The sequence below is a fragment of the Lepidothrix coronata genome, unplaced genomic scaffold (genome assembly GCF_001604755.1).
Source record: "Lepidothrix coronata isolate B3197 unplaced genomic scaffold, Lepidothrix_coronata-1.0 Scaffold140, whole genome shotgun sequence".
Classification (NCBI taxonomy): Eukaryota; Metazoa; Chordata; class Aves; order Passeriformes; family Pipridae; genus Lepidothrix; species Lepidothrix coronata.
Window position 1 is genome coordinate 1236660 of NW_016690320.1, and position 256423 is coordinate 1493082.

Consider the following 256423-nt stretch of genomic DNA (forward strand, 5'->3'; position numbering starts at 1 on the left):
CCAGGCCAAGGCGTGCACGGGGTGCACGGGGCCCAGGGGGAAAAGCAAATTCTGCAGGCCCACACACCCACACTGCAAGTGGGTCACTCAAACCTCCCTTTGAAAGCAGGAATTCCAGCCTCCACACCAGAAGCCGTGTAGGTCTGTGCCTTCCATAAATGCAACGTGAGTTTTTTTCCTTCGACCAAGTTGTGATTAACCATGGTAGTCATACACCTTTGGGTGCATAATGGAAAATGAGGTCCAGCCACGAATACTGACCCACAGAAGGAAGCATTCCATCACAGTAATGCATTTTTGTAGGAAGTATTTCAAAGCTTCTGAATCAATTACTTTCATTTCTATTCTGTGAAAAATACCATTCTCTGTTCTGATTTCACGTGGCGGACTAGGGATGAGAAGTAAGAACTTCCTGCAGGATGAAAATTCAAAATAATGCTTTTCTTCTTTAGGTATTAGTGGAAACAAACAGCCATGCTTCAGTTAGCATGGATTACAGATATTATTTTACCAATTTCTCCTGACACACAGTACAGCAAAGTGCACAGTCTTTGGGTTTGCTGCCTTACAAATGAGCATTTCAGCTTCAGTTCTGCCCAAATACTAAACATTATTCAGACACACAGCCAGTAAAATAGAACATTAGTAGCCACCTTTCCAAGGACAGGAAGAGGATTGTATTTAATAAAGACTGTCCGTGGAGAGAGCTATTAAAAGCACTTAGAGCAAAAGATACTGTTCACTTGCTCACAACATGGTTCATACTCCCTCTGGCTGAAAATTGTTGTGTGTAAGGAAGTCTCAGTGTCTGAAATGTAAAACATCTTGTTAGTCCTATGAAAGTATGTGACAGATCAGCCAAGTACTGGAGCTGTGTGACATGCAGCAGGTTTTGTTGGCTTATTTATTGCTTGGGTTTTGGTTTTTTTTCAAAATTAAAATCTGCTTCAATGGCTGTAAGTCAACAGCAAGATATTTTGGCAGATCCTCAGGTCTCATAAATTGTCAAAGTTTTATTGAAAACAAGGACATAATATATAAATCCAATTTTCTTTATCTGCTATGTATGAATGCTTGTAGCAATTTTACAGGATTTATCCCCAAAGGAAATAACACATGACCTACTAACCTTGCTTACTGAGTGGAAATTAAAGCCTTAATTTTTGCTAATGATGAAAATACTAAGAAACCCCCAAATTTCTCATGGAATATTCTAAACTATATTATATATACTGCATCATATATACTTTGTATCGTTATTAAAAAGCTCTCTTTTTCTTTATTGAAATAGTTCGTTTCCAGATTCTCCCAAATCATAAGCACAAGGGAATCAGAGACAAAAAAAAGGCAACATTAAAAGTATACTAAAATAGAAGTCAAGTGACCAGTCCCAGGTCCTGTATATTGTGACTCAAGTTAAGTCACTGGAGGGAGATGGAGAGTTACATTTGTTTATTAATAGTTACTTTGGTACAAGCTCTATGTGGACACAAATACCTGCGTTATGTCCTTGTGCCATGATACTGTTTCATCTCCCAGACAGGCTCAGATACACCTCTATAAGTTCTTTTTTGTCACTAAAAGGAAGTCCAATTACTGGGGTTATCTACTTGCCCTTTAAGTATCTCGACAGTAGTGCACTACAGCTAACATTCATAAACTTCAAATACAAAATGTAAGTGAACACCAAAACCTTATAAACACTTATCACAGAGTTAATTATATACACGTGAGACAACCACGCTCAGTTTTCCTTCATTTTTATGAACTTGCAAAGGAGAAGGTTAAAACCAAGAAAAAAAGAGTAATAAAGTCACCAAGAGAAAATTTTATTTTATATACTTTCTCTTAGTTCATCAAATTCTAAATGTTCCAATCTGTTGAAGTATTGACAGAAACAACAGCTGAGTGACACAAGAACTCTTACTCATTCTAAAAGCAGTTTGTGATTTCAAAGACAATAGCTGGTTTGTATCCAAACATCTGACAGGATTACACTCACTCCACAAGAGATTCTATGTTGATTCACTACATTTTCCTCCCATTGTCAGTGTTAGAAACTGTATTTTGTTCCAAAGGAAATTATCTTCATACATCCCAATAACATCATTATTGTTTCAACCGAAGAGAGTATCCTGTTCATATTTTTAGAGGCTTGAGCAAAAAAATCTCAAGTTTGTTAAGAGTCTCTTAAAAAGCCCTTCTCAAAGAAATGAAGACAGAGTTAGGGCAACCTTTGTTAAAAAGTTTTGCAAGTGCTTCAAAACCACAAATTTACTTGTAATACTATCTAACATAAACAGATCAATAAATAATAAAAGGTTCCTCACCCCCAAAATTATTCCTCCACCTTAAATGTGGCATTTCATTGGACTTTCTTCTCACTATTCTCACCCCAGAATATAATCTTGTCTACAGGAATTACAGTTACAGCAACACGACAGATGCAATCATCATAACCTTGATCATATATGCATAAGTTATTCCTAAATAAAATTAATGAGGAACTGTATGAGCTCAACTGCTTGCAAAGACCAAGGTCTCACCTATATGAAGAGACACAGAACCCGGTTAATCCCTATGGAGATGCCAGTATTCGAGTACAAAAACGACATGTAAAAGAGGCTGCAGGAGTCATATTTACACAGCCAACACAAGGCCACAGCTTCATGTGTATTCAAGCTAGTTATGCCTCCCACTTTTCCATTGTTAAACTTTGTCTTAATTACATTGTATTCTTTAAACACTTGGCTTCACACCCATCTGGTTTCTTTCAACTAACTCAACCATGCGTTTTCCAACTTAAATATGCAGCCAGGACTGCAGGCCCTGAGCCCAGGCACCAGCAGACAAGATGATATCATCACACTCTGTCTGAGACACGAGCTGAGGAGAGGAGAGGCTGCAAAACTCCAGAGGAAAGGAGATTCCCAGTGTGCTGCACTGCAGCGCCACGAGCTGCAGCACTCGGAAGGGCTTACAAAGCCTCTGAGGTCGGTGTTGCCTGGTGTGGGCCCTGCCCGCACACTGAGCACAGGTTTAACCAGCTCCCACTTCTCACCTTCACACTGGAATAGCCTTAATTACTGGGGGGAAATGAGAGGGGTAGGGCTGCTTCTTTATGAAGCTTGAAGTGTTTGTGGAATTATAATGTAACATTACATGCCATTGTTCTTCTAAAGAAAGGCTGCTACTGCCAAACATTTGCTCCCTGAGTATAACAGCTAATGGTGGGCAAATGAGCCTATGAGGGATACCCCAACCCACTACCAATTTCAACAAGGCCTCAAAATATTTTAAGCTTAACTCACATCACTGAAAACATTCCCCATCTCTCTGTAAAAGCTTAAATTTTCCCCACCACTTCCACATTATGCTTTATGATTAAACAGAACACAAATAACTACCCACTTCTACCTGTGTTTATGTACCTGAAATACATCTGCCATTCTAATAAACTTCAGCAGCTCTCAGAGATCTTTCAATAGAATTTAAAATGGGGTTAAAACATTCCTAATGGCTGGTAAATACTTATCAGGCTTCTGCAAGTGTCTCTGAGAGTTTATGTACACAAGCACAGAAATACATAAGCACATATGTAAATATGTAAGCATGGGCAGCTCAGACAATGCATCTCCTTTTCATACTGTATTTAGTTTCCACAACCACATTTTGGCTCCTTTTAAACAGTGTGTGTAATGTACATGCAACTAAAGTATTATGAAGTGCTGCAAATGCCTGGAGTAAAAATCTTGTCATGCTCAGACTCAGAGAGTCACGTAGCTATTTGAATGGTAATGACTCTTGCACGCCTGGGGACCCTCACAAAAAAGGGCCATTGTGGTAATAATTGAGGCATCTCCCAGTCTTACCAATCTCCCTGATGTTTCTCGGAAGTCTAAGTGCTTCCTGAGATGTTTCTCCAATCGTATTTATTCCTCATCGCTCTCTGTCTTTACCAAAATCAAGTAGAACTTGAAAAGGTTCTTATAGAACACTGATTTTAAATCTCATACTGTCAACCTGGTTAACGAATCTCATAAACACAAAAGACGAACCAATTTAATTTAAAACAGTTAATGTGCCTAAAAATTTAGAGGCATTCACATGTTTGGCTATGGATTTTGTCATCCACTCCATTTCACAAAAAATGGAAGGTTATAAGCCTACATTTGGATAAACTCCTTCAAGGAGGCTGCCAGCTCTGTTGGCAAAGATGCTACAAGACCACAACAAATACACTGCACTCTAATCCCAAACAGTGGTGACTCCATGACTACCACTCCACCAAACCTTCAGTACATACATTCCTAACATTTTCATTTCTCAGGTTTAAACATTAAATTTTCACACTTGGCCATACTGAAATGTATTACCATTTTAATCTAACACCACTCAGAGAGTCAAGGTCAAAGCAGTTTCTGAAATGTGTTAATGTTTCCAGATAAACATGCCTGGAATAAACATTCCATGGACACGTAAAGCACTTTCCCTCACACAATAACCTGGTAATGGAGTGTTCTCAGTGGGCAGATTCTCCATTCTGCCAATTAAGAATAGAAATAGCAAAAAAAAAAAACAACCCTTTTTGGCGTTTTTGCACATCCTACCAACACAACATTTTTAAAAAAGTTGTAAAACTGCCAAACCTAAGTTCAGGACGCATGAAGTCTGTACCATCTTCCTCAGAATGCAGTTTGTTGAGACCCGGCAACAAAACAGGAGGAATTCTAACATTTTCACTTCATCCTGGTCATTCGAGTCAGTCGTGAATCTCGATACTGTAAATAGGTAATTCTTAGCAAAGCCTGGCTCTGAATGGTCTCTCTGAACTGATGGGGTAGATGATAACCTCTTCCTACCACTAAAAAAGGAAGGAGAAGGGAGACAGACAGAAGAAAGAATAAACACAAATCTCTTTAGCCTGCTTTATCTGAACACATGAGCAGTAGGCAGCAGGTAGATGCAACATTTCTGCTGACATTCAGAGTTGCACTCAGAGGGCGCAGAAGTGTAAAAAATGCCCCATTATTTTATTCTTCATTGCCATTTCTCAGAAATCTCTTTGTATCACTGATCCTGACCAGACTCTTGCCGGTTCCCTTCTAACAGCACAGGTGGATGCTGCCACAGGCTGAACATTGCTTTGCATAATCAGAGTCATGTGCTTGATATTAATATGCACATTTTCAGGTTACCTCCATAATAGAAAGGCCATATAATAGTGACATTATCACCACTATTACTTCAAAAAGCACAAATGGTAAAACAGCAGACTGCAGAATGAAACTGGGATGGTCTACTTTTTATTTCTGACATTGGCAGAATTATTTGGCCTCAAAGTACCTAAGTAGCTATTTTTAAATAATAACCTGCCCGCTATGGTCCAGGCTGAATAACTCCTTGCACACATGTTCATCCTGAATTGCTCCATGACAAAAGATTTAAAAATTCACATTTGAGGTCATGCCATTTCAGCTACACATTTCAGATGACACTGCAGAACCCAGACAAACCAGTTTCACCAATACTCCCAGAAAGATCAACTTCCTATTACACAATGTAGACCAGAAGAAGGAACTGTCACCAATTCTTTCCTGCACCTTTGTCATCCTTCTTACACAGGATATACCTGTGTATTTTTGCAGCGAATTAAATTCCACATCCCCTACCTGTACCTTCCCAGGGCAACCTAAGTGCATTTTGAGACATTTTACTACTGACAGGGAGATCCAATGATGCAATTAACAGAAATTAAAATCAGCTGGTTTACTTGGAGGCAGTTCAGGCAGCCTAAGCAATCATCCCATTCATTAGATTTAAAAGCAAAATGCAACTAAGTCAGATACTGAGAATGAAAAAACCCCAAGCCAGTTGTGTGATACACTGCTGGAGCAGATAGGCTCTTTAGAATGTTCCTGCAAATTCTGTAACCAAAGAGGTTAGCAATGATAAGGCCTGGCTTTTCATTACTGTCCTAACACTAGTTATGTTTGCTAAAATAATCCCTTCTAGTGTGTATTTGCATTGTAGTGGGATTTAGAAACAGTTAATGTCAGCTGCAACTCAAGGTGTATGTAAACCAACTAGGAATACTTTTCCTATGATTAACATATTTCAGAAACACCTCTAAATTGTAAATACATACACATAAAAATATCAGTTCCTTCATAGCATACTTCATTTGAAGCAATGCATTTTTTATCTCAGATTAATTATAAAAAAACCCATGACTATTAAACTGGAAAACTATCTGCTACTAACAATTACCTCCTCTTACATGAAAGATTATCTTAATAACCTAAGAAAATTTTAATAAAAATTTGAAGCATTGCTTTCTTATTTTACAGAGTTTTCTGTTTAAAAAGTGTAGCTGTGTCTCAAAAAGAATAGCACACATTAAAAAGCAGTGTAATTGCCTTTCATTACATGACAAACTTCATCTCCTTCGTAAAACATGCTGCTTATTACATGCTGCTGTTAATGGTATGCTTCAGCACTGTATGAAAAACTTTCATTCCTATTTATAATATTTTTCCAAAAGAAAGGACCCAAATTCAAACTAACACTATAATTATTTTAAAAAAAAAAAGCTTACAGCAACTTGGTACGCTTTTACATTAATCAGCAGTAACCACATCTGGCTTAGTACACACTGTGAGCATAAGCAGTTTTATTCTGGGTCTAACATGAGAAAAAAAACGAGACAATTCAACAACTGACACTTCTAGAAAATATAATTGCAAGTCAAACAAGTTCTTACAAAGCACCTTTAAAAAGTAAAGAGTGGTTTGGTTTTGCCATTTTAATTATATTTTTATACAGGTTTTAAAGTTCTGTTAAAGCCAGCTATGAAAGAGATTTATAACTATGAGACATGTGACAGTTGTCAGCATAAGCCTCAGACACCAAATCCATCAAATTCCCACGGATGTGCCACAAATCAGGATATTCCAGGGGCTTTCTGATTCACCTACAGGATTCACTTTTATGAGTCCAAGCAAGTTAAACATAGTGTAGATGTTCAGAAAAATAGAACAACTTTCAAGAATAGGTTTCTACTATTTCTATTTTGACAATTATTCAGTGTACACTGCAGTAATTTTAAAAAAATATTTACATGCTAAAAACAGGAGAAAGATAAAAGCTGCAACAACTATTCTTCTGTCAACTGCAAACGTTCATGCAAACTCACCACAAAAGTTATATCGCAGCACTGATCTCCCCATAAAGTTGTCATCAAATGGGAAGGATATAAATTATATCAGATGCAAAGTTAATTGGGAAGAAGAACAAATGGCAGAACTGCCGTTCTAAGCTTTTCCCATGAAGAAGGGAACACACACAACGCGGACACACCCTTTCGCAAAAAAAAAAAAAAAAAAAAAATAAAAAAAGAAAAACAAACGCTAATTTGCGAAATAAAAGGCAGATGAAGAAGTCAAGAGTGCCCTGGGCCCAGGAATGCCAGGAATCCCCGGAGGAATGCGTGCGGGCAGGCGGTCCTGGCGCCCCGCGGGGGCTCCGGCCGCGCCCGCCCACCTGGAACCCGGGGCCGGCAGCAGCACCTCCAGCTGCGGCTCCGGGGCAGCCGCTCGGGGGGAGAACCCCGCTCCTGACAGCCCCCAGGAGAAACGAAGGCAGACTCGGGTCTTACCGGAGACCCCTCTCCCCGCAGCGCCCTCTCCCCTCCGCCGCTCAGCCCGCCCGCCCCGGGGCGGCCCCGCCGCCGCTTCGCCAGCACAGCCCCGAGGAGCGCCCGGGGGAAGCGCTGCCCCGGCGCTGCTCCAGCGGCTCCCCGGGCGTGCGGGGACAGCCGCGCTGCTGCCTCCTCGCCCCCGGGAGGGCCCGGCGCCCTCGGCCTTTGGGAATGCGCGTGTTTAACGGAGCAGAGGGAAGCAGCGACCCGGGGCGCCTCGGGAGCCGCCCCCACAGCCGAGGGCGGCAGCCCCGCGCGGCCACCGACCCCGTGCCCGCCGCGCTCCCGTCACAGCCCCGTGCCCGGCCCCGGCCGCCGCGGGGAGAGCCGGGCGACGCCGTGCCCCCCTCAGCCCCCAGACCGCCCGCCGCCGCTCTCCTCACCCGTCCCGGGCCGCGTCTCTCGCTCTCCCTCAGGGAGATCCTCACCAACTCCGTGCCACTCTCTCCGCCGCCCCGCCAGCCGCGCTCGCCGCCGGAGCCGAGAGCGGACTGCCCGCCCCTCCAGCGGGGGAGGGGGCGCCGGGGCCGGGCCGGGGAGGAGCCGGGGGGGGGCACTCCCGCAGGTGAGTCCGGGGCTTCCTCCTGCTTACTTGCCCGGTCGCGGCCTTTTCTCTGCGTGAGGGGGAGCGCGGGGCGCCGGGACCTCCCCTACAGACACCTACAGCCCGCAAAGGGAGGGGAGGGCGCCCCGCGCCTCCTCAGCTCGGGCTGCGGCGAACCGCGCCGGGACGGAGCGGGGTGACCACAACAACCCGCCGAGGAAGAAACCCCCGCGCTGTCGGTGGAGGCCGCCTGACAGCCGGGTTTGTTTTCCCTCGCCGTGCGGAGGCGGCTGGCGGGGTTCCCGCCGCGGCGGGAAGGGCTGAGGCAGCACAGGGACGGGGCAGGGCGGGCGCGGCGCTGGCCGTGAGGAGGAGGAGGAGGAGGTGAAGGTGAGGGAAGCGCTGAGGGAGCCCGGCTGGAGCGAACAGGGCAGTGCTCCCAGAGCGGCGTCACGGGCACCCCTGGGCACACCTAGGCTGCCTTCAGCACTCTGGGTGATTTCCACAGCGTCTTCAGCTAGACTGGAAATATCACAAGGTGATTCCAAAATATTCTACACGTGTAGTGAGAACTGAAGTGCTGCCGTACTGCAGCATCTCTCTCCCCTGATCCATGAGAGAAGGAAAGGAAGGTGCTGAGGACTTGTGGTTTACAAGTGTTATCCAAAAAAAAAATAGTGTCTACAACCACGTCACAAGAATTGGGCCTCAGATAATTTTTTTCCATGCTTAGAAATCTGTTCTCAAGCTCTGAACCACATAAACCAAAGGGCATTGTCAGAAAAAAGGTTACAGTGTATGTACGGGGAAACAAACACAACAAAATATGATAGATCCCTATCTACAACAGAAAAATGCAGTGAACATGAGAAGGAAGAATTTAGTATATGACCCGTGAAAGCCATGTCAGAGATGTTCTATACGAGGAGTAGGGATAGGCAAACATCCTCTTTTCAAAACCAGTAGCGCTGGAGGTCATTGCTCAAATTTCTGAGCTGCTCTGCTACCTGCTACATGTCTGTCAAAACAAGCCCAATTAGCAAACACGTGTGTGTATACATACATATGGAATTGTATATAATTTTATAGATATTCTGTAAAGAATGCCTCTGTCTTAGAATGTATAAACGGAAGAGGTCCAACTAGATAAGGAGCTGTTCCAAATAAAACATCAATATTAACACCGCTGGGGCACTGTATCCAGTTTTGGGTTCTGTGCTGGGAAAAAATACATCAGAAAACTAAGTGCATTCTAAGAATTTTAAGGACATGTATTTCAGTAGTATTCCAAGTCAGTATTTCATAAGGATCTGTTGACTGCTGCAAGAAACAGTCAAAAGCAAAACAAAGAGACAGAGAAGAGTCCCTGACAGCAATTGCTTGTGATAAAATACTATACTGATGGTTAATCAGTAGAAAGAACTCTAAACTGTGGGAATTGGACAAATTATAAACAGTTCTAGAGAGGAAACCAGTGAGTTGTTTGCAGACATATGGCATATGTTTGCTAACAGGAGGGAAGTATTAGGTGTGACAGGGTCTATAAAGACTTCTGTTGTGGAAATATGCACCTCTATGTAATGTATTAAGTTGATTCTCCCTCAAAATGGTTGTTGGGAGGAAAGTCATAGATGTGCGGATTTTTCTGGCCCTTGGTAATGACTTGTCTTGTCAAAAAAACATTCATGAGACAGAACAGCCCAAACTTGTGCTACCATCTTGATTTTTTACATACTTTGACATTTAACATTTGCTTTTCATATGCATTTTTTCACATAAGCAGTCCATAATTAGTCTTGGAGCTGTTTAAGTAAAAGATGTAAGTTAAGCAAAAATGTGTAATGTTTAAGTAAAAGTTTGCTTAGCTCCTTTCACTGTAGTTTTCAGAAAGCACATGAAGGTCATAACCCCCCCAACTGATAAAACTGGGAAACAATGAATGGAAAATAAAGTAATTAAACTTTTTTTTTCCTCAGTTACTACGTGAGTTATGTGGCAAAGTTTCAGTTGAACTCACAGACATTTGTATATATGACTGTATTTTATTCCAATTAAAGTGTTGAGAAACATGCTGACACTTTGTTCAGCCTCATATTGTAGTTTTGTAACGTGTGAAGGAATTGCACTAAATAGAAAACAAAATGCTTCATTAAAGAGGTGTATACACCTGTAATTTTCAGGTTGTTGTTAGAGGTTAATTAAAACAGTGTTAATAAGTGATGCTGTATAGTAATACATTTCCATTGCATTTAGAAACAAACCAGAAAAAAAATAAGATTCAATTCTTGCTAAAACAACCAGGCTATGATGACTACTGGTAATTATTATATAGCCTATAATTATTTTTTTTTCATGATGTACCTCTCAGATAACAGCTCAAGAGACAATTCAGTTGCTATCTGGTATGCTCAGCATTAAATTGCTCAGAAAACTGTTCTTTTGTTTGGTATTGAGTTTCAGAAAAAATGTTTCATATGGTAATTAGGCCAAGGCATTTTTCTTTCTTTTTTTTTTAACTTTCATTTACTTTTTTTTTTTTTATTAAAGGGGGTGGGAGGAAAAAAAGTGGGACCAGCACAATTGCTAAAACTCTTGTATTGGCTGTGAGCATCTGAGACTGGAAAGAAGAATTTTGACTGGATTTTGACTCAAAGCTCTATCCTACACTTGGATAGAGGAAAGTTTACTTTGAGCCTTTGAACATTTAATTTTTCATTAAAACTGTAGTTTAAATCAAACATTTTGTCAAACTGTTTCTTACAGATCTTTGGCATGTTCTGAACCTGAATTTTACAAGTACTTGATGTACTAATGCTACAAACATGAAGTCTGTTCCCTAAGAGCCACAGTCCAGCTGGAATACTGCAAAAGTACAAGGTTATCCAGTGAGGTAAGAATTTTTGCAGGAATGTATACAAACCCAACAATAAGCTAAAATTGCACTGAGGACAGAGTTAGGTCATACACAGAATATCATCTCAGTGCAGGCTGCATTTCCTTTCCCACCCCTCATCCACTTATTTTTCTTTTCCTTGCCTGTAAATTAAGGTTTCGGTCCTTGTTTCCAAGACTGGCTCGACACTGTGATTAATGTTTCTCTGTCCAGGCAGTGTATTATCAGGCAGTTGGGAAAGACAATACAAAATGGAGTTTGCAGCTAAAGCAAAACCAAACAGTAATGCCCAGCAGTTTGTGCTGTAGATTAATTCCAGCTGCTCCAGCACACCTCGGGAACTGAACAGCACTCCTAAATTCAGCTCTCCCCTTGCACTGAGTTAGGCTGTGGGGAAAGCTTGGCCTCTTAGTGCAGTGCTTGGCTCCTAGCAAGATGCATCTCTCTCTCTCTCTGCTATTCCACTACACGTTAAATTGAATTTTGACACTTTATTATAGTCCCTGATTTCCTTTCAGGAAAGGATCTAATCCAATAATCACAGTGGAAAGTAGGAAAAAAAAAAGTCTTTCTCAAGGTATATAATTTCATTGAAACACTGCTTCTGACTCATGTTTTACAATACATGTTGCAAATTTTCTTTATTATAAAAGATTATAGATGTCTCTTGCTTAAGAAATAATGGTTATCCCTGGTATTACTGTATTCAGTAAGCTGTTGAACAGACATTTTTATCTATTTCTTCTTTCAAGAAGCAACCTTCAAAATTCAGGTTGTCTTTCTAGTCTCTACTGTTATTTTTACTGACTTGTTTCTCAAAACATTTTATCTTAAGCAGAATATTTACAGAGTTGATTCTAAAATTATATCTGTAAAATTGGATCTGTATCGCAACCATTTTAATAAATGTAAAGCACTTTAGAGTTATATGAGCATGGGAAAGTACCCTTTTATAAAAACCAGACCACTTTGGCTATCACAGAACACCAAGGAACAGTTCTATTTTAAATATTAAATTTACTGTGGTAAAAATTTACTTTCAGAGAAGGGTATGGGGTATTTGAAGAAATGTAATTGTACACTCTTATCAGATGCTTTTTAATGTGTGATCTCTGGTTGTTCCTCAAAAGACAACTGACCAAAAAAGGAGGCCCTTCATTTTCCACCTTGCTTGTATTTTTCCCCATCTTTTCACAGTGGTTTTTCTCTCTCTTCTCTCTCCTCTGTCTCTTCCTCCCTCCCTCTTTCTTTCTTTTTGGGGGTAGCCCATCTTTTACCCTTCTCCCATTTCTCTCTTGTCCCATGTCCAGCTGTCAAACACTGGGTGCTGCTGACAGAACCCAGGGCACGGGGTTCCCTCTGTCTCTAACCCAAGCACACAATGTGCTCTAAACCAGCCTGAATAATCCCCCCCATCAGGCCTAGCCATATATTCCAGAACATATTGACATGACAGGAGAGTAAGGCATGGCAAATAAAATGTATAAAGGGACAGGTTGAATTGTAAACCAAGAGATTCATATTTTCTTCAACGGTGGAAAATACCTGGAGTTTACTTTATACTGGCTAATGCATGATAAGGAAGGAGTTAGGAGATGAAGATTTAAATTGAAACTTGTATAGAATTTAAATTCATTTTAGTGAACTCAAGTTTACAGATACTCCTCCTGCTGAATGTAATGGTACAATTATTAACCTTACTTTTGTAGAAATCAAGAGTAAGATACAATATTCAAAGGTGCAAAGTGAGATGAAGAGAAGGTACCACTGACTTTACCAGCTGTTGAGGGGAAAATGTACACAGCACAAAGTTTGATCACAAATAATATGATACTTTCAATATTCATTTAACAAATAATACGTTGTCTAGTAATTAATTGAATAATTAATCTTGATATGAACTTTAGTTAAAGATTTTGGACACTGTTCTATAACTAACCATGGCAAGGCTTTCTGAGCTCCCATTCTTCTCCTTGGACAATTTTTAGCTGTATCCACGTTTCTTCCCTCACCTTAATGACACAGTCTTGCTCCCACTAGTCTTATTCAAGTAATCTTAGCAATGACAAAAGGAGGTGTTTTCCAAGAAGAGCCTGCAGGAATCCTAGGTGCTACCAAATGCATCTACATTAAACTTCCAGGTCCCATTGTAGCTGTTACCTGCTCTGCTGTGGTCCCTGTGGCTCTCCTTGGGAAGTCCATTCTCCTGGGATTTGGCTGTGCCCTGTCTGCAGGAACAAACTGATGTTTTAAGGGTAGCATAGTCCGAGCCTCTGTTTCCACAAAAACATAAAGTTAGTGATTTGTTGGCATTGTCAATGTATTTATTTGAAGAAAGATTAAAGGGTGCATTGTTGCAGTCATTGCAGATTTAAACTCAGTCATCACAGAAATAGTAATGTAGTAAATAAAATGGCTTCTATGTTCTTTATGCACATAGCTCTTAAGAACTACTACTTTTTTCTAATTTTTAATAATGCCCTCAGTATTAGAACATTGTAGAGCTCCATGCACATAGAGATCTATACCAGACAATGCTTTCTAATCTTTTTAATCACAAAAATAGTACAGAAAATGCTGTGTTGAAACCAAAACCATGTATCAGGGCAAGATAATACAGAGACTTTCTGAGTAATTTAATAATCCTGTCTCTTATCCTGAAATAACATCCATGTGTAACAGTAAGCAAATGTACATGTTATTGATAAATTTAAAGTTTAACCTAACACATAAGTATTTGGAAAATTAAGGTCTACATTCTTAAGATTGGCATCCAAGGGTTGAGTCCTGAAGGCAGAATATATTCTGTATCTCTCAGAAATATTAATTTAAAATCTTGGTTTACCTTTATTTAATTAGCTTTCTTTTGTTTATAATGTATATGAAACATAATCTTGGTTTAGGGTATGCAGGCAATTTAACACATACCTAGTGTATCAAGGAAGACAGCACATAAGACCAAAATTGTTATTTTTCATGTTTTAAAATCTACTGTTGATTAAAAGTATAGCAGGACAAATTTTTATTTAGTTACTGTACCAGTTAATCCTTTCTGTCACATGAGGATTTGCAGGTATTGCATCTTATATTCAGTTTCCTTAAAAACATGTGTGTCTTTGCTGAGAACTAAGGCCGATTGCCAGGAAGGAATTTAGGCTCCTGATTCCCACTGAAATAAAATTATTTCGTTGGAGAGGTGAAATGTTGAATTACCTGGGTCTAAACCCAAGCATAAACTTCTGGAACAGAGAAAAAATCATCACAATCCCATGTAAAAATTAACTTTTTTTTTTCTTACAGGCATACATGGATCTCTTATTTATTAATGTTTTGGGTTTTTTTCTACTTTGGACAAAAAAAAGAAATTTTTGTGGAAGTCTAAAGCAGTACCCGATTCAAACCCTTTCTCTGGAATGAATTTGGGCGTGTGGCCACTTTTATGCTGTGGTGCAATAGCACCACTTGGTGGCTACAGTAATTTTAACAGTTTGGTCCTCTGACAAACATCTGGGTAATAGCTTGAAAGTAAAGACCGGGAAAAAAGGATTATCTTTAATATTTTTACATTTGTTTTTATTTCTAGACACTTTTTTCAGTCAGGCGAAGTAGTCCCATTTAAATCGTTTTGTGAAGCAATATTTTCGAAGAGATATGAACATTTCAGTAATGTTAAGAATATTATATAAGAATATAGGAAACTTTAGGATTCAGCTTAAAGGTGTTGAACTTTCACCTTTAAAGATAAAGCATCACTCCTGATTCACCTGCAGTATCTTAACTACTGATGAACTGAAGACTTAACAAAATAACTATATCTTTGCAAGTCTAGACAAGACCCAGAAAGACAAGTTAAGAAGGACAGGTTTTATGGGATTGGAATTTCCAGCCTTTATAGGTTTGTTTGGTCAGGACTGATGCAGAAAGCTGCTTAAGCATGTGCTTAACTTAAAATGCCTTCTTCAAGCCTATTCATTTCAGTATGACAAACAGTTATTCATTAATTAAACATGGAAAATTATTCAGGGCTGAACATACCAGGAAGAGGGATGGAAAACGAATGAGTTACCTGGAAATCCTTTGCTTTTTCTTTTTCAGGGGGAAAAGAAATGGTAGCAAACAGATATGGAACTTTTTTACTCATTTGCAGGGTGTAAACCATAGCAGAATAGTCAACTCTCTTCTATCTGAAAAAAAATATATCCATTGTATATTTAAAAAAATAAATAAGCAATAGAAGAAAGACTTTTAGCCTATTAAAAAAGAAGTTACGCTGCAATAACGACGAATTATTCTCCCACAGTGTCAGATGCATCATGTCAGGGGTCAATAGAAAGGGTCTGCATGAAGTTGAGAGGTTGCTGAAAAGAAGTAGTGTGTGAAGGTCTCTCCTCACTTTGAAGCTCCAGGAAGGAATTCTTGTGTGCTTTATGGGACATTTTAACCAAACCCCAAAAATCAAGCAAGGCATTTTGCTGTTTGCAGACTGGAATGTACACGTGTGTAAGAAGCATTTCACTGGAAATTAAGGTTTTTTAAATTTTTGAGTTCCACTTGTGAACTAAGTACTTCACAACTCTTAAGTTTTTCACAACTCTTACAAAAGATACTTGGGAATCTAAAACCATCAACAAACAAATTAGATGAACTCAGGGAAACTGGTTCATCCTGGCCTTTACCATGGTTTGTTCCTTGCTTTTCTTTGAAAATAAACAGTAACTTGTATGGGTTTCCACTTCGGATCCCACAACCATCCATAGTTTTAAGAGAAAAAGCTTCCAGCCTAATTATGAGTCAGCCCAGAATATTTAAGGTATTTCAGTTAATGCTTCTTTCTTTAGGAAGAAAAGCTTGTCTTGGTTAGTGTTTTGTGACTGTAGAGGGTGCTCTTAAAATACTGGTGATGGTAATAATGTATGGCAATCAAAGGTTTCTTTTTCTGTAAAGCTTATCAATGTTAGCATGTTTATATTTAGCAAAGAACATTGTACAGCTCGTGTGTTTTATTTTTGATGTGGGCAAGAGTCACTATCCCCATTTGCATCCAAAACCATCCCTGGAAACTTTTCTGGATTTAGTTTATTTTTGCAAGTATGTTTCTGCTAAACAATGATAGTATCTTCTGAGAAAACTATTGATGTGCTCTAAAACAAGTTGAAAGAAATACTAAATAGGGTATATTTTTAGTTGCAAGGCCATTGAGAGTTGGATAAGAGCTTATTGTTCCAAAGAAGCCATTTAAGTATTCAAAAAAATTCTTTAGTTACATGAAGTTGATGCTCCCACATTGTGCTGGTATTCTATTGGGAAGGATTTAACTGTATTTTACTTTGGTTTGTCTGTAGTTTTATTGATTGCTTCACCATATTCCCAAGCTATCTGGTTTTTTATACTTCTTTAACTGAATTAGAAGGGTGAAAAAAACCCTGGATACAATAGACTAAATCAAAATTTATCCTGCTATGCTTTTCCCTCAACAATACAATATTTTTTTTAAATATAAAATTTTATATTCCCCTCAGCGCAGCCAAGAAACAATTGAGTTAATTCTGTATGCTTCAGAAATGTTGCTTCTTTCCAGAGAGAGCAGAGTCTATTAACCTCAGAAAGAGAAGAATTTTGTTTTAATAATCAGAATTGCAGTGAGCCCATTTTAAAGCAGTGTAAGGAGAGCTAACATTTCTGAGGTCAGGACCTTTACTATGACACCCCTGTTCTGTCAGTGCTGGATGGGATGAGCTGTGATCTCTGACTGTCAAGAAAAGTCTTTACCATGACTACACTACAACCTACTCAAGAAAAAGTGTAGTTTTGCTTTTGTAGTCATTTTTTTACAGTCATGTCAGTCAGAGATCACAGCCCAGCCCATCCAGGACTGACAGAGCAGGGGTCTCATAGTAAAGGTCCCAATCCAAACTTTTCTTGACAACAATTCCTCTGCTTCTCATACTGGATTTATGTACTTACCCTGGGAAGGTGCTTGTAGATGTGAACTCAGAAAATCAGACTTTCCCCAGTGATCACTCACTGGAGATTCAGGGTGTCACAAAGGCTGTGATTCTTTGCTTCACTTGTACAGCAGCTCTGCTGTGGGCCCAAATGAGTGCATAGAACTCAGTGCAGCTTGTTTGCCTGGGGAAGCCCTGGGAGCTTTTCTGGCCAACTTCAGCAGCATCTATTTTAGGGAGACTTTGCCAAGATTACTACATTAGGAAACCTTTTAAGAACAGACCAAGCTTAACAACTGTTTGCTGGCTTCTAATGAGATGAACTTGTCCTGTTCCAATCTCCAGCTTCCACATCAAATTCATCAGTAGAACTTGCAGGTTAGGGCATGTCCCTTGACATGTTTGTGTATTAGGTCATACAAAGGGGACTTTAGGTTACCTATGACTGACTGCAGGCTTGCCATGTGAACAGTCACATGAAACTCTGTCTTTGTGAGAGCTAGCAAAGTGAACTATCCCCACATATCAGGCAAGGCTTATTCAACAGAAGAAATGTTACTACCTGAGGCCTGATGGTAGAAAATATTTCTGTTGTGATTCTTGTAATAGGGGAATGCAATGATATGCAAAAGACAAGGATTTGTCTCACAGGGCTTTCCTTCCTCAGGATTTAGTACTAAGTAGTGACTTGACCAAACAAAACCTAGGCTTCCACTGACCTTGTGAAGTACATAAGCTATTAAAATAAATAGTCATGCTCCATTCTTTCTATCATGGTATTTCTGGTGAGCAGTGTTTTCACTTCCCTAGGAGAAACCAGAAGTGTTTTCCCTGAACATCCCTTACACTGAGGTTCTTAAAATGGGAAGTTAAAAATGCAAATCTTATACACAGTCAAGACTTGAACACAGACTTCCTCTGATCATTGATCCTCTATTCACTGAGCTATTAGATAAAACAGAAGTACTTTTCCTCCCATTTTCTAAGAAAAAGTTGGCATAAATTTCTAACTCCGGAAGAAAGTTCAGAAATTTATTTTGTAGATTTTCACACCTCTGCAGCTCACATTAAAGGACCAGAATGTCAGAAACAGATGGAGCTCAAGACCATCATCTTTTCTTTAGAATGGCCAGTCTGGATGTAATTTATCAACTTGGGTCATTTCTGTGGTGGATCCTCTTTCCCTGAAGCGTGGAAAGAGGCAGTGAATGCTCTTCATTCTGGGCTGGAGACTCAGCTACACAGCAAAGCATCACAGTACCAAACCCTCTAACCTGCAGCCACTTAACAAAAGTTACCCAACACATTCTAAGTCAAGTCTGCCTTTACTGGTTCACTTTTGACAACACTTTCTACAATTCTAGAAAATCTTAAAAGCTCAGGGAAAAAAAAGTGTTGTACAATACTTGGATGTTTCAAACAGTGAAAGCTGTGAAGGATGCACATGTTGGAATGACAATAAGACAAATGGAAGCTTTCATTGGGAAGATGCAAACCAGAAGACAGATAGCTTGTTTTGCTTTAGGCAAAGCATGAATGCAAACATTTAAACTGGAGAAACTCCCCTTTCCTTCAGTGGCCCCTCTGAACCATTACATTAATTACTTGGAACTATTTACCTACTTCCCTTCGTTTAGGCCCCAGGTGCAGACACTCTGGGTACTGAAAATTATTTTCATTCTTTTCTCTGGAGTGAAAAAACAATATATGGAAACACTCATCTTTTCCTTCCTGAAACCCATGAAGGTGAGGAGATGGCATCCTAATATATATATATATATAGTGCTGGCCTATTTTTTAATACCCCATAACGAAACAGGAGAGTGGTAGTGGGTGTCAGTGATGTTTCTTTTCTGAGGTACAGTGAAAATATTTGTTTAGTTTTGTTGCACTAGCAGGGGCAGCTGGCAGTGTTTGCACTTATGTGTCTTCTGACACTTCACCGAAGAGATACCCCTAATCTTTGAAGAAAGACAAATATCTCGTTTTGTGAATGTGCTGACCTGTTCTTGTGCAGTGGCTCTGACAGCCTTCTTTCATGATCAGTGCTAGCCTGTCTTTGAAATGAGTCTAAATTCTGACCAGCCAGATCCAGCCATACACTTTTCCATATGTGAAGCTAGAGAGTTAATGGAAGCATTAAATGTTTAGAAAATAAACAATCAATCTATCACATTAGAAAATTTGAAAAAAAAAAAATCACAGCAGAGGCTCAAAACCTAAACTTCTAAATTGGCAGCAAAGAGGATCAGTCTCAATATCTATCTATGATTCTTTTTGGCAAGATAACCATGTCTCAAAGCTCTTGCTTAGAGTTTCATTTCCAACTTCCCTCTGAGGGAAAAATGAATTAAGCTTTTTCTAGTGCTTGTACTGAGAGGTTCTTCTGCTCTTGATTACTTTGTAATACAAACAACAGACTGTGGAACACGGGCTGTATAGATATCTTTAAATAAAGATTAACAAAATCTATGGCCATTTTCACGACGTGTATTCAACTTCTCCCTCCCTAGTGAAGAATATCAATCAATCCCAGGGTAGCCCAGGTCATCACGGGGTGGCTACCGAGTCTGGCTCCCCCTGTCGCAGCTGCCTGGCAGCAGGCCCACCCCGAGGAACAGCCAGCTGGCTCTGCTCTGTTTCAGCTTCCTCAAAGTTCTCGTGTGGACCTGTGAAGCAGCTGAGTGTATTTTGCCCGATCGGCTTATTTGTTGTCAGTCCAGAGTTTCCCCGTTGCCCTGACTGCTGATGGTGCAGTCAGTTTGCACTTCAGAGTTTTCGGTGTGACCCCTCTGCTCTGTCGTTTCTGCTGCTCTGCACTGGCTCTTCAAAAGATCAGATCTGTTTCACAGATTTTTGTGCTTGTTTTCGAGTCAGTTCAGCACTTCTCTGTTCTGATATGGCTTGTCCAGATGCACGAGTTTCTTTTCCCAATCTGCCAGCTTTTGGCCCCAAGCAGACTCACTGTGAGAAAGACAAATCCTTCCTCTACTCTCTCTTCTATTCCAGCTGCACATCTGTGAAACTGTACAAGTCACAAGGGTGAATCTTCATTTAGAAGATTTCCTTCATGGGCACCTCCAGGTGCCCATGTTCATCATTCATGATACACCCCCCAAACTTCAGTGGGAAATACAATTCCCTCCTAGAACTGTGAGCAATAACAGTGCAAACAAAAGCATCCTCTTCCATGTTCCTCCTCTGATGTCAAAAGGAGAGTATAAGTAGCATCTGCCATAGAAACAGAACTTTGAATTCTAAGGTGTAAATCCATGCATTCAAGGATTTTCAGAGGTGATTTTAAGACTAATTCACTGTTAAAAGAAACAGAGAACCTTCAGAATAAAAAATTATTTTCTAGAACATCTGTCTATTTTTAAATTAAAAAAATTATGTATACCCAAACTATGTAGCAACTTGCTTTCTATTACCAACTAACAACCAAGTATTTTTCTGGAAAATAAAGTTACTTGGCCTAGTGAACATAAGAACATGATATTGTAATTCATTCAACTATGTAGTCATGTTTTTAATCCCATTAGATTAATATCTTGTGGCATTTAGTTACCTAGCTGAGGGAAAGAGATGTTTGTCAGACAGTATTTTAATATCTGATCTTTTTTATTGTATACTGTCTCCTTATTCAGTAGGACAGCACTGGAAACATTTGTAGTGATATTCATTGCTCCATGTAACCTCATGATCTTAGTTATTTGAAGCCTCAGGTTGTTAGCACAAGTTTTCCCAAATCTAGCACATTAAAGTCTCTTCAAATTGTTTTTAATCACTCTCAGTGTCTGGACTTTTTCTGTGATTGCAGTGTCCTTTCTGAGAAGTGAATTTGAAGGAGGAAAAATGGTCCATTCCCAGACTTCAGTATCCAACAGAGATGAATTTAAGACCTCACCACATGTTAGTGGTGGCCTCTCTGAGCTGGGCTACTGCTAAGTGCAAGTCAGATCGTTACTCCAGCTTCAGCACTCCTCTCAGATTTAAACAATGGCATTTACAGGCATAGAAAGAGACATTCAGCTATTGGAACAGCTATTTCTGTTCACTTCTGAAGAGAGAGTATCAAACTGGGTGCAGCCCTGCCTACTGGCCACACGCTTAAACAACCTCAGTGACAGGAGCCATGGCCACCCTCACCTTCACATCCACACTGCCTCACAAAGGCACCAACAAAGTCCATCCCAATGCCCTTCCAAACCAAGTAGTTAATAGAGCCATCTCATTCACTATGAATTAGTTTGTTTGCAGTTGTACCCAAATCCATCTGCTTTAATAGGGTCTTCACAACCTTCCCAAATCTCGCTACAGCTTGTCAGGAACTTCTTCCGTGGGCATGGTCCATGTCAGCAGTTAGCACACTAACATTTGCTGGCAGGTAAATTTATTGACTGTAATCTAGTCAGGTATCTGAGCTTGTGTCCAATTTAGTTGGACAGAATTACTCAGACACTTGAAGATGCTAATACTATTCCTGCAAAAGTACCTTCTTGAAATGGGCCCTCTGTCACCTGCAAGGATGAGCAGCTGCAGAGTTTGGGAAAAAAATTAAAATTACAGAAATCCTCTGATATGGAAATCTGTTTTACATTGCCCACTCAATGTCTAATACTTAACTAATTCTACTTATACTGCATTCACACATTCTGATACAAATACCTGTTAAATATGGTGTCTAAAACTTACTCAGGATTAGTATGGAAGTCTAAAAACTAAATATTCCCGGGAAAGAGAATTAATTTTAAATTGTAATGTTGAGATTGAGAGTCAGTGATTACACTGTGCATGAAATCTATTTAATTCATGATTATTCCTGCTATTTCTGATTTTTGCTTCAAATGAAATGGGGCTGATTGTGAGGAATGCTACTGAATTCTTCTGTTTATTTAAAAAGGAAGTTGGAATTTTTGAAGGATGTTGAGTGCAATCACTGTCATAGTGTTGGAGAGCTAAAGAGTCTGAGAGATCTTTCCCATAAATACAGTGTTCTTCAGGCACAAAGACTTGGGAAGGAAACAATTCCATCTAATTAGGAAAGTAATTTTAAGCAGAAAAAAGATGTAAAAGCTTAGGGTCTGTTCTTGTCAGAGAGAGATGTTTCTGAGAAGAATTAGGGCAATAGAGGATTATTGTTTTGTTAAGCCTTTGATTGAGATCTCAGACTTTCATCAGTTCTGTAGCAATGCAAGCAAAGAGATCTAAGGCTCAAATGCATCTCCAGAAAAGAGATCTTGGAGAAAGAAATTAAAATAAAATAAAATTAAAAAAAAAAAACAAAACACAACAAAAAAAAAAAAAAAACCAACAAAAAACCAATCCAGAGTAGGATTTAGCTTTTGGGTATTTTTAACACCCAGTTTATAGCCAAGGGGAAATTTTTCTGTCATCACCCTAGTACTTTTAAAAATGAAGGGGAAAAAAATATTGCTTTTGATTTCTCAAAACATAGTGTTAGTTATTTGAAAAATTCCAGACCAGAGCATGAAAGATTCTTTAGAGGAAAACTCTAAAGTTGTTGTTTAGAGGCTGCCCTGAGTATAGTCAAGATTAAAGCCCTTAATGAAGGCAAAGCTTACTTATCTGACCAGATTCTAGCATAATGGTCCAGCATGTGATATTATTTTGTAAAAGTTACATAACTTTTTGTTTAAGAGCATGCTTTACTTTCAGCAGCACAAACAACATTTTTAACCTGTTCAGATCCTTCAGAAATGCAAACAGATTCAAAGGAAAAAAAATGGAATATTTGTTCACAAAAGAAAATCAAACCTTTCTGTGACTTGGTTAAGATGAAAGCAAGACAGGAAACTAATAAAAAGGATCAGAGAACTTGGAAATAAATGTTGACAGGCTTGTGCTCTGGCAGTCTAAAAATCACATACTACTAAGCATTAGCTTTCTGCTTAAGTGTTTGCCCACAAGATTGCCTTTCCCTAGGAGAGGCTGGAGATTACCCACAACTCCTTTGTGTTTGCAGCTTTGCTGTGAGTGTGTGTGGGTACATCCTACCATTTATCAGCCACAATCACTGAGGTCACAAGTCCCCAGCCTCATTAACAGACAGTGAGCCAATTGAAAAACAACCCTGCTCTCCCTTGGAGCATCTGGACATCTGGTGCAGGACTAGGATGCTTAATTTTGAAACAGTCAGATCTGGGAAGAAACTGGGCAGTTAGGCAAAAAATAGGTAATAAAACTTCAGATACACAGAGTCACAGAGTTTTCCTGTTTTGACAATAGAATTTGTGGATTACAGCTTACAGCTTTTTAGGGTTTCTCACACACTGAGAAATAAAGTTTCAAAGTTACAATATTAAAAACTTAAGTGGAACAATGAAAAAAAAGGAGCATAACCCTACTGCAGCGTGGAAGAGCTTCATGAAATCATTACCTGAATGTTGCTGGCAGTCTCAGCACACCATGGTGTAGGAGCATTGTGTCATCACGGTGTTTGTTACTGTCAGAAAACAAAGACAGGAGAGCAAGTGGTTGCTTGGCTCCTTACATGCCTGATATAATGCAACCTAATATGTCACATTAAAGAATTGTTTCAAAATCCACAATACAGGCTTGTAGCAATTGCCATTGTCCAACTTACAGACATAGTCTGAGTGTGACTGGTGCTGTCTGGTGTCATGTCATCGATCTCACCTTCTGCGTTGCCATGAAAAAACAGTGCTAATTCCTGCAGCTCAGACTGCTTTCTGCTAAAACATTTACTTGGTTAAACTTCTCACTATCTGTTCATCCATTGGCACAGGGAAACTGCTATTGTAGCCTGAGAAAATTGCCATTATATACAGCCTTTCCCAGACTAAGGAACCACTTGCTGTACTTTCATTCATCTTTAAACAGAAAATAGTCACTAAAAATTTTATAATTGAATGCAGACTTCGAGAGTTTTGTTCAAAATGGTCCTCCAGAGAACACAGTGAAAACAGTATCTCCTAGGGCAGCAGTGGAGAAGCTTTCATCAGCATTGAGAATGCAAATATTCATTGCTTCTGTAGCCAAGGAAATGATTGGTATTTCGTGGCACCATATATTTAATCAAATTAAAATTAGCATTACTTTTCTTTATTGTTTCTTTTCCCTCTCGAGATGTCACATTCCCTGCTGAATATTAGATTTATTCTGGTTAACCAGAAAACAGTAAGGTTATCCAGCTTGGAATACAGCTTCATTGCCAAATAAAAGGACACTGCTCTACTGCACCGTGACATGGTCTCTTACTGATGTAAATAATATAACAGAATGGATGGCAGCACTTTTCTGTCATCTTAATGCTACAAGTTCAAACTTCTGCATGAGGAAAAGGCCAAAAGAATGTTTAAATACTACTACTTTAACTTTCCTTTCTGTGTCAGAGAAACGAGCTAATTGACTTTTTGTTATGTTCTTAACAAGGTAGAACAAGGCTTTGTAAAGCTCTTCCTACCATATTTATACAATGAAAGAATAATCCCCAACAAGGAAGTGTTTCTGCTGCTGAAAGAAGAGAGGGGAGAAGAACCCCAAACCAACACTGAAGTAGAATAAATGCAACTTATCTTTTCACCCTCTTCCCCAGCTGTACAGAGCACAGGGATGGAAAGAGGGTGCCACATTCAGTTACTTCCTTCCACAGCACACTAAGAAGCAGAGGAGCTGATTTTGTTGTCCAGCTCCAGAAACAGATGTGGTTTGAATTTCTGTGCACTTGGGGCTGAGTGCACACACAGACTGAGGCCTGTGTATATGTACCCTGCTGAGTTCCACATGCTCAGACCCGATGGAGAAGGCCTACCTGTAGCTTTTGCAATCACCCACAGCCTGTAAGCTGCTCAAGCACAGCTCCAGAGCCAGGGTTATGCTTTGTCACCGGGAGAAGGGCTGTGATAATGCACAAATAGTCCAAATCCCCAAGAAGCAGCAAGACAGCTGGGACTACTAAACCTGGCATCAGTGGTTTGTAGTGATCAAGTTGTGCACTGGAGGAGGGAGACACCTGGAAGCCATTTCCTGCTTGTGAACTGTTCTCCCTCCCCCTTCCTCTCAAAGATAAGTGTATGCCATGTGGCTTTTGGCCACAGGGAGTTTTTTTGGATGTGTAACGTCAGGAAGGTTTGCTTTAAAGGCACAAATCCAGGTCTTTCTTTACATATAAAACTTCAAAAGACAATTTCCCCCCCCCCGATGCTTTCCCCCCCATCCTCTTCTGACTTCAAATTTTTCCAACTCTGAAAAAGTCTTTGCAATTTCATCTTGAAACTGTCAAATGCACTTTACCAGACTAGAGACTGCTGAGGCACTGACCTGAGTTTTTCCAGTGCCAAAGCCACTGATTGTTGCTTTCTAACCATCCCTCACTGACATACAGCAGGTTAAGATCTCCACACATGCACACACGCCCTTGAGTACTCGAAGCTTCCTTGGCTTTGCAAAGTAAGCACATATTTTGTCCATGAGAATGCCTTTGAGCAGTATCTCTTCTGTCAGTTAGGTTTCTCTGGTGCGCTGTAATTCTTGACAGGAGACATCTCCAAACTTCTTTTTTTTTTTCCTGCCTCTGGAAACATTTCATTTGACAGAATGGTCTCTCTGTTTTAGCTATTGAGTGAGGTGTTGGTCCCCTCAAAATCAATAGGAGCCACCAAATTCTAAGGCACCAGAATTTTTCACCTCCTGCCTTTAAAACCACTTTAGACTAGAAGCACACAATGCTTTGCCAGTTTGAAACTACTCCAGCCTTTTCTTGATGTTTTCTGTGGAACTGTTGGTCTTAGAATAGCAGAGGTAGAACACTCCTGTACTTCTGACAAAACTTTATAAACTACTTCCAAAAAATCAATTTTCTTTCTGCTAAAAGAAATCCTAGTTTTACTAACTGAAATCTGGAAGTTTTTGAAAACAAATTCAAAAAAAGAGATTTTCAAATGTTAGGAGGCCAATAAAAATGGGTTTGTGAAGTCTCACACAAAATGTCACCCATAAATATTCTTCAAGGTTTTGAGAAAACGACTTCTTACCTAAAGACAGTTGTTTTAATGTACAATTCAGTAGTATTTCATTACTATACTCTTGCAGTAGTTGTAAGATTAAGCAAAAGTCCAAATACCAGGCAATTTCCCAGTGGCCAGGCAGGTCCAACATGAAGGCAGGCAGGCAATCTGCAGGTCAGGGGCAGCCCAGGAATCAGCAGGCAGAGCTGAGATGGAGCTGGGAGGTCAGCCCAGCTCATGGTCTGACCAGCAGCATGCTGGCCAAGCACAGACACACCGAAGACCTGGCTCAGGCAGGGACTGAAACCCCAGAGCTGAGCTTAAATGAAGCCTCGTGTCCCATGGGCAGGGGTGTGGGGAGAGGCCCCAGGTGAGGCTGGTCAGGGCCATTAAACCTTATTGGTGCACTCAGGCCCCTGACATAAGTCACTGGAACATCCAGAGTCCTATTTTCATGCATAAGCAAGAAAAGAGAATTATGATTGTGGTTTGACCTGTGCTGCATTTTCTGACCCCCGAGTGCCTGATTGCTCAACTATGGTATTACAGTAATGCTGTGTCTACTCATAGTTTATATAAACACAGAGCATGTTAAACAACTGACTTATGATGTGATACTTTTGTTTCCACTGAATTCTAGACCATCTGTGTACTAAAAAATCTCAAGACTTGGAAAGAAGATCTGATCTATTCAGTTTTTTCACTAAGTAGTTACAGATACTACTGGAGTATTCTGTATGTACTTTGACGTTTATATTCAGTCCTTTTCTCATTGCAATTAAGCATCTGTCGGATCCCAAGGCTTGGCTGATTTTTAAATGTCTTTGCTTATCTTAAACCTTTAAAATTCTCTATTTATGTGCTGTTCAAATTATGAAAATTAATGCAAGCTTTTTTTTCTGAAGACTTAGAGTTGCTATAGCAGAGTTTCAGGTTGCCTGATTTCTGAGAAACAGTTTGGTCCGTGTCTATTGACAAACAATGCTTCCATCTTTCCTAGCTGAGGTAATACATATTGCTCTCTCACACTCTGGGACACAGAGCACTGCAAGATACAATTTTAACAAGCAGTCTGTGCTTCTTGGAATAACTCCTGAGTGCAGTTTTAAGTGTCCAGTTGGCAAACTATGTACCCCACTCTAGAATTAAAAAATACATGATTCTCCTGTCGGCAGAGAGAAGACTCAAAGCATATCAGCTTCTACCAAGTTCTCACTGGGTAAATTCTGGCAGAAAGGATCCATTCCAGTGCCTCACACAAAGGGGTTGGATCCCAGCAGGCTGTTGGAGTAGTTCCTGCAGTACAGTCATTTGCTTCCTTAGCTCTGGCTGACCAGGACTAGAAGCAAAAGAGTAACAACAGGCAGTGACCCAGGTGACAAGAGGGAATAGGGAAGAAGTTGAGGGCACCTGTGCTGGGTCAACCCAAAAGCCCATCTAGCTCAGTATCCTGCTGTGAGCAGCAGTCAAGGGTGGGTCCCTTGCAAGAGGGAAATAAATGCTTTTTGGCTTTTCCTTGCAGGAACCGTGTCCTCCACACCTCTTGTTTAGAGAACCACAGTGGGCAAGACAACTGCATAAAAGCTAATAATTGGTGTTTAAAGCAAGATAAAAGGGATCTAGATCTTGCTGATATAAACAAACAGTGTTGTTGGCTTCAGTGCCAGTTGTGTCTGCTGAGATTATTGCCCAAAAATTTGACACAGAAAGAATAGCCTGAATGAAGACATTACTCAGTAGCTGTATCAGACTTCATAATCTGTCTATATTTTATGTCTCCTAGCAGATCATAGCACTGCTCTGTTTCTAGTCTGACACTTTGTTTTGATTTTAATAACCTAATATGAATTAAAATAGCAGGTGCATAGCAACACCTCTTTAGAATGAGTGTTTGATGCTAATAAGCATGTTTAGCCAAGATGTTGCTGAGCCATGGCTTTCATCTCAGCCTGTACAATACATATATGATTTTTAAAAAATTAACCTCTTAGCTGCTGGCTTAAGGATTGTGAAAAACATGTATAAAATATCAACACAAAAATTATCAGTCAGTGAAGTGATGGGAGATCATTAGGAAAACAGGAAAGATTCTATGTGGTCAGATGACTAACATCACTATACTCTGTATTTTTGCTAATAATGCTGCCAACATTGGAAAAGCTGGATGTGGTCTGATAAGAGACTGATGCATGTAAAAGGAACCAAACACTACAGAGAAGGATTCTTGCCCAACATAAAAATGAAACAAAAATCTGTGCACGGACACAAGCAAACTGTAGTTGCATCTAGTGGAAAATTGAGGGCTCATTGAATGAAAGGGTTAAGGAAGGGATTATAAGAATGAACTCCAGGCAGCCAGTGGATTCAATTCCCCTAGATTGTTGGGAGAAGGAAAAAGCTGCATATCTTTGTCTCTTGTAATTGCTTTGTTCATTACCCTCCTAAATCCCCAAAACAAACAACAAACAAGCCAAGCCCTCCCTTCATACAGACATGGTCCTGCTATTACAAAGGTTCCACTTGTTAAAACCACTCTTGTCTATTTTGGGGCTTTTTAACCTTTTATCCTCTTACCAGGTTGAAGGTCAACAGAACTCACAAAGAAAATATTGTAATTTGTTTTGCTAGTAAACTAGGACTTTACTGGAGGCACAAACTGTATCAGACTGGGATAGTGCAGACTTCATATTTGACCTGGGTCCAATCTAGAATTCTGAAAACACAGCTCGGTTGGACTCGATAATCTCAAAGCTCTTTTCCAACTTAAATGATTCTATGATTCTATTATGAGTTCTGCTACAACAGGATCAATGTATCATTTAATTTCTCTTCCAGCTTCTGAGGCAAACCCTATACTCTCCATCATTATCTTAATACGTGCTGTTGCACGTAGGATAAATTCCCTGCATCACTGAAGTTTCCAATCTCTCCATGATTTCAGTACTTGAACAACATTTCATGTCTCTCATTCTGAATCATCAAACTCTGCACCTTCTGATAGGAAACACCAGCAAAATGGCAAAAATTAAAGAGAAATCCAACACACACGGCAGCATAAGAGGGATTTCTGAAAGCTGCTTATTAAATTCTGGTAAAAATATTATTGGTCTTGGATATGATTTTGTGTTAAAGGTATAATTGCATTAATTCTTAGCAAGGAAACAGAATTTCTTAGGTGAACACTTCCCCCAGCATCTTGATTTATTCTCAGTTTGGACAAAGCTGTTAATAGGCTGAGTTCTGCAAAGTCTATGACTGGTAAGTCTGGATGCACTGCATGCATATTTTCCATGGGTAAACCTATGCATTTGGAGTCAGTGAGCCTAAACTGTGCAGCATAATTAGAGGAATGAGCCTCAGGTTGCTTTGTCAAAACATTCTTTAATTGCTGGATTTTAGGATTATTGGATTAGAAGATTAGATAGGATGCCTGGAAATCTTAAATTGGAGCATCCACTAAAGTAAAGCTTCTCCTGAATCTGATTTACAATGCATCTATAAACCTCTCCGTTTCTATAAGTTGCTGTAGCAATTGTCCAAATACATTTTCACGATAGGAAAATATGGACATATTAACTATGTTTTTTCTGACCTCCCTTCTTTTCTAACACACGTTAAGGAACCTGGTAACTTTTCTCCATGAGAATCAATTGCCAACTCTGATGTAGCCAGGGGGGGATAGAGTGCTCTGAGCTTGGTCTCTGGATCACTGAGCTTCCTTGCCCATAGGATGCTGAAGGAATCCTGATACCAGCCAGACATGGCATTCACCCTGTAGTGGGTGATTATTACTGAATTACATCATGAGCAGTAAGCACAGCTGCATTTTTTGTGGCATTCTTACAAGACTGACTCTGTTGTCAAAGCATTTTGCTCAGTGTCTCTGAGTCACAAGAACAAGGTGCACTACAGGTCCTCCTCCTTTTTCCTCAGTGCAGTACCAAGTGCAGAGACTTCACAAGTGGCACACAGGAAGTTATTCCATCATTCCTCACGTGAGCTTATCTCACTTCTAGGGCACACTTAGTACTTCACTCCTAAAGTGTCTGTGAAAAGGATTTCTCCAGCTGCTGGTGCTCTCCCTGCTTGGCCCAATGTCACATACCTCACAAGAAAGACTGTCTGTATGTTGTATATCTGTGTGTGTGGCACAAGGATAAACAGGTCACCAAACAGGGAGGGAAATTCAGGCCAAGGCTCAAATCCCTCTTAAGAAAAATGCTATGAAGTTGCTCATGTCAATATTGAGCAGAATTGTCTGGTAAATTCTGCTGGAGGTTCTGAACCCACACGTTTGGAGTCTGGATGTTTCAAGTGGGACAATTGATATAACAGTGCCATGTTGCTTTTTCCTGAGATGGTTTTGTAATTATTAGGAAGATGACTTGTAATTCGTTTACCAAAGAGTTTTGAAAGTTATTATTAATAGTCTGTCATCAAGTTTTGTGAAGCAAACAGGACTTCTGTTCACAAGCAATATGGGGACAGCTGTGCTGGCCATATTCTCAAGATAGGAACAGAGTCGTCATCCCCACTTGAAAGCACCATATTCCTATATCACTTAGTACTTGCACTGCTGAAATGACAGTATCCAAAATAAAAGCCAAAGCACTGAAGTGTCCCAGTATGATGAAGATCATGACTGCCTGAACAGAAGGATCGATATGGGAAGGTGTAAATCACATTCTTATTTTCTGGGGTAAAAGAACAAAATACTTTGGTACAATTTTGGCATCTTCTAAAGTCAACTGGTATTTTTGTCACTGATTTCAGCTGTGCTTTTTGGGTCTGGCAGTCTTGTCAGGATTTAAAATACTTGAATAAGTATAATTATATCTAGTCAGAGCTTTCATATTTTCAAATTGAAACTGTAGGAATAAAAAAGGTAACAGTTTATCACTTTGTTCTTTGGTAACAGAGCTCTGTGAAAAATAAGTGCTTTCACTAAATTCCCACTATTTCAAAAATTTCTGTCTGAGGTAGCACAAAGCTCTCCAACTTCCCTTAAAACAGTGATCTGTGTTTCTGTTTAACCTAGGGACTGATAAAAATGGTTATACAATTGGGTAGCATAAAATAGGAAATAAATAGCTCAACAGATGTTCAGTGGGATACATTTTTTCTCTACTGTGGGTGGCTGCTCACTACTGTCGAACTAAAAAGAAAGTACCTGCAGGGGCCCTTTGCCTGCCTAAACTGAGAAGGCAGCCTGGCTGAGTCTTGCCAAGAGTCAGAAGCAAGGGAGTGTCTGTCACTGACAGGAAGGGGAGCTCAGTGTAGGGCAGGCCTTCACCAGCGTGGCCTCTCAGCTCACCAGCAGGGAGTGCAGGTCCTGTTTTCCCACATTTTACCCCAGTGGAACTATGATGTCTTCAAAGAATATTCTGCACATGCACCAGTTGGAGTCTGAGCCTGTGTTTAACCACATATCCTCCTGAAGCACTTATTTCTGTGGGACACTGCAGCAAAACTCCTCTACAAACAGCCAGAGCACGTGGCCTGAAAATAGGGACAGAACTGGACATGAACCACTTCCCACCCCTGTGCTCACCCTGTGCTCTTAAATGTAACTATAAACTGGAGCCCTGGAAATCTCTGGCCTCTTCTGAATTGCTGTCATGGGTAAAATTATCCCCAAAGAACGTGACACCAACCACACACAGTTTGGGGGTCACTAGAATTGCTGCTAACTTCGTGTCAATCAACCCCTTTTTGTGTGTCACCCCTTTTTGTGTGGCTCTAAAAACCCAGCTGGCTTTTTTGGCTTCTTTACCTCTTAAAAGACAGGCAAGATTTATTTCTAAAGGGTTTTATACTTATCAGAGATTCACAGAAAGAGAGAAAAGAGTAGAAGGTTATAGTAAGTGTGTGAATCCTGCCATTTGTATTACCGAAATATTTTTGTAATCCAAAATGTCCTTGCGAGAAACAGTTTCAGGTTTCTTTGGTATTTAGAAATCCTTTGCTAAACAAAGTAAAAATGAATGATAAACAAAATTGAGTTTCCTTTGAGCCTGATGTTCTTGCAGCTGCACTCCACTTTTAAGAGTAACCTATTAGCAATTAATTTAGAATGACACTGGCAAGCAGTTCCCAGACTTTAATTAATATCTTTTTGACAAGCTCATAATCTTTCTAGTTAATAAAGTCTCCCTTAAATTAGTTTAACTCTGATTTCACTTACCATTGTAAGCAATCAGCATCAAATCTAGGGTACTTAACAGTACTTTCTCATTTCAAATGCCTTTAGACAGAGAATTTATAGTTACATTTTAAAGAGTAGAAAGAGTATTTGATGAAGGTCACCCTCAATCCACTGGCAGAGCTGGAAAGAAAATCTAGGTGCCTGATGCCCTTCTGTCGTGTGATTGATTAAGCAGTGGGGCTGTCTCCTCTCTTAGCATCTTGCAAGGAAGGGATTAAATTCTGATTCCAAGTTACATAATTGATCCTTTTCCTTTATGTCAATATCAAGATCTTTGAAAGTTCTAGTACAATGCTGTAGCTGTAATATAGTGAATCACCGCCTGTAAAAGTTACTGAGATAATAAGTATCAGTACAGGACAACTTAGGGGGCAATTTCTCATTTATATTTAATGCTCTTAATATATTTGTCTATTCCTGAAGACTTTGCCCTTAGAATTCTGTGTCAGTTTTGCCCACATGTCTCAAATGCAGAACCAATCTACATGAGGGTGTTTTGCTGCCACGTTACCCTGTGCTGTGCAGTAGGAGACAACACCATGAATTAGAAAAGATGCTGAGATTGAACCTCCTTTTTCCTCTTGGTAAGTCAACAACTTTTATATAAATGCTCTGAAATGTGCTATGTATATGCCTGTTGCATATGTGTATTATGAGGAAAAAAATTTTAGCTGTAATGAGGTAATTTTTGATATGTAAGATCACATCAACCTTTCTTTCTGCTTTGCCTACAAAAAAAACTAAGAGGTGCACAAGTTACTGTCAGGCTTTGAGTCTGAGAGGGTTTTTTCAAAATTTAGAAAACTCCAACTTCCAAACTGTAAAGTTTTAATCTGACTACATCTACAAAGAGAGGAGATCTTTTAATCTGACTACATCTACAAAGAGAGGAGATCTTTTAATCTGACTACATCTACAAAGAGAGGAGATCTTTTCATTTTAAAGGTAAGCAATGTTTTGTGTCTAACAGACAACTGTAAGAAATACTTGTGTAAGCACTGGATGACTCTACTGAAACATACTGCCAAGGGAGACTGAAGGTAATCATTTTTGAAGGTAGTTTTTGCCAAGTGAGGATATAACACTTTTTTTAATTTGCTGTTTCACAGGGATGGCTGGTTTTAATTTTTATTTTTCATGTAAGATGAAGCTTGATGTGAAAATGAGGTATGAAAAAAACCAATATTTGCATATTAGTCTCCTTCATCTTAAATAAATGTAAAAGCCTAATTTAAAAATCTGTCTCATTAACAAGGACTAAGATAATCAAGGTGACTGAGAAAGATCATTATGTTCTGCAACTTGATTGGGATCCCAAGACCAGGAGACATCTCACCACCTCTAGAAGTTGTGAGTGCTCCAAAAGTATTTGCCTAAAACATATAAAACTGAAAATAACATGTCCCAAACACCCTTTAGAACAGTTTTAGCAGCAATAGGCACCACCTTGGAATACTGACTTTGTACAAAGGAGTTATTTTAGGTTGCTTCTTTGTTCTTTGTTTTTTTCCTCTTAAGTCAACGCTGGGGGAAAAAAAAAAAGAGATGAAAGAGATAGCTAGCAAGGAAAAGTGCAAAAAAATGTTTTCAATCAGTAGTTTGTTCCTCAGCTGAAGTTCCACAGTTTTTCCCTAAGAGCCTGCTGCCTGTGACAGCATCAGCAGCCTGGAGGCCTTATTGCTGTGACAGTTCCTACAGTTCTGTGGCAGAGATAATTCCATTCCAGAAGTCACAAATTAGAAAATGGTTTCCTACAATAAAACACCAAATGAAACCCAACATGATCTTCCTCCTTTCTCATGCGTGTCAACTGTAAAACGTTTCTTTGGCCGGAATGTGGCTCTGATTACATTTCTCTATCCCAAAATAAACATGGTGCAAAAGAAAAGGGTACAGGGAGGAGGGGAAAGCCTGTCAATGGGCCACCCTCAGGAAACCTCACAAGATCTACTGTCTGTCTCTGCAAGCCAGGGAAGAGCTAAGGAAGTGATCCCAACTTGGTGGTCTTATTCTTAATTAAAACAAATGAGGCTCTTTCAGCTGCTGCAGATAAATATTTGATGAAAAGGAACAGGGACAGATGTCGAAAAACTGTAGTAAATAAAGAATAAGACCAGAAGAGAAAATGTTACAACAGTATTTTATATTTAAAAAAAAAATCATTTTACAGATTTCTGTTAAATATCTAATTTTACAAAGATCATTCCAAAAGTGGGAAGACTAATTCTTCATATTTGCTTTGTTGAAGTAGAATGAAAATACAAATGCATATAGATAAAGAAAAATTTTTAAGTCAACTTGTTGCACATTATGTGGTTAAACAAAAGGGTGAGTTTTTGGGCCATTGATGAGACAGAAGACTTGAAAGTCATCTGTACACTTCCATGAGTTTATGTTAATTTTAGAGTGACTAATAGAGTTTTGCTCCAAAATATATGTTAAGGATTCACAGTGAGAAGCTGCCCAGCAAAATCCAGTAGAACATCCCTGTTGCAATAACCTATCTTAATATTTGTAAGCCACAGCCTTTCTGAATGGTTAATGTTATCAGGTGAATGTGATGCCACTCCACCTTTTCCTGTGTCACAGTTGTATTTACAAGTACACTTGGGTGTAACTTCAGACTTCACAGTGCTCACAGTGGGGATTTACACGAGATGAGCTCCATTTTAGTTACTCTGTGCCTTGAGAGTGCTGGGTCCAGATTAGTTTATCTTTTAGCAAATTCGTTGATAGCATTCTATGAAAAAACTGATCTAATGGAATTGACTCCAAAGTAGGCCATGAAAGAAAGCTGAGTCATGAAATCAAGGAAAAATCTCAGTATTTGGCTCTTTCAAGATTAACATCTTCATTGTTGGTGTTATATTTGCATTGCCCGCTGATTTAAGGTCTGATTTTGCCATTCCTGGGTAAAATGGATGTTTCCATTGAGTCCAATGAAATTGCACATCTGAGTGTGAAAGAACTGATTTTATAAGTAGGCTTTACAAAACTGCTGAGTGAGTGTGAACCACAGGAGTGTCAATGGAAATACTTCATGTGATAACATTTAAAAATAGCGTGGTGATTTGGGTCATCAGAAGCTGGTTAAACTGATATAATCCAAATTCTGAAAAAAAAAATAAATATTAGAGTTATGAGTGAATGGAGTCCTGGAATATAGACCTGACTCTGAAGATGGATGAGAAGAAAAAGTTGATTGACTGCAGTGCATAAAAGGGTCTACATGGGGATAGTGTAGAGCCAGAGAGTCCAGCAATGGGCACAGGTGACAGCAGAGCAAAATGCAGTGACAGCAAATAAAAGTGAACAGGTTCAGATGAGAGATGAGGAACAAATTCTAAACACTGAGGAAAAGTAACCTTGGACTGCAACAAACTTTCTGTAATTGGAAGTAATGAAATCAGCCTAGAATTCTAATGACTAGGTGTGGGTTAAATTGAGAGGTATGGTCCTCTATGAAAACTGCAGGAGGCACTTTCTAGCTTGCAGAAGGTCAAAATATATTATCATAATTGTATCTTCTGGACACAGCACCTGCAAATTTGTGGTGTTCAGCATAACATTGTATCCTAAGCCTCTAGAGGTTTTTTGAAGCTGACACAAGACTCCTGATCCATGGGTCACACAGAACACCTGCCCTTTCCACTGCAAATTTCAGGCAAAACTAGGTAGTCTCAAGTGCACTTGATAGTCTCAAGTGCAAAACAATGAGACAGGTAGCTTTTAATTTGAGGATCAAACATAAAGAACTCAATAGCAACCTTGCTTGGCACCAATTTACTTGTGATCTGACAGAACCAGTCTGAACCCAACAAGCTCCCAGAGATAACAGTTTGTCAATTCTCCATTTCAAAGGCAGCATGATAACTGAGAGCTTCCAGATATATCACAGGGAAATCAAACTTTGAGCACACAGCAAACTTTCTGATAAAGGCCTAAGCCTAATTCCATTGAAGTCAATGACAAACCCCAGCAGATTTCAATAGAAGCTGAGCGAGGCTCAAGGTGAGAAACAACTCACCTAAGAACAGTTATAATCAACTCAATCCCCAGTTAGGACAGAAAAAATGTGAGAGGATTTTTTTTTTTTAATGAGCAGTGCCCCCAGTTGAGAATTCCCAAAGAGTGAGTTACAGGGATGTGTGACACTGAGCACTTCAAGGGACCTTTGCAGAAGCTGATAGGATTTGGCAAGGTCAGCATGTCCCCAGTTAGTGTGGCATTGCCATGCCCAGCTGAGAACTTCCATAGAACCTGACAGCAGTTACCCGCTTTATTTAGCCTCCAGCAATCTCCAGGCTGTCAACACAAGCTGCAGCCAAATGTTGTACTGGAGCACAAACAGTGAGAGTGTGGCTGATGAAGCAATAAATAAAAGAAGTAGGCAGAGGGGGGGCAACAACTTTGCTGCTGTTTTCTGAGCAAGTGTAAGGACTACAAAATGTACAGGGCCACATCCATGGCATGCCCAGTGCAAGACATGAGAGAGACAGGGAACTGATACATGTGCTGCCTCTGAAGCCTGGCTGCAGCTGGAATGTGATTCAGTCTTGGATCAACAAAGAGTGACTGCTCTGGATTCACGTGCTCCAGTCGCAAATAAACACCCAAAATACCTGTACACCAGTTTTCTGCTACTGCAGCTGTGTCCAAGCAGCACTGGCCTTTACACAGGCAGAGACTGAGCAGCTTCTCTAAGGAACTTCCCTTCTATTTTTCAGAGTGTAAAGAAAATGGGTAGGATACATGTTTGGTGTTCCTAATCATGAGTGATGTATTTTATGGAGCTCTACTTCTGTAAAGACTTCTGTGATGGGTGAAATAGAAGCAAAGAAGAAAAAAACAAGTTTTCTCCAATTTCTTGTTAAAAAAATGTAAGAAAGCCCCAGAATAATGTTCATTTTTTCATCTCCTTTACAAAATGAGGTAGACAAAAAGGAAAGGACCAAGGTTATGCTACACAGTCAGGATTTAGACTCAGAACTTCTGAATACAACCCCAGTGCCTGAGCTACATGTTCATTTTCTTCTCTGTATTCCCCCACAATCTTAGACCATGTGGCCACTGTTGGTGAAATGAAAAACAGGTGCAGATCCATGAACAGATGGGAGACCAGCCCTGGCTGATCTCTGGAGGATAATACAACATTGTTTTCCAGCAAAGAGGATTCCAAAGAACCACAGAGGCAGCACCCCTGCCCTAAAACTGAAGCTGCTCTGCCTCACACTGAATGTTATCTCCACCAGCCCAGCAAGAGGGAGTTTTGAGGAGTGGTCTGTTGTCTGTCAGCAAAGGACACTGCCTTACTGACCTCTCAGACTTGCAATATTGGCATCTCTGATTTTCAGGCCTGCCTATAAAGATTGTAGAAGACTAATTGCAATTCCATTCTTTGCAGTAACTGCAGCCAACGTTTCTAAGTTGCTGAAACAAGAAAATTCTTCCCTTGAGTAGACAACTTTGGAATGTCTAACCCTCAAAAAATGCTATTAGTCATATGCAGCATCTTTCTCTGGGAAAATCACTAGTGACAGGGGACAAATCATCCAGGTAAGATGAATGATATATTTGTTCTGGATCCATAAGGACAGATCTACTTTTGATTTCCACTTCTTGGGGAGCTGATGGCTTAGTCCACAATAAGTGCTTAAACAAAGAACTTGGGCTGCTTTCTTACTGGGGGAGTGGTGGTAGATAACTACCAGGGCAATTGCCTGGTCCTGAGCACAGGAGGGAGTGCTGGGATGCAAAGTACTTCCCTGCCTTGTGTGACCCACAGTTACCATCCCTGCAGGGCACAAGGCACATTTTGCCTCCACCTGTCACCTGTCACAGCAGCCAGGAGTATTAAAGCATGGCACCCCTCAGTTCCACAGAGCACAACCCAAGGGGGAGCACACGTGGGTGTGGTTCATGGGATCACAGAATAGTTTGGATTGGATGGGACCTTTAAAGGCTGCCTAGTCCAACCCCCCTGCAGTGAGCAGAGACATCTTAATCTAGATAAGGTTGCTCAGTACCCCATCCAACCTGACCTTGAATATTTCTAGAGATGGAGCATCTCTCACCTCTCTGGGCAACCTGTTCCAGTGTTTCACCACCCTCAGCATAAAAAAATTCTTCCTTATGTCTAGTCTGAATATACCCTATTTTAGTTTAAAACCATTACCCTTGTCCTGTCACAACAGGTCCTATTAACATTTCAGCTTAGATACTACTGGTTCCAGCTTTGTCATACATCTCTTCTGCTTCATGCAAAAACACTCATTTAGTGCTGTGTCCAAGAGAGATCACTTGTCCTTGCTAAAGCTGCTTCTACAGCAGAAATGCACGTCCACTTGGGCCAAGAAACTTGAAAAAGACCTGTTTCCTTAGACTTTATTTAAATTGGGGGCACAAAACCTGGTTTGCACATTGACAACATATGTGTAGTTCTGCTCAAATTCATTGGGGAAATCTATCTTGTCCAAGTTTTAGACAGGGTTTGAAGGAGAACATTCTCCACAGATGACATTTAGATAGATAGCATTTAACAGCAAAGACCACCCAGGACACTGGGAATCTAAAACTCCTTGGCCTCAGTTTCTCTGATTTGTTCTTCTCAGCTTCACGTGTGCTCTTTGAGACAGAAAAGAGCATTTCCTTCATTTTGAACCTGTATTTCTCTTCCAGTGAAACATTTGTGAAAGCAGCTGGTCCCAGAGGTGGAACGTTCCCAAACCCCACATGGAGCCAAGTACGTACGTTATGGAGTCAGTGGTGATACCACGTTACAGAGAACAGCCAATGAGTTTTGGATCTTGTACCTTTTCTCTCTGCAATAAGTTCCCTTCCCCCATTCTTTTGGAACCATCTCAGTCTGTACTGGAAACAGAGGATGTAATTTATTTTTATCGCCTTCCCTGTCAAACTGGCCAACTGCCACAGGGCTCTGCTTTCAGATGGAGCAAGAGGCAGGAGAATCACAATGCAGAACCAGTCATTTCAGTGGCTCCTCCTCTGTTTCCTTATCTTGTTTTGAGGCTACCTACTGTGCTGTCTTATCACTCTTTCTAATCCTGCAAAACTTCTCTGCAACCTGACCCCTTTGCAGAAAGAGCTGACCCGCTCAGACCTCCCTGCTTCTCTAGTCCTGCTCCCAACCTCACAGAGCATCTTGCTCCTTCCTTTGTTACTTGAGGACTCCTCTTTCAGTGCCTGTTTCACCCCCTCACTCCTCCTTTTCCTAGCTCATTACACTGCATTTCATTTCCTAGCTGAATGTACATACAGCTGTGTGGCCTCCTTAGGGAATGCTTAATTTCTCACTGTCCAGGCTGCCCTTTGATGTCTGCTGAAGAAGGATACATCTTCTTTTCCATCTCTTCACATGTGCCTATTAATTACTCTCTTCAGAGAGACTGTTTACTGACTATCACTCTGTTTACAGTTGAATAGGGCTAAACATTTGGTCTTCACAGTTCCCCTCTTCTACACCACCCACCCAGTTTCTTCCCAATTGTTACAAAATAAATGTCTCCAAATCACTGTATAAAGTCACAGATGCAACAGACTCATGTTCCCACACCCAGCCCCTGCTCTAAAACACTGGGTTTGCTTCACTTACAGAGAAGTAGAGACAGACTATAGTGGTGAGTTTGTCTTCAGTTCTCTAATGAAAAAGCAGCAGTGAATCTTCTCTTGCACAGATTCCTACCTTGGGTACTGTAGAAAACTCAGATCTGCAAATGCCAGGCTCCTGACCTGTGAAGAAGTAATACAAACTCAGTATGAAGTGCCCACTGAAGTGAGAAGGGCTGTCCTGTGCATAAACTGTGCATATGGCTTTGTGGGATCAAGGACCCTTGGGCAGAGGGAATTTTAACAGGCTGGGGGGGGGGAAATTACTCCAGCAATGTGCAGAAGAGAAGAATTATATGGTTATAATGTAGCAGTTCAGATCTAAGATGAAAATTCCTTCAGATGTCCTTCTCATTCCATATGGAGCTTAAAATATTACTAAATAATATGAAATAAATTAAAAGCAAATGTGGGACAAAATAGAGGGTTTTTTTCCGATGAACAGATTATTGTCAATCAGAGAATCATGGAATGGTTTGGGTTGCAAGGGCCTTCCAAGGCCTTCCAAGGCCTTCCAAGCCCCTGCCATGGGCAGGGACACCTTCCATTAGACCAGGTTGCTCCAAGCCCCATCCAACTTATCCTTTAACACTTCCAGGGATGGGGCAGCCACAGCTTCTCTGGGCAACCTGTGCCAGGGCCTCCCCACCCTCACAATACAGAATGTTTTCCTAATGTCTAATCTAAACCTGCCCTCTGTCAGTTTAAACCCATTACCCTTTGTCTTGTCACCACATGCCCTTGAAAAAGTCCCTCTCCAGCTCTCCTGGAGCCCCTTTAGGTACTGGAAGGTGCTGGAAGGTCTCCCTGGAGCCCTCTCTTGTCCTGGCTGGACACCCCTGTCTGTCTCAGCCTGTGAGAGAGGCAGAGGTGTCTCTGACTCACCTGCCATGCTGGAAGGGACCTGGCATTGTTGAATCTCACCACTGCTCTCCATGCTGGAGCAGCAAACCTGCACCATGCTAAGGATTCCATCAGTTAATTAGCAGAGGCATGTACCTGGGAATTAGAAGTTTTAAGCTTGCTTACAACTGATCCAGTTTGGAGACTGTGTCTCGTGCAACAGAAACTAGGGGTGGGGTGGGGCAGGGAAGGGCCAAGGGAGGAAGGAAGTCTAGGAAGACCTGTGGAAGCAGGCACAGACAGCTCAGTTTACATGGCCTTCCAGCTGAAAAGTCACCAGGGAAACATGGGAATTAACCAGTGTGTGGCTGTGGTAATCTTTCATCAGTTACCCCGGACAGGCCAAACAGCCACGCCGGGAAAACAGCAAAGCTTGACATGTGTCACTTCTGGTTTCACTCACACTCTTTTCCCTGATGCTCCTCTAAATGCAGAATTTGCATTTATATCCCAAACACTTTATAATGAGAGCTTTATTGACACATTTGTTCTACTTCTGTATAACAGGATAATGACGAACAGCTGGCTACAGATAATGACAGGCACTAATTTATGGTGGGTTACTACCTTCATATTCTGGAGGCTGGTACCTTTTTTCTTTTTCATTTCATTTTTAGTATTCTTGCCCTCCTGTTGTACTTGCATTTTATGATGCTCACATTTACTGTTCTTGTGTGCTGGGAAAGGAATAAGCATTTAAAAAGCTTTATGTTTAATTACACTTTCAGCTATTAATTAGACACACAAACAAATTAAATGTACATTTAATTAAATGTTACCCATTTAAAAGGGTAAACTGGAAGCAGAGTCCATCGACTTAAAACCAATATTGCATGCATTTATCTTAATTAGTCAGGTAGTGTTAGGGATTAATGAACTTTAGCTGTTATATTTATAATCAGATGCATTAGCATTTGTGTCTGTAGCACACAGAAAATGAGTTCAGATGTGAGCTCTCTGCTGCTCTGTGCTGTACAAACAGAACGTGAAGAGTATCTGCCAGACTTACTTTCCCTGTCACCTTTAAAACAAATGTTGTGATACTCTCTTTGGCTTTTGCAGGTGCGAACTGAACATTCAAAACGTGATCCAAAAACTTCCCCTACCTTATCATTTCATATTTACACACAGGAGATTCAGTGGCGATTCAGTATTTGAGATGTAGATTCTTTACTGAGGTTCAGTTCTGGTCTGAGCAACTGAGGCTGATGCAGGAAATATTAAGCCAATACAAATACAGCACATCTTTCTTGAAAATGAAAGAATCTTGGCATTCCTCTGTCTCTAGTTTACCTGAAATAGCCAGAAATCCAAGTATTTAGCCCGGCCTCTGACTTTCTAACAGGTCTGCCCTCCAGGATGACTTTTGATCAACGTTTTGAGAAAGATTTTTATCTTGGTATAATTTTTATAAGACTTTGTTTTTTTTAAATCAGGTCCTTTTTAACAGATGTTTTCAGTTGCAGCAAAACATTTGAGAAGTCAGGATTAGGAGGGAATTGAAAGGGACTCTGTTTACAGCCCAGACTTGCAGTTCCAGAGCCTGGTGTGGGCAGTTTATGACTCACACAAACAATCCGAGGTGACTCCAATCAGCAGCTGAAGTCCCTCTGAACGTGTACCCGCAGTGCTTGAGGTATCAGTGGAACAGTGGATTTGTATCTTCCCCAGGAAATAAACTCTCCCTGTTTTGCCAAGGCGTCCAGGTTGACAGAGGGATTAACTTCAGTAAAACAAATGCAGGTTTAACAGTACAGAACAACCCCTAAATGGCACCTGACTTACCTGCTCTTTGGCAGCAGGGACCTGAAGGGAAGAGAAAAAGGATTGGAGCAGTCTCCTATTCCCACCACAGCCTGGGAAGCCTTTCTCTGTGGGCAGGTGAGCAGCTGGAAGGCAGGAGCTGGGGGCTGCCCTTCCCCAGGGCTGTAGCCCTCCATCCCCTCCCAGGCTGTGCTGTGCTGGGACTGGGAGAGCACGGTTTGGCTCTCAGCTCTCTGCCTGCACAGAGGCAGGAAAGGGCCAGTTTGCTCATTCATTCCTGGTGGGCCTTCCCCAGCCCCACTCTGGACATGCTGCCAGGCTTTCAAGTTGGGACAAACTATTTCTTCCTTTTACAGGACATTTTATTGTGCCCAGGGGAGGTGTATTAGGAAGCATAAGGTGGTGGTGTTACAAACTCCCACCAAAGTTCACCACTCACTATCTCAGTTGTCTTTTGCAGACAGTTCTAATTTTATTTTTGGTCTCCCATGACTTCCAAATGCTGTGGGGAAAATGTTAATTAATTCTTGGGAAATGTTAACTAATAAAGAACCTGAAACCTTCTTTTTAACATCAACTACTCAGTAGCCGGAGGAAAAAAGATAAAGTCTATTTTAAGACTTTGCCAATGCTTTAGATTTACAGGAGAGCTTTCCTACAGTATTCCAAATGCTAATTCTAGAAGAATTGCATTTAACAAAGGTATCCTGACGTGTATCTCTTCCACACACACAAAAAAGAGCAAATGGAAAAAAAAGGAAACATTAAAAAAAAAGGTGAAAGACTTGTGATCAGAAAGTAAATGATAACAGGACAGCAGAATATGGTAAAAGAAAGATGAAGAAGGGGAAATTGCCATTTTTACTCTCTCTGAAAAAGAGTGACAAACTACTAGGTCTTATTCAGAAAAGGGAAGAGGAGTATTGATGGGTGCTCAGAGGCTGGATTTAGAATTGTTACAGGAATAAGTTCAAACTGGGAATGTGTGCTGGGGAAGGCACTGGGCACCTCTCCCACAGCTGCTGCTAAAGGCATCTGAAAGACAGACTGACATGGCTGAGTCTGACCTGCAGGCTGGCAAATCTTGTACAGTGTCCCCTGGATCTCAGTGTAATCCACAGAGTTTCTAAGGTCACAAAGGACAGGATCGGGAGCTGGAAGCGCTGCCGTGCACAGCAGCTGTACTGACACCACATTCAAACATCAGCACTTTACAGATATATATACATACATACATATATATATATGTATATAGTGTCTGTATCTGCTTTTGTCTTTGATGTGCTTTTCCCTGGATATTTATTTAGAGAAGAGTTAAAAAAGCTCAAACTGCCCCGGTCTGCTCGTTACCTGAGGTTTTTGGCTTACACAGCTGAGGACCAGGAACTGCACGAAGGTGTCACCTCTGTCTGTGTGTGCCTTTGGACATTGTGCACTCCCAGTTCCTTTTGTTTGCACTCAGAAAAAAACACTGTAATTTCAGGCTTGAACTACAGACTTTCCCCCGATTTTCCCATAAAACTTATACAGAGGTAACTTTGCACTGAACTTCACTGCACAGAGGGGCTCAGATATGAGCACCCTTTCTTCAGGACAGGCAAAGGGAAGGAACAAAATGAAGGAAGAGGATGTGCCTTATGGAATCGGCTTCTGCTCCCAGTTTGTGTCTGCCTGTGCAATCCCCTTCCTGCCCTGCACAGCAGCAAACCCAGCTCAGGCACTGCTGCTCCTCAGCTCACTGGGAATTTCTGTACTGGCTTCCAGGGAGGAGCAACAAGCTTCTTGTGCCTGCAACACGCTCAGTTCCTTGGGAATGTATGTCAGGCTGTGTTCAGATACAGGCAGAAGAGAGCTTTCTAGTGTTTTTCAAGCAACACATTGCCCATGAGGAGAGAAATTTAAAAAACTCACTGATTTACCATGTTAAAAAAAGATGGCACATTTATTGCTACATAAATGTTATATACATAGTGTTTTCTGTTACATTGACAGAAATTTTTTGAACTTCTTGCTGCTGGTTGGAAAGGTTTATCAGCAATACCTTGAAATTTGACACAGGGTACAAATCTGCAATAAACCAACAATGGAAACTGGAGAACAAGATGAGAAGCAATTCATCTCGGACAATTAGCTCTTACAATACTCCATAGGTACTACACGGTATGCTAGAACCCTACTATGGTCTTACAATGCTATTGTAAATTTCTGATATTAATGAACAGGTTATGGTAAATAACCCTACATTTTTACTACCTAATATAGTAAAATAAAGTAAGAAACTTTTTACTGAAAACTTTTTTGATTTCAAAAATCTAGAAAGAGTAATATTTAGAATTCAAGAAATTTTCTTACAAGATTATTGTATAAAAGACTAGCTACAGTGAAAAATAAGCCAAATGTTTTTTTCTTTCTATTTTATGAAGGAAAGCTTCTGGGCATACTGCAAAGTCTAATATAGCCAAAAAGACAACAAGCTTAGAAGGAAAAAGGCCAGGCAGTGGCACGTGATCACTTTCACACGTCATAAGCAACAAATTCCGTTTAGCTGATAAACACTGAAATGAAGAACAAGGCCACAGATATAATCAGGTGTTATTGGATGATATATGCAAATTAAAGTAATAGAAATGAGTCCACTAATTCCACAAACTGTTTTGTTAGGAACCATCCAAAACATGAGCTTAAATTCATTAGTTTATTTTATCGATCCATCTTTTTGTTCTTTCAAATTAAATGACTTCATAAAAATTATAGTTTTGTTCCTGTTTTGTGTGTGAACCAATTGCCAGTGATGAAAGATGCACTATATAAACAATAGCTCAGACAACCTTGGCTTAGGAAATTTCCTCCCATGGTCATTGCAGTGGAAGACAGTTTCCATGGAAGTTCAAAGGGATTTGAACCATTTCAGCACATCTGTGACAAAGGAATACTTACGGACACTGTTCTGGGGGAGAAACATTTAAAGGTTTAATGCTAATATGGCTTGGGACGTTTGGGGGCATTTGTTTGCATTTGATTCACACTGGTTTTTCTCCACTGACAAGCCATACAAGGTGACATGATCATTAATGTGCACAGGAAGGAAAAACTGGTGACCATTGCTCTCAGATTCCATTACGTAATTAGCCCACCCTGCTGGTGGTTATATCATCACACTACCTGCCATGGTGAACTCAGGATTTTATATTCACCAAAGTTACAGCCTGAAAAAAATCTCCTTTGTATTTTAATGCATTTTGTGCTTACATACAGCTAACACTTTACATGTACTATATGTAGTACTTACTGCTCGGAAAACAAAGCAACTCTAACAAAGTAGATTCTCCCCACCCAATTTACACTTCACGTTACAAGCTTTACTATGAAGCCTAGAAGCCTAAAAAGGTTTTGTTTATAATTAGAAAAAAAAAACGTTTGAGGAAAGTCTGAGGGAAAATAAAAATCACTTTTTAAATCCAAGAAATGTTATGGTCACAGTATTGCTCCTGCCTGCAGCCTTCATGAAGCCTCTGAGGGGCTTGAGGCACAGAGCTCAGTATGGAAGGGGAACTATGACCATAACTGTTCAGATTACCAGAGATCAAAAATAACATAAAAAAAGCTATACCAAGGAATAGTTTCCTATTGCATGGAAAACACTAGTCATATGGCAAAAGGAGAGGAAAGGACAACAAAAGACTTTTCCCTTCCTTTTTTAAGACACTAATAGGTATGCTGGGAATGCTACGGGTCGACGGTTGTCACTGCTTTGTTCTCTGAATGTGAACAGCTTTAGTAAATGCTGGCATTCAGCTGAAGTTTTATCAGCCTTTAACATGTTAACTTTTCCCTTTATATGTAGACCTTTACAGTTCCATAACAATAAATAAAATTTGTAGTTACAATGCATTTGTCAATTCAGTTTAGGCACAAGGCAACTTCCACAATGAGTGGAGAGATCACAACAGTCTCTGATTGTGCAGAAGCGACACACTGCTTGCAACAGAATGATATGTTCAGAGTATCTCATGGGCTGAAATTCTGTCTGAAGATCTTGTATCTTCAATCCTGATGCAGGTGTTGACCAGTAGCTTTGATCATAAGATTGCATTTGGGTTTCTTGCTTCAAGTGTTTTCTCCTGTCATGTTTGTGTCTTCATATAATGTTAGTTGTCTGTGTCCTTGTGAAGAAAGGTCACCTTCTGTGTATCCTACCAATAATTCTGGAATTCTAGAAGGAAATTTGGGAGAAGAAAGGGGTATTAGGAAAAGAACCACTAAAAACCTTCCTATTGACATTAGAGAAATGATTTCAACTGGATCTGGTGTCATTTTCAGTCTGTTAAGTGCAAAAGAAAATCACACTGAGAGGCCTTGAAATCCTTCTTCCCAGAGATATCCATTCTGAATATAATATATTGAACAATTACTCTACAGAACCTTCTGTTTGGCCTCTCTGGATATGGGAGGAAGAGTAATCTGCACATTTGCTGCTTTCTAAGAACACCAGGGAATACTAAACTTCCATGGGATATATCCTGGCAAGACACCTTTACCTTAAGGTAAAGTAGAAGCAAACCAGTCTATAGACACAACGACAAAAACCCTCTTGAAACATAAAATTTAGTTAAACTACAGATTAAAATAAGGGCACTGAGCCCAATTTTTTTTTTCAAAGTGGCAACAGCTCTACTGAAATATTCAGAATTTTTTCTTTTTAACATCAAGTTTTTATCAACTATTTAGAAACCCAACCAACAAGCCACAGTAATGCCCAAAAGACTAATATTCCTGTAGGGCCTCCCACCAGCAGGTTTAAATGAGCTGTTACGTTCTGGGCCACACGGGGCTCTTGGAAACACTGATCTACCTCGCAAAGCTGAAAACATCACTTTAAATCTTCACTATCTTTACTAACACAGATTGTGACTTAAGACAGTTCACAATCTCTGCTGGGCAAATGAGAGGAGTTACAACGACTGGCCTTGAGCCAGACAGCAAATCTCTCTGGGATGAGGAGTCTCTCAAACTGTCTGTATCAGCACTGGGAAACAATAGGTGGATTTTTAAATGAACTAATGTGATATTTAGACCATTTAAAGATGTATAATTCATCTCTATTATGCTTGGCTTATCTAGCAAGCTGTTCACAGCTCCTCTGATGTCATGCCAGGAAGGCCACCTGAGCCAAGAGATGTAGCCATTGGCAACAACACATGGAAAGACAGAGACTTTGACAACAATTTCTTGGGGTTTTATTATAGAACTAAACAAATCTGGATGCTTTTGCTTATGCTCAGCTATGAAAGGACTTTAGCAGCACAAAGAAGTTTGGTGCCTCTGGCAGCCCAGTGACTAAAACCCAACATACCCAGGTACCTCCCAGACTGCAGCCAATACAAGAAGAGCTGTTCCCCGAGAGGGACGTACCTGGCTGGTGTTCACATATGACCCATAGGGTTGGTAGTTTCACTCAGGCCAGGGTGGCTTCCTGGGTGTGGTGTTGGCGGCTCTGCCGATACGGCAGAAACTTTTTCTTCTTCCCTTCTCTTAAGGCAGGCTGCTTTAGGGTTTAGGTTTCGTTCTGCAACAGAAAACATCATTTGTAACATCCCATCCACCGCCGGCAAGGGGAATATCCAGACATGATCTGCTGGAGTAAAACCAGCTCTGCAGCTTCCCCTCCTGAGCTGACATCCCTGTGCACACATGCAGGCGTCTAAAGCTGCAGACCAGCACTGCTGAGAGTTCTACCAGACATCTCCTCAACTGGTGTTTAAAAAACCCAAACAAACAAAAAACCAAACCAAACCTTTACTGGCTGACTACATACACCTTGAGAAACTTTGAAAAGGTGCCTCCTTTATCACCATAAGTCACTGAAGCGCAAAATGGGAACTGTCTGTAATTTACGACATAATAAAATGGAGATTTCGGCATTTTGTTGGTGTGCTGAGGTCACACCAAGCTCACTGACATCACACAGCTTTAGTAATGTTGCTGCTCCTTTCCTCCCCATAAGTATTACCCAGCTGTTAGAACAGGGGAGGCAGAATGCCCTGAACTGATGGTTCTCACCATCCCCTCAAGCCTGTGAGATCACCTCGTGCCCATCTCAGCTCAATCAAAACAATGTGATGACAGTCACATAGGGCAGGAGGATTAATTTTTTTCCAAACCGTATTTCCTCTCACATTAAAGTCAGTACTTTATAATAACCAGCTGTGGACCAGCTATCAAGGTATTCCATCAGTATGTTTTCACTTCCCCACTTAAGCTTCAATAGATGTAGATTTGGATCTCGTTTTCAAATAATGACGGTTTATAAAAGCCGACTGTTTCTGTTCTTCAAAATGGTTTTTTATGAATAAAAATACAGAAGATGTAAATCTCACTGGCCCAGCAGACACACAAAAAGGGGGTAATATATTCCACTGTTGAATTTAATCAACATTTTGAGGTATTTTTCTCGCTGTCAGTGAATCCTGTTTTGCAGTTGGAGATGGCAGATACAATTATAACTGTAAGAACACTGCCAAAACTGAACAGACAGCAAGAGCCCTTCTCCTGCCCTGAACAAGCACCCCTCTAGAACTGCAGTTTACTGACCCCTGTGCATTTTAAAAGGGGTAAAATCCATCTCATCTGACAGAGACTATTTTGGACGGACTTGATAATTCTGCTGTCACCAAAGTCATTATCAACAGCCTCCTACTGCATTTCTTTAAGGATGAGCACTCCTAAAGAGTCTACTGGAAAAAAAAAACCTGCTAACTTTTCTCAGTCACAGTTTTCTTTGTCTAACTGTGGCTTGCCTGGAAGTTTTAAAGAAGATTTAATTATGTGGAAACTTTGAAAGGAAGTTAATTTGCAGTGATTTAGGAAATGGAGATAAAAACGCTGGCCCGCAGTGAGAGCTTCAGTTCGAAATGGTTGATTCTGAATAGCATCAATCACAAAATGAGGAGCTTCATTACCAGCAGGGAGAGGAAATCGTTGATGCAATTATATAATGTGCTGGGAAAGCTGCTCTGGGCGCCACACAAAGCTCTGGTCAGTCACTTCAGGAACAGGTGCAAGGGAAGACGGGCGGGATAAATGGGGAACACGGGCCCTGTCCTGACAGGCACCGGGAGCTGCCGGGGCAGCTTGGAGGCACCCAGGGTGACATGAGGAAGGAAGAGTTCTCAATTTACAATGCCTGTACAGTGGGTCCTATTTAGCTGTTAGCACATTTGGAAAAAAGATTTCTACCAAAGACACGAGGTTTGGAAGCAATCTCTGACCAAGGAAAAAGTGATTAATTATCACATGAAGCTTTTTGTGGATTACAGAACCCGTAAGAGCAGGGAGATGGACTTGATGATTTTTAAACATCAAAAAACATGATTAATGTTATTCTGACTTCCTCATCATACTCAGCATTATCTTCTAGACCATGGCAAGCATTTTCAGACCAAAACAATTCCCAAGATCTAAGTCTCAGAGATGCTAAAACTGGGTTTTACACCCAGCTGGTGTCTCATCTGCAGAGCAGAGTTGCTCTCTGTGCCTTGCAGGAGCTCAGGCTGGAGACTGTGTGTTTCTTTATTAAAAACTGGATCAGTAAAGCTCTGCCTGAAAACACAGCATCTCATCTTTGCTGCACAGTAGGTAAGCTTGTCTAAAGTTTGTCACTTTGTCACTTTCAATAAACTCTTAACTAATGCTTGAATCTTCTGTGCAAAATGCAAGCAACAGCTGAGGAAATGGAAGTAAAACAAGGTACACAAAAATAAAATGTTGGTATCTCTCAGTGACATCACTGATTCAAAGATACAGAGACTGAGCAAACACAGTCACTGACATCATCCACATCTGCCAGACTTTTCCAGTCACTGGCTGCACTTACACCAGTGGGACACTAAGGAAGATGGTTGTTCACAAGTCCCAAACAGCAGAACATGAGGACACTCCTCAGTAAGTGCCAGAGACACAGAACAGACGAGATTATTCCCATTGGAAGAGACCTACAACCATCATCCAGTTCAACTGCAGGACCAGCTCAGGGCTGACCACAAGTTAGACCAAGGTGCCCCAGAACTTCAACATGTCTGTGACAAAAGTTGAAAGGGAGATTAGAAGTCAACTGTGGCTTCACTTAGACACGAGAATGGAACAGTTGAAGAACTGAGTGTGACTCCCAGAACCATCTCTCCTTAAAAGGGTGAATGGCACAAAGCAGTCTTCTTTCTGGACCTACCAGTAGGCCTATTGTTTTTTTCCTGGAAAAATTTAAAGGAATCGGGAAGAAAATTCATGCAAACCCAGCTCTGATTCAATTACAGTAGAAGTAAGTTTCCTCCATCCTCAGTATACATTTAATTGAAAAATCTAAGGAAACACACATAAAGTCATTCCATTTTAACATTTCAATTATGTGGAGTTCATCTTATTCTTGCTAAAGCCTTTATATCACTAAACAAGTGGTGGTTACAATTTAAAGCCAGATGTGTCAATATTTTAATTAATCAATTTACCTTGAAAAGTGTAATCACCTTTACCATCTTCAGGTAAAGAGATGGCTAATTGTACAGGAGAAAGAAAAGTCAAAGTATAAACTTCATATTCACTCTTTTCCCCCCTTTTTTTTTTCTTTTTGTGAAAGTAATTCTTTGCTCTTCTTAAAGAACTTCAGCGTCGTTACAGAACAGAAAACATACTTTTAATGGCTCTGCACTTGGTTGTGCAGGTTTCGAGGGACCGGCACTGCTCCATAACCAAAGGCACCACACAACCAGGGCACTGACCTCTCACTTGCTGCTCCAGACTGAGGATCACGGCCACAGCCTGGTGGAGAATGAGCAGCTTCGTCTGCGGTTTCTCGCTCTTCAGGTGGAGCTGACACATCCTGCCGAGCTCCTTGAACGCCTCGTTGATATCTCGGACACGCAAACGCTCCCTGGCGTTGTTTGCCATCCTTCTCTCCTTTTCTCTTTCTATTTTCTGCTCTGGGTTTAAATCCTCATCTTCGTTAGTACTGCTGCAAGAAAGCAGAAATAACAGTATATTGAAATACCACTGGGATTCCAAACAAGTGACCCTGCTGCTGGCTCAGGATTTTCAGTTGATGAAATTAAACTTCCCACCCAATCCATTCCATTGAAGAATATTTAACTAAGGAAGTGTTAGGTATCAATCCTTAATTTTCCAAGGCAATTCTTGGTGTTCCTACCTGTTCCTGAAAATAAATGTTAAGTGGCTTCTGCCTGAAGAATATCCACAGAATATTGCCTACAGCAGGTAAACATCTCTAGGAAAACCTGTGGCAATGCACTGCTCCTTGAAGCAAAAGATGTACCCAGACTACCACTTCACTCAGGTACTGATGACTGGTCAAACAGTTAAAGAGGTAACTCAGCCACCTTGTCAGGTGAAGAATAAATAATTTTTAACTAAGTTTTTGCTACTTTCCAATACATTGGCTTATAAAAAAAGGCATTCAAGGGATTTTCAATTTCATGTGCTTATTAAAAAGTTTCAGTTCTTATTAAAGACCTCACTGGCCAATTTTAGAACTATTTTTTCTTCTACTACTCAGTGTAGAACTAAACAGTTATATTTAGAATTCCTGAACTGCCTCAAATGATATCAAGTTGCAAAGTCTTTTTTAATATAGGACTGTCTAATTTAGTCTAAGAACTGTGCAAAACCTCTGCTCCACTAAAACTAACACACTAAAATGCCATTAGACATGTGTGATGATACAGACTCTGCTGCCTGTGCTTGCAAAATTCTGATTGTCCACTGTTATCTCAAATTGCAACACTTGTGTCAGGCCTATCAGGCAGATTCAGAAACATTTTACCCAGTGTCAGCTCCAGGTTTTTTGTCCCTGGGAGGGGCAAAGTGTTTCAAAGGGATATTCAGCCATGGTGTTCACCCCAGGCTCCAGGTTATCAGCCTGGAGCTCTCCATCGCTACAAACTTACATTGAGAGGCAAAGCCCAGGCCCAGGTACAAAGTATCACAAATTTCTAACATTCCTCATCCTCTGTGCTGGGCAGGGCCCTCTGAACCTGTTACTACTTAAATGTACAGGCAGACATCAGGCATGGCACTAATCTAAAGGAATGTATACTTTTCAGGTGATTTTCCCAGAAAATCCTCTACCTTTTCTCTCTTTCACTGCCTGTTGGTACATGCACTGGTCACACAAAAGCCTTGTAATAAATTTATCAAACTTAAGGACAACAGGCTACAGAGCATTAACAAAGCACAAATTCTCTGGGTCACGTCAGCAATGCACCTTGTTCTGCCTCTGGAGGAGACCTTGATATCCTTCTGGGAGGACTCGTCATCTGATTTCATGTCATCCGATGAGGGCGGTTCATGGATATTCTCATCCTTCTCCTTATGTTCAGACTTGATTTCTGTTGGACCTATAGCCACAGACTGGCTCTGTAGGCCACCCGACAGTGCTGCAAGAACCAGAGAGCAGAGTGAGTGTCACAGCACTGAACATTTCACAGAACCTCAAGCAGATAATGTGGATGAGAGGCCAGAGCCGAGCAGAAGCCTGGGAACACAACAGGAAATACTGTGCTCTGGCAACAGACACGACAAATCCTGGTAACACTGCTGCACTTGGACACGTGTCATGGGTTATAAAGTGACTGCAATTCACAGAGAGGCTTGACTGGTAACAGCTTAATCTGAGAAAAAACACTGTTTAAGACAAAAGAACCTTTAGTGAAGTAAGGAAATTTGCACCTCATGTCTGGGCTGCACAGTCAAGGGCAGAGCTGCACTGCCATGGAGGCTTGGGCTGAATGTGCAACACACCCCTCCCTCAGTGGTGCTGGCCCACTGATAAATAAGCTGATGTCTGTTTTCTGCAGTTTACTTGTTTAGGCTAAAACTGGAAGGAACCGTAAACACTGGTGTGGAATGGCTTCCTTCTTTTGGCTGGACTGAGCTCTGGTCTCAGTTCACTCCACAACCCTCCCGGATGATCCGGACATGGCCACAGCTCTGCACGTGGATCGTGGCTCCTTAAGCTGGAAGACATGTGGTTGTCGTGCAGTTCTCTCTTGAAACTGTACTGGGACAAGTCTTAGACAGGGATGCACACAGAATTGTTGCAGGAATCCCTAACAGTGCTGGTATATAGGATTTTTGATTAATTTCTATTTGTCAACATTATCTATGTCCCCATCCCCTGCACTGCTGCCATTTTACCACGATCTACAGCCTCCCTGGCTCTGGACTGCTGCAGACCCCGTTCAGCATTTAGGACTGGAAAGTTACCTCTGTAGCTGTCTTGTGTTTTATGATTTAGTTCTGTGCTCTGAGCAGAAACTGTACTGGGAAGAACTGTGTGGTTGCTGTTGAGGCTGACACCTTCTTCCCGGTGAGTCCCAACCTAAAGTAAGGCAAAGCAAAGGTTTCTATTAAAGACGTGATTCAAAAGAAACAATTCAAAAATAGAAGTTTAAAAGACTTCAAGTGTTTGCTGGATCAGAGACCTGAGTTAAAGTCCTCCCTCAGGAAAGGAAACACTTGGTTGAAAGATGCTGTTACACTAAACCACCTCTTACCCCTCGCTGGACTGAGCTGTGTCCCAAGCAGTGACCAGCACCTGTTTGAAATAAAGTAGCAACTTGTCCAAAATTTTTTTCAGTATTTCCCCATAGAACACTATGGAATTTCCTCCCTGCTTTACACCTCAGGGGTTGAAGATCTGATTAACTTCTGCTTGCAAGTACTTATATTTTGATCCTTAAAAGTATGGGGAATAACAGTCTTCACCCCATGTGAAAGGTGCGTATGCTGCCCTACACTCATGGATACAGATAAAGACACACGTACACTCATTAAACATATAAACAGCATCACTTCTTGTTTGCTGAAACAGGATTAAGAAAGTACTGGATCTAATATAAAAACATTATTTTATTCACTTCCATAATTCTCTCTCACTTTCCTACTTTCTCAGCTAAACACATTTAGTTTAGTCCCATTACAGAATCATATCATACAAAAATAATCCAGGCATCTAACTGCTCTTACCACCTATTTCCTAATCTGCTCCTTCATAATAAATTTGAGCAGCAAGCATTGAGATGAAGAGTCTTGAAAAATTCTAATTTTGCATAACTTGAATTAATGGTACTTATGTAAGACAGCCATGAGTGTGCATACCTAACTTGAAGAGGCAATTTGTTAAAAAACTGCTGCTCAATACAGAATACTGTTATCAACTTCTATTAAAAAAATATTTTTTGTTTGAGAAAGAGGTAAAGACACACTGCATGTAGTTAAATGATTTGGAACACAGACTATTTAAAGCTTTTGATTCCTAAAGACACAAAAGTCCTTAAATATTTATACTATAACCAATATAATACAATTAAACAGTTAAAAAACTGAACAAAGATGAGGGATTCTACTATTATTTGTATAGTTACAAAAATTGGCTACAGATGAAGCTTTTTATTGGAACAGTAGCAAACATGTCAACTAGAAGATTAAGCCTTTAATTAAATAGGTTTATTGCCTGGAGTTACACATGAGAACCACTGTTTTTCAATAAATCCTTCAATCCTAGTAAACTGCTGAGCTTTGAATCCCTCTTGAGTAATTAATGCAGCTTTTACCTTTCATGTCTTAGTATGGGTTTTACCCAGAGAGAGATAAATACCCTTATGCAAGTTTATCCTTTGTTTAATATACACTTGTTCCTGTAAGCTAATGCACAGGAACAAAAAAGGAAAGGGGGGAACCCCCCCCCGACAACCCACAACTAATATCAGGTCATTCCGGGCTGCTATTTGTATCTATTGTTCTGCAGAAAATCTCCTCTTGTATTCTGTGGAATATCTGTTGCTATTTCAAGTATATTTTATCTTCCTTTGCGTGTAATAGGCTTTGTTTGTGAGAAGTTCTACTCTGGATACAGTTATCCCGGCTCCTGAGAGCCATGAACTCGCTGGGAGGAAGGAGCAGAGCTCAGGTCTTTCAGCCTGAAAGACAAAACTCTTTAACACGGGAACGTCAAGCTCATTCTCCACACTGAACTTTCAAAAACGAGTCTTCCCCTAATTCTGCCCTGCAGGTTGTATGTTTTATTTTATTCTTCTGGTCATGCTTAGTCCTAACACTTGAGGGTGCTTTTATTCAAGCTACAGACTATTAATCGCTTCAGGGCCAGGTTTGTTCAGAAGTCTACTTAAAAAAGGCAAAAATTTCTTAAAGTTATGTACAAACATAACAGCTGCCAGAACCCTGGCAACTTTTAAATCTAGAGCTAATCTAAAGGCGATAGATTAGCAAATCACTTCTGACAAAGACAGAAAATAGATTAGAAATAACAACTGAATGCAAGTCCATGTTCCAGTCCTTTGAAACCAAGACAGACATACAATTCAGATTAACAAGATTAATACAGAAATCTTAAGAGATAAAATGTTACAAAACTGACCATAACAATGATTTTTATCTCTGATCCATGATACACTAGAAAATCCAAACTGGCAAACAAAAAAACCCAAATCAAAAAGACTCGCTGAAAGTCGCAGAGGCCAACAGCTGTTTTCTATAGGCACAACTGATCGGTGACTGCTTCGAGGTAGCAAATTGGGTCTTTAGTATCTTGTAAGTATCGAGTTCGGAAAATTTAGTTTGCTTTCCTTCCCCTGGACTCGCAGTCACAGAACAAGGGCTGTCCCCATCTGCATTTCAATGGAGCAACCTCGGGCTTCCTTTAAGTCTTCTGAAAGGCGTCTGAGCCCCTCAGCTCCGCGGCCTCGCAACAAACGAGCTCCCGACATGTTTTATCGCCGTTATTTATAATCAATTCTGAGTCAAACCCTTCCCCAGCGCCAAGGCCCGGCCCCAGGGGCACCGCTCCAGGGCAGGACCCGCTCCCCGGGCCCCTCCGGTCCCCTCGGTCCCCTCACGGCCGCCCCGCCCGCCCATCGCCGCGGCCCCGGGCCCCGCGCGGCCCCTGCAACGCCGGGAGTTCATTTCATAAGCAAACAAACTGCGAGTTAATTCATTCTCCCATGCGCTAATCCAGCCTTGTTTCCATGATCCCTCGCAAGCAAACCCCGCAGGCTCCTCAGCCACACAAAATGGGAGACAAGCGGAAGGCTGGGCTGCACCACAGAGCTCGCGGTTGTGCGGGAAAAATACTCTGTTCAAGTCTGAGGAGCGACCAGCACAGACACCGCCTTTGTTACAAACCTATTTAAATCACTCCCCTCTGCATGTTCCCTCTACACAATGCCAACCCAGCATTCGGGGTTCACAGCAAATCAAAGCAGCCACAACTCGGTAAACCCAGTACAACAGTAGCCCCGCATGCAAGTCTCTAAGTTGTAATTTACCGGGGGAACTGTTATTAATTTTTATGCATTTCAATAAAAACTTGTACATAGGACAATCTGCAGCCCCGCTCACAACTGCAAGTTTAAAAAAAAAAAAGAGTGTAGAATGTATTTCGGTTGATTTAAGTGGTAACATTTGGGATCCAAAACCAGAAAACCAGTGAAGTATTAACTAAATAAAAACTAGACAAATCATGGGCACTGATGACACACGAGTGCGTGTAGGAGAACCGAGAGTGACACGTGGGGAGAGGACAACCTTTGTCCTGTTAACATCGGTTCTGCAGCTCACACTTCAGTTTGATTACTCATTTTGAGCACCTGGCAATGAAAGCTTTTGAGAACTGGAAAATAAAAATACCAGTCTTGCTCTGGGTCTTTAAAACATGCACCTTTCAAGCCATACTAGCTGGTCGATTTGGCTGTGGTCATTAACACCATTTTAACTAAGGGGTGCATAATTAAGACAATGAAAACGGCTTTGGAATCAAGATTTTTACACTTCAGACAACTCAAAGTTGTTCAGTGGGAGCATAATCTCTGTAGAGAAATACCCAGTCTGGAAGGGTTTGAGCAAGAGCAGAGGTTGGTGTAGGCAAAGCTGCTTAAACTGCCCTTTCGTGCTTCTCCGACAGCAGGCACAGGGCACAAAGAGGGAGATCACCAGTCTTCTGAGATTCCTGTTATACCTGAAAAAACCCTGTGACTTAAGGATTGAGTTTCATCCTTAACTAAATTTCCAGGCCTTTTATTTATTTATTTTTAATCAGTTCAGGCTGTTCTTTTTCCATTGTATTACAATGACAAATAAAAAGCAGCTTGAATAAGAACAAAAAGTATTACTTCTTAACTTTTCAATAATACATGAAATAAAATACAAATCAACTTCAAAGGCCAGTTAGCAAATATTTGATGAGTTTGAGATATTAAAAATCTATTTGAATAAGTCTAATGGCCAGCCCAGCTAAAAAGAAAACAAGACCATTCAGAGCAAGCAGGAAATGAAGTCAACTAGAGTTGTAAAATAAATCTGGCTCAAAAATTAAGCAAATGTTAAAATAAAACCATGCCTGGTTACACTAATTACATAAAAAGGAGTTAAATTACTCATTTCCTAGCTCCTTCTGCCAAGATCATCATCTTCAAGGGAAATTAAATTTATTTTTTTCCTTTTTTTTAAAAAACAAAAATGTTTTGTGTAAAGATCCCACACTCCCTCAACAAGGAAGTTTCATTTAGTGCTGAATTCCAACGAACATTTCTTGACCCTATGTCAAACAAAACATCAAAAATAGGTAATCATAGGTAATCACCCTTATCAATGTTGACATTTCTCACTATGTTAGCCCAATACTAATTATTTTCCTAAAATTTACTGGAGGTCATCTAAAGTAAAGTAGTATTTAAATCCTGGATGGAGTCTAGATCTTACAGTTCAGTTATTTGTGTGTCAAGTTCTCTGCTCTTCCACATTTACTATTTAAAAATACCCCAATCTAAGAGTGAATAATAGTTTGAAATTAATTGGTTATTGCAGAAGAATTACCCCTCATACTTGGGGGGCACTGCTGCAATGCAGTCAGCACTAATAACCACTCGGTCTGCTCTGCAGCCAGATGTGCCAACCTCTGCTCTGGACCTATCTCAGGACTCCATCCTAAGTCATGCTGAGTTCCTGCAATTGCAAATGATGTCAAAGGGCACTCTTTGGGGACTGGGCAAGGCCACAACAGGATGCCTTCTGTTGCAGCCAATTATTCTGATGTAACAAAATTAAGGTTAATCCAAGAAATTCTTCAGCTGACTCACTTTTCAAGCCAAAAGTGATCTGGAAGCTTGTTTCACCCAGTGAGGATGAAATGTACAATCAAGTATTTTTTTGATTTGGACTAATCTAAGTTTATTTCTAACAGACAACAAACATCTGCCAGTCAAATCATTAGATGATAAATCAAGTCTATATTACATCTGAGTCATACAATCACATTAAACTTGAGAAAATCAAGGAACCTTGGTCCATTCTGGAGAGTCATTTTCCACTTTCAACTATTTTAATATAAACTGAGTTGATAAAATATTTATCACAGTTTAGTTAAAAGACAAACTGATATTTTTATATACATTTTGGTCCTATCTGCATTTGACTGTGTCTGGCTGAGCAGTATAGGAAGGTTCCTCAAGTCAGAGAACAAGTTTGTCACTGCAGTTTCAGTCACTCACTTTACCCCACAGCATCAAAACCAGGGGAAAAAAAGCTTTCTTTTGTATGACTAAATTTCAGTCTACCCCAGAAGATGGTAGAATTTTAACAACATTCTTTAAATATTAAATCTCAGTCGGTATTAAGAAAAAATTCTACAGTACTTATGCATCACTTCCTTCATTACTAAAAGCAACTGTGAACTTGTATAGAAACCTAAAGTTGGATGTGCATTTGGAAAGTCCCCCCTCCCCACAGCCCCCAAACACACACAGCTTATAGAAAGTCCCCGGTTCTTTTTGATGTTTACTGCAGTGGTCCTGAAATTAATATAAATGGATGTGTGACGTGCGAATGGGAGAGCCTGGAACTAATTCTGGTTTATAGAATACAAACCCTTCAGCAATTGGGGTACCTAATTATTTTGATGATAGGTGAAATTTTGCCTTGATCACACAGTACCCAGCTGTGAATCTGTTTTATAACAGAAAATTTCACAGCATGTAACTGGTCTATAAAATTACGCTGTAAACATGCAAACACATGGCACCACTAAAACAAGCATGTTTTTAAAAGCTCTTTTTCCTTTAAGCATTTTTGAGAGGGGAGGAATGAAAAGGAAGAAAAAGGGAAGTGAGCAATGCTACAAATAGATTCGTTTACTGTGTAATGCTTTTAGCATATTTCTGATCTATAAAAAGCTCAACTGCATTTTTTCACAACAGTTCACATTTTTAAAGAAACTAAAAGAGATGGATTGAATTATTTCACTCTTCTTGGGGATTAATCTAAAAGTTGTTTCCTTTCCATTGTTACTTACACTACAGCTGTGCTCAAACTCCTTTTCATTTATAAAAAAAAGTTTAAATTTTGAGCCTGCGCACACTATGGTTCCACATTCCAACAGCTTCCTCCCAGTCCTCCGCCAGCATCTGCTATTGAAGACTAGTTCCAATTTACAATAAACAGCTTTTCCAGACCAGAACACTTGAAATTCAGTCCTTCTTGACTGCTTTTCCCATTCAATCTCCCTATTCACCATTTCAAGGAGAAAACGGTTCTGCCAATTATTACACANGGAAAAAATGCATGTATAAGCTGAAACGCTCTCAGCAGAAAGTTTCAGCTTTCTGCATATGGTCACAGCAGGATTTTATGGGCCACTGACCAGGCCAAAGTCTAAGTTTTCCCATCTTTTTCTGTCCACCCCCACCCCAACAGTCTAATTGGAAACCCATAGCAGGTGCAAGCTGTCTGCCATCTTTTCCTCCACAAGAATCTCAAGTGGTTTCTTCCTGGTAAATATTAGTCTTACAGCCCAGTTTTAACTCACTAGGCTCTGTGATAACTTAAAATGCATCAGCTGTAACTGCTTTGCATAAATATGTTTAAAAGCATCATTACCATGGATGCTTGTCTGCTGGCTGTTACAAGGCTGGATGCTCCATAGTTGGAGTTCAGGCTCCCAATTGGCCCATTGTGGGATGGTCCCAATAAACTGTGAATATCTCCATGGCCACCTGACAGGCTTGTTGAAGGCCCCACAGCGTGATTTCGTAGAACATGGATGGCATCATCCAGCCTGTCCAAGCGATCCTCCATCCTGGACTGCTGTTGGGATGCAAGAGGGACAGGAACAGCCATTACTGGATAAATCTGCAGGCTCCTTACGGTGTAACAGATTCTACCTCAGAGATATTAAAGACAGAAGATGAAATGAGGTATCAAAATAGTATCAGAGAGCACCTACCAGCACTACAAACAAACAGGAAAAAGAAAATATTATCTGGAGATTTTTGCTCAAGATAGCATTCAGTCCACAAATAGGTGGCAGCTTTAAGAGTGAAGCTTATTATAAGGTTAATGCTACTCAGCTGCTATTACATGGCATGAACGAGAAAAAAAGACTTGCTACAAAATAAGCTATCTAATGCAGGCCAGAACGATCACAAAATCAGCCTCACCACTTCGGAAACAATTAAGAGAGGCAGTGGCTTTTTGAGAACCTGTATTACAAGAAAAACTGGACAAAACTCTAAGTTATCATTTTTTAAAATGGATCTTCAAACAGATTTGATATTTCAGAAATAAAAGCGAGTTCTTTGTGTTACTGTAGAAAAGTTTGTCTTAAAATTACTTTCCTTTCAAAGGAAGACCAAAAAAAAAAACAACTCCAAAGCAAAACCAATTCTGACACTGCAGCTCTCTAGAAACTGAAAGAGCAGGATGTTGAAGTAAAAAGATGGGTCATACACTACTCTAATTTAGGTTTTTAATGGGGAATCCGAAGGAAGCGTTAATTGAAACACAAAAAGGCACCATCTAAAGTGAAATAGTACCTCACAGACATCCTTTAAGAAGGACATTGCATCTTGCAAATGCTCGTGAAGTTGCTGTTCAACTCGATTTTTCTGGCAAAGTCAAGACAGAACAGGAAGCAAAGCACAGGTTAAGATTAATTCAAAAAAGAGGTGAGGAAACAGCTGATGTGCATGTCAGCAATAAATTGTTAGTCAAGTTAATGCAACAGAGATCTGATTATATTAAGATAAGAAAAGGCTAATATTTAACACTGCAGTTATGTTAGGATTGTAAGATGTATATAACAATTATATTTAATTGCAAAAATACTGAAGAAAAGAAATCTGATTTAACTTATGTTTTATTCTTGTTAGACAGAAAAAAAGAAATTACATCTGTGGAAACTAGAAATATTAAACAGGTAATCAAAACCTTCCCTCAAATTTTCCCCCTTTCCTTCCCGATGCTGTATCATAAATGTAAGTAGGAAGTCAGTAACTTAAATCCTCTGCTGAATCCTCAAAAGAAGAAAATTTACAATGCTGTAGATTACTGCCTGTGTGTTTTTCTGTAAGATGTTTTATTAATGAATGAACATTCCCCAATAACAAACAATAATTGCAAATAAAATGTATTAATATTTTAATAACGATGTAATGCAAACAAGCCCGAGAGACAACCATTTGAGGGAGAGAGGGGGAAGGACAAGCAAATGCGGAGGCATGAAGTCTTTATCTTTCTCCAGACTGAACTTTAGATAAGAATTAGCTATGGATTTGTGAAAAGGTACCAGAATCTCATAACAGCGCTTTAGCACCAGCTGTCCTCAGCACAGAAGCCTGATGCCCAAGGAACAGATGGTGAAAGACACACCCTGCACGTCTTATATTGTTCAACTGAACAGGCCATTTGTTAGCAAAGAATTCATTTGTAATGCTATCCTACTGTTTCCTTTAATGATATGCAGGATTTATACAAAACCAAGCCTTCAACTCTTAAGCAAAAAGTACTATGTTGCTTTCAACAATTCTTACCAAGGAGTGTAGAGAGTTTTCATAGTTGGGAGATGAGGGGGCTTGTCCTCCACTCCTGGACCACTGACTGGCACCTGCCAAAATTGTCTAGGTTAGTGCACAGGTTCACACAGCAGAAGTGGGAAGCAGAGGCACAGTGTATCTCAACATAATTAAACCCAACATATTCTGCATAAAGGTAAGCTGGCATATGGGTATACAAAGGAGGACAAATTCCTTCATTCTGCCTTACTGAGAGAGAATTTTCATATCCTGGCATCTGTAGGGTTGGACAGACACACTGTCAAGGACAAAGCAGTGACATCTTCCAAGTACTTCAACATTAAAAACATGGACTAAGCACCCACACCCTGTACCTGAAATACCTGCCTTCTCCCTGTGTCACCTGCTGAATTCTGTTCACTGTATGTATGTGTATCTTTAACAGTGTTAAGATATACAGCAAACATATTTAGAGAGATCAAATACACACAAAATTAAGGATAACTGGAAAACCATTTTTATGACACCTCTCTACTTAACAAGAAAATTTAAAACTAGATCTAAAAGCTTCCTTTATCTTGTCTAGTTCTACACTACACCATTTTAGATGATAATGCATTCCAAGTTTAGAAGAGTAAAAATACACCTAAGTTATTCTCATTTGTTATTTCAGATATATTTAAAGTAGAACAGCAGCTTAAAGTCATTGATTGTGCAACAAATCGACAATTAAATCCATATTACCTATACACTGCAAATTCAAATACATATCCATTCTAGTCTGACATAAATATACCTAATTACCATGTAAATTTTAAAAATAATTAGATGTGAAATGCAATAACTAATAAAGCAGTACTTTTAACACAAAGCCTGAAGTAGTACAACATGCATTTTTCTCACCAACTAATAATGCATCTTTTATAAAGATACTACATGAAATTCTATGGCCATTAGAGACAGCTTCCTTTCAGCCATACAAATGTAATAATAAAGCAATTACATTAATAAATTATGGACATACAATCCAAAGCAGCTCATTAAAGGAAGAGCCTGTGGGCTTGTTCTTTCAATAACAGCCAGGGCTGTATGTCTGGAAAACTGGGAAAAGCTTTAATAACATTACAGTTCCTTTGTTCAGAGAGCTGCAAGTAGTTACCTTTTAAAGACAAGGTTTTATTTAACAAAAAGAGAACAGCTTGCATAGCTATTAAAATACCTAAATATTTCATTTCTAATTAAAAAATAATAATAAAAATCTCCTATTCCATAAAAGTCCAGAGCTGCCATAATTGTGCTGGAATTCTCTTTTAAAACATAAGGAATTCAGTGAGTAAGTTTATAATTACCAATTTTCACTTCACACAGCTATTCTGGGTCTGGATCTGTAGTCTCCTTCTGCATTATTTTCCTTCCTGAACTTGGGAATTACGTTTGGAGTCCCACTTATTTTGCAAAGCATTAATGAAACAACCTGAGAGGATTTTGGCTCAGCAAAACGTTCAAGTTTTTATCTAGTCAAAACTCCACTTTTAGAGACAAGAGGGTGGGCAGGAGCTCTCACTGGGACACTGTGCTGCTTCCTGCAGGCCGGCACCGCTGGGCATCAGAGAGCAGACACACAGAGAGCCTGTGCCCCTCGCCAGACACGTTCCTTTGGGTTTTCCACATGGAAGCAGGGACTGTTTCTGCAGCAGAACAAAACTCCGAGTGGGACTGTGAGCCAAAAAGCAAAGAGGGGAGGGAATAACCAACTCCTCCTCTCAAAGGCCCAGCCCAAGTGCAACCTGCGGTTTGCAGTCACACCTCCGGCCCCGGCGGGGCTCTTTCCAAGCGGTGGCACTGTGGCACTGTGGCACTGAGCCTCCGTGTCTGCACAGGTTGCCAGATGGCACCGATTTCCTGCTTGCCTCATTCCACTCCCCCTCCTAGAAGTTTGTGCATGAAATCCACCAATTATGTTAAAAAGCATCCTGGCACCACAAGCCCTGCAATTAACAACTGCAGCTTTTAGTGCAGCACCAACATAGCAGCATGAAAAACACAAATAAGCCAGGCAAGTGTTAGGATTTACAGGGGTCACCGACAGCAATCACTGTAGTATTGTTCCTACTCTGAGTCTCCCCAACACTAATCCTCTGGCTCCCCTTTCAAACACATACTGAGAGCCACAGAGGGCTGGCTTTGCATCCTCAGAACCCACCAAACCCTTCTGAATACCTCTGATCCTGGGAGAAGGATTCTTAAAATACCAAGGCTCCCACCATTCAGATCCCTATATAAACTTCACATATGTATACACATACAATCATTAAAACTATGCAAGAAGCTCAGCTCTGGGCATGTTTATATAAAATTAGAAATTAAATAAGGGCAGGGAAGATGAGAGACACACTATTGTCTCATAATACTTGGGGGTTTTCATCAAGTTGTTCTTCAAGCTTTTACTTAACTGAGTATGTCACTAATCCTCATTCAGCAACCCAACAGCCCAACAGTTCAGTCACAAGATCATGAACCCCAACATCTCCTGATGTTCCTGTCTCTCAGTGCTTTCCCTGGTAAACAGAGCACTCCCACTGTAATTTACAATTAAAGGATGGCTAAATTATGACTTAGTCAAATCTGCAATACTAAGAATGCCAACTAAACAAATACCTGACTGCAAAAGGGGAAAGTGACAATGAAGGCTAAAATGCTCCAAAATATATCATTTTAGTACACATAAAGCATTTGTTTTATCTGCAATAACTTTTTGGGTCAAGACGGAAAATGGCTACCAGGAGTATAAATAGCAATAAATGCAGTAGTAATTACTTCACATTGTGCTTCACTGTGTTCTTAGTGACTCATCTGGGAATAAAGATAAAAGTCCAGATTCATAAATGAAGGTAATTAACTACTGGAGCAATTTACCACAGGCTTGATAAATTCTATATCACTGAAATTAAAGGGGGTGGGAGGGTATAAATGTGAAGCAGATGCTAAGTTTGAGCCTGAGAAGGATTTCAGCATTATTTGCTTATATCTACTATTGTCTTAGCCATCAGAATCCAGAATAAGGAACACAAATCAAAGTGTGAATTTTGGAGAGTTTTACATTTGACACAGGTTCCAATAGGCAACTGATTTTAGGGACCTCAAATTTGTATTCTAAACCCAGAAATTAGCTAGTGCTTTCATGCTTACAAAATGAGGTGTGGTATCTAATCAGGGAACTCTTGGAAAAAAAACCCTTTGGGATCTTTAAAATTTTAAATACTTTTAAATGTCAGAACTTATTTCTTCCAGCCATAAAATATTTTCAGTATTTGCTTTGATGTTAAAAAGAAAATAATAATAATTTTCTGCTCTGATCTGCCTTTTCAGTACAACAGAATAGGCAAAACGTTTTTTGTCAACTGTAATCAGTAAATCAAAAATCCCATTAATCCCATCATTACTCAATTCAACATGGATTATTCAGTAATAGAAAAGAAATGCCCAAAGCAGCTGCTCAGGTAAGCCATGTCAGATATTCATTAATCCATTATGTCCACAGAAAACCAGAACAGTGTCCATTAAACAGGAGTGAAGTATGAATTATGAAACTTTTGAGTGACATTGCATATCCATATTCCCATCCATATGATTGTGACTGCATTTTGCATGTGATACCTCTACTAATTTATTCACCTAAATTACAAAAGTGTTCAGCTAAGCTCATTCTGTACCCTCTTCTCTTTAAGTTAATGTTATTGTTTTATAAAAAGCAAAACACCCTTGCAAAGAGGTGACCAATGGCCAGAAGCCTGCAGGGATATATTAAACAGCAGAGAACGGGGAAACAGACTGTTGTATACACGTTAAATAATTTAACAAATTGCACCATAGGAAAGAACAGGGTTAAAGTTACATCATCTTGCTTGTAATTCTAGTTCTTTGTTAAACAACAAATTTAAGTCAATGGAGCTTTCACAGCCCTCTCTATATGGAGAACAGCTGTTCAACTTTTACTAGACAGCTGAGGCCACAGTGTCTGTGAAAGCTGCACTACCCACTAATAGCTGTAGGCAGCTGCCCACAGTTCATCTCCACACTGGAATGCTTCTTCCCACATTCGCTCTGCAAACACACAAAGCACAGGTGACAGAGGTGGCTGCAACACAGGGCATTTATTTTGAAAAATGCCAGAAATTCTTCTCCCATAGAATGAAAGCATTCATGAAAGATATGAATGAAAAGCTATCTTGTGGAAAAATTGGAGAGTCTCATAGCCTACTATATTTTCATTAGAGGGAACACACATCTGCTGTGTTTGTCACCGAGAGCTGCCGCAGAGTTTTAACATATAGCTTTAAAAAAGAAAAACAACCCAATCAAATCACTCTTATTCCTCCCAAACAGTGCAGATCTGCACAGATATCTTTACAGCTGCGATAGTATATGGTCAGTCAATGCTTTCAAACATTATTTTAAGATGCTAATTTTCAAAGCCAGTTGCCAGGATTTAAGTGAATGCCCATAACAAAATACATTTCAGAATCTGGATTTATAAATCTCAGTTTAGTACAATGGAAAAATAAACAAAATATACAAGTAATTATGCAAGGCAGCTAGTGCTGATTTCACTGTGATTCCAAACAGGACGTCTGCAAAACAACAAACAAGTTATTGACAAACGACTGGTCTGTACCTGTAAGAGGCGATGGTGATCCAACTGGTGTTGATGGATTTGATGGAAAACTACTGCTGGTATGATCAGGAGAATAAATCTGACAACAGACAAAAGAGACTGTGTATCAGTATATGTTATAATATATGGGGGGGGAAAGCACTTTTAGGATTCCTTTTCATGCTTTAATCGTCACTCTTGGTTCTGGATCAACAAAAAACCCAGTTTGATCCTTCAGTCACAGCTCTGCTTTATTACACTCAAGGCTCTAAAACTGTCCAGAGAACTTTCATTTTCAAGCAGCTGTCCAAATAAGCACAGCCTGTATTTGATAGGGACACAAGTATAAGTGACCTTCCTTCTAATTCAACAGCAGCAGAAATTACAGCCTTTCTGTCACTGAAGGGGAATGATATAAGTAAGAGTTCACAGTACACAGATAATTAATTATATCAAACAAACCTTCAGGAAAATGCCAATGAATAATGACTTCCTAAACTTTAGAGAGAGAAAAGATTTTAGCAGTCAACACATGTTATCTTCTAAAAATTAATCTTTCACAAGAGAAAATATCAAGAAACCATTCAAGTTCTTTTTATTGGTACCCACCAAGCAAAAAACCACCTGAAATTCTGTTCCTCTTGCAATGTATTGCAGCATGCTACATGTATTGTAACGTTTCTCTCTTATTTCTGGATCAGTTGGCCCCTTGAGATACTAACCTTCAACTTACAACAATTCTTTCCCTGCTATTAATGAAATTAAAAACTATTGATAAACGCAAAAGACATAATGCTTAAAAGCTTTAATCAAAAATTAAAATCCCAAGACCCTGGGAAAATTCATTTTATGAAGGGAATTGAATAGATTTAGAGGCTGACTGTGGGCTTCAGAACATATTTTTATAGGTCATCGGTTCAAACCTGTTTTACTTGAGCAGAGACCAGGATTTGTTAGTCATCAGATGGCAGTCAAAAAAATCTTCACTGGCAGTGTGGTTGATGTCTCTTCACACAGACAATATGACATTTCAGCATTTAGCTGACAATAAACTGGGACTTCATTAAGTTCCATATTGTATTTTTTGAACTGACAAAACCAGGACTTGATAGACCACATGCTCCTTCCTGGTCTATCGGACTTTTCCATTAGAAAAGACCATCGGTTCCCTAATGGAAATGACCCCTCCTTTTCATACATGCTAGAAAGAAAATATATTTAGAACAACAAACTACCTCAGACTACTGGAGGAAATTCATGCATTGTACATCACTATAAAAATAAGTCTTGGGTGTCAGTATAAGAACTGTAGAGAGTTCCAGACAGATAAGATACAGAAAATTAAAATAACATCAAAGAAAGGCCATGAAGTTTCAAAGCAAACTGCTTGTTTTCCACCACTCTACCTGCCAGTTTTATTTTGCTGTACTTTTTAAGAGGGAAAATCTCTAGTCTAGCAAAGCCACGACTAAAACATGGGTCAGAATTCATTCTCATGCAGTCCCTGGCCGCTGTGCTGTTAAATGACCAATGATGAACAACCCTGACACCTTCTGCCAGGCTTAAACGGTAACATGACTCATTTTACTGCAACAAATGAGACTCCTCCTCCTATCAGTCATGGTCCATTCCAATCAGCGGGGTGCCAATATGCCAGGGTCTAATGAAAAGGCTCTTAGACAAAAGCTGCACAATTGAGAGCCTGCAGAGCCAAACCTCAGAGCTGTTAGTCCAATTTTTTAAACACTACAGTGTACATTTCAGTTAGGCTTTGTTATGTTAATGTTATTGAGTCTAAAGCAACAAAGAAACTTAATTCATGAATTACTTTTAGAAGTCAACTTCCCTACATTTTCTTTTCTTTTGTGAAGGGACCAGTGGCTATTTAACTACCGAGACGGTACAAAGGCCTTTACCCCAGTGCTGAGGTAGGAATCAAAACATAAGTTATCACAAAGAGGTCTGATATAATCAACAAAGTTAAACAGTCCTCCTGTTTGATCTCCTCTAAATTAAAGACCAAGTGTTTTGATTTGGCATTAGGCAATGAAATAAACCAGATGTTTCTCCTGCCATATAACCCTCCATGGGCACAATCTTAAAGGGTTATTGTTTGGCAAATGTTCAGGGAAACACATTAGAAATGGCACGAATACCCAGATTTTCTTTTCTTTCTATCTATACTAGTTCATTATCCAAACTAATGCATAATCCACAGGGCTTTGGGAACTTTGTGTAAATACTTTCATGTACAATTCTCTTTCTTGCCTACCCTGAGATTAAGACCACAATTATCCAGGCTTAAACCTAAAATAAAAGAACCTTTGCAAATGTATTATCTGGCCTTACATGTTTAATCACATACTATTCTGTATGGTCTTTAATACCTAAACTGAAGAACAAATGTCGTATCCTCTGATGTTTCGCACATGAAAGGCCTATTGTCAGATGTACATCAACAGAATTTTAGAACTAGAAATTCCTCTCAACAGTTGCAGCGGCAGCATTTAAAATCCCAACAGAAAGGAACAGAGCGTCATCTTAAGAGGGGGGGGAAAAAAAGGCAAGACAACTGCAGTATTTAAACAAAACTTTGTTCAAATAGAAGAATATTCTTGATTTACTAGCCATCAGAATTCATGTGTGCCAGCTTCACCTGCAGGAGAGCCCACCTCCCTCCTCTGCACAGCCCCGAGCTGTGCTCCCTGCTGAACGAGCCCAGGGAGTGTGCGGGGTGCGCGTGGTGCGGGGGAAGCAGATGGATGAGGCGAGGGATTTGAAGTGTGCAGACTATGGCATGCACTGATAGAGCAGATGGAATGCATCACCATCAGCTATGACAGAAATGATTTATGGAATGACCTGGCTGCTCCTGCCAAGCAACAACACGGGATGACAGAAACAAGTTTCTATGACAACCAGGGCCCACCCACCAGTTAGATTAAACATTTCTGCCCTGACTTCCACTCGCAATATATTTAGAGTTTTTCCTCAAAACATCAGCCTGGCTTTCTCAGCTAGTGACTTGGACAAAAATACCTGAAGGGACGAGAAAACCATTTAGAAAAGGAAAGCAGTGGAAAATGTCACAAAGTCCTGCAGGTCTAACTGGCCAGTGCGTCAGACTTACAACAAAATTTTGTTCCGGCTGCAGAACAGCAGACACCCAAATACATCTGCAGAGAAACAGCCTGGAGTATGTAAGCACTGCTATTTCTAGGAGTCAAAATGATCCCTGGTCTTTTCTGTCAGGTCTCAAACAGACAACAAGAGAGTGTTAACTGCCCTCTGGACTCCAGAATTGTTATCTACTTGCTGAATCCCCAAAAGCAACAGGGACATTTTTCTCCTCAAAGCCGGCAGGTCAGAGTTCTCCTCCCCAATATGGACATTACAGACATTATCAGATCTGGTAATCTTCTAACATATGACCCTCTGAGGGATGCAAGGGTAACAGGAGCTGCATGGATATGCACATTTGCATTCACTGGTATGAGGTGAGGGATGCAGAACCCAACACAGGAATGGTCATTCAGGGCTGCAAAGTAGTCATTTCTACCCTTTATATCAGACTTAGTCTCCCTCTTTCCTCCATACAGGAAATAAAAAAGTGCTTCCCCAGCCACCATTCCCAACCCTGAAATTTCTGCTACTCTTTTCTAGAAAGTACATCTGATTGTATTAATGAAAAAATAATTGCTGTGTGCATGCATATGGAAACAGAGCTTACAGCAGACTGAAGATATTTGCCATGTTTCAAATTATTCCAGCAAGAGTTAAGAGTTTAAATTTACGCATATACAACATTTTAAAGGCTGTTCCATAAAATACAGCTATACAACAGACCATTCAAAACCTCTCAGTTTTATAAGGCCACTAAGAAAACATTTTAAACCTTGAGGCAGGAACTGCTCTAAGAGTAACATTAAAAATATTTGGCTTTAAATAGAACACTACAGAAAAAAATTAAAAATAAATCCCTTAACTTTTTATGATTATCTTTTACTTTGTCTAACCAACTTTTTAAACTGTATCTGCCCTAAATTTTTTGATCACCTGAAGAAAAAGGAAGTCTGAGTGACTCTCCTACAAATAAATGCATTTTTCACTTGCTTTTAAAAAGGCATTTTTCTAGTATATGAAATTGTATCGTAGTACATTGTTTTAAGCTCATACATGAAAACTCCTGATTTGATATTATCAAATCAATGATGCATAAATAACGGATGCAGTGATCTAAATATGTGTTTCAGATCTGAATATTCTAACTGCTACTTACAGATGCCAATGCCTTTCCAAGTGCATCACCTGTCTGTGAGCTTCCAGCACCATTTCCTCTGTTTCCTGTAATGTGGAAAGCAAACCCAACACTTATTTTTAAAGCTGAAATTTTATTTACTTTTATTATTTTATTCATCACATAGAGTTAAGCAACCACTTTTTAAATGGATTTTCTGAGGAAGTCAGTGTCAATAGAATCAGTTCTCATTAGACTTAAAAATTTAATTAAAACAATTAGATTTACATTTAGATGCTCTCCTCTTTAAAGTCAAACACAGTATCACCGTGATAACTTAAGAACCAACAAGTGAAAGCAGTTAAAAAAAAAGACAAATTATTTTCTAGGATCACAGTCTAATTTTAATGAAATGTGAAAAGAAAAATCAAAATCAGAAAATTACATTATTGCAGCTTATTTCTAAACTGTTATCACTAAAGTGCTGCATGTTTAATTAACTCTTAAAGCCAAATTCACAGAATACTTCCTTGTGTGCCTCCCTGCTCCCCCTGCTCTAATTCCCAGTGTTGTACTCTCATCTTTATTTTAAAATGTCCCTGAAAAGCTCTTATCCACCACGCTTTCTGTCATCCCTGCTCTTAGTTGCATGTCAGCAGCTTTGCGTGCCCTTTTGCTCCACACACCATTAAGCCAAGAGGAAGTCTGAAGCCCTGCCAATTGGAAACACAGAGAGGAACTGAATCCTCCGAAATATCTGCTTTGCTGGAGAAGACAGATCCTTTAAAAGCAAATCCTCTTTCTCCAATTATCAACTTCTAAAGCCAAAAAAAAAATGTATTTAACATGAATGTAAGCAATTCACGTCAGAAATCCAAACAACGCAACGCTTGTTGTTGCAACTTTGTGGCAAACTTGCATTTTCCAGCCTGAATTTCCCATGCAGATTCATTAACGGGGTTCTGTTTAAAGATCTGAGTGTAAAACATGTTCCCAACTCAAAGCCAATATAGTCCCCCTAACTAAGTGCAAATCATATTGAACCGATAAGGGGCATCCGCGACATTTGATTTTTACAGTAGTATCTTAAAAGGTGCAACTATGTGCAAGGCACAGCTGATCAGCCTGTATTTCATGCTCCCTAGGTGAGCACAGAGGAGACTAAACCAGCCACCATCCTGGCTACTCAGTAATCTCTAAAACAGTTAAGAGAGGAATTTACGATGCACTTTATCGAGCTCCCCAAAGGAACAGCCTTCCTGCCTTTCTCTGGCAGTGCTTTGGTGACACAGCAGCTCTGAAACCTTTAACACCAGCACTACCTAAATGGACACGTGCACACACTGAACTACAGAAGGAGAACTGCTGTTAGGTCAGATGGATGCAATCCCTGAGCATAGGACTGCCTGGGAAAGCAAATAAACCAGTACGTCTTAAGCTGACTGAGAAATGGTTTGCCTGATCTCGGCCATCCTGAGGACACAAATATCACAGTGGTGAATCTCCCCTGATCTACAAGCAGGCCATAACTTAAACCCCACTAATTTTGTGCGTCATGGAGCCCTAAATTTCATTGTCTTGTAAAATGAAAAGAAAAAAAAAAAAAGTCAGGAAGAACATTTTACCCAGAATATTATCTGATCCATTGACAGGTGGAGTGTGTGAGGCAGCTACATAAGGTGAACTGCTGGTACTGCCACGGTGGAAGCTGGACATTGGAGGAAGACTGGCATTTATATCTGTAGGTGAGACTGAATGCGGGGGATAGCTCTGGAAAGAAGAGAAACAGGGATAAGACATTAAGTAGTCCTTAAATAAATGTTGATATTTTAACATACCAAATATACAACACCCACTTCTTTATTACAGAAGGAAGGGACTCATCCATCCTCTGAACAGACCACTACACAGCCACAGGTTTTTATTTATACAGCAGACATAACTAAAAGGACATAAATCTAATACACGAAGTTTGAGATTTCCAACGACTGGGCTTTTAAGTGACACACAAGAGCAGCAAACAAGAAGTTAATTCTTGTAAGTTAGACCTCCATACACAAGTCTAAACAGATTAATCCGTGCTGTGTGTCTTACCAGACGGTCATGTGTGTGCAGGCTGCCGTAACTGCCGGACTGGGACATGTGGGAAGAGGAGCCTCCCAGCATCCCACCATAGCCAGGCTGGCTCATGCCATTGGATGAACTCCAGAGGTCAGAAGAATTGTGGGTCCCATCTTTTTTTAAAATATTTTTTAATTAAAAAAAGAAAAACAAGAAAAATACATTTAATGAAGAAGAGTACTGATTTTTCTTTTCCTTTACAAAATTATTTTAAACAAATACAGTATTCAGCTACTAACATCAGCAGGGAAATCGTGACCAGTTTACACTGTAACTTCCATTTTCATGCCATCACCACTGTTGCTATATTTATTAAAAAAAAAAAAAAACAACCAACAAAAAACCAACAGAGGCTTTATAGCTGAAATATAATCCAACCACAGCTGAGAAAATACCAAGCACTTCTGCTAATTACACAGACCTTCAGTAAGGCCAGATTTAAATCAAGAGGGTTGATAAAAATTCCAGACTGAAAGAAATAATAAAAAATGAGGTGGAGGGATAAGAAGTTTGGCTCAACAGAACTCATCATAAACATCCAGAGCAAAACATCTATTTACCCAAAACAAGCAATCTATAGTCTAAGATAAATTAGCACCACAAAAATATAAAAACATTCCATGCTAGCAGATTTAAGTAACTGAAAGGACTACATTACATAAGCCTGTGTGTCAGTGCAGTTTCCCTTCTGCAGCACCGACTGAAGTGCTCTGTGAATTCCCGCCCTGAGAACTGAGCTTTCAGTGTGCTCCAAACCCTCCTCAGGCTGCAGCACGAGCTAATTGTGTGACGTGAGGCTGAGGAAATGGATTCTGCTCTTGTTTTGTTCAGTGCAACCCCCTTTTTTCTGTCATGCTGGATATACAAGCTTTTGAGAACTCAAGACTGTTAGCTGATATTGTACAGTCAAATTCCAGAACAGTCAAGAAGCCCCCACCTCATTTTTCTCTATCACTCCAGAGCGCTGCTCTGAAGGCCCTACAAATCAAAGGATGGGAATTCTGTCCATCTGGCCTGCTCTGTAATCCCCTTAAATTTCAGTCAGCAATTAATGTCATGAGAAAAACTTTACATCAACAGACAGTTCCCTTCATCTAACTGTTTTAAAAGTATATAAAACTCATTCACAGGCTCTAGCACAATATGCTCCCTTTACACATCTTCATTCACTCAGCAGAACAGTGACTGCAAAGTTCTGCCTAAAGGACAAGAGACATCTACCCATATATCTGAAGTCATTTTACCCACCTTGCATAAAGAAAGTGCTAGCAAACATACTGCTTGGTGGCTTAGGAGATGGGTAACTTGGAGATTCTCTGTTGAAATCATCAGAACTCGGGGATGGTGCATACACCTAAATATTGGAGAGCAATAAAAGCACGTTAGTAATAACTGGGTGTCGTGCATTAAAAAAACCCCGTAACAGCACACAGACACAGATAGAAAGCACAAATAAAAAAAGAACAGTGTAGCAAGCCACAGCATTTGTTGCCCTTGTTTTATTTGCTTTTTAGCAAGTTGCCACAGTACAGAGGAACTACAGTAGAATGATCCTAACAACACACTTTCTGGTGTGCCAACTCAGCCAGGTGGCCTGATAAAAGCTGAATGCTGATTTTGCTTTCTAAGTGCACGACTCGCACAGACTTGTTGCTCAAGATAAAAAAAGCAAGATAAAACAACTGGGCCCAAAACAAATTTTATTTTAAAACAACTGTATGCCTCTTTGAATATTTAATTAGCTGGCATCCCAACAATCAGAAAGAAAAAAAAAACATCCAGTGACAAATGGAGAGGTTTTAATGCAACCATTGTGTCATCCACTCAGAAGCTTGCACACCCTTGGATGGCCATCAGAAATATATGCATGCAAGTGCTGAGGAATAATCTCAGAACTGCAACATGGAGCACATAATTTTCACACTGGCCTGGCATTAAAGAAAAGCAGCATCATTGTATTTTCCATGTAACACCACAGTGGAATGGCCATTCTCAACTTGAAAACAATGAATTTTCTTTTCAAGTTAAAAACTGTAAGATGCCAAGTAAGCACAATGATTAGAAGTGTTTCACTGCAGCAACTTTAAGAAATATAAAGTATATTCAGGAATAAGTTAAGTAAAACTAGCAAAGCCAACATTCACAGAGTCAAGGATTCTACCCATAGTCAGTTGTTCTAATCTATGCTCCTTCTTAATACCAGTATTTTGGTCAATATACTGAATAGTGCAATGATTAGTGTGTATTAAAAGATAAATTGTTTTTTTTAAATTCAGTTTAACATAAATAGCAGCAAAGAATATAAATATATAACACTGAAACTGGAGCATCTCTTTGCTATGAAGTAAAAAATGTGGTATTTTTATTTTTAACCGTTTGCTTTACTTGTTAAACACATTACTTCATAAATGCATATATGAAGAACAATTTTAAAACTTTAAAGCTTATATAATGCAACTTGCAAAGTGCACTAGGCCCCAAAATTCAGGAGGGAATATTCTGATCCCTTCCTATGCACATCCAGGCACACGCATGTTTGCCCGGCATTCACATCCCTCCCTTGTCTTTCGGGGATGTTGTTTACCAAGCAAGAGAAGGGCCATGAAAACCAAGCCGGCCAACAAAAAAGCCTAAGTTCCCTAAAAAAGACCCATTGTCCTCCCGGAGGGTGACTATTCTGATAGGGATATTCAGAAAGTGAAGTGGGCAAGGCCTGCTCCATTTGCATACCAATACCCCTCCTCCCCGCTCCCAAGCGCTTTTCCAGCCTGCTGCTGTCGGAACAAATGGCCGGGCATGTGCCCGCAGCCAGCGCGCTCTGACATCCCAGGGATCGCTCTTACATCCCAGGGATCGGGCACCGCGCTCTCGGCTCGCTTTACACACCCCCAGTTCCGGCAAAGTCTCCCCCGGCCGGCACGATGGAACCGGGACACGGGCACGGGGCACTAAGCCAGGGCACGGCTGCCGGGGCGAGCCCGCAATGAAAGCGGCGGCAGGTAAAGGCACACCTGGGCAGGAGTCAAGTGCAAAGCTCACAACTTCCAGTTGTGTGCTCGTCAAACGTTATTTCTTCATCAAAACGAGTGAAAAATTTTCAGGGAAGAAAGCTTTTCGGAAAGCTTTTGTTCAGTATTTTACTCGAACTTTTTCAGTTTACGGAGTAATTGTGAAATAGAGATGCTTACCGGGCCTGAGTGACAGAATGACAATACGTTCTGAGCAATGTTCGCAGTACATATGTATTTACTCTATATGATGAATGCACGTATATTCCATGCCCGAGACATATTTTAACAGAAATGTCACTCTGTCAAATTGTAAATACTTGCACTCCTAAGACTGCAAACATATTAGGCAAAACTGGGCCTAATTTACAAGTTCTCTGTTGTGCAGAATAACACAGCATATGCTATAGCTGATGGATAATCTATCACTGTCACAGGACAGCAGTGGAAACAAAGCTTTATGACATTTAGCACCGCCATGGAGATGTTCTGATTAATGCCAAGTCACCTACAATGACGAATTATACTTCTCTTAAACTGCAACGTTATCAATGAGATTTGTATATAAAAGCTTCAGACTGAAATTTTAACATTTTACATAATTGGGCGATTTATAAAAACCGATTAAACGCTATCTCAAAAAGGGGATTAAACTCAAAAACTCCTGCAAATATATCATTTACAGATACAAATGTACAAGCCATTAACATAATAAAAATGTTACGAATTATATAAACGTAAAAGAGGCCCTTCCAAACAGCTACATGAAAGTCCTAGCACAGACACATAACTTCATATAGTTTCTGCTTGTTTTGGTATCTTAACTATAGCTTGCAAAAACATAGCTGCAATGTTATGAAGCTGCACTTGTGCCAGTCTAGATTTTTCAGATCAAAGGGTTCTTGCGGCAAAACACAACTGATGTGGTCTCAAAGACTTCATTAACTCCAGATGTGGGGAAATAGCCAGCCAATTCCACAAAAGGAGTGAGTCTCTTTTAGTTACAATCAGAACTACCCACAAATTAAAACCAGGCCTCTGATGTCATCTGATCACCTGCAGATGAGCGCCAGGTTTTTTCTGGTTAATGACCTAATCATAATTTTTATGTTGTGTTACTACAAACAAGATTTAAAAGCAAAGGAGAAATTTTACTAAAATTAACCCCAACACCACGAATGCAAAGTCCAAAATAAGAAAGTTGACCAAAAAAAAAGATGAAATGTTATTTTCAAGTTGGGAAGCGATGTATCAGGCAACTGGTTTGTTCACTCTGAATGCCCCACATGCACTGGGACCCCTATCCAGGCAAACACAGCCCCTGTGGCTGCTGGCCCACAGGAGGCTGGCATGGTCTGCATCCTACTTAAAGGGCTTTCTCTTCTGCAACAGCTGAGTTAAGGCAGTTATAAATATGACGTGGCTGCTGAAGACGGCCTCTTTTAGCTATTAAACTGATAACACTGACATCCAGGAGGCATCAAACCAGTTTTTCCTGGCTGACATTCCCACTTAGACAGGGAATACTGTTAAAAGGTCAGCCTGTTTGCAGAGTCTCCTTGGAGAGGGCTGTCTCTAGCAGGTAGAAGAGGAGCCCATCTTATAACCCCCTCTAACATACTGCGCCCAAAGGCATCGAATGTGTCTCCAGGCTGACAAGCAAAGCACTCCCCGGTTATGAATGGGAAATTCCCTTCCGATAAACTCAAGCCAAAACCAGTTTTTCACATGACTTATCAAGTCATGGACTCGACTTTTTTGGAGCTGTGCTAATATCTCCATCAATCCTAACACTGCAGTGCTCCCGAAGGGTGGATGGCCTCCGCTGAGGGAAGCAGGACAAACGAGTTGCTGAGGAATCAAGTCAGAGACCCACATCAGTCTCTCCTGCACCCTGAACTGGTTTATGTTTCTCCAGCGGGAAAGGCAGGAGGATGACAAGCAGAATTTCTTTTTGAGGGGTAGTGATGTGGGCTGACTTCAGACCAGAGCTGAGAAGACATCAGCTGTACGACATCAGGTTTAAGCAAAACAAAAGCCTCATCCTGAAATCTGCCCTGGTGATTACCACAGGTAATGAACACTACTGGAAAAGTTACATGGACCTAATGTATCTAGAAAATTTCGAAGTATTACACAGCGTGCTTCTGTTTACTAATAGCAGTGCCAATAACATCAACATTAATTTGAAGATCTGGGTTTACCAAATTTTATGCTAAGTAAAACTTCCAAGTTGCATTCTATAAATGCATTTAATAAACGTAACACTTGGAGTCCTCCTGTTGGCATCCATCCTCTCAGGCAATTTTCCTGTAATACGTTTCAAATTCTTAAATATTTATCAATGTTTAATATTAATGTTAAAAGCAGATTAAAAAAATAGCAATGAAGCAACTAAACTTACTTCCGATGCGCTCATGCAATCTCAAGACCAAGGCTCCCATCACACATGATGTTTATGAAATTATGAATGTTACTCATTTAAGCACAGTTATTAGCAATTCTTGGAAGTTCAGGAAAATATTTATCAAGCTGTTTGAGACAGAGAATTTTTTGAAACCAGTAAAGATGAATAACCTATTCTGTAGCCTGTAAACTCTGCTAAGTAGCCTATCTACATTCCATCAGCATCAGTCATGCACTAAGCAAGTGTGCACTGATGAATGATTTGTACATGTGGCAAAATTTTACAGGGTATTATCTACAGGTTTGGTAGCAAAAGCTAATTTTGCTGAAAGGCGGCTCTAGGAAAAGGAAACTTGTTTTCATGTTTACTGTATTTCTGACAAAACCATACATACTAAAACTTCAGGAATGAAGAACGGTAACGGAGTTTTCCATACTCCTCTTTACAGCAAGACAGAAGCTGCCATAAAAAACCAAACCAAACCCAAGACCCAGCCTAAATCCTTGTTCAGCTGATATTTAAGCAAGATGATCAAATGAAGAGCCCTGGTATACAAGTTCAGTATAACCATATCCTCAACCACACTTTTGTGTCCAATGCCAGGTCTAAAGGTTCATACATTTAAAAAGCTCTTCTCACCATCTAGAAGGATAATAAAATGCTCCCTTAAGAGAACAGAGTCTTCTCTGCAAATCCAACCACAGTTTTTAAGGATGGTATAAAATTCAAACTTCTTAAAGTAGTTAAATTGAATTCCATCTTAAATAAATGTTTATGCAGTTTAGGCATGCTATACATGCCTATTTGGGTATTTTTGAAATGCAGAATCCCACTGCAATGCTGCACAGCACTACCAGCAGTACTTCCTAGCTTCTTCCCCAGGAAATGACAACTTTAAAGTCACGTTAGAAAGTGATAGGCAAACCTAGCAAAAATCTCAAAATCAGTATATAGAAACCTTCTGGTCTGTTCTTTTGATTTTTTTTTTTTTTTCAATTTGTAGTGTAAACTAGAGAGGGGAGGAAAAAGAAGGTAAGGCAGCAGGAACAACATTAGAAATATATACTTATATAGTGCTGAAAGATTCTTTTTGTGTTTTATTTGCTAAGCAAAATCTCCCCCACACTCTTCAAATCACACTGTCAAAAGAGGACACATACAACTACGTCTTCAAAAATTCCTGATTAAATTCAGATTTTCAGGAAACAAAAAATAGAGAAGTTGAAAGCACTCTTGCCTGTTTCTTAACCTGCTCCCTGTATTTCAGAGGGCTGTTTTAGCTGTGGGAGGAATCCCCACCACCAGCACTGTTCACAGGCAGATGCAGTGGTAGATACAGGCCATCTTTTGCATTTGTTTCTCTCTCCTCTGAACTCAGAGCACTCTGTTTCTGTACCTCCACCACAGACTGTTCTATTCCTACAGACAGACTTCGACAGGCACCTGATTATGAAAGCAAAGGCACTGAGCAAACGGGGGCTGTTCCTCTTTGGGGCTCACATTTGGAGAAATATAGATCTGTCCCCCACAGCACCTGATCCCAGCTCGAGCTGCTGTCATTTGCCCAAGGAAATGGACATAACCTTCACTTGAGAGCATTAATAAAGCTTGTTGCAGACAAGACACCCTTCTGGCAGGGGACCACTGCTCAGCAGATTGGCAGTTCAACCCAATGGAGTGGAGCAGGGAAAACTCTCTGGGGCTGGTGCATTGTAACTCATCATTTTATAGTGGGATGGGGAGGGGACAGAGAAGGGCGAGGAACAGACAAAAAATAAAAATCCAGCTGACCAGTGTTTACTACCTCTCTTTATTCAATGTCCACAGCCCTGTACCCCTAGAGATTTTCCAGATGATCTTATATTTGTCCTGACTCACAAATGTTAGCTTTGACCTTGCCTAAGTTGCTGTGGGCAGCATATGGCACAGAACAGCTTTAATTGTACTTTCCTCCCCGTGTACTAACTGGCCCAACAGTAATAAAAGCAAAATTGAATCGTTCTTTGGAGCACCTGGTTGCTCCAAAATTTACAAACTGAAACCATTTTACATGGATGTTAGAGGACTAAGTACATTATTTATTGCATAACAGCCCCAGCAAGGCGTGCTGGCGTGTCACCCGAGCATCACGCAGCATTATTAACGTGTTTTGCTCTCTGTAACTCTGACAGTGACGGCTGCAAGACGGGCATTTTCTGCTCTAAGAAATACCCAAATATACAGATATACTCACACCTGTGTGTATTTGTTCATCTATACACACGTGCCCATCAGCAACATGTTTACGAAAAGCCTTTCACACTCTCGAAATTCTCCAGAAGGAAAGTGTTTTCTCAAAAACAATCCCAATATAAGCTAGTTCACGAAAAAGCAAATCACAAAGCACTACACATATGCAAAATACATGTATGGCCTGACTTTTTCCTCCCTTTTTAAAATAAGCATTGTGGAAATCCACTGTAAAAGATGCAGTGACTCCACCCTCGATAAAATCTCAGCCAATAATGAGAAAAACAAATATTTACTCAATAATAAAAAATACTCATATACGGACCGGTTTTTAAATCAACCCACACAACGCACAGAACACAACAATTAAGTGAATATATTCGCAAATTTACTGTCATATGAAATAGTAGCCATAGGTGATATAAACCAAAATAGAATCAATATTTTTCTTTAAATTATTTATACTGGTGATAACTGACACAGCACTTTATTAAGACCTATATTAAAATAATGCTACAGTAGATTTAGAAAATAACCAATCTATTTCTAAACTTGTAGGTGAACTGAAAAAAGTAGAACTCATTCAAGTCCATTTCACTCTTTCAGAACAAAGACGATATCAAACTTCTACTACTGAAATATTATTTTGGTACCACTGCATTTTCTACAGTCTAAACGAAAAGGCCCTGGTGAATGAAGAAGGTTGCTTAATTATTTATTGATTTTAAAAGAGAGTAAAATAAAAACACTGAAAAGCATAATTTCCTTTTGTGCTATTATTTCTACCTAAACATTTTTGCAGCTTTACTTTTAATGGAGATTAGGTATTTTGATTTTTTTTTTGGGGGGGGGAATCTGTAGCACGGCTCTTGAATGGAAGAGAAGATAAAACTTAATTGATAGAAACAGTTTTTAAGCATAATTTTATTTTTTAAAAAAAACCTCTATATGACTGAGAATATTTTCTATATATCAACAGGTGAAGGACAAAAAAAAAAAGAAAAAAACAGGCTACATCTTCTAGTTCAGTGTAAGTGCTTTGTTTTCTTTATGAAACAGATTAAGATCTTTTTCCTTTTTGATTTGGTGGGGATTCTTGGAATACGGGTTTTTTATATAACACCTATTACACATAACAATAAAATTCTACTCTTCAGCAAGGGATTTGTATTAAAACATTACTTTTCACTTTCATGTGTCCCTCCTAAAACACACAGAAATTACAAAAATAGAACCTCTTCTAATAGTAAAACCCCCTGATTAATATTTCAGAGTTTTAATATATGTGCCAGACCACACTGAACCATCTACTGGGGTGCTCAGATACTTGTTTTTTTAGCTTCATATTAAGCTTTGTTTTCACTTACAAATTTAGGAAGATGAAAAGAACAAAACATCTTCAATAAAAAGTTTAAACCACACATTTTCTACATGTGATTTTTCACTCATTTTGTGAGTAAATAAATCAGATTTTATATACATCAGCAGTTATCAAGGAATGTCAACATCTAAAATCTAATGTGATCTAAATAAAAATCTCCAACTTGAACAATGAGGTTTATACTATCGACTACTAACTTATCAAACAATACAAGTAAAAGCAGTAAGACATCAAAATTAGGGTATGTACTGTTCTCTCACTGAAGAAAGGTTCATACAAAGATTTGGCAGACACACCAAGAGGTGTGCTTCAAAAACTATAACACAAAAACCAAGCCCCAACTTCACAGAACCTCCTTATGTATATTTAAATTAGTAATCTAGGCCAACTTACAGAATTCCTAAGAGAGAAAGTGCTAAAAGTTACTAAGATGTTTTTAAAAAAAAATTAAATAAAACCTTGGGCAACATGATATAGGATGATCATATGATTTGTCATCTATTTACTAACTCTTCAAGCTCATAAAGGTCACCTCTGACCCATAACAGGCACATGCTATCAATTTTCAAGCCATGCCCTCCTACGGTACCAGCACTTCCATCTACTCTATGCCTGGAAATACTTAATAAGATCAAAGCCTTTTTTCCTGCTACAAGAACAAAGAGAAATGTTGTAATAGAGTGATCTGTGCTCTAGAAAGAAATAAAATCAAAACTCCATGCAAGTTATATTCCCTTTGCTTCAGGGGTATTGTATAGTTAATTTTACTTAAGTCTTATATATATCTTCACATAAAACTTCAAACAGATTGCTTTAGCCTAGGAGCAGACATGAAAGAAAAATCATTTCATATTTGAAAGACAGCTGGCATTTATACCAAAGGAAATGAAATAGAGACCAAGAGATTTTACTGATTCCCCAACCTCTCCTCCAGTGTCTTTTCTGTAATTCAAGAAGCTCATACACAGTGCCATTAATGAATATAAAGATTCATAATTTAATTACTGTTGAACAAAAATCTTGGCAAAAAAAAGTTTACTAATGAAAGCAAAACTCACACAGGCCCATGGGAGGAGGACCTGCAGTAAAGAAACAAAACAAAACCCAACAAAAAAGATCAGTATCAGCATCTCTCCTTTTCCTACTAAAAGCTATTTTTATAACTGAAGAAAGCCAAAACCACATACAGCATAAACAGACTGGAAGAAAAACACCGTGTTAAATGTACCATCACATGCTAATTTTTAACACACACACACACACAAAAAAAAATCAGAACCGGTGCGTCCTGCAAGTTTAAAAATTGTAACTATCAAAAACCACGAAAAAGAAATATACCCCGTTCCGTTCCCAGAAAGTCAAAACGCAGAGTGGAGATTAAAAAAAAAAAAAAAAAAAAAAATTTTGTATTTTTTGCCCCTCTGGTGTTTGCAGGAACATTTGATTATTTATTCCGAATTCCCCCCCGCGATCGCCGGGCAGGGCAGCGCCGGCGGCCGGGGCGATGCCCGGGCTCGGAGCGCTGGGAAAGGGCTGCTCGGCAGCCCCCGGGGAGGGAACACGTCTAAAACAAACCAAAAAAAATAAATAAACCAACCCAACACAACCCACCCCAAGGAAGAGCCGCGGGCACGCAGGAACACAAACTTCGCCGGGCTCGGCGGTTCTCGCAGCGCCGCCCGTCCCCCGGCACACAAAGCAGCCCCGAGCCCCGTTCCCCGCACAGCCCCTTCCCCTCACGGCCCCTCACGGCCCCGGCCCCGCCGAGCGCCCCCGGGGAGCTCCCGCCCCAGCGCGGCCACCCCGCGCGTGTGTGCCCGGACAAAGGCGGCCGCCCCTCACCGTCTTGCCGTTGTAGTAGTACATGAGGGAGCTGCTGCCCACGCCGGGCACGGGGTACGCGCAGTACATGGCGCGGGCCGGGCCGAGCGCGCCGCCTCCCGCTCCCCACGGCCTCCACCCGCCGCCCGCGCACATGGAGCGCTCAAAGGCGGCTTATGCAAAGCAGGACTGAACCATCTCCGGGCGGCGCGGGGGTTGGGCGGGCGGGGGGCGCGGCAGCCCCCGCTCCGCGCCCCGGCCCCGGCCCGGGGAGGGGCCGCGCCCCGGCCCGCGGGCTCCGAGCGCTCGGCACACGCACCCAGCGCACCGCGGAACCCGCACATGGGCACGTCCCGGGCGGGGTAATCGAATGCTTTTTGTTTTAATTAAATTAGAGCGCTTGTGGCCGTGCAGGCGCTGCTCGATGCGGCTCCAGCCACACGGCCATCTGGCTCTGCCTGAAGTTGCTTCCAACTTTGGCAAACGCTTCCCAGAGCCACGGGGAGCTGCTGGGAGCGAGTCCCAGGGGAGAGCCCGAGCACCCAGCGCTCCCGGGGCCCTCCGGGCAGGGCAGCCTGGGACACGGAGTGACCCTGACACAGACAGCACCTACATGAGGTGCTTGACTTTAAAAAAATATATGTCGTGTAAATGTTTTCACTTCATAGAATCATCCAAAATCCTTCCTTAAGATGGGGTATATACAAAGTATGAGCGTTCTCGTGGAAACACAAGTCCAGGCTCCCTTTATGCTGTATAATACGTTTTTGTCTGAATAAGGCATGCATAGGTGCCCATACAAGACACGGAGGGGATCCCCCCAACAACTTTGGCACATGACAAAACCAGACTGCAACTTCCATCATAAAGATCCCTCAATATTTGCACACTATCGATGCCTGGTAGGTCTTTTTGCTCTCTTCAGTGAGCAGTGGCATTAACTAACATTAACTCTTAATGAGGCATACATTTTTTTTATTTTCTACAAGTGAACACAGCTGGTTGTTAACTGAGCTTCTGGTAAGTCAGCTACTCATTTCAATCCAGGAAAAAAAAGGTTAAAGCATAGCCACGTTTCTCCACCTCTCACTGTGTCGACTGCCAATGCTGTGAATTCTCCCTGCCTTCCTCCTTACAAAAGCAGGAAAATACTTCAGGATAAGGACAAAAATGGGTAAAGTTCAATTCAGTCATTTCCAGGGAAAGAAAGCGAGTTGCAGAAGTTTGGTTCATTCTGTCAAGCACCTTGTGTGTCAGTGAAGCATGTTTGTTCTGAACATAAAAGATCCAAAAGGGTGACAAACTGACTGCAGTCTAATACTATCATCAGATAAAAATCTCTGTATAACATCCATTATCTCAGGACATAACTACTGTAGTGTCTATAAATATACAGGATATACACACACTGACAAAAAAATATTCACATCTCCAGCTTCAAATGCTTTTTCAGTGAACTCTTCCAGTCAATTAGGAGACTACTGTGCTCAGAGTATGTTGGCAAATACATCCTGAAGTTTCCATCTGCTGAAGAACACTTGCATTTTTACTGCGAGTCAAACTACGCATCCAGAACTATTTAACTATGCAGCAAAGCTAATGATATCTGAACTGAACTCTTCTCCAATACAAAAGGCGTAGCAGCAGCAGCTGCAAAAAAGAACATCACTATACTTCAGACTATTAAATTGCCAGGCCTGCAGAGTGACTGGCGGCTTCCTTCTTCCCTAGGGACCACAAAGACCCATTTCAGTCCCCAGAGAGTCCGTAAGAAGCTTTGATTTGCAGCTAACAATGCTATTCCTTAAAGCTTCTCACTAATGTTCAGGACTCTACAGACGAGATATGCTAAAAGATCTTCAGATCTTTGCATGTGCTACTTCTCGTAGTGCAGTAGATTAAAATCACTACTTCAGACTAATGTACAACTTAGGAAAAACCCCAGACACTGGAAAAGGCTCTTTCAGCTTACACTTGAAGAAGTAGGAGAACCCTTTAAAAAAATTATATAATTTTAGCATGCAAACTTTTAAACCATTAAAAATACTTCCAGGATAAATGAAGTCAGTTCTTTGAAGTAACGACTATCATCAACATAGCTGTAATTGCTACTGCACCTCCACGCACACAGGCCCAATTTTCAAATTAGTTGTATTAGAGACGAAGAGCATGTTCAACCCCCCTCTCAAATAATAACCATTATCCACCTGCATACAAGCCATTGGAAAAATGTTAAAAAAGAGAGCAGAAAACCCTGACTTGACTGTGCAGCACTGGGAGGGGCCATCTCTGCATACAGCGGCCCTATGCTTGTACAGAGCAATTGTAACAAAAAATATATAGGCAATATTAACTACTAATGTTTACTAAACACTATTAACATTTATCAGTAGAAGTAAATCATTGACCTTGTTCATCATCACATGGGTAAGACAAAAGCAACAATATGATCAATAAAACTAAGTAACACCACTGCAAACGTCTGTTTGCAGACAAACTGGTCCCTCTGTAATGAGTCACTAAATGAATTTGCTCCTGAGTTACTTCCCCACAAATCAAAAGGATAACAATTGCATTTTACCCAAAAGGAAATTATTTGTCCTACCCTCAGTTACCTCACTGGGAATAAAATCTTAGTGTACAGTACTTGAAATCTATCACTGTATCTGGTCTACATGTTCTGTACGAAAACAGTGTTTCTCACAGGACATTTGCTACATCAATTCACCTTACAGGATCAGCCCATAATTCCATCCAGCATATTAAACTTTAACCCACAGAAGTTTACTTTCACCAGAATAGATAAAAAATGAACCTAAATTGGAAGAATTTGAAAGACTGCTCAAAAAAACGTGATGTTGTTACCAGTAACTGTATTTGCAGGAACTACTACCAGATAACTATTCCAAAAGCTCCCGAAGTCCAAAGCAAGTTTTTGTTTTGTGGTCACAATTTTTCTAATCCTCATCTAAGCCAAGGAACAGCTGCTCCGAAATTTGTTTTCTTAAGAGAATCATGTTACAGTGAAATGAATCATGGCTGGATCAGCGATACTGTACGGGCTACAGTTGTTTACTCCATTTTTCCTTGGTGACAAGTCAAGGGTTAATCTTATGACTCAGCCTGACAAAACAAGTCAGCTGGAGACAGGGCCAATTTTTTAAACTTGATTTCAGACAGACATGCCGTCAGCAGAGGAGCACTGAACTGACATGCACTTTGTAGCCCGAATTGTTTCCACTCATGACCCTGTACCGTGTGTCAAAAACAATAAACTGCCTGTTCCTAAAGTATGTAAAGAGATTATGAAAGCTGATGCAGAGTGAAATACTGACCTAAAAATAAACCAAGCTACCTGTAAGAGAATATTTTCAAAGATGATTTTAACACTAAGAGATTTTGTGAATGAACCACATGTTCTCCCTGAAAACAGACTTACGTGAAATACATTTTTGTTCAACTTGTCAGAACCACAAAGCAAATACACAATAGAGCATATGCAATTCATCATCTGAATTTATAAATAAATAAACATAATTTCTCAGATCACTGAATGTTATACCATATGAAAGACAGTTATGTAACTGTCTCAACAGATGAGAGCCATCCTCTTGTCAAACATATTCCACAAAACTGATATAGAAAAATGCTTTAGAAAGGTTAATGCTTTTTATCACGCTTTTATTATCTTAAATGGGTCTATTCTAACACAACAAGCACCAAATTTTTTTAAATTATGTGCAACTAGAAATTAAAGCTCCTTTTTGACCAACAAAAGCAACTGTGATGTGTAAACCCAAGCATCAAGTATCTCCTTGAGGAGAATTGGCTTCAATCTCACTGAAAAAAAACCAGTAATGTGGTGAGAGCCCAAGCCTTCTTTTGATGGAGAAACTAGTTCTTTTGTCCTTACCAATTTCTTAGGGGGTAGACTAACCTTCTATCTCTGGAAATAAGGCAACTGCCCGAGAAGTCTCTCCTTTCCTCCCCACACTGTCCAAGGTTGGAACTGATTATCAATTCCAGCCACATTTGACAGAGGAACAGAAGTTTCACAAGTGATTAAGTTCTTATCTGTTCTAAGAAAACTGAAACCTGAATAGAAGAGACAGGCCCCAACTGATACAGAACAACCTGTTGCTAACTCAAATATACACAGTCATTTTGAGCTGCTTGTCTAGCAACAATATAGAGAAAAAAAACCCCAACAATTCTACACATCTTAGGTCTCTCAATATATTTTATATATTTATATAACTTATTTTAAAGCCAAATATTTATGATGATTAATAAAAGCAAAGCCAGAGTTGGGACCATTGCTGAAGGATGCACTGAACATGATGCATAACGTAGTTGTTAGAATAGAAACGATTTCAAGCCTTAAGAAACAAACCTGGCTGTTTTCAGGGGAAAACACAATGCTTATTATACTGTCCTCTATGTAATTCATCAGTTAAGTAAAAGTTCATTTATTTTAAAATCCTGGAAGGATATCCTCCTGTGTTAACCAACCACTGAGCATGCTGTTCAGCAGAGATGGAGCAGACAAACTGCATGGAAGGCAATTTAAAATAACCCAGTGGACTCAATTTGATAGGCAACCCCTCCCAATATCCAAAGGAAGATGTATTAAGCAAATTAATTTACTCATCTATGCAAGAGCTAAAATAGTTTGGTGGTTTTCCTTTTAAAAGGGCTTGTCTTTAACTGCATATTAACATTCACGTTACTATTATCAGAGAAAAAGGAACAGTTTGAAGGGAGAGAATATGGACAGCAAATACTAATGAAATTTCTATTAATTGCTATCCTCTGCTTTTACCTAGCAATATTACAGGGTTGGGGGATGTTTGTTGGGATTTTTATTGTTGGTTGGGGCTCTTTTTTTGCTGCAAAAACACCAGTTACCTATGGCAGGTATGGGTAAAAAACAATGATTGTTATTTTTAATTGGAAACTACAGCTAGGACCTTTCTGTTTCAGTAGTTTTCCAAATAATATTGAATTTATTCAATATTATTCAAAATTTAACTTATCCAATGTTATAGGAGATACTTAACTTATTACATAAATGTTTTCCAAGAATGGAAAGAATGAGGAAAAGAGTGCTGTGTATCACATTCTTCAGAATCAAACACAATATAATTTATTTGAGGAAGTTTTACAACTTGTTTCAAAATCTTTCAGATACAACTTTGATAGGATATTGCTCAAATTCAGAAAGTTCTATTTGCTGAAAATATGAAGTGCTTATGGCTTAAAAGACTCTATATGAAGACTCTATATGAAGGCCTTAACTACCCATATCTGCATTTAAAAGTAAACAAACATGTTTACTATCCTGAGGCAATAAATTATTCTATCAGAAGTCAGATAATCATCACCCCGGAACGTGTTAAAAACCTACCCAGCCTAAAAACGTGTACACGCCTTATAAGGATTTTTAAAATTAATTAGCAAGGCTGCTACCGAAACTCACAGGAAACCATCTGAATCACAGATCCCTTCACATCAACTCAACATGGCCAAGCAAATTCACGGGAACAGCTGAGGAGTGAGTGCGGGGTCCCTCTGCCGGCCCAGCCCCAGCCCCGGCAGTTGGGATTTCCCGGCCCCGTTCCGCGCTTTCCCGGCTGGCGCTCCCTGCAGTTGTGCCAGCGGCCTGCAGGGGGCCCCCGAGGCACAACGTGCGCCCGGCCCGGCCCCGCGCTCCGCCGGCCCGGGCGTGTTCGGTCACCCGGCTCCGAGCTCGGCGGGATCGCGGCTCCGGACGCGGCCAGGGAGCTGGGTCTCGGCTCTGTCTCCTTGCACCGCTCCCCCTCCGCTGTGCTCCAGCTCGCTGCTTGGCACAACTGCTCTGCAAATGAAGCCCAGAGCTACCCAAAGCCTAACGGGCAACTCTTGTCATCCACAGTTAGGAACTGTTACCTTACAGAAAGAAAAAAACACTAGGAACCTACTGTTACCTTGCAGAAAGAAAAAAACACTAGCAACTAATCCTAGCTAGCCCTGCAAATGGAATAAAATCCCATAACTACCTCCCTCCCCAACACAGAACAACTTGCTTGCTTTATAAGTCCTGACGTCACATGAAACTCTGTGGCGCTAAAATAGGAGGCAATTTAATTCAATTTTTTTTTTGCTTCGTGGTGATGAGACGCATCTACATCTGAAATTTCATTTAAAGACCACGCAATGCTTTAATTTCAGTGCCATTCTGTTGGAAAAGCATTTGTTTTGGTTTTGTATTGCCCATTTCTGACTGATGGCCAGCTCCCAGGCAAAGACACCTGCCCCAATTCGGGCTGAGCAAGCAACCGAAGGGAAACCACTCACTTCAACAGCACATAAAAGTCCAGCAACACAGCGTTCCTCACTACTTTCCTGGCTGACTTCAGGGATTAGAAAGTCTTCCCACCAAAGCCACAAGTATTATCAAGCAAAAGATATTAAGAAATAGTTTTCAAAAAAGCTTGCATCCTTATCTATTGTTATAAACCACCACGCTAATTTGTGGCAATGCACACATTCATCTTTGAGGTAAAGCAGAAGTTGCAGAAATTCCATATAACTTCTGCCTAAACTATATGAGTTGCAATTCAGTCATGGGGTTTTTTTTAGGTAACTTTTTCTAACTATGCACAAATTTAAGGTTCTTCTATGCAAATCTACACTCTAAGAGCACTAAATGCACTCATTTTGATATGTTGTGAAAACTTAAAAAAAAATAAAGTATCTCCAGTAAATCCAAACAGAGAAATAATGTGACATCACTATATATCCCTCATATATGTATGTATATGCAGGATTTTCACTGAGATCTCTCAATTAAGCAACCTCAAAATAGTTCACCAGAGTCAGATGACAGGACAGTTTGGAAAAATGATCTGATTGCAACTTTTAAGAAAGCTGTAAAGAGAGGGTTACTCAAGCACCTTCACCCTAATTCAGCGAGAACTCGATCTGAACTCTCACAGCAGGACTTTGCAATGGACTGCTTAGTTGTTTAATGACAGCTAAATGTTCTCATGTAGCAGAAAGCAGGTGGGATGCTATAATCTGAGGCTACTGTGGTTTTCAGATAGATTTCAAATAAAGGCCATGTTGAAAAAAACCCCTATAATAACCTAACCAGAAAACCAGATCTTTTTCTTAATAAACATAAAATCTCAAACACTTTAACTTAGTTTGTAACATAATTTAGGGGTTAGATGTTTTACATATTTGCATTTTTTTCAGGCTCATAGATGAACATGGTGCTTAAAAAGCAATATAGAGCAAGCCTCTAAAAACCTTAACCCTTCAATCAAGTGACCAAAGAACAAGCATAGAGGAGAGATGGAAGACTGAGTCATGAGGAAAAAATTGCAAGTTCTCTGTTGCATTATCCATAAGGATTTATTTACTCACTTTTGTTATTTAAAATTGCCTTCTAACACACAGCACAGCATCAGAGGGAAGGGTCAGGCAAGTTACTGCTGTCTTTGAGAGCTTTAGATACTAAAGACAAGTGACAGTTGAATGTATCACTTGACTGCACAAGGCAATTCAGAACAGAGCTGAGCAGACTAAATGCTGCTTTTTACACTTGGGCACCATTTGTGGACAGTGGGAAAAGATCTCACCAAAAAAGTCTCACTAGAAAGCTGGTTAAGCACAACATCAGAGTCAGTTCAACATCACACTAAGTATCTACCCAGGATGCTCCAAAGTTTTTAGTCAGAGCCCCAGATTTCATAAAAGTATTCCAAGGATGTTGCTTTACACCAGGTCACTTCAATACACACTGGAATTGCTAATATTAAGAATGACACTCTAAAGTCCACTCTGTTAGTGAATGTTATATTATTTTGAATACAATCTAAGCACTGATCTCTCAAAAACTGTGTTCCACGTGATAATAAAGAAGATACTTCCCACTCCACCATTTGAAAATAATCTCCTTTTACCCTTTGGGAGGAGTAGAGGAAGGAGAGAGCACAGAAGGGAGTAACATTTATTATTTTTCTTCTGGTACCATTGGTATCTTCATGTGACATGTCCTGAAATATCTCTAGAAGCTCAGTCTTAAAAGACTAGCAGGAAACTAAAAAGAAAAGTGCCTTAAGTGGGAGGTAGTTCCATGCATGCAAACCAAGTTTTTTCCATCTTTGCATCATAAATAATTATTGCAATAAATTAGCACCCATGGACTATACACATACTGTAGAGGGTGTTATATGAGGAACTCCTATAATAGAACTACAAATTGTCTTAAATGCATTGAAAAACACAAAATATAATGAGCTTGACTTTAGAAAGAGATCACTGGTATCAGAAAATATTACTTGGACAATCTCTTATTAAATAAGTGCAATCTAAAGGTTAATATTAACCGATCATCTCAGGTACTATGGAAAGTCTAAAATACTTGAAATATTTATTAGAAATGGCACAACATGGAAAACAAGCAGACAGTTGTGCCTGTGTGTCACAGCTCATCTTCTCTAACAAAAATCAGCAGATATGATGTATTTCAGGTTATTTCTCTGATATGAGACTAATTAAATGGCAAAAGAATGATGATAGATATTCACACTATTTTTTTTTAATGATGACCTCATGAGAGCCACTGATTATGGTACTAATAATAAATATTAGTTTGAAATATTTTCTGACTCTACACGTAAACAGTACATTTCTGCTCACAGCCCATCCATTTTTGGATGGCAACCCCTGGGCATTGAGTGAGCCTTGTCTGTCTTCTCCCTCTGCAGACAGAGCAGCTCTTCAGAACCCCTGACACTCTGCTCTGCCTGACTCAGCCCCAGTTACAACTGGTCTGAAGTCACACGATGTTTTTGGTGTCTGGCTTAATTCAGGTAACTCCCACAATCAGAAAAATTCTCAGAAATATAACAGTTTTGAATCTCTGAAGACCATGTAACTCACTGAACAGTATCTCCCCCCTGCTATAATATAAAGAGCATATCATAATCTTGCTTTTCTTTCAGACCTGGCTTGAAAAAAAAAATAAACCACTGATTTTTTAGTTTCTATCCTCCCCTCAAGGCTTTAAATTTAGTAGTTGTAGTTCAACAAAAATGCTTGCATGTCAACATTGAAAATGTTTTGGGCAGTGAGTCACCACTTAGCAACTTACAACACAAAACCTTAAAAATGCATTTGCCTGGTACACTTAATTTTTACAGTAAAAGGACAAGTTTAGAATGAGTTGCATTCCAGAAAGTATCTAAACAATTCACCAGCACTTTTCTCTGTTTTTACTTTGGGCCCTGATAAGAACACATGAAAGAAGATAAACTTCAAAACAAGTAATTTCAGAAAGCACTATACAAAATCAAGAGAAAAAAGAAACAAACTAGAGGAAGGGTTGTTTGGTTTTTTTAAAAATCATTATTTCTTAAAAGATTGTATTAAATTACCGTTATCTAGGAAATTAAATTACTGCTGAGTATCCGTTGACATGGCAGCCCTATACTAACAAACACACTGCAGAAACCAGTATTTCAGAAACTGAAAAATTAAAAAATACAGATTTGTATAATAAAATTAACATCTTTCCTTTGACTTTTCATATTATAATTAAACTACTGTGCACTGTCTATTAGCTAAAGCAACTTCTGTCTTTCCCACAATACATTCCGATTTCCTACCAACATATATTTAAAATAAAGACTACACTTACATAATTATCTACTCAATTTAAATTTCTTATGTGCTCAGTGAAATTTAGTTTTGTGTCATCTTCCAAATATGTAGTATCTCATTTTTTTTTTGGGGGGTGGGGTAACATGTCATTTCACTGCAAGGCTCTATTCAGCAGTGAAACACAGAGAAACGGTGCTTAAAACCTGCAGCATCGCAATCATTGATTATTCACAGTAACTGCACTTAATTGCACAGATTGGTACAATGTTAATACAAATAAAATCTCTCTGCATTTTATTGTCTCCACTCTTACAGAAAAATTAAATGAAAAGCACTTGAAAAATACTGTTTGTTAAAATTAAAACCTTGCAAGAGGAATGAGAGAAATCTTTCATTCCCCAAAATGATCTCTTTACCTGGGTGATGCTACTAAATATTAAACATGTAGTGTAAGCTTTATTACTGCCTAGAATTACAGTAATAAATTACATGAAAATTGCACTGCTATGTGTTTTAGCTTCTCTGACATTTTAAATACATTTTTGTTAATCTAGCAGAAATCATCTGCTAGACTGTAAAGCCACCCTACATAACACGCAACTGTTAAAATGTAAATTGCCAAACTATTTTTAGCTGCTGCTGAAGGGGGAAAAAAAAAAAAAAAAAAAAAAAAGAAGGGGGGGAAAAGAAGAATATTCCTGGCCTCGGGAATAATGATTTGAGGCATTGTGTTCATTTTGTTTATCAAGCAGCTATTCAGCCTCTAGTGGGGCCCAAGTGCTTATGCAAGCAAAAGCTTTTAAGAGTGCCTGCAGCTGCAATCCTGGCTTCCAGGTAGGCTGCAGGTTCAGAGCACAGCTGCCCCAGGCTATCTACACTATCTCAGCTCCATCTGGAAGTACGGTTAATATAGGATTTCAGATCCCACTTTCTGTCTGTATCATCGTGAGCAGGGGGAGGGAGAAGGGAAAGAGAGGGAGGAGAGAACAGGGGAGATGCACGGACTAGGAGACACCATCCGTACTTCAGGCTCCACACAAAATAAAAAGATCAGCCCCATTTTGCTCCCACTATATTACGGTTGCCTGTGCAGTGTGTTCTATTCAGCCTATCCGGCTTTGAGTTATGACTCATCCAAGTGCACCTGCGCCCATGTGTTAAGTACTGCCAAATAAAAGCCCAACATCCATTTACACAACAAAGAGATGTATCCCGCAAGGCAGCGGAGCTTCCCCCTCCCCTCCTGTTTGTTCTGAGCAGGGGAAAAAATAATTCTGTCCTTCACTTCACTGGGGATTTTTCACTTCACGTGGATTTTTAAATGCAGATTCATTTATAAACAATTTTCTTCCTTTTAAGAATAAAGCATATTTAATACCACAAAACACCCCTATAGCATTAGATTATCACAGCCATTAATGATTTTTTCCACCAAAACCCTTCCAACCTTTTTTATCAAAGCCCTTTATTCTCGAAGGATAAATTTTCAAGCAAAGAGGGATCAACAAACTAGTTGCTTGAAAGCTTTCCTGATGCTAGGCTGAAGTTAGGAAAGGCTTAATGAAGGCTTTAAAATCCACCAGGGCTTCACAATGAACATCTGACTCGGTGATTTATGCATATTAATAACCTCAGTCCTACTGAGGCAAGCTGAGCTGTACATGTCCTCCGAATCTTAATGTCTTCAGCTCCACTGGGATTATTACAAATGTAAATTTCTAAGATTCTCAGCTATTAATCTCTGTCTGTCCTCCTGTTCAGCAACATAATGACTAATTAAACATCAAAAGACCTGTACAGGAGATCTTCTTTGACAGCTCCTGGCCCAGCTCTCTTCCCAAGAGAGGAATTCAAATGACAGGGACAAGTGGGTAGGAGCATATGAGCGAGCTACAAATCACTGCTATGAAATCTAAAAATTCCACATCAAATGTGTATTTAGTCCTGCAGAACCACTCCCAATTACCCAGCCTAGCTGTTCGTGTCCAGCACACAGCCCTCCTAGAGCTGAAGTTAAGGCATTTGTTTGTATGGCAGGTAAAGAGAGCACAATCTCAGCCCAGTTTTTTTACTATAAGTAAAAAAGTAGTACTTACAGAAGAAGGCAAACCAGGGGGCACCTTTCTTACTTTCTTTGTCTGTAGAGGATCTGTACACAGAAAAATAAGGTTTCAGCAGGTATCTACATTATAGGTGAAAAAGAATAAATAGCCACACTGTACAGTTTTTTCTTTCCATGATGAATTTATTTTCCAATTTCATACTTTTTTTCTTCTCTGTCAATGAGATTTGTCTTTCACATCAATACAAATATAATACAACATACCCATGTTCTTCTCTAAAATAAAGCTTTGCTGGATAGTTACTTTCAATTCTTTCCATAAGGAAAGCAGTTATTCCTAAGTACAGTAACACTGATCACCTCATACACTTGCTATGAAACAAAATACGGTTTTCAGATATACAGAGAGGAAAATGAGACTGACCAGCAAGAGAAATGCTTTCTTTTCTGCACTTCATAGTAAAGACAGAACTATCAAAAAGGAATTTCACACATTAAAGTATGACAAACTCTAAAAATACTAACATGATGTAAATTTTATAGCTTTTAGACTATACCAAGGTTGTAAATAATCAGCCAATCTAATGACCTAATTATTTTCTTTAAGTAGTAAAGGCCATACAACTCAAATTTGCACGTAATAGTAAAGTTGGAGGCATGATAGCTGCTTCCTTCTCCCAACAGCTATTGTAACCCCACAAAAGTACCCAGTGTGATGACCCTTCCCCTCAAGGGTGGGTCCTCACACCCAGCAATTTCACTGCCTAAATCAAGAATCTGAACCAGTTTAATCAGCAGCTAATAAAATCAATCTGAAAAGTAGGCCAGCAAATTAACTGATGTTTTGAAGACGAGTATCTGGCAAGATTTCCAGTTCTACAGTTGACCATCGAGTCTTCAATTAAAATACAAAATTCCTATTTTTCTAGTTTCATCCAGAACATATGACAAGGTAAAGGTGAGGTAAGGTGAAATATCTGCTGGATATCTTTACTTTGATCATTTCCCATAGAGCACACTCGAAAAGAAAAAGACTTCTGGAAGAGATATTTCCATTGCATTGAAAGTGTCACCTGGAGAGAACACTGGTTGGTTTTAATGCAATTTAGTATGGAATTTAATGAGAGCTTGTTATAATCCTGTCAGACAACTCCTTCTTGGGGATAAAATGGCCATAATTTGATTTTGTTTTAAATTCTCAGGCAGCAGGTTTGTAAAACTTAACCAGTCCATTAAAAATAAAAAAAAAAAATCACACATATTTTCTGAAGCTATTGGGAAAAAAGACCTGAGATTAAAGTGTGCTTCCTCCTCCTGACATTCCTGGAAAAACATTTCCAAAAATTTGTAACCACCACCAGCCATATCCCAGGTTACAATCCCCAGATTCAATCATGACAGAAGGAGGAATATCACACTGTTACCAGTTTGAACAGGTTTATACCCCTTGAGCTTCTCTTTTGAAGAAAAAACTGAATAATACTACTCTGAAAACACCACACTTCATTTTCTTTAATATCTGGAAAGTACCAAACTCCATATAGTTTGCACAAAAAACTGAGTCACATATTCAAGTATATGTTAGAAATCAGATTATATTTTTCAGGACTGCCTTCACACCATGATCTTTCTGCACATGTCATGAGCACTCTCTGCCCAACACCAAAGTCATGTTTAACAGACCCCTGTTACTCAAAACCACAGCAGATCACTACAATAAGTAGTTTTTCACTAGAACTGATTAAACACGGGCTAAAACATCATCATCATGTTAAAATGCAGCTCTTTTCTATTCAAGTTCAAACACCCTTTCAAGCAGTAAACAATTTCACTGAACTTCTTCACAGATGTGAAGAACTGCTGTGTTTGTTCTCATATTCTGAGCAACATGAATCCTCACAACCTTATTGATAAAGACAGACAACCCCGAGTTAAATGGTGGTTGACTTGACAGCAAGCTAAAAAGTTACACAGAGATGGTATTTTAAAATACATATATACACACATATAATAGAAGAGGAAATGGCCTCAAGTTGCCTTTCCCAAGGAAGGTTTAGATTCGGTGTTAGGAAAAATTTCTTCATTGAAAGGGTTGTCAGGCCCTGGAACAGCCTGTCCAGGAAGGGGTGGAGTCACCATCCCTGGAGGGATTTAAAAGACATGTAGATGTGGCACCTGGGGACATGGTTTAATAGTGGGCTGGGCAGTGCTGGGTCAATGAGTGAACTCAGTGGTCTTAGAGGTCTTTTCCAACATAAATGATTTGATGATTCTATGATATAGCTTTATAATTTATGATTTACCAAACCATTTCAAGCATGTTCAGGACTATTTTAGTGCCCAAGGAGTTTGCAATTCTAGTTAATATTAAAGTTACTTTGGAGAAGCAATTTGCATTTGATTAAAATCTTATTTGGGGTAAAGTATGGTTTGAGTTACATGGTTCCAACAAGCAAGATTTTTATTATGGAATAGAAGTGCTAAACAGAATGAGGGGCATTAAAAACTCAAACATATAACTAGAGAAATCCTAATGACCTATCATACTAAGACTGAAATATATGGCAACTAGAGTATAAGGTTATATAACTATATAACCAGATATATAACTATATAACCACAATATATGGTAAACTAGAATGTAAGGTTTCAGTCTCTCTTTTTTTACCAAAAATATTTTTTCTAATTTACACACCAATTATTCACAATAGTCTGACACAAGAAACTACAGAACATCTGGCTTGTTCTTGATTCTCTGGTTCAACAGAATTAGAGGGCTATAGAATATTACCACTGTCTATGACCAAGGATGAAAATTCCATTCACCTCTAAGTATCCCCAGAATAAAATACTAATAACTGTCATAGGATTATAACAATTTTTAAGCAAGTTCCTGCCTGCATATTTTGCAAGATAGTTTGATTTTAGGATAAGCTACTAGTCTCCAATTGCTAAGATCTTTAAAGGCATGTTGAACCAATTACAATGAACTATATATTGCCCTGAATAAAGTTACTTTTAGCATATAAAAGGATAATTGTTTCCCCTTTGTGTCCTTCCCCTACTAACTAATGGTAATGACCTCAGGGTCAGGCATTTCCAGGAGTTAATGATGGCACAGGTTAAGGGCACTCAGCTGGTCATCAGCTCCTATCCATCTGTCATTATTGCTTTTGCAATTAAGGGTTTTATTAGAGTTTCTTGTTTGTTTTGTAAGCCATACTGACCAGTGTTGAATCCAAGCTAGTGTCTCAGAGAAAATGTTGAGAATTCCAGTTTTTCTCTTATAGAGCAGTTTGGTGTAATTTCAATTGCTCCACCCAGAGCAATCTGCAGTATATAAAATCAACTGTCAAAGAAAATAATCAAGTCTGCAGAAAAGCATCATGAACAAAAGTTTAAAACCTGTCTATATTGCCTACCAAGAGCTGAGGAGTCATGAAGTGGTCTTCTGCGCTGATTTGTGCCAGAAAACGGGTAGTAGGGTGTTCCAGGTTTTCCAGAGGATGACAGCTGACCTGGACTTCCAAGCCCCATGTCGGACCGAAGCAGACTAGACTACAAAAATATAGAGAGAAAAGTAAAATTAAGCTTTATAACAACTCAGCTGTTGACATACCAGGCTAACAAACTATTAACCACACATACTGCTCTTGGCATTTATAGGAATTTACTGGGCTTTCAGTAAAGGTTTTAAACTTCAAAAAAAAGTTGACTTTTTAAAATGAGTGTTCAGAGTGTAATTCAGAAAGAAAGAGCAAGTTTGGCTGTGAGCCTCCAAAAAGCCATAACCATTTCAGTTGAAAACATCTGAAAGAATCAATTCATATTTAAATTTTAAACAAAAATCGTAATACTTTGTTTAGTTTGCAATGTAACACCTCTTCTATTACACAATATAAACATAATTGATAAAAACTGCGAAGAGTTTATAGTGTGACATTAGGTTTTAGCACATACTTAGAAATCCAGACTTATATTACATTCATAAAAACATGGAATAGAACAGTCCAAAAAATACCAAATGCAGACAAAAGAGATAAAAGAGTAGATTAACGAACAGAACATGAAAAATTATGATATTTTAAAAACTTGAAACTAACAATGTAATTGAACCCTACCTCTTTTGTTCCCTTTTCGTCCCATGAATACAAAAACATTCTAAACACTTAAAAAAGCACTATATATTGCTTAACCTCACATTATTTGGATTTCCTCTGTGAAACTGAAATGAATGCTGGTGATTTAGGAGAACACAGTTTTTCCACAGTTGATGCTATGCTGAGCATTGTTTTAGTCCGAAAATCCTGACTTGGAGTGAAACCCACAGAACTGTTTGTATAAAAAACATTTGTACCAGGTGGCAAAAATGTGTTCACTGCACTTCACCCCAGCAGTTGAATCCAGCTTTCTCATGGAGCTGCAGCCACTCTGCACTGCACACACCTTTAATGTTTGCCAAATTGGACAGTGTTGGATCACCATGGATCCAGCAGCCTTCAGAGGGCAAGAGATTTGATTTCTTCATACGTGATCATTCCATAGTGCAGTGTTCCCATCACAGAGGGGCCAAGCAGGGCTGTGGGATGGCAGGACAACAGGGATGTTCTTCTCACATTCATCTGCACTGACATTTCATTGTCAGGGGATGCTAAGACACAAACTCTTGACTAGAGTAACTTTTATTTTATTAATCAAAAGCCACCCTAGTTAAAGTTTCTCCTTCAGCCCCACTGCTCCCAAGCCAACATTCCTCCTCCCCACTCCCAACAACAAGCCCTCAGGTTCCCAAGGCTGTCACACAAGTCCACTTTGGGCTGGATTATGGCAGGAACTGCTCCAGTGCTGTTTGCCTTCCAGGGCTAGAGCAGCCCACTGGAACAGGAGCACAGGCCGTTGCTCCTGGCTCTCCTCTCCTTTCCTTCTGAGGCCTAATTCCCTAATTTATAAACAAATGTACTTTTTGGATTACATTCTATCCTTCAAGCTGGCTCTTTTGGTGTGACGACTTGTGAAAGGTGAGACTAACTCAGCTCTCAGGAAGGTACTAAAACCCTTCTACCTTGCAACGCAGTGGGATTAACAGAAAAATCCAGAGTTCATACAGAGTTACAAAATACATACATAAAATAAGCATTTTTCCAGATAAATGGTTTTGCATCATATCACTACTGAAATGTCTTTTACTTGTTTGATGACTAATTTGAGCATGAGAAATCTTATATTCTAATTGAATAGAGTGGGATGTGAAAGAGTCACCCCACTACAAAGTAAAGGAGGGCCCAAAAGTGTTAACTATTCCATACAGAAGTTTGAAGACCAAAGTTAATTATTAAAAATGTTACAGCAAATAAATAGCTTCCTCTCAGCTCAATTTTTTCACTGTTATTCTTACAATAAAACAGCCTTTGAGTCAGAATTGTTAATGTAGAACTCATTCTGAAATGAGATACTCTGGTAGGGAGTGACAAAAGTATACAGCAAATGCATGGAAAGGGAAATCTGCCTGCAGTCTGTTTCAAGGTTTGCTAATTTTGCCTTTTTCAAATAGTTGAGATTTTATTGTTTTGCAGAAAACATCAAGAACATCAGAATATTTGGCTTACCCAGTATAAATCTGAATTTAGCAAAGATATTATTCTAAACATTTATTTCAGTCCTAGTGGTGAACACTGTGCAGGAAACCCAGGCAATGTTTTGTGAAGAGCAGCTCCTCCAAACCAACACTGTCCAAAAGAAGTGACACCAGTTCTGCACTCAGCTCAAGACCTGACATTCTTGACCAAGAACACCAGGACTGAAGGAAAGTTTCTTTACGTAGCCTGTGGGTCAGGGAGGCAATATTGTGATAGTTGTCACTTCAGGTAGCTGATGCCAGGTCCCAGTCACAGGCCCCACGGACCTCTGGAGTGGGATGGTCCTGCCCCACTCGCTCAGAGCTGCTGTCAAACACCATCAGGAGCTATGTCCCATTCACATTAAAGATAACCCCCCCTGCTACCCCCCAGCACCTCCTCCTGATCCTTGGCAGGGATTCTGGAAGCACTATGGGATCCATACAGATGCCTCCGATAAAAGGGATGTGAAGGTCCTTAGTTCCTCTGTTCCCCCATTCATTAGGAGAGGGGGGGAGAGATTACAAAAAAAAAAAGAACCAATCAACCAAAAATCCAACAAACTCATCAGTAGAAACTTTTAAATTCATTTCCACGAAGTCATTCCAAAAGGCAAGGATCTATATCTTTTCTAGACTTGAACTCCAACCTTTACTCCATGACATTTGCCACTCTTGCCCTTGTCCTAAGCATTCCAGTTCATGACATTTTCACTGGGCCCTGAATTTCAAAGCAGGCTGGCTACTACAACAGCATAAACTTGGTGTATAAGTAATATAATACATACCCAGTAAATCTCAAGATGTGCAACAGACTCTAAAGAAGTTTTCTGATCTATACTATGTTTGGGTAAGAATGTTTTATTAAAAAAAAAAAGAAAATTAAAAAAACCCAAACAAAACAAAACTACAATGCTCTTCTACCATTTATACAATCAAATGAAGCATCTGTTTAAAATTTTATAATTGTTCCTCAATCTTCCAAAACAATATAAAAGTAGATGTCATTAGTTCAGCTCATTGATTTTTCTGCCCGTTTGAACCAATTCAGAAGCAATATTGATTAGGACTGATCCTTTCCTAAGGGCACCTGATAAAGAAAGGAATACAAAAATACCACTGAGGATAGCAAAAAAGCTTTGCATTATCAGCATCAGGCTTCTCCTGACTAAGTGCCCGAGGTCCCTGCACAAGGCAGATCACTTACATATGTAGTTAGCAGCGTTCTCCACAGAGAACCTTCACGCTCACTCTGAACCTCATCTGCCAAGCACGGATCCAATTACTAAAGAATAATCAATGACTGGTTATTCTCCTGAACGCTGTCGAGTCCTTGTCTGTATTACTGCTGTAAATAAACAGGCATCAGCCTTCAAAATTTGCCTCTTTGGATCTTATCATGCATATTGCTGGTTTCAAGAAGTTATTTAAAGCAATTTTTTTCCATAAGGAATGAGTGTTCGATAACCAACTTTAAAAAAAAATAATAAAAGAAAAAAAAAGGCTTTTATTACAGTCAACTAAGAATGCAGCAAGCCTGATTCCAAAGAGAACAGAGTAAAAGAGGTAAACATGACTGCTTTACTTTTCAGATTTATTCCTTTCAGGGAAACCAAGGAATAGTTTTGACACCCTCAGGGAAAATGGCATGGCCTGACCCAAATAGGAAAGGCTTTCACAGGGGCCACTATCACAGCAAATGCTTTAAAGGGATCACTTTCCTAAAGAGTATTCTCATAAAAATTAAACACAGAGGAGTCATCTATTCAAGCACTGCCAGGGTGAGGTGGGTGAAAAAGAGTCGTATCTCCTGCGAGGGGTGTATTTATGCACCTTTGTCGCAGAAAACAAGTAACTTTGCATGGCAGCTGCACTTTGGTGCAGGCAGAGTCAGCTTCCATTCAAACTAACAAGCCAATCAACCTCATGCTTATACCAAAATTACATGCCTGAGATAAAAAAAGCTCCTCAGTCAACTTATTTTAAAATGGTTTTTAAAGTGATTCTTTCGAAGAATTTAAGAATAAAAGAGAGTTTGACTAATTTGGAAGTTTTCTTTTCCCCGGGCCAACTCTATGAATCTTTAGATACAATTTGATGCCAAAACACTGCTCTGCCTTCAATGATCTTCTAGGACACCAGCCAGCAGAACTCTAATATGTTGGTAAACATTTCTTTCATTTTCTTACTTTGATATAAAAAAAAAATGTGGACAAGTAAAGGCCTACAGATGTCCTTAGGTAATATTCCTTGCAGCTCTCTAGCCTTTAGGGTATATGTAGAGAGGAAAGCCAAGCTATCCTGCAAAATACACAAAGTTTTAACAAACACACTCCATGCACTACACAAATAAAGCTTTACCTTTTCAAAAATGTATTTGCTACATCAGTCAGCCTTGTGCTTCTTGGTCTAAATCTTGTTCACGTGCTTTTTTTAAATACAAACATTGGCAAATGCTTTAAGAACTCAGATTTTCCTAGTGCAGCCATAGCCAAACTATGCAATAGTTTCATCCAAATACAACTGTGTGCCTTTACATTATTCATTATTTTCTATCAAAAGAATAATACGGTTGAGAATAAAAGCATTAGCCCATTATATGCAACTGATTATGACAGGCCCATTATGCTGGCATAATAAGGCAGGCTGCTTTGGCAGTGAAATGAGAGCTGCAACCTACCAACTGCAAACTTAGATCTTGAAATCCTCCCCAGCAGTCAAACAGATTCAGCTAGATTTGATTTTTCCTGGTTTTTTTCATTACCTTCCTTTTCATAAAGTTTATGCTTTGAGTCTTAGTAGTCAAGCTGTCCCTGTTTAAAGCAGAAAAAGTGCCTAGAGGTTAAAAAAAACCCAACTGAGCATTTAGTTAAAAACTGGGAGCTTGGATACTTTACAAAATAATGCAATGCAACACCACCCATCTCAATCAGATGCCTCCATTACCCCACCACGGCCACGGACAAACTCACTGGGCATTTCTGTGTTCCTCAGAACCACACAGAGCAGATGGCAAGTGCATTCCTTGCCTTACTGTACACTTGAAATGGTGCCCTGGGTAGAGCACAAGTTTCATGTGCATGTCCTTTCACTCAGGGAGCTGTTTGGATGACTTAGAGCACGTCTATAATGTGTCTCTAATTGCCTTATAGGGAAATTTGCATAAGACAATTTAAAAGAATGTAAGGAAATGGAAAAGTCAAACTCTGCTAAACTTGCAAAATCGCACAGCTAAGTTGTATATTTTGCTACTGTGTTTCCAAAGGAAAATCTAGCACAAAATTAAAACATTCACAAGTAATTGCTCTGTGAGATCCTCGTACAGCACAGAGGTTTGGGCTGCAAAAATACCATTCACTCGAGTTCCACGTCATGCAGCTTAAGCCAAAAATATAATAAGATATAAAGTGTTGCATTTCACTTTACTCAAGTCTCCAATCTTTGGAAACTGTAATGAATATGCACTACAAAATAGGAGCTGGATTTGGAAAAACACTGACATATGATGTAAATTCATTTTAAATTTAAATTTTAGAGATATGTTTGCAATTATCAGCATGTTGTTAAAGAATCTCATCCTGAGAATATCATCAAATAGTAATGTGAAATACAGTGTTACCATTTTGAGAACAAAGGGACTCTGAATGAGTAATCAATAGCAACTGGCAGAAAATGAGGCATTAATTATGATCCTCTCTAGTGTTTTGTCTCAAAAAAGGTTTCATTAAATATATTGTGCTAACCTGTACATCTTCAAGCCATTACCAATAGATTTGATCAAATACATTTTTGGACTGTTTCTGGAGGAGGAAAATATCAGAATCAGAAAAACCAAAACAACATCTAAAGTATTATATGATAACTTGAGCTTTTTTTCTTGATCAATTTAAAGGAAATGAGGGGCTGCTAATAAAACATCTCAGGAGAGGATCATCTAACAACATGTTGATAATTGCAAACATATTCCTCATTTAAAAAAAAAATACTTAGATCTTATAATCTCAATGTAGTCTCTCGAAAATTTAATTATCATCTCCTATACCTAAAGTATCATGCAGGTTTGAGAAGATAATGACAGTCATCCATCAACTGCATCCTGCCAGTGTAATCAGGCTAATCTAGCTCACTGGATTAAAAACCAGCTACCTAGGGTACTAAATACTGAAGTGATGCCACATCACAAACAAAATAACATTTAGTTTTACTGTCTTTCTGATTATTGTTAACGCTGATGAATATCAAGTTATCAATATATTCTCTTCTTACACCAAAGCTTTTCCAGATCACCATGAGCTGCTTATTCATGTGTGTACTAAGCAGAATCTGCTACTATGGCAAATTCTGTTTATATGTAAATATACTGGGACTGAGCACAGGGGCAGAGGAGAGAGAAGAAAGAAGTTTATTCAGAATTACATATACGGGGTTTTCAAGCAGTCAGAAGAGTAAAGATTAAATGCGAAGGGAAGGAAACATTTTCTATTCTTTCTACATCTAAAGGGCTTTAAAGCACCTGATTAACACACATATTTTGAAGAGTCCCTTCCTTCTCTTCTGCAATACTGGCTTCCCTGCACTGATAGTGCCTATTGGCAGGACTACAAATTCTGTTTTACGCTTCTAAAGCAGCCCCCTGCTGCTGTTGGTGTCCAATCCCGGAGGTTATGCTGGCTCAGCTTGTCTCCGTTCATCCCCCCGGGCAAGGTATTTTCGCCTTGCTGACTGAATTGGAGGAAGGCATTACTAAGCATTGTGATTACAGGTCAGCCACCCCTCCCTTTGCCTTTGAATCTTCTCGCTACATTATGAAAACAGTAATTTGAACAGCTTCCTTACTGTGATGATACAAAAGCAGGTTTTCAGAGAACTCCAAAATGTAGAAGAGAAGCTGCTGAGGGCTTATTCATCTACTTTTTAATTTTTTTGGTACCAGCCTCGCAGTTTTTCTCCATGATTTCAAGATATAAGCGCGAGGAGTCAACATTATAATAAAAGACTTCCCACTACATCTTATTTACAGAAGTCAGACTACAAAGGATACTATAAAACTCAAATTATCCTTGCATCTGTTTCTCCCTCTGCATCTTCGGCAAAACGATTTAAAAATATTTCAGACCATTGGTAGAATGTTTCATGTATCCAGTACTGGGAGCTGTACATCTCTCCCACACAACCAAGAGAAAAATCTCTCTCGCTCTTAAGCAGCAAGTCAGAAAATGTGTAACATGATGAGGGTTCATTAATATAGCAACCAGATAATTGTTAGGGCTTAACATGGAGGGCCCATATGTTTTCACATATGATCAAGTGAGAGCTCAGTTCAATACCGGGGGCTAAGAAATGGATAGACACACCCAGGAAGTATCTTAGGCTAGAATCAAATCCCCCTAATAAATGTTGTCCTTCTCTCCCTGCTCTTCAGAAACCTGTGCCATCAGGAACACTAGCATCTTGAAAAACACTCCACAACACAACTGAAATGAAAGCAAGTTGGATGGTTTAGCTCCACAAAAGAGGAATCAAAATTGGTCTTGTGCTTCTTTCCATCCCTGACTGTCTGCCTAAACTCGAGTCTCCCCCAGCCCATCCCAGGAAGCAAAGTAGCAGGTTGCCTACACCACTCATCTCCTCCTTCCCAATTCTACTCTTGGCCTGTATTCTTTCTGAGAGCAGTTATCTGTGCAGATGTGAAGTTTAGGAAGGGACTTCATCACCTATGAAGTAAGAGAGGAAGGTAAATGGGGGCTTAGCATACTAGAGTAGTTACAGACAAAAGGAAGAAACACTTAAAGAAAATCCAAAGGGCAATCCAGCTCATTCAGACAGACAGGCATGGCTGGGAGGACAGAACTGAGCTAATATTTTCCCCATCCTCCACTAATACCATAAATTTGTAATTGAGAAGCACCCAGCTCTGAGGCAGCCAGATTAGCTGGACACAAACAGTAATTCACCACAGAAATTATATCTGCACTCCATGGTGTAACATGCTTTTTACTTCCTCAGGCAGCAGTGTGCAAGATACCATATACTGATTTACAGGATATTCATAACCTTAAACAAAACTAAACACAATCAAAAAAATAAAGGTGGCAAGAAAATTTGCCAAACCTAAACAGCGTGAGAAAGAAGGGCAAAGACAAGAAACAGTTTGTCTGGTAAGACATTCAAAATGATTCCTTGCAGAACTGCTCCCCCTTTATAAATAGCATCCCTCCTCCAACTAGAACGAATTCCTAACACCTGCTACCCGCTCCAGTCCGGGGGGAATGTCTTCCCTGATTAACTTCAGGTGGTCACCTCCAGCTTGATACCGAAAAAAAGAAATCTAGCCTGTGCCCAGCACATTTTTACTTTCTAAAAAGGTTCTGCAGGCTCCTTATCTGCTGAGAGACAGGAGATATTTTCCCAATAGCACAATAAGTAATTCATTTCTAATAAATCATGATCAAGAGGAACTTAATATTGCTTGATTCTACACGAGAAGTAAAATGAAGCAAAACAAAGTGAAGTTCTGGCGTTCCATCTGCCCTTAAACTATATATCCCTCTCCCCATCCCAATCTTTTAAGATGGTATCAGCTGGCAGAATCCAGAGTCACTGCTTCAGTTAACATTCTGTCAGCCTTTCCTTCGGCAGCTGCATTTCTTAGAGATTGAGAGCTCAGCTGTAAAAATCTGCTTTGGGGAGACACCTGATATCAAAAGTGTCAGAGAAGAGGAGATTAAAAAGAGAAAATTTAACAAATAAAGTCAGTTTGTCAGTTTTAAAGTTATATTGCTATTAAAACCCACACACATGTAAAAGCCTTAAAATTTTTTATACTTCCATAACTCAGTATTGCTCAGATTTAAATAGACATTATGTTCTCTAAACTGTTGCTAAAACTATGTGAGGAAGAAAAGCAACTGGTGCCACTGCTTGTCATCTTTCTGAGGCCCCACAGAGAGGAAAGGTCCAGAATCTCATACAATTTTCTGCCTCATTGGAAAGATCCATCTGAAGCATCTTCAAACACACACCTGCAGTGAGGAGGAAGAGCTTCCTTGTTGCTGTTTAATAGACTCTGTTAAATAGAAACTTTAGCAAACATCCTTGGAGCAACTGCAGAGAATGCAGCTATTGGGGGCTGCACCTGCAGGAAGGCTTATTTGGATGCTTTCAAACCCATTTAAAGAACAGCCACATTTTAAAATACAATGTGCTACAAATACCTTTTTCTGCTCTGACTCTCACATTCCAAGTAACATCTCGGCTGTCAGATACCACTAAAACACTACTGTGCCCCACTAGTCACAATCATTCATTTCTTCCACTCTTGTCACTTCCAAGTGTTTCGTTCTTACAAAACTTGTATTTCCAATTACATTTTTCATACTGTTCTTGACTTGGTCGTTTTTGTCAGCAAATCTCATTTCTGCTTCCCACATACATTTTTATACGCTCTCACCTCCTAACACTCACGTTTTTGTCTCCATGCTTATTCTTCCAGCTGTTACCTGATGCTTTACTAAAAAATTTAAATCAGGTAATCTTCTCCATTACACTCTGTAAGTGTCTTACAATTACAGTTTATGAGCATATTAAAAATACTTTTAGGTTGGTGCTGTTCAGTTCTATTAATTCTTCTCTATGTATTAAGCTGGTATCTAGATCCTACTATAGATATTTTCACTTTTGCTTGAGTAATCCTCAACATCCTACCAGTAACATAAAAAAAAGTTGCCATTTTTGCCCATGCACAATATGAGCAAGGTTTTCTCTTCTCCCTAGACAGCTCAAACTTCTGGAATTGTACTCTTATTACACTTCCTTAGCCTGTGAGATGGCTGTTAGAGAGTGTACTCTGAGATAACACTTGCCCCAACGTTGCAGATTTGAATTCTGCTCAAACTGCTCTAAAGTCTCTTTAAATTTTAAAGAGGCAAATTACTGACTATGCAAAGGCAAAGTAACATACACTTGCAAACATTTCTTTTGCTAAAGTGATCATTTGTTAAATTGCCCAAGAAATTGGTGCTAAAGGCATTTTTTGGGTTTATTTCAAAAGTTTTTAAAGTGTTTGTTAAGAAACTTTTTTTTTTCACAAAAACATCCCCAAACTTTTTAGTCTGTGAAGGATGTAACAACCAATAAATACAGTTGTTCATGCTATAATTTTATTCTTTAATACCAAATTTGCAGACAAGATACAAACTTTTAAAATTCCACATTAAATTGTGAAGAAAGGAGAAATTGGTAAAGTCTGAAAAGCTGTCTGAAATCATGTCTTAGTATGTTTACTTGAAGCATATTCCCATAAGGAGCACTAAGTGTGGTGCTAATGTGCATAAAATCTTACTGTCATACTGCAAAATTCAGGCTAATTTAATAATGCCTGATGTGCATTACATCATATTGCAGTGATGTAATAATATGTTGCTAAATGAGTCACCTCCCATTAACTTCAGGGCAACAGCAGAGTTGATGGCTAGTGAAGGAAAAATGGTGCAGCAATATTACTGGAAATATGGATGGGCCATCTTTCTACTGGATTTCTTTTTCATCTAAAAAAAAATCAAGATTCTGAAGGAACCTTAGTTATTACCAATATACACAAAACTTATATAACAATAGCAGCATAAATGAGTTAAAAATCTATCTGCCACTAAATAAAATATATGTGGTGTACAGATTATCATATAGATTCTTCATATGCTCTCTGTGTAGTACCATATATTCCATGGAATATGTCTATATATCATGTACTATAGAGTAGTAAATATTTTATACAGTATTATATATATATAATTGTGCATAGTCTAAGTGAAATGTATTTAGTATAATCAATCCATAGCTCCCTACAGCATTCAAGTCTACTATAGATTTACCATCAAAGTTTTTCTACGTGGATTTTGTAACTTTTCCTGTGTCCCACCATCATGCAGAACACAGAGATTAGTGAGTTAGAAAAATAAATAAAGATATGTCTCTTCGTAGAAAGACTACACTTTAAATCAAAAGTGCTGAATGCCTCTGAAGTTCTTGCCCAGCATCCATTACATTTAGTAGTTGATTCTATCTCCTTTCCCACACATGGGATAGCGTGCAGACTTGAAATTATTATGAAGGAAGGGTAAATGTGCTATCTCCACATGGCAGAAAATCCATAATGTCTATTTTTCATGCATGATTGTTTAGAATGAAAATAGAATGTTAAGGGGATAGTCACCAACAATTTACTGTCTTGAGCCCAGAGATGCCAGTGGGGAGAGACTGTGCCAGGCACACAAGAACAGGCACACAAGAACAGGCACTGGGAGGCTGAAGGAGCAGCCCCCCCTCTCTCCACCAATTATCCAGGGCCCTCACGGGCTCCTGGGGATAAAGTTCGCCTCTGTGAAGACCCACAGAAACAATTAGAAGAATTAGTGTAACAGCTACACATGTACTGCACATTTATCTCCATTTCAGTTTGGAAATAGTGCAGATTCCTGGCTTTCTTCGAGCTCAGACCTGTCAGAGCCACGAGCAGGGACAGCTGGGTACCTTTTGATGACACTGGAAATGGGAGTCGTGCATTCAGTATCTGAAGTCTAATCTTGTTTCCTTTACATAAGCAACAGCTTTCAGTACTAGATGGCACAAATGTGAAGAAAATCTCCTATTACAAGAAGTTTTCTGAAAGTTTAATCTTTACCTGATTTGAGATTTGTGGAAAGATGCCCTTCCCAAATCTGCAATTACAAGGCCAACAGCAATTGTGGAATCCCCCACAAAAATCACAAACCACCAGGCTCCCTCCAACTCAAAGACACAAATAGAGACTTTGTGTCAAGCCATGTAGCATTGCATTTCATTCTGACAGCAAAACAGAGTTTTTATATTTCATCTAAGAGCTGTCATTTCACTATCCAGGCAAAAGTTTTCGATAGTCATCTCAATAAGCCTCGATTTGTCATCTTATCCATCCACTTCGTCTATATACTCTTAGATACTCCTTTTTGGCTTGCTTTAAACACCTGACAGGAAGAAAACCTGAAAATCTGCACTTCTGTTAGACAAATATTCATAAATTAGCCACATTTACATTCTTGTGACTAAATGTTATATCTGAATCACAGTTCATTACCTAAGTTGCTCAGATTCTTAAGTTACACTGAAAATCAATCACACTTCAACTCCTACAGCCTAAATATAAAGCCTGTAGGTAGCCAACAGTCCCTACCAATCACTGCTTAGATTATTTTCAGTAAAAGGTGAGAAGTGATACTAAGACTCTTAAACATTGCAGTTTACAGTGGTCTTGAAAATTTTCATTCCAGCCCTCTGTAAACTTAAAAGGAAGTAAAAATTAAAACTCATCACACACTCGCACCAGGTTATTAAAATCATTTACACCAGTGACATATATAAGAACTATGGTAGGAGAAGTACAAGTTTAAGAGTATTTGGAGAAGGTAGGTATTTTCAATTAATCTGTACCCAGAAGATATACTCAGAAGACCAACTGGCTCTTGCCATTCTTGCCATTTCAGAAACCTTAGCCACTATCTTTGAAAAACTCATGGTTTGGAGAGAGTGCAGAGGCTAAAAAAGGGTAGGATTGGTTGGTTTGAGAGAGGAAGAAAAGCAGTGGCTTGTAATTCCTCAACAATTTAAATTTCCTTTTTTTGAAGAATACTGGAAAAAAAATAGACTGCAAATGTCAGAAGATAATGAAGAAATGATTCAGATTCAGCTGGAATAAACTATGTAAAACCAATCTCATTTCCTTCTCAGATTGCATAAGAGATGTTTTAATATGGCTTTTACTACTTTTGCATTTCACAGGTGAACTAAGGAATCAAGGACAACTAAAACTAGTGCTGAATACAGAGCATAGCTGATTAAAAAACAGCTAAGAGTTCATGATCAGCAGTGGGTGAATGTATTAACTGAGACTTTGCAGGCGTCTGTTTTGGGCATCATTCCACCTCTTAATTAGTGAGTTGGATGAAAAATGAAGACTACATTTACTAAATTCACAAAACAAATAACCCATAAGGATCTCCAAATGCAGTGCAAGCCCGGAATTCAAAATTGGACTCACAAATTTCGAGATGGTAGAAGCAATGTGTTAAAAAAGTGAATACATTTTCGTACGTGGAACCTGTAAACTGAAAAATACAGGGTGAGGAATGACAAGCCAGCCAGCATTACCATAAAAAGGTATTGGGAAATTCTAGATCACCATGATTCAAACAGGTATCAGAGACTGGGTATTTGTTAGGGGAAAAAAGTAAATACCATACAGCAAAAAAATCACAATATTGTCAGAAAGATCCAGGAAATTTCTTTTTGCCATGGTGGTCAGGCCTTAGATGAGGTACCTGATCTAGTTAAAACACTGGAATTTCCTGGGGTTCTGAACGTACTGAAGAATGTTCAGAGTAGTGCATAAGCTTTTCTACTAATATTTCAATCTGAGATAGACCCTGTTACATATCCACTATCAAAATATACCTATACAAGGGCACTATAGACACCCATGTGAAAATTAACTCCAGTTATGTCTTATCTTTTCTAGGGACTCCTTATCATCTTAATCATGTAGTGGATTTCCAGCCCCTACAGACTTAAAAGAGAACAGATTCTTCTCTGTGTGCACTGTCTGTAAGACAAGAGTTAGCTACTTTAATTCCAATGATATTTAGATAAAGCATCAGGGAAACTTTTTAAGAGTAAGTATGTTTAAGTAATGGAAAACAAAAGCCAGTGTGGTCATAGAGTCTCCTCCACCTCCAGACATCTTTAAGAACTACATAAGCATGTCATGGACAATGCAGCTGATTCTTCATTTGGCTTGTAATGACCTCTCATGACCACTTTTAACCTTCTCTGTGACAGCTTTCAAATATTGTAGCTACAGTGAGAACTGTATGTCAAGCACTACCATGCATTTATGGAAAACATAAAAAAAACACCAAAAAGGTTGAGAAATCCCATCACATTTCAAGTTAACAAATTAGTTCAAACACTGGAAGATTTACCTGATGAGATCAAAATAAAGTACAAACTGTAACTTACCACATTAATTTAAATTGAATTAAAATTGAATTGAAAGTTAACTTTATGATAATTTTCTATTATTCTGAATATAAAAACAAAACAGATTTACCTATAAAAACATTTCCCCTGTATACTAAAAATGTATACTAAAAAACTTTAAGGAAAAAAATTGTGACAGAGGAAATAGTAGGAAGCTTATCAAAGGGATAAACAGAACTAAAAGTGCAAAGGTATAAAGAGAACTAAAAGTCATGTTAATAGAAAAAAATACGTATAAGTTTTTGGTTTTAAAACAGCTATATGTAAAAAATTGATATTAATGGTATTACATAGAAACAATTATAAATACACAGATATAAAAGGATTTTCCTCAATGAGAGAGAAACCAAACAATAGAAATTACACTCATTACCACAAAGCAAAACAGAATTTTATACAAAATTAACCCATTTTCCAATACAAAACATTAACTTAATGAAAGAGCAATGTGGAAATTAATTTGCTTCAAAACTAATGTCAAGTTTAAGTTATTATACTTAGGTACAGCACATCCAGAGTTATTTGAACAATTGTAATAACACTAATACAATGTTTTACTGCCTAGAGTGGCACTAATGTGAAGCCCATGATTAAGGTAAAGAGGTATGACTGCATTCTGGGAGAACATTCCTGAAAGCTCACCCATGAGGTACAAACAGGTCTTTGTTTGCCACATCTGTGTTGCAGAGAACTAGTAAAGGCTGTGAGAACAATCCTTTCTCAATAGAGGAAGCACTGCCACATGGTGCTGCCCATTCCCACTTCCCAAACTACGAATTGAAAGACTAAAAACCAAGATGTCTCACTCCTATGCTAAGTTTTATCCTCTAGAAGAGAGATATTCCGGAAAATACCAGTTCAAAGCCAATAGTCTGCTTTGTAAAATTAAAAGAGGATTCCTCTTTGAAAAAATAAGCACAAATTAATTTCTGAGAACTATAAACATAATATATTAGTTATTTAAATCTTTATCAACAGACACTGAATGTAATCAAATGTTAATTATACTTTTAAACAGTCCAACTTCCTGTACATTCAAAACAGACTTTTAAACAATGAGCAGAATATTCTTAGTGTGGCTCATTAGAAATAACATGGAAGAAATTGTCACTTTAAAATGAAGATTTAGAGACACAAAAAGAAAGTTTTTCTAATTAAAAATCACATCATCAAAATGACAAAACAATACAACGTTACACACTAATTGTTACACCTAATTGTTAAATCAAACTCAGTATGTTCAGACCTGTAACAACTTCCCTTTTACTCCAAACCTGAGCTACTTGCAGAAGTATCTCCTCTAAGTGGGTGTATGTAAGTACAAGGCAATCTGCAATCTGACCACATGGAACACAGAAAATTTATTCTGCAAACTGTGGAATACATTCCTCTTTATTACGTTTGGTAGCTTAAACTAAATTTTAGTTCAGCTTATTGCATTTGCTTTCAATCATCCCTGTACTTACCTGACAGCCTGGTAAGCCTGTATCTCTCCCATACAATGGAAATGGACCTCTGTCTGAGGTTTTTCCTATAAAAGAAAGACATTTGAAATGAGGTTATTTTTACAATCTGCTAGATATCTGCATCAGTTGTCCCTGTGTATGCAATTGAGAAAATCCATTAGCATCATAGTAAATTTACAAACATTAAGTCTCATGAATAAAAGCAAGTTTTTATATATCTGTATTTAACACACTCCAAGAGCACTACAGGAAGAGATGACATACTTACCTAATTAAATTCCTAAATAACCAGTCAGATACTATAAAATATGCCTATTCAGCATGTTTAAATAAAAAGGGTCCATTTTCATTTCCATGATCAATGAGCAACAGCACAGACACTTTTAGACATCTCTCCTTTCTACATGAAACCAACACTTAGCTGGTACCCACCTTAGGCCACAAATATACTGAGCAGTAAAATAAAACCACATGAAAAGTAAACAAAACCAATTCAGAACAAGGAAACTCACACCAAGAGCTGAATCATTCAGCTCTTGACACTCACCCCTAAATCCTTAGAAATCTTTTTGTCCCGTGTACAGATCAGTACAAAAAATCAAACAATACAAGTGGTCAAGACAGTAAAACAGACCTTTCTCTTCTGCCATATATGCAATCTTTGCCTGTAGGTAGCACATATAGAACACTCCTGCAGAGTGGCTGACTTCTGATATTGCTGTCTGAGGTCACAAGACATTAGCAATGGATTTGTCAATCCCAAGAAAACTACTTAGTGCTTATTTGTTAGATATGCCACCAAAGTGGGATGTTTGGATATTAAAACTCACTGTGAAAGTTCTCCAGTAGAGCTTGGAAGTTTATCAACCAACACTTTTTAAAAAATCCTGAATACAAGCTTGCTGAACAAAGCCAAGCAGAGAGTGATCAAATATATGCATAATAGAAAACACCAAATGCATGTGCCTGCCCTAATTATGACACAGGTAGAACTAAGAAACACCCTGTAACACCACTGAGAGCCTTATCCAAAGGTAAGCATTAATAAATCATGATATCTACCTATTTGTAAATGAATGCTATCCTACCCAACTAGGCATTCCCTTTTCTAAACAATGTGTGTGTTATCCAGTCCTCATAAGAAGAAAAAGTAGCCCTTCTTACACATTCCCATTTCAGTGATAAATAGCTCCATGCTATTGCAATTGCACTTCTAGAACAGGACTTGCTTTGCTTTTTCCAATTTTCTCTCTTACTACCAAAACCCCCTAAATGCCATTTTGTAAGAGGAAAAACTAAAGTATGTTCAGTGTTCATTTAAAAAGTGCATCTTATGTAAGCAGGGAGGAAGAGGAAGTTTGAATCTCTTGGAACGACATCTCTGCAAGATTATCATCTTGATAACTACAGGTATTCTGGTCAAGAATAGTTTGCTTGAAAAATGGCAGCTCTGCTGTAACAAAGGGAGGAAAAAAGTTGACATTTTTCTGCTGAAGCAATTTGCCTCTCACAACTATCGAGCACCAAGCAAATAAAATACCTAGTGTGCAAAATTATAAGTAGTAGGATGAATCATGCTGTTCATATTAAACCAGACTCAGCATTTTCTTTCCAGAAAATGAGAATCTCATACCATATGATAAACAACTTTGACTGAACTGTGCAGTATTCCAGGCAGGCTTTAAAACAAATATTTGTACAAGAGTCAATTACAGAGGCTAGAAAAATTATGATTTAAATTATGGTTTGTGCAGCTAGCAAGAAATTGTTAGATATGAATGCATAAAATCACGTTATTTAAATGTTATAATTTTTAAGTTTGGCAGGTTCATACCAAAGGAAAAAAGCTTACCAGAATGTCTCATCTATAGTAAATTTGGTTCTAAGAAATGATCGAGAAAAGGCAAGGCTTCCTGATGCTGCACTGCCCAAGTATTTATCAAAAATTAGAGCTGGAGCAAATTAACATTTAGCCTGTGTTCAAACAGCTCAGCTTTTCAATGAAGGGATTGGAAAGCGGCCTAGGATCAAGTACAAGAGGGTGCCTTTCACGGAGTCTCCCAAACACATCCTCAAGCACTTAGATACGACTCTCAAACGTGCAACAGTGTCACAATGTTAAAGGCACCTGTTTCAAACAACAAGAATCCACAGGCACACACTACAGCAACACACACTGAGCCCACACTCAACTCCTGCCCCTGGTTCTCTCTGTGCTGTGGTCCCTGGTGCAGGACTGGAGCAGTGCTGGCGACAGCAAAAGGATGGGACAGGAAGGTGAGTGATCCCAGGCACCACTACAGCACATCTGCTGGACACCACAGAAGCCTCTATGGCTTCACTGACAATCCATCCAAAAGATTTCCCAGCACTGTGCTGTCTGGCCACGTCCCAGCACAATGGAAAAGTGAAAGAGGACAGACTGCCTGTTGTCATTTCAACACACTCCAGTCCAGGCACAACGCTCTTCTCATCCTTTAAAGCCTTGTACGCAAATGTCACAGGTAATGTTCACTTATCAATAGAAAGAGAAAATACTCAGCAATACTTCATGCAGTGAGTGAGTCAAGTACTTGGAAGGTGGGTAATGGCAAGTTTGAGAAGATGACACTCTGGTTTAACAAACAGGTAGGTCCCACACGTAGTCTCTGATCAGTGCATGGGCAGTCTCTGGCATCCAAAAAAGTTGGCCAAATATACCAAAGCAGAATCCCTTTGGTGTTTTTTAGCTTATGAAATACCTTTCTTAATTATTCAGACCCTATAGATTGACAGAAGAGCATAAAAACATAGAGGTTACTGTAAAAACTGGAATCCCAGTGCTTATGAGCACATAAACTTCAAAAATACATGAGACTGAGAGTCAAAACAGACTCTGAAACATCTTGCAGGTTTACCCCACAAGGTTTGCTGTTGTGTATTTTATACCCTCTCTCAATTCTTGCCTCAGTGCTCACTACACAGATGGCAATAGTCTCTTTTTCATTAAAGCTGAAAATTCAGAAACATTAATGGGGATGTAAGGAAACTCATTATGGCACCTGACATTAACTGGAAGAAGAAAGAGGAGTTTGCAAAAACACTGTTAAATGACAAAATCCTCACTGAATGCTTCCATTTGTGCAGGTTTGTGTAGACGTGGCTATAAGGTAGTGTGTAGATATACCAGCTGGGAAGGTAAAGTAGATGCCCAGCTGAAATTTATTTCCTCACCAGATCTAATTTCATTTTCACACAATATTCATGAGAAGTAAAGGAACTCTGGCCAGTTTTCCCAGCCTGAATACTTGCCATCAGACCTGTGCAGGAAGGCTTCCTACGCAAGGCTGGTGGGAATCATCAGCTCCCTGCTCCCCTTTATCTCCCACCTCCTAACTCACATTTCAAAAGTTACATGCTGTCATTTTAGGAGCAAAATCTATGCCTTGCTTACAAAGTAGCACCATGGTAAACTTTACTTCAGGTTACATACTAGTGGCTTCATATACCAGACCTTTGTATTCAAACCAGATCCGGAACAAAGGAATGGGCGTTTAAAAATAATTGAGTGGGCTATATAGAAAAATCTTACATCTGCCACAGGTCAAGTCACAAGGCATTTGAATCTTTTAATAACTCGGAATTAGTGTGTTTTGTTGGTTTGGGTTTTCTTTTTTTTGAAGTTTCATGAGTTTTCATCAAAAAAACCTTCAACAACCTAATTGCTACCTAACAGGCCTAATGTCCAAGGACTATGGAGTTAAAAGAAACCTAACCAAGAAAATCCCACCAGGCATTCTGAACCACAGATATTTCCCAACTGTATAAATTTAAAACCTTGACAGATTCTTTACCAATTCAAACATTAATAGGCATTTAGTAAACCCTTATTTTTCTCTTGCAATCACTTATCTAAATGTGATACGCTCACAACTTCACATAGATTTTGAATACCACACAAGGAATTGTCTTCCATAATATCTCTATGTGTATAACAGCTGTGCAGCCTAAATACTCCTAACACAGAACAAACTGAAACAGCAAGATGCAAAGTGAGAGTGAGCTGAAAACAGCCCTACATTAGCTCAGCTGAGGACTACTTCAGTGAATGTGCTATAAATGCCTGCCAGTAGTAAAACAGCCCTTTCCCACTGCTTCTAGATAATGCTTGGCTTCGGAGAAGATGACAGAACTCTCCAAAAAATTACTTCAATTCCCACAGAGTTAACCCTTTGCAGACTGAAGATCTGTCTGTGCATTGCTAAGACTTTGTTTGGGTGGCAATATGGAAAGCGAGAGCGTTTCTGACCGAGGCCGTGTTTGTCCCCCACACGAACGCGCAGTGACCACAGCTGGCAGCTGCTCTGTTTGTCACACACGAAGTATGGCTGCCCTGCTTGCACGGAGAATCTGCTTTCAGTCAATCCTGAAGCATGTTTTTACAGTTCCTAATCATCATTTCATCGCTGACAACACTGTTAACCATACAGACAACCTACCCAAAAGTCAGTTTATAACAAAACATTGTTGACATCTTTGAGATTTTTTTTCTTTTAAAGTTATTAAATTGGCATTGGTAATTTGACTAGAAATCAATTTTTATACTGCTTTCTCCTCCTCCACATCCAGCCAAGTGTGTGTCTTTGTTACCCACAGAATTAATACATCCAAATAATTTTTCATATGCAGATCCAATATAACAAGGAAGAAGCTGCACGAGCTACACTGACAGGCACAAACAAATGATGCAAGAAAAACATGCAAAGTAAACATTTTTCTACTAATCAATATCACTTTCCAACTTATCATGAAGTAGAAAGTACACAAAGTTTATAGAATAAGATCCTTACCAGTCCATTCTTTATTTTTTAAAATTCTGTCGGTGTTAAAAAATTCTAATTCAGCAAATATTCAGTACAGTGTAATAAAATTATGTTTTAAAAAAACAGAAAACTAGCCCTGCTCTTAGGATTTTGTGTGTTGCTTTCTTCTTTGAGGCAAGACTGACTGACACATGCAGCCATAAAAATTTTTACAATATATCCAGATATTTCCCACAGCACCAGAGGAATAATTTCTTCCTTTTCTATTGCTATAATAAGCCTACTCATTAATAGAGGTTGTCACAGTTTTAGTCTCTGTCTCATACCTACAATGTCTCCTCTAACATTTTAAAGATGCATAATGCACACATGTATATATTGTGAATACATATAAAAATACTACACGTATTTTTCCGTACAATACTTGCGACCAAAACTCCTGGAAACGAAACAGAGATCTGAAGCAGCACAATTTGAAGAAATGGCTTAAAACCCATGACCTCCCATTCTCTCCAGGACAATGTTTAAGTAGCCCTGGCTGACGTGTGCCAGGCACGCTGCTGGCTGCACTGGGCACGTTTGACAAGGCAGTGCCAACAAGTGCAGCTGCTGGACTTGCAGCACCCTCCTCCTGTTCATCCCAAGCCAAATTACTCACTCAGCTACTAACAATGAAGCAGCAACACAGGAAAACGCCAAGTGCAAGTGAGATTAGTGATAAACTCCAGGATCCCTACAGAGGTCGGTGATTAGCAGGTCCCCAGTTGTAATCACTTCCCTCACCCAGCCTTTATCTCATCACACGCTCCATCTTAGCTCGGGCTCCTCCTGACTGCCAGCAGCTTCCCAATCAATAGCCCTCGGAGCCTTGCAAGCTCATCCACACTCTCCTACCGTTTAATAAAGCAGTCAAATCTACAAAACACGGTCTGCCTGCAAACTTGTAACACACGCTTTTAACCTGAAGTTTAGTAAGTAGTTCAAACATCATAAAATCACCGTTATTGGAAAATTTTGTAATAAAGTAACAGAAGAACTACAAAAGCACTTAAGCAGGAATGCCATGCCCAAGTGGTGCTCAGCAGTGCAGTCCATACAGCTGAGCATAAGAACGTTGATCTATGTGTTCTTGAAGAATAAGTAAGGAAATGGTATGTACAGACTGTGACTAGTGAAAAAAATACGTTATGTTAGATTATTTTTCCCCCCATACTGTGACATCTTCTAACACCAGTTTTCCCAGACAGCAGAAGTAAGTGTTTTAGCAAAGCATGGTTTTAACAGTACAGATTTGCCCCCTCCTCCTTTTTTTGGCCACAATTTTGAAAGACTGTGATCCTACAGAAATAATAATGGGCAAGAAGTAAAAGTTTGATTTTGAATGAGATTTATGAGATTTAACAGTCCAGTCTCAGGTCTGCCAGAAATCTCCTAGGACTCTCCATACCATAAATTCTCATTTGTAAGACAGCATTATACTTCTGCTATCTAGTCCTATTATTTATTTGGAGCAAGAACTGTTTTTCCCATCAAAATGATTCAAAAGGTGAAAATTCTGAAGCTGGAATTACATGGAATCTACCTCCCATTATAAATTTTGCAATTTAGAAACAATATTTCAGAGAGCAAATACTGAATTATTGCTTTTGTTAACATTTGGACAAGATCACCTGAAAAAAATTTCTTTATTGTGTTTTCCAAAGATTAGAAAAGTTCAGAAGTTTTTATACTTACAGTTGTGTAGGCATTTGCAGATGTCTTTCTCTGTTAGAATTCTACTGATTGAACCAACCAGGCAATAAATCTCAGAGTACATTTATAAAGATGTTAAACACAGAAGTCAAGGGATTTCTCACAACTTCTTTAACACAATATTTTAAAAAGAAATAATGTCAACGTGTGAAGTGGTATTAAAGAACCTGCTTCCCAAAGAGATGTCTTTGACACTTCCATTCCATTGATTTGTAAGTACTTCTAAGAAAAGATGGAGTATTTTGTCAGATTGCAGAGCACTGCACAGATCTTGTGCTATAAAAACAATTTATTAATGCTCTCATGTACTTCAAATATACAGGAGATAAGGGTGGACTAAATTCCACATTATATTTGGATTGACCCTATGAACTTGTAATTTATATGCTCATGTCAAACTAAGAACATTTCTATTCCAACAGAGGCTGAGCCATGAAGGCTCCTTGCTCAGTACTATTCCTGTCCCTCCACTTAACAGGCTCACACTGTGCTAAATAACAAACCAAATGTTTGCAAGGCTAAAAGGGACTGAAGGCTCTGGCAGGAAGAATGCACATCAGTAACTGAGGGCAAGGGGAAGAGGGAGTACAAACCTGAAGAAAGAACTTTCTTCTCCTCCCTCGAGCATATGTGGGCAAGTATCTGCGAACCAAATAATCCCTGAATAGCTGTTCCATGGATTTAGTTTCAAATTCTCCACTACTGTGTCTACCCCAGGCTAACCTTACCATAAATAATGTTAATGCTCTATTAACCCATTAATGTGTGTTATGCACAGAGAGAACACCCAGTGTGAGAACAGACTAAAAATATACTAAAAATGGGGGAAATCAGGGATGTCAAATATCCAGAAGACAATAACCAAATTGAGTTTGCATTTGAATACACACACGTTCCCCACTGGTGACAAGAAGGCATTTGTCATATACATTTACTCACCCATCTCTCCCATGTCTTTCTAGAATATTCAAGTGTCTTCACTTTGTCTGTGAAAGTATTTCTCCCTTTGCCACCTTCCTCATCTCATTCCCAAGGGTTTTAGTTAACATTCTCAAGCAACTAACAAAGTTGCTACTTACAGCTAACATGAAAAGCAACCCTTGCTCTCCTGGTGTGGAAGTCGTCCCAGATCTAAGGACAAAAATTACTCAGCTTCTGTCAGTGACTTTGAACATCAAGTACATTCTTAAGTCTAAAGTCAAGAGGATTTTATAATTGGAAATGAATAGAGAATCCACACTTTACAACAAAATGCTACACCTGCTTCCAATTAAAAGATTATTTTGGTGACACTACTTACTACAAATTGCTACATTACTCCATATATATATATATAGAAAAAATATAAATATATATATATAAATTCTGTAGGTATCTACAGCTTCTCTCACCATCCAAGATCTATTAATTTTCATTAGACTTGAAAAGTCAGCTTGTCAACAAAGAAAGATTCCTCCCTTGCCCATTCTCTGTATGAACACAGGCACAAACAGAGCAAACATTTATAACCATCTTCCATAAGGCAACTGGCAAACATATACAATAGTCCTCTGTCATACAACACTTTTGACAGCTCTTATTTGGATGACTTGCACAATTCCCTGAAACTTCACCCTTCACAGGCAATATGGCCATCCCAATCACACAGGTGGAAGTTTGTGAATCAGGAATTCCCAAACTGTGGCTCCATTAAAAAAAAAAAGGAAAAAAAAAAAAGAAAACCAAACCTCAACCACTCATTAGATGCTAAAAGAGATTTTGAAAGAAAACAAAACAATATGTTACGTGTTTTCCCAGTATTACTTCTTCAAGACGCAATTTCTGCAGGCACCACAGAATAATCCAGTTACCTGTTAAAACAGGAGGGGAAATCCTCACCAGGCAGTGCCTGAAAGGAGCCACCTCCTGTTCAGGGGCTGCAAACTCCTAACTATTCACAGGCACTGTATGTAGGCACACAGAGCCAAAAGAAGGTGAAACAGATAGCCTAGATAAATACAAAGCACCTAAAATGCTAAGACCTTAAAACAGGAGTTCTTATTTCAGTACTTACAGTACTTACTTCAAAATGTCCAGCAATTGAAAGCAATCTGCCCAAGCCCTGAGGAGAACTGCACAGAGAACATCACTGTGCTGCACAAAGGGAAACTGGAGCTACACAGAGAATGAACTTTTAACTACCCACCAAAAAAAACCCAAAAACACTCAAAAAATACAGATCTTCCTAAACCATCCCCTCATCTGTAGGCACCCCATGTCCCCATGCATGTATGACAACACTGATACCTCACTGCCAAGGCACCTCAAGGATAAATACTGGGGGTTAAGTCATATACAAAACAGAACAACAGCAAAACAATAGTTGCAAAGGAAAACCTGTTTGCTGTTTATTTTGGGAGGTGAGACAAGGAGCATCCTTGATAGAGGAAAAAAAAGTATAAGAAATAATAACAGTCATGGGAACGTGACTGAAGAAACATTAACAATAATAACCTGAGTCCAGACATAGTCAAGGTGAACATAAGTCTCAGATTTAAAAGCACCATAGAACATAGTGTGCTGTTCAATGAACTAAAGAATAAAACTTCATATATCAATAAATACTACCTCTCTGCTTGGCTACCCATGCTTTCCAAAGGCTTTAAATGACCTAGAGCAGATAAGGAAAACACTTTTCCCCTGCACGTTAAGAACAAAAGGAATACTCTTGACAATATTGGTAATTATTTTATAGAAATGATAACATGAATAAGAATGATGAAATATTTTCTATTTCAACAGCAAAGAGGATGTAAAAGCAATTGCTAACATTCTGCACTTCTGTATCAGCAGGTCTAGATAACCTGACTCCAAAAGGATTAAAAATAATTTTTAAAAATACATATAAAGGAGTTCTCTCAGATATTAAGACAGGTTTTTACTTAGTCTTAGAATACTCATTAAATGCAAGATCTCATTGTACATTTTGTACAATATTTAAAATAAGCAAATAGGATTATCCAAACAATTTATTCCTCTGATGGCAAATCATAAATAATGAAATCACCAAAATGGAATTTTATTAATAAAGGATTAGGCAGGTTAATGGTAATGTTCTGCAACTTGAATTTGTGGGAAAGATGTCTTTTTACACTGTGAGCTGGCAGAGTACACTATCAGTGTAGCTGATTTTTGTAAACTATGTGCATTGATACAATAAACTATTTGACAAAAAAGGATACATTTTAGAAGACTAACTTAAAGCAATAACCTAATCACTCATTAAAACAATGATCCATTAAGGGAGTAAAACCTAGGCACCAGACAAGTTTTCAAACGCAACTGTAAACAGAGGGATGTCACTGAATATTTTTCAGTGACATCAACATGACTCAAACCTTGCCCCTACATTTAGTCTTATTTGTCCTTTTTTTATTTCTTCCTCAAAGCTTAATCTAAATGTGTTACTGGAACTTCAGAGTTTGTTGGCAGACTGAAACAACTGAAGACAGGTCACTGTCCGGAGCACTCTGAGCTGCAGGGAAGGAATGAAGGTGCCTCTAACTCACCTGAGTGCAGGACTGGGACAAGGCCCTACAGCCTGTCCCTGGATTTATCCTGAGGAGAAGGGTGGCAGCTACAGAAACTTTCCATGTTGTCCCATTATCCCAGCCTTTCCTGTTGGCCTCCCTCAGCAGCTCTGCACAAAGCTCCCCAGCCCTGGCAAATCCCAGAGGAATCTCCCCAGGCATTGAATGAAAAGCCCAAATGTCTGCCTTCGTGTTTGGAATATGTGGTTATGCACCTCCAAGTATGGCAAAGTGTAAATCTTCCTTCTAAGCCTAAACAGTATTAAAGAGTGAAAGCAAAACCACATGGGTTTTGTATCTCTTTATCTATTTTACCTGCTTGTACTCCAACTCCCTGACTACAGAACAGGTACTGTGGAGCTTGCATATTATTAAAGTAGCCTTTTATACACAAACTAGGATTAATTTCAAAGACACTTTCCCATTTCATACCTAGCTGTTATCTTTGCTCTAAGCTTTCAACTACACATTACTCCTTGATATCAAACAGTCGTAAACACTTATAAAACACATTTTTCTTGATCCTGTTCTGAGTAACTCATCTGAGTCTCAGCATATCAAGCACATATTTTACTTCACATGCAGTTCTTTTCAACTTAAATTTATGTTTTTATCAATCTCCTTGCATCTAATTTTGGTATTACCAACTATACAGTTTATATGGAACCTGTCCTGCTTCATGTCTTTATCAGCCTGGAGCAGAAGACAGAGATTGCAAAAGACCCCACTCTGGGATAGGCAGGTGGTGTATTTGAAGGCAGGACCACCATTCTAGAGGATTGGGCCAACAGGAACCTCATAATATTCCACCACAACAAATACAAAGCCCTGCACGTGGCACAGAGCAGCCCCTTGGACCAGTGCAGGCTGGGGTGGGAGGAGAAGGAGTGGACGGCACGGGGAGGGGAGTGACTATCCACCTCTGCCCTGCACACATCACAGGACAGCTAAAATATTGCACCCAGTTTTGGAACCCCCAATTAAAAAGAAAAGAAACAACTCATAAACAACATACAAACAAAACTAAGCTGGAGACCAATAGAGTTAACAGAACGAATGACACTGCTTCCAGGGGATGTGAAGGAGATCTCACAAAGATCCCTTCTTTTAACTGGTATCACATCCATTCCAGAATCCTGGATTTTGAGATCCTGCAACTGGCAATTTTCCCTCCAGCTTCCTTTCACTCAAGTCAAATCACTTCCAATTTTTTCAACTTCCTTTTGCAATGACTTTGTATGTCTATTTTTCTGTATTGGTTTTTATTTTTGTCTTACATTCGGATCTCATACATTGCCCCAACATCAAAATTCAGTGAAACAAATATAAGCTTTCCAATTCAACCAAATTAAGTCTTTTAATTATTCTTCACATCCTGGCTCTGCAAAAATGCTCATGCATTTAAAAAAACCCACACACTGATCCATACCATCTTTCCATGAGAGCATTCTCACTTGGTCTCTGGGGTGAGTTTTAGGATTTTCTCTATGCTGTATGAAATAGTAAATGATACTGAATGATGATCAAAACTATCCTGTTTTGAGCAAACCATTTGAAGAAAAGTAATAAAAAGGATTAAGACTGATATTGAAATATCTGGGTCTCTCCATTTTTAGATTAAAAATTGCACAGTAAAGTAAAACATGGAATCATTGTAGGAGTTCCATGCTACAGCTGTATCTTGAAACTTTCACTACTTCTGTGTTAATTTAATTCTCACATATATTCTAATTAAAAACCAAAGTAGTACTGAGGTCATTTAAATTGCTGCACTTTTGCTTCTAGGGTTATATTCACAAAGTCTATTTTAAGAACTGCTTTGGAAGCAACTGATGTTTTATGCAGTGAACTGCTATTTTCCCAGATGAATAGAATATCCATTCTTTGGCTCACAGTTTCCATGACACTAAAAACAAAACATTCATCGGCAGCAGCTCAGTGTTTGATGGTAAATGCAGCTGCAGCTCACAACAGCTCACAGTGTACCTCAGCCCGCCCCAGCTGAACACAGGCACTGTATTTCCCCAACGCAATTTCATTGTTTTACAGACAAGCCCTTTCTTGCCAAACTCAAACATTTCAAATCCTGCTGCTGTTCTGTCTTGAAATTAAAAGTTATTCAATTCTGCAAGTAATGATACCAATGCAAAGCATTCCAGATTACCGAACAAAGTACATAACCAGAAAGAAGACTTTGGTAACAGTAGCATTTGCCCCCACGGTTATAATGAAATTTTTGGCCGAAGAATTTCAAAATTTGCTCCCTGTTACAATTCCAACTCACTTCCTTCAAGTGAATTTTTGAGAAAAAATTACAGGGACTATTTTAAAACTGGTGAATGGAGTTCATGGCAGTCCAGAGACATGAAGTGCACTGAGATTTCAGTGCGTTTCCCTCCCCAAAAGGAGCATTAAAGTGCACATCTCTCTTGAGAACAAAGATATAATGAGAGGCAGTCTTCTCTTTTAGGGCAAGATGCAAGAATCCTATTTAGTAATAATTTAATCCTGTCTATATTAGTTAACTTTTCATCTGTTTGAAATTTAGTGTAAGTATGTGGTCACTCACCTTTTCACAGTGGTCAGCACCCCACAGTTACACACACCTTAGACTCAACCACATTGGTCTGATCCTAAAAGCTCCACTGAGAACAGGACCTAATCAATACTCCACATTTATTAGAAGTCAGTTTAGGCACAAATTCGGTAAAGCAACTAATCACATGTGCACTTACAAGTATACAAATGGACTAAGTTCAGCAGGGATTGTATGAACTGTACACTTAGGAGACTATTGATGGACTGCAGACTGACTACAGAAAAACTGACAAAAGAGGACACACTATTTCAGTAGTAGTTTCTAAAAAATTCCACCAAAATTTCTGAAAATATTGAAAATGTAGTAAGTCAATAATAACAAATTTGCAGCTGAAGGGAATCTCTGTTTTAAGCTAGAAATTAATTTCTTTAAACCACACAGACTGAAATGAATGTCTGGTTTTGCCACAAAATACAGTACTAACACATACACCCTCGCTAAGGGAAGAGAAGCACAGTCCCGGCTCGCAGCGTGCCGGTGTTGAAGGCCAAGGAAGGAGCCAAACATTGCCATTTCACGGCGACAATGCCCGGCGGGGCGGAGGGAGCCGCTGGCACGTCGCGGTGCCCCCCGAGCGCTCCCGCCGTGCCCGGAGCGCCCCCTCCCGCCCGCCGGGGCTCCTGCAGCGGAGCCGCCCCGGCCCCGACCCGGGCACGGGCACGGGCGAGGACACGGGTGTCACAGCGCCACGAAACGAGAAGGCACCCACACTCCCAACCAGGTTTTCCTTCAAACCTTTTCTTTCCATAAAGAAAAATATTAATCCAAAGACCGCGGTAATGTTTATTAATAAATCATTAGCGAAACAAAAATTAAATCATTGCTCTTTGTACCCAAAGCATTGACTTTAACTTGAGATTCAGCAGGCCCTTCAGGATCAAAGGGTGTTACAGCAGCTTACTGTCAGGGGCCAGTGGAATCCACTTTCAAGCATTACTCTTAATAAATTTCTATTGATGGCCTTTCTACTGACAATCTACTGGACTTTTATCACATCCTTGCACTAAGCCATTAACAAGACTGGATCACCAGTGCACTCCCCACAGACCATTACAGATTACAAGATCAGAAAAAAAGTGAAGCCTGCTTTTGTAGTTTTTCCAGGACCTGAATACAACACACACACACACACACACACACACACACACACACACACACACACACACACACACACACACACACACACACACAGAGTGCAGCATTTTTACTGCCAACACAGCACTTACACCTTCACAGAACTCTGCTAACTGCAGCGTCATCTGTGTTGTGGGTACTCATCACTGTAACCCAGGGAGAACATTCATGTCCTACTGCAAATACAGTCCTGCAGAAGTTCCTCAGTGGGTCAGTAAACACTGATACAGGACACAAACGTTATCTTAAAAATTTCAGTTTTATTAAGTGTTTGCTGAGGGTTTGACTCTTATTTTCCTTCTGAAGCCTAAAAGGAGACAAGAAGTCCAGAAGCGGGCAGAAATAGTCAACTCCCTTTACAGTTCCTGGAAAGAATTTTCTTATCTACAGATTTAAATTCTTCAAGTTTATTGCAACACTGGTGGACATTTCCCTATCCTAGTGTTTCCCAAAGAGTAGACAATAAATTAAAGATCCACCAGCTGACTGGCACATTAGACAGGATATTGTTGTTCCTATATTTCAAATATGGAGCCAGTTTTATTAAAAATGTTAAGGATTAATCTTGTGTTTTCCCGAGACTGCGTTTTTGCAACTGTAGTGGCAGTAGCAAATAAGGGACTTCATGGTAAGAACACAAGCAGCAATGTCCTTAAGCCCACAGTAAATTCCCACCTGGCTGTGATTATCACTCATACCTCCGGTATGCAGGGGGAAGATGAATAAATCCAGAGAAGCTTTTTCAAGTATAATTTGCAGCATGAAAACCTGAAAGAAACCCCACATCTTAAGCTAACACAGATCCTTCATAGGTCAATAGTTAGTGATCCTTTTTATTACACCCTTCTCAAAAGCAGATGCTTTATAGCTGTTTACTTTCTGAAACTTTGAAAGATGCTAAATTGGGATGTCAACCTATTTAAAGTCAGCAACAGAGGAGGAAGACTGGACAGACAGATAGTATCTATTATAATCACAACCAGTATGCCTCTTCTCCAACCATGAACCATGCCTTGTCCATCTGCTCAGGTACTTACCTGAAGAGATAATTAAAAAAAAATTAATAAATTCATATCCATGCGAGAGCGGTTCAAAGAAAAAAAAAATTACGGCAGCTATTTTGGATACAGAAGGTCGAGATTTCCAGAGTAAAAAAAAAAAGTGTTTTAAAAACATCTCCAAAACTGATATCTAAAAGATGTCTGCTTTGCTCAATTTTACTTGAAGTATAACTCAATCACAAGTGCACAGGAATGCTGAAGCCATCTCATGTAGCTGTATTCGAAATCCTAAATATGGATTTATGACCCTGATCCTTCAAACAGCTACATACGTGCTTAACGGGATTATGTGCTTAAAGTCTCTTAGATGCAGAAGTATTCGTAAAATTAGGACTTACCTTGGGCACGCAGATCAGTAGGACACATTAGATTTATACTGACTTTTGTTACACTTTTCAGACATTAGGACATTTCCCATTACATCAGGCAAACACTGCAGCAAAACTATTTCAGTAGTATTTTCCTTCCATATATCACAAAAAGCTTATAAGGATTACTGTTTTCCTACAAGAAAACAGGGTACTATGGGAGCATTACCAAAGCACCAGAATGCTAATTAAGTGGTCACTTTGCTTATGACAAAAACAACCATTAAGTAAAAATCAGAGATCTGTTATAAATAGCTTTTTTTCACACTATCCTAGAACACTGTGTATTTCTAGAACTGGAGCTATACTGAAACATTCTGAAAAGTGAAGCCGCTTTAGATATTATTTCAAAAATCTCGTGTGTGTATGTACAAGTAACAACACTTTACCTATGCACGTTTTAGTGTATCCAAAACACTTCAGCCACACATATACACAGTTTCACTGAGATTTTTCTTCCCTGAATAAGACCCATTCTTTGTTTACTACTTTTTAATTCTTTTTTTAAAAGTCTTTTTTTTCCAATTACAGGCAGGAAATAAAAAGATATGCAACTCTTTTATGTAAAGTAAATCCATCTGGATGTTTGCTGCATCCTATATTATAAACTTGTGATCCCCAACCAGAATGAGTTATAGTGAAGCTGCAGGCAAAATTGTCTCCATATACCACAATCCATTATCCCTGTCAAGTTAATGTTCCATGTTGAGCCATATGGCGTGGGTACACACTCAACAAAGGAAATTCCTTAAACTTGTTATAATCAGCACTTACAGTCATCCAAAAAAACTGACATAAACAGCTTTATTGTGTTTTGTGCATTTCAGTTGATATCCATGACAAAAAGAGGAAGCTTCAGGGGGGAAAAAGAAAAAAATAGGGAGGGGGCAGAAAAGTTGCAATAATAAAAAGGGAGGGGGGAGACAGAGACTGTACATTTCATAATTACACAACATTTTCCTTAGCAAGTGATTTTCAATTACAATAAAGCTCAAGCCTCCTGACACAGACACAGTGTGCCAGATTAACAAGAGACAAAAAACCCCCAAAAAACCCTACATCAATATCTCGTTTTCAATGCAAATAAGACATCCTATAGTTTCAAAGTGCCTGACTCATGTACAAGATTAGCAATTTAAAAAAAAAATAAATAAAAAGTGAATAATTTTTAGTTTTTCTGACTTTGGAAAGAAGGTTTGCCTTTAGTTGTTATATAATTATCAAGAATTTAACAATCCATCATTAGCAATATGGTAATTTAAGTAAATATCTTTCTATGCATTAAGTGCAGGTCACAGATGAATTAAGGACTCCCAGAAGCCTCTGGTACCTGGCACAACCCATCACATCAAGCCTAAGTCAAGGTACAAGTAGAGCAGAACTTCATTCCAGCCCCCGCAGTGACAACAATAAAACGCTGAGAAAACACACTATCAAATACTGAACTCAGCATCAATTTCTGTTAATTACAGCCTTGTCAGCAACGTGATTATTCAAACAGCTCATGCAAATGTTAATGAGTCCTTATTTGCATATTTATTTTTTCCTTTGTTGAAATGTCATTGATTATTACATTCTACAATGATGAATGCTGCTGATGATGTGCTCTGATATGTAATTAGTCATTAAGTGGAATGAATAGATCAATTATGAAAAAGGAGTGAGATTAAGAAATATCAAACAAGACCGCCCAATGTAACCATAGAATTTTTTTTAAAGGAACTAAAATAATTTCTTGGCATTTAAAGTGCAACATCAGTAGTTTTCAATAAATAAACTACTACTTTCCTGAGGTTAAATAAGATCTTCCACATGCACTGCTACTTGGGTAATCTAATTACAATAGCAGAGCGCTTTTGTGAGATCAGTAAGAAATCTGCAGTGACACGGAGGTTTTGGGGTTCTGTTGTTGTATCCTGTCCCTCCTCCAGGTTTTTTAAAAAATTATAATGTCCCGAAGCTGCTGCTGAGCACCCCCCAGCCCATCTGATCTCTGAGCAGAGCTGAGAACAGCTCTTGCTGCACTTGCAGCAGCCCCACTTTGTTCTCAAGGCGCTGCCTTTTGCGACTGCCTGCTCCGAGTCCCCAGCCAGCGCTCGCTGCTTGCGGATGAAGGGGAAATGGGAGAGAAGAGGAAGGAAGGGAAAAAAAAAAAAACCTAACAAAAAAAACACATTACTGCAGACCAGATGGGAACATTCCACATGACCAAACCAATCAATCACCTCGGTGGGGCGCAGGTGCAACACAGCCGTGTAGCAACACACCATTTCACAGTCTATCGGGCACAAACACATGGTCACCAATCAATGGCACCCCCAGGACCTGGGGGGGAGGCTCTCTCGAGCCTTACTGGTCCATGCCTGATGACTTCATAATCACACATCATTTCATTCACTGGAGGATACAAACCAGCATTCTAATAACCTTCCCCCGAAACCGGTCATGTTGTGCATATTAATAGAGTGCCGGGTAGAGCCGAACCACCGGCTCCGCGCGGCAATTCGAGCAGAGCCTGCGAGAAGGAAACAACCTGAAGCGAAGAACTTCTGCCCGAGGAAGGAGCCGGCTCAGCCTCTGACCAACGGCAACATTATTCACTTGGCCAAAATAAACTGTGCACGACGCTCGCACCTTTCACCGAGCAAGCCCCGAACAATAGCGAGTGAGAAAGAGAAAGGACAAAGCGGGACGAGAAATCGATGAAAGAATGCGCTGCTGGAGCCGGTGACATGCGAGACAAAATTCTGAAACAAACAGCAACACCGGTAACAAAGGGAAAAAAAAAAGTTAAAACTATTAAAAAAAAAAAATTATCAATGTGCTTACCAGTGCTCTCAGGGAAAGAAATAATTTTATTTCTTTTAGAGCGAGTCTCGCAGACAGTTTTAAAAACAAGCAGATAAAAAAAATTACGCAACGCGACACGATCCCAACACACCAAGACTTGGATCAGAGCCGTTGCTGCTTTTGCCTACAGTTTGCAAAAAAAAGGTCAATTACAAACGTTAATTTATGTTTGTGTTATTGATGACTCAGGAGTATAATAAACATTGTGGACATAAGGATATGGAGACATTTTGGCCAGAGCACATCATACTATACTGTTAAGTATTTGCACTGTTAAAAAGATATTCGGGAAACAAATGTGACAAGGAGAGCAGCATCTCTTGGAATTACATTATGCCTTGGGGCCAGAAGTCAAATGAGCTGCAACTGAAACGTAAAAGACTAAAACTACTAATAGACACCTTTAATGTTTTGGAATGTTGTAAGTGCCCGGGTAGGTAGGACTCCACCATTTGGTTATCAGGGCAGAGAGCTTAGTTTCATTTACGTTTTTCTTAAAGTGATTATATGAAGAACAGACACCTCTGAATTTTACAGTTAAAAATTAGGCAAATGTAGCATCCACTGAACCACCTCAGCTTTGCTTTTGGGTGTGAATTGCTGAGAATTTGGAGAAATAAGTATAGTAGGCATGACAAGGGAACAGTTGTTAGGTGCACTCTAGAGCACTACATGTTGCTTTAGGTCAATGGCAACTCCTCCTTCCCCACACTGGAGGCTACACAAAGGAACTACAGGATACTCTATTTTATTAATACAGGGAGGGGGAAAAATATTGTCAGAAGCAAAAAGCACACTTTTTTATAGTTAGCATCCAGATAATTTGGTGATTTGCACTGCCGCAGGCCCTTTTATCTTCTTTCCTTGACCCTCTCTTCCCTATCTCAAAGACCTCAGAAAAATGCACAAAAGCATTTACAATTCAGAGTCTGGGTACAATTCACAGAATCACAGGAGCAAATCTGAGTCCTGTAATCCAAAAACCACACACAATAAAAAGGTGGCAGATCCAGTGTTGTTAGACAGAAGAGCACGGAAGGGTTAAAGAACAAACATGAGTAATATCAAAGGAATATTCACATCATTTTGCAGAATTATGTTGACCAGCAGCAGATGAGGAAGTGTTCTCCTTCACTAGAATACAAAAATCATTAATCAATAAATCATTAAATTAAGGGCCTGATGACTGGTTCTGTTCTGGGCACTTAGAGAATGGTAATTACTGTAGGGTTTGGGGAATCTATAGTGTTAAAATCAGAATATCTCCTTTAATAAGATCCGTTTTTTAGATTAAATTCAGCTTCTTTTATTTTGAAAGCTCTTGAAAAGAAATGAAAAATGTCATATAATGAATTAAGTACTAATATTCATCCCACTTCATATGCAACACAGGGCAAGTTGATGGCTATGCTACAGACTTGACATCTCTTAAGAGCCAAAAAATTAACAGCTTGTGACATTCCCAATGGAAAGTGCTGGGAGGAGTTTGACAAAGAATCTCACCCGAAATGAGAAGGTGTCAGTAAAGCTTACCCTTACCTGGAAATATTAAGCAAGATGGAGAACAAGGAGACAGTCAGCCCAGATCCCCAGGTCAGTCTGAACATCTCGAGTCCCTTCCCTGAGCTGAAGTTTTGCATGAGGGAAGCCAAGGACACAGGTGACTGTGGTAGGTGGCACAAACCAGATGTTAAACCTCTTCTGACAAACCTGAGCCTCTCATAGACCAAGGTGGGAAAGCAGAGGGGCTTTGTTTGTGCCATATTTACACCTTAAAAATGTTTAGCTCAACACATGGAAAGCAGAGCACAAAAAGATTTCTCAGTGGAACTTCAAAAAATGGGTATTCCAAGATGGCAAAAGGTGGTAATCCCTGTGAGCAAGGGCATTTCCACAAGGACACCAGGAAAGGCACCAGAGACCAACTTAATGAACTTCTGAAAGCAGTTTTTAAGAAGTGCAACAGGTACGAGTGATCCAATTGTTATGTAAGTTATAAAAACATCAAGAGAACAGATTTTAATCAGTTTGTTTAAATCAGTGAAAGAATCATGACAGCAGTAACAAGGATTTTAATCCCTAAAGAAAACAGTACATAACTTCTGAGATATCTTCTACAGCAAAGGACTCCACTGAAGATTTGCTCATACTATGATTCTTATCCCCAAAATGCACAGAAGCAAAGTTATCAATAATTATATATAATTCAGAAGTATATAGTATATAAATTAGCAAAATATATCTTGCAAAAAGTAGTTTTGATTTATTAATTTACTAAAAATTAGACAAGCACCACTGTTTGCAAAGAGGGAACTAGAAATTCATGAACAGAACAATTACTAAAAAAACCCAACCTCATCTTGTCTGTGCAATAAGCTGAAATGGATTTCTGCAAGAAGTACTCACAGTATCACAAATAAAGCAAAATTAATATTTACAATAAACAGAGGCAAGGATGTGTTGAAGCTTATGACAGTTGATAGCTAAGACTGAAAGAGTTCTGCAATTTGAGTAAAACTGGTTAAATGACAAGAAGGCAATGCAAACATTACCCTAACAAAAGGTTATTTTTGCTCAGTATTAGAAGCCTTACAAAATTCATTCAACAAATGAAACTTCAGACTGAAAACACAGCTCAAATTAGGAATATACTTCCCTCCATAAAAACAATCCTTTTAAGCACTCAAATCCAAAGAAAATCTGTAATGCTACTAAGAATTTTTTAACTACTTCAGAAACATTCAAAGCCATCTCCACTGAATGCTTTAAAGTTTAGACACTGCTTAACTGCTCCCTTCTATCTAATCAACTCCACTGACGTTGCTCAGCTTTATCCAGGGTCAACAAAAACGATTCATTTTGCTTTTTGCCCAACTGGATTCCTCCTGATCAGCTGTTCATGTCAAGCTGTCTGATTTCCATTCAGCTTTCACAGCTGGATTCATTATAAAAAAAAAAAGGAATATTAAACCTTGGGCAGGCATAACTGGCTTTGACTTCCAAATAAGCATTTTTCTAACTAATCATGCCATACTTTCAGGTATTAAATAAGACATTCATTCCAATACAATTTTTTCAATGTGACACAGACTGCATCTGTTTAAGAGTTGCAAATGTAAAAAAGCTAACAAAACCAAAATCTTTAATGAGGAAAAAAAGAATCAGGGTAGAATTTATCTTCTATGAGTAAAAATCTGCCTGCAAAGAGTTGGAATGACATGGAGGCTGAGGGTGGGTTTGTTATTATTTTTTTAAAAAGCTATGAGGAATAATTTGGGCTTTTTTTTCAGTAGTTACTGAGTTGGTTCTTAAGGAGTTGATATCTTTTACATTTTCAACAAACAGGATGCATACACTACTTAAAACTATTTTATATTAAAGGATGTTCTTGATAATAAAAATACTTTCTGCAAGATGGATAGTTACACTGAAAAAAAAAAATTCAATATCCACAGGGGAAAAAAAGGGAAGACTGGAATTTTTTTTATGTGTATTCCAAAACAGAAAATAGATGAGCAGTTCTCCCATCAATGCTTATTTAAGCAAATATTTGAAGAGGGTCAGCAGGATAGAAAGGAGAAAGGCAGCATAAGTTAAAAAAGGTGGTTCTGTGTACAAATACAAAAGCTGAAATATGGTCATCTAGCAGTTTGCAGTTACACTGCACCCCCTTTTTAAATCTCTCCTGAAATCTGCTCGTGGGTCTTCTCAGGGGGAAGGAGCAGAGCAGGCAAAGGGCCTCGTCCTCCTCCTCACAACAGACCTTGAACAGGCTACAAAGGGAGGTTGGGACTGCACTGATCACACAGCAAGGGGAGAACACAGGAATACAGATCATCACAAAGACAAAGGCGAAAAGGTAGGAAGGGTAAGAACATAAATAATTAAAAAAAAAAGCTCAAAATAAAATTTACTTGCTGTAGTTTGTCACTCCCTGTCTCACTGTTGACAGACTGCTTCTACAGATTTGCATCTTGCCACAACAAAATGGTCAATACATATTCTTTTAGTCACTGAATTTGAAAAATGAACAACCTAATTTAGGTTTAGCTGCCACAAATTTTGAACTATTTAAAAAGCACGAATTTATTAAATCCTTACTGAATGCAAAGTCATTAAAACATTAAGATAAAACTTTAAAACATTTAACACATATATATTTTAAGTCTTCTTCTTAGGGTGGCTCCTCCCACCTCCCCACAGCAAATTTATGGACCCCTGAAAGGAGACAGTCGAGCAGATATCTGCACAATATCTTGAAACTTCAGAATTTTATTACCAGCTGCCACTAATCCTGTCTTACAGGCCAACACAACCAAAGAATGTATCCAAAGAGGGACACAGTCACAAAAAGGAAAGCTGTGAAACTTATTACACACACTGCTTTATTGGCAATATTAAGAAAAAAAAAAGGAAAACCCAGGAAAACACATCCTGCAGTCACGATCACTTGACATGATTCTTGTGACAAATGAAATTAAAAAGCAAATAAAAAGGAAAACAACTTCAAACAAAACAAGTTCAAGGCAATACCGCCTTTTTAAAGCCTAACTAATTCTCTGCATATGACCCCTTCTGTTTTGTACAAACAGAAACAAAATGGGAAGAAGTTTGGATTTAATACTTTACAAACTGGTCACAGCAGAGTTAGCTCAGATGGCCAGTTGAACGGAACATCCTCAGGGAGACAGAGTCACCCCAGAGGCTCTGTGGGCAAAAAATCTTCAGGCAAAGTGATTCATCATGTGTGGCAAGATGACTGTGACATCTAAAGATTCTTGCCTTGAGCTGCGTGGTACATGCTACGAGGGATCAAGAGTTCTGAAAAACATCCACGCACATCTCAGAAGTCGCAGCAAAAAGGACACGTTTCAAATAACAAAACACTGGACACAGAAGATGTGTTTGTGAATTTGCAACCCATGCTGCTGATCTAACATAGAAATAATCAAAATTTTATTTGTTTTGCATTCAAAAAATCACTCTTTCAGGTCTAACTGAAGGATGTTTTATCATCTGGCACATATTCCTTCCTCCAACATAACTAACCCACAGCCCTGCAGGTTTGACAGCCTTTAGAAGTTGGCCATCAATAAATTAGTATTATTCCACTTTAAAATGTATTTCCTATAGCAGTTTTTATTATCCTCTTGTCCATTCACCACAACTTCTAGCATTTCTAACAGAGGATCAGCAAATGCCTTTCTACAGCTCATTGCAATGAGAAGTTTCATCTTCCAAATCTAGTGCCCAATAATCTGTCCTGTGAAGGAGAAAACTCACAGTACTACACAGCACCCCTGGTCAGAACCTGCACTTAGAGATCTCTTAGAAGATACTGATTTTGAGTGTACAAATGCCTCACAAACAAGCAAAAAGACCCCCACTGGAAAAGGATGTTTTCCATTCCTCTACCATGGTGCCCCACCCACAGCACTGCCCAGTAACAGGTGCACAGGGGAAGAACCACAAAAAGCCCCCCAGAGAGAACGTGACAAAATTATATGGTCTGAACTTCAAGTCAGGTTTTATAGCCAAGCATGTACCTTCCAGAAAGTAACAACAGAGCAGAATCAGATTTCAAACTTACAGTTTTCTTTATATTTAAGATGAAGGAAACACAAAGAAAATAAATCTACAAAAAGCGACACATCTGCACAAAACCACAGAAAATGGTCATTCTTAAAAGAGCCAAAACAAGTCAACAGACCAAGGAAGACAGACAAGCCAGGTAACAACAGGAAAAATCCCAAAGTGCAGCTGAGCACAAGCCTGATGGAAGTGCTCAGGTGGAACAATGTACTGATCCAGATGGGTGCATTCAAGGGACAAAAACACAAGTTTAACTGCACAGTAAGACTACAGTAAAATTATACTCTATAGATTTTGAGGACAGGTGATTCTTCTGATGATTTTAATATAAATTCAAGTTTATGTTATTCTCGACCTCTGAAGTTTTGGCATTTTTTGAAGACAATAAATTGGACCAGTGACACGTAATAGCGTTGCCTTAACAAACAAGACAGCAACGTAAAAGTAGCATCAAGAAAACAGGAGAGACTGGATAGAAGGGCAGAGACAATTCTAAAAACACGGCTTTCAGTTCAATAATGGTGCTGAAAATGATTCTCAAGGGAATAACAATGCTTTAGAGAACAGGTTAAAAGAAGAAAAAAAGTTACTGGGGCCTGGATAACATTTTCTCCTGATGAATCACTGCCTTTCCATTTGGTGTTTTATTTCACATTGGTTTCGTGGCATTTGCACTCTGTCTCTCTCATGAGCCCAAGCTGTGTCTGTGCTGGGGAAAGAGGGGGAGGCACAAAACCCAGAAACTCGGCACCGTGCAATGACAGGGAAGCTCTGCCTCCTTCATACTGCAGAGTGTCAACCGAGCCAGCTAAACCCAGTATCTCAAGTTCAAGACATTTGTGCTCCAAATTTTCTTGTATGTAGGTAAAATGGATAAATCAACACGGAAACATTTCAATATTAAAAAAAATTATCGTTTTGCTTTACTCTGTTCTAAATATATTGCTGAAAGCCCCCTGTTTATTGTGTGTGCATACACGAACTATCCTAGATAAAATGGTTACCAACTGGAGAAACACATGGGCTTTTTCCTCCTGCCAACAAACTATATTCCTTCTCATACTTTGCAACTGTGTCACTGAACTAACTAAACCCAGCAGTATTTTTCTTCTGGCCTCTCCTCCTTCACCCTCCCACCCCCCAACTCTAAAATAAGGAAGGAACAGGTATATACTCAATTCCTTTATCAGATTTACAAAGGTGGTTTGTTTTGGTTTTTTTTTACCGTGTACCTTTTGAATCACATTTCTAGAAAGATACATTTCTAATGTAATAGCAAAAATACACTGAAATAAAGAACATGCATGTATACTGGACAAAACTATTCATTACAAGTGTGCACAGGGCTTAGTGCCAGATAGCTGTCAAACAAAGGAACAAAATCATACAGTTGTTTGGCACTCAAGGCTGAAATCATTGCGAAACATGCACTGTTTATAAATTGTCATTGATGAATAAAAGCAGTGAACAAAAAAAATTTTAAAAACGCAGCCGAGCACCAGAAAGACGAGGCAATGATTGCTCCTCCTCCCACCACTCTGTGATCAAACAAAACAAAATAACCCTCAAGCCCCCAGGATGTTGGGCAAGAACAACGTGGCAGTGCAAGGCAAACAGAGCATCGCATGAACCAGTGACTTGGGGTTGTGCTCTCACAGCTCAGCCCTGCAAAGTACCTACAAAAGTGATAGATTCAGACACACACACACACACAAAAAAGGCGTGTGGATTTCTCAGCTTTGTTATTTATAAAATAATTTTGAAACTATAGTAATGCTAGTGACATTTATCTTAAGCTTAAAAATATCAACCCCAGAAGATGCAAAGAAAAATTGCCTCCGTGATGGTAAAATATAAAAACCGATCTTTGACCAGAGAACACAGCAGTGCTGGAAAAATATCACCTCACCTATCACTGAGAAGAAAGATTTAATTCATGCCAAGTGAAAGGATGACATTTCTCCAAGTATAAAGTAAAAACTCTATCCTGAAAAATAAGCAAGAACTCAGTTTCTGATCTTGCATATCTGTACCAATTTCAGTATCTTTCAAACTCGAAGCTGTGTGATAATGCAGCACATCCATAAGGAAACAAAAGCTCCTCTAAAATTAAAGAAAAAAGAACTTAGAAATGGGGAGAGGAATTTCTTTTTTTTTTTCTGACTGATAAGTAGAATATCAAGGTGTGCTAAATGCTTTCTATACTATAACATACATAAGAGCTTCTGCAAACTCCTTTCAAGTGGAGCAGAAGATTCTCTACAATATTTCATAATGCAATGCAACTTTTAAGACAGGTAAGGCATTATTTAAGAAATGTGGTTCCGTAAGGAATTTATTTTTGTAAATCTTGATTCAAGCAGGTCAAATCAGCCTGTAGTTTAGGCTGGGAAGTACATCAAGGCTCCAAATAAATATATAAATAAATGAAATCTGAGGTGACAGCTTGTAATGGACCAGTGATATGTGAAATAAATAAATGATGTAACAGGAAAGGAATTCAGTCAGAAACAGAAGTGTTATTTATCAAGTCAAAATAGTAAGGCAAACTTCTCTTTTCTCCTACCACAGAGGAAACAGACTTAAAATTGCAGTATCCTGATAAAGACTGTACAAGTACACTCTTTCTATCACTGCAGAACATTTTTTAACCATGATACAAATTTATTTATGATACAGTCATGCACTTAGGTATTCAGTGCAGACCCCAGGGATCAGCCTCGAAGCTTACAAGACTGTTAACAAGTCACACATTACTCTCAAGATTTCTGCTTTCTATGTCCCATTGTGTAAGGAGACATTGCAAGATGCCTTATTTGTACTGCATGTGTCTGAAGTTCCAAGCTTGTTTTAGAGGTCCTTGTTACACTGGGAAGTAAATTAAAATTTCATTGCAGTTATTGTGACAATAGTTCAAGCTTTGCACACAGTCTGTACAATTCCAATTTGAATTTACACATTTTACATTTACAGATATTTTATTGTGTTTGGTTCTCAACTACCTTTAAGGCTCCTGGCCAGCCCTTGTCAGATTTAGGAGAAACTGTAAAATCAGTCTCAATTCATCTCAATAGTAACCACTGTGTTTCTTTCCCATTCTCATTTCAATGAACCTTTTTTATTTCGTCACTGAATTTAAGGTTCCTGCTTTCCTTAAAGGAATCAGTAAACCCAAATACTGTCAGTTCCTTTAATCCTGCATATAACACATCACCACATAAAATTATGCATTGATTCTCTCTCCTATTTCATCTTCAGATGGGGAGGACCTGTGTGAGCACCTTCCAAAAAAGCCCCAACCAAGCAGCACCCTCCCTCCACCAAGTGCCATCCTGGCAAACCTTCCACAGTTATGTATAACAGGGTTTCTATTTCTCAAAGTGCCCCTCCAGCTGGATGCCAAAGAAAGAACTCCAGAATTTTCACCTGACTTCCCGATACACGTTCATGTTGGAGGCAGAGAAGCTGCACACCTGAGAGCCACAGTGCTGGCAGCCTCCACAACGAGCTTCAAAAGCCAGCAACCGAGAAAACCTTGCTCATAAAATGAGATAATACCATCGCTTCACACAATGAGTTGCTATTTCTCTGGTTTTCTGCGTGTTTCTGTCACGTGAAAATCTTTGACCCGTTTTTCAGAAACAAAACTTGGGTGCAATATTAAATTGGTGTGAAAGTGCCAATGTCAAAATTTTTAAAAAAATTGTTTTCTTTTGGTAATACTTGTTTCATCCATCTATTATATAGCTGAAGAATTGCACACTTACAGCAGGTTATAGTTCTAGGGAAAATGCAGTGGCTGCTCAGGCAACTCACAGAAACAATACTATTAGAGGTCCAACACCTTCATGCACCTCAAAAATAGAATTACATCTTTTATTTTCATCGGGTTTGTCTTCCCCTCTGAGTTGTCTGTGTATCTAAACAAAGTCAGGTTTCCAGCAGCAACAAATATTTGACTCACTAAAACCCAGCCTCTAAAGAAAACTATTAACAACTTCAAATCATATTAATGCAAATGCTATAATGCCCCAAATCACAAAAGTCACTTGTTTTGGCAGGAGCAGCCTAGTTAGAACATTTTGGTTGATCAGTTCAGAATTTAATCACTGGACACAGGCTGCTGCATTTATTAAAAACTGGACTGCTAGCAACTCACAGGCTACAGCTACAATGCATGCAAGAATGAAAAAAAATTAATGGAATGAAATAGAGATTAAGTAAATGATTTTTATGCACCTGGCGATAAGCAAACATCTTTATTACAAAACAAAGACAAGCCATGAAAAATTACAAAATTATCTTTTAATCACCAGTGAGCTTTCTACAGTCTCCTATTTGAACAGGATAATAGTTATTATGTAGATCCCTAAGCAACTGCCTCATGGGGAAATTACATCACCAGTATGGGAAAGAATCACCCCCTCCTCCCTAGAAGGGAGCTTGGTGCCTTCAGACAGACTCAAATTTAAAATCCTACAGCTTCACCCAGCTGATCCCATCCACTGGAACACATCTACAAGTGCCCAGGGATGGCAGGAACCACAGGAGAGAAATATGCCCTTTCAGCATTTCATGCACTGATGAGCCTTGTAACAGATAAACATACCCTGCAGCAGCTAAACTGACATGTTATAACAAAGAGGAAATGCAAGACTTAAAAATTTCATCAGATTACTATTTATTCCCCTTTTCAGAGGCAGAGTACACTGTGAATAAATCAACACTCAAATGTATCAGACTGCATTAACTAAAAACCAAGCTTGGCAGAACAAATTTTATCAGAACTAAAATATTTCAAAACGTAAAAGCCACAGACTTGCATATTTAAATTCCCAGACTGGCAATTCAAAAGTACTTAGTATGACAAAAATTCCGAGTTCAAGTCTGAGACCATTTTGAAGAAGGCAACATTTCATCTTCCTCCAACACAATTAGCACCAGGTCCCATTTCTCTCCCCTTAATGCACAGTGCAAGCACCACTACTGTCCACGGGCCACCAGAACTGCAGGTTCTGCTCGTGGGACACACGGGGGGCTGTGAAGGAACCTGTGGCATGGGCAGCATCCAGCAAAAAGGAATCATCAGCTCTTCCTTGTGTGATGTCAAATCATACAGCTGATGGGTTTTCAAGAACAAATTTATTACTTGTCAGAAAGAAAACCTTTCTGATCTCTCCCTTGAACCACAGCACTGCAGACTAAGCCTGCAAACAACTCCAACACAGAGTCAGAGATATAAAAACCTTCTAAAGTTGCCCAGCACTCCCTGCAATGCTGAGGATAAAGTGCCTCAATGCTCCGGCAGCTCCTGCAGGGAGCGGCTCACGGGCAGGGAGGGGGGGCCGAGTGCTCTGCACCTGCTCCCCCCCGCTCACCTTCCCGCGCCGGGAGCTGCCGGAGAGAGGGAGGGCAGCTGAGCCCACGCTCCTACCTGGCAGCCCCACACCTGAGCACCACCTGAGGAGCACGGCCAGGGCCCCTCTGCCACAGCTGCTGACTGGGAGAGAGAGCAGAGTCTCCGGGGGCACAGAGCACAAGCCGACACCTGCTCCAGCACAGCCTTCCAGAGCACACGAGCCGCATTCCGAGGAAGCCTCCAGGTATTACTGTATTTAAAGAAATGTTAGCAAAGCTATTTGATTGAAATATTACTGTAAACAGAAGGGAAAACTAAGCTTAACACGTACTCTTGTGAGCAAAAACCCAAGGGTAAAAATGCCCTGCACTTAGCACTTTCACTAAATGACTGCGTAATTTAATTTCCCAGAAACCCATTAGCTTTCACAAAAGGAAAATTAAGAGCAGATGAGAGCAATTCTTTGGTGTGAGTGGAATTTATTTAATGTAATACCTGGGGAAAAAAAAAAGATAAATCTGAAACTGTATGAACAGATACAAAACATTGCAAGTCTAGAGAGCTCCAGCCTGCAGAGCAGCAGCTCTGTGCTGGCAGTAACCAGCACGTCACATCCCAGAGCCTGCCTGCCCAACACACCACCCCAGAGCTGGGACACAGCCAGGTGCACAAACAGCCCGGAACAAAAGGATTGCTGGCATTCAAAACAAACAAACAAACAAACAGGAACCTCCATTTATTGATGGAGGGGTTTTTATATTCATATGTGAACCAAATGATTCAAACAAATTATCTGGGAGAGACGAAGAAATAATTTAAATTTAACTTAAAACATTACTCTGGGTTTGAAATTTTCATTATAAACCCCAAAATTCACATTAGGCTTTTAGCCAATCTATAATATCATAAAACCCAGCATCAATTAAGCACAGTGACATGCCCCAAAAGAAAAAGAAACAATCTTAGAAGGGAGTTTAAATGTAAATCTTCCATTTGCCAGATGCACTATATGCAATGATTTGGAAAAAACTAATTTTTAAAAAAACATAAGCCTATCTGCAGCAACAAGACATGAAGCATTACTGGCACTACTTTGGGAAACGAAGCAATGGCATTACTTTGGGAAAAGTAGCCACGGTGTATAAAACACAGGTGAGCCAGCATCTTGATATTTTTAGCTTTAACAGCCAAACCAATAAATGATTCAATGAAATATAAACACAATGCTGTGAAACTGCATGATCCAATTACTGCAAAGGGAACCTTAAGGAACTTTTCCAGCATGGGAAGTTTATGGCTTGTGGTAGACTCAATACCACTACCCCTAAGTATTTACTGGAACTGGATGACCTTACACTTACAGGTTTTTTTCTAGGGAAAGTTTTTCTGAACTCTTAGCCCACAGTAATATCTGGCAGATAACTATGTATGACGTCAAGCTTATTAGCTATCCTTTTACTATTTTCTTTTTACTTACTGCCCTATAAAATGAGATGGACTGAAGCACTTGTCATAATCTTTGCTGTGCCACTGTTTTGTCATTGTCTTCCTTTATCATTTTCCTCTTTCTTCCTAATGAATTCTCTGAAGGATACAAAATACTCTGTCCCCACCATTCTCCAAGTTAATAACAATGTAACTGCATATGAATTATTTCAGATCAATCTTGCTATTAGTCATATCTCTGGAGATCATTTCCATTGTGATGCCTATTTTTTTTCATGTGTTAAAATATTAACGACAACAGAAAGCAATTCAAGGAAATCTAACTATTATTTTGGACAAACAGAGGGTCTGCCAACTCCCTATTTGCATCTGCCCTCTCCCTTCCTAAAAGGTAATTAAAATAGGATTCCTGACAAAAACTATAATGGTATCATTCTTTTACCCTTTACTGTTTATTCTTGCTGGTTTCCTACTACTGCCTTCATCATTATAAAGTCATTTGATAACAACTTCTATCTCTCCAAGTCCAAAATTTTTTTACTGAAGAGCTACTGAGGAAGAAATCCAGCAATTTCCCTGAAGATTAGTTAGATTCTTAACTGGGTAACAATTCAGATGCATGCCTTCTTTTAAGTGTATTTTAAAGTTCAAAAGCCTCTCCTTCTACTGAGAATAACCTTTCCCAAATTAAGGTTTAAAAAAGGCTTATGTCACCTGTTCAAGAACTGTATCAGTACTGGAAAGCTTGCAGAGGCTTCAGCTATTTACCATGTTGTTTCCAAAAGGCCCCTCTAACGTTCATCACTGAAAATACCTACTACTCTCTCCAAGCAAACTGCAGTGCTGAAATTACAAGTCAAATAATAGATTTTACAATAAAAATTAAGACTAATTTCACCAATTTGAAAGATGCACTGGTAGAAGCACAGCCATTCCTAGAAACCTGCACAATCAGGCAATCGAGTCACTTAAATGAACAGTAACTCTCAAAGCAGAAGGCATCCCAATCCAGATATTGATCTCGAATTTGTATGATTAATACACAAAACGCATCTTTAGTTTCACAGTAACTCATAAGACCAGCTTTGAAAAGTCTTAAAATTTGGCTTCAACCCCTCAAGCATCTCTTTGCTCCTGCCACCTTCACTCCCCCTGGCCAGCACATACCCATTAACCCCCTGCTACCCTGGTACAAGACAGAGAAGATAAAATAAAGCCCAACATGCATTACTCTGCTTACATTTGACAGTACTACCTCTGCTTCTTTCACCTATTTGTTTCAACCAGGGGAAGAATCAGGCTTACCCTTTATATTCACATTATAAACAGAGTAAAAGAAGCTATATTTTTATTAACAATCTGACTAATTTATAGCTCTAATTATTTTAACAAGCTTCTACCCCCCGCCTTGTAAATACCAACTGATGTGTCTTGACTTCCCTGCAAGGTCAGTGCCTCCTTTCTCTTAATGCTGCCCCTAAGAAAGCATCATGGCATTCCCTGGCATAAAGCAGAAGTTAGTTAGGAAGAGGAGCAAAGTCACCACCTCGCCAGGATATTGAGAGGTGAGTGTTTGAAACAAACTGGTAACTACAACCCTGCACTGATCTACAAGTCAGTGGGCAAGTGAGGTTGGGAAAATGCAAATGACCTAAAATCTTCCACTTCCATACAATCAGAGTTTCCAATTTCGTTGACAAGCCTGTGGCTCAGAAACACCCAGAGCTCTAAAATTCAACCCAACTCTAAAGAGATTAGTTAAAGAAATAATGAGAAAACAAGGAAGTATACCTGAAAGAAAACTTGGAAGAGTGATCTCTCTTTCTACTTTGAGAGGCTGATTTCAACATGGCAAACTTATATTCAACCACTACCTTTTCACTCACTGTGGAGTAAACTTTTTAATGACTTTTTATCATGTACAACCTTGAGGAACTGTGTAGTACACAGATGATGAACATGGAGCACAAAAGTTTTGCCTTTATTCTTTCTACCTCTTGTGGAAAGACAGACACACAAAAGAAAGTAATTCACCCACTTCAGATTTTCAAGACAGACCAACAAAAACCTCTTTAAGTCATATTCAAGAATAATCTGCTTTCTTTCTTCCTGGTAAGTAGAAGTAAGAAAGCTCAGTAGAATAAAGTGCAGGGAGCAGTGCAACAGAAGATACAATACCACATGCTTGAAGGGTCCTAGCAAAAACTGACCTCTCCTTGCAAGTGCAGAGTACTAAAAGGCAGCATAATTACAGAGAAAAGAATCTCATATCCTTGTGAATAGTTTTCTAGAATGTAATTAAAGCAGAAGTGTTGAATAAGCAAAGATTATCAAGTCTAAATGGAGCTACAATACCACCAATATATCTTAGCCTGATTTTCTTCATATCTCTATGGATACCAACAGACTATGCCGGTCCCAAGAGGATTCAGTGGTTTTACTTAAAATATAAGTAACATCCCTTCTTTTTTTATACTACCAAATCAACAGGATAATTCTGGAATTCATTAGTGAAGAACACTAACCAATCCAACATAATAGCTTTACTTCCTCTGCAAAACACTTCAAAAAATATCTAAATGAATATGGAAATGCATCTTTCTGTGGTAAATTGTTCATTATTGAATCATTATCAACTCTTGTTAGACAAAATTTCTCTCTTTTGCAATGTACAAGATCATTAAAATGTTTGAGAGCTCCATCATGAAAGACAGTGGCACTTTATAATCCGCTATCTCTTCAGGCAAATATGCTTATGGCTGAGCATAATACACAAAATAACAACATCCCCTTGACACACAATTCTTCCTTTTAATGGTGCTCTTAAGTGTTGACAGCAATGGTGAAATATGTTGTTGCTCTTTTCCCTTTTTTTTTTTTAATAGTTTTTAACTATTTCAGAGATGTAAATGTTGAGAAGGGATGTGTTTCTTAGATATTCATTGTGGAACCCCACAGGGTAAATCACTGCTTTACCCTAGTGAGGCATTTCCCATAAGCCCATCAAGTTCATGTTCTTCACCTCCATCTCCTTTTAACCTCCAAAGATCACAGAATAACCAATCAATGCCTTAAATATCATCTCTGTATGTTAGCTAATAAAATGGACATTTTCATTCTGTACATGGGAACATGTCCACAATTCGATATTAAAAAAACGGTGTAACTCTTTTTTCTAAGAAAAACTTAAAGAAATACAATTTTTCTTTTCAATAATAGACAAAAAACTATAAATGCAGAAAGAAGTACTGTTTAGGGAACCAGTACTCTATGTTTTCATATAGTTTTTATCATTCCTCTCTCCAGCATCAATTAAGATAAACTGCAAAAATTACTGATGTGCAAGTATGATATACAAAGCTGCATCCTAAACTGTAACATCAGTAAAATGAACATATTTTTTTTGTTATGACAAGCCAAAAACCACAGGTGGAATATTTTTAAAAGTACATTTAGAGTTTTGATGTGTACATATCTTAGAGATATATACTGAAAGCCTTCTATAATTCTTTGCTGCATATAGAAGGAAACTAAATACTTTTGCTCCAAGAAAATAAAATCCCTAAGAACTCTTAGCCATAAAGCTTTACAAAACTGTTTCAGTCCTCAGCTGCTTTGGGTGACTGACATATACATATCTTACAATTTGTTAATCCTCTCTACAAAACCATCTAAATGGAGGCTTCTTCTCAAATCTGTATTAATGATTTAATTCTATTATGTCTAATAGAATCATCTCTTCAATAAAACTGAAAAACTAAGAAGATATAGTTGCACCAGTTATTTTCTTCATATGTTTGAAGGCATATATTGTTTAATATAAATTAAAACACGAGCAAATAGTTTGCCTTTGGTAACAAATTAAAAATAAAATCAAACTTCGCTATGTATTTTTGTAAAATACAATCAGTATCAGCCACAAAGCCTGGAGTCATTCCATACATGCTACTGATCAAAATACTGGAGAAGCAACTGAAGTAACTTATCTTTTTGGTTTCCTGCATTAGAAAAACAACATATTTGAGGGAGTATTGGGAGAAGCTCTAGTCTGCTTTATCAAAATAACTACTACCTTTGAACTTTACTGTCTTCAGCTAGAAGTGTCACTGACCAATTGTACTCTCCCTAATCAAAGCCTACAGAGATGGTCATTTTAAAATCATGTTTTCAGCTTCATATGTGAAAGTTTCAACTCAGCAATGGCTCTGCTTAGTCTGCCTTCGTTTCAGGGAAAATTAAAGTAGTAAACAAAGACTGAGCAAAGTAGAAAGATTTCCAAAAGAAATTGCAGACCACCAGGATTTGGATTTAGGTAATCCACTTAGATTACCATGGCTATGTCTTTAAAGGACAATACTGACATCACAAAATAGGTCATGTCTACAAGATGCAGAACATAGAAGTGAAACAGTGTGAAATGTACAAATTCAGAACAAATATTCAGAGTCACCCTTATATTTAACATACAAAAAAAGTCTGCAGACTACATATTGCCAAACAATAAATATTTTGAGAACAACGTTTTTATGCTCCAAACTGGAACATGGAAAAGGAGATTTTCAAACAACCATCAATACATTAACATTTTTCAGGTAACACAAGTGCAGGCAATGAAGAAAAAGCTTTCAATAGCTAAGGCCACAATATAATACACAGTTTGTTTGCTTTTCCAGTTTCAAATTAAAAAAATGTTAAACACTCACAGGCCTGAAAGCAGTAACATCTGCCTAGCAAAGCAGGAGTTTCCATCTATTCCTTAGAAGTGACAGAATTTCTAACAAAATTGATAACAAATATCAAAGAAATTAAAAAATTAAATATAAGAAGCAAGCCCTCAAAGCATTAACTGAAGAAAAGCCTAAAGTAAATTGGTAGGTAGTTCAGGAATTGAGTGTTAGAAAAAAGGTTTTTTTTTTAACTACACAAATTAAAAAGTGATATAAATATCTTTTCAACAAAAGCCTTAAAGTAATTTAGTAATTTCAAAATTAAGCCTTAAAGTAATTTAGAATTTACATCAAATCAAAATATATCAGCTTTCTAGATCAACTTGAGGAAAGTCTAGATAGTTCCTTCTTCTAACAAGTCCTGGACAATGGCCTTTATGAGGAATTCACCCAACACAAAAAGATTTGAATAGGGAAGTCAGTGTTGCTATGAGAAACAGAGCAACTTCCAGATGCTTGACATGTCAGGCCTAGACAAGGGAATGAAAAATGTCTCTTTCTGACCAAAGAGGCTTTGAGGGGATACTCGTAAAGAATTACCTACTTACCCATCAGATTTGAGTTCATGAAAGGTGTCGGGGACAATCCTTCATGAGGCCCTAATCGACTGTCATTCAAGTGATCACTGTAATGAGGACTGTCTGCAAAACCCTAGAGAAAAAAAGACCAGAGTATTAAACAGATTATTTGGCAGCCCTGCTAATTGAGTGTAATGACACTTTCCTAATTAAATGTGCAGAGTCACAATTGGTCATTAATCACAAAAGTTGGCTTTCAGGTCTATCTCACAGAAATTGTTCTCTGCCCACATTTTACTTTCTCTGCCATGAAAAAGAAACCACATAGTTTCTTAATAAGCTGTGTCCTCATGGACAATATTTCTAAAACTTGAATAATATGGAGATATTTTGATATTTGAATCCTCTTAGTGTTAAGTCACTCACCACAGAGAGTAAAATTAGTCTGAAGAACTAGCAAGTGATTTTTTTTTCCTAAGGTTTCTGTTTGCATTAATAAAACACAGTAAAAAGGCTAGGAAGAGTCACTGATGTTAACAAAAAACTATTTGTACAAATGGGAAGAAAAAATTCCATTTTCTCCTTGCAGCCTGCTATTAATATTACAGATTGGTAGGCATTTTGACACTATCACATTACTAACCAGCACAGCTCATTGACAAAGGGTTTACTTCCATACAGTGATTAAATAAACAACTTTGCCACCCGATTTGCAACCAAGCACTGAAATTTAAACACTTTTTTGCACTTTTTTAGCATTAGTACAGCCAACTTAACAGGCCTGGAGTGACCTTATGCAGTCAGGAAACACTGACTTATTGAAAGCTTACACCAATGGTATAGGAAAAGGAAAACAAAGAAGTCCTAGGATGCATATATTATTTAATTAACCCAATTACATGAAACTCTTTAGTACATTTCAAAACGCCTTCAGCTTCTCCATATAAAGGTATGAAAATGGTATTTGCCATTCAGACTTATCAAATGCGTACTAAATCACCTATTCTGCACCACAACCAAAAATCGCACCTCCTTCATAGCCAAAGTTTTGAAAACCATTTTGTAAACCTTATCTTACAACTCACACCCAGTCACTTCTTGTTCAGAAACCTAAAGCTCAGGCCTAATTAAGGGAGGAGGGAAAAATTGTTCGCAGCTACCAGGAACCATCCCAAGTGCCCTGGGACTATAAAATCATCAATCACTGAACATTTCTCATTTCTCCAGACCGCAGGCTCCCGCTCAGACGACATTAACGGGGCTGGAACAGGCCTCCCTCTCTGTGCCGGCGCTGTCACTTCCACCGAAGGGCTGCTCACTGAGGGCTAAGGAACTGCCAGGGCGCTCCTGCTGCTCACGGCTGCGTGGCACAGCCCCACTGCTGCTCCGCTCTCCCACTCAGCTGCTGGGAGTCCCAACTCCCCAGTGGAGCTTTGGCTGACTTGATCTACTCCAGCAGCGGCGATACACATGTGATAGGCATTCAGAAACAATCTTAAGTGACATTTACAACTTGGTTATGACCACAAGGGTGTCCTCTGGAAACCGTGACCTAGCCCCGGCTGTCAGACAAGCAGCACGGAGCAGCAGCTGCCGAGGAAATGGAGTGGCTCCTAGCTAAGGTCACCACATGTGGGTTATTTTTATGCTGAAATGAAACAAGAAAGAAATTAAATCTGCTGAATGAAGGAACAAAAATTTGCAAATACAGGACCAAAACCAGAGTTCCTAAGTAGGCGCCTTCCTACTTGTGTCTCTGCGTGTGCTCGTTATTGTGGTTGGATTTTTAAAACCTTTTTCCTAAGACAGTACTTCAGTTATATTTTATTTTTAAAAGAAAACCTGTGAAGGACACTGTCAGTGATAAAAGAGGATCCCTATCTCAGACATTCAGAAAGTGGTGCCCAGATGAGCCCCAGAACCTGAAAGCTTCAAGACATCTTTATTTACAAAGTAAATAACAAAACGACTGAAAATATAACAGGAGTAAGACTCATTTCATACACGGTTACACATCATGCAACACAACCTACCAAATGCACAGGATTCTTAATGCTCCTCCTCATGTTAATATTGCATATTCCCCCACAAAATGCAGGAACTGGAGAACTGGGTGGTTGGCTTACACAGAAAGGAATATTTTCCCCTCTATCATCAAAATTCCTTCAAAGAATACTTGACGTCATGTTCTTTTCATACACCCTCTCAGTTTCCCAGACTGCATTTGCCACCAATTACCACAGCATCCAAGTTCTATTTCTACACCACTAGACAAATCTACCTGGAAAATGCTTCAAGTCATCCTTCACAACACCAAAGCCACTGAAAACAGAACATTTCGTATACAGGGGGAAATGTACTAAGGCATATGCAAGCCTTTTAAATAGAATTGGTTTTTTCTGTACTTTAATGCAATTCATAATCAAAATTAATTGTGTCAGGCATTTCATTCTTTGCCATTACAGAATTTACACCTGTTCAAGTTGTAGCCCAAGCCTTCATCTACAGTGGACCGATGTAAAGAGGTCTTACCTTGGCCACCACCCCTGATGCCAGTTATTCAGAGTCTGAGGTATGGATTATCAACTCAAGTAGCAGTTTTGTTTGGGATTAGAAACCCAGGGCTGATTCCCACATATAACTCACCCACACTAAATGAATACAAAATAACCATGAACACATGCAGTTTTGATTTAACAAACAACTTCTGCACTTCACAAAAGCAAATTAAGGAAAATCAGAAGAGCTCTAAGGACAGTGATTTAAATTACACTGAGTTATTTCAGAGCATTCTTCGTATTTAAGCTGTACTTCAAATAAAATTGCATTCCTGATACCAATCTTTGCTTTTGCATCTGTATTGTTAACCTACATAATAAACAGCATAAAGTTCTACTACTGGGAGAGAGCTGTAATCAATCATAGACGAAAACTTTAGAAGCTCCCAATAGCTTCTGGAAAGCTACTGGAAGCTTCTAGTCATACAATCAAAGCCTTAAAAACGTATTTAATAAATATGATAGTGCAAATTGACAATATATGTTTACTGTTTAAAGAAGAACAGGGTTGAGAGCCTTAAAAAGTCTATCTGCAATAACAATACAGGATAGTGTCTTTTTAAAAGTCACCTGTGTGACTGAGTAACAAAGAAAAAACACCTTTGGCTGGCACCTGAACTCATCGCTCATGGCAAAAGCAACAGAAGGTGCTGGTGGGGATTTATATGAATTTCTATCAGAGCCCCTTTTCAAATCTATGTTTGAAAGACTCAATAATATATACTGCCAAATTTCAGTCTTCCTTTCTGAGAAAGGAAGGAAATCTCAGTTCACAGCAATTTTGAAGACTAATCTAGTGAAGCTCTCTGGATGGAAGCTGGATTGATACAGGCTCCAAGCAGGAACAGGAACTAATCAGTCATGCCAAAAGCTACTCTCCCTCTTGGGAAGAGCTATTCCATGGTGCATATTCTGGCTGGTGATGTCATTTTTTGGACCACAGGTGGGCTTCCAAAGCTCTTTGGAGCATTTCTACCTACTGTTCCCTGCAGGGCAAGTTTAACAGAAAGGCTGGAAGGAGACACTCCATGCTGAGTGCACATCTCCATTTCTGCCCTCGTGGCTGCTCAGCAAACATCCCCATGGATTAGCACACATCTGAGTGCACAGCTGGAGTGTTCAGCAAATAACTGGCAAGAAGTCTGCAAAATAGGAGTTACTGGACAAATTTATTTTCTGGTCTAAACCCCATTCTGAAGGGACTGCAGACAGCTCAGGGCACTTTTCTGTTTACAGAAAGCAAACTGATTTTCAACATGATTAGATGCCATACCTGTAAACTCAAAACCATCTTGTTTGTTCCAACCTCTTACATAGCTATTACAAAAGCAAGCTTTAACCTTCCCAAAGGAAGACAAAACTTCTCTTTCTGTACTGTTATAGCCCAAATAAAGTGTAATTGGGGTTAATTGTTCCCTCACAGCGTTTTGTAATGTTTTCAGTGTTCATTTTGCCCAGGCCTCTCCCTGGATTTCAGTCTGACTGCATGTGCGTGATCAGAAAGACCAAGTCAGATATGTCTACAAAGAAAAGCAACAACTATTGTCTCTTAATAATACCTGTCATGAAATCCAGCTGAAAGACTACTACTAATTAGTGCTGCAATTTAACTGAGTAGTGAAGGCACTCTCAGCATTGAATGCTCTAACTGAGTAGTAAAGGCAAACTCAACAGTGTACACTTACTTCAGTAGTTTTTCAGGTATTTCATTGGATTAGAGTGATGTTCTCCTGGTACTCCAAAAAAATTAAGTCCACCAATTACAAAACTCTACAGCTGCAACACTTCTTCTTCCTACCTCTTCTGGGTAAGATGCCCCAAGCATCCAACTGATTTGAGCTTTATCAGGAGGATTTTCCATGCTAACATAGCCAAAACAATTAGAAACCTGAGACTATTTACAAAATCATAAATACCTGTATACAGAACACCTGAAAATTCTTGCAGAATGTATTGTTCTATTCCATTTTGTCCAGAAGACCAAATGGAAAAAAACCCCAACCAAATCACCCAGAGAAACACATTCCTTACTGGGCATGTTTATCCAAACTATAAGAGAAGGCCTGACACAGTGAGTCTATGCCCCATTTTACAAATAAAGTGGTAATTCACCTCCTAAAACTTAATGTCTTTCAATGACCATTAAAGTCCTGTCATTTTGGTTAATTACAGAACTCACCTAAGAATAAGACAAAAACTTCCCCAGTTCACTGTCCCTACCTTTTTCATTGCACTGGTTCCAGGTCCTCTGTAGGACTCATCTTCTCCTTTTTACTTCCACTTCAAAAATATAAAACTATTGCCCTTAGTAATTATTTTCTGAAGTCACACCTGGATTTTGTCTGTAAGTAAAACTGTACTCCTGACCCTAACTCAATTTTTGGGATTTTTGGGTTTGTTTTTAAATAAGCACAACATCCTGTTTTCACTTCAGGGTAAAATTTGAAGAATGAAGGAGACACTGTAACTACAGGGCACACAATTTTCCTATGCATTTACTGAGTCCACAGAATAACCTCTCCCTGTACAGTTTACTACTCCACAGCTTTTCATTTGCTCAAGTCCACTAAATGAGAGATCATTTGTTTATCCTGCCTTATCCCTGAGCCCTCTCCTACACAAGTCCCTGGGAACAGACCAAAATCTAAGGCTTATAACCAAGCTGCCAGATCAATAAGCACATATTTGCATTTTAGCAATTTACAATATAGCTCAATTATTGCCTTTAAACTTAAGACATTAAAATTCCAGTAAAATGAATGGTTGACTTCACAGTTTGACATGGCTACAGACCAAAGGATTAAATTTAATGAATGCTGCTTTCAATTTCTTGAGTTTTATAGTTTGGCTGACTTTAAATAACAAATATTAATTATTTAATGCTCAGGAATACTGAGTTCCCTTGCAAGCTAAATTTGGTGATGGTCTTATGAATCAGACAACAGTCATCCAAATGACTAATGTGTAAATGAAGGACAGTGAATCTACTGCTGAAATCCACTTTATTTTGGACTATCTGCCTCTCCAAACTAATCTGAGAATTCTAAAGACAAACAAGGCAGGAAAAAAGTCACCAGAAGTGGGGGAAGTGGGGAGAGAAAGCAAGACACCGGCAGTGAGAGGCAGACAGACAGACCAGAGAGACTGACTACACCCAGGAACACTGTGCTGAGTCACTGACTCAAGATTAGACAAGAGGCTCTGGGAAACAGCCATGCCAAGGTGTCCTAGGGAATTTAAAAGATTAGGGATTATGTGATCATGTAGGTTTCCGGAAATAAACAACCTGGGGGGTTTGGTGGTGTTGGGGGTTTTTTAAGAGTATTTTAGCCACTGAATCCACGTATTTGTCAGTGGCTCCCAGAGGAAAAACTACAGAGCCAAAACCTGTCTGGGTCTACTGAACACACAGATCAGGAAAAACGTTGCAAAAATGAAGGTAAGGTAAAAATAAATCCAAGGAAGAGTAATCTCCCTTTCTGCCTGGAGGATCACTTGCACTATATTCACTGATCTTAACTGAACACAAAGAAACATCACATTGTCACAGGTATAACTTCCTTTAAATCGCTGACAATCTCATAGCAAACTATTAGTGGGAACAATATTGCTTCCAAGCAATGCCCAAAATGATTTTCCAAACCATGGAGCAGATGGATAATGATGGGACACTCCCCACACTCCTTACACCATTTCATCCATTCGTATCAGTTGCCCACCATGATCCAAAAGCTACGAGATCAAGCTGAGCCCTGGCTCATGGGACAGGAAGCAAACACATCTCCCCTCCACAGGCTCCATCTCCCCTCCACAGGCTCCATCTCCCCTCCACAGGCTCCATCTCCCCTCCACAGGCTCCATCTCCCCTCCACAGGCTCCATCTCCCTGCCTGCTGGAAACAGGCAGTGCTTCAACCTCATCTCCCTTGATTGTGCAAGAAATTCGTAGAATACTTATTAAAAAGAGCACTGAATGCAGTTTGCTGGTGGAGATCACCCAACTGCACCAGCAACAAGGAGCTTTCTAGCTCCACTTTCCAGCTTTAATTCAGATTCCCTTCCACTGTTAGCAAGTGTTAACACTCTAACAGTGTTAACTACTACAATATCCTAAAGGCAGAAATGCAGCTTTGTATGTTATTTGTTCAGTTGCTACATGGGGGCAAAAAAAAGCAGGTATCACTACCTCAAATTTCCCATGTTACTGGAAAAAGTCAAGAGAGCTTTCAGAAGTATCCTCCAAGTGTCACCGTAAGTTATGTAACAAAAAGCCCTAAAAATATTATCTTCTTTTCACATATCAAGTTGAAATACATGAAAATTATGTGTGCAGAAATGGAATATGAGAACAATGGAAAATGTCGTTTATCTATTCTTGAAATTTATTTATTTTGAACATCATTTATTTTTAAATAATCGCCATTTTCTCCAGCTCTAAATCCATTTCCAGGAAGTTAACTTACTGAATGACAAATCTGATTTTAGACAGCTAAACCCAATAGCCAATTACACCTCTAAACTCCTGTGAGATAAATATCAACATAATATGTAATGGGACAATTCCCTGGCCACTTGGAAAACTAATTTGTGACTGATTCCAATGCTAATTTTAATATGATAGGTAGTGGCAATAAAAACAAAAAGCACAACCAAAAGATCCACTTCTCCAATACAGCTGACATAAAAAATTCATATGATGGAAACCAGATTTTTCTAGCTCTTATCTAAGATATAAACCAGGAAAGAAAATAAAACAAGTATAGCCAACAGACTAACAATAAATGCTTAAAGGCAATACTTGAAAACCTAACTAAAGCATTCAGAACTTAAAAAATCAGAACTTGCTTGAGAAGTGCTGCTCATAAATCAGATTACAAAGTATGCTGCATTTGCAAGTGTCCTGTGCACTGAATAAGGAATATTTAATTTGGGCTTTGATTCCACAGTGAATCATCTGCTAATTTATAGAATACTTCAGGAAAAGCAAATAACCAGCAGCAGAACCACCAAACAACCTCCCTCCTCTGCAAAAGGTATCAACAGAGTTAAAAAGAATACAAATACAACAGACTCGTTAGCACTTACTGTATTTCTGCGTCTCTCTTGTTGTGCTTTGCTATATTACAGCTTCCTTTCTTGTTATGTACCTGAGATTAAGAGGTATAAAATACTATTTCAAAACCTGCTATCTCCTTACTACTTTTTGACTGTTTTGCAAATTAAAAGTACTATTTGGGGGAGAGGGGAGTAGTTTTGGCATATTGTATTTCAGGTTCTAATCCATGGATGAGTATTTTACATACAGGAGAGGGAATAACCTGTTGCTACAAAACCATCTAAATCGAGCAGTGGTATTTTGATCAGTTCAACTCTGCCTTCAAGTACTGAGATACAAAGCAGAGTTACATAAATGAACAGAAGGACAAACTGCATCCTCAGTACTGTAACTAGAGTCTATGTTATATCAGGTCAGAATGTGCACTCACAGCTTTTAGTGCAATGTACATGCTGGAAGTTATTTGAAACACCCACAGTTGGGATTTTGGAAGAAAAATACCTCAGCTAATTTATGTTAATTTTTTAACAGTTAAAACTATTACGTGTGTATATAAAAAAAAGGTTATCCAGCAAGGAAATGTCTTATGAAAAATATTTCAGATATGCTTGATTTGGAGACAGCAATCTGAGCAGATCAAGAACTAACTTGCTCCTTTTATTGCAAAGACGTGTTACAACAAAGTCAAAACAATGAAAGAAAACCTCGCAGAGCATTATTCCTCATAAAAGCAATCATGAGCCCCACCACAATAACAACTATGGGAGAAAAATGCTTCATTACAATGCAATGCTTATTCCCAAAAGGTGATCATACCAATTTGTTGCCACATGATGAGTATAAATTATAACTCCCAGCTACAGCAGGAAAGCTCGGAAGTTCTGGTATCGTCTCACAACGGGACAACAAAATCCTCAAGTTCTGTAGGGCAATGTATTATTGTGCACCAAACGTGGTTCTTGAGTCAAGTACCTCAGAATTTGCTTCAAAGAGCTCAGTAGAGCAAGACTTTCAAAAAGCAGGTTTACCTTCCTCTGTGACACACACCCAGAGCCAGCTGCCCTTCCAGTGCAAGGGATTACAAACGCTTGCAAACATCCCTCCAGCTCTACATCACTGAGATAAGGGAGAGACTTGCACACATCAACCAAAGACAGGCACTGAAAACCCACCACTGCTGCACATATGGAAGTAGAAATGAGACTGGAGACTAAGAAGAAAAACAAGCACCACAAGAGACACAAACTTGTACATGGACTTGAGTACAATCATTCAAGAATTAGGAGACCATCAGCACTAATAGAACTCCCCTGACTTGCTAACTACCATTCCTGAATTACTCCTATGAACAACAAACCTTTCCTACTTCCCCCCCCAATATATATATCTTCAAATTATTAATTTCTTTAACAAAACATTTGGCTTATGAAAGACATCATGCACACAGAAGTCACTAATGTCTCAATATGTACCTTTTCACAAATTTGAGATCATCACAGCCAATTCAAACACAAATACTCACTGGTCTTGCAGTGTTAGAACAGAATTTAACATTTGAAAATAACATCATGAAAAGACAAGGCTCCTATCTAAGGGTTCCTAGCCTTCAGCATCACTTCAAAACACTAATGAAGTAAGAATAGTTTAGCTTTTAATAACTATTATCAGAGACTCTTAAAATAAAATAAACTGCTATCAGATATGAGAGAAGGTTCTTTTCCAAATGAATTATTGATCAAAAGTTTAAAAGACACAACAAACAGCCCCCCAAACACAGGAATATATGTCTAGTTTTCACAGTGAAAAGAAGTTACCAATATGTTTTCCCCACTTTCCCAAAAAACTGTACCCATACCCATACATTCTTCAAAAATTCCATGAAGAAATCAAAAAGAGTGGGTGAACAAAGACATAGTAAAGTTAGCAAAAAAACGTTTTAAAATAATCCTAACTAAACATTACTGCAGAGCTGCAAAGCCAGTTCTCCATGAAATTGGTAATAAAAGAGCAGACAAAATTTGGTGTAAATAAACACAAAGTAAACATGTTAAAAAATAACTCAGTGTCATAACAATGTAACTACTGTACAATGTAAAAGAAAATCTTATTTTTCTACACACTTTTTAAAACAGTATCACAGTATCAACAGTAAGCACAACTTAGTACTGAGTAAGAAAGGAACAGAAAATGAATGTATCATTGTGTCAGGCAGAAAATTATGGTACACCCTCATCTCGACAAGTGCACACAGCCATAACCACCCTAAAGCTGCAGTTATACAGAAGAAGCAGAAAGATTCAGAGAATGAAGAAGCAGAAGATTCCAGAACTAACCCCAGGTTAGGAGAAGTCATTATACAAGCAAATACCAATAGATTACAATTTTTCAGTTTGGGTGAGAACCACACAGAAGTAGCATGTAAAACACAGATGTTTGTGGGGGAAAAAATAAAAATTACCAAGTACATCAGTAAAAACCAATCGTTACTATTCAGAACACAGGAATACGGTGGAAATCAGTTAAATCACTGCTCAGCACACTTAGGACAAAAACACCAATATTTTTGGCACAAACTGCTTGCAATTCTTGCCAAAACTGTAATCAAAGTCAGAAAAATTCACAAGTCACAGAGAGCAAGTCCACCAATAGCTGTAAGAACCACGTCCAAAGGTTGGCTCGGCCCAGGAAATCTAAGCCCCCAAGAGCTGGGCCTTTGCCAGCAGAGTACACAGCAAAGGTGGCAAAATATTTGCCCTATATTTACACTCTTTCCTAAAGCATCATTGCTGGCCACAATTGAACCATCTGTACTGACCTGAACAGACCTTCGGTAGGAGTTGGGAAAGAAAGATGTGCTTTAGCCAGTGTTCCACCATCTTCTTCCATTAGCTTTTAACAATTATGTACTAAACTATCACCAAATTCCAACTCTATTCAACTGAAAACTGCTTCTGTTTCTGTGCCTTTGGAAGTTCCAGACAATTCTGAACCAGCAATTTAAATTCTTAAATAATTTTGTCACTATGTTTTGACCTTTAAAGAAAAACTCCAGTAGTAGGCTGCTCACGGATTTTAAAAAAATAAAAAATCACACACAATATAAAAAGAACAAGTGGTACCTCTTGAGATTTCAACTTTTCTATGTCTGTGGAGAGGTCTGAGCTTTTTCCATGGAGACTGCCATTTTCCTGTAAACAGACAAGTAGTAGGAACAATTAGGACAAGAATAACGTTCTACATTGAAATCATGGGGGAAAGCACTGGATTAGGAAGTCGAACATGTAAGACAAGTAGAACTTCTTTAAACTCCACGTTAATCACCACAAGGAATAACCTAAGAATGTTAAAGGCTGTGTATCCTTTGCTCTGCCTCCTGAGAAACTGCTCTGCATTCTTACAATACAGACCCACACACTCATTTTAGCTCTTCCTCAGAGACATCTGCTCTGGCAGCCCATGTAGGAGTACTCAGAAGTTCTCGTTATTCCAAATTCTGAATCAGTAAATGTGCCTCATTAGTTGAAAGAAAACCAAAAATGAAAGACCATACATCATACCCAAAATTTATGCATGTAAGTTTGATTTAGACTGGTAAATGAAGTCCAGTGCTTTTTCAGTGAATTCAATGCAGAAGAGAAATTCCTGTGTTCTCCTTTTTTTGCAGAAGATCACAGCCATGGGTCAAGTTAGTTTGTACCTCTTAATCTTTATCAATTCTATCTACAGAGAATATATATTTGTAGTGTTCACTTTTCTGGGGAGAACACAGGAACAGAGTTTTCCCGGAAAAAAGGAATTGAGTTTTCTTTAAAAAGTAAACTGTTGTCATTTAAATGACATTCTGGACTACTATTCTTTATTGCCTCACATAAAAAAAAAGGCTAACACACAAGGCTCACTGACTTTACATTATTGGAACGTTAGCTGGCTGATCCTCTAACACAAAACAGTTGTGATTAATATACCCACACAGCCAGTGAATTACAAGCTCAAATTCCAGTTGGATCAGCTTAACTCATGATTGATTAAAATTAATCAGCAACGTCATAAATGACTGTCAAAACACCAAACATGTACAAGGAGATTGTGAGTTACTTAAAGCTGCATAATATGACTCCATTCCAAATGTAGAAGAGACATTTGAAGGCTGAGCTTTATGCCTCAAATTATGCAGGATGTTTAAAAGAATGCCTAATTTCCATGTTGCACAGAAATATTTCTTCAACCCATAAAGTACTTCTACATTTCTATTATAATTCCTTTACTAATGATCAATAGAAAAATTAGGACTTCGTGATAAATCTTTTTATCTATTGCTGTCCTCCAAAGTCAGGCAGAAGCTTTACCAGTATCCAGTGAGCTGAACAAGATTTTGCAGTCTATCCATTTTATTCCACAGCATGAGAGAGCTACAAAGGTGCAAATGCTAACGCAGCTCTGGCTCCAAGGTACTGAAATCAGAACATCAGGTCTGCTGGGTATTTCTCGTTCAGGTACTGAGCTCGTTGGCTTTTTAGGGAGTAGATATTCATAAAAAGAATATTGAGTAGATGAAAGGGTTACTAGGGGGAAAGCTTGCTTTTGACCACTGAGTTGGAGTTTAAAAGGGTAATGTTATTTTAGGATATTAGATACTACCAAAAACCTTCAGCTCAATAAGCAGGATGGATGAAGCAGGAATGATAACAGGAGGAAGGTATTTAAAAGAGAAGCCTCTCCTCAACATCATGACACAGCACATATTATAACTGGGTAATGTTAACAGAGAGGCAAGTGCTCCCTACACTTTGCCAATAAATCTGCTCCTGAGGAACAAGACTTTCTACTTCATTTTCATGATCATCATTCATTCAAGTGCACAGTTAAATATGATTTATTTTCATGAATTCTTAACCCATATATTTTTTAGCTTTAGAAATCTGAATCACTATTGCAGCTCAAAGTCATTAAAGTCTCTAGAAGATGCTAACCTGTGTATTTAAAGGAGTTCAACCTTCAAAAACTTTACCAAATCATCTGCCAATTTACACTGTACATTCCCATAAACTTTTACTATGTGGGTAAACTTTTATTATGTGGGTATCTTACCCTTGAAGATTCGTATGAAGGACTCGGCTGACCACTTGTTCCCCAGGATGTGGCACCTGTTCGCTCATCCATACCTAGGAATGAAAAGAAAAATACAGACCTATAAGAAGTGATAGCCAAAACAATGTTCTCTGATGCAACCTGAAAGAACACTCATCTGCTTCCACACACTTAAAGCAAATTCATCTGCTTCCACATACTTAAAGCAGTATTTCTAAAAACAAAATTTAAGACGAACAGTTTCCTTGTTAATTAAGCTGGCTACAGAGGAACCTGCTCATTTGGACACCTGCAGCTGCTGAAAACAGGAGCATAAAAAGCCAAGATTTGCCAATCTGCAGTGTGTGCCCTACCCAATCCATAAGAAATTAGCATGAGGAACAAAACAAGTGCCAGGATGCGAACACGGGGGCTGTTTGCACAGCCCGATTTCTCCTGCATCTTAAGCACGGAATGTTGCAGCACATACTGTGAAATGTATACTTGTTATCTACTCTCTGCTCTTGTGTCTTGCTTAAGTATTGTAAAATGTGCAAAATTATTTCCCCTCCTTGGCCTTCACATGACACACGAGATATTTTAGCACAAGGGGGGGAAAAAAAGGCAAGACAGACTGGTTATGTTTCAATGGCTTAAAAAACCCACAGAGGCTCATGGTGTCTGCCCTACTAAAACAGTAATGTTTTTTACACTCTGTAACGGTTCTTTTAGAATCAGTTCCTTTTATGCAAATCCAGGTTACAGATCACAAGAGAAAGGGGAAGGAAAAAATAGGGAGATCTTTAAGCACGGTATCAGAATATATATCCCACGTATCATTCCATTGCCAGTCAAATTTAAATGGTCAAACCATCTTTAAACCACACTCCCAAACAACTCATTGCAAAAGCACCTGAATTCCTACAGCAAATTCCTTCATACAGGATAAAGCTACTATTGTAGCAAGTAGGTTCCTGATTAGCTGTATTACATGATTTTTTTGTAACGTGTGGAACTTCCATCCTGAACTGCACACTTCCACGCACTCTGGCCTCCAAAACTCATTGCTTCTCTGTCACATGAACTTTTCTCACAGCTCTGATAAACAGCATAAATTCTTTATGTGATATATACTATAAAATATTTATGAAGCTTTATAATGTCATAATTTATAAATAAGAACTAAGTGTCACGATTTATAAATAAGAGCAGAGCACAAGTTACTCCATACGACCATCTCTAAACCCTAACTTTATATTGCAACTATAAAATTTTCATTAATGTTTCTCTGACTGACCATACTACAAAGTAGAATTTAAGTTAATACTTCAAATAACTACCTATGGACTACTAGTATTCTAATCATTATTTCCTTAAGAAATGTGCTTTATGAAGCTATAAAATACTGCTTTGACAAGGACAGCCTGCAGAGGGGAAGGTCAAATTGAAAGTACAGTATAATCAGCCAAATAAAAAAATATAGACACCTTTTGTGTACTGCAGGAAAGATCCTCAAGGTTGAAAACATCCTTTGAAAATGCAAAACCACCACTATATTGAGCCAGCACTTTGGGGAAGTTTGCTGCATTTTGCAGCTGACAGCATTGTTGTTGTTTCATTGTAACTGGTCCAGGAGCTGAGTAAAGAGTCGTGGCTGGCACTGACAAAGGCAAAAGTAATCTTTTGGCACAATTGACTCTTTTCTGCCAGAAACAACAGCTCTAATAATCCAGTGATTATCATAACAAGTCTTCCATTGCTTTAGTTTAAAAAGAGACATATGGTGGGGGGGGAGGAAAAATATCTTACTGCAAGACCAAGTCCTTGGGAAAGTTTAAGACACAGTACATGATATTAAGCCATTTTAGGAAATATGTCAGTAGATAATGGTTATGCACAGAGTGTTCAGAGGCATGACCCCTGATCAGTAAAACATGCTACTCATTTAAAAATTTGAGTCAGTGGGACATAAGGACTTATGTTAAGGTTCTGCTATATCAGCACATGTACAGCTAAAAATTCTTGTATTTTAATTCTACCATTTGAATTATGCAAATAATTTAAAGAAACTGCCTTCAAACAAAATGTAAGAGTTTAAGATGGGAAGGAAAACTGATTTCTAAATAGTTCCTGTCATTTTTTCTTCTAAAAAAGTCTAGTACAGTTAGCTAGAGTAGTCAGGAGTATCAAAACTTCCTTTTTGCTGTTAGGTGTCTTTTTCCTCCTTTTCATGCAGCATTTTTTCTTCTTACAAGACGTAAACACCCAAAAATACCCTTTAAAAAAAATTTGCACACAAGGAACGTACTTTCACAGTTTAGATGTTCTGTGAAGGCTACAAGAAAAAAAAATTCATATACTGCACACAGAGCACCAGTAGTCTCACTTACTGCTGCTTGACATCTGGATTTGACCTGGAATGACACCCCTGCTGCCCTTGGTCTCCATCAACATAAGACACCAAACAAGTGCAGACCCAGGTAGGCAGCAACACAATCAGGAAATCAGATTTGTGTCTATGATGGCACTCAAGGAATCTGTTCTGGTTTGGACACTAATGTGTCCTTCCACAGATGACAGGTAAAAACCAACCAAATATTGCAAGAGACAAAGACCCAGACAATTTCTAGCAGGCTGGGCACAAACAAACAACACGTACTTTAATGCAACTAAAGGTAACTCTACTGAATGAGCCAGGACCATAAGATACACCTTTTGAATGGAAAGCTCCTGAAGTGGGGAATACTCAGCAAGAAAGAACACAGGAGTCATCTATGGGAATAAACTCAATATAGTCTCAGAGCAGAAGTGTCATGAAAAGAGTTCCAGCATTTTCCTAATGCAGAAGAGAATGGAAGAACTAGGGGAATCATCACCTTTGTACAACACCTTCCACAGGGAAATGTGGGCACCAATTCCAGTATCCACTGGATAAGGGGCACAGGAAAGCTGTGGCAGTTAGAAAATGTGCTACACAGGGAAGGGCTGCAGTATCTCAGTCTCTATAGGTAGTGCAAAAAAGCAGAACATTGAACAACCGTGTTGTTCTAAAGGTCCAATAGCACAGACACGTGCACTCAGGCAGACAGGAGTACAACGAGGTTCTACCCACACTTCCTTTTTTCAGTAGGCATTGAAGATGGAAAGTAATGGAAATGACTCACAATTTCATAGTTCTCAATCAAAATTGACTGTTTCTACAGCAGAGACTGTAGCTTAATGAGGGGGTGATTCAGTCAGCCTGATGCTGCTGGAGCACCTCGAGCCACCAGGCTGGGGCTGGGCTGGCTCACACGGCACCTCCAGGCACAGTGAGGACCAGCAGGACACGGCCCTGCCCTTGGCCAGCCCCAGACAGAGCACAGCCCAAACCCTCCAAACCCTCCAAATCCAGGCCCTGGTCAGGCTGCAGGAAAGGCTGAGCGTTCCTCACTCACCTCAGGAAGATGGGCCAAGTCACAAGGACACTTTCTGGCTTTGTGCAGTGAATTCTAAAAAGGCTTTGCTTAGTTGTTACTTTTATGATACTGCTGTGAGCATTTCAAGCTATTCTAGAAGAAAAGCTGAAGAAACTTGTTGCCTCATTACTTTGACATATGTATTCATCCTGAAGAAACAGGTCAAAACATTCATCTAATAAAAAAAATTGGATCTCACAATCAAACCAAAATGAAAGCTACTCTTGCTGGCATAAGACAAAGAAGACTATATTTAAAACTTATTTCAAGAGACACAGGCTCTAATGTTCGTGTAAACACGATAATATACTTTATAGGGTTACCATCTGCTATGATGTTGATCAAATAAATGATTTGACAAAAAAAATCACATTGTGGATTGTTATACTAGGTACTCAAGGTATGAGTTTCTATCTTTTATAGTTTTTTTATCCAATTTTGTTTCAGAGTAATGATATTCCTTCAGATAAGATTCAACCGCTGAAATCAATTACAAAAAACCTACAGCACAAACCATAACAGTGCTGATTGTGTTTTGCATCTTAGACACAAACAAATCAATCTACCATTAAGCCATATATTGCAAAGGTCTATTGTGAGTATGATACCAATTATTACCTAAAATTATATTTTAGATCTAGACTTTCTAGTAAGGGGGTACAAAGAGTAGAATTATTTGATGGAAAAACACTATACTCAAATATTTTAACTTTCAATGGGCTAAGACTAGTTCTCAGCCTCTTCTTGTTGCTTCCAATAGAAAATATTTCTCTTTTTAAAATAGACTCTATTTTTAATAACATAATAAAACCATTTATATTCTAACAAAGAACTCAAAATCCACAAGTCAGATAAATAAGTAAAGACAAGATACAGTGCCATACATTTATTACTCAGGGAGGGGGTGGAAACATGGATGATGGGGGACCAGAATGACACTCAAACCAAAAGCAGCTTTGACAATAGATGTAATGTGGTGGGCTTAAAATATACAAAGCTAAGGGCATTAATCAAATTGAGAAGGGAAATGAAACACAGGCAACCTATCAATAGTGTAACCACTTCAGTGCCATTGGCATAAATTCAGATGTGACATTATAATTAGGTAAAAGACAAATCACTTTCATTTTAAACTATATAAACAGAGGACTTTCCCTCCATCCACCCCCAAAGGAAAAACAAGGGGAAGTACAAGCATGGGGGGGGGGGGAGAAAAAAGAAATTTCAGATCTCCATCTATACTCTTTCTTGGAGAATGTACCAATGGTCTTACAGCATATGGATACCAAGTCACCCCCGTCATTCCAGATAAAAGATGAAAGTTCCTCCCCAGTAACAGACCTGCTTATTAGAGGCACCAGTGGGAGTAGCAGAGTATCCCTTTCTGTACCTTTTGCTCCAGAGAAGATGGATGGAAGACCTAAGGATATGTCACACAAACACCATCTTGAGTCAGGGTTGTCTGGCACAAACCCCGGACTCCCCAATTCCTTCAGGAAACTGCCCAAGACAGTTTTATTACGTTGCATGATGCTGCTCACCCTCCTCACTGGATTGAGCCGTGGGGTCACAGATCAACTAATCCATCCTGTGGTCTAAAAGTGAGATTCCTCCTGGGCTTAACAGTTAGTTTCCATCTCTTCCCCACCTGTCCAGTCAGGTTCACAACCATGGCAGTGGGGGTTATTAACTTCCAGCCTCTAATGGCAGGGATTTAGGAGCACAAGGAAGCGCTGCAGGGACTGAAGCCCCTTGAGGAGACATCGGTTACCTCGACTGGTGCCCGTAAAACACTTGCTTCCATCTGAATATCAATCTTTGCAAAGATCAGTTTAGAAAATCTGTTTGAAATATCAACAGTGATTATCAACAGGAGTAAATAAATTAATTTTCATTTTTGAAACACTGTTTATCCTGGAGAATTCCAGAGCATGATTATCTGACATAGCAAAGAATAAACATCTGCTATGCCAGTTATTGTGGAAATTATTTTAAGAATTGTCAGAATATGCATTATACCAAGTTCACTTCTATCTACAGAATAGGTAATCATAATTAAAACTTCAGTAGAACAAAATTAGTCAAATGGGAGGAATGTACAACAAGTATACAATTTCCCTGGGCAGTAACCAAAACTGAGACCAAGAATAAGATTGAGAGATGTTAAAAATTAATTGTAACCTAAAATATCAGCAAATTGAATACTCCCTGTATGGAAAGCTGTTTAAAACCTATACTTTCATACAGAAAATTATTTGCAAGAACAGTATTTTCTCAGGTCAGAATAAAACTTCGGGGTGTACACTTGAAGAACTTTTTCTAATGCAACAAAAGACTTACATTATAAAAATACAGAAGAACACGGAAAAAAATCATGTTGGTTCAGGAAAACTAAAGAAAAGCTTGAATTTGTTTTAAAAGTGTCTATTAGCATCAAAAGCCAGTACCAACAATACAGTTCCTGCATAACTATCAAGTATTTTTAGATTTGTTTCAACTCATTACCTAAATACAATTTGCTATTAAAAAAAAGGCAATTACTACTTTTAACTTGATTTCACAAACAGTCCTATTCATTTCTTGCAATAAGACCTATGTACTCCCTAAGAACAAAATTAATTCCTGTAATAGCAGCACTGTTACAGAAATGTCAGAAATTACCTGCTTCTCTTTCCTCATACTCTCTGCTTCCGAGACTCTAAATCATGTCACCAAACCCCCCAAGTGACTTGGCGTGACCTGGACACTTTAAATACAATACAACCCATTCAAAATAAAATTGGAACTGCCACTCCCAACACAAACTGTACTAAACCAGAAAACTTCACACTGCTACACCCATCTTGCCAGAAAAAGTCCATCATGTACAGTTCAAGGAGGAGAGCATTACTTACAATACTGTATGTAATATGCTGTATGCAATGCATTTGTTATTTGTCTATAGTTATTCAGACAATTCAACCCTAAGTTAATGAAGAAAACTATAAAAATTAGCATTTAAACTATTAAAAAAAGGGAATTTCCTTAGAAATCCACAGAGGTGCTCAGAGCACTGTACAGTAAAGCCCTTCTTCGCCCCAAAGAAAGAGTATTTCCCTATATTAATACAAGCTTTAATCTTATTCTTTGATCCAATTTAAGGTTAAAATTATAAAAGAAAAATTAAAATGTGAATCTCCCTAAATTTTCCTGTGTATAAATAATGTTGACATGTGTGCACACACAGAGTGTATTTTGAAGCCTCCCTGGTTACAAATGTGAATAAAGCAAACCAGCTTAGAGATCAAGCCTTTAGCAGGGATACAACTCAGAGCTTTTATTCACAAGCCAACGCACACCCACAGTTAAACTGCTATTAAATTGCATCATGCTGCTTATTCCCCTCTCTGTGTTGAACCATGAAGTATCAGACTGAACAGCTCTAACAAGCAAGTCTCAGCCCTGTGGTACTGCCTATCATAACAATCCATTCTACTGGCAAATTTTCCTGTGGTTACTTCAGTTATGACTCAACAGCTTTATATAACCACACACTTTAAAATATATATATATATATATTTATATTTATATACACCAAATCAAGGGCAGTGTCACAAGACTGCACACACCGGGCCAAAAATAATCAAATACAGCCTCACGGGCAACACTGTTACCAACTGTATTACAACAGCACAGGAAACTGCCAGTTCAGGCACCAGAAGACAATAAATCTGAGTTACACAGTGTATAACTGAGGTGCTAACCCTCATGAGCAAAGAAAACGTTGCAAGTGTGATAGCTTTCCTCACAACATGTCTAAAAACGTTAAGAAAAAGTACTTTCAGTCATTTACTGTATCACAAGGTGTCCGGCAAATTCTGACCCTGTTGAAAACAAACTCCAAGATCGACCTGATGTCAGTATCCTTTCATGGTTATGATGATTGCCATGCATCTTTATGCAATTAAAATAATCAAACTGCAACAAATTAGAAGTACTTTGTTGATATTTAGAAGATCATTAATGAACACCCACATCTCTTAAGGAAGAAGAGACCATCTGACATACCAAGCAGAGAGGGAACAAAAAAAAAAGACAAAGAAAAAATTTGTGAGAAATATCATGTATTTTGGATTTCCGACTTCATGAAGGTGCATCAGTGGAGAAATCAAGCATCAGACAAAAACCTTGCAACCTAGTGAACCAGAATTCTGAGCTTTAAGTATAATGACAAGTATAGTATAAGGTACAGCCAAGTAAATGCCAATGTAATTCCACATTTACAATTCTATGACTGGGAACAGTCATTGATCACAGAAGTCTGAGTGTGAGTCTGAATTTCAGAAGATCTACACCAAGCCATTTCCTAAAAGTATGTGGAAGAAAACCTATACTTTGCTAAGGTACATAGTGTCTCTGTATCTGATTTTTAGCTGCCCTACAATACTGAAATCTTAAGGAACATCTTACCAGCAGCACCTCACACTAAAACAATACACACAAGAGTCTAAAACATCTTACACTTTTCATAAAACAGAGCATGTAGAATACAAAGACCGAAAGGTTTTCAAGTTTGCCTCTAGACAGGCATATCTTTAAAAAGATTTCTTATGATTACTCGTTCTACAGAGCACATCTAAGTCAGCTGCAGGAATCAACTCTCAGTACTGAGCAAACAGAAGTTACACATCAGGGTTGTGTGAACTTCAGTTTTTCATGAGAGAATTCAGGTTCTTTCAATACAGCTGGGGAAAAGTGTCTGTTACATGAACATGTCAGCATTAAACATCCTCTTTGAATTCTAAAAACAAAGTTTATCTGTTCAGTATTTACACAGGGAAGAATGCTTAATGGATAAATGCAGGCACTGCACATCTGTTCACCTAAGCCAGAGCTGTGGTAGGCTAGCTCTAAGTTACATGTGAAAAAAACAATAGAATAAATAAAGCAAATGTTGACTTAGGTAATTATTACAAGCTGCCTCACCTATTTCTCTCCCCTTTTGCCAAAAATCATGAAGAAACCCTCCATACTGCTTCATTTGCAATCGGGAAAGAAGCTTTTGCAAGGTTAGGGCTTCACCATTTGCCCTGCAGCACAATGAAGTGCCTACCAGTTTGTCCAAGGGAAAGGCAGCACCTCTTCCCTCAGTAAAAGAGCTGACTAGGGCTGACTGTGTTTTCTTCTATTATTTTAGGCATGGAGAAAAAAATGTTTAAAGTAAACTATTAAAAAATTTCTAGAAGCATCTCTACCTGCATTTATATAGCTGAGAATTTGAGCTGATAGAAGTTAACACTAGGCTGCAGAACCAAGGACTACTTTTTTCCAGTATGCATTTTGTACCATCAAGTGCTTCCCCCTCCATAAGCTGGCTGGAATGTAATAAGGCTCTTGCCAGATGTTCTGCTTTTGCAGAGGTCCAAAACCAACAGTTCTCAATAATTCCATTACTTCCAAAAGTCATAGCCAGAATCCAGTCTGAACAAATGGAGATCTAGCACAGCCCGTGCTGCCAGCACGGCCCTGAGACATCTTAAAAAAACCTCCAAACAAACAAAAAAACCCCAATAAACCTTTCTTCCCTCAATGCTGAGACATTTCTTCCAACCACTTAATTGACAGAGATTTTATTGGTATTGTTAAACTTCATTCCCAAAGTAAAAAAAAAAAAAAAAATGTTCTCTGACAAAGGAGAGAAATCTGTCTTTAAATTTCCCAGATATCATTACATCTGCCCAAATATTTGCTGAACCGAGCTCCTTGCTGCCTGGGCTGTTAGCTGCCTCCTGAAGCAGGCAGGCAGGCTTTGTGTTGACAGCTCCCTTAGTGTGAGTGGCAGCAAACGATGGTGTGCCCACAATGCTGGAAAGCTGATATGATACAGCTCAGTCTCCTCCATCAACAAACCAGGTGGAAGGACCGACTGCTGCCTGATGTTAATGGGCCTTGTGCTAATCCACAGCAGCGCTGCAGCCACAGACATCTCAGGGAGCCTGGGCTGCCTTCTAGCCCCAAAAACACTTGTTTCTCTTCATTAGCTGTTCCCACTCTTTCCCTTCATTTATAGGAGAGTCTGTTCCTCCCCTTGACCTAAGAAGTGTCACCACAGCTCACTGAAGTACAAAGCTGCACAAATCCCGTTTTCACTGGTTCCTGCCTCCATCACCAAAAGGTATCACCTGACCTACTGATTTCTGCTGCACTTCAGAACCATCCACATTTTAACTATCTTCTGGGAGTATATCCATGTTGTATTATCTGATGTTATCCAGCTTATAAATGTGGAAAGACTACCTTTCAACAACAAAATTACACCGGTAGAGGATCAGTAACACAGAAGTAACAACCTTAGAGTAGTCAAGACTCCCCGTTCAGCATTGTGATATTTAAATGCTAAAGAGTAATTACAATAGTTCAACATGGCTAGTTTAGCAAAAACATGCAACTATTCTGAAAATAACTTGAAATAGTATCACAGTAACTAAAACCAAAAAACTTAGTTTCCTATTGCAGAAAATAACTACTAAATCTGACAGGGTCTGGCTGTGGTGGAAGTGAGTCAAGAAATATCTCCATTTGCTAGTGAAGATGTTGATATTTCTCTAACTTTACTTCTTAACCAAGGACATTTTTTTCCTGTTTGAAGATTTCATTGATCTTCCTTCTATTTCTTCTGCTAGCTTGTTATTTAATACTCCATAGTCTGGTCTGACTGCATAACACTTCTCCTTGGCTTAAACCCTAAATATCACACTTTTTATAGAAATCTGAGTTTTCAATGCTTTTCTTGTAACAAGTGTTACATGAGTTAAAACACTCTTAATAAAATCCACTTAAAAACCATGCACACTTCAGAAGCAGAACTCTGACAAAATAGTTAGAACTGGAATTTATAGTCAAGTAACCCCATTTTAAATTGCCTTCAAACTATAACAGCCTTACAGCTGGAACTGACATACCTGTTGCTGTTAAAAGTGCATTCATGCCATTTTTTTTTAAATGAGGACAAGTTGCACTTTGAATACAAAATAAATTTGCTGTTGCTGCTTCTCCAAGTTTGCTGTTACAGCAGTTCTGTAGGTTATAGCTAGAAAATGCTGAAAGCCAATAAAATACAGTAGACAGTCTTTCTGTGGTGAAAAGCACCCTTACCTAGTAATTATCCTTCTTACAGTAATAATACAGCATTAAAGACTTTAAAACATTTACTTAAGTAGCCAGAAAGCAAATAGCAATCAATAACTAATTATTTTTGTTTAATTCCTCCTTCCAGGATGTTTTAAAAGTCCTTCTACAAAAGCGCCAAATAGTCTTATAACTTCATTCCTATAAAAATTACTCCTTAATTTTAAGAACCGATTTCCAGGGATACTTAATCAGAACGCTGAAGCTAATGACTGTACATTAAAATTAGGACAAATACTGAAAGTTTAATATTACAGTGAGCAAGACAAAGAAGTGGATGGATACTGAAACCCTTCAAGTCCCCGGCACCGCAGAGCAGCAGTCACTGCCAGCACAGCATCCAACCTGCAAAGCTCCAGCGGCACGAAATCTCCTCATGAGATGTCTTCACACAGGCCAGCAACATTTACCAGCTCCTCACAAGGGATTCTGCTGCAGGAACCGCTGCCAAACAACAGCCTATGAGTCAAGGTTTCTGTATGCAAACACAGCCCATCTTCCTAACGACTGAGGGCTGGCTGCCCCCCAAAGGGGGCCATCCCGCTTCCCGGAACACTTCACTGTCCCCACTGCTCCTCCGGCCTCTGCCCTCAGAGCAGCACCAGCGTGTGGTAGGGACCTGCAGGAAACCTGCTCACAAAGAAACTTGTAGAAAACAGAACCATACAAAAAAAAAAAAAAAAGAAAAAGCCTTGTTGGTTTCTGGCCAGATGAGCTCACAGAAGTATTTCACTACCAGGCCAAACACCACCAGTGTTGGCAGAGAGGAAAGGGAGAGCACGAGAATCAGACAAGGCCAAAGTCAGGGTTGTGTGAAGGGCCAGGGAAGCCAGCCCAGCACTTCTCAAGCATTGAGACTGGCTGTATTTAAAAAACCCAATGATTTCTTCAGGGGGAAAAATAAGAAAAGAAAAAACCCAACCATCACTGTGTGCTGATGCATAAAATCCTGCAGTCTACTTTGGGACTGCTGGCTTTATTGAACTATTGGTACTAAGCCAGAGTGTGAGAAAAATAACCGAATAATATTTGAATTACATCAAACACCAATTAGCTCATAAAAATCTTTAAAATACTGAATCTGCTCAGTGTTGGGGTAGAAACAGGTTACCAGGAAGTATAACACTGCCAGAACTCTCACACACATACTTTACTGTTCACTTACTAGAATTTTAGCCAGAAGTTAGAAGAAGAGTAAATTACTTCAGAGTAAATGGCAACAAAACGCAAGCATTTTCCTTCCCTCTCGTTCTTCCGTAATTAAAAAGACAAAGAGTAAGAATCTTTATTCAAAAATTTCAAAGTACATTTTGAAATTTAGCCAAAACAAGTCTTGGGTTCCATGTGCCAAATAAGTCGCTTCTATAAATTACTACATCCCATTTTCTCTTTTGTATTTTAGACCCTTGAGCACTGCCAAAACAAGCCAATTTAAACAGATTGCCCCTCTGGGTGGTGACTTTAAGTTTAAATTTTGTTGGTCTTAAATCCTGCAATCAGTTCTCTATATTGCTGCTTTTAGCTCTGGCAACAGCTTTCAGACTTTGCTTCACTTTGTACTTTACTTGTTCATACTCCAACACTCCAATACAGTGAAATTTGTGTAAGTGCCCAGATTTGCTCAACCACTCAAAATAAAAATGTTACCATTTATAAGGTTATCAAATAATTTTAACACAAGACAGACTCTTTGCATTCTTGTGAAATACATAAAATAACAACGAGAACAGTTTTTGCCTTTTTGGAAAAGAAAACCATGACTTGGTATTTGGGGAAAAAATTTCTTATATTCCAACCACAAACAATATTATTACCCTTCAATATATTATCATTTAAGTGTTTTGCAGAGCACACTTTGAGAAGGTGTAATAAGACATCAAATGTCTCTTTATATCCCAGTTTATAAGTGAAGAATTACTGACACAGGTTCCGAGGAAAAACATCAACCCTCCCTCCCAGATGCCAGGAAGCATTCTGAAGATCTGAAGATTCACAAGTGTAATTGAGCAATTCAGAATATACATCACATCCAGCTCCACAACATATGCTCACATGAACTCAAAATGCAGAACTTACTCCTTTAGACAAGGCTGCCCCACATACTTTTAAGAAAATTAAGAAATACTTGTAAACTGAAGTGAATTCACAACTCATTCACTTCACCTTCAACACTCTTCACCTGAATTCTGTGCCCATTCCACAGACACACGTGACACTTCCCTGACAGCCAAATCCACACAAATACTGCATTTCCACAAATTATATGAAGGCCCAGTGAATTAAACAAATACGTATTAAGGCACCTGGCAGGAATCACGTGAAACAAATGTACAAATTCAAGTACAAGAGCTCCAGTAGCAATTCTGTTCTACTCCATTGCACACACCTTAACATGTAAAGCTTATATTTAAAAGGTCACACAAGGGAAATAAACATGTGCATCACTCAGGTGTATATGTGCAATTTGGCCTTCAAAAAAAACCTGTGTAAACTACCAATTACAATATCAACTTTGCCTCAAGGAATATAAATTTTTGTTAGGATTTTATTTATTGCTTTTTTTAAAGAAGAGCCAAGCAAAGAAATCTGAAGCCACTTCTTTTTATGTTTTCAAGTTTACTGTTGAATTTTTAAACATCAGAGCATAACTTGCTCTGAGTAAGATATATATTCTTAACTAATTAGCAGGAAACTCTAACATTGTGTACACTTCAGCCCCTAAGATCTCTTTAGCCTAGTTTTCGTTTTCCTAGAGGACTCAGAGTGATCATTATCTTAATGTTGAATCTATTAAGAGAGAAACAAGAGAAAAAAACTAAAAAAAAAAAAAATCCTATGAAATATTACACTAAAAAGAAGACAAAATAACAGAGTAAAACGAGCATGGAGAAACAATCAATATCTGCTTTTATTCAAAAAGGTTCAAAGTGAATAAAAACTTCACACATGGTAGAACCTCTTAAGACCTGTGAAGACTCTAAGTCATCCAAGGACTAATAAGGTTTTCAAGAAGTCTTCATATATAATACACCTCATTCCTGCAGAATATAAATTCGTAACTCCATCATTGTAAAACCAGAGTTTAGTCATTTACAAAATTTTGTAAAAATACAGATGAAGCTAAGCCCTCTCACCTTATTTTCTATTACGAATGAAGTACATTTGAAGTCAAAATTCTATACTTGCTGTACTTGACTAAATCCAGAGTAATGCCATCTATAATACCAGTTACAGGGAAATCATAGAAGAATCTGCTGTGGTGCCTGTATTGATCTGGTGTTGTCCTGAACACTGATGGAGTGTCAATCACATCTCCTTCACACCCACATCCCTCCTTCTAACACAACGTTTACAAGATTTCTTTAAATCACAATATATAAAAAATACAGCAGAAACTATAAAAATTACAGAAGAGAACATCAGTATTTTAAACAGGTCTATCAGACTTGATATTTGGCCTAAGAAAAATACTGACTACAACTACAACAGTGTCACTATTATGTGTATGCCACCTTTTACACAAGAAAATCCACTCAATGCCATTTTTAAAACAGCTTCAAAATTAGAGGACTGTAACTGCAGCAATCTTAAGGGTGTTAAGCTTCCAGAGCACAGCCTGTTCAGAGCAGGGCTGATTAGCTCAATCACAGCACCTTGCTCACAGCAGCTGAGAGCCCCAAACTGAATCTAAATCACACCAAGCAACTAAAAGCTCAGGCAAAAAAAGTACTTCGTGCTCAAAGCATCGAGGATACAAAAATAAAAAGAATGGATAACCTACACAAGTTTATGAGTTAACTAAAACCCTATGACATGTGTTTTATAAAAGTATAGAAAGTCTCAAAATCAACTCCATGAACACTCTTAAATTATGGAATCCTGTCTGAACTTAGTGATTGCAAACGTGGTTACAGCACCAAAAATGTTATGAGGGGTGGAAGGCACTGCTAGTGATGAGAGATAAGGGGAAATACGAGCCAACTGCTCTAGCAAGGTTTTGATTAGCTTTTACTTTGTCCCTTGATGTTGTCAGACTCATTGGAATGGAAAAATTGCAGGATTTATTTTGTTTACTTTTCAAATGCAATCGAAGTAATTCAAGGCCACCAACAGCCTAGAGAGGGAGAATGAAGCACCTGTAGAGGTCAGCATTCCAGAAGCGTGTCAGTAAAAATGAACCAAAGTGTCAAATTCTCTGTTCAGGAGGAACATGATACTATGTGTGTTGAATAATGATAATTTAATGCATCTATACACATGCATGTATCCTCTGTCCTTTAGACAAGTAGCATGGGAATAATTTTGCTCTGATGAATATAATGTGGAAGAAGATGAAAACAAAATTCCTGAACTGGTTCATCACAGCGGTAATACTTGAATAAAACCAGTTTCCTTTGGCAGAAAAGAGCCACCACTGTGATTAACTGTTTCATGAATTTAATATAAAGAATTTCTACAGAGAATTAAATAGGATAATTAATACGTAGATGGCACAGGAAACTTTTAAATTTACATTAAAAGATTTCCAAAGGAAATCAAATTGTAAGATTCCTTCCTGGACTTTAGTTTTGCTCGTATCATACAATGAATATGCTATAGCAAAGGGTATTTCTAGGAGACTGAGAAATATGTGCTCAAACAGTTCACAAATTTAAAATACTGTACAACAATTAAAATATCTTCTACTAGATCATGAAAATGCATTAGAAATAAAAGCATACTTGTTTTATTATTATGCTATGAGGTGAAAAGGATCATAAGAATTCTGAACACTGCATCTTTTCTCTGAGTGTGTGCCAAGATATCAGGTTTAATCAAAACTTTCTGTTGATTTCAGGAGGAAACTGGCACAGAAAACACTTGCTACACAAAATCTCTGATTTGTTTGGTTTGGTTAGGTGTAGTTCTTCTATGTTGACCCAGGCATTGCAGATGGGGTTGCTCCTTGCAACTTGGAGAAGCAGCTTAAGTTATGAAACTAAAAAGGGAAGGTCTTTTTCATAAAAAAGTTAGTTCCAAAAACAAATTAAAAAAAAAAAAAAAACCAAACAAAAAAACCCCTAACAACAAACTAATGAGCCTGCAGCAATAAAACTAATGCCCAGCCCATCAAAAAACTTGGATTTGGAATTCAAAGGACCTTTCGAAAAACAGTCAGTTGACATCAATGCAGGAAGAAGTTACCATATCTGTCTATTTATCAAGTAGGACACAGAAACCATATTTTTGCTCTGAAATGGGTCAATATGAACTGAGTGGATTTGAATAAAATTGTGTTTCACTTTGGAGTGTTAACTCACTGTTTTTTAAATACTTTAACCTCATTCTCCTGTTTCTTTACCACTGTATTTGGTCTTTAGGACATGCTACAGATGATTATTTATTTTCTGATTGCCAATCCTTCCCTTTGGGAAATCGTTTTTGTCCAAGGTTCTCCAAGTTTCCATCCTCCTCAATACACATGCAGTTGCAGTATTTGGCTCTGGCTGGGAGCTGCACAAACAATGCAGCCTCCAGACAATCACTCACACAAGGGCTGGCAGCAATGGCCAACACTTGGATCTGACAAGTCACACTCTTGGCTCTTGGCAACTTTTTGCATTAAAAACAAGGAATCCATCTCCTAATCCAGAATACTCATGTTATCCAACTATGCAGACAAAGCAAGCCAAAAGGTCTTCGAATAACAGGACCTTTGAGAAATCCTATGAGCAGAACTCCCTGCATCAAGGAGCTCTGCACTCCTCACCCTGTTTAAGCAGCCTGAGAGTGAAGGAATTACTTGAGTGTGTGACCAGAATATTAAATATCTCACACTGTCCAGGTTCACAGTGGGGCTATCAAATAACAGAGCAACTACTTTAGAGAAAAACTTTTTTGCTGACTCCTGACCACCAGTAGTACCAATAACAGCAGCATCCTCAGTCTATGCCTGAATTGTTACCACACTCTACTCTGAATTGTTACCACAGCTTGGAGAAAACACTGCTAAAGCTGCAAACATGGTCCTTCACTGGCACTGCCAGAACCACTGGATGCAGTGCCAGAGATTGTCTCCCTATAACTTCACCTAATTTTAAGAAGCACTCAAGTACCCAGCCATTTCTGAAAGCATTAAGTGGATTAGCATGTATCAAAAAACTCACTTGAAATCCTGTCTCATAAAGGATGTCTAAGTCTCCAAACAAAAAATACTTGCAGTCATTGTGCTACAAACATTGCAAACCTCAGACAGAAGGTGCAATTTCCTTGTCAATAGATTTCCACTGCATATCCACATCTGTGTATGTGGTAGCAACAGCAGACAAGATAAAACAATGAAAGAAAATACAAAAGGCCGAAATGGTTCCACAGTCAAGAAAATAAATATATAGATATACACATACAAGTGTGTGCATAAAAGTATATATTTATAGAAGTATCATCTAAATAACTGACTACTTCCTTTGGGCATTCCAGATCAAGAATCTGGGTTAAAAACAGAAAGCAATAAAATTTTAAAAATAGTCTAAAAATTCCTCAAAATTCATGTCATTTTTAAACTGCAGAAGAAGCCATTTTTCTATTGATATTACACAGCAAAAATATACAAGCCAAAAAAAAAAAAAAAAGCCAAAGAGTTTCAGCAAATTTGATGTCCCTGGTGACAAACCCTGCAGTTAACCATGGAGACTCGCCTTTAAAGTCACTTTGTTTTAAAGTCACTAATTTCTCAGAGAATACTGTGAATTACAAGAAAGTGTCAGTAGTGGGCTGGGAGGGAGAGTAAACAAGTAAAGGACAAGTTAAAATAAGAGACAGATATAAACAGAGTACAAACATTTGAAAAGCACCAAAGAAAATATTTCCTAATAATCACCGTCTGCTCAGACACAGCTCCCTGCCCTTTCCCCTCCCACGGGCAGGGGCTCCCTGCACACTCCAAACCTGCAGCTGAGCCACCAGGTGGGAGCTGCTGCACCAGTGCTGGGCTCCCTCCCACTGGAGCATGGCAAAGTCAGGCTCCGGTCTCACCTAAGCAAGGCTCTGGTTTGGGATGACCAAACAGGTAAGGCAATCTGCATTACCACCTTAAATAGATTGGGCTTTAAAGATATATAAAATTAAATTAGAAAAACCACACAAATACAAAAACCCACGTGCAACCTACTGCCTACATTTTAATCACGAACAGAAAGAAAGGAAAAATGAGAGAAGATATTACTTATATAGATTTAAAGAAAAAGGACAATTCTTTTCAATAGCAGGCTCCATTTCTCAACTTGACCATGTTCCAAAAGATCAGATAACAGTATCAGGCAACATCAGACTATTAATGACACAATCTTACAGAATGGAGAAAAGTATTTAGGCAAGATATTGACTTTGTAACATTTAAGATATCAGCACACAAACAGCCCATTCTTTTTCAAGACATTAACATATTGGTATTAAATACTTGGATTAATGGATTACGAACGAATAATACCATAAATTAATTCTGATACATCTCAGCAAAGTTGCTGAAAAAGAAGAGAGAAAGAAAAAAAAAAAAGCAAAAGGAAGAGCTCAGCATTCTCGAGGTATCCCCAGGGGAAAGCAGCAGCCGATCATGGCACACATTACCTCTGCCCCTTGTTCATCCATCTGCTGCACCCCAAGGAATGCCACGGGGGAAGCAAACATGTGGAGCACAGCTAATAACAGCAATTCTGTCCATATTAGAAACTAATTATCACCCTTTCCTATCAGGATCAGTGCTTCCAGAATTATAAGCAATTTACCCTCCTAAATGCAGTCTAGAATTTAACACTCAATAACTCAATAGCTTATTTTTTAAAAATGCTGATTTGAGCTTATATATAATACAAATTATATTTCCTTTCCTTTCTGTACAACTCACTCTTGCATCTGAAGATTTCATTTATTTATTTATTTATTTAGTGAAGAGATGAAGGGGAAAAAACTCTGCTTAAAGACAATCCTGTACATTTAACTCTCGGCTCAAAACTGCACAATTACTGTGATTAAGTCTATGTAAATCTAACAAAAAAGACAAACATTGAGTTTGTATTTTATTACCAATCTTCTGGAAATAACAGCAAGAAATCTCATTGCTCCCTACCAAATATATTACTTTTCATTAGATACACACACCATAAAACTACAAAATGAGATAAAAAGCTGTGAATAGCATTTTATGTAGTGACCTTGCAAAGAGAAAACAGAGTTTCTCCTTGCTCCATTTTTATTCTACTAAACTAAAAATTAAGACCTTGGAGAATCGTTGATTCTCCCCTGCATTAGGCTACTCTATAAGAACCTAATTATTTCAAAATCATCAAGTAAACATTGTTTTGTTTTAATTAACACCACCTATTTGAGGCACTACTTCTGCACACAAGCGGTTCAGATGTTTTGCAGCACAATCCAAAGAAACGAGAAACAGGGAACACCGAGGAAAATCATACTCTGAGTGCAAAAAGCTGAATAAAGAGCATCAGATATGACTCAAAACAGTGCTTATCTGCCAAGAATCTTAATTTCTCTTTGTTTTCTATTCATCCTTTCCTTGAGCCACGTACTCTTTAGCCCTCACCCAAGTTTTGTATCACAGCCTACCAAGACCAAAGTACCCTCTTCCATTCCAAATTCCCTGAAAGCCCCTCCTGGTTAGCCAGCAGGTGCCACTTTTATTTGAGGAAGACAAGGTCAGCATTCCCCTAAGGATCTGAGCAAAATGCCTCCAGGAGCCAGCAGGCTGGGACTGGAACTTGGGTCTGCTCCCTTGAGACTGCACGCGCTGGCTCCACGCCTTGAGCTACCCGTGTCAAGAGCTGTTAAGGATTCCCAGCAAAGTCTCACAGATTTAAGTGAAAAGCGTTCTAATGGAAATCACTAAACCCCCTGGTTTGCACCTCTGAAGAACACACATTGATATTACACTTAAAACATTTTTAGATGAAAAATGAAAAACATTCCCCAAAATATTTAATTTGGAAGTAAATAGAACTTAGTGTCAGATGCTAAAGGACTGTAAAAACAAAGCAGAAAGTTAGTTTTTAGACAAGTGTAATACCAGTATAAATTCAAAGTACTTACAAATCTATCTTTTTTTTTTATTTTCCTAAATCGGGAATAGTCAGGGCTATATTTATGATCAAGCATATCCTTCAGCATGAAGGGACACAAAGCACAAACCTAACACAAAACATCAGCAACTTGGCTTAATAAGATTACAGTACATTAAAAGGTGCTCATAAGCATTTTCTATAAATGAAATGTAAAGCCTGATGACTCCATACGAGCCGGAAGACCAACCTAAGCTCATAATGAAGGTATTGTGACAAAGCTTAGTACCTAAAACACCAACAGAATGGGGTATTTTTGATGTAGTTGAACATTTTACACCGATTATAAAGCAGCCATGTTCCAGTGACTACTTTTAGGATAGTAGTGTTCTAGTTTCTATGATCCATGTAAGAGTTATAAGGCAGATAATACAGAGTTTATCTAGTAAAGAATATTATTCCTTACTGCAAATCTCACTTCTCAGAATGACAGCATATTTACAGTGTAACAGCACGTGGCTGGAAAATTTAAGCCACATGCCAAACACCCTTAAAGAAATCAGGAAAAATACGTGTACACTTAACCAAGTACAAAACAGTTTATTTCTTCAATGCAAAGAAAAAGGGATATTATGATCTTCTACAAGAAAAGCAAACAGGCAGACTAAAATATCAAGAACTGCAACCATTAATTCATTAAGTAACAACAGAGGGAATACCAAAACCCACCACCCCTGCACTCCAATCACACGTGCCCTCACCAGCACAGAGGAATAAGTACTACAGTGACTCCAACAGCACCAGGTAAATTTGGGGTTGTTTCCCCACCTTTGCAGTCCTGAGCATGCTTAACCCCATGTCTACCACACACATACACAGCTATTCTTCTATCATCACCTGTACCCCTGCAGAAAGCAGTCCTACAGAAAATAATCTAGACCAGTAATGACACAAATTTGCCAGAACAGATTTGTCAGCAGCAATGATTAACAGCATAAAGGCTGTTCTACCAACATCCTACTTACTTACCTTCTCTCTCTTAGCTAAATTCAGTAACTAAATTCACATTAAAATAATTGTACAGTGGTACTTCAGCATTCAATAAATACTATGTTCCTATACTGTATGCCTGTATGAATCATTCCCAGGATTAGAGGGGGAAAAATTAAAGTATATAACATGGAAGCCCACATCCTTTAACTTCACACCTGGTTGTCTGCCCAATCAAAATATCAATTAAGTCAACACCAGTCGAGGTGTTCATTTCTCTAAATGACATCTCAAACCACAGATACACAGATAAATTCCATTTTATTTCTGAGAGGTACCAGGAGCTCATTGTGCATGCACAATGCATAGAGTGTGCCGAGGAGGAAGAACTAAAATAAGGATACTCTTACACAAGCCAGTCACCCATTCTTGCCATCATTTACTAAAAATAATTTTTTTTAAAAAATCCCTTCTGTTAACTGAACTACCTAAAAGGTTTTTTTCTGTTTGTTAAATTAAAAGAAAAACTCGATTCTGCAAAAAATATATTAATTCAAAATACATGCAAGCCTTTGAGCAGATTATAAGCCTGCAGTCAGGTGTCTATTTCTAATAATCCTCATAATAAAAGCAGAGTTGTAAGTAGAGCTCCTTTCTGAGAGATTTTTTTTCTTAAACATTAGCAACTTGGTCACCAGCCACAATACAAAAACAAAGGGCAAACTTCTTAATCAATTTGCCACTCCTTAAGTGTACAGATTTAACTAGAGCCACCCAGACATACCCAGCTGATTCAGGAGCTGTGCAAGAAAAAAAAAGGGGGGGTTGTCACTATTGCTTTTAAATAATTTGCAGCAACTTACTACCTGGAAGTACCTCCACAGTCAGCACTGAAACATGAAAAGGAAGCCACATTCACAGAAATGCAGACACATTCAGCAACCTTCTACTGCTCAATATCTCTTACCAAGGCACTTCCTTCACTGCACTGCACCCTGTGTTACCATGACATTCACTTTTAAAGTTTTCCATTCCCAACTCCAGACACATATTACAGGAAATAATTTTAAGGACATGTGATATTATCAAATTTTATTTGAAACAAATGAGCACATAACCCTTCCTAGGGCTACTTTCTCTGACTCTGATGCTAAGGAGAACTAGAGGAAAGTGCTAAGAGAAGTCATCAAAATCCCCACAGTTTGAAAATTTGTCAAATCAGAAAGACTAAATACAAAAAGGTCAAAATGTGTTATATCCAGCACAGAAACACTTGAACAGTCATATTAAAACAGAGCTCCAACTTGAAGCAATAAGTTAGAGGCATACTGAAAAGAGTCTACTTTGAGAGCAGAGCCAGCTCTCTCTGCACACACAGGCATCTGCAAGGCACTTCCAGCATCAGGCCATATGCATGTCCAAAAAGCAACAGAGCAACTTACAGTTTATGAAAGCACAGCTCTTTTGGACTTCTACTTCCCTACAAATAATCTTGTAAAAGAGTGGATACTACTGAACAAACACAAAAGGTCAGAAACAATTTCCAAGTACCTGGCGTTGCCCTAAGCCATTACACAATTACGGACAGGCAGATAAAGTTTCTGAAACTAAATATCCACACCCCAAAAAAGCTCACCATTCTGGCTGAACTCTTTCCCTCCAAACAGACAAACCCTAACAGTCTCTTTCTGCTCTCCAACCCAGGCTGGCAGTAAATGCAGAAAGAGTTTGTTCACTGCAGAACATAAACCACAAGCCAACCCCACCACATGTGCAGCGCTGTGCTCACATGGCTCCTGGCCAGCCTGACTCCTATCACTCACAGGCAGGAAGAAAACCAGACAGGCCACTTCAGCAGAGGCTTGTTCACTGTGGGACAGCAACAGAAGATTTATTTGCACAATTGGAGCCATTATGCCAATAACTTCTGTTCACTGACACCCTCTACAGAAGTCCTCGAGGAAAAAGAGATAACTAGAATTCACAACAATAGCCCCAAAATGTCTGAGACCATGTGAATTTATCTACAAGGTGTATAAAGAGAAGAGTAAAAACTACCAGCATGCAAGTGGCTTCAATACAGACATAGGATGGGATTGTTAACCCAGCATCCAAACTAAATTTCAATAGCAAAATCCTGTCCTAATAAAGGTAATGCAACTACTTAAAGTGTATCATTCAAGCAGAGAATACTTAGTCTTGTAGGAACTTTACAATACCAACATTTCCTCTGCAATCTCTACAGGATTCAAATGAACCCACCCAAAAAGCAACTGTTTGACTTTTAGCCATACAGAAAATATCACTGATACGTTCACTGATCTAAAGCTACATCTTTTACCAAACTGAGATAAATTAAGTTATCTAAAATCAAGGAATACTAACAAAGGAAATACTAAGGTCAGAGAAAGAAAGAATCAAGACTAAAGAATTCAGAAAGATAGCCAGGTATGCCAGCACTGACAGAAGTGGGACACCAGATGGTTCTAGTGCTTTTTCACTTCCAGTTTGTTCATTTCTACAACTGCTACAGAACACAACATGGAATTTCACATGTGTGAGCTGCACATTAAGTTTATGAGACTTCTGAGAAATTAAGTCACTCCTTGGCTTCCTAAATTTTTATCTGAATAAGTTCAACAAGCTTCCTACAAAGAAATAACAATATAATTCTCACTATAAATTCTCGATGCATGCAAATTAGTTCTATATATTGCACATTTCAAAGATCCAAACAGACTGGAAACAAAAAATTATCTCTTTTTTATTTTTTTAAATCTGTCTGCTTTTAAAGTTAATCTGTCATGAGGCTTCAGAGGAAAAAGCAGGCTAAAAACATACTCAAAAGCCTATTCCTAGCCCCATGGGAATGCAAAGTCTCAAAACACTAAATCTGTCACTGGTTCAGGGGTGATTGCAGACACTGCTGTGCCTCCCACTTACATTTTCAGTTGTACATTTCCAGAAATACGTGTGTGAGAAAAAACTTTAAGACAAGTGATTTTTTTAAAGGAAAAATATTTGAAACTTAAAGGTGATTATGACAATCTTGAGGCATCCTGGAAGAACATTCTTGCAGTAAAAGGGAATCAAAGTGTATTTCACTGTTCTTAATATTTATATGCACACTTTCTTTTCTATGTCCACTTTCTTTTTTTGTACAAGACATCTCTATCCAAAAAAAAAAAAAAAAATCACACCACCAGGAACAGCAATGAAAGAGAAAGTTACTGAATTGTCCCTGGACCTTTTGTCCATCAAGATATGATAGAAAGATTAACTAAAAACACAAAACAGAATACAGTGTTCAGGACTGGCATTCCTTTGGCTCATATGCCTGGAGCAATCACATGCACCTAGAAGCAGTTAATTATATTAACCACATGGATGAAAGCAAGCCTAGGACTATGCAAATGACCAAATAAAATTAAAAAAATTAATAAACTTCAGTGAACATCCAAATTCAAACCTACCCCAAGCAAAACAAGTTAACTTTTCTGTTTTCCTTGCTACCCAGTGGCACTTACGTTAGGAAAGTTTTATTTATGACATTAATATTCACTATTAGAAGCAGCATAACTAACAAACTGTAACAAAACACAATAATACTTTAACACCTCATCTTTAGTTTTTAATTCCAAGTAAAAAATAAGTTTGTATTAAAAAACAATTAATTCAGAAAGTAGGGGGAACTCACACCAAGGCCAGAAGAAAGACACCCTCAACTACCAAAACCAGTAACAAAAAGCTGGTAGCTTTTGGACAGTAGCAAGGACATAAGAAGGGCAGTGACCATCTGCAGGAAGAACACCAAGAGCACAGTGGTACAATTCTTGATTTCCCAGCTTCAAAGCTGAACAGTATTCTGTCTAAATGCTGATGCTCTACAGATTTCTTCTGAGTTTTTTGATAACACAATCGTGCCAAAATAAACACCAAAGTTGCCTTCACATTCTGTTTTGTTCCCACTTAACTCAGACAAATACTCTTCGAGAACAAGTTGGAGAAGGCACCTATCTACACTAATAAAACAGTGAAGGACCAAATGTATACTTTGCACATTAACAACAAATAAAGAGATAAGAATCTCCAAAGTTTCTTGCACATCAGGCACATGGAAAAGTAAACAGTCTTCCCACACTAACAGTTTCTACTGGATCAATCTTAAGGGATCCACTGGAAGACACCTCTGCCTCCCATTTCCCCAGCTTTCTGTGTCACCCCAAACACTTGCTTCAGTATAAATATCCCACTTCTCATAAAAGCTGCTGTGAAGTTTAAAAATAAGTACCTCAAATCACTTGAACTGCAAAAAGACATGAAACTTGACATGAATAATAAAAAAAAAGCCTCACAACAAGTAGCACATTCAGAAGCTGCTGAAATGTAATCTATAAATTGGGGTCAACAGTTGGTTCACCTTCCTAAATGAATGTTTAATTCTTTACATTGATTCACACTCCCCCCCTTTCAGTGTTTTCTAAAACATTGTTCCCACTGGCTACATCAGAAATTCCATTTAAAGTAAAAGAAGAGAGAACAAAGCTACAATGTTTGTAACACTTGTTTTTATCCCAACCTGGTTGTTTTTCCTCAGGTTTCTAGAATGTAAAGCAGCTTCTCCAACCCCCCAAAAAAAAACCTAGAACCAAATATAAAACAAGAGTCATAACAAGCTAGTTTGGCAAAATACACTTGTTGAATTTGGCATTTCAAAGGGTTGTTTGAGGGCCAAGGCCCTGCTGTTCTCTTAAAGGAGATTTACCTACAATGCAGGTTTCACTAATCAAACCAACAGAGACCAAAGCACACTGCTTATATGTGAAGGATTTGTTTTCAAAATATCTGTAGTGCTTGAAGTCTTCCCCTTTGACACCTATTTACTCATCAGGATTTCTTAAACTTCCACCTCAGAATTATAAGAATCATCTGTTTCACGAAAGGCTTCATTTAATGCTAAACAACTGGGTTTATGACAGAAGAAACAAACAAGTTAAAAAGCACTTCAGGGGGAAGGAGAAATTAATGTTTTGAAACTAACTTCTTCATGAGCATTAGGTTAAATCAAATTTGTTTCATAACTTTAAAACCCACACTGTTGTAGCACAATTAGCTTTTCCACTGCTGTTAAAGTGGAGGTTCTGTCTACAACATCCCAAAGGGTATTTTGTAAGTACTCAGAACACAGGCACAGCAGCAAATGCAGTCACATTTAACACAACCTCAGCTCTTGTTTCAGTCACAGCAGGTTTTGTCAAAAAACCCACTTGATTACTGAATCTTTTTAGACGACTTGTTACCATATCCATGATTATCAGATCATGGCCATAGGCTAGACACTGGTACATATATCCAGCTGTCACAGTGAATTTAATCCATTAAATACAAAGGATAGCTATAGACAGGGCTGTTTTCTGTTTATGTATCAGGAAACCTTTTTAGACTAGAAATTTTCTTCCTTGAAGAAATTTAGGCAAATGTATTTATCTGTGTTTTCTTATTTGGACAAGATTCAAATTAAATTTACAGAAATGAGAAGCATATGTAATCTGTGAAGGTGTGCTCAAACAGTTTCTAGAATGCTGCTATGAGCCCCAGAATGAAATTTGCATTTCCACATTTTTAAATAACAGAGTTTACATTTAAAAGGCTGTATAGTAGATGCAGCAAGAACCAAACTGAAAAAGAAAAACCCCATAGCTCGAACAACTTAAGTAGAAGAATGAATTAAACAAACAGAAACATCAAAACTATACACAAAAGCAGGGAGTGGTATTGACACTGAAAATATGTGCGAGCTAATTTAACTCTGCTTAGGTCATATGAGGTTATTCCTATTAACCCATTCCAAAACTTCCATTTCCACAAACTGAGGAAGTTCAAAAACACTTCTTGTCTCTTTTACAGTGTGAACACTGGCCCTCATTTTACAGCTGAGGGAACCAGAAAAGAGAAAAGAGAAAGGCACTTCCTCAACTATGCAGCAAGTTAGGAACAGAAATTTTGCCTCTGCTATGTCCCTCAAAACTCAAGAATATTTTCTCTTCACTATGCAATAATACAACCTTGGCAAAAGTTTTTGATGGAGATAATGCCTGCTTTAACTTATTTACAAAAACAATAGCACTGAGTAGCAAGTAAGTAATAGTATTTCCTAGGACTTTGCTATTCCTAGTGAATTTTTAGATATTAATTCGTTAAAGTAATTCAGATTTTTTTTTTTAAATCACATTTTGAGAATTTTGTATTTTGTTCATAATTCACTATTCCATGTCTCTGTAATTTCACAGATCCAGTACAACAGATGAGAAAACCAGAGAATATTGAAAAGTATTTAATATCCCAATACATAAACTTGTCACATGAATTACATGATCTGCACCTTTTATTGAAGAATTAGTCATGCAAGTATAAAATTACTTCAGAATCAGAATTTAAAAAGATAAATACCTAACTTCTCCTACTAAACTCATTTAAAATGCTACCTTTACTAAGCCTGAAATCAGGCCAGTATTAACACACACTTACATATTCAGAACACAGTGAGCTTATCCCAGTGTATGTCAGTGACCCCACTGCCACAACCCCAAAAGCAGGGCCCACCCAACTGGTACTGACTCAAAGGCTAACAGGACACATAAACAGAACATTTGCTGCAACTGGGAAAGGCCTTTTTTCCCCCAAATGTGCCCAACTGGCACAACAGTTTGAGGATACTTGGGTTATTACAGCTGTGTTCATGCCCAAGGAGAGCTGAAGAGCTCCAGGACACACATCAGCTGATGCAGCATTAAATTTGCTTCAAAGGGGAAAACAACAGCAGCAGACACCTTGCAGGGTGTGACTGCCTTGGTTCACACTCTCCTTGCAATCAGTGCTGCCCTCTCCTTGGTGCAGGATGTGGTCACTGTGCCAAGGCCACTCACACCCCAGCTTGTCTGCCCAGGTTAGGCCAGCACATGGAGCAGCTGCGAGGAACAGGCCCTGTCGGAACAGGTCCTGTCTGAACTGCTCAGAGCAGCAGCTCAGTAACGCTGCCCAAGGCCAAGGCAACCTGAAGCTGTGCTGCCTCCCTGCTCTGGGAAGGGGGCAAGGGCAGGCAGGGACTGAAAAACAAAACCCAAGCTCAAGATCACTGGTATGGCACATGCACACCTCTGCTCCAGCAGGCAGGAAGTTCTTTTCAAGTACAAATAAAGTATTAATTATTTCATTCGTCCTTAATTTCACTTGGAAGGAGAAAAAAGAAGAATGAAATGTTTGCTTAATTCTCATTTGTATCTCCTATTTCAGAGAAAGTGATAAAGCTAAAGACTATGTTACATAAAAAGCTGCAAAGGATAGAACAAGCTACATGGGTAACCTCAGAATTTTTTTCATCTAGAGGCTCTTTCAGTAAAAAAAAGAACACTTAAACATGGAAATCCCAGTCCACATGAAAGAATGTTGCACAGTGTTAATCACATTGTCTCCTGACTCAGAAAAGTCTTCACTTTTTCTTTGTATTCTTCAGCTTCAAAATTGCTTGATCTTTTTAAATAAGCAAAGAATTAATCAGGTCTGTCCTCACGGCACATGTAGAAATGGACATTACCACTGTCTGGACTATCTGTGCTCTAGAAGTTGTCTCTGATTTCCCACACTTCAACCTGAGGAAGAAAAACCTCACTTACAAAAAAACCCCAAAACTATATTATCTGATGGGACACAAGAAATTCATAGCCTTTTCTTAATTTGATAACAATTAGCCTTTGGTAACTACAGTTACAGAAAGTATTTATACACAAAGATCTAGCTGAGTTTGCTGAAAAGGGGATCCTATGTAAGGGATATTTTCCAAATAAATACAGAACTTTACGTCTCCACAACTGATTCTCCCCCATTAGTGTCACATTTAGGCTTGTGCAATATAAATAATATGATGGCAAGGCAACCATTTTACTTTGAAGAAAGGAAAACATCAAGTAGAAAAGGATAATGAATGAAGCAGCATCTTTTCACAACTTTTTTGCACTAACCAAAAATCAGGAAGGAAATCCTCTCAAAATACTTTTTCCAGGTACTAAAAGGGACAAGTACTTTGGGAAACTCAGAAAGCCACACAGTGATACTTTTGCAATAAACATTAGTTAGCTGTTACAACCACACAACCTATATGTGCATTCAAGCCAAGTACGTCAAACATAAAAATAAAGTTCACAGAGTAAGATTTTAAAAAGCTGTAGCTTTATGAAGAGGGTGTTCGACTGACCAAAAAAGAAAAGAATGTATTTCAAGGAAATCTCTGCTTCCCACACTTTTTGCTCCGGCTCTGTGCTAATACTGACAAGGTACTTGCAGATCAATGCACCAGCACTTCAGGAGATGCAACAGCTCTGCCAAGAATCCTGCCTTCAAAAGGACTTCCATTGCTATGGCAACAGCATGTTCTCCAGGATCCAATTCGGAGACAACCTATGACACAGCCAGGAGAGATGGCCAAACTCGGGCTGATTCCTCACTGCAGCACAAGTGCATTGTCACACAGATGCCACTTAGCACTTGCAGAAATAAAGGTACAAAATAGGGGGTTTTTTATGATAGTCCACAGAGCACTAAGACTACCTGCCTATAAACAGCTGCATCTAGGAGAAAAAATACCACTCACCTTATAAAACAAATATAGACTATTCAAAGGTCAAAAGGAATATAATCATTGGCATGGAGTATATAAATTGCATTACACACCATCTCCTAGGTGCAGGTATTTACCTAACAGGATAGGGGAAAAGGAAAATGTTAGTACATAGTGAACAAGCAAATCATTGAAGCCATTATTCAACAAGTATCTTGAAAATGAAATGGGTTTAGTGAATATAAGACAGACATGCATAACTAAAAACCTTTGGGTTTGCTACATCGCTCTACAAACCAAAAAGCAAGCTCTTAGAATGCTTCTCCTTCTACCCAGAAGTGTATTCACAAACACACACTCTTGATGTCTTGAAATTTAACCACCTAACATATCGAGTTCTAAGCATCCTTGCCACACATGTCACTCTTACACTTTTAAGAGTTTGTGTACTGCTACAAAGGGACCAGCCAGTAATTCGAGCCATCAGAAAGCTTAAAAAGGAAATTTAAGTTACCTGAGTTCATTCACCCCAGATGATCAGATATATGAAAAACATAACAATGTGGTTGCTTTCTCTACATTTCTGACAACCTTAAAATCATTTAGCAACTCTGAAGATTACTTCTGATTGAACTGTACAGCCCTTACATACCAAACACCAACAGAGGATTAGAGCCTTTTTGTGAAGAATCACAACCTTCTTTAAAATCTTGGTGGAAGAAAAAAAGATATTAACTTTTACAGAAGTTGATTACTTCCTACTTTAAAGGGGTGATTTAGAAAGAGGGAAAAACAAAAGGCTCTTCCCCTGATTCATGAAGGCCTGTAGGATTGGTCTGGAGATGTGGTCTCCCATCCTTTAAAACCTCTCTCTGCTTCCTTTGGAAGTGTCAGGCACTACCTGACTTGCTTTGCAAGTAGTAATATTACAGACTGTTACAAATCTTCCAAATAAACTAATAAAATGAACAATCGAAAGCAGAAAAATATGAGGGCTTTGGTTTGTTCGTGTTTTTAATGGGATTTGGGTTTTTTGGGAGGTCTTTTGTATTGGTTTCTTTTTGATTGGAATTTTTTTGTGGTGTAGTTTTGGTTGGGGTTTTGTTGTTGTTTTGGTGTTTCAGGGGTTTTGGTGTTGTTTTTTTTTAGTTCAGGAGCTTTTAAAATTCAAAATCTTAGAAGTACTTGCAAGAAAAATATCTAATTCAGAGATTCCTGTCATAAGTAGCATTGACAAAGTTCATGCTCCATTTTTTTTTTGTGTGCTTACTACTGTCCTCTGGCAAGGGAATATGATATCAGAGATATTTTCAAGGTTACCAAAATAAAAGTATTACACGGAGGAGAGAAAACATGAGAGACACTCTATGCATTCATACACAAAGTGGCAGAAATGTGCATTTGTTTTCTAAAATCCAACTAAGGGAAAAATGTTTGCATTCCCATTCCATTCAGTCTCTTCACATCTCAGCACCAACCCTGCAGAGACACCCTGCACAACACAGCCATTTGAGCTCTGCACTGGTAAAGCACCAACAGCATTTTTAGACATACAAAAGCTTTTCATTACTCCAAAACTCAGTCATCTTCATTAAATCACCATCTCTTCATAAAAGCCTGGCCTTCATTTAGCATTCTGGAAGATGAAAGAGCAGCTCCCCTCCTTATGGATTACTTCTCTATTACAAGAGAGTGTTTTGCACGTCAAAAGCAAACAGTAAAGGATTAAATGATATTGTAGTTTCTGCTCTTATTTATTTGCAATGGGCAGTGAACAGAATTGCAAAGAAACAATCAGTGATTATTTTAAGCTGTGTTCTTTTGCAAGGATTATGACTCATGAAGATGCTGCAGAAAAAAACTGGAACGGGATAAGGTGTCGCATTGAAAATGGTCGAAACATCACGATACGAAAAATGTTTGTCCTACAAGCAAAGCTGTCTGGTTTAATCATTTCATGGAGTAGCCACAATAGCTCTTGGGGTAACACCAAGACAATAGGATCTTGCATTCAAGTAAACACAAAAATAAAAATACAAACAGTGAATTCCATTCTCCTACAGAAGGCCAAAAATACTTCAGAATTTTTGGAGGTATGTTTTCCTACCAACACTAATCCAACCCAATAGAAAACTGAAGAGATGCTTGGTTACAAGACATCCCTGCAGCGTGCCAAGTGTGAAATTCAATGACTTTATCATGGATTTATCTACATATTTTAGGCTTCAAACATGTTTTCCAACAGAACTAGAGAAAGCAAGTTTGCAAATCAATGTTATTTCAAATTGGACTCTTCCTATTTTTTTCTCACACATTATATGCCAATAGGTATGAATCACACCCAGTAAGCTTTGTGTTTCACTAAGTCTTCTGTCTGGCTCCCTTCCTATTGCCTCATTCAAGTGAAAAAACAGTTTATTTTGGACTTTTAGATAGAAAAGTTAAAAATGCAGCTAATACAAAAACCACCAATGTGCATTCAGCTTTTATTTTAGGGAAGAAATACAACCACTCAATACATGAAAGATTTTGTCTGTAAAACCTGAGCATGGAAGAAGAGAGAAAGACTAAAAATTGATTTAATCTCCAAAGACAATGATATACATACTAAAAGCAGTAACATATTTTGGACATACTCTAAACAAAATAAATACAGATACCAAGTAATGCTCCAGACCAAATTCTTCTTTATACTGAATTAAGGGTAAACTGTGCTTTAAATTCAGTTTAACAAACAGAACACGCACATTCACAGTCTGATCTTCATTTGTACTTTACCTGTAAACTGTACACAACTAGAAATAACCAAATTTGTTTTTTGTTTAACTAGGTATGCTTTTCTAACAACTATGTCTGCCTATTCATGTTTATATTTAAAAAGGAGGAAAAAATACACCACCTAAAATGTAATTCTCACAAATCCGGGTTCAGAACCCATAAAACAACCTAAAACTCCAACCCAGCCCAACTGAAGTTTCGCTGTGTTACCACCACTTCAGCAACAGCAAAGAGCTCTTCCAGAGACAAGGCAAACACAAAATGTTTCCTACAGTTTTGTTCATGCAGAGGAAAGTAAAACAGTGAAAGCAAGTGGTTCAGCTCCTTACCAGAACTCCATGTAACTGATAACCTGATCAAGACACAGACACCACCATTTCTGCAACTGTAACTGGCACAGAACAAAAACACTTAAAGAATCTGCTACCCCCAAAAAAAAAAACCAAAACAGACTTCAAAAGTGTAACAAATATTTCACATGCTTATAAAAAACAATACAGACAATCTCTGTAGAAGGTCAGGAGCAAGAAATCAGGTCCACTGCAACTAAAAAAAATTACTCCAGAAAAAAAGGAACACAAAATTGTCAGCTCTGTGTAAGAAAATATCTACTTATTTCCTTCTTAGCAATAAATTGCTGTAATACCAGAAATGTACACTTTTTAAACTTTCTTTTAAATGCATTTCCATAGCACTAATATGGAAGTGTACAACTTCCCTGCCCAAGATTAGCCTTCCTTAGTTTTATGCTAAGGTTTTACTAACATCCAGAGTATTATCCTGCTAACAGGGCTGCAAACACTCACACTCAAGCCTCTTTCTCTCTCACCCCCCATTCCACACACTTTAAAACACCAGCAACAATTATTCTCATGTGATCAAGCAAGATTTTTCTGCATTACACTGGTAAGAACATGAAGTTTATGCATTTTAAAGCAATTCCAACCCCTCCTTAAAAAAACCAGTAAATCACATCTCCAGCATACAAGAATCTAACCAAGTCCTGAAGATTGATTGGGTACATTTTAGCCTGATTATCCTCTGAAAACAGTGAGATATTATCATGACAACAAAAGCTGCTCTTTCTGGTCATTCTTGGTATTCAGTTAACATCTTCACCAAAGAAGTACGTCCTTTATGTTTTTGAATGTTGTGTTTACAAACAGAGTTCTGTTTTACAAATGAAAAAACAAGGCATTCATTCAAGACATTAAAAAAAAATTACCATTATCTCATCTTCAACTCATAATAGGGAAAAAAAAAAAAAACCTTTGCCCCTACAATCGCTAGTAAATAATGGATGGTAGTATTTAAAAAGTCCACAAGGACCTCCAAATCCTCAGGTTGAGGTATTCAATTGAACTGGGGACTTCTAAACTTTCATATTAATTTAAAAAAAATCCAAACAAAAAAATCAAGCAAACAAAATGCACAAATTGAAGAGTGGCCATTACTATTAAAGACAGGAAGAAAAAAATATTAAAAATAGATTTCCTGTCCTCAGAATGATAATTTTGAACTGCACTAATACTTCCCCCCCCTTTTCCTACAAAGTTTAATAACTGAAAGTGATTAAGGTGAATACACAATTTAAAACTAGTTATGCATATTCAACAACAATCTTCAAAAATGCAGAAGAAAAGACTTGCTTATTTCTTTATTTACTATTTAAATTTAGTGACTTCCTCATAGGATAAAACACAAAACCACTCAAGTTTTGCCATACATTTCTAAGTAGTGCTAACTCATTAAACTACACAATGCCTCTAAACAAAGCTTTTTAGAGAATATACTTGATTGAATGAAGTAATTTATTGAAACTGAATTTTCAAGTATGCAAACTGATATTTGGTTTTAAGTAAATTTAAGATTGGAGACTTATTTATTATATCGCATGGATCACATCTGGCTCCATGTGTAATTTAAGAAATTTTACAAAGCTTCTGAAAATGCTCAGTGATATTTCCTCAAAAACATGATCCTTCAACATCAAGAGTAACAAAAACAACTGCATCTCCACAGTCAAGAGAACTCAGCTCAACAAGTCTGGCAAAGTATTTCAGTTTGTGCACAGTTTTCCATCTTAAAAACAGTCTCCACCAACTTCAATCTCACTAAGAGATATGGTATTATATTAGTGCCTTAAACATCTTTCTCTTCATAAATACACACAGTGTTCAACCATGAAGAATTGCACTATCCCTTTAGCAGCCTCAAGAAAACACAGGTTACCAAGTTTATAGTACAGTCTCTAGCACATTAACAGAAATTCATATATCAGTTATCTCTAGGCTCAGCTATGGATAAAGTAGAATTACCTGAGACAAACAGCTGTCACAGCAACTTGATAGCAAAATGACTAAGGGGTTAAATCCTCTCTGTGTGACAGCTGGAAAGGAGTGGGGAGAAGGGAAACTTTGGCAAGCATGACATTCCCTTGTTAAAGACCAAAAAAAAGACCATTAAAAAAAAAAAGAAAGAAAAAAGAAACCTTAGCAAAAGCTGCAGACATAAAAGTTTTACAGGGACAGAGAGTACAAGTTCAGCTGACATTAAAGGACACACAAATACATAAGAATCTCATTTATATTTCTCCTCCTCTGCTTTACCCAAATCTTTAGTCCTCATATTTACATTTATATCAACACTGCTTTCTGGGTAAACACAAAATTTCACATCATACTCCTTCCCACATGCCATTAAGACCACTCTCCAAAGCTTCTGGATACTCTTCATCTCTGATGAGAAAAATGTGGCAGATCACAAAGCTACTGGCTGGGGTGGAGACTCCTGGTGGAAGGTGCCCCATCCTGGGTAGCTCCACATCAGGAAAGGACAAGGCACTCCTGCAATCCCAGATCTGTTGAAGCCACCCAGAAATAACATTGCAAGGACCTTCCCTGTGCCCTGAGACAGTAACATTTATACAGGGATTGGGGTTTGGACGCTGTGCTTGTAACACAGTGACCACATCCCTGCTCTTACCCTGGGAAAACTCATGGCTGGAAATAGAGGATTAACTTTTTGAAAGAACACTTTCTGCACACCAACACAGCCAGAGCCACAGCTTCCCTTACTAACGGTGTCAAATGTATCTCTAAACAGAAGACAGGCCAAACACTACTGAAAATTCTCAAATTAGCTATTTGGAAAACAGCAAAAGAATTTCTGACCAATTTACATGGTCAGAAGCCACAGTCAACAGCAATAAACAATGGATGAACATCTACTTATCTGCTCCCCAAACCAGATTCAGAACACTGAGCTGTTCTAGTAACTTTTCCGTTCTCCTCCTTTTTTTTTTAATCACAGGAAACATCAACACCCACAAGACCACAAACACATTGCAAGAGACTGTTCACTTTAAGGTTGGGTTATGAGTTCTCCCTATCCAACATTTTTTTTTAACCTTCTCTTTCTTAAACAGGAATATGGAAGCTGTGTTAAAGAGGAATATATGCTTTTCAAGACTGTTCATGGATTAAGTGCCTGATAATTTATCTTTCCAAAAACTAGGGAAAGACAGCAACAGTGCAACAGAGCTGCCAACTGCAGAGTCACATATTTACCAACTCTGTATCACCCTTCAGGTTTCTAAATGCAACAGGTGAGGGATCCAGACTGAAATCTTGACCTCACTTGCAGTTGGTTCATTTGAAGAGCAATCCATGGGTCTCCCCTACAGACCACTAGAAGGTGAAGGAGCTCTGGACACCTCTCTGCTTTCCAGCACAAGGCTTCTACAGTGCTTTCAAGGCTCTTCAGAAGAGGACAGAATTTAGCACCCCTCAGACCCAAGATGAAATATCAGGTTACCAGGTCTACGGGTTCACCGTTAATGAAGATAGAGGACAAACTACATATTAAAAAATTGAAAATAATTAGAAAGCCACACAGCTGCATGACCTAATGTTTATTGCTACAGATTTGAAGCATTTAACACACAATAACCCTATCTTCTTTTGAACAGCTAACAAAAACACACAGGATAACAACATATTTTGGGTGATAAAACCAGAAATATGTATGAAATTCCTGAAATACAGGCCTTCCACTTTTTCATTTATTTATTTAAAATCTGTCATGACCTAACACATTGGAGAACCTGACTATGTGACTACACAAGATCTCTTGTCAACTCCTTAATTCAGAGATTAGGAGCAGCCACTGGGAATTTTCCTACACCTCAACAGGAGACTGCACCAGAAACACACATAGAATGATATCACAGAACTGATTCTTCTTGGGAATCACAGTTCTGACAAAAAGAATTAAAAATAATGTACTTTGAAAGGTTAGGAGCACTAACTTGCATACATAAAAAGTCTCATGTTTCTGCCGTTTTCTTCAAGGCTGTCAGAATTAAGAGTGCCTTTAGTCTTCCAACACTCCTGTAGATCAATGAACAGAGTATTTCAAATATTGCCCATCGAGGTAATTCCCCCAATTATTTTTTTTAATTGGGACTTTTTGTTTGTTTTACAAGGAACTGCTGATGCAAAATTTAAAAGGAAATGAGAGTTTACAGGATGGACAAACGGTAATAAAGTCAGGTTTTGTTAATTTTGGAAACACTGTTTGGTAACTTAATAGATGTGCTAAAGAATTGCCATTGTGTCCATTCTCAAGACACATGGCCCTAATTCAGGGACACTCAGGTTAATGGCAGCTATCAACTTAAATGGGCTTTGCATCAAGCCACTAATTAGTGGCCTGTCCCAATCCACTCCTTACAAACTCAGTACTTTGGTAAAGAAAAGAGGAAAGGGCAGCCTCCTGAACTTGCATAAAAGGGGACCAAACCCATACAAGTGATAACCTAAAGAGCAACATCCAGAAGGTTTTTCTCATGTAGGTCCAGCACAAGTCATGTCTGGGTACACACAAGACTTGTGCCCAAAGCTGTCCACATCCAAATGCGTGTACTTACTTTTCATGAACTTCAGAAGGATCTTTTGGGCGAGAGAAATGTCATATTCTGACAACCTGCTCTTAAACTGCACCTTTTACTTCCAACTCTTATCACTCTTTTCTGTTAAACGTCCACTTCATCTCTTTCACTGATACTTCACATATGCAGGTGCACAGCCACATGTAAAAATCATGCCATTGGTACACTGAGGAAGCTACTGAATAGAAAATAGTTGGCTACACAGGAAAATATTGCCTGTGATTTACTCTTCTTTAACATATGAGATGTTCTTTGCAAAAGACAAAAAAAAAAAAGAAATAAAGAAACTATTTATTTTAGAGTACCAAAATTGAGATTAAAAAAATCTCAACTACAAAAAAAAGATGAAATTGAGATCAAAGCTACTGAAAGCCATAGGAAAATTGCACTATTTTTGCCTGTGCAGGCACCTGCATATTGTGACTGGATGTTAATGGAGTTACTGTAATAAATCAAGGGCATTTAGGCAAAATCAGTAACCACCCAAGTTCGTAGTGGCATATGTGTTGTGGCTTAGACAAAAGCAAAACAAGCCAAAATTTCACTGTAAATCATAAAAGTTGCTGTTAACCATAGCAGCAACAGAAACTTTAGATTTTAAACAAAAACTGAAAAAAGCCTGATTAAAAAAACCAAAAGAGCACATCTCTGACCTTTGCCTTCTCCTACTACAATTTCTAAGACAGAAATGCCTTTATCTTCACCAGTTGGTTTTGGAGGAGAAAAGAATGGCAAGTTCTATTTTAAACAAGAATTAATTACAACAGGTATGACAAGGAATATTTTGTGGCTTAACTTACTGACTTATATATCAGATTACTTTCCCAATATGTTTATTTTCACCAGTAGTCTGACCAAGTTATTTGACTTTATCAGCAGCTTACACGACTTACTGTCATAACATCCTATGATATATCAGATTAGTTCACTTATTTCATCTGCAGCTTTCATTCATAACTGATTGACCTGTAGAAAGCAAGCCTGCCCCAACACCAGACTTCAGCTATCTTTTAATCAAAACACAATGTTCATCTGTTAATCCATGACAGTAATTTCTTACAAATTCTAGATCGGTTGCATTAGCTGTTTTAAATATGCAATCCAACTACATTTATATTTTTACAAGATAATCAGCAGAAATATTGGAGAATTATAGCACATCAAGCTTGTTACATCAGAATTAATAACATTAGCCTAGTATTTCCAACACTTCACAAAGCCACACCTGAAAAACAAACAGAATTTAACCACTCTTGAACAGCAATTAATTTGTCCTTTTAAACTGGGGGGCCTGGGGTGGTAAGGAAAAAATATCAGGAGCATTCCTTCCTTCTAAATCAGATTTCCCAGAAATACACACCCTTAAGAACCAAGAAGATAAACAATTGATTTCCACCTGCTTAATGGGGGCCATTAGGCTGACTCTGGAATCACTGATAGTTTTTTTCAGGAGGGGGCAAGGAAGGTGTTTTCAGATGTTTATTTTAAGTTTAAATGAGAAAGTGGTCTCTATAATAACAAACAATGAACACATTCTTATTCCAACCAAGAAAAGGAAAGCACTTTCCTTTAGTATGCTTGTAAAGACATCACAAAAATAAAACAATTGAGTTTAATGGGAAAGATACTGAAGCAATCTTCACTTCTGTAATTGCCATCAAAATCACAGAAAGTCTGTAAGAGGTAGGAAAATCCAAAGGAAAAAAAAATAGTACTTTTTAGGAATATGCCTGTACTGTGCTTTTCAGTGCTAGACAGCTCAAAGGAATAAATATCTCCTCTTTTCATGTTTCTCTTTAAAAAGTGACCTCTAACAGTAAAAAGAAAAAAAGTTTTTAAACAGTGTTTGTCCTAGAATTTACAAAACACTTGAAATTAAAGCAAGATCACAATTAAATCAGAGTACTAGAAATAAAATGCCTGTACTTCAATGATCTTGACATAATATTTCTACAACACTTCACACTGACTCAGAACACAACTAATATAGAAGTTTGTCACCTCTCACTCCTGCAGAGTAATCCCTCTAGGTCAAAGCTTAGGTCATAACATTACAAGAATTAGGGCATATAATCCCACTAACCAGTAAATCTCTACAACTAGAAATGTTTTTAATGAAAATCTACAAATATATACTACTATTTTTCAAAGAGAAACTCAGCTGAGGTTGTAGTTTGTTTGACAGCTGCTCAGGATTGATATTTATGGGATGATGCACCATACTGGTAAAGAAATTCCAGGGGTCACTAACACTGTTTCTCTCAAAGAACTAACTGTTCTGGCATTCCCTCTTTTTCTAACTATACAAGGAGAGAAAGGGAAACATTACCTACAAATAGGGCATGCCACATTACCTAACAGTGCCCTAGGACCTGAACTAAAAATGAAAGCTCTATTATTCAACAGAAAGTTATTCTACTCCTTCAGGAAAAGCAAGAACTAAGTGGTACAAAATGCTCAGGTTGTGCTCCCCACAATTAAGTTGTGAGGGGCCCCAATGTCTTTTAAAACAAGCTTCAGGGAAACTACTGTCTTGAATATTTATATTTGAAAAAAAAATATTAACTACACCATATACAGATCTCCTGTCTCACTACTGCCAATAATTAAAACTTGATGTACTCTCAAAGATCAAGAGAAAACAAATCACATATTCTGAAGAAAACATAAAAGACTTCTAGTATGTAAAATTACAGCATTTGCTACATATTTCATTAAATTAAATGTGGCAGGTAGTCTCCGAAAAGTTTGAAAAATTACACAATTAAGATGCTTTTAAAAACAAAAATTCTGAAGCGTCACTAAAAAGCAGAGTGCCAATTGGACTCTCCAAGTAACAGCTATGACAATGTAAGAGGCAAGCAGGGGATGTTACCCCACAATTTCAAGCCACTACTTTGCTTCTCTACTGGCATTCTAAATATTTATTTTCATTATCTAAAATACAAACATCACTTTGTTGTCTTCATAAAAACAAAAATATCATTTCACTGTATTCAAACAAGATGAGCCCACATAAAAAGTAACTTAATCAAAAACTTACTTAAGTTTCTCTTTTGATAAATAATAATATACCCTTTAGGGAATGATACAAAGTATCTTTAAAATTTGCACTTATTTCCTCTTACAGCCTTATCTTAAAGGTCTCTGACACAGCTATTGGGAGGACTCATGAAAATACATTGAAGCCACAAAACACATGCAAGGTGTAAATACTGTTACTTGTTTTCCAGATGGGACTGATAAAGTTTCAACACCAGAGAATTCTACTTGTCAAGTCTTTGATAACTACACAGTACCAGAAAATTGTATCAAACTTACATTTCCCTTAACAGATGCCTTTAAAAATACATTTTAAAATATAATGTCCTTGAGTCAGGAGTATTCCATTATTTGGCATTTTACTCCAGTGTTTTCTCCTTTCACACAGGGGGGTAGAAAATACTTCAGCTGAGCAGGTAGGTTTGATTTTCTCAAACCAAACCAACACAGTCATTCATTTTTAATGTAACAACCAGACAACTTCCATGTCAGTATGGCTACAGAGACTCAACACTTCGCTGCACTGGGACAAACAGTCTGAGACACACGGAGGAAAACTGTGGTTAAAGTTGGCAAAATCCGTTATTAAGATCAAAACAACACATCTGTAACTGATCTGAGGATCTTGTGAGAATATGTACAAATGAAAGATTACTTTGAGCACGTGAAGACTGTGCTGAAACAACAAGCCCTAGTGAGGTGAACATTTTGTATCTCGGGTGCATCCTACCTGATCCACTGAACTGGCTGCTTCCTAGTGTAGTTGGTCTGGTTTTTCCACTATTAACAGGTGGGGAAAACATCTGCAAAACAGGAAAAAAATATGCATTTTAATCGGGTTTGAAAGTCTGTGATGAATTATTAATGTAAACTGAAAGAAAGGTTAATATGAAACCATTTCTGTTTTCTAATTTCTGCTTGAAAATAAACAGAATGCAAGGTGCAGTTTAGACCCACAAAACCAATAAGTGAAGTAGTCCTTGCAATTTATCAACACCACTAAAATCTCCCTTCTGCATGAACACGAACAACTTAAAAAATTAAAAGGACACCTACTAGTAATATGACAATTTCAAATAGTTATATGTCTTAAATTTTGCTACTCAAATTATGTTTCTTACTGATCTGCAAGTATAAAGTCACTGGATAAAGACAGCATCTAAGAAGCAGTAGTTTTCTATTGTGTTTATAAATCAAGAACATTTTTGCAAATCTGTTAAAAGTATCACACAGAAAATATCTATAATTTTCTAAGCCAAAACCATCAATGAATAAATTCTGTTATTTGTGGGCAATAAATTTTCTTTTGTTTAACAAAAAAAAAAAAGAGCTAAAGTACCAGTGCCACACGCCAGCTTAACAAACGTTAATTATTAGATTATGCCATCACTGGGTCAGCCTGATTTTAACCAGTTAAACCAATTGACCCAGCTGGTATTACCGTATTAAATCTGGAAGTCTAGACATTACATCAAAGTTCAGGTGTCCAACTTGGCTGAGGCAGAGCCAGCCAAGCCCTGCACGCTGCTGCCCCTACTCCTCACTTCGCATGACCACGGAGAAGTCATGAGAAGACCTCGGAGAATATCCTACCGCACTGAAGTCCAGCAAGTCGCTCAGTTCCTTGTCAGTTCCTATAGCGGCCATCCTCTGCTGCTGGGAATTCATCTTCCTCCGCTGCTCCGATCACCTTCTAGGGCACAAGGAGAGAGGCACAGGCAGCACTTCCCCGCGGGAACCGGCCCGCGGCGAACGGGGGCCTCCGGTACCTGCGCCCCCGGGACGGGGTGGGGGCTCCCGGGGGAGCCTCGCTCGGCCGGGCGGGCTGACGGGATCGGCAGCTCCCCCGAACTAACCAACTCTCCTCAAGTTTCCTCAGGCTCCCTTTTCTCCTTCATTCCACTTCTCTCCCAGCCTCTACCGTGCCACGGTCACGCCGCAAAGCGAGGCCGCCGCCGCCGCCAGGAATTAGGTCCCCCCCAGGCAAGCGAAAGCAAACAAACAGCCGCGGCCCCGGCGAGGTCCGGAGAATTAGCGAGAGATTAAGTGACTCACTGTCCCCGCAACAATGGGGTTGACGAGCGGGGCCGGACGAGCCTCAGCAGAGCCATCTCCGCCCCGGCATTATCGCCCGCCGCCGGTGCCGGCTCCCCCTCTCCCCGCCCGTCCTCCCCTCCCCGGGGGCCGCGGCCGCCGCTCGGCGCTCGGGACCGCGGCGGGCCGGGAGCCGCCCCCGCGCGCCGCACGCGCGCACGCGGGACCGGGCGCGCGCGCCGCCGGGCGGGGGGGTGCGTGTGGAATGCGCGTGCGGCGGGAGCGGGGGGGGCGAGAGGGAGCGGGAGGGGCCCGCGCTCTTCCCTTGTGCCGGCGGGGGAGCGGCGGGGGCCCCGCAGCCCCGGCCAAGTTTCGGAGCACGCCCGGGCCTTTATGAGCGCGGGGGGAGACGCCGAGCGCCGCCCGCGGGGGACCCGCTCCCGCCCCGCCGGTCCGCGGCCCGGAGAGCCCCGCACACGCCGCACGCCCGCCCCGCCACCAGCCCCTCGGGGTCCCTCAGCGGCGCCCTCGCGGCCTCCCCGCCGCCGCCGCCCCGCGCCCGCCCGCCCGCGGCCCCGTCCCCTCGCCCGCCGCCTCTGCCCCTGCGAGCGCCCCGGCCGCCGCTTCCCTACCCCCTCCCACCCCCCCACCCCGCCGCTCTCTTCCCAACTTCTGGCGGCCGCCCGCACTCACCCGCTGCCCCCGCGCGCTCCGGTGAGCAGGGCCGGGCCGGCGGCGGCGGGCGGGCCGCGGGCTGGGTGGGAGGCGACGAGCCGAGCGCTCCCCCCCCCGCTGGAAGGAACTTGTGGGTTCCCTCAGGCGGACATTTTTTTGCTTACAGAGCCTCAGCACCACGTTCGCGGCTCCGGCTCCGTATCCCTCCGCGCCGCCACCGCCGCCTTAACCCTTAAGGCGCCGCGCCGCTCCCGCCGGGCCGGGCGGGGATCCGCGGGAGCCCCCGGGAGCTGCACCGGGTCCCGCCTCTGCCCCGGCACTCCCCAGCAGCGGGGGAGAAGCAGGACCCCCCCGGGCCGCTAGCAGATAACATGCAGCGCACGGGAACGGACCCCTCCCCACCGCTCCCCAACTCGACCGTACCCGCCAGCAAACCTCGACATGCAGCACTGCCGGCAACGCACGTGCCCCAAAATACATGATCGCACTCCCCATCCCCTAAAATACGCCTTAATACTTTTTTATGTAGTAATATACAGCCTTACTGCGCAAAATAAAACTGCGTATAGACTACATAAATATTTAAGCATTCATTAGCAGCTTCCTCTTAAATACATACCATTAAAACCACAACGTTTCAAAGCACAAGAACATGGCTGTTAGTGCAAGAACACACACTCAAACTCTGCAGTTCTCTGAAACAGGTGATGCTAAAGCTGAACCAGCCTCACGGCTTCCGTGCAGAAATGGGAACCAGCGGGTGAAGAACCCGCGCCCTCATTTGGGTCCTGCCACTGCTACAAACAAATCACTCTTTTGTGCTCCGTCTCCCCCTCACCAAACGGCACTGCCAGCCTGTCCTGCTGGGAAGTTTATTTCGTGCCTGAGCCACTCCGGCACAGCAGCGTCCCGGCCTACGGCGCGGGCGGCTCTCCCCGACACCGAGCGGTGCGGTGCCGGTGCGATGCCCGTGCTCCGTTCCACGACCGTCTCCCGAGCCTGCAGAGCCCCCAGGTGGCACCTACTTGCCACCACCTGGGGCTGGGCCTGCTCTTCTCTGACCCCGGCTACCGAGGGCCACCTACCCCTCCCGCTGAAAGGGAGAATTACAAAGTAATAATCTATGCAGCTTCTGGCGTGTTATTCTTTTGGAGCAAGGGGACTTAGAAAACAAGAGGACAATGAAACAAGGGTACTTAAAATCCCGGAGAAACTAAAAGGCTCCAGGGAGGCAGGAGGCACGGCAAGGAAAGGCGTGCTGTGTGGAGCAGCACGCATCCCTTACAGGATGCTGCTTGGCAGTCCCCCAGCTCTGGAAGGCAGGAGGCTGTACACAGGGCTCTCCAGCCACACACCCATCCCTTCCAAATAAACTCTTCCCACCCCAAGCCCTGGCTGTGACATCTTCCGGAGGAAGGGTAACGTGGTAACAAACCACCCCCAGGCAAAAACAAACTGGAGACTTTCCTCCATTTTTCTCCCATATATGCCGAGTGCTGGATGATCATTTGGCCTCGTGATTTTATGAATATTCATATATTTGCCACTTAGAAATTCAGGAAGCAATTTGTATTAAAATATCAACACAATGACTTCCATTCTCTGTGCCCCTGAGGGATGTAAGTATGTACTTTTTCTCTTTGATGTATAAATAACACTTCACTTTAGAGGAAAGTACCCAGTGACAGAGATCATTTCATGAGGAACTTTCTTTAACATATTTTTGTTACAAGGAAGATCTGCTATTTACATACTGTGAAGTTATTGTTTCTCTGGAAGCGTTACTTTTTAACCAGTAGTGGCACTCAGTGCCAGCACAGCTGCCAGGCTGATAAGCATTGCTCAAAAAAACTGAGTAAATGTAAAGAAGGTGGAAGCAATAATGCTAACAATTATTTGTGCTGATGTGTAATTGCATTAAAATTATAACAATTTCAAACAGAATACCTTGTATTTGCCTTCTGACATCAGATTTTAAGGTTCACACTTTAAGGCCTTTATTTGCAGTTAGAAACTTCGACTGGAAGATGACATATCCACGTAATTCATGGCACAAGGTTTAAAGTTACCCAAAATACCACAAGATGTTCCATTTGCTCCACAATGACATGTCACTTTCTCGTGCAGATGCTGAGTAAACACGCTCAGTACCAAAAGTGACTTTGTAGCAGCCGTTCTTTTGCATTACACCTCCACGGGCTGCTGGCCCTCTTAGAAGAACTTCATTTCCAGGCACCTATAACAAATTATCAGAACATAAATGAACTTTCCAGAAGTTATGCCAGACAACTTAGCAAGTACACAAGGCCTCAGGGAAGGTATGCTTTGGCCCGAAATACACTGGGAGTCTGACCTAAAGGAGTTTGCTCTGGGGAGATAAAATTGTAATGAGTTGGCCCATTCAGAAATTTCAGAACATACTCCTGCAGGTAGCTCGAATAAAACTGCTGTGAAAGATCAGTAACTATCACATCCTCCATTACAGTAAATTCTAAAGTGATTTAACCTAATGTTTCCTGGGTACTGAAAATATTCTGCCACACTGGTGAGACTTGGGATCTTTAACCTATTCAGTTTTTAACTCCTTTTCATGTAACACTGATTAGAACTAACATGTACACCCAAAACATTGAGGCACAATATTCTTTGTCTATACTGTCTTTCACCTATTCTCAGAATCTCCACCTCTTTCTCAAGGTGTTACTTACTTAGAATCCTTTCAGCTCTGCCACTCCCTATAAATTATTATAAATTATTCCTGTTCACCGTAAAGATAGGAGCTTGAAAAAAAAAATGCATTTCACATCCTTATCCTGTCATAGTCATCCGCAGAAACTGAAACAGAAACCAATGTGGTCAACATTCAAGCAGAAAAAAATCCAAACAAAATCAAGCCAAATAAAAAAAAACAAAAAACAACAACAAAACAACACCCCTCCCTCCCAAAAGCCAAAACAAAGTCTCTGCCTTTACCTCTCTAGAAGCTTTATAAACATTTTAAAAGATTTGCAGAAATCAGTGTCTGAAACCTGGTTCAGACAGGTACAACAGTTTCCAATTTGCAACAATTAAAATACTTCAGTCTGATTCCTGCTGCAATTCCTAGATATGATTGTTTCCTTGTACATGTGCAAATGCAGCAAACATATTACACAAAAAAAAACACAATTAAGAACTTCCAACTTTTCCATGACACAGCAGCAGCACCTTCCTTGTACATTACACACCAGGCTAAAATACCCTCTGCAACTGTTACACCTTTCACGTCTTTAAAAATAAAAGGTCTTCGCTTTGTAGGGAGCAACCGATCAGATGGATAGTACAGAGATCTACCAGAATAAATGAATTTATCAGTCTTGTGGATAAATACCCTTTCCTGAGAGAAGTCTTCAACCTGTCACGGAGAAGTGCAAGTAATAGGCAGGTAAATCCATGCACACAAAGTCATCAGTGAACTCCAGACACTGACAGAACACACAGTGCAACTGTAAATCTTTATGGTAACTGCCCTGACAGCTGATCTACCAACATCAATATGGTCAGCAACCAACCAGAGCAATCAGGGAATTGCTAGCTGCCAGATGGCGATGGCAACATTCTTCTGCATGCTTCACCGTGACCATGAAAATGAGGAATTACGTACAGGACATAAAAAAATTAAGAGGAATATAAAACCCAAATCACGTGAGTACAACTCCCTGAAAATAATCACACTCATACACGGTTTTCACAGCCTTCATGAATTGCTTTCCACCCACTCCTTAAAGGAAAAATATTTGATACAGCAGACAGCTGTTGTGCATTCAGGGATGTGAGAAAATGTATTCTGTATTACTATTTAATGTATCATGCCTGTGTGAATAGAATCATTAAGCTGGCATGTCTCCTTTTGGTTTATTTATTCTTAAATTTACACATGCTGAATTAATCCACTACCACCACCCAATCTGTATAAACTCCTGGGGTGTTCCCCAACAGAGCACTTGACCGAGGATGAAGTTCTCACTGCAATGGCTCCTTTAAATCAACATGTATGTGCTCAGCTTGCATCCACAGCCAGCAATTTGTCCATGATAAATGCTATTGCTCAGCAAATCCATAGCCCTGGAGAAAAGTCAGCAAAGCTTCTTTCCTGCTCCAGTTTGTTGTTGTTCTTGTTTGGTTTCTTACAACAAATTTCCACCCTCACCTAAACCACTGAATCCCTTCTACTACTTCCAGTAGACTTCCCAGTACAGACAGCAATGCTCATTTGGAGTCAGCAATAAGGAGAAAACGACCTTGTTTCCTGCAACTGGCGTGGACAAAGCAATTCCATTTTCTCACTGTATTCACCTGGAATCTGACTCAAGCCAGTAAAAAAATATTTTTGTTGTAATACATGAAACTTTTGGATGAAGCTCTTGGGGAGGCATTGTGTTCTTCCTACACCGCCTTCCATCCAAAGCAGACTTCGGAAAAGTATCCTACATACAGCTGTGCTCCTGTGCCCAAGCCTCTAGATTGCGCAGAGCACACTCTTATCAGTCCAGCCCATCTTACAGATAACTGAATTTGCTGCCTGCTATATTTACCTCGCGGTAATTAAAATTATATAACATTTATATTATGTAACTTGTTCTACAATAGGGAAGATTCAGAACATTTGCAGAAGGCTACAATGGTGAAAACTCGTCACCAAAGAGTAGTACTTAGGAGGCGATCAGAGAGCATATGCAGGGTGACTACTGCAAAGTCAAAACCTGTTTCTGTGGGGCACGGTTCTTGTTCCTGCTACTTGTACACTTCACTTGTTCCTGCTGCTGACAAAGTGCTCACCAAGTGCTTGTGGCTGCGCAGGGAGTGGGTAGAAGCTTTAGCTCGACCTCTTCACAGGAGGAATTCCTACAAAAGTTGACTGGGGGAAGCGGAGGAGGGGAAAAAGGCGGCGATTGAAGGGAGAAATCGCGGCGGGAGGGCCCAAGGGAGACGGCCCCGCAGCAGGACCGGGCCGGGCACAGCGGGGCCGTGACCGCGGCCAGAGACCCCGGGCCCGCCGGGAGCTGCAGGAGCGGCCCCGCCGGGGCCCCTCCGGCTGCGTGAACCCCGCCCGGCCCCTGGGGATCCCCGGGCTCAGCCCGCGCCCAGCCCGTCCGGACGCGCCGGGTCCCGCTGCCCCGGGGCGGCCCCGCGGGGGAAGCGGCGCTGGCCGTGCCCGCCCGGCCCCGCCACCCGCTCCCCGGCACGGCCCGAAGTTGTGCGGGACCGAACAATGCGGGGAGGACTATTTCTCCTTCCGCCGGCCGGGGGAGGGGAGCGGCAGCGGCGGGGGAGGGTCGGGGGCCGCTCCTCGCCGCAGGTCCCGGGGCGGGGCGGGCGGGCTGAGCCCTCCCCGGGGCCGGTTACGAAATGCGGGGGAGCCCGGCCCCGTCCTGTCCCGCCCAGCCCGGGGGCAGGCCGGGCGCGGCTGAGGCACCGAGCGGCGGCCGCGGGCCCGTGCGGGAACCGTCCTGTCCCGTCCCGTCCCGTCCCGGCGGCTCGGCTGCCGCTGCGGGGCTGGCAGGGCGGCAGCGCTCCCAACGCCTCGTCTCGGGGGGGAAAAGTCTTATTTCCCGTATTCCCTGCTGCCGCTCCAAGCCCTGCGGCTCCCCCCGGGACTTACACACCAGCACAAGGGCTCCGTACGAGCGCGGTTATCGCACACATAACTGAACATCTGCGGCTCCTGGCCATGTGCGCCTGGAAGGAACATTTCTCATCTTCCCCCAGCTCAAGGAATGAACCTGAACATCATCAATGGAAGCAAACATTCTAAATAAAAAAGTGACTTTAAATTGGGTGTTCGTTTAAGCAAGTATTTCTTAAATTAGCTAAAAACAATTAACAAGTGCATGCTAAAAGCAATATGTTTTCCTGCTTCTACAGTACCTTGCTAGGTAGAAATAAGTAGTCACAGGAGATTTACACTAGCTTAATAAAATTAATCTAAAATTACACTGTCTTTAAACGTGGCTTAAAAAAATCAGTATTATATAAACCTTAATAGAAACATGTTCAAATGTTTAATTAAAGCGTTCATTAAACCACAAGCAGACTGATATCCCCCGGAGAAAGAAAGTTCCTTTCTTCAGTGTATCTCGACCTTTAGTTCAGGAGTCCTGAGCGTGGCCATGCCAACTGCTCCTGGGAGGTGACCGAGGTGGTGTTGGACAGAGCCAGTCCCGCCGAGCTGTGGGCACAGCACAGCCCGGCTGCTGGAGGGACACACTGCTGGCAAGAACGGTCCCCGTGCTGCGCAGCTGCACCACTTTGAACTGCTTCATTTTAGGAAAACTCATTTGTAAACTCAGAAGACACAGATTACGACAAAGCATCATGTAACAGATTATAAAAGGGACTTATTTTCAGTGAGGAAATAATACAAAGGTTTAAGTCTGCTGTGTAAACTACATGCCCTCCACTACACATTTTTATGATCGATTGTGTCGAGCACTTTTGAAATATCCCTAGAATAAGCATTATTGCTGAAAGCCATCGGGGCAAAGCATCTTTCACAGACAGGTCTCACATTGAAGGACATTGGCTAGTCAGAATAGAGTTAATTTTCAGAGAGGATAAAGCCTGAGCACCACCACTCTTAGCCTGCTTTCCTAGGGAAATCACTTGCAGACAACAACACTGTGTTCTTGGGGATGGATGAGTTTTCTTATTGAATCACAAACTTATTTGCTAATTTCATCCAAGGAAAATGAGATCCCATTCATGCATTTCATGGAAACAAGGACTAAAGCAGAAAAAAAGGAGACTGTTAGTGAACCTACTGAAGAAGGGACTAGTTAAGGCCAATCCTTGTCAGCGACCAAAGAACCCAGACCCAGGGGAAGGTAACTTTAGGTAGTTCCCTTCTGGCAGGGCAATTTCTGGTATTCTGCCCGCCACCGGAAGCTGGAATCAGCAATTTGTTTTATACAGGCCTGTGTGAACATTTCCTCATCTCCAAAGTTTCACAGGAGCCAAGAAATAATTGCCTTAACGTAATCAAAAGCCATATAACCCATAGATAATGTTTACCATTCTAAAATTGCTTGGATGAATTTAACTGAAGTCTGACTACAGCCATTCATCAGCCAGTCCCAGATGGGCCTCTCACGCATGAGATTCCTACTGAACACTAATTCCCTGCTTGGCACTGAAGGGAACAGGTTCTGTCCTTCACACAGCTAATGGACCATCAGATGATGCATTTTGGGAAACTAAGATGACAGAGAAGACCAAATTTACAGAGGAAAATCACAGCTTTGAAGAACAGTAGGAATTCTTTATAGCAGGCACATATAGAACTACACTTTGAATTATACTGAAAAAAGTTTCATTTCTTAAATCAGTAAAGGGATAATACAGGGGTTTTTTAAGGTTTTAGGAAGAAAAAAATTTCAGTGTTGAAGTTCTATTTTGAATGCTGTTGCAGCCTCATTGTAGGTGGACTCTTGTATGAAGACTGGTGAATACTGAAGTATTTCCCTCCTCATATATTACTATTATTATTTTCTCCAACAAGAACTGCAGAGCACATCAGATTAATTTTCACTTGGGAATACAATTGTGGGCAGTCTCCTTGTCATACGTATTTATAATTTCACTGTAATTAACATAAATATTTCTGTTAGAAATAAGAGAGTCTTGCAAGTGCTCTGTTCATAGAACTACTGACCGACTACATTTAATGTTCTTTTTACATGAATCATTTAGGATTAAGCTCCACAAAATACATCTCATCCCCCATAATTTGCCATTATGTGTCTCTTAACATAGGAAAATCCGGGGGAGTTGATTCAATTACTGGAGATACTTGACTATCTTTGTTATTCTGTCTCAGAAAAAAAAAAAAAACAGTGTAAGAAATAATAATGTGACAGTATTACTCTATATATCATATTGCTCTTTTGACCATACAGTGTTTCCATGACAGACATGCAAATATACAAGGCCAGATGACTTCAAGAATGGTACCCATGCTTTTGATGAACTAGTTTGCATTATCTCAGCCGATCCCCTCTTTTATCACGCATAGATGAGCTGTCTTATGCACCCACATGGTTATGACATTGTCACATACAGATACTTATTGCAACTCCATAGCTTCCAGATGCTACAGAACAGTACAGCATCACATTCGGGATCATGTCCAACAGGAATTTTACGACTCTGCACTCAAAATAGAAACTAACATAGAAAAATATATATGTGATACCATGTAGAAGGTAGTTCTATAGAGGTCTCAAGTTTAGAGCTAAAGTACACTTCAAAGACAGAGAACTTCTTAGGTTTAACTTCCTTTTTTGATGAGGGGTTTACCCTCTAAGCAGCATACTTATGCTTTCAGTTCTTCTGTGCTTATACAGCACCAGTTTTAACTTACAGAGTCATAATTCTACGATAGCTGCAGGTCCTGGAGAGCTGGATTGTGTCAAACAGAGGCTTCTGCATGAAATACGGCCTTAAATCAAGTTTCAACAGCTTATAAGACCAGAGAACATAAGAAAGGCCATGCTGCTCAGAGCAAAGGTCCATCCATCCCAGTAGCCTATTTCCAAAATAACAGCCCACTATAGTGTCTGTTCTTTTCAGTTTAATCTCTCATATGTTCTCCATGTAGTGACTATTCAGTGGGATTCTGGAGAGTGGAAATGGGGTTGGCCCTGTGCCCGTTCCTGGTATTGCATCATTTCCAGACTAATGAGAAAGATCAATCATTAGCCAGTACAGGACACTCAGGGAAGTATGTAAGAACCAGGCATGAGCAGAGTCATCTGATATATTCACCCTTCTGCCAATAATAAAATTAATAATGTCTTGAACAAGAAGTTGTATTTGATTATTGTTCTTAATGGCTCTTGAGGGCTCATCCTTTATGAATTGCTTTGGTTCATATTGAACTACTTTACTCAGCAGCTGTACTTGTAGAGATCGTGACAAAAGAGTCATCAAGGAGTGAAGCATTTTAATAGTGTCAGTGGGGTAAGTATACTCCATGAAAGGAGTAAATATACTCTTTGAAAGGCAGTAAAGGAGATGCAAGTCTTGATGGGGAAGACTTGTGTTTGTTCTCCATCAAGTACAGGATAAATATATTGCCATTGAAAGCACTAAGGGCCAAGTTTGATGTCTGGTAAAATATGAGCTTTTAGTCACTTTACATTCCCTACATCACCTTATCTCTAGCTGTAAACCTCAGGTTTTACAAGATGGAACATACTGTGATTAACCCATGGTTTCATGGTTAGTTTGCTACCATATGCAAGCTGTTGCCTCTTGGTTGTTGGGCAGCCCACACAGAATGGTTAAAGGTCACTGTATCTCTGCCTTTACCTTAGCAGGACTCAGGGTCTCCTACCCAGATTCTTATGTTCATGAAACTTGTAGACATTTACTATCTTTGAGACAAGCATTCTCTGTTTAATTGAATTAGAACTGGAAAATACATTTAAAAGTTATTGGAAAGACAAACAAATGAATTGCTAGTGCAATTGCAGAAACTTATTTTCTATAAACTAACACCAGAATAAAAGCAGTTATAAAAGGTTCTTGCCATAGTATTGCTCTGATTGAAGTCCATGGATATGAAGCTATTGGCTTCAAAGGAGGACCAAAGTACAGCCCATCCAGTGTCCCTCCAGAACTATTTCCAGCAGAAATGTCACAGTCTGTCAAACTAATTCATATTACATGTGGAAATTTTTCATTATGTTCTCTAAGAAAAACGGTTCTTTAGAGTTGAGAGCTTTTTCTTCTAACATTGTTTTGTATTAATCCCCTCTTTTCCAAACTGCACAAAAATTTAAATTAATTGTATAGCTCCAGGGAATTCCAAAGTTTATGTTCATTGTTGGTGGTGATTGAAGTGGTGGTTGGAGACCTGAGCAGCTGCATTGCCATCAGGGGCCTGGCTCACAACTGAAAATTGAAGGGTTGCTGAGCCCAAGCTGAAGTTCAGAACATACTTTTATCTCTGGGAAGCAAGAATTATTGTAAAAATTGTGCAAATTTCTTTCAATGTCAGACTCAGTTTAAGGTTTCTGAAAGGCTACTGTTGTATAAATAATTCTGAATACTGCCTTCCACTTCACAGCTTTAAATACTACAACCCCGGTTTTTATTTTTAATGTTAAGGAAAACATTTTAGCAGCACAAATAGAAAACTTGCAGCAGAATCTTGCCCTCCTGAACCATCTCAAAGTTTTAGGTTTCTCTTCAGTGGAGCTATTATTTTCTTTCTGGGCTTTCAACTCAGACAATAATGGAGTAACTTTGTATAGGTCACTTGAATTTTCTTTATATCAGTTGACTCCCATGTAAAATAAGACTAGACAACCTCACTTAAAGGCTTGACAGAAGAACTAAACTGTAATTTCTTCAAATGAAACATGTAATAAAAAAGATTTTAAGTAATTTAACATTTAAAACTAGAACTGGGTAATATTCTGCATACCCATATGACTATATTTCAATTTTGGATTATAGGATAGATGTACATAAAAAAAACTTGGATAATTTATACAACTTACTCTTAGGGATACACACTACTAGGGATATCCTATCTTCATTTTAAAAAGCTAATAATGCTTATTTAAAACTTTCTCATTATTGCTATTTGATACATGAAGATTTAAAGAGACTCTGTCCTACAACTTATTTAAATATATTTTCAAACCTTATGAGAAATACATTTAAAAATTACTGCCTGTACATATATTATTAGAATATATACATATAACCTGCACTTCCTAACAGCTGTACAATACCTAAAAAATATCTTAAGTTTCTATTACCTGTGAAAGTGAGGATTTCCTAAATTTTTTTTAATACAGAGACCACAATTTAAATTTGTTTTTCTATCTGAAATTCTACTCACCGATTTCTCTGATCATGTTTTAAAACATGCATTCATTTCAATAGGAAACAGTTTCTATGTTTCCACTTTCTACCTGATACTATAAAACCACTGTAAAACATGTTAACCTTTAAACTCTCCTTAAATCAAATAACAAAAGAGGAACTATTAGAATATCAGTTAAATGGGACCTGCTTGCTGCAGAGAGGTGGTGTTTGGTGGGTATTTTTGGTTTTATGCTGCAGTTATGTAAGTTTATATTGCATTTATGATGGTTAAACTGAAATGATAAAATAGCATGAGGTATGTATATCTAAAAATGAAAATGATTTACTCCTTCATCTGTGAGACAAGGCCATTTCTTGGGCAACCCTAAACAAGAAGGAAATTCTTTTCATAGTACATTTTACAGCTAGTTGGGCATTTGTAGCTTATAATTAAAATAAAACATAGCTCTTTACTATGAGTTATTACTTATTTGTAATTCACATTTTCAGAGCATATTTTTCACCTGTCCACTACAGAATACACAATACCTGAACAGCTTGTAACTGTTAAAAAGAGGATTCCAGCTTTTTTTTTCTTTTTCCACAGGAGATGCTTCATTTTGATTGATAAGAAAACAGGTTTAAGAAGCCTATAAGACCTTTCTTGAGACAAGAGAAGTTTCCTCTGGTATTGCTTTTCAGACTACCAGTTAATGATAGACAGTGATACTTTGGTATAGAAGCAACTCCACCTGCCATGACACAAGATAATACCTTTATATCATCATATCCTTGTGACCTGCTCAGTGCCACCTTCCTGGTGTGACTGAGCTCTGCTGTATCTGGAGAGCTGCTCATCCCCACATATGGTTTGATTTGTTGACCTTCTGAGGCCCCTTTCAACATGAATTATCCTGTGATCCTGTGATCCTATGATTCTTCATATTAGTTGGTTTAATATTTCTGTTAAGCCCTCACACCAGAGGAATTGCACATGAAAAACTGCTAGAGGTACACAGAGCTTCATCACAGGGGATGGGGTGATGATGCCTCTGACCTATAGTCAGCCTTTGGAAAGGTTAGCAATGAAATATTGGATAGCCTCTCAAATGTAGAAAAAAATCAAAACAATTTGTTTAGCATGATATAAAGCCAAATTAAAAGTAGGACAGAAAGCTTTTGGGGGAATAGACACACGCTAAATAAAAGTGGCTGCTGCCACTGCCACCCTGCAGGGCCTTACAAGATATCATGGAATGTGTCAATGTGATTTATTTTTATGAATTATTCCTATGGGCATGATGTATGTATTCTGTGAAGATTAAAAGTTGTTTCTTTAGAGATACTACATTAAGAATCACCATAACGTTATAGTTTAATGTGGTAAAACAGAAGATCCCACTCACTGAACATAAATCAGTAGAACAGAATAAATACTGTACACAAAATTCATGGCAGAACAATCCACAAGGCTGAATACGTTTTACAAAGTCAGTGAAGTTTGAAATGAAACAGATGAGGCACTGAGCAAAAATGTTTCCCAATTTTGAAGCAGTATATTCAGAAACATATTTCCTGTATTGTAGGATTTAATTTTCTTAATGATATCCTTTAGCTCTTCAAGAACTGACAAAGTGGTTCCCACTGTTGCTCACTTTTTTTAAAGTTACCTGTCTGTCAATCGCCTGGAGAGGCACCAGTTCCACAAGAATTTGTAATTTCAACCCACACTGAACAAGACTATGATTATCTCAGGAACATTATTTCCAGTGGGTTTTGCTTCTTTCTAATAATATGTTCAGAAAGTCACACTACACTTGATACAGGACTACTATGTAGGTTTCTACACTAATTAATCACAGTAGAGTATTCTTCTGTGCAGTACAGAAGCTTCAAGGAGCACAAGGCCCAGCTGTTCCAGCATCAGACAGCATTTAATGAGTGGTCTCCAGAGCCTGTGCTCTGACTGCACTTCCCAAATTTCCACTGGAGTCCATGTATTTCTAACAGGCACTGTTTTTGGTGTAGACAGGACTCTCCACATTTCCAGCCTCTGCTGGACAGAACAGCTCTCACTGTGTGCAGCAAGGCTGTCAGAATTCACAGCTTCAGTATGTTGAAAGCTTTAGGCAATACAGAAGATTTCAGTCCTGTACATGAGAGGAGATGAAAATAATCCATGTTTCCACTTTATACATAAAGGAAATACCTATTTCTAAATAAAAATTATCTCATATCATTGATTTTGAAGACTACTTGTTTATTTAATTTTGTGTATGTGCAGATAACTATTGTTATCTTCTCATACCTTAAGTTTTTTTTTCCTTCCTCTGTCAGTGTGTTGTGATTGGGGTGGACTTTTGGTTCTTAGAGATGTTTGGTCTTCATAATTAAATAAAAAATTTTGTGCCAGATCACTTATGCATGAGAATGTATTAAAATAATAGACAAGTGACATGCTTCTTTACATATATATTTATACATATAGGTGTTAACTATAGCACAAGATACTTGAAAAGATATATTATAAAATAATTATCAAACCCATCATTTATTAAATCAAAATTTGCTTTTAACAGATATCTCAAGTACTTATTTGACTATAGAGTCTCTTTACTATAGATTTCAGGAGCTTCTTAAAGACATTCAAGGACACAAAAGCAAGAGAAATCAGGGGAATTGATTCTGTCACATTCTGGAGGCAGTTATAAGGCAATTTATCACTTATGAAGGGACTTCAAAAGCTCATGAGCATTTGGGGCACCATGTATCAGAAAGGAAGGAAAATTCATAAGTGACTCCCCAAATGTTACAGAAGGAAGAGAATGATACTGGGCACCTTAAAGAACAGTTATATGAGTCCAAAGATGGTTCTAGAGTAACAGTGAAACTGGAGAATAGAAATAATGTGTAAATATTCTCCTGTCTTATCTACGTGTCCCTTCACTTTATATCATATATTGGTAAAATAAAACTGGCTTAGAAATCACATCACAAAACCTGCATGCTCTGTGTCAGGGCCCTGAGTGCAGTGACAAGCTCTCTCAATAATTGTTCTGACCAGCTTCACCTGAGCTCTCCCCATACCTTTGACCAGGAACCCCATTTAAGCTCCAGTTGGGCCTCTCCCTGCTTTCCTGAGCACTGCCTTAGTGTGCCTGCTGCTGGCCCTGTTCCTGCAGAGCATTCCTTGATGGACCTTGTACCTGAGGATCATTGGACCACTGATGGGACCCGATGCCACCCTGCTCTGCTGCCTCTGGTGCTGTGGGACTGTGTCCTGCAGGTAAGGTCCTTGCCCAGTGTGCTCTGTGACCACCCCTCAGCTGCCAGCTCAACTTCCCTGGGGAGGAACCTGCTGTGGCTGTGCCAAGGCACTGTGCTCAAACTGCATTCCTTGGGAAGCAACGTGGAAAGAATTCCTGTTGTGTTAGAAATGTGGGAAGCTTGTGCTTAACCAACTGAAGTTTCCCCCCATCTTATGCTGGAAAGACAGGCTGCAGCTGGACTGGTGGGCCCTTTCTGGCCTTGCACTTTGCACCCAGCTCCTCAGGAATTCAGCTTTGGAGTTCACCCAGACCAGTGCAAAATACCCAGTCTGTGGTACCATTCAGGTGGTTACTGTTCTAACAAATAGTGAGGTGTAACTTTTATATGTGAGACAATTGTTATAGTAAACACACACTTCTACTTCATAATAAGTTAGAATATAAGCAATGGGGAAATTATTAGAAATCAGTTACTGCAAGAAATGTGTTTTAGGGCTGAGAATCTTCTTGGCAATTAATTAAGTCTTGACCATTGCATTTCTATTATGCTGCAAGAGAACAGAGCAAACACTGTGGTTTTTATAAAACATAAAGCTCTCTGTGCCACCTTTGAGATCTTCAAGCAGGGTAGCAACCGACCCTGTCCATCCATTGCTAAATTTCAACTTCTAAAATGTGCTTTAAAGGCTTAAGTACTACTAAAGACTTTTGCATTCATACAAAGTCAGTCTCAGCGAGTCATTTATCAGTGAAGTGTTAGGAATGAGTCATAATTTCATGAGGTATTTTCATAGTATATTAAATGCAACAATATGTCAAACATATTGCTACTAAGATTTATTGTTAAGTCTGCTGAAAGCATTTTGTTCAAAACAATGAATCTGTATCTCATACAGCTTGAAGATTAAGTTAAATGAACTTCTTTGCTGCAGCCAACAGGAGAAAAATAATTATTTCCCTGCCTTAACTCTCAGCCACGAGCAGCAATGTTGTCAGAACTCAGCTGTGCCACAAACATCAGTGGTGTTAATTTGCAGCTACACCTTGAGCAACTGTGGAGTTTCTTTGCCACTTCTGTCCCTAATGGCAGAGCGATGAATGATGATGCTGCAGAGTTGGCCCTTCTCCAGTGGTCTCAGTCTCTCATTTCCTTGCCACTGAAGCAAATACATTCTCTTCTATGGGATAAAAGGTTTAGATGTCTACTGGAATTTGTAGCCTATTCCAGGTACATATTTGATTAGGCAAGTTGAGTGCTCTATCTCACATATGCAATTAGTGACTTTCTGAAGTGTTACTGGAGACAAAAAATCACAGGAGCTACATGGATATGAAAATATGACTAATCAGTGTTGTGTTTCAGTTACTTTAATCCAGAAGGCTCTGTGAGGATCTGTGTGTCACTAAGATCCTACTGTGTAATTCAAACTCTTTCATCTAGAGAACAGCTTAAAGAAGCAACACAAGAATATAAATTCACATAGAGACTCTTGTGATCTTTCAATGTGATCTGGTACTCATAAGAACACAAGGAACCTCTCATTCACGTAAGTGATGAAAACACTGTAAGGCATTTCTTTAGGTTTGACCTTCATGCTCAGAATCATGCAGGGTTGGTGAAAGTGGAAATACAACCATTACTTTTTCAGGGTTCATTTGAAATCACACAGTCCCCAGATCACATTGAAAGACCACGAGAGTCTCTGTGTGAATGTTACTGATGACTGAGAACCAACTACAACCTTGTCATGCCCCCTTCTGCAGCCCTCCCCAGCTGTGATTCGTGAGAATCAATACAAGTTGTGCTTTCTAGAAGACAGGACTTGAGGACTTGATTCTAAATGTGGTGCACCTTTGTCTAAGCCATAAAAATACTATGGAAGAAAAGGCCCAAGGCTAAAAGAGCAGGTGTTTTTCAGGCTAGAATTAAAATCAATCAGCAGCACTGCATGGGGGAAGCTTGCACAGTAACTTTCTGATCTCTGTTTAATTTAAGCAAGTGTTGGCAATCACTATTTTCATGAAGTTATGATTATTCTTTTTTTTAAAATAAATTATAAAACATATCACTTCTAATCTGGCCTTTTCATGTAAAAAAAATAAATTCTGGGCTCCTAACAGTTAGAATAATTTAATAATTACTTGGATACAAGCAAGAGTTAATATAAAATTGCAGATCTTTTTGAAGTGTTTTGAGCAGTGCCTTTATGATTGCAAAGTCTGTCAGCTTTGTTTAATGGCTCATATTTCAGTATCAGAACTATGGGTGGCATTACGTGTCTAGGTTTTGCACCATTTAAACCTGGCAGCTGTTTAATTTACCTTTGTTGCATAATAAAACCTCCTTGGGATGAAAAGAAAAATTTTCAATGACACTAGTCAGAGCAAGATCACTAGATGCCACTTTAGCTGCATTAGCTCTTCACAGTGTTTCACTGAGTCTAGGAAACACATTCAAAGGGACAGATTCTCCAGGTTTTTGAATTCTTTGTGCTTCTCAGTCAGTGAGGAAAGGCCAGACATGGGTCTGACAGCAAGGAGAGAATGAGCAAAGAGGACACAACAGCTCACCCACTGTAACTGCCAGTCTTAATGGGGGAAATGACCACAGCACCCTCCAGTAGGAAGGTGATGGTAACCCCAGTCCTCTGGGTCACTGATACAAAGGAAGGATTAGAGTGTTTCCCAGGCTGCTGACATCCCTTATAGCCAAAACATAACTGCAACAGCAGATAATTTGCAATACTCTTCCAATTCCTTGTCTCCCTAACTAGCAGAAATTTGCTACAGCAAAGAATTCTGTATTTATTGAACAAGATTTCTTGCAGTTCTTGCACTAAGGAGTGCATTTACCCTGGCCATGAGCAGGGGCACTGTCCAGGCTCACCACTGTCTTTCATGCTACTCCTCACCACTTGTTGATTTACTACAGGCACTGCTGAGCAGTGATCAGGATGGTGAGCACAAAGATCTTTCCTGTAATCATGCCTGAAGGTTTACCTCATCATTTCAGACCTGTGTTTGTCATTTTGGAGGTAGATTGTATTTCCAGGTGCTACTAAACAATTACACTTCAAAAGAATCAGGAATGCATTTTTCCTTCTTTTCAAGCAGAGAAGGGCCAGAGTCTCCTCAGTGGTGCTCAGTGAGAGGACAACAGGTAATGGGCATGAACTGAAACATGTTAAGTTCCATCCAAATGTAAGAAAACACTTTGGGGGTTGCAGAATGCTGGAATAGGTTGTTGAGAGCTCCCAGGCCTGGAGATATGGCCCTGGACAATCTGCTGTAGCTGCTCCTGCTTGAGCATGGGTGTTGGACTCTACAGTGTAGGTGTAACCTCAACTATTCTGTGATTCTGTAATTAGATCCCCTTCTTTGATGCAGTCATCATTTATGCCTTTTACTTTGAGACTGTAATCGATTCAACAGGGCAAGGCCTCATGGTCACTGAGCGAATGAAGCTGTTAGAGCCTAATGGTGAAAATGAGAAACCCAAAATCAAACAAATCACATTAATGTTTTGTGTTTATCCTGACTTGGTTGTGTCTGAGGAGGAATCTTCGAGGAACAGGGCTGACTATGTGTTGCACTGGCAGGACTGTCTGCCAGCATCTCTCCTCACTGGCACATCCTCCCCTCTGCTCTTAAATAGGCAGGTGTTGCTAACAAGCAAGTCTCTAAAGCTGCAGAAATTTTACAGGAGAGAGAGGTCGTTGAGAAGATTCTCTTCCGAAATTAGAACTGTTTTTACTCTTTCAAATGCTCTGAGGACAAGCACTATCTGCTGCTTGCTGCACAGTGTTTGTAGGCACTACTGGTTCATGAAAGGGCAATTTTAAAGAATGAGGAAGATCGTGAGTATTCTGCTTGAAAATATTCATTTTTCCATGTTCCAAAGAAACAGTTTAAAAATCAGCTTTTTTAGACTCTGTTTTCCGCTCCTAAATGTTAGAGATTAAGTGCCATTTAGATGTGTTGGAATATTTCCCCCCCCTTTTCAAAAGCTACCCATACAGAAATGTTTGGCTTCCCTTCAAATGGAATGGTACAAAAAAACCAAACTGCTGAGCACGGTGGTAGCAACAGTTGCACTTGAAAATGTTTGGTACTTTAAAATGACTAGGGGACTGAGTTTATACTTGTGAAAATGGAACAACAGGTACAGCAGAAAGGCCATGAAAATGAGGTTTATACTGTAACTGGTTGGACTCGTGAAATGCAATTAGATTATTGGCAATAAACTTGCACAGATCATTGAGTTAGACATATTTGTACAGAGGAGTGCATTTGTTTAACAGAGAATTTGCAAGCAAAATAGCTCACTTAAAAAAGGTAGAAGAAGAAAATTAGAGATTTTGATGTTATGCTTCCAAAGGTGAACAGACTGATTATTTTTTTTAACTTCTAAGTACGCTTTCAGATGATAGTAGTTAAAAAAAACCTAACAACAAAATGCACAAAAAAAGAGAATTAATTGATCAGTAATTTAAAATATTATTCCTATGTCATTGGCACTAATTGTATGTATTATCTATTTCCAATGTTAAAGCCTTAATAAAAACTGAGCATGTATTTAGCCAGCTCTATCAGTATAATGTTACATGAGGTTTTAATATACCAGGACCCCAGTTTCCCTATACCACCAAACAAAATTACCCCCTTTCTTATCTTTTCAGTACAGCAAACTTTCACATCCATTTCTTTTACAAGCTGCTGAGTCCACCATTCCCCTCAATGACTCCAGTTGATGGTCACACTTCCACTGAGTGCTGTAGAGGAACTGCCAGACCTGTTTCTTGCTGTAAGTCTGGTGCTCTCTGTAACTCCTCACGAATTTGCTCTTAATATGTATATAGTTTCATTATGTAAATGCTATTGTGGAAGTGATGTGTCAAGTGGGGAGAGAAAAAAAAAAAAAAGCTTTTACTTTTTTTTGCTCTTTTGCTGAAGTAGCCAAATATTTATGAGTTAATGCCCAGCAGAACTCCACTGCACAGCATGGCTAAAACAGGTGAAAAAGATTATGTTTTAAAAATAAACTTTTCTAAAATAAAAAAAAATAAAATAAAAAAGGAAAAATGAGTTGAGTATGCTAATGAAATAGTAGGAAAAGCCCTTAAGGAAGTATGATGGTGTTGAATGTGTGATACAGGCCAGATTTTGACTGAGGAAAGAAGGGCTGTGTTAGTTCAAGCACACGAGGTAGGGGCCCAGAAGCAGAGATTATTGGCAATCGTTGTGGTGTTTGCAGACAATAGGAAGCAGGGTGTGCCTGCCCATCTGCTCTGCACGCTCCAGCTCCAGCTGTGCTCGCCAGCTTAAAGGAGGAGCTGCAGCTGTGTGAGGAATATTTACAGCATAGGAGGGTGTGATTTATGGCAAAGATAAGAATTGATGAAAAAGTAGGACTGGACATGCTTTAGGTTTAAGATGTTGTTTCAAATCTTGTCTGTGATTCAATGCTGAAAATTTCCTTTAAATATTCAGAGACCTGAAAGAAGAGATTTGATTTATAATTTACTTTACAGTGTGTGTAAATACAATGCTAGGAGTTAGTATACAATTGCCCAAGTCCAATTGTTATAAACATAGTTATACAAGCACAGAGTTTTCCTGCCAAGGAGAATGATCAGAAGGCTCTGATAGCTTAGTATCCAAGAATTAGGAACTGTGAACACCTTGACTACAATTAATTTTATATTATTGATGTTAATGAATCAAACTCAGAGATGGTCTGGGCGGAAGAACAAATTATCACAGGATTTCTTCACTGATGTAACTTGTTGGCATTTATAGTTTAATAGAAAAAATAGTATTTTTAGATGGGATTCCTTTATATTTACAAAAATATATATGTATAGCAGATGTTTAAACACATTTCACTTACTGTCCTTTCTAAAGAGGTGATGAGTAAATAATTTGACTAGAACTGTTTAAAGATATACCTTACTCTAGAGGACATTATTTATCTGCCACAGGTAAAGGTGTTTGTGATAGCATTTGTGCTATAGCATTGAAAGCTATTTGTGATAGCATTATTTAGCTGCCACAGGTAAAGCTATTTGCTCCTCTGGTAGGGAAGCACTAACCTGCCCACCAGTTACAAGCAGTCAAGAACTAACATGCAGTTGCCACAGCACACAATAACAGCAAGAAGTTAACCTGTAACTGGGTAGAAAAAGAATTGCCAGCAAGATTTCCTCATTTTCCCCCTATTAAAGGAATGTACCTTGGATAGTAGGTACTGTCTTGGAAAGAGTATTCAGCTAGAAGTCCTTGCACAGGAATTAGTCACATTCTTGGTTGCTTTTCCTGTGTCCAGGGGAGTTTGTGACAAGCACAGACAAGTGCGAAAAGCTTTGATATTATATCTTGAGATAACATTCATCTGAAGAGTTGACGTCCCTGGAGCATGGAGGCAAAGTGTTATTCTCTAGTATTCCTTAAAACTCTCAAAGCAAGTGGGTATTATTCTGTTCACGAAGACATTTTCAGAAATCTAAATCTATTAAGTGCTACTGCCTTAAGAAGTGTTTCTTCTGTGAAATAAAAGGGTGCCACAGGAAATCCTTCGATATGAGGGTGGAGGTAAGTAGCTGGCATTTGTTTCTAATTGGTGTTTATCTTATTGCAAATTCTAATTCATCTCTTCCAAATGAATATGGAACATTTCATTTGCTGATCTTTTGCATTAATGTGGTCAATATAATTGGAGCTGAAGTGAGCTGTTTGCCAGACTTTCTAACTGCTGCCAAGAAAAACTTGGGTGTCATTTTAGAAAAATCCATGGGTGGAGGAGGACGAGATCATGACCATCTGTCTATGCATCAAAGGCTAAATCATTATAGGGGAAAAATAACTCCTCTGTTGTGTTTGCCAGCCATGTTCGCCTTCAAAGTAAGTTCAGTTGGTAACTTTGGAAGACAAACATTTTCAAAATTGTCCTGTGGGCTCAAACATTTCTTGGAAGGAAGCTGGGGAAAAATTTAAAGGTCAAAACTGCACAACTTGGAAGTGAATGAGATAACATGAGGATAACATTAGAGGAAAATTATACAGTCTCCTTGGAATCTTCCCGAACGCTTTCTGTTTGCATCCTTTTAAGTTTCCAGAATCTACCAGGTATAGAGAAAAGGAAGCACATAGTCCCTTTCTTATCCTGCAGACAATTTATACATGTTCCATGCCCTATAGCATTTACAGACTTCTTGACCTAACATTTAACAAAGGGACAAGAGAATAACAGCATCTGAGAGATGTGACACCAAATATGCACCCGGACCTACTTGAGCCTTAGAATTTCTGTTGTTGGTCAAGATAATAGTCTGAAAAGGAAACAGTCTGAAAAATAATTGCGTAGAGAAGAGGGGCATTATCTGTAGCATAGCTAATACTTTGCTCTTTTTATTTGGTTGGGTTTTTATTTAATGCACTGCAAAATTAGTCTTGGCATCGTGCCGAAATCCATCATAAGAAGCTAAACTAGAAATGTCTCTGAAAAGCCATCAGTCCTTCAAACCTGGAGTCACTGTTACAGGCTCCTTTATCAGTAGTCACTGTGACATAAATGTCTCTGTGATGAGAGTGAAATGACAACAAATGGAAAATGCCAGTAACCATGGGAGTTCTGTTTAGGCTGCCACTTCCAGGATGCTCCTGTTCTAGTTCAGGCTGCTACATTACTCAGTTCCTGTAAGTCCCACCTTCTTGCATAGCCCTCATCAAAATATTTGCATTCTGTAGGGTATGACATCTAAGCCCAGACATGGTTACTTAAAAATATCACTTTGGCTTCTCTGAACAGGAATCCTTCATAGTGTCAGTCTTCAAAGGAAACAGCTCCAGTTCTTATCAGGATTATGGGGGTTTTCTTTGCACTGAGATTCTGAATTCTCTCCTTCTTTGAAGATAAGAAATCCCTGCTATCACAGCCTTTATCTGAATACGAATGGCTCCCTGGATTTGATAAACTGTTTAGGACTACTAGGATCAAATTCTGATCTGAGAGTTCAAAAGGTGAATTAATTTCACCTTTGTATGCTCACTATTCTTGATTTCTATCTTTCCTGATAAGTAGTGATATTGAAAAACATAATTTGAAAAGAAATTTTGGCTTTTTGGAGTTATACTTCATGTTCCCACATTTAAAAAATAAAATAAAAAAATAGTGACTTTTGGAAGAATATCTATGGCTCATTTCTAATAAATGCAAAACCAAGCACAAGTGAAATTTTTAGATTGGTCAAATGTTAATAGCATGTTTCACATACTTGAAATGTAACAAACACAGTTTAAATTTGCAGTATATTCTGAACAGAGAGCCACAGCATTCCACCACATCTGGAATCTCTGAAGATATATATATATACATATATTACAAGTTTCTCTCTAATAGTAACTTCTAAGTATTGCCTCAGCCTCATGTAATAAAATGCTGTCTTGAGGATAAATGTAAAAAATATAACTGCTGAACAAAGATTTTTAAGAGGTATTGACAATTCAGACAAATTATATTTTTACATTATCCAAGTTGAATGATATCTTGAAAAGAACTCAAATTCTGCAAGTTCTCTTTAAAATCAAAATTAGCTCACTGCAATGACATGGCTGAGTTTGCTAAAATGTTTACTTGCATCAGGCTTCTTGAATGTTAATCATCTTCTTAAGACTCTAGTCTTGAATTGTAACAGGATCTGTGCATTCAAAAAAAAAATTGAAGTTTAAAAGAGTAAAACCTAGTAACCAAGGAGTCCTGTAACACTTGCAGAAGCCTGGTGGTAAATAATAAATTCATTTCATTGTAATGAAAAGTGTAGATATCCGTAATATTTCAGAACATTCTCCTAAGGCTTTTAAGAGAGACAAGAGTAGAAACCTTTCTGCCCCTGCACTGTCTCACAGGCCACGTGCTCAACAAACACTTGACCACGAGTAGTAAAATTTGCTGTCTGAGACGAACCATAGGACATCCTGTAAAGCAGAAGAGTTGGAAGTCTGCATGGAGGATTGAATTAGAAAATGGCCACAAGTTCAAGGGCCAAGTCCATTTTGCATCAAATGGAGCAGATGGGAGCTGCCTTCATCTGTGATCCCATGGCACAGCCCACAGGGATTATAAAGCCCAGCATGAAATACTCCATTTCTGTCTTGCACTGAGCAGGTGATAAAGGAAGGTGCAACATATCCTGCAGATAGTTTGAAAGAGCTACTTTAAGAAAAGATTCTATGATGCATTATTGTTTCTCATCTACATTTTTCTAGCAAGAGTTCTGTTTTTAGCACCTACAACTAACACCATGCAGTTGATTAGCAACAACAACTAATTGGCAGTTTCTTGGCTGTGTTATTGGAGCTCTGCCTGTGCTGGCCCAGATATTCCCCATTTCTCAGGAAGCCTTTTTGCTGTGTTACACAAGCATTTATAAATCTTCCATCATTATATTTGATCTGTCTGATGCCATTCACAGGCACAACCAGCTTAAAGGCTGAGAATCCATATCTGAAATTCTTACACTGCTGAAAAGCTGCTGGGACATTAACATATTGCTAAGGAGGGGACGTCTTAGGTTGTCCCTGAAGATCAGCATCTAATAGGTATTTTACATGCCAGGAGTGATTAACTATCAGCATTTTTGATTGAGAGTGTAAGAGATTTAGAGTCTAATTCAGCAAATCTTAAATTTAAAAATATTTCCTCTCATATTAAGCAAAGCAAGTAAACATTTTAAAAATTACTCTGTAGAGAAATCTTAATGTGTACATCAAAATTTCAGGAAATCCACACCATCTACATATGCAGACTAAAAATGTTATGGATTGTATTGAGTAAGTCATTCCCTGTAGGCCTCTCTGAGCTGCATTATATCAACTTATCACTGGGTATGATTTGTGATTTAACTCAAAGGATCTTAACCAGTTTTAGTTCTATTGCTAATGATCAAATACAAAATACTACTCTTAAAATATTGGTATTCCAGACTGAAGAAAGCTAAAGTCTGTAGTGGAAGTACAGAATAATTTTGTTAACTGTCCACAACTTATTAATACAGTGTAAAATCCATTGGATATCTGATAAAATCGTGTTGTCCTTTGGAAATACTGATGCATTTTCTGTAATAAGATTTAAAATATAAATGCTAGAACATTCCTAAACCTCTAGAATCTCCAACTACTATACTGTATCTGGAGATATTTTACTTTCACCTACTTTGTAGATCCCTACAAAGTCATATATGGGCTGTGAGAGATTTTTGGTGCAACTACTTTGTAAGGAAAGAGTTCAAACTTGATTACTGATGGCTGATCTTTTAGTAGAAAGATGACTAAGAAGTAGTTATAACTTGTAATTGCGAGTGGGTTTATATCTATTTTTTTCCCTAAAAATGAGAATGGACAATGTTTTGCCATCCAAAGCTATAACCAGCATTATTCAGTACTTGTGCAGGCCAGCCTTAGCCTGTGTGCTGTGCTCTGATCTGCCTGCCCAGAGCAAACAGGAACCCGGGTGGCTCTACAGGATGCAGTTCCCTGCAACTGCTGCTTGAGGTCCCCACCCTGCTGCCCTTCTCCCTGTAGGTGCTGCCCAACAGCTTTGTACTCCTGTACTGCTTGTCAGGACCTCTGGCTAAACCTTTAAGAACTGTCTGAGAGCTGAGGGAAGCTCAAACAATTTCTTTGTCAGAGCCTGCTGGGGCTCTAACTCTCCTTGTTAGTACTTTCCAATTTTTCATGAATAGTTCCAGTCTCATAATGTGGTAACAGCTACAGAGCCAAGGAGTTGTATCCATTGCTTCAGCTGGAGTACCATTAGAGCTGCTGTAATTTGTGTCAGGGTCTGACTCAGGGCAAAACTTAAGGGGCAGCACTACAAACTAAGATTTTCCAGTTCTTACAAGAACTGCCCTGAGCCTATATATGCAGTAATATTTCAATTTTATAGATGAGAGAGATCAAATTATTTATTTCAATATTACATATACTTTAATATCCAGGAATTTCTGCTCTTGCCCTAATACTGCAACAGGAAAGCAAGAAATCAAGCAGAAAACACATGTCAAAGTTATTGTAACTGCATCTTTTCTCTCCCCTTGGGGATTTTGTTTTCAAGCAATGGCTTCCTCTCAAAGCTTTTAATACTTAATTAGTCATTTTCAGCAGCATGGAGTTGTTCTAATTTGTTACTTCTACGTTCCAATTATGAAATATGACAGATTCCTAAATATTTAATGGGAATGGGATTATTAGCAATGTGCCCTTGTTGCATGCTGCATTGTTATCCTCTTTGGTATTGTAAAATATATGATGTACCTGTAGAAAAGAGACCTTAGTAGGGCATACAGATGGAATTGAGTTCCTGAAGCAGTCATAGGTCTGCAAGAGTTATTCTCAAGATTTCAATAGTCTTCTTAAATTATTACACATGAACACTAGTGAAAAAAGTAATTTCTTATTTTTCTGGATCTTGAATACTGCAGATACAAAGCACATCAAAGGTGCTTCTTAAAGCTTTTTTCCTCATTAATTGAGGCCCTTCTTCCTGACCATATTCTTCAGCCACATGTTGAGGTGTGTCTAGGTGACAGCCATACAGCCAGGATAGCATCTAAGCCTTCCACTAGTCAAAAAGGAGACTTATTTCAGAGTATTCCTTAAAATTCTCATAATATCCACTTTCTCACTATACCTTATGAGAATGTCTGACAAGCAATCAGAAATCAAACATAATGTTTGCATTGGAGAGGTGGTTTCCTTGAAAATGGAAAAAGAATTAAGGTGTTTTTCAAACTGTGAGCATGAAGTCTAATTAAGACCTTGCTTCTCATAAAAACATGGAAATAAGGTGCAGGGTGTTCTTAGCATTGATTGCAACTACTGGGAATTAGGAAATGGAATTAAGTTGCAATATGCTACATATGGATGATTGACTTCTTAAGGACTGATGAAAAGAGTAGTTACCCAGAAAGAGTACCAAATAAATGGGTTTCTTCACTATGAAAAATCCTGAAGGTGCTGTGTCCTAAATCTATATGGAATAGTTAACAGGAGAAAATCATAACAAGACCGACATCATCACAAATATTGTTGTTCTGCATCTGCCTTAATTTCTCGTTGCTTAATTTAGTTGTTTCACTCCTCTTCTAACAGGATTTTAATTTGTCATCTGTTGTCCTTTTCTTGGTATCCTCTAAAATTAGTAAGAAATGCAGCCAAAACAATAAATATCTGGGTAAAGACACTGCAGAAACCATTCTAACCTAAATACATCGAATTTTAATATGATACAGTAGAAATGGGTAAAATTAAATATCTTTCCTTCAAGTCAGCAAATATTGTATTTCTGTGTGGTGAGGAAGCTGTTCTGTTAATGGGCACAAGAATATCTGGCTTCTGATGTTTCAAATGATAAGTTTATTAGGTGGGTATATTTTATTCCTCTCCAAAATAATACCCAATTGAAAATACCCTAAAAGAATTAGATGACTATATGGTTCCACAAGAAGAGTATCTCTTCCCCTCTTATAGATCATTAGGTGGTTAACAATGTGAATGAACGTGGCTGCTCCTGCAAATTGTTTTCAATGAGCTGTTGAAATAGAAAACTCATCTGAGAAACTGCTCTAAAATTATATCACAAGTTTCCCCAGTGAGCACTTTGCTACTGCAGTTCAAGAGCAGTCCTGCAGCTTAAACCACTAGAGACTGTTTATAATTAATGCCTAATTTTTCACAGGTGCATTTTTTATACATTTTGTCAGGGTATTGGCATTTTGTAGCTAATTGAGATTTTCCACACTGAAAATTGCAGCTTTAGTCCACACAGCATATATTGATAGAAGCAAGGTGTGGTGTTAAATCTGAAAGTCAATTCCACTTGATCAACTTCTGCAAAGGCTATTTTATTTAAAAATTAACTCTTTGTCAATGCCAGCAAGCCTTCCCTAGCTCTAAACAGAAGGCTGCCTCTCAGTACCGTTGCTTCATATTTATCCCTTCACACTTCTCTTTCCTGAAAAGTAAAGTATTAGCCTGTCTTGAACCATCAAACTGATGAGCTGTTTTTCACTGATTTGTACATGGCCTTTTAAGACATTGATTTTGGAGACTGACAGACTTGGTGAGTAATTCTGGCTTGTAGTAAAGGTAGTTTAGAAAACGTGTAGAAACACAAATTTTTAAAATTATGTCAAATTCACATAGGTATCTTGTTTGTTGCAGGAGTTTAATATTTGTACTCCACCTGTCAAAACAGAAGCAGAGCAGTTGACAGATTCATTGTTAATGATTCCCCAGGAAACCATAGACTAGGAGTGGGACACCAGAGAAAACTACTAGTCTGACATGTTTTGTTTGTGACAATGAAATTAACTGCAAACCACAAATTGTTTAGGGCTTCAGTGTGCTGATAGATACTTAAGGTCTAGGAAAGATATTTTTTTACTGCACATAGATTTGTACTAATATAGTAGCATAATTAAGGAAATCACCCTGCAAATGTCTGCTGCAGGCACATAAAAACAACATTTGTAAGAAATATGTGGGATGGAGGATGTTACGATCAAGATCCCTGAAAGAATTCTGTGCAGTCTCTGCTCACTTGTATTTTTTGTTAGGATGGATTTTATTGCCATAATGTTATTTGTGATTTAATATTGCTTGTTCATGTAATGAAGAGGTAATTTTTAGCCTTTTTTAACACCAGAAGGCATTTCTGTTGTCCCAGGCCACAAGAATTTTCAGCTGGTACCAAAGCAATACTGTTAATTGCATTGTCATATGAAATTCCAGTTTCTCTCTGTAAATCATCACTCAAAGACCAAAATTGTGAGTGTCCAACTTTGCTTTCCTGTAACTGTTGTTTAACTCTGTAATCCTTTATTGCTGCAGGCTCTGATGCTGGGTTGGTCTCCATTGCTACCATTGCTCCATTTGTGAGTCTACGACACTCAACTATTCTCTTCACTCTAGCTGGGATGAAAAGCAACATTGGCCAGACACAGAATTTGCAGAGAGAAATTAAAGGTTGTTTTTACTAGTTTTATGCACTTATGCAACCCTGGAAACAGGGATAATAATAGGGCATGTTGAGAGGAAATGGAGCATTACAGCATGTTGAGAAAAAGGAAATAGAACAAAGATACTCAGCTTGAAGTGAGGTTAGCACAGAAATTGCCTTCCCTCCCTCTTCCATATGCTGTGTAATGCAAAACCAAAACAAAACTTTTAAGTTCTAGTTAGAGACTCAGAAAAGTAATACAGAAGTCAGCAGAATAATTCTGTTTGTGAAAAACAGCTAATAAATGTCACAAAAGAATGACACACTGAGTGTCACTTGGACTCTTGCTGTGCTTTGGGAGGCAGCTCAGACTGATTGCTCCTGGGCCATCCTTGCCCTCAGAGTTCAGGAGTTCCTGGGATAATAAAGGTGCTTTCCCTTTGTTCACTCAGGTCTGTGAGAATCACAACAAATGAAACTTGGCTTTTGCTTGCAAACTGATGGAAGCCACAGTTGTGGCATTTCTCAGATTTCTCTCCTGGAGAGAGTGAGTGTTTTTCATTTGAAGTCTCATCCTGGGTACTCTCTACCCAGCATTACTTTTACAGGAATTTGAAGCTTTTAATTACTTTAAAGGAGTATCTACCATTTTATCAAATTTTTCTCAGATTGGCCTCTGTGCTCAAAACCTATTAACAGGGTACATGTGCTATGATTGCATAAATCTCCTTTCCTTAGTAAACTAAGCTAAATACCTCTAAGAAGCCAAATGAAAGTTTAATCTTTAAGAAATGACATTTAAAAAATAATTTCTTATAGACATTCCTACCAGATTTAACGTCCTACTTATACTACTATTCAAATCTAAAGGACTAACTAAGAAATTCCATTCTACATGAAAAGTATGATTTTCTGACAAGCTTTTTAGAACACCTTAGATGTTTCACAGAAAATGATTACCTTGTCTGCTTCAGAGTTAAGTCACTATTAACACCAGTGACTTGACCATGGCATTCAGACGGATTTTGGTGGAAGTACAAGCTACTCTAGGCTATCAAATGCATGTAGTCCAGGTAGGAAGCATATATTCTGCTTTGGAATTTGGCAAGGAAACTATAAACTGGCTAAATTTTAGTCAAAGACCAAATATTCAAGAATCTGGAGAAGATGAAGAGCCTTGATAATATCAACTCTAAACCAGTTGATATTATCAAAGCTGCTTACAACTTTGTTTTGTAACTTTTCTTGAAGAAGTACAATATTCCTGCTCAGAACACTATATGTCCAACATGAGGGAGCATGAAGGAAAGATAAACAAGTTGACTGCTGAATATTGAGGCAAAAAGGAAATAGCTGTGTAGATATGAGGCCTGTTGGACAGTTTCAGACTACATAAATAGCAGTCAGTGGATCAGAAAACTCATGACCCAAAAAACCTCCAACAGAAATCAGCACAATCATTTTTTTAAAAAAGGTTTTAAAAAAGATATAGTTCTACTATTTTACAGTTACCTTTCATATGCTACCGAGGAACTTTCTAAAACTGAAGAGAAAATCCTAATCTTCTAGAGACTGTTCTCAATAGAACCTGGGGGAAAAAAAGCAATTCAAAGGAAGGCAAAGATACCACAGTCACCTGAAATAAGTAGAATGTTTAAGAGGACAACATTTTGTTCTGCTGATTCCTAAACTTCGTAAAACCATGTGAATGCAGACCCCTAGCACATGACTGACTAGACTCATGAGCAAGAAAATGAAACTGGAAGCGATGCTGCCTTTCATCCAGAAGTCCAGCCCCTAGTGCACTCATCTGGGAGAAAGCACTGGACACAGGAGACCTGTGCCTGGTTCCCTCTCTTGTTTGATGACATTTTTAGTAGGGATTTTGGAATAAACATCCATGTTTTGTTTCATGTCAGTGTTTGCTGAGCCAGAATGACTCAAGTCTGATATGTAAACCAGGAACTTGGGAGGTGGGGCACCCTAGGCTTTTAATCCCTGTTCAGATAGACATTTAACATTCTTAAAGTGGAACAGGTAAATGAGAGAAGAGCACCCCAAATACCCTGCAAAACTGAGATTAGATCAGACCCATGGGAAGTGCTGAGCCCAGGACTAACAAGAGTTCTCCCTTTGCAGACTGTAACTATTTGGCGATTGGATAAGACAGCAATCCCTGTTGTTTTCTGTTTTGTCACCCAATCTGATCAACTGAAATCAGTTATTGACACAGACTTTCTCAGAATTCATGGACAAGTTTTACAGATGTGATGACAGTGTCAAGAAATCAGTTTCAGTTCTAGTTTTTTGAACGCAAACTGCAGGGCAAATACATGATTACTTTTTAAAGAACGTAAAGAAATCTAACAATCTAAAAGTGTGTCACTCTCTCCTTACAGTGACTGGTCCAGAGCTGCTGATACCTCAGCAGAAATTCTGAATAACATCCTACTAAAGGAATATTAACAGATTTTCTTTCCTTATTGCATTCTTACTAGTCTGGGGTTTTTGGATTATGAGAAAATACTGCTTAGAAGCTAATATGTCTTTATGTTTATTCTTCAGGCATTTTTAAATTCTTCCTAATAGCAACTCTGTGAGGCAACGTGAGTTATTTTATGATTTCAAAGTAAATGCATAATTTATCACTTCCAGTACTATCTGCAATAATTAAGAGCTGCATTGGAACATTGTACTTCTACAAGTTTTGATTCACTTTTTTGGTCGTTTTTTTTTTTGGTTGGTTGGTTGGTTCAGCTTTTTTTGGTTTGTTTTGGTTTTTTTTAAAGGAATTATCCTCTTTTTTTTTTGTCTAATGCAACATGGCTTGCCTGCGGGATCCTAGAGGAACATTGCCTAATATTTTGCATAATGAGTTTAATTTTTACAAAGCACAACAAAAGAAAGCATCATAGAAGGAATTTTCACTTCCTGTTAACAAGGGCACATGGTAATGAGTATCTGTTCACCATATTTTAATGAACTACAATATCTTGGCAAAATAATGTACAACATCCTTCCTTTCTCTGACAAGGCTTGTGAGAGAGGGAAACCAATCTAGCAGTAGGACTCTTGCAGTGCAGCTGTTGTCAGTATGACCTGGCAATTGCTGTCAATAAGACATGACTGTAAACTTTACCCAGGAGCGTAATTTTTCAGCAAGAGTCTCCAGGTCATGGGATGCGTTGGTATTATGTCACCTTTCGTGCTAGTTAAGGCTTCTGCCAATATAAAAATGTCTGGCATCAACCCAGTGGAACAGTGTTCTTACTACTCAATTACTTAACTGAGTAGAAGGGGATGCAAAGGCTAAATCAAGTAGCTGTTTGCTTGGATTTTCTTTACTATGTGGATTACACACAGTAGGAGACATTTAGGATTGAATTTCTTCAAAGGTGAAGGATAAAAATGAATCCAACAGACAAGGTGTGTGCCCTGTGTCCCTCGCCTGAGAACTGAGCAAGTACAACAGACAAATCGATGTACACAGTACCATTTTTCTAAAATCAATTTCTTAAATAAAAACTAAATTATTGCAAGGCTTGTTTATTTTATGTTAATCTACTAAATTTATTTTAACTTAATGTCACCACGAAAAGCTTCTAGAAATTAATTTTTTTTAAAGAATTATTTTTCTTTTGCTTCCAAATAAACAAACTGGATTTGTGATGGCTCTGTAGCCACTTTCACCCTGATACTGCTCATCCAAGTCAAACATTTCTTGTAACTTTAAGCAGTTTAGAATGTGTTCTCACCTGAGAGTCTGAGTAATGTTGACAGGAGAAACACATACACATTGATGAGACTGGCTCTCCCAGGTGCTATTTTTTTATTATTCTGCAGAATGATATGTTGGAAGTTATTAAAAAGACAATGGGTTGGGTTTACAAAAGCGTTCTTTTAAAGTTTAAAAGACTGGAAGCTTATGCCTTTTTCAGGGTTGCATGTTTGAGACTTTTCATATTGTCTCAATAAGGATACTATAAACATGTTATATGTGCCTAACAAACATTATGAAATAATGTTATAAACAGATTAGATCACCCCTCAGTGTTTATACTTGTGCCAAATTCCTGAAGTATGATACTGTAACAACAAACCACAGCAGACTAAATGCAATCAATTTTACAAGCATACCTTATGGAATACTTCAGTAAACCACACATGTGTTGAATAGTGTTTGTTTTGCAGATGTTCATTTAGTATCTGTTTGTGCATTCATAGTTACAGGCTTCCCATCTGAACATATCTATCCTAATAAAGTTTTGGCAGCAGCTCCAATTGCACAGTCATACGGGTTGGTACTTGCTCTATGTGCAGTGTCTCTAAGAATAACAAACAATATTAAACAAACCCATAACTTCAGTGCTAATGAGCAAGACCTCCCCACTGTCAGAGGTTTTCTACTGACGTGTAAAATCAGAACTAGACAATTGCACTCTGATTCCCAGATCACATTCTAATAGTGACCAGACACAACATGGAGTACTCAGTCAGTACAGTTTAAAATAAAAATAAATTAAAAAATCATCATTAGGTATATTTGTCACAGTAGTTCAGCAGTGCTTCCCTCAGGTATTTTTTAACCTACAGCAAGCAATAGAAGCAGTTTGGACCATTGAGAGAGACTGCAATCAATTGATTTCTCTGGCACAGACTGCGCTTTTGAGGCAAAAACCCCAGAAACTCATGAGATTGCTGTCAATAACTCTCTGGGGGGAAAGAAATGTCTCTTTAGTAATTAAGTCACAGGCCAGTAGGTCTAGGATGAAGTAATTCAGACTAGTTAACTTTCAGGCTTAGCTGTACTGCTCTAGCCAAGAGTGCATGCCTGCATGCCTGCAGGAAATACAAGGGTTCTCTCAAATCAGCTGCTGCTACATTTCTCTTTACAGTGTATCATATGTTTGTGCTTTTCTCAGTAAGTTTTTTGTATTATGGGGGCTATTTACTCTCCCTCATTAATTTGTGTTTCCCAGTTAGGAATGCTTATTAATTCTCACTCGGTAAACTTTGGCTTGCTTCTGTGGCTCTGCTGGATCGTGTAATCGTGATATTCAAACCAATTTGTCCAAGGACTTAGACAGGGGTTCTGCAGAACAGTAGGCAATTGTGCACCTTTGGAATGCACAAATTTAATAAAATCAGTGTGCAGAGTTGGTCTTACTTTTGTTATTTCACACTTTTTCAATGTTTTACCTCGTAATCTTAATACTGTCTTTACATTTATCTTGTTTTAGAAGGAACATAAACACCTGCAACAAATTCTGAGTAGGTAAATTAGTAGTTGAAAATATGTGTTTCAAGCAACTGTACTATATCCCAGTCACTTGGGTCTAAAATAAGTTGCACTCTCTGGTTTCCATCCTTTTGCCCCATTTTCTGCCAAATACCAAGAATATTTTTTTCTGTCCTTTTTTCTTCCTTCTTTGGCAGAAGGGCACAGTTTAGTAATTGTTTAACTACTAAAGTGTAATAACCAAATTATTTAATGGCATAATCACTAAGCAGCAATTATTTAATTACTAATGTTGGGTTTTTTCTTCACTTCTCTGAGGTTCCAAAGTACTCTGGAAACATCTCAAGGCTAAAGATGTTAGTTAAAAGGTACAGAATATTTTCCAGGCTAAGCACAGGAGTTACATCTTCAGAGCTTAAGTTCACAAGGAGGAGGACACTTCACTTATTCATCTGAAAAAATATCTATATTTGAGAGAGAATTTACACTAAATAAATTGATTATTTCTGAAGGCAGCTATGGCAGATAGCATAACAGTAAGTTGTGAGTAGCATGGGCTGAAAACGTTGAGATACAGATTACATGTGTTTATGTACTTCTCCACTATTTATCGCCAGAATTCACCAGAAATATTTTCATATTTTACTAGAGGAAGAATCATACTTTGGTGGTTTTTTTTTTTAAATTAGGGTAGAATGGACAACAAAACCAAGAAAAAAACCGTCTAAACTTGGGAGCATTCTTAGATGTTGGCCAGGGTGAGACAGCATTATGGACAAAAAGGCATGAGAAAAACTGAATTTCTTAGTCACTTTTTGGTTCAGAGATTTTCATATGCAAATTCTGAGGCGAGTGAAACCACAGCTCTTGGCAGTACTGTGTTACAGGGCTGTTTCCTCCAGCAACTGTGGCTTCAACGCCCAGGTAAGGCCGTGTCCAGCTGTTCTGCAATGTCCCACTGAAAATAATGGGAATGTTTTACTCAGCAAAGCTTTAGGACAGTTAATCATGTATTTGACTGATATTTAACCCAGAGGGTAAACAAGAAAACAGGTGCACAATGAACCTCCAGTCTGCACAGCGCTCAGTTTAGTAGCTCTTGCTCCGGTGATTCCAGCAGCACGCTGTGTGCTATATTGTCCAGTGTTTGTATTCGATGTTAACTCTGGGTACAGCTGTCCCTGGCTTTGTTTGGCCACACGGCTGGGGGGAGGTGCTGGTGATCCACTGCATGGCGAGGGAAAGGCCTGGCTGCCCAGCCCGGGCTGTGCCCACAGACCCTGCACAGCACCAGCAACTCATGGGGCACCACTGGGGAGAACAGTGCTGGGCCCTGGGGCTGCTGTGGCCCAGGTATGTTGTGCAGGAATCCACTCAGTGCAGGTAGCTCAGGGTGCAGCTGCAGGTTGAGCTCTAAGGGGCAGAAGGCCCAGGCAAGAGGCCATGAACTTCTGACTCTTGGCACAATGAAGGGCCCAGGGACCTGTGGCCTGGCCGAGTGAGGGAATTTGGAGATGCGGCAGGAGCTGTCGACCTCCAGACTTTCACGCACTTGAACTGTGAGGGGATAAAAGCATCCCTCCTCAGAGGCATTAGCTTGAGCTGTTATTTTGTTATTTAGTTATTGCACCATGATTAAATTTTTTTTAAGGATCGGGAGACCGAGACTCTCCTATGGGAAACTTGAGGCCAAGCCAGTAAGGAAACCTGGTCTGGCTGTGAGTGTGGGGGGTGCAGCTGTGAAGGGGCTTTGGTCCCATCTCAGGTGGTGCAAGTGTGACTGCTGGAGTGCCTCCTAGATGGTTGAGCAGGGAAGTTTCATACAATCATAGAACAGTTTGGGTTGGAAGGGGACCTTGAAGTTCCAGCCCTGCTGCTGTGGTCAGGGACACCTTCAACTAGACCAGGTTGCTCAGAGGCCCATCCAGCCTGGCCTTGAACACCTTCGTGGATGGAGCATACTAAACTTTCCTGGGCAACTTGTTCCAGTGCCTCACCACTCTCACAGTAAAGATTTTTTTCCTAATATCTAGGCTAAACCTACTCTTTCAATTTGAACCCATTCCCCCTTGTCCTGTATCTACATGTTCTTGTAAATAGTCTTGCCCCATCTTTCCTGTGAATTCCCTTCCAGTACTGGAAGGCCACAATTATTTCTAGGCTGAACAAATTCAATTCTCTTACCCTTTTCTCACAGGAGAGGTGCTCCATCCCTCTGATCACCTTGGTGGCCTCCTCTGGACTCCCTCCAATAGAGGTCAGTGTCCTTTCTGTGCTGAGGACCCCAGAGCTGGACGCAGCACTACAGGTGGGGTCTCACCAGAGTGGAGTAGAGGGGCACAATCACCTCTCTTGACCTGCTGGCCACACTGCTTTTGATGCAGCCCAGGACACGGTTTGCTCTCTGGGCTGCAAGCGCACGTTGCCAAGTCATGTTCAGCCTCTCTTCCACCAGCACTCCAGTCCTTCTGGGTAGGGCTGCTCTGCTTTCCATCTGTTCATCCCCCAGCCTGTATAGACACTGTTTCATAGCCTCCTTAACAGTATGGCACTGACTCTGTGTGCCCCCACCAAGGCGGCAGGTGGGCAGTGCGGGGTGAGCTGGGCCTGCTGCGGGGCTGGGTGTGAGGCCAGCACTCGGCAGCGGCGCTGGACTGGAGTGTGAGGCCTGGTACGTGGCAGTGATGTTGTACCAGGGTATGAGGCCCAGCACACGGCCACGTGGTACCAGTGTGTGAGGCCATTCACGTGGTGGTGGTGGTGGTAGTGGTGGTGGTGCTTTCCTGGGGTGTGAGGCCGGCACATGGCAGCAGTGCGGTACTGCGGTGTGAGGCCTGCGGTGTTCCGGCGGTCCTGTACCGAGGTGTGCTGCTGGCACGTGGTGGTGCAGTCCCTGGGTGGTACTGGGATGTGAGGCTGGCAGATGGCAATGCTGTACCAGGGTGTGAGGCTGACACATGGCACTGTAGTCGCAGGGTGTGAGGCCAGCACAAGGTGGTGACGTGCTATCAGGCTGTGAGGCCAGCCCATAGTGGTGGTGCTGCAGTAGAGTGTGAGGCCCGGCACAGAGCAGCGGTGCAGTATCAGGCTGTGAGGCAGCACATGGCGGCGATGCAGTACTGGGGTGTGAGGCCCAGCACACGGCAATGATGTATGGGGTGTGAGGCTGGCACATGGCAGCGTTACACCGGGGTATGAGGCCGGCACACAGCAGTCTTACGCCGCGGTGCTAGGCCGGCATATGGCGGTGCTGTGCAGGGTGTGAGGCCCGGCACATGGCGCCGGCCCCGCCCCCCCGCGGCCCCGCCCCGATCTCGGGCGCCGCGGTGTGTCCGACCCGCAGTTCCCGTCAGGCAGCGCGCGGGGCCGCGGCCGCCCCCGCCTCCCGCCCGCGCTCCCCCGGCGGCGGCGGCGCTGAGGTGGCGCCGCGCCCCGGTGAGGTGAGCGAGGCGCCTCCGCCGGCGCTGCCCCATCCCCCGCCGGCCCGGGCGGACGGGAGCGGCGGCCCCGCCGCGGCCCTTCCGATCGCAGCACGGTAAGGCCAGCCCGCCCCGTGCTCCCGGCCCGCCCCGCCGCGCTCCCCGGGCGGCGGGCGCGGCGCTCAGCGGCGGCGGGCGCGGGGGAATTGTCGCCGGCGAGACCGGCGCCATCTTAGGTCGGAGCGCGGCCTGGCGGCCCGGAGCGGGGACCCCGCGCCTTGAGGGCTCCCCCGGGCCGCCCGCGGGCCCCGCTGGCACCGGGGGGCTCTGCCCGCGGGGGCGGCCTGGGTAGGGCTCGCTCCGCCCGGCCCCGGCCGTGCAGGGCCCGCCGCGGCCCCGGGCACTGGCGGCGAGCATGAGGCTGCCGGCCCGGCCTCCTTCCCGCCCGCCGCGGCTCTGGCGTGCGGCCTCTCCCGAACCCGCAGCCCGAGGGCCCCGCGGTCACCCGGCGCGGGGGGCGGGACGCGGGGCGGGCGGGCGGGAGCGGCAGCTGCTCCAGCGCCCTCGGGACTCGGCTTCTCCCCCGGCCTGGCACCGCCGCGGCTTGGCGGTGTGAGCTGCTGGCGGGCTGGCACAGGCCGTATTGCCCTTCCCTAGGCGGAGCTTGTGCCTTCTCCTGGCAGGGAGGGCAGCGCTGGCTGTTGAGGTTTGGGTTTGAGGGAAGTTGTTTTACGCCGTGGCTTTTTACAACGTGCAGGTGCAGTTTCATCTTAGTCATTGTTCCTTCGCTGCTGAAACAAATGCAGCGCTCAGTAATAGCCCAGTTGTTTGCAGACCCGGCGGTGCTGTGGACTGCACACCCTTCGGTAACTAATGTGGTGCAAAGTCATGTGGCTTTGTGAGAAGTTGAGAAATATAACGTGGTGCCTACTGTGTGATCTACGTTGTAAATAAGACAACTTTCCTGGGCATTTGAAGTGTGGTTATTAAAGAGGAGGAAAACATTATTTGAGTAACTCATAGATAATGGCCATGTGAGGAATGGCTGAGGTCACCTGCTCTGTCCAACCTGACAAGGAAACTGAGGGGAGACCTCATCGAAGTCTAGAATATCTTCTTGAGAGAAAGAGGAGGGGCAGACACTGATCTTTTCTTTCTGGTGACCAGTGATAGGACCCAATGAATGGCCTGAAGTTGTGTCAGGGGAGGTTTAGGTTGGATATTAGAAAAAGGTGCTTCACCAAAAGAGTGCTTGGGCACTGAAAGAGGCTTCCCAGGGAAGTGGTCACAGCACCAAGTCTGCCAGAGTTCCAGAATAGTTTGGACAATGCTCTGAGGTACCTTTGGGCTGTCCTGTGCAGGGCTAAGAGTTGAACTTGATGATCCATGTGGGTCCCTTCCAACTCAGAACATTCTATGATTTTATAATACTGTTCTGGAAAGATGACCAGGCTAGTTTGAAATTTCCAGGTTAATGTAAATGTCCTCACTCTTTAAGCTCACTACCTGTCAGTGATATGATTTTGGTTGTTTTAAGCTAATCCAAACAAATATTGACTATTGGAAGGCTCAGTTAAGCTTAACAGTGGAACAGATGAATTGCATCTGAAGTAATACATGGGGCATTTGCCCCATGATTTTCTGTAGTACTGATTTCTGTCCATCTTCAAGGCACTCTTCTACAGTTGATGAAAGGTAATTGCCTTGATAAGGATGTCCTAATTAGTGCTTTTAATACAGTTGTTTCATCAGAAGTTTATTGCTGTTTTGTGTAATGATTTCAGATTTTCTCTCTGTCTTGTATCAAGTTGTTAGTTCATCACTTTTGTAAGAACTAAATAGTGTACCAGGGACTTGTGTTTTTGCAGGTTGTTGGTTATCCGTGCCTGCCTAATGAACTTCCATGGCTACCCTTAGTTTTTGATGGAAAGTTGCCTTTTAAAACAGTATCTTGGTGTAGTCTAGTGACGTTTTCTAAATGTTTTAAAGAACTTGTTCACAATTTTGACACTTTAGCCTACAGTAATGATTTAAACACTTTCTTTGAGTATATACATATAGCATTTCATTGGAGTTTTGGACCTCTCAGATCCGTGGACTACCCTTAAGGAAATGTGTGTACAAACACGTGTACATGTTTATGCATATTAAAAAATGAGGAAGATGAAGTCTATTGTCAGTAGGTTTATTTTTCTTATACTGGTGCCTGCACCTCCTCTGGGAAGTATTGGAGGAGAGTGGGGGAAGGATTCACTGTTGGTTTTGTCTTGGAGAGCGACTGCCAGCAGGACTCCTAGAATGCATTTTCTACATTAAATAAGCTAAAAATTTGGAAGCTACTTGTGCTCTAAAAATGGATGTAGATATTTGCTTTGGCAGTGGAGACCATTTGCAGGAGCTGTTCCTGCACACCTCCCCAATCAAATCCATTTCCCCTTACTGCAGTTTTAATTGTTCAGGCCACAGGTTTTTTGACCTCTCAGTTGTTAGATAGAACTGTTAGTGGGCCAGGTTATTTTTAACCTGCCCTAGTTCATGTCAGAGTCTCGTGCAAAGTTGTGCTAGCACAACTGAGGAAGCAGTGAAGGAGCAGGGTGGGAACTCATTAGGCTGGCCTTCTTCCCAGGAAAAAAAAGTCAGTGAAAGCTTGGCTTCAAATTATAACATTAAAATTTAAAAAAAAAATAGGTTAGAAGATGCAAAATTAATCTTGATATTTGTCTTTTAAAAGCTGCCCTGCATTTTGATTCACCTTTGAGAATACCTTAATGTGTACCTCCTGATTCATAAAATGAGATGTGAAGTGTCACCAGTTGCTGTCACTTTCTAAAAGTCCATGCCTATTTTATCAAATTACTCTTAACTATATTTAAGAAAAAATTCAGCTGCATTATAGTGTAGATGAGGTTATCACATGTCTCCTGCTAGAATTCTGCTAACATACAGATTGTTTGTGCCTATTTTGTGTTTTAATATAAAGCATTGTCTGAGCGCATGTTATAATTTATTACTTTTTTTCCCTGGAGGTCAAATAAAACTACATTTTAAAAATAAAAACACAGCTCATTTATGTTGTCAGTTCCATAAAAGAAGTCCCTGAAATAGTCCTTCCTTTTGTGTTGAAGTCTATTAAACTTCGTGTTATTAACAAAAGAGCTGTTCTAAAGAGTGTCTACAGAGAAGAAAAAATTAAAGAGTTAGGCTTGATTCTCTTTGCCAGACCTGGCACATGGCCTCTGTTGTCTCTTTTAAGTGGAAATTCGCTTCATAATCTTCCTCTTTTCCCAGTACAAGAGTCTGCTTTAGTGTCCTGTTCTCTTCTTTCCCAGCACCATGGCTAACTCCAAAAAGCTGATGGAGGAAGGAAAGGAGCACAGCTTTGCTGCTTTATTTTATTGCAAGCCTTAACGTGTCCCAACACCAGCAGCCCCATTCTCATACAGAGGATGATTCTGCTCCCTTGTGATGAGCTATTACAGACTAATTATTTCCACAGTCCATCACCAAATCTACCAGCTCATTACTCCTGTCCTGAATTGTCTTCTCTCAGATATTAGACAGTTTTCTCGCTGTGTCTGTGCTGAAGACTTACATTTTCAAACTGTTGATGGATAATGAGGGGTGTTCTTACTTTTGCAAAAGTATACTTTCAAGCAAGAAACTTGTCCAAATGTTTAGTATATATGTCGCTCTTGAAATATTTTTAGAAAGGAGAAAATAAGGGGAACTTGTACAGAAAAATGTGTTCAATAAACACCCTCTTCATCTTGCAAGGTAAATATTTTAAGAAATATCAGCTTATGATATGAATGTAATCTTGATTTTGTCACCTTATGTGAAATATTTGATAGTCTTTGCTGACATAATTGTGTACATTACTGCTGGTCTGATGCCCTGGCTGTTGGGTTCAGGGAGTTAAAGGGTCAGAGAACTATCATTGCATAATAGTAGGAAGTGAAGCTTTGTCAGGTAAATATTGCATCACCACAGGAGTGGGGGAAGTATTGTTAATGGTTTTGTTGGGAGTAGCCTGGTAGTAAGACTAGAAATATTCTTGTACTGATTATGGGCTTGTTAAAGGAACTGTTGCTTGGATATTCTTCACTTTTTGTCAGAGCAGTCTGATGATGAATTTAATGTGCTTTACTGCTCATTGATTAGAAGGAATTCTTGACAGAGTCGCTCTTGGGTTCCTCATGCAAAACTGTATTGTTTCCCTCTGATTTACAAAAGAATGAAGACATTGAATTTTGTGAAGCTCCATGTCTTAGGCGAAGCAAACACTGTTGTTATTGGATCCTGCTCCTGGTTGTTGCTGAGACAGCCCTGTGGTTGTATGAAATTAGAAATGATCTTATTAGAAATTAAATTATTGATACAGTGTATAAAGAAACAGCACAGTTTCTTATTTATTGTGTTGTTCAGAAATACTTTCAAGATTGTGTTAAAAGAATGTGAAAAGAAAGATGAAAACTTTATTGGCCATCACAGTTTATTTAAAAACCAAATAAACTCAGTTGCGATAAGAGATGTGAAGATAATTTGTTAAATTCCAAAAGCTACTTATTTTTCATTACTATTTTTGTACATGGCTTTTCTTAGTGCAAGAGGAAGTCTAATGACATCCATGCAATATTTTTATCAGGTTCTAATTGACAATGAGAACGCTGCAGTGTGTTCTGGGTATGGCTTGGGGGTTTTGCTGTTGTGGAGCTTTTTGTTTGTGGCTTGTTTTTGTTAATATTTTGTGGGCTTGGGGGAATTTTGTGTAAATTTTCTTTAATACAAAGATGAGAATTCAAGAAATTATCAAAACGGCGTCAACCTTTGAAGATCTCCTGTATCAGATCAGATTGAACCTGTACAGAACACGGAGAGGGAGGGAGACCATTGTGTGGGAATTATTGACAAGTGCAGTGTTCTTTACTCAACAGTGAAACACTTCATGAAAGTAGTGAATGTTTTGGTATGTGTGATTTTATTAATTTTTTTCTTTTTTTACTGCCTAGTTCCAAGATGGCAGAATTATTTATGGAATGTGAAGAAGAGGAGCTGGAACCATGGCAAAAGACAGTGACAGAAGTGGAGGAGGATGACGATGACATCGATGATGATGATGATGAGCCAATCTTTGTTGGGGAAATCACAAGGTCGAAGGCAGCTACTACATGTAAGATAACTTTTTCATCATTTAAAGCAGATATTTCAAGGTATTGAAAGTTAAACTTAGTTTGAAAAGATAGAATTTTTAACAGTAAGACTTAAGAAATTCTACGTCTTAAAGCTGTACATCTCTGTCATGCTGAAAATCATAATTCTTAAGAAATTCTATCCTAAAACCCAGGTTATGCCCAGTTCTGTTTACATCTAACCTTAGTTCTCTGGAGTCAAAACAAGGACATTTGGAGGTTTTAGCATTAACAACATAATCTCAAAGTCAGTCTATATAATGCTGAAACCATGCATGCAATTGCTCTCGGTATAGTTGGTATTTAGTTACGTAGTTGAAAGTGTCTCCCCGCTAAAAGAATGTGCATGAATTCGAGTTTTCTTGTTACAGTCACTTTTTTTTTCTCCACCCCACGTTTTGTATGTTGGTGGACACCATTCTGACAAAACCTGGGTAACTGTCTTAAGTCTCTATAATAAAAGCACAATCTGGAGAAGTGATTAATGTGAAAATGCTAGAAGCCTGTCTGGGAAGTAGAAAGTAGGAGATATTTATTAATCAGTTTACTCATCCCTTGTGAAATAGATGTTTTTTCATCAAGTTCTGTGGTTTTCTCCTAACGCAGGCAGTGCAGGGAGTGAGGTTAGGTGGTTATGCTGACAGCAGATGTGTCAGGATTCCACTGTTTGTCTATGCTTGGGCTTTGGCAGGTAAGTAGAGAAGAACTGCTTTTTTGTTAGTTTAATTAATTTTAGTAATGAACCTTTTTGATTTCTGCGTGCATCCATTTGGTAGTCAATTGTTAAGAGGTTTGACCTGATGTTTCTCTAGCAGTCAAATACACGAGACGTTGCCTGGTGAGGTTTGCTGCTCTCAGTTTGTGCCTCATCTCTCCTATGCTTGTATCCAAGATTTTCAGAGTTGTTTTCTGAAAGTGTATCGTTTGCAGTGGGGAATCTCAATACAAAATGTTAAACTAGGCTGTCAGTCACACTCTGCTGCATGGATTTTGGAACTGTTTGTAACTTTTCAGTCAGTTCACAATGCTTTCATCTTGCAACTTTTTTACTTTGTTGCTCACTGGGATAGTTTGTTGCTTCTTACACTGGATTGAAAAGGAGGAAAATTACTTTTTAAATATTAAAGAAATACTGAGGCTGATATTAAAGTTCTTTCACGTGAAAATAGTTTTCAAGGGTGAATATTTTAAAAATATTCTGCATATTCTTAAAAACTTGAAGAATATTTTAAAATTATTTTAATAAGTTTTCTGCAGTTACAAACTTCTAGAAAGACTGAAAAATACCTTTACTGTTTTCTGGAAGGTCCAGAGACCTCTGGATTGCTGTTTATATTTGGCAGTAGGTCATGGCATAGAACAATTATTAGGGCACTTGGGCATATGTTGGATCAACAAATATGCCAAGATTCATTGCGGTGTTTTAGTCTCAAGATTCTTTTGTAGTCAAAGGATAGAAGTAGTTCAGGTGAAAGCTATAATTTTGGTATGGTTCTGTGAACTTGAAGGACTTTGGTAAAAGGTAGAGACTTGAAATGTTTGCATCTTACTCTAGTGCTGTCCATGCACAGGTAAAATCACTTACGGTATAACTTTTTACTTTGTCTCTTTTCCTTCCCTCTCCTCAACTTTCCTCTTTGTAATCTTCTACTTCACTATCAAAAACAGCTCAGAAGGAATGACCTCAGTTCTTCTCTGGCTTGTAAGTAGGACCACCTGGCAGCAGTCAGGCTTCAGTTTGTTATCGGCGACAGGCAAGACACTGTGAACTCAACTTGGCTTATCACTGCTGAGAGTGTACCTGAGAAAGCTCCTGTCTGATCAGATGAAAAACTGATGACAAATGGAAACTCACGTGTAGTTCTTAATTTTTTTTGAAAGTATGCAGTGCATTGCATTTTCTTAACCTTTTCCTGACAGCGCAGTTAGCAGTTTTTCTACAGACTGGCGTGGATAATTTGAAGGAAATAGTTAAAAAGCCAACTTAGACCTGCTGGCACAGTGTCATGTAGAATCAAGTGCCCCTTCTGATGTACTGGAGCATTGTTTTGACTGAGATGAAAAGTAATTCACACTTTGTTCCCTTTATCATTTCCTGCAACTGCTCCTTTTTCCTACATTATGCCTCTTTCTTGCGTTCGTTTTCATGATGGTACAAACCTGTAATTTGTTACTACTTTACAATGTTACTGTGTGTGTCTCAGCTTTCTGCTGCTTCAGTGCTCTTTTACCTAAGCAGGACAAGTAACACTTTGATGGAAGAGGGAAAACGGCACATCAGGTCTATGATGAATCAGTTGAGTCATGTAAAAGTAGTCTATAATTTCAAATAACTGACTTCCTGAAATGTTCTTTTTAAAAGCAGTAAAATCTGCCTCTGTATTTTAGGATGTGAATTGTGTGCATATCATTGTCTGACTATACTATGTGAGACATAACTTTTAAGATACCTTTTTTTCTTGGAGGTAGATAATGCTTTAGTTTCATTTCACTCTGGAATTCAAATGTGAGGTATAGATTTATTAACAATCACAAAATGTGTGTGTTGAGCTAAATCCTGAACTAATTTAATCCTTGTTTGTAGTTACTGCTGTGTTGAAGTAAAAATAGTATTACTATTAGGGGATGAAATTTTGTTCTATCTTAAAAAATGCAAACCTGTTTGAATCTGTTGGTTGCAGCTGCTTTTTATTAGTATGATCTAAATGCAGGTGGCAGGTGATCTAAATTATCTAAATGCAGCTGTGATCTTCTGAGCTCCACTGCTATTAGGTTTACCTGTCAACTGGAGAAGTGTGTAATAATGAGCTGTTGCTCGTGGAAACAGCCTTAAGGTTGTTAAACACAATGTGTAGATAGTCTTAAGATCTATTGTTTGAAAACATGGTGTAATTTGACCCTGGTTTGAGAAGTAACTTCAAACCTTGGTGGTTAGATACTGGAGAATCAATCTAATTTCATATGCGTATTTTCACAGGTCAGAGCACAAAACTTGTCAGCAACACTAATGGAGAATCTGGGAGTTGAAAAATATTTTGATTTGGTGAATATTTTTGTCACTTTCTGGGGTGATTGGAAACCCCAGACTAAGACATAAAAAGTCAAGGAATATCGGTGGGATTAGTTAGGGTGTAAACATCAAAATTGAAAAATTCCCGGTGTTTCTGACGAGCCAGAGCTCTGGACACAGATTACCATGCAGGATATGTAAGGAAATTAGTTCTCTTGTAATGCAATTCCAGCATGACTCCTTTGATTGCTGATCCTTGATTTTCCTTTCACATTATAAAATGGATATGGTGAAGTCTAAAACCGAGTTTGTCAGTGCTGTATTTTCCTGTTAATACAGAAGCAGGTTGTGTCATTACTGGTTTAGAGAAAATACTTCCTTTAGTGTAGCAGTTTCTGGTATTTGGGAACTTATGATGTATATGAGAAAGAGAAGTAAATAAATGCACTATAATTAGCAAAGTTAAATGTTAATGAATTTGTTTGTTTGTTTGCACTCTTATTTGTGTGTTGTCTGCAAGAAAAAAAACCCTGAGATTCTTATGTGAACTAGCTTAACTGAAGAAGAGTGGAAGAACATACCTGAACTTGTACATATTATAGTTTGTTTTGCCAGGTATTTGTTTTAGGAACAGTATTCTAATTTATAAGTCAAATCTTGGTTGGCTTAATTAGTGGATATGAATGCTACTTTTAATTTGAAGAGCAATGAAGCTATTAATGTATTTGCAGTTAAGATAAATGTAACTTTTGACAGATATATTGAACAGAGTCAAGCTCAGCTCATCACGAAGGGGGGTACAGGATGGTGCACCCAGTAGAGGTACTTTATTGTCCTAATATGGCAATTAAAAGCAAAAAAGTCCACAACACTTAGGAAACATTTGACTGCAAAATTGCATAAAGATAACTTTGGAATCCTTTGCAACAGGTCCAATTACTACGTTCAAGACCGAGAGTCACCATTACGCGCCCGCTGCCTCCAGCCCCGGTGCCGTGCCCGTTCCATCCGTGTTCCAGGCTGCACCCAGGCCTTTGAGCAGCTCGGGAGCAGTGCAGCCACTGTCTGTACAAGTGAATGTTTCAGGAACTTCACAAACGCTGCAGAGACCAGTCGCTGGGTGTTTATCAACACAGCAGCTGCCTGGGTCAAGTTCTGGAATAACACAGCCTGTAACCATTCCAGTGACAACACAGCCAGCATCAAGGAATATCACAGTTCCTGCAGTGGCTCAACCTGTGTCCAGGCCAGAGACTGGAACAGCACAGTCTGTGATGCTCAATCAGGTAAATCTTCATTCACTTAACGGGTACCATTACTTTTGAATAAATTAATGAAGAACATACTGACTCAGTCTAGTGATTTGGAGACCTGGACTAGGTTATAGACTGGCATTATGTAAAGCCATAAAGATTCTAGGACCATAACCTTGCACTAGTAAATTAAAATATGTATTTGAAAATACCAATTTGCCAGACTCAAAGATAATAGCTTAAGTCACAGTAAAATGACATTAAATGAAAATGACATTAGAGAAATTAGTACTGTTTAGGTTCTTTATGTTGTTTGGAAAAGTGATGGAAATTCATTCTATAAATTCTGCAGATTTCTTCACTCAGAGATGGATCCTCTGTATTGATAAATGAATTTAATTTTTAAATAGCTTGCATTTGGTGTGTAAAGTAACTTAGTGGGTTTTCTACCTGGTTTTACAGTGCCTTGCTTGGCCTTTTTGCTTCTTAAGAGAATGCTGCAGTGGTGGCTCCTTGGGGGCTTTTGCATTTTGATTCGTGTGACAGTTGTAAACACTAGTATGGTGAGGAGGGTTTAAGCAACCAAAAGCTGCAGGACCAGCAGGTGAAACAATTTGGCAACATATTTGTATTGCTTGAAAAGCCCCAGGGGATTACTTTCCTAGATCATGTGTCATTGATCTTCCTGGATTGCCACAGAACCTTAGAAAGTTGACCTGAGGTAGTCGAGTTAGATGCTGTTTTCATTGCCTTATCTGTTGGACATACGTGAGAGAGAAAGAATGAGGATTAAAATTCCCTATCTGTATGAGGTGAACTATGATGTGATACCTTTATTGGAAAGAATTGACACTGAAACTGTTCAGACAATGTGCCTGTAATATTAGCTTCTACTGTCAGGTTAAGATGAAGCCTGACAGTGGCACCTCCACTGGCCATGCAAATACACATACCTGTGGTTGTCTCAGCTGCCTGTCTTTTGGTGTAAATAAAAATCATGCAGCCTAATAGATTCTGCATTTGCTGAACAGGGCAGTCAGTCTGAATGAACATGGTTAATTAGACCATTAAAAGATGAGAATTGGCTGTTCTTCTTAAGACCTGTGGCTAAATCATCACTGATGGGTGGCTGTATTTTAAGAAGAACAAAATAAAAGCAATGCAATGTAATCATTGCCTGTCAACTGGTTAACTGGATCTCTGGCAACTTCATTAGGAAAGAACTCATGCTTTGCAGTTTAGAGTCTTCAGCAGTTTATTGATAGCTTGCAGAGAGAAATGGTGGATGTGGGGAAGCAGCTTAGCTAAATCAGTCTGTCACTGTATATAAGAAGGCCTAAAAAATGGCATAATCCAAAGTCCAGATATCAGTAAGATATCCAAGTTGCTTTTTCAGTCTTCTAAATCTATCTGTATAAATCAGGACAGATTCATACAGAAAGGTCTGCTACTTCACATGATGTACATGTCTTTCATACATACATGATATATGTGTCTTTCAAGTCTGTGAACTTTATAAAAGTTTACTTATGGCATAGTGAGCTTTATTAAATCCTTCAAAGGATGTCTTGCAGAATCTTTACTGCCAAGGAAAGACCCCTCCTCTATTTCCTTCACACATACATGCTCATGTTTTTGTTGTAACAGATAAAGCTGCTCGGGGCCTCTACATTGATTTTATGAGAAAATCTTACAGCAAACACACCTAGGAAAGCTGAACTTCTCCATGCAGTGTGTGTAAGCTGGATGTAATTCATCAGGACAGGGATTTCCTTTAAAGAAACTCTGCACACAGCTCTTCTTTTCGTGACAGTTCTTTTTCCTTCGTTGAATTTACTTGTGTCACAGATGAGGCTTTAGTTAAGTTTTTGTAGTGTTACTTTGTCAAAACCTGCGGGTGGTTGTTCTTTTTGAAGAAGTTGCAGCCTGAAATATGGCATGGAAAAGGTTCTCTAACCATGTTCTGTCTATTCCAGCTTAGCCTGGCATGCTTCAGAAAGGAATGCATCCTTTTCTGGGATATCCAGTGCATACAGATTCTGTTTTAAAACAGAATCTTAAAACTTCCACTGTTGGAATTACCATGTTTTACAGTTTCTTTGCAGTGTTGACATTTTAATCTTGGTTTTCATGAGCTTGTTGGTTTTTTTTTTTAAGTTATCCTAAATGTAACATCCTGTTCTTTGGCTAAATTCTTTAGTACCTTTAGGATGAGTTTTCTGTTTGGTTTCTTTCCTTGCTTAAGACACGCTGGAATTGAATCTTCCATCTTTTCAGCTTAACTTTTCTAGATTCAGAACTGTATTTCCAGTTTCAGCTTTAGAATAATTTTTCTTGGTTTTTTGTTGTTCTTGCCACTTGATTATATTACCCTTTTTATGGAGAAAGAGGCTTGTTTGCTGTGCCTTTTTCTTAGGGAGGTACTATAGTTTAGCTTCTTGGGCAAAGTTCTATGATTTTTAATTACTCCTGTCACGTTATGTCATTTGCTGTTCTTGGAGTCATATATGTACAACCTGTATTTTGGTTCATGTCCTTGGTTTGAATTGTCTTCATTCAAGAGCTCCTTAGGTTTTTTTGGATTCCTCACCTCCTCCCTATCTAGTATTTAGTTCACTTGGGGCTGCTTTTTTATAATGATGATCTTCTGTCTTGGCTTTCTGTGATATTTTAGTTCATGCATGTTCTGTTTCTTCCCAGCTTGATCCTTCCTAAGTGACAAAGGCTTCAAATAAGTTTTTCTGGGAAGTGTTTGACATTTGAATCTTCAACTTCCAGATGTTGAAACTTACCCTTGAAATTAAAATATCATGTTATGAAGATGACTGTGAAGTGTGACTAGACACTGTGACAGGACTCCTTTTTAGCTGAACATCCTTCAGACTGCCTTCTCATTCTAATAAAGATCAAGTGCCAATATTGTGCCATTTATACCTTAATGTTAAAATTAAACCTAACTCTGTTATGTTTTTCTTAACTGCTTATTGCTATTCCTGAAAATATTTCATGTTTCAGTTTGTGCTAGGGTGAATGGCCTATTAAGATATAAGCAGTATTGATGAGTCTTGGAAAATGTTTCTCCTACCTCACTCTCTAACTTAGAATATTTGTAAAGAGAACTAAATATCACGTTTGTTTTCCCTCCAAATGTTACCCCCTGAGTGAAGCTGTTCAGCTTTAACAGTCTTCAGTGTTAGAGCCAAGAAATGTGGACTATTGAATTGTGTAGGTTATGTCTAGTACTAAAGGGGAAACCTTTTAAACTGAAGGCTAAAAGAGTACTTGTACTTGGAGATGTGCAAAACTTAATTTAGCAAGGTGCTGGGAAACATGAACCAACCTTTAGGTTAGCTGAGCTTTGAAAAGAGGGTTTGATTATTATTGTTTTCAGAAATCCTTACAAAATATACTTTACATAAAAGAAAACAAAAAACTTAGTGACATTGGGAATTAGTGCTCTTCCCAGTTAACATGCTGGAGATACCTCTTACTTTTGTTAAAACTTGACCACTTAGAATTTGAATTTAATATCATCTTGCTTTGAGAAACTTCTGCAAATTTGTGCTACTTCTGAGTTCAGGTTTTTGATCTTTTGAAATGCAGCTAGCTGTTATGCAAGAGGAACAGGCAAATACCTGAGTTTAGGTTGAAGGAAGAAAGTAATAGTTTTTTTGAAAACCAATTCAAGTATAATTTGAAACATCATCAGACTTTTTGAACACAAGCACTTACAATTAGCAATTCCAACAGATTAGTAATACTTCAGAAAAGGGACTTGGCCAGGTCATGGGATTTTTTTTTTTACTGTTCTGATACAC

At 39.3% G+C, this 256423-nt stretch overlaps 3 protein-coding genes and 2 long non-coding RNA genes across 23 annotated transcripts in view; 2 read left to right on the plus strand and 3 right to left on the minus strand.

Annotated features, from left to right (window-relative positions):
* CGNL1 (cingulin like 1) overlaps nt 1-8191 on the minus strand; it is a 58104-nt gene extending 49913 nt beyond the window's left edge. For 2 of the 5 annotated variants that reach the window (XM_017827559.1, XM_017827555.1), the window contains exon 1: nt 8083-8191. The gene's annotated coding sequence lies outside the window, so the exon portion shown is untranslated. Of the gene's footprint in view, nt 1-7195; nt 7361-8082 lie in introns of all 5 variants that reach the window. The other 3 variants (XM_017827557.1, XM_017827556.1, XM_017827558.1) reach the window with 3 other exon arrangements.
* Nucleotides 8192-8223: 32 nt separating this feature from the next.
* On the plus strand, nt 8224-33150 carry LOC108503489. Its single transcript, XR_001876848.1, has 4 exons — nt 8224-8264; nt 11007-11133; nt 32751-32860; nt 33077-33150. It is a non-coding gene; the product is annotated as an uncharacterized LOC108503489 (long non-coding RNA).
* Nucleotides 33151-44483: 11333 nt separating this feature from the next.
* Nucleotides 44484-207294, minus strand: TCF12 (transcription factor 12). 15 transcript variants are annotated; one of them, XM_017827490.1, is made up of 22 exons: nt 206993-207294; nt 205258-205357; nt 204395-204467; nt 163636-163709; nt 161667-161735; nt 150965-151067; nt 115158-115222; nt 99431-99566; nt 96043-96095; nt 74698-74803; nt 73423-73562; nt 72954-73098; nt 71371-71435; nt 67113-67191; nt 62456-62529; nt 61460-61531; nt 60525-60731; nt 53841-53955; nt 52840-53011; nt 51341-51570; nt 47982-48135; nt 44484-46782 (listed from the first exon to the last, which is right to left on the minus strand). In XM_017827490.1, exons 2-21 carry the CDS (start codon nt 205330-205332, stop codon nt 47993-47995), a joined length of 2196 nt encoding a protein of 731 aa, XP_017682979.1. In that variant the 5' UTR covers nt 205333-205357; nt 206993-207294; the 3' UTR covers nt 44484-46782; nt 47982-47992. The 15 variants fall into 15 exon arrangements, with proteins under 15 accessions (XP_017682979.1, XP_017682978.1, XP_017682974.1 ...); XM_017827489.1 differs by having other exon boundaries at nt 51341-51573; nt 60525-60728; nt 206993-207289; XM_017827485.1 differs by having other exon boundaries at nt 51341-51573; nt 206993-207288.
* Nucleotides 207295-208345: 1051 nt separating this feature from the next.
* On the minus strand, nt 208346-211400 carry LOC108503505. The gene is made up of 2 exons (XR_001876852.1): nt 210654-211400; nt 208346-208609 (listed from the first exon to the last, which is right to left on the minus strand). It is a non-coding gene; the product is annotated as an uncharacterized LOC108503505 (long non-coding RNA).
* Nucleotides 211401-243178: 31778 nt separating this feature from the next.
* The window catches only part of ZNF280D (zinc finger protein 280D), a 42058-nt gene continuing 28813 nt past the window's right edge, over nt 243179-256423 (plus strand). The window contains exons 1-5 of the mRNA XM_017827450.1: nt 243179-243269; nt 248163-248323; nt 248949-249033; nt 252109-252174; nt 252283-252638. Of these exons, the coding sequence (XP_017682939.1) occupies nt 248246-248323; nt 248949-249033; nt 252109-252174; nt 252283-252638 (585 nt within the window). The 5' untranslated portion in view covers nt 243179-243269; nt 248163-248245. The remainder of the gene's footprint in view (nt 243270-248162; nt 248324-248948; nt 249034-252108; nt 252175-252282; nt 252639-256423) is intronic.

Coding starts and splice junctions, on each gene's coding strand:
- TCF12 (XM_017827485.1), bottom strand. CDS start 205,332: ATGAATTCCCAGCAGCAGAGGATGGCCGCTATAGGAACTGACAAGGAA. Junction 115,223..150,964: donor CATGAACTCAAATCTGATGG/GTAAGTAGGTAA, acceptor TTTCTTTTATAG/GAAAAACCTCAGACAGAGGT. Junction 62,530..67,112: donor ATCACCATCGCCTCTTACAG/GTACAGACCAGT, acceptor CAATTTTGGCAG/GTGCCAGTCAGTGGTCCAGG.